This window comes from Dermacentor variabilis, chromosome 6 (genome assembly GCF_050947875.1).
Source record: "Dermacentor variabilis isolate Ectoservices chromosome 6, ASM5094787v1, whole genome shotgun sequence".
Taxonomy (NCBI): domain Eukaryota; kingdom Metazoa; phylum Arthropoda; class Arachnida; order Ixodida; family Ixodidae; genus Dermacentor; species Dermacentor variabilis.
Genome location: NC_134573.1, coordinates 183,708,598 through 183,965,531, shown reverse-complemented (window position 1 = coordinate 183,965,531; position 256,934 = coordinate 183,708,598). Strand labels below are relative to the sequence as shown.

General features: G+C 47.1%; 1 protein-coding gene across 1 annotated transcript; it reads left to right on the top strand.

Moving 5' to 3' along the window:
- Nucleotides 1–32,925: 32,925 nt before the first annotated feature.
- On the top strand, nt 32,926–169,971 carry LOC142584461 (MFS-type transporter SLC18B1-like). Its single transcript, XM_075694606.1, has 14 exons — nt 32,926–33,015; nt 87,534–87,890; nt 137,740–137,835; nt 139,527–139,600; nt 146,424–146,571; nt 147,225–147,293; nt 148,808–148,907; nt 150,368–150,522; nt 150,618–150,716; nt 150,853–150,941; nt 151,944–152,039; nt 165,736–165,810; nt 169,054–169,147; nt 169,829–169,971. Exons 2-14 carry the CDS (start codon nt 87,606–87,608, stop codon nt 169,958–169,960), a joined length of 1,512 nt encoding a protein of 503 aa, XP_075550721.1. The 5' UTR covers nt 32,926–33,015; nt 87,534–87,605; the 3' UTR covers nt 169,961–169,971.
- The last annotated feature ends 86,963 nt before the right edge of the window (nt 169,972–256,934 follow it).

Below are 256,934 nucleotides of genomic sequence, written 5' to 3'. Positions count from 1 at the left end.
CTACTACCACCGGTATTGACAACATTAATTCTAAGATTTTAAAGAACACCATCGCTGCCTCAAGCAAGATCTTATGCCATATTTTTAAACAATCCCTAGCATCTGGAAAGTTGCCCACCGATTGGCTAATAGGAAAAATAATACCAATTCACAAATCTTTAGATGTTCATACACCTGACAACTATCGGCCCATATCTTTAACCTGCATATGTTGCAAAATACTCGAGCACATAATCACTTCCCACGTGTACAGCCACCTAGAAGCTCACAATTTCTTTTTTTCTAATCAGCATGGTTTTAGGAAGGGTTTTTCTTGTGACACGCAATTGTTTGAACTAACGCCTGACTTGCACTTTAACATGGACTGCAACCTTCAAACTGACTGTATCTTTCTTGACTTTTCCAAAGCTTCTGACCGCGTGCCCTACTGTCGCCTAATTTCTAAATGAGCTGCCCTTCGACTTGACTCTTTAACATTATCCTGGATTCGTAAGTTTCTTTCTTTTCGAGAACAGTTTACTGTCGTCAACAATTTTTCTTCCCCGCCTTCTTCTATTAGCTCTGGTGTGCCACAAGGCAGCGTCCTCAGCCCCTTACTCTTCTTAATCTAAATTAACGACTTACCCACTCAGATTACTTCCTGCATGCGCCTTTTTACCGATGACTGCATAATCAACCGTCCTATTCACACGACTGACGATCACTTGAAACTTCAAGCAGATCTTAACCTTATCGCTAACTGGTGTAACAAATGGCTCATGACACTAAACTTTACAAAGTAAGAGGTGATGTGCTTAAGCAGAAAATGTGTAAATTCTAAATATTCGTATCATCTTAATAACACTATGCTTTCCCACACTTCATCATATAAGTACCTTGGTGTTGTTCTTACAGAGAATCTTTCATGGGCCCCACACATCACTTCTACATGCGCCAAAGCATCACGTTCTCTTGGCTATCTACGATGCAACTTGCGAAATGCCCCGCCAAGCATTCGAAAACTCGCTTTCCAATCATTCATTTTGCCACAGTTGGAATTCGCCTCCCCAATTTGGTCCCCTCATCAAAATTACCTAATAAATATGGTGGAAATGACACAAAACAGAGCAGCCCGGTATATATCCCGTAATTACAGTATAAACTCAAGCATTACACAAATTAAACTAGACCTACTGTTGCCGCCATTAGATAACCGCCGCAACATCGCTCTTCTGTGCTTATTCCACAAATATATTTACACTAGTAAATGAACCCGGTTACAACTACAAATACACCACTTTTTTTCACGCAGATTACATAATCAATTCAGTTTCATGGGCATATACGGTAAAACAAATGCATTTAATTCATCTGCACTACCACGTGCCATTCGTCTTTGGAATGACCTCCCTGATAACATAGCCTCCATATCTAATCCCGACACGTTCCGCTCTCAGTTACTCATGCTTTCCCCATTTAATAGCGTTCACGAGTGACCAATCTAGTGTATGTTATTGTGCATTTTTGCCATGTTGTATATCATTTTCATAAACGGTATTCCTTTGCTCTGTTAACAGTAACAAGTGTTCGTGTGCCTTCGTATATTGCTTTGTATTCCTAGTGCATTTAATATTGTGTAACACGGTAATCTTTTTATAGCACTGTTCCTGCTGGAAATTTGTACTTTTTATACATTTACTGTTTAATATGCCCCACTTACTTTATGCCCTGCCATAGGGCCTGTAAGGTTCTTTTGAATAAATAAAAAATATCCACCTTCGACACATAGCCTGTACAGATATGTTCACGAGGTAAAGCCCGCGTGCGAATATTGAACTGCACAATCGTTCGAAACGTAGGCAGCTCACGCATCATCGTATAGGCGTTTGAAATGAACAGAAACAAAGATTGCGTGAGCTGCCCATCTGTCGCGTTGTCAGGGAAGGAGGCACTGTTCTTGTCACGGTAGCGGTAGCTTGTTACGCTATTAGGCGATCTGCGACACTGTGGTAACTTGACCCACCTCCCTATCAGTCTTCTATTGTGTGGTGTTATATATGCGGAATGAAGTGCAGTACAGCATCACTTGTTAGTAGCGCTGTGTCCTGTGTGCCTTCTCTCTTGTCGTGCATTTCTTTGCTCTCAAAACTATAAACATGCTAAAGTTACGCCGCAGAATACACCCCCCCCCCTTCTTTGTGTGCTAAATATAAGCTAGGTATCATGTATAGTGCTCTTGTAACACTGGGAAACAGCAGAAATTGGTCTTTTAATGTTTTCGAGCATTTCCTGTAGAGATATTCCACAAACGGTGTGATCTAACCAGGCAAGTTAAGACCTCGCATGCTGGTTTGTCATGAAGTTTCGAAGTATCATAAAACTTGATTTAGGTGACATCTACGTTGCTCGCAGGGTAGCGGGCTAAATACTGCGCCGTTCGTGTAACACAGCTATAATGCCCCTGAGAGCTTGAATACGCAATTTTTTTTCAAAATATGTAATTATAACCAAACACACTTCGAACTTCACCTACACAACAACCTTAACAGCTCATTTATTATAAACAAAATATTAACAAGAATGCCTTGTTTGGTTCACACAAGACGGCGGATATATATATATATATATATATATATCCACATATATATCTGCTTTCCAGTACCAGTTGCGCGGCACTGACGTGGGCACAATCTTCATGGTAACATTCGGCTCCTATTGACTTGGGTCCATTTCGGCAGGTGTGTTCTGGCCCTTCAGAGTTAGTGAAGCACTACCTTACGCATGAGACATCTCTCGTTCAGTAGACGGTGTTTTACCTTTCCGGTTCCATTTTCGTTGGACTCCATGCTGAAGTGTAACACGAAACCTCTGCTTTTGATAAACACAAAATAATATTTTCAAAAATGAAAATTTTATATATCAGATAATCTGAACTGAAAGAGATCACCGACTATGCTGAACACTCGCTTTCTGCACTAAAACGAGACTTAAGTGCTTCAAGGTGGCTATAATAAAAAAGGTATGCTCGTGAAAGAACACTGATAATGAGAATAAGAAGACCTTGTCCATGCATCCCATGCGTATTTACGAGGAAGCATTACAGCCGTTAGCGCAACTCAGGTCCATGTACAGTTACAGTATGTACGTGAATTCGACCACATGCACAAAATCAGAGAAGACTAAAATACATTATTCATAGAGTATAATTTACATAACGCATCAGTGTTTAATATCATAAACTACTGAAGCATTAATTATCACAAATAGTAATGTCCATGTGCCTTGCGTTCATCTTGTGTTGGCCGTAGAATGCGAAGTGTCCTAGTATAACGTTTCGCCTTCCGAATGCAATGAATTCCCCACTCCTGCTTAAGGTCTGTGCTGAGACTGGCAGTAACTAGAAAATAAATAAACTGCAGTTGGCTATTTAGCGGTTAGTTATTGGAAATGCTGCTATAAAGAGGAATGTAGAATAATTTGTTTTATATCGACCGAAACGAGTGACATCTAGAAATAGCAAGATGAACTGCACCTTGGCATGCAGGAATGTTACGCACAGGAAATTAATTGAACGGAAACTTCTGGTTTTATTCTGTGAAAGAATAAAGTAACGACTAAAGCTATACTGAAGAAACGTTAAATATATATTCTCGTCAGCAGAAATGCCGATGGCACAGGCTACATTAGGTCTGTCCTCTTCCGGTTGAAACATAGGCAGTCCCACGTTACAGTATTTAGGCCCGACAAATTCACATGGCCAAACAGCAAATTATTTTAACAGTGCGATGCAGGACAAAGAAAAGAGGAACTGGAAAGAGGTCTCACCCTGTGTCACGCTGTTAAAAAAAATCTACTGTTTGGTTTGGTAAGACGTACCCAACAGACCCAATGAACACTGTGCTAACATGAACCGGGTTTTCGTGAACTGTAAAGCCAGGTTATTGCAAGAAAATATTGAATAGTTTAAAAAATATCTGCTAAATACGTATTCCGCGTTAAACGCGTATTACGTGTGAAACAAAAGCAAGGCGCAACTATGTCACAGATATAGATTGCGGACAAGGAGTGTATGCAGGAGAAATAGCAGTGGAATAATGTGAGAAAGTGGTGCGCCGCACATGATATACTTAGGAGTGTGGTTTCACGCGCAACTGTGCGACGGGCCTAAAGCAGAATACCTGGTCAAACACATGCCCACGGGTATACAGCTACGTCGATGTGAGAGAGTGGGGCGAAAATATAGAGGGTCTTACAAAAATACCACTGAAATCGCTTTCGATGGCAAGCTCAGGTCCCTTTAGGATATGGTGCCACTAACATACGCGCCCTTGTTTATAAATTGGTGCTTCGGGTGCAGGTCTGCCACCTTGCGCTAGCGAGGCCCAGAACGCACCTTGGTGAAACGCTTCGGATTGCTGCGCCGCGGCACCGTGACACAGTCACACCACAACCATCTGTGCATTTACTGTGCATAAATATCAAAGCGAAGCTTTCTTTGCCTATCATTCCATGGTTTCGCCTGGGTCGGCCGGTCACTGGTCGGATTGCTGCTGAGTATATTCTCATTCCCCTATAAAAAAATGAAGCATGGGCGGCGGCGGGGTTTGAACCTCGGCTCGCCAGCACAGCAGCCCGATTTTCTAAACATTAGGTTACAACCACTTTTTTATTCCTCACATGGTATTTGTTCCATTATGTGTTACACCATATGCGAGGAACGTGCAAGCACTAGCCAATACCATAACGCCCATATTGATGATCTAGAAACGACTGATAAATCACGATATGCAAACTATGTACCCCAGAAACAATGTAAGACGTTTTGCACTTAAAAGAGTTGCATCCACAAGCACCTTATCATGAGGTTGTATTAGTCCGATTTAAACTCTGCTAGAGTCATACATATCCTTCAAGCGACCAATCATGTGAACATACTTGCAAGAGAAAACTTTACGTGAAGTTGTGGCCTAGTTTAGTTGAAATCAGGCCACAACCGCACGTACACCTCTCGTGCCAATGCCAACCAGCTCTTCGAGATGATCGCCGCAAGTTGACGATTGTCATTTCCGTGTTATGGAACATACACGCCATGGCGAATGAACAAGGGAGCGTGTCCGCTTATTGATTATGATTTCCATACAGATGCACGTACCCACAGCAAGGTATTGGCCAAGAAGCGGGAGATGCGTATCTTGTCAACGGTAATTAGCTATTTCAGATGATCGCCGCCTGCTTATGATGATTATCAATTGGATGTTATGGCACATAGCCACAATGGGGGATCAGCCAAGAAGCGTGTCCGCGGGCTCATCATTTTGATGATGATTTCCGTACAATGGAACGTATCAAAAACGGACGGTCGGCCAGGAAGCTGGTGGTACAATGACACATGCCCACAAATGCGAATTGACCAATAAGCAGGAGGCGATTATGGTGCCAAAACCAACTGGCCATTTCAGATACTTGTTGCGTGATTATAGTGATTGTGATTTCCAAACTATGGCACATACCCTCAACGGGGGAGGGCCCAAGACATGGCCGGTACATATAGAATAAGTAAGAAGAACTGAAGGCGTAAAAAGCCTCGATGAGATTTGTCACATTCCGTGCCACAGGTACGCGAGCATTTCATTAAGCACTTCCCGACAGCTTCGCTTCATGTGCGTTGGATATGCATTTTGTTTTTGCTGTCAATTAGATAAACTCTGATTTAGTTCTTTTAGGCGCATCAGTTTGGCGTTCAAAAGCTGAATTTGACTTTATGACACCTGATGTAGTGCCAGAATTGTTATTTCTTTTTCTTTTCTTACTTTAACCTCGAACATACAAAAATTGTATTTTATCAGCCTGCTAGGTATCGATGTTTTGAGCGGGACTATAGGCAGTGCGTTGATCTGAACTATAAAACTTAGTGCACGAACAAATTCATGAAGAAATCCTTTTTTTATAAAACGGCGTTTAAGCTACCACATTTGACCGGCTCTAGGACCATGCAGCTGAACCTCAATTAGAGACTTTTATGGAACTTCTAAAAAAAAACTAACTCTATAAGCGGCACGCATTTTCACATTCGACTTGTGCAGCACTTTATAGCTCGACTTATCCTAAATCGAGGGTATATATAGAGCAGTCTTTGAAGCAGTAGAGGAATACCCCTATCACTGGTATACCGGGTGTCCCACGTAAATATATAGAGCCAAACTTTAAAAACATGCAACTGTCATGTAGCTGGACCAAACCAAGGTAAACTTGTTTGCCGTGGCTTGGATATAGGTTACTTTTTGCATTCGCTGGATGATTACTCTTAATTATTTAATCAACTTCTTAATTATTTTAATTACATGCAAGGTGACATTGGAAAATATTGTAGAACAACATGAAAATCTGTCGATACAGCTTTCTCTTGCTCAATGCGTGCTACATAAAAGTGTCTTTCCGAGCCTGAAAAAAACCCGCGGATACACGCACTACTGCCGCGCGCATGCACCTTGAGAAGGAAAGTGCCAGGCGTATAAAAGTAATTGATTCGCATATGGCCGGCACATTTAAGTCATCGACGGCAGCTTGTGGATATTACTGAACAAAAAAATTATAAAGTCGGTCTGTTTTTTTTTTATCAGCACTAACGCCACTAAGGACCATTGATCCAGCAATGAATTGCAATACACCAAACGTATTCTTAAAAAAACAGGCCAATGACAGTCTAGACTGATGAATAGTTGTGTGCTGACAGTATAATTGAGTTTAGGAAGTGCAGCCGGGCTGGTGATGTAATGCATAGCGGAGACTGTTTGTCCGTTAGAGTAAAAGAATGGGTTTCTTGGGCACGGAACGCATTTCAGGAGCGCAAGGGTTACATAGGTTTGATGAGATAGGGCAATTTGAATGCATTTGATGAAGTGGGCGAACAGAAGACACGGGGAGTTGATGATGACTGGATGATGCTTTCGTCCTGCAATAGGCAGGTGATGCAATGGTTGTCGTGCAATAGGCGTCAAGCAATACAATAATAATGAAAATTAGAATGATAATAATGATACTGTCAACGATGATAATGATGAGCAATCTATGACGTCTAGACATGCTAACGTGGCCCTAAAAAAAGTTGGAAATTCCACATTTTACTACTGTGCGTCGCTTTTTTGCAAGCTTGGTTATCTTCTACACAGCAAGAAGTATTCTTCGAATACTTCGGTGTGCCCGTGCGTATCATATTTTTCTTCGTTGTTGGATCAGCTCCATTCCTTCTATTGAGCCCGTAAGTATGCCTCATACGAAAAATTATTCTTACAGTAGTAGCGATAAAGAAGTCGACATGCCAGTTCTATAAGTTGACGAGTGCGTTTCGAGATCCGATTTCAGCGCTAGCCTATCACTGGCCTACCCAAGGTGGATTTTCACCTTCACAACTACGTTATTGAAATGGTAAATGTCGATGGTTGGGCGACGAGGTCCATCGTTTTCCTTTACGGCATGCAGACTTTCTACTTTTTAAACGTAATTGAGAACGCTGCAAACGAGACTCCCCATGTACACAGTGACGCCGTTTTGCAGGCGAAAAATTAGAACCTCGTAAACGACAACGCTATAAAAATAACATTTGTATGTTTCTGAGAAAGCTCTACAACTTTCACATTCAAACGCTTGCCCTCAAACGAATATTTTAAATGTTGCATAGTCATCTAGCTTACTGCATATCTAAAAATCGTGTTACACAAATCGCCTGCGAACATTAAAACTTCTTTCTGGGCGAGTTGGTGCATACTTGACATAAAAATTGTAACAGCGCAAACACATGCAACCACAAAGTAACAAGGACGAGACACAAGCGCTGTGTCTCGTCCTTGTTACTTTGTGGTTGCATGTGTTTGCGCTGTTACAATTTTTACGACTAGGAACAGTTAGCAGTTGGCCTCAATCGCTTAAGATGTACAACTCGTGTGCAATAATTTTGCACTTAATTCTTCCTCTTCTGTATATTATTATCACCGTAAGTGTGTGTTTCTTCTTCTTCCTCTTAGTGGACGCATCATTCGTTAGGACTGTCCCTGGGACCTTTGCCATCTCTTTTGGGCTGAATAACAAGTTGGCTTAACTGCAACTTCGCATGCAGGCATCATCGTTGTTGCTGATGCGTCCACCCCACGAAGAAGAAGAAACTCATGCGTACCATGATCATAATACGCAAATAAACAGTTGCGCGACAAATGCCCACAGCATATTTTTAAACTTCTGCGAGTTATTTCGAACAACCTCGATAATATGCCAAGCATGGTTACATTTATTAATTCATTGCACGCTACACGCGTTTTCATTTATTACAGATCTCCTTGGCTCATTTAGCTCTCTTAGGCATGCGTCGGCTTCTCAGCTGCAACGCTTTTCACCTGTTGCTATTGTAACGCCTACAATGCCGCACTGTAAGTCGCCCATACTTGGTCAGGACAATCGCGCAGATGAAATGCTCAGCGCGATATCACGTAAGAATTTTGTATCCGTATCTAACCTAGAGATTGTGGTAATCCATAAGTGATCGGGACAAGCGCCTTTATTTATTTATTTATTTATTCCTTTATTTATTTATTTATTCATTCATCTATTTGATGTACCCTTGCATTCCTTGAATTCCTTGGGTTCGTAGAGGTAGAGGTAGAGTATCCGCCTCACGTACAAGAGGATCGGGATTCGAATCGCCGTGCCACGTAATTTTCCACCAGATTAAAAAAAATCGGCGTGTTGATAAAATTACATAAACAGGCCTGGAGTGCGGCCTGACCCCGGTGACCAGAACCGGTTATGCACTCCCTCACCAGAGCAGGATTGGCCACCCTGGTGCAATACTTGGCCACAACCTCCTATATGAATACAACAATCAAACCGCGGCCCTCAGACCCCAGCAGCTGCGAAGCAACTGACCACGGTGGCGGTCAGACCTGTGACGCAGCAGAGGGAGCTAAAATACCTGGGTCCGAACAGAATGCCTTTGGAATCTGAACCTAGCAACGTTTAATGCTATAAGGTTATCTAATGAGGTGAGACTATCAGTGCTATTAGAGGAATTAGAGGGCAGTAAACGGGATATAGTAGGGCTCAGTGAAGTTAGGAGGACAAAAGAAGCATATAGAGTGCTGAAAAACGGGCACGTCCTGTACTACCGGAGCTTAGCGGAGAGACTAGAACTAGGATTCGGATTCCTGATTAATAAGGATATAGCTGGTAACACACAGGAATACTATAGCCTAATCGACAGGGTGGCAGGTCTTGTTGTGAAGCTTAACAAGAGGTACAAATTGAAGGTCCTACAGGTCTACACCCCTACATCCAGTCATCATGACCAGGAAGGCGAAAGCTTCGATGAAGACGAGAAATCGGCGGTGGGTAAAGTCAAAACAAAATACAATATACTGATGGGCGACTTTAATGCCTAGGTAGGCAAGAATAAGACTGGAGACAAGGCAGTAGGGGAATTTGGCATAGGCCCTAGGAATAGCAGGGGAGAGTTATTAGTAGACTTTGCAGAAAACTATAATATGCGGATAATGAATACATTCTTCCGCAAGCGGGATAGCCGAAACTGGACGTGGCGGAGCCCGAATGGCGAGACTAGAAATGAAATAGACCTTATACTCTGCGCTGACCCCGGCATCATACAAGATGTGGACGTGCTCGGCAAAGTGCGATGTAGTGACCATAGGATGGTGAGAACTCGAATTAGCCTAGACTTGAGGAGGGAACGGAAGAAACTGGTACATAAGATGCCCATCAATGAGTTAGCGGTAAGAGGCAAACTAGAGGAATTCCGGATCAAGCTACAGAACAGGTATTCGGCATTAACTCAGGAAGAGGACCTTAGTGTTGAAGCAATGAACGAAAATCTTATGGGCATCATTAAGGGGTGTGCAATAGAAGTCGGTGGTAACTTCGTTAGACAGTATACCAGTAAGCTATCGTAGGAGACGAAAGATCTGATCAAGAAACGCCAATGTATGAAAGCCTCTAGCCCTACAGTTAGAATTGAACTGGCAAAATTTTCGAAGTTAATCAACAAGCGTAAGACAGCTGACATAAGGAAGTATAATATGGATAAAATTGAACATGCTCTAAGGAACGGAGGAAGCCTAAAAGCAGTGAAGAAGAAACTAGGAATTGGCAAGAACCAGATGTATGCGTTAAGAGACAAAGCCGGCAATATCATTACTAATATGGATGAGATAGTTCAAGTGGCTGCTGAGTTCTATAGAGATTTATACAGCACCAGTGGCACCCACGACGATAATGGAAGAGAGAATACTCTAGAGGAACTTGAAAGCCCACAAGTAACGCCGGAAGAAGTCAAGAAAGCCTTGCAACGGGAGCTATACAAAGGGGGAAGGCAGCTGGGGAGGATCAGGTAACACCAGATTTGATGGAGGACGGTGGGCAGATTGTTCTAGAAAAACTGGCCACCCTGTATACGCAATGCCTCATCACCTCGAGCATACCGGAATATTGGAAGAACGCTAAGATAATCCCAATCCATAAGTAAGGGGACGCCAAAGACTTGAAAAATTATAGACCGATCAGATTACTGTCCGTTGCCTACAAAGTATGTACTAAGGTAATTGTAAATAGAATCAGGAACACCTTAGACTTCTGTCAACCAAAGGACCAGGCAGAATTCCGTAAAGGCTACTCAACAATAAACCATATTCACACTATAAATCAGGTAATAGAGAAATGTGCGGAATATAACCAGCCCTTATTTATAGCTTTCATTGATAACGAGAAAGCGTTTGATTCGCTCGAAATCTCAGCAGTCATAGAGGCATTGCGGAATTAGGGTGTAGACGAGCCGTATGTAAAAATACTGAAAGATATCTATAGCGACTCCACAGCCACCGCAGTCCTCCACAAAGAAAGCAACAAAATCCCAATAAAGAAAGGCGTCAGGCAGGGAGATACGATCTCTCCAATGCTATTCATAGCGTGTTTACAGCAGGTATTCAGAGACCTCGACTGGGAAGAATTGGGGATATGTGTTAACGGAGAATACCTTAGTAACTTGCGATTCGCTGATGATGTTGCCTTGCTTAGTAACTCAGGGGACCAATTTCAATGTATACTCACTGACCTTGAGAGGCAAAGCACAAGGGTGGGTCCAAAAATTAATCTGCAGAAAACTAAAGTAATGTTCAACAGTCTCAGAAGCGAACAGCAGTTTAAGATAGGTAGCGAGGCACTGGAAGTGGTAAGGGAATACATGTACTTACACTCTAAGAACAGTTTACACCCTTTGGCGTGCCCCTTCTGCCACACAACAATAATCGTCATCTGCCTTGATGGGTTTCCTTTCTTTAACGCTGCGTGCCCGGAACTTTCCAGTAACGAACGGCACGCGCGTTATCAGAAGGGGCACTCCAAAGCGTGTAAACTGTTCTATGCTGGTGACGCGCGTGCCGTTCGTTACAGGAAAGTTCGGGGCTCGCAGCGTTCAACAAAAGAAACGCATCAAGGCCGATGACGATTATTGTTGTGTGGCAGAAGGGGCACACCAAAGAGTGTAAACTTTTCTTAGCGTGACAGGGCAGGAAGTGACCGCGGATCCGCATCATGAGACTCAAATAATCGGAAAAATAAGAATAGGCTGTGTTGCGCTTGGCAGGTATTCTCAGATCATGAAGAAGTATGGGAGAGGCCTTTGCCCTGCAGTGCGCGTAACCAGGCTGATGATGATGATGATGATGATGATGATGATGATGATGATGATGATGATGATGATGATGATGACGTGCCGAAGCATTACATAGGGGAGTGGGAAACAAGAAATACAAAGAGGAGGAGGAGGAGGAATAAACATTATTAGTAGAAATGAGCCGACGGTAAAATCGTCAGAGATGGGTGGCGTCCCTAGTCCAGGATGCCGTGGGCCTGACCTGATAGCTTTGCCCTGCTCACCAGGAGATGCTGGTCTTCAGGGCTCGAGTTTGTCAGCTGGGCCTCCCACTGCTCGACGGTTGGTCCAGTGATGGGCGGTGTCGATGGGTTATGTTGACATTCACATACCATGTGGTACAGTGTATTGGGCGTAGAGCAGAAGGCGCATTTGTGAGTATAGCTCGTAGGATACATAGCGTGTAGCAGGGTGCCGTGTGGGAATGTGCCAGTCTGTACTTTTCGGAAGATCACCGTCTCTTCTCTTGTCAGCTGGGGATGCGGGGATGGATAGATCCTCCTACGCAGTCTGTAGTGGCTCATGATATCGGCGTATCTTTTCGGGACGCTATCTTGTTAGTGTACCGGTGCTCGTGAACCTGGTGGGATAGCCCGTAGAATGTGATCTCGGGCAGCGGCATTAGCCGCTACATTACCCGCCCAAAAAATTGTATCGTTTTTCGAGGATGCTCTGGGCTTGTTTGGAAATGCGGCCCCTTTGGTAATTTCTACATGCTGTTTGTGAGTCGGCGATGATTGTGATTAGATCTTCCTCTCGCTGGCCCGTAGTGGCCGCCAGGGCTATCGCCGTTTCTTCCGCGCAGTCGATGTCTGGAGTGCTTACCGAGACCACTGCTCCCTGTTGTCCTTGGCCGTTGATCACGCTGATAGCGTGGGCCGCTCTGTTCTTGTACTTTGCCGCGTCGGTGTATCGGACTTCTCCTTGTTTTGGTCCTTCGTAGGCCTTACGTGGAGCTTTCACTCTCGCTCGCCTCCTTTCTCTGTGGCATTCAGGGTGCATGTTTCTCGGGATGCTGGCCACCGTGATCTTGTCCCTCAGGGGTAGAGGAACCCGCTGTTTTGTGGACTCATATTTGACTGAATAAGCCCAGTCTTATTAGCGTGTCCCTACCCGTGCTAGTGAGCTTGAGTCGCTCCATCTGGCTCGTCTTGTGGGCCTCTACTAGTTCCTCCCAAGTATAATCTACTCCCAGGCTGAGTAGATTCTCAGTCGACGTCGTCGGTGGAAGCCCCAGTGCCAGCTTGTAGGTCTTTCATATTAGGGTGTTCAATTTGTCTCTCTCGCTGTTCTTGAGACCCAGGTACGGGGTGCCGTAAGTGACTCTGCTGATTATCAGGGCTTGTATTAATCTGATTGTGTCCTGCTCTTTTAGGCCGTGCTTTTAGTTTGTCACTCTTCGCACCAAGTGCGCGACTTGGGTAACTGTCGCTTGAATTTTTTAATGGCGGCGAGACTGGCACCGTCCTTCTGTAAAGTGAGGCCCAGAATACAGAGTGTGTCCGCCTTGGGTATGTTGACTGCATTTAGTGTTAACGTTGGGTCAGGTGTCTCTTGCGGAGGCCGCCCTCGTGTGCTCTTTTTGAGGATCAGGAGCTCCGACTTTACCGGCGCGCATGAAAGACCGCAGCGGTGTAGATAATGATCGGTCCTGTCGATGGCTTCCTGCAGGGCGTCTTGTTGTTCGCCCGCCGATCCCGTGCACGTCGACATGGTCAGGTCGTCTGCATACATTGCGTGACGGATACCCCTGATGTTCTCCAAGAGGTTCGGCAATCCCCTCATCGCTATATTGAACAGCAACGGGGAGATCACCGACCCCTGGGGGGTTCCTTTCTGCGGTATTTGGAACTTCTCAGTCCTGAGATTCCCCAGGCCTATGGTCGCCGTTCTACCCGTCAGGAAGTCCCGGACGTAGTTGTATGTCCGCCATCCGCAGTTGGTATGTTGTAGGTTGTTTAGCAGTGTTTCGTGTGAGACGTTGTCGAAGGCTCCCTTCACGTCGAAACCCCGGATGGCACTCTTGTGGCATGTGCTGAGGCCGTCGATGAGTTCTTCTTTAAGCTAAAGTATAATGGTCCTGGGTGGAGAGGTTAGGCCGGAAACCGAACATAGTGTTCGGCAGGTGCCCACCTTCTTCCAGGTAGGGCGAGAGACGATTGTGGACCATGTGCTCGAAGAGTTTTCCCGCGCATGACGTGAGAGAGATCGGACGCAGGTTCTGTAGGTAGATGGGCTTGCCGGGTTTCGGGATCATCGTTACGTCCGCGTGCTTCCAGGAAGCCGTTATACTGCCGGTCTCCCAGCTTTCATTGATATACTTTAGTAAATTCTCCACCCGCCATGGTTGCTCAGTGGCTATGGAGTTGGGCTGCTGCGCGCGAGGTCCCGGGATCGAATCCCGGCCACGGTGGCCGCATTTCGATGGGGGCGAAATGCGAAAACACCCGTGTGCTTAGATTTAGGTGCACGTTAAAGAACCCCAGGTGGTCAAAATTTCCGGAGTCCTCCACTACGGCGTGCCTCATAATCAGAAAGTGGTTTCGGCACGTAAAACCCCACATATTATTATTAGTAAATTCTCCGCCGGCCCGTCGTCCAGGTTACGGAGGGTCTTGTTAATTTTATCCCTGCCGGTCATCGTGTTTCATGTGAGATTTCTTAAGGCTGCCACGATCTCGGACTTGGTGAAAGGTTGGTCTAAATCCGGATTGGGTTCCCCCTCGTTGTCCAGGTGAATGACTGGCTGCGTCTTCCGTTGTTGCTCGTGTCCGATGTATTTCCCGGTGATGGCTTCGAGCGCTTCTTCTTCGGTTCACTGGAAGTTGTGTATAAGTCGTTGTATGTGTTGCCCCGTGACAGTTTTTGATTCCGTCTTCGCCAGAAGGGTCTTCAGAATGGCCCAGGTATTTCGGTTGCTGAGGGTTCCCTGTAACTGGTTGCACACTTGATTCCAGTTCTGACGTCCGAGTTTTTCAGCATACTCCTCCGCCTGCCGCGAGACTGCGGCAATGCGGATCTTGAGTTTGCGGTTTCTCTACTGCTTCTTCCATCTCTTCAAAAGTCCTCGCCTGGCCTCCCAGAGGTGAAGTAGGTGTGGGTCGACTTCGGGATTGCCCGCAGTGAGTTGGATAGTCTTTGTGTACATGGTAACCAAGTCCATCACGTTCTTGGTCCACTCCTCGATGTCCTCTAGGCTTCTGGGGTGTTCATCTTTCCGGAAAGCAGGCCAGTCCGTAATTTTGGCCTGACCTAATCTCACGGGGGTGTTGCGGTGCATGATTTCGGTTTGGATAGTATGATGGTCGCTGCCCAGAGTCTCGTCCAGTCTCAACCACTCGACTTGCCTTAAGTCAGTGGAGAAGGTCAGGTCTGGGCTGGTGTCTCTGGAGACACTGTTGCCGATTCTAGTTGGTATTAGAGGATCGGTCCACAACGTCAGCTGGTGGCGTTGTGCCGCGTTGTGCACGTCCATACCCTTCTTGTTGGTTGATCGATAGCCCCAAGCCACGTGTGGAGCGTTAAAGTCACCCACCACGAGAAGTTTTTGACCGTTGGTGACTTTCTTCACTTCTCTCAGGAACTTGTCCAAGTATTTTAGTGTGTCGTGCGGAGGACTGTATACATTCAGGATGTAGAGGCTCTGCAGGGTTTTCTTGGGAGGAACCAGCTCAATCAGAGTGTGTTCGATTCTGTGGTTGATTTGGTGCTGCTGCGTCGTGTAGTGCTTCTTGATGAGGACGGCGGTCCGGGTCCTTCTTTGCGCAATGTGCGTTTTGTAGCCGCGCATCGTAATATTTGTTTTTGTTTCCTGTAACGCGATGACGTCAGGTTGGTGTAGGGTGCATAGGTGAAGTAAATTTTGCCGTTTCCGATTTATTGCTCTGCAATTCCACTGCCAAATTTGAGGGTTTTGGTCGCTTCTTTCTTCTTTGCCATCTTATTCTCCATCTTGGCTTCCCAGAGTCTCGTTCATCTGGGCTTCTCTGGTGGGGCATTTTGGCTTTTTCCCTTGCCTGCTCTTTTTCCCCTTCTAGGATGGAGATGCGTTGGCTGAGCTCGTTGCCCATCTGGGTGATCTCCTGGAGGAGCGTTTGTACGGCTGCTTGGACGGTGGCTGCCACAGATTTGCTTATGGTGTCGACGGCCTGAGCCAGTTCGGCTCGGAACTCATTTCTCAGTTCGGGCTTGTCTTCGGTTCGGGCCTTGTTCATCTTGTACTCTATTCCCGATTCTAGGTCCTCTATCTGGGGAGTATGTTTCCTCGGCGGCGTTGGTGTTGTGGTCAGTTTCTGCTGTTATTGCAATTGGTCAATGAGATGTTGGAGCTTCCTCTCCAGGGCTTGTTCCCTGGCCTGAGCTCTTCGGTCCCATTCCTCCTGACTTCATTCCGCTTCATCAGGTCGGCGTTTTGCCTTCTGAGGGAAGAGATGGTTTCCTCGTATCTCGAATTTCGCTCTTGTGTCGGCAGTGAGGGAACTTGATCGGTTGTCGACTTGGAACTCGCTATCACTTCCGCCCAGCTGATCTTCTGCTGCTCTTGCTGTGGCTTACTTGTTCCATATTCCGAGGAGCTTGAACTTGTCTCCCTTGTTATAGATGGTTGTCGGCCTGTTGATTTACTTCTCTCCCTCACTGACAGGGGTGGGGGCCTTGGCTTGAGCCTTTTCTCGCACTCCTTGCTTGCCGTCTCGTGAGGTAGCCCACATAGTTGGCACTGCAACTGGCAATCATGATCTGCTTGTGGGCTCTGCACCCCGCACCAGTTGCAGATGTGTTTGTCTGGGTTGGGGCATACGTCCTGCCGGTGGCCGATTTCTCCGCAAGCCTTGCAATACTGTACCGATCTGTGGTATGGGCGGCAACGTGTGTACGAGCCGGCCACCATCACATAGAAAGAGATGTGCGGACCTTCGAAGGTGATAACTGTTGAGGTGGATTTGCCGGGCATCCTCGCATACAAGATGCCACAGTTGTTGGCTGCCAGTAGTTCCGCAAGTCGTTTCTCCGTCGTACATGCAGTGATAGCGTGCTGTTCCTGGGAGCAGTTTGATGTACGGCGTCATCTCGTATGTGGCCGCCCCAAGTTCGATGCCGTTGATGGAACCGAGCTTCAGTGCGTGGTCCTCGTCTGCGGTGCTGGCAGTTATGAGGTTCTGCTTCCACTGCGTTTGGGTGGTTACGTTCGCGCAAAATTCTTTCAAAGGGGAACCACTTGCCCTTCCAAGTCCTTCAGTGATCTTCTCGTCCGGCCAGCTGGACAGTTTCATGCCGGTTCTTGGTCGGTATACCACCTTGTAATCATTCTCTGGCAGCGGCGGCGTCACGCATCGCGGCGGTGGCTTGCCGTTGGTTCGGCTCCCCTGATCTTGCTGCCGTTGGTCGTTGCTGTTGGCTTGCATGCTTGCTTCCACTCTCGAGTTGCCCCTCGCGTTCAGTCCTCCTTGCTGGTTCTGGGGATTTCCTTGCTTTCCTCCCTGTTGTATGCGGTCCTCGTTCGGCACCTTCTTGTTTTTTCTTGCCTTGATTGCTTGGAACCATAGGCCAGCTTGACTCAGCGTCTTGCCACTGTTCTCATCGAATTCAATGTTGCTCTGGACCGCTGCGGAGTCTTGGCTATTGTTCTCTATGTCCATTTCGTGAGCACTGTCGTTCGTTTCCCCTGCCATTCTCGGTGCTCGCGAGGCCACGCGGGCCCGCTCCTGGGGCGCGTGTGGCGTTCGGAGAACGGTGTTCGAATATATCGAGGTGCTCGTGGCTCGGTGTGTAAGGGTAAGCAAATCCACTCACCGCGGTAATTCTAGCGACTTTCGATGCTGATTGCCTTGCTGAGTTCAATGACACAAAATCGTGAAGTTTGGTTAAGGTTAACCGCAATAACTCGCGATAAAAGCAGCAGCCCATGCGAAGTGCGTCCGCTCCACTCGGCCCCCTGGTAGCTTTTTTCCAAATACAAAGAAATGGAATAAAACATCATCTGAAACATCACAAATCAATTCATGATTAACATGGTTATCATAAAAGTTGCAGGTACAAAAATTGGATTTGTCATACAAGTTCGCTATAAGCAAATTAAGAAATGAAACATAACGAAATAGACCAAGGTTAAACATTGTTAACATAAACATAGCAGGTATAAAAATTGGCTCTATTTATACAATATAGCTATGTTGTTTTTAAAGATGCATGATTTAAAATTGTAGCAACAATTTTGGGAAGGTGATTCCACTCGTCAGATGTGCTTGGGAGAAATGAAAGTGAAAAGGAATTAGCTTAGTAAGAAGGGGTATGCCCACCTTGTTAGCATGGTCCAATCATCGGGACATGTATTGAGGTGACCGAAGCAGTTCTTTGCGTAATTTTGGTGATGAAAGATTTTATGAAAAAGAAAGAGACGAAGTTGTTTGCGACGAAATGCGAGAAAAAGTAAACTCAGTCTTGATTACATGGCGGTTATGCTTGCAGTCCAGTTATAGTTAGACAGGATAAAACGGACTGCGTTATTCTGGACCATTTCAAGAGATTGTATGAGGTTTTCACGATGTAGATCCGAAACAGACGCGGTGTATTCCAACCTTCGAAGTATTAGTGTACTATAAAGCATCAGTTTTAAGGCAGGTGAGGAAAACGAAGAGTTACGACGAAGGATGCCCAAAGTTCTGTTAGCGTTGCTTACAACGTAAGCGCAGTGAGTAGTCCAGTCAATGTTGTTGTTAGTATGTACACCAAGGTATATGTAGCTAGACACGGGGTCTAGGGGAACGTTGTTAAGAAAGTAAGTGTGGGGCGTTTGATTTTCTAGTGATACATGCACGAATTTACGCATGTTGATGTTGAGTTCCATACATCCTGTCTTTCACCAACTTGAAACAGTGTTAAGATAATTCTGTAGACTAATTACATCGTTCGCAGTTGTTATTTCCCGAAAGAATACACCGTCGTCAGCAAACTAATCAATATGAGAGGAAGCGCAGGAAGGCAAATCGTTAACGTAAATAAGTACTAAGCCTTGCGGTACACCAGAGTGAACGCTGCTAAGCTATGAGTGAGTGTTGTTCACCGAAACATACGGGGAGCGGTTAGTTAAAAAACAGTCAAGCCACGTGAGTAACTTGCTATCTATGTTTAGAAGACGAAGCTTATGTAGTAGTAGTTTATGGCATACCTTGTGAAATGCTTCTGAAAAATCTAGAAATAAGTTATCTGCGAAAGAGGATCGATCAAGAATTATACTCAGTTTATGCGTGAATAATACTAGTTGCATTTCACAAGAGTATGCCTTTCCGATGCTGTGTTGTCCGCGAGTGAAAAAAACAGTTTGATTCAAGAAAACTTAGCGGGACCAGAAAATAAGATGAGCTCCAAATTTTACAGGCAATCTTAGTAAGTCAAATTGGCTGGTAGTTAAGTGGGGAATGCTTATTACCTGATTTATGTAGTGGAATCACTTCGGCGACTTTCCCCCCAGCCACAACGAATGTTCATAAAAAATTTTAGTATTATTGAAGAGTACGCAGCAGTGCTTTTCAAAAACTTTGGGAATATGGAATTGCAGCCCGGGGATGACGCAAGCTTAATTCTGTTGAATATGCTCTCTACACCAGCTGGGTCAATTATTGAAAACAATACCGAATCGTTGTAAAATGATGCGGCAGGTGGAGAAACCTTGGAAGTGTCAGAAAGTTTTTTTTGAAGAAGCACTGTTCAGGACAGATGTGCATTTGCTTGACGGAACGGTGTTCCCCCGCGTAATCGACTAAGCCTACGTCACCCTTATTGTTGGCGTTTATTTTCTTAGAATCTGTTTCTAGTATTCATGGCAAAATATTATAATGAAAGTTGTCGTTGGTGCTTTTAAGCGCGCTTGTGTATTGCTATGAAGCAACTTGATAAGCCCTCCATCGAGTAACGTTGGAACTTGTTTTGGCTCATCTACAGAGACGTTTTGTACTGTTTGAGAGACGTTTAATGTGGGTGTTGTATTATGGCACGTTGCGATTAGAGATGACTGTGCGTAACGGGATGTATTTGTCAGTGAGTTCATTAACCTTTGAAGGAACCTTTCAATGTCCCAATTCGTTGGAACATCTCGCTTGTCAAAATCTTTCAAAACTGTGTCGATAAATGCGCACAGACCACTGTTTATAGCATCAAAGTTAGCTTTCTTGAAGTTGCCAAATGTTTTAGATTTCGCTCCACTATTTTATACCAAATGGTCGGGTGAGTACTGCATGCGAAATGCCTGCGCACAAAAGCGTTCAAGCTCCAAGCGATAACAAAGATGTATCGCGGCTTACGTAGTTGAACGAAGTGAAATAAGCAATTCCCTTACAATATGGGTGAGATTAAGAAAGTAAGCCTAATAATACCACAAGTGAGTAAGATAGGAACACAAAAGGTACACATGTAATGACCTGAATGTTATGATGTTAATAAATAAAAAAATACTTGGACACTTTTCAAACGATGACCCGTACATATAACTGCATAATGGTTTGATGCGCATCAAAATGTTTATTTAACATAATTAGAATATACATTAAATGTTCGAACATATCAGTCAGTTCTTAACGGCTGCCGCATTTTTGGCGGGCGAAATGCGAAAACACCCACGTACTTAGATTTAAGTGCATGGTAAAGAACCCCAGGTGGTCCAGATTTCCCGAGTCCGTTACCACGGCGTGTCTCATGATGATATCGTCGTTTTGGCAAGTATAACCCCATAATAAATTAAATTAAACTAAATTCTGTTCTCAAAATTTGGACTAACATCAGGATGTTTTATTTTTCCTTTTATATTTGTTGCGCAATCGCCACGCCTCCTACATTCTAAAAAAATCCACGCTTATCTAAGCGTGCATTTGCAGTTTTTTTACACGCTTAACCTAAGCGTGATATTTATCCTCGCTTACCGATCACGCCTGCTAGGAGTGATCAGCAGCCCCTCCTCAGGCTTAACAGACGTGATAAGGACCCCTGTTCCCACGCCTATTATGGCGTGACGAATCTCCGCGCTTAGAGAGGATTCTAGAGGGGGCAAGGGAGATGGAGTAAGGAGCGTGCCCCATCTCACCTCGCCTCTTCTCTGCATGCGTTGGCAACAACGAAGAAGCACCAGCCCTTGTCGGCTTGGGCGCTTGGGTCGCTTCTCAGAAGCGAGCTTTGCTCACCAAGGCCTTCGCAGTCTTCTTTAACTTCTGCTTCGACGGCGCAGACTGTGACGAACCATGACGCTATGACAGTGGCAGCATGCCGGCGAATTAGAAGTTCAGTATGCTGCAGAAGGATTGCACAAGGTGCTCCCGCCGGTGATACTGAAACTAATCCACTGAGAAGGTGCTTTCCAATATCCTGGTACATTTCAACGACGTCAAGGAATGTAAAACGTAACCAAGCCCCTCGGTATCTCCTTGCACAAAAGGACGAATGCCCTCTCAACCGTGCTCTGCGGCGCCGCCCGTTCGAAGACAGTAAGCCGTGTGCGGGACGTCCGGACAGAAGTTCCCGCATTAAAACCACCATGCTATTGCACCATTTCTCCGTTTGTTGGCCCAAAATACATGATCAATTTATTAGAGGTCTCTTTCTCAAAAAAAGACGAATACTAGGCAGCGAGAAAAGTATGACACACATATTTCATCTTGGGGTAAATCTTTTATTCATAATATTCATTCCCAGAAAATATGATACAAGGAAACGGTGATGCTTAAAAACGACACTTATAAAGTTGAAGCATTTTCAGATCGCTGAAAAAGCGAAAGTCTTAAATTTATATGACTGATTTAAATGCGCAACGCAGTAAAGAAATCCTTTAATCTTGTTTGCGCCCATGATATTTCGTTGCTTGTTCTTGGCTTTAAGTTGGTTGCACGAAAATTGGCCATATGCCACCGGATATGTTACGTATCACCTACAATGAAGGCATAGGCACATCACTAGTGCCTTTTCTAGGGATGTGTCATCACTGGTCTCGGTGTTTTCCTGCTCACCGCCGCAGATGAGGTTTCCCCCCAAATAATGCATGGTTTCATAAGGTCATTTAGCGCTATCTGAAAGAAAAAAGAAAAATATCTTAATACCACGAGTATAATACTTTAGATATGAAAACATGTTTCGTTAAGACTAAATGTGGTGACGAAGACCGCTTGCTTTTTCACTGCTTTAACACTGATTGCACTTGTTCCGACATTTCTTCTACTGACTGCTCCTAAAATGTTGCGGTTTGGAAGTTTTTAGAAGTAAGCGATATGGGAATGATGGTAAAATCACCGCAGTAATGATAGCATGCATTGCAAGCCTAGGTCACAAGCACGCTTCTAAAGCGACGTATGAAGGCTCAGAAAGTTTCAGAATTTTCATACGATCAGAAGAATGTTTCTTTTTAATTTTTTTTTCATTTTCATCAATCCTATTTCCAAACCTTTACTCGCTTTCAAATGTCACATTAAAAACAAAAGAACAATGTGCGACACAAAGCTGTAACTGTAACAAGGTAAGACACATAGCTGTAACTTATTCCATCATGCTCCTCATAAAAATAAACTTTAAATATTCGAACACAAGTGCCAACACTTTCGATTAAACCATTTAATACCTAAGCAAAAATGAGCTAGAAACACGTAGTTACGCTTAATTCCCAACCCAAGGGAGATGGAAATTTTGACAATAATGACATTCTAGGTGAACTTACCACGCGTGAACTCTCACTTTGGGCATAGATGATTTTGCAGCTGAAAATAAAGAGCTGCAACGGCCAGAGTATATTCATGTTAATTGAACAGAGTCACGCTTCCCCTCTTTAAAACCCAAAATGTAAAATATGCGGAGCTGCGCTAGATAGATATCCTAATTCAGAATGCAATTCAGGTTGCAAATTTAGTAGCACGTGTTGTTGCAACCTCGCATCCAGCGGTTCCGAGACGCAGGTTACTGTCAATCGACAAATACCTCACAAAATGATTCATTTTCACTTTATAGGCAGCGGTATACTATGAGCGGCATACGCGGCAACTACACGCCATACACGGCTTACCACATTGATGCGCCACTAACAGAGTTTTATATCATGAGAAGAAGCACGGTGCAATATGCAGAGTGGCAACTCCCAGTTCACAACCCTTGCCCGAAGCGAAATGACAGCGGGCACGGAGAGAACGGTGAGCTTGCAAATATCAAATAAAAACAGCACAAATCTGCGAATTTGCTACTTCAACACAATGAACTGAGCAATTCAGAACAATTCAACAGTTCGGTGTTAAAACTTGTTAAAAAAGCACGAGGCTGACAGCTCTCTATTTCGATCAACGCTACTGCTCGCGTAAAAGGTTCTCGCTTTCTAATAAATATACCATTGCGGCAAATTTTGCACCACACATCATGCAAGCATATGCCGGAAATTATGACAAATTGGCAGTCGGCTGCTGTTTAATAAAGGCGAACCATAACGAATTTTCTTGCTTGTATATTTCAATCGTCCATGCATACCAGGTGAGGGTTCGCGACATATCCATTATCCATATGGAAATGCTGCTCTTGAGCCGTCAGACCACGGTGGAATCTCTCTCGTAAATTCTCGTAAAGTCGACACAGTGTATATGCGTACACACACAGTGTATATACACAATATATGCGTACACCACCCGTGTTGTACGTCCCAAATGTCTGTAGAAGTGAACACAGCGATGCACACCAACTCTGACAATTAGACCGGGAGCTCTGCGCTGCAATGAACGAACGTGGATCATGGTAGTCCGCTGTAAAATCCACACCAAAAACGGCCGACGCAGTGTTCAAAACACCACGGCCTCCTTCAGGCTCCTCAACAAATGTTTCGCATTCCCTGCCTGGGCAGTGAGAAGACGCAGAGCGTTGTTCTCCCTCGCCCACACTTCGCGCAGATCACCTGACATACCACGGATCCCCTATTCCGATTTTTTATGCGCGTAGCGGAATAATAATATTTGGTGTTTTACGTGCCAAAACCACTTTCTGATTATGAGGCACGCCGTAGTGGAGGACTCCGGAAATTTAGACCACCTGGGGTTCTTTAACGTGCACCTAAATGTAAGCACACGGGTGTTTTCGCATTTCGCCCCCATCGAAATGCGGCCGCCGTGGCCGGGATTCGATCCCGCGACCTCGTGCTCAGCAGCCCAACACCATAGCGCGCGTAGCGGAAAGCTGCCGCGCGAGCGCTCCGCAGGTTGTGAAGTGTGTGATTTGCATTTTTCACGCGTACGTGGCCTGTTCACGCTCGTACGAGGCCGAACCATGGCAGGCAGTCTTGTCCTCAAGCTTACATGAAGGAGTGTCACGCTTATTCTCGGTCACCTGTTGCCTGAAACATCATCCACGCCTCATTTAGATGCGCGTCACGCTTAAACTCACAGTTTAGGGTGAGAATAAGCCTGAAAGATTTTTTTGTGTACTGCTGGCTACATCATAGAGGCAGTCAGCTTCAGAGATGGCACCATGGTCTTGTTCGGCATTCTCCTATTATGGGTAAACGCCAGTTCGCCGAATGCATCATTATGTCAAACTAACAAAACGGCCAAAGAAAGAACTGCATTATAATTAATAGCTATGCTTATGCTTTGTCTTGCATACAACTTCAATGATTATTTGTATTTTGGTACGTAGTTGCACATAGCAATTTGTGACGTACATTAAAAAGGAAATGTGCACGACAAAGTGCCAGCCTACATACCTTCTGCTTCTTTATAATAAAGTGCGAAAAAAATGAATGTTTGGCTACAAGTATTAAATCAAATCAAATCTTTATTTTCCATCAGGTGCTACAGATGGAGGGGCTACGGAAAAAAAAGCTGCCACTTGGCGGCTTGACGAGTCCGCAGACCCATATATAAGGCAGCGTCTAGACAGCACCAGAGCATAAACAAGCGATAAACAAATCAAGACACTTGATCAAAGCAAAATAAAAGAAAAATTCCTGAGCCAGATCAATCAAACACAGTCAACACAAAAGAATGAACAAGCGATAAGCACGTCAAGACACTTGATAAATGCAGAAGAAAAGAAATATTCTTGAGCTAGATAAAACAAACACCAGAATAGATGAAATCACGTTAGTCAATGAGCAAACCGGTCTCTAAGTGTAACAGAGGAACAACTAAATAAATCAAAATTCAGTGACTGATAATAGTTTAAAAGAGATGGCAGAGAAAAACACAAACGCTCCATACCCAAATTCAAGCGTGGTACAGCAACCTTCCAGTTTTCTGCACGCCTAGTATTATAACATTTCTCATTTCTTTCTAAATGTGCCAAGGCATCGGGGCTATGAATATTTTTTTTCACTTCATATTTAAACCAAGCCCTCAAACGGTAGCGGTATAGCTTGTGCCCTGTGAAAGGATTCTGCAGTGGTTGCATTATAACGAGCATTGTACACGTGGCGTAGATACCGTTTTTGCATATGAAATATTTTTTTGTGTGTTGTGCCCCAGACAAGTTGGCAATATTTGACGTGTGGATAGAAAAGAGAATTATAGACCAATATTTTTGTTTTAGTAGAAAGCATGTACCGGAGACGACCGACTACACGGCTAAATCTCCCCAAGCTTTGAGATTCAATCTCGGTTTGTTGGGAAACGACCAGGGTTCAAGCACTTTCTGCCCAGAGAAGGCACAGTCCTCACTAACGATGAGTTCACTAAGACAAAGAGTAAGAAACGCACGCCCAGGATGCTGATAATATAGAGACGAGGAATAAGTGAATAAAGTACTCAGACGAATGATAAACATATCTCGCTGCTTGCCACGTTGCGGGAACTCAACGAGACAGTGCTCAACAGAAGCTTCCATTGTGCTCCAGTGTGGGTGCTCATATGAGGGCCTTTTCTTTAGGCGATGTAATAAATAAAGCATATAGGCTACCTGGCACGAGGCATAAGTGGCCTAGTTACGCGTCTAGTGTGCCGTAGATATTGAGGTCTCCAGAGAAGCGCAGCTGGGGGACAATGTTTTAGAGCAAATACGATTTGCATGGTCATCAGGCCATGTCGTCCTTCATAACTTGTTCCGCGAGCCGCAAAGCAGAGTCGTAACACTTGATTGCCAGAAGGCAATAGGTGTCAGTGACTCGAAAGGATTTACTTCCGCTGCTAGTTGAACTGCTTGTTCATTGCCTACTAGACCAATATGGCTTGGATTCCATTGCAAATCAATCTGACTATCACAAAAATCCATTGCAGTTAATCTTTTAGTACGTTTCTACTAGAGTAAGGTGCAATCACACAAGAAACAATAATGCTAAACAAGTAGTATGTATGAGAGCTGGAGGCATTACTTAAAAATAAAAATGCTAATATTTAGTAAACCGGCATTAAGGTAACTTAATTCCAACAAGTAATGCTACAAGTGACAGTCAGCTACCACATCCAGTGTAGTGACGCCATGTGCCCGCCCAGACAAAACAATTGGAAGCCTGCTGATGCATATATCCTTGAGCCTGCCAAGCCTTGTTTTAACGTTTCCTCCTACTGTGATGAGGGATGAAGATGACAGGCATCCGACAGATAGCCGTTGAACAGGTTCTCGAGCAGGCACTACGAAAATTGCGCATTAAAGTGACTTTGTTATGTTGATTTCCGCGTTGCCATCAAATCCTGGGCTAAAATTAAATATTACAGTTTCTCATGGCACTGAAGGATGATCCTTCATTTCAGAATTTCCATGTGCTGCAACCTCAAACACTTGGTAATGTGCTCGAAGAAGTTGCCAAAATTATTGTAATACTGCCTCAGCCATTTATTCACTGCAAAATTTCCTACTATAGTTACACAGATAACTATTGGAAACAACATTAAGTTGAAGTATTAAACCCGTGTAGTGGCGTAAAGCAAAGTAGGACACCGAGCTTCTAATCTGAAGATCGTAAGTTTGACTCCTTGTCCAGTCCACTACATTTTGCAAGCTTGGAGTGGCACCTGACACCGGCAAAAGAAAGAAAGAAGAAAGAAAAACATGCAGAGATTCACTGGCGTTGTAGTTGTCCAGGTGCAACCAAATTAGGAAGACCTTTATGCTTCAACAAAGACGCTCCCTCACAAGAACACCAGTTCGACTGTTTTGTGCAGTATTCGGCCACTATCGCTCTCGTGATTCTTGCCTGTGGTCCTCTGTCTTCAGAGTCTTCGGCTAAAGAGGCCTTCCAGATGAGAGAGAATACGGGGTAGGATTTCCAATTCATGTGGATATAGCAGGCAACATTGATGAATTCAACAGCATTAATGGGAGGGTAAAAGTCATCGTATTAAAGACAAACAAGAGCTGTATAAGTAGTACAAGCCTACGCTGCAACTTCCAGTAATGATGATGATAAAATGTAAGAGTTTAAGAAAGTGTTCAAGTAAAGGTGAGAAACGTGCAAACTCAGAATACTGTAGTCTTGGGCGACTTCAATGCAAAAGGTGGAAAGAAATCAGGCTAGAGAACAAGAAATTGTCAACTACGGCACTGATTCTAGGAACGGCAGAGGATAGATGTTGGTAGAAATCAAGCAAAAGAATAATCACCAAATAATGAATACGTTCCTCAGGAAGCGCAGTAACAGGAAGTGAACCTGGAAAACCTGTAATAGAGAAACAATAAATTAAATATATTTAATAATTTCTGCCGATGGCGAGCATAGTGCAAGATGTAAAAGTGTAAGGTAGGGTAAAGGGCAGTGACCATAGGTTGGTGAAGTCTAGGATTGCTCTCAATTTGAAGAAAGAAAGAGCAACATTAACCTAGAGGAATCAAGGCAATCTAGACGTAGTCAGTGCAAAAGCAGACGAATTCAGGCTGGTGCTTGCAAAATGTATACAGCTGTAGAGCAATAAGGTGAAGCTGTAATAGAGGTAATGAACGACACTGTAGCAAGGCTGATTCCAGAAGCAGAAATTGAAATGGGAAGTAATACACCAAGGCAACCAGGAGGTAAACCCTTTCACGTATCAAATGACTTAATAAAGAAACGAGAGAGCATGATAGAGATCAGATAGAGTCCGCTGAACTGATAACTGATAAACAAGAAGAAAGCAAGCGATATTCGAAATTATAACGTCGGAAAGATTTATGAAGCTGTGAAAAATGCCTGCAGCATGAAATGAGTAAGAAGAAAACTTGGCCTCGGACAGGGCAAGATATATGCAGTGAAACTTAATCAGGTTAATGTCATCAGCAATTTAGACAACATAGTAAAAGCAGCAGCATAAGCATATGCTAACATGTAAAAAACTCTGAGCAGCCACGCAACCTTCACTGCGAGGAGTGATCAACAGGATCCAGCTCCTTGTGTACATCATCATCAGCCTGGATACACCCACTGCAGGGCAAAGGCCTCTCCCATACTTCTCCAACTACCCCGGTCATGTACTAATTGTTGCCATGCTGTCCCTGCAAACTTCTTCATCTCATTCGCCCACCTAACTTTCTGCCGCCATCTGCTACGCTTCCCTTCCCTTGGAATCCATTCCGTAACTCTTGATGACCATCGGTTATCTTCCCCTTGTGTTACTAGCGATAAAATTGCAAGAGACATGCAAAACATGTCCACGAGTAACATTCCAGGAGAACATAGAAAAACAATCGATTTAATCAAAGATGGAGGAGATATTATGCTTGAAAAGCTTGAGGCCTGTTATACGAAATCTATCACGACATGAAGTGTAGCAGACAGCTGTAAGAATGCCAACATTATTCTAATCTACAAGAAAGGAGACGTTAAAAATTGAAGTAATATAGGTTCATTATATTACTTTCAGTATTGTATAAAATATTCACCAAGATAATATCAAATGGAATCAGCGCAAAACTTGACTTCAATAAACCAAGAGGGTGGCTTCAGGAAGACATATTCTACAAAGTATCACATTCTTGTCATCGGTCAGGTTATTGAGAAATCTGCGGAATAGAATTAAGCTCTCTATATAATATTCATACATTTTGAAAATGCATTTGAATCAGTAGGGATAGCGGTAGTCATGGAGGCACTGTGCAATTAATGAGTACAGGAGGCATATGTGAATATCTTAAGAAATATCTACGAAGACTGTACAGCTACCTTCATTCCTCACAAAATAAGTGGAAAAGTACGTATCAAAGGAGTCGGGCAAGGAAACACAATCTCTTCAATCTTATTCACTGCATGCTTAGAAGTATTCAAACTATTAGACTCGGAAGGCTTAGGAGTGAAGATGAACGGCGAATATCTTAACAACCTTCGGTTTGCAGAAGACATTTTCTTGCTAAGCAACACTGAAGACGCCGCGGTTGTCTCCATTCTATACGTAGCTGCGGGCGAGGAGGACACTGAGGCACCATAGCAACCGCCGTAGAAGTACGCCCCTCCTCCCTCTCCTCCACTCCCTCCCTGCTTCGTGCGCCAATGGATAAGGCACGCATCCGGGCGGCGTCCCTCACTCAAGCATGCGCGATTGAACTACGTTCACCGGCTCACCCTCATACGCTTTCATTCATACAGAATCTCACGGCGACGGTGACGGCGACGACAGAAATGCGCCTGGAGTGTCCATATAGTTCTTATCTCTTGAAACAGAAGAAATTCCTCGCCGGTCAGCGCAGCCGGCGTAACGCGTTCCAGCTAGCGTTCAAAGAGCACGCGCATACAACCGAAATCAGAAGTGTGGTTCAGGTATTAGTGTCGGCGGCTTGGTGCGCTGCAGTCAATTCTGCCGCTATTCGCTCTTGTTGAATCCTTTCTCTATGACAGTACGGAGACGGACCAAAATGCTCGAACCTTCGCTGAAGCGACTCAGCAGCAGGATGCCGCGCGCCAAGCACACCTGCAACACGGTCGCCAGCCCGTAAATAGTGCGCCTTTCGCTGCAGCGGACCGCGTGTTCACGAAGCAAGCATGCAACAGCTTCTGCCAAGACATGTTTCACTTTCGTGTTCTACGGATTCCTATGAAAGAGGGATCGACCATATATAGTTTTAGAATGCGGCTCATTGGCGTCAATTCCCGCGTTTCGCGCTACTGTCGGCCTCGCCGTCGTGCCTCGTCGTTACCAAGGTCATCATCCGCGTGCTGCTCTGGTTGTGCGCGCTCCTGCTGTTATCTCTGACGTGTGGCGCGAGTCTTGCTCTCCCCTTGTCATAGAGTATCATATGCCCCTTGTCCGCCAGAGCCAGATCACGTGTTCTCGCCTATCCTCTTGCCCCGTTCCTCTGCGCGGCGCCGTTGCGGTGACTCTCGCTGCTACTGTCCACTCCGCCCTCCCCGCCCCTTCTCTCGCTGTCGCGGTACTGCCGCGGTGCCGCGGCGGGCGCCCCTTGCCGCCTCGCGCGTAATCGACGGCTCTCCGTTGCTCCCTTTCCACGTCCCGTGGCTGTACGGCTCTCCAGCCGTGTCTCTCGCTTCCCCGTCTGCGGGGCGCGTTCCTCAGTGACATTTGTCGCCTCTGGCTGCGCTTGAGCCTGGCTGTCCTCCCGCTCCACTCTTGCCCTACACCTCCCCTTACCTGGCGAAGTGACGTTGCGGTGACTCGAAACACAGTCATAGCGTTTCGTCCCCTTACTTCTACTTCCCATCCGAAGCTTGTGCGGCCGCATTGAGGCATGTCTGTGAGTGAGTGATAGCGTCACCTCTACTCAATACCCCAGTTCTCCCCGCGTTTCCTCATCCAACCTCTGAAGAAACATAAAATGATAATTCCTAATCTACCCCCCCCCCCTCTCCGCGGCGGTGACCCACTATAAGATGGCGCGATGGCGCGGCGACGGAGCGCCGGCTCGATAGCGGCGGATCGCGGTGTGTGCTGCCCAATCCGAAACGCAGAACCGCCTCCGTTCGGCACTGCGTGTTCTGTATTCAGTTGCCTATTGTTGAAATAAGGCAGCAGCTGCGCTCAAAGATCGCATTACCGAGAAGCGTAATCGTCAGCCAATTTTTTAAATTAAGACAAGACAAGGTTTGGCTAATTCAGCGAAAATAAAATGCCTAATCAATTTTACATACGCGTGACAAAAAACAACTCTATTTTACATAATCATTATCAATAAATACCTTTCTTTCATCGCTCACCAGAAGAGGGGGCGATAACTCCGCTATCCTTTGCAATGCAATGCAGCTCTCGAAGTGTACAAAAAAGGCGCGCTCGTAATGTTTTCCTGTTGCAAATATACGCCCCCTCACGTGTTGTCTTTTGCTTAGCGACGTTTGACTGATTTGAGTGGCGCGGGTAGTTTCATCGTTTCTTAACCTGTTCAGTCAAAAGTAGTGAGTTACGACCACCAGATCATTGTTTACGTTAGCTGTTTTCGTGCAGATGCGGTGGCCGTCGGGCTTGGCGTCCGACGAAGAGGCCAGCACTATACACCCAAGGCTTTCGTCGGCCTCCTAAGAAAGTATCTTCTGTGTAGGGGTGCAATTTCAACACCCGTATGGCTGACCTGCTGCATCGCTTTCCGCGCCGAAAGCTCGAAACGCCCATCAAATCCAATGGCTGGGCATTTGGCATTTGAATACACAGCTCTAATAGCAAGCTACAAAAAAAATTTCATGTCTGAGAACATAATGACGTCGCTTCTGTTTTTCACGGATATGGCATCACATTATTTTTTGAAGGGCCCCCTCGTCACACAGATGGCGCAAAGCCCCATGAACCGGCGAAGAACCACTCTCTCGCTACCATGTATAAGTACTTACCTTGGACGCACCCTCACGTTCTTCTAACTGGGTTCTGCTGGAGCCAGAGCAGCTATCTGGCTTCTGCTGTTAGCATGAGCGTTGTTGCTAAAACATAAAAGCATTGCTGCTGAGCTGCTGCGTGCACATCACATTGTGTTGCGTACTCCGGACTAAGAGAAACATATACTAAAGCTCAGGCCAACTCTAACTAATCATTTCACTGGGTGCGGCAAAGGGTCCAGAAATGGTGGGTAGGGACTCGGCCAGCAAGACAGGGGGATACTGATCCCCTTCGAACACGGTGGAACGTGTCCGTACGTGTCCACAAGGAGCACAAGGGCAGGAGCTTGAGCCACGCCGAAACATTTACAAGAGCTGCTGTCTTGATCGGCTCACGTTAGTCTCGGGCGCCACTTGTAAGGGCATCATTTTTGTACCCTATTGCCCAAACACCCTCTGAAAAACAAACGACACGCTAAGAATAGGGAACGAGCAAGATTGCATAATTAAACCGTATGACCCTATTAGCTGTAAGATAAGTTAAGCATTATAATGGGTGAATAAATGTTACTGAAGTACTTGATTACGTCATTTCTCAACCATATCGGGTGTGCATACACCTTCTGCAGCGTGAACAAGACGTTTCACGTACCCAGCAGCTACTGCATCACTGATATAACCTACCCGATATTCTTGTACGCAGCCTAATGCATAAAGCACTGTGTTCAATTCTCAATGTTGAAAAGACGCAGGAGAGAAAACATTTCGGTTTCTCCATAAACGAAAAGAAAATTTCCAAACCATTTCAGCACGTCCGATGTTTGACTTCTTTCTTCTTCAACATCAGCCCTTGTGCGGGACACCCCAGAAAGGAACAGCCTTCCACTATACATCGCATCTCTGGTCATGTTTTGCGCCATCTTTCACCTTTCTCACCGTTTGAAACACAACCCTTCGTTGGGAAGCATTAAAGTACGTACGCTCCAGATACAGCTACACCATCTGGCTTTGCAAAAAGGAAAGCGGTGCCTAATAAACTATATAGATAATAACGAACCCAACTGATATCCTTGCACATCATTCTTTTTAGAGATCCTGCCATCTGTTTTTTTCGCGGCGAGTAGTATCCCGCATTCGGCACCAATAAAAACATGCAGTGAGGCCGACGCTGTGCAGCTGGGGATCACTTATCAGGGGTCGAGTGTAGCACACCTCTAATATAATCAACGAAAGCTCGCCGTTGGCCGGCGCTTGTTGTGTAGTTTCTGTGTTACTTTTTCAGCGCTCCATTCTCGAACACTCTTTTCTCCGAGCACACTAAATGTTCGGAACTTAAGTGTTCGGGAGTTGAGGCAATATCAAACATCGAAAATGCTACACATATTTAGAAATGCAAAATATATGACGCGTGTACACCCTTGCATCTGCGCGTGTTAGAACACTTGCCGAATACGGGAACGTTGAACGTTGGTTGCTTCCTGTCGCAATCAAGCGGAAATTATTTACGAAACCGGATAATGGCTGCATCATACTTGCTGCAGCCCACGTACGTATCCTCTACGAAAGAGAAATGAAAGGCCTCCTGTCGTGCGAAATAGAATTCGTGGTGCATAGTACGCGGCGAATTGGCTGACTGGACGTGCGTGTCTTCACTACAGCGAGGAAAACGGTAAGAATTTCTGAAAGCGACGTCTGTGCCACTCTGAAAGAAAAGTATACATAGCTGTGACAGTCACCGTGCAAGCAGCACAACAAGATATATATGTGTGCGTGTGTGTGTGTGCACGTGTGTGTGCGTGTGTGAACAGCGTTAAAGCGCACTGCACTGCTACGCGCAGCAATAGGTGATGTTTTTTGTACCGTGGCTTATGTTGATCTTGTATACGATGCGCGCTGCATTCTTTTATTTGTCTATATGACCCTTTAAGAAAGCGTATCAATCTGAAGTGTTTTCTCCAACTTCCTTTCTAGTCGCCCTTGCTAAAGTTGTGACATGTTAAGGCGATTACCATTTTTAGCGCACTTATCGCACTTCCTGGGGCCTGACCCCCTATTCAGCTCTAACCATTTTACAGTCAACATGAGTCAACATGAGCCTGATGATGGAACAGGGTTTGAAACCAACCGTCGGCCCAATTTTGGAGACTGGGTTTGTGCCGCTGTCCCATGAACCTTTTTAATGCCAACTCGTAGCACCGAGCATCTGGCACTTCGTTTGCGTCGCTCTTCAATGACACCAACTTGGGCCACTAGGTATGTGCCGGAATTGCCGCCAGGTATATGTTGTTCTTCGATGAATCACATGGAAGTCAACTTGAGTAATGGAGCAAGTGCCCCTGTGTATGCGGCGTACTTGAATGACAAAAGAAACATTTAGAAATTCTGCCGTGCTTGGCGGAATCGAACCTGCGCCACGCGCGGACTCAGTGGCGGCGCAGCTGGATGGCGCTGCGCGTGCAGTGGGAAGCGCGAGAAAGGACCTCGGCTGCATACAAATTTTGCCCTATACAGTGCCTTGTGTCACTACAGTGGTTCAATGCTAATCGCTTTAATATCGACATTCCTCGTGAGCTGCATTCTGTTGGAATTTCCTTCTTATATTATTATTAATTGTTCTCGCTGTCACGTCTAACTGGGTAGCTATCCCATCTGTAATGCTGCGGACTCTCTTTGATTAAAAAATTAATTGGCGGATCCCAAGCTTATGCAGAAATTGGTATTAAGTTCCACAAATGGTAAGTAAATGTTACGCGAACTAACGCTAATGACTGAAATGCTTGCAGAAAATGACGAAAATTATGTGTTATTCTATGCAAATAAAAAGAGGTGGAGAGAAGTCATAAGGGAAGGGCAAGGAGGTTAACCTGGTTGTGCCCGGTAGGCCACCCAGCACTGGGGAAAGGGGAAAGCGGATTCAAAGAAGAGAAGTGAGAGAGAAGTTCACACTTTGCACAGTTACATATACAAGTTAGGCAAAGGAGGTCATCCAGGCTGATGCATTTGGAAAATGCAGAAGCACCTTTTTTGCCTGCACATAGCAGACGCACGAGGCCACGGGCCCAACATGCCTCTATAAAGGGCCTGTCATCCAGTTCCCCAAAGCTGTCCGAAGGGCATTTTTCTCATCCTCGTATGTGGGGTAGTCACATAAGATATGTTTGGCGGTTTCCTGAACATCAGATGTGCTGCAATTGTAACTACCCGCCATTCCATTTAAGAATGAGTTGGCGTTTGTGAAAGAAACTCGTAATCGCAAGCGGCACAGTAGCGTTCCTTCCTGTCAGTTATAACCAGGTAAAAGTTGTAATTTCATATGCGGGTCCATCGCATATAGGCGCCTATTGGTGAACTCCGGTGTATTTGATTTTGTTATAGGGATAATATGGTTATGACCGCTGAGGTGCCGCGCTGCATCCGTTCTCGACAACGGTATCAAGATTTCCATCACATTCTCCATATGCCTCACATGCAGCCTTGTCGGCACATTCAACACACATGCAAACCAGATGAACAATTGGTATACTCGCGGACAACTTTCTGTGGCTATGAAGGGAAAGCTACGGGCGGGTGGCTGCTGCACATGTGTTACCGCACCTAGTAGTCCGACAGCGTTTGACAGTGCTTTTGGTTGCTCAGAACAAACGCTGAATCGACGCAGCTTCCACGTGCGACGGTTTCGCATTGCCCTAGACGCAAAAGGGAAAAGCCGCAAAATAAGTAAAACTTTACACTCAGTGGTGCATTGTGTCTTATTGAACTGTTGCTAATAAGGTGTCTATGTTTTTTCTTCTCCAGCCTAAACTAACGTGGATTAAAACGAGGGTCTCTTTTCAGAAGCGCTCTCGTGCGCACTTAGCCTCCGTAGGTTTTCCTTATAGCCACAGAAAGTTCTCCGCGATTATAGCAGTGATACGATCACGCTACTTTCAAGCAGTGGACAGAGGCCACGACGTTGCATTTCAGTGGCTACCTGGGCACTCTAATATCACTGGCTACGCATATAAAAGTGTTAATGACGCAACGAGAATACAAAGTTCAACAAAATGTAACGCGGTCGGGCAAGAGTAAGGTAATGACGCGAGTGAATAAGAAGACAGAGTTGTCATTTCTCTCTTCCTGTGTTCTATTTCGAGAGAAACAAGAATGAAGGAAAAGATAGCCAGGTTGACCGAACGGGACTATTATAGCGTTTTCACTACACTGCTCTCAACGAGGCGGTCTCAGTTTCTTCTCTGCGTAGAATCGGGGAGGCCGCTATCTATCATCTGCGCATTAAATGATGAATGGTTGCTTGTTAGGCATTGCCTTACTTGAGGAATGCCAACAATGCAGCCAAAGTACATGCGTTGCATTTTCAGCCGATGTATAATGTGTTACGAGGGTTGCAATGTGGGCTTGTTGGTAATGCATCTTCAAGGGGAGTATGGTAGCGCGATTCAAAGACGGGACAAGAGAAGACACAAATGGACACACACAGCGCTAACTTCCAACACTGTTTATTGTCGAAAACCAGGTCGTACTTATACACTCAGACCACATGAGTCACAGGCACGTGAACAGATTAACAATCAGAGCGATACATTTTGTGATATGCTAAGCCATGCGCAAAAATTTCAGTTCTTTTTCAGAGAGAGCCAATGATGGTTTGCTGATACATGAATCCCCTAGGGCGTCAATCTGCTCGGCTTCTATTATAAGTCTAGTGAGTTCGCACTTGTTTCTACCGGTAATGATTGTTGATTCGAAGAGAGGGGAGCACTTATGTTGCTTACAATCAAGGGAGAGAAACCCATCTGATACAAGTTTGTCGACTTTATTTTTGTGTTCGCGCAGTCTATCATTAATGCATCTGCCCGACTGTCCGACGTAATACTTCCCGCACGATAAGGGTATACGATATATAATTGAAGTCTTACATTCTCTGAACTTCTTCCTATGCTTAACTTGGCAGCTAGGGGCACTTTCTTTCTTTTCTGGTCTTGTTTTCTTGCGCAGGCTGATTAGTTTGTTGGGTGCTGAAAAAACCACATCAGTGTTACCTCGGCGGGCAAATTTTCTTTAGGTTGTGCGACAACCGGTGGATATAAGGATTCACTGTTGGTCTTTTTTTTTCTCTCGGTTACTATCTCTTTCCGCTCGTTCAGCAGTCCCTGATTGCTGCACTTGCCGAAGTACTCCCTCTGCAACTGATGTCAGTACATGATAGGGATAGCCTGCTTCATGTAGCCGCATGGCTTGTTGTGTGAAGGCTTCGTCAGTGCAATGATGGCATGATTTAGTTAGTGCGTTAGTGAAAAACATTTTCGCAATTCCTCTTTTTACCAGTTTAGAATGGGCTGAATGATATGACAAGAACGATTTATTTGTCCGGGGACTGTAACACCAGGTGACTGGTGTTACAACAAGCCATGCGGCTACATGAAGCAGGCTATCCCAATCATGTACTGACATCAGTTGCAGAGGGAATACTTCGGCAAGTGCAGCAATCAGGGACTGCTGAACGAGCGGAAAGAGATAGTAACCGAGAGAAAAAAAGACCAACAGTGATACCTTATATCCACCGGTTGTCGCACAACCTAAAGAAAATTGCCCGCCGAGGTAACACTGATGTGGTTTTTTCAGCACCCATCAAACTAATCAGCCTGTGCAGGAAAACAAGACCAGAAAAGAAAGAAAGTGCCCCTAGCTGCCAAGTTAAGCATAGGAAGAAGTTCAGAGAATGTAAGACTTCAATTATATATCGTATACCCTTATCGTGCGGGAAGTATTACGTCGGACAGTCGGGCAGATGCATTAATGATAGACTGCGCGAACACAAAAATAAAGTCGACAAACTTGTATCAGATGGGTTTCTCTCCCTTGATTGTAAGCAACATAAGTGCTCCCCTCTCTTCGAATCAACAATCATTACCGGTAGAAACAAGTGCGAACTCACTAGACTTATAATAGAAGCCGAGCAGATTGATGCCCTAGGGGATTCATGTATCAGCAAACCATCATTGGCTCTCTCTGAAAAAGAACTGAAATTTTTGCGCATGCTTAGCATATCACAAAATGTATCGCTCTGATTTTTAATCTGTTCACGTGCCTGTGACTCATGTGGTCTTAGTGTATAAGTACGACCTGGTTTTCGACAATAAACAGTGTTGGAAGTTAGCGCTGTGTGTGTCCCTTTGTGTCTTCTCTTGTCCCGTCTTTGAATCATGCTACCATACTCCCCTTGGTAATGTGTTAGTTCTGTAAGAGCAGATAAGACGGCCATTAGTGAGCGCCTAACGGATATTACTTGCCAATTTACAACTTGCCTTTTATCGGCAGGGGACCAACTAGTAGTAGTGTGTGTTAGAATACAGGCAGCAAGTTGTGACTACATGGCCGCCCGTGGACAAGCTAAAGTGCACATAATTCTTACGAACATTCAGGTATTCCGTGTTCAGATCTCGACGTGTCCTCAACATCGTTCGGATGTTTGTTCGCCTCTTCGCTGTGCTGGAGGAACAACACCAGAGTCCTTCAACCATTGTTTCATCATCATCATCATCATCATCATCATCATCATCCTGGTCACGCCCACTGCAGGAGAAAGGCCTCTCCCATACTTCTCCAACTACCCCGGTTGTGTACTAATCATGGCCATGTTGTCCCTGCAAACTACTTAATCTAATCCGCCCGCCTAACTTTCTGCCGCCCCCTGCTACGCTTCCCTTCCCTTGGAATCCAGTTCGTAACTCTTAATGACCATCGGTTATCTTCCCTCCTCGTTACATGTCCTGTCCATGCCCATTTCTTTTTCTTGATTTCAACTAAGATGTCATTAACTCGCGTTTGTTCCCTCACACAATCTGCTCTTTTCTTATCCCTTGACGTTACACCTATCATTCTTCTTTCCATAGCTCGTTGCGTTGTCCTCAATTTAAGTAGAACCCTTTTCGTAAGCCTCCAGGTTTCTGCCCCGTACGTGAGTACTGGTAAGACACAGCTGTTATACACTTTTCTCTTGAGGGATAATGGCAACCTGCTATTCATGATCTGAGAATGCCTGCAAAACGCACCCCAGCCCATTCTTATTCTTCTGATAATTTCAGTCTCATGATCCGGATCTAAGGTGTTTGTGCATGTATTTCTGCGAGTGCATTTTTAAGGCACGTAATACTCCCTGGCTATCTGAACGAATTGCGATAATGTCAATCTTCTTGTTGTTGTTGCGTACAGCAGGGTAGCGTATCGTACTGCTGCCGAGTTGTAGCGACACCTGCCTATTCGAAGCTCGGCCGACGTTACTATTGGGTAGCGTGGCATTGTCGGCGGGCTGCAGGCATCCGGTAGACCATGGCGACCGCGCAAGGACGAGACGATTTCTAGTGCGAAACTTGCACGGTTTATTCAAAGGTTGGCGAAAATTGAAGAGAAGAGAATGAAGTGATCTCAAAAAGTACATTTCAGAGCCCCTTAAATAGGCTCTCTACAATCGTGGGAGGGATCTTGCTTCCGTCGACATCACTTGACCGGCACAGAGTCTGATTCACGGAAAGAGGGCTCCTCCTCCTCCGGTTATACCGAGTCTGCTGCAAGGAGGAGGGCGTCCGCCTCCGGTTATACCAAGCCTCAGGTCCGGGAATTGCAGACGCTTGTCCTTCTCTTTTGGGCGTTGCTGGTTCGCGGAAGTTCCCCTGTAGTGCTTGACAGTTCGAAAAAAGGGTCCCTCTAAAGTCGCACACACGCACAAAAGAGGCCTGTAAACACTGCGGGGCTTCCGCCAGACCGGCAGGCACTTGAGATGACCACGGCAGATTAGGAAGTCACACTTCATTTCGACGAGGCATGGTGAGTGAAAGTCCTTTCTGCACGAGGTGCTACACGCCAACCGTAACAGGAGAAGTCACGCTTCATTTCGACGAGGCATGGTGGGTGAAAGTCCTTTCTGCACGAGGTGCTAGACGCCAGCCGTAACAGTGTGCAGGCAAATAGCTTTTGTAGTTACCTCGAGCTCTGTGCCTGTAGGAGACGGTACTGTTTCGTGACTGCACGTTGTCTGACGTCTTGGTCCCTGAAGGACTGTACTAGTTTTTTTTTTCTTCGAGCTGTGAGTAGCGTTGACGTAGTAGGTGTGATGGTGAGGTGTGGCTAAATTATAACCAGGAGCTTGTCGTCTGTCTTGGTAAATGTACCCATTCATATTTTGAGGTATGGGTAGGACTCTAATGTTCGGGATAGTATCCCATGGCAGTGGAGTGGGCTGGATATGAACGGTTGTTCGTAACTATTTAGCGTTAACCAGAAAGAACTGAGCTAGATTGCTCTTAATTACAAGGTATGTTGACGAATTCGCTTATACTCAGCGGTGCGAAAATCAGCTACCTATCTTCTAAGCTTATTATTATTCTTTAAGTCTAAATTGAACATGGCAGCACCTCCAGAAATGTTCAGTGTGAAAGAGCACAGGACCACAGTCAAGTGGGCCTGCTTCTCAAAAAAAAAAAAAAGGTGCGAAGGAAATTCAAGACGATATGTCACAAACTTTGAACGAGAGTGGCCCTTTATATGCCACCGGTAAACATTGCGTTGTCAATTTTAAAACTGGTCGTTGCGTTGTTGAAAGCGATAAAACCATTGGAAGGCCTGTTTCTGACTCTATGCTGGCAAATATGAAAGCCATTCATGACACGTTCATGGATGACCATCGAATGTACGCTAAGAGGATTCGTCCATATCTGGAAATATTCCGCGGGAGAGGTGGTGCCTCTTGATGACTTAGAAATGGGAAAGCTTGCAGCAAAATGAATACAAAGACATTTGAAAACTGAACAACAAATGAAATGTGTGCAGACATCGTGGGCTGCTATGCAGCCTTTTATTTTGCAAGAAATGGGTCACATTTCCTGAATAAACTGGTAACTGGTGATGAGACGCGGACCAACTGCTATGATCACAACACAAAATAACAGTAGGTACCGGAGTGTAAGTATGTCGGTTTCTCCATGACGAAGAAGTTCCGTATGCAAAGATCGGTACATATGCAAACTAAAAGTTTTCTCTTTCTTTTTCCGGGGAATGCGAGGTTAAGAAGGGAGTTCTACAGGTGGACTACCTCCAACAGGGTTTGACCAATAATTCAGAATATTACTCTGCTTTAGTTACGAAGACAAAACATCAAAAAGCGTTGAAGAAAGCTCTTAAAAAATGACATCTGGTTGCATAACAACAATGCATCTTCACACACTGCGGGTAAAAAAATGACAAAAAGTGACCTCCTTAGGCTTTTCAGTGATGCCCTGTTTACCCTACTTGCCCGATCTGGATCCTTTTGATTATCATACTTTCCCAATCTCAAAAAATGGCTCAAATGACAACGATTTGGGAGTGTTCAGGAGGCAACTAATATTACAAGTGAGTTGTTACAGCAGCAAGCGGAAGAGTTTTATTTGCAGCGACATAAGAAACAGCAGGACAGATGTCGCAAGTAAATTGACTACCTGGAGAAATATGTAAAATCTTGCCGCAGTTACACCTTCCTAGCGCGTTCTTTTTTTCTGGGTAAGGCTAAACACTTATTAGCACTTCTTATAACGTCGCGAGCGCCAGATAAATAAGATGAGGCGTGGTTGGGCGCAGGGAGTGCATTTGATCGGCGGTGTAAACAAAAATACAGCAGGCTCGTACAGAATCCTAATCCCATTTCCGGGAAAGCCGTTCATTTCGTGAAATCACATGAAAATATTCAATTAGCTTAATTTAAACCACGCACACTAAAACGTTGTCCGTACATGATTCGCCTGTTTGAAAGATTGGCCACTTTTAATGCCTTCGAAGAAATTAATAAGGTATTTTTACCGAACTTTGTATTTGATCTACATGCATTCCGCTTCGCATCCAGGTTTGCTAGCGTTCCTCACCTTTTCGCTGAATCTCATCTCGGTGGTCTGTATAGTCTCTCGTGGCATCGGGACAAATTGAGTGCCCTTCGTAAAAGAAAATAGTAACGCTCTGGACTGTTCGCATACGTAATTACTACTAAGGCCGTAACTACCCCACAGAATGTCGACTTCTAAGCATCACCGATGAATTACCCTTAAGCGGAACGATATCGGTCTAAACGGTCTCTAACAATCCTTACAGACTCACAAACGGCGTGCCGCCACTACCTACGCGGCAGAATAGGGCACGGAGCGCTCCGCATACTTCGCTCCGGAGACCACATAACACAACGACAAACAGAAGAACGAGTTAGGCATACGATAGTATGGACGCCGGGACACACGGGAGTGGCAGGGAACCAAGAGGCGGACAGGATAGCTCGAGGGTACGCTTATTACCGAGCATCCAACGTAGGTGACCTCGAGGAGACCGAACCTGTACCCCAAGACTATTCGGCGATACTAAATTACTACAAGGGTTGCAGAAAGCGGTATCCACCACCGCACAACTCCCTTTAGCAGAGAGGACTCTGTCGCGTGGAGGCAGCTACAAACGGGCTCTTATGGGAACCTGAACGTACTCAGCAAAATTTATCCTACACAATACAATGAGAAATGCCCCTGGCGCCACGAAACATCCACGCTGTATCACATAACGTGGGCATGCCAGAAGATAGACGTGGTACTCGTTATACCAAACCCGAGCGCGGAGCAATGGGAGGGAGTGCTCTCCAGCGATCGCCAGGTCGACCAAGAAGGTCCGATTCGCCGAGCACAACTGGCAGTAGCATCCAGCGGAGCCCTGGACTAAGGGCAACCGGCCGTTTTGCTAGAAGATGGACGGAGCCATCTGAAGACCGCAGAAGACCAGCGAATCTAGAGCTAATAAAGTTTTGCACTAACTCACTCAATACCCAAACATAGGCAAGGAGCCTTGTTTAGCTCACCGAAGACACAGCAGAAAACATACTACGAACCTTGCGTAGCGCAAGAAATTAGAAAAAAGACAACCATTCAGTAATTATTTACGAGGCTCCTAATTAAGCTAGGAACGCTTAAGTTTCGCCACACATTAAAAATACGATTCCTTCGATTTAAACCAAATATAAGATGGTTGTACAACAGCATTTTTTTATAACTGCGTGATACTGGAAAACACTGAAAAAAAGATGGTCTTTTAATATCTTTGACCGGTAGTTAAAGGGATCTTTATTTTTACAAACGCTGTATGTGATCTACATACATTCACCTTAAGAGGAAGCTCTATAGCTCAGACCAAACTCCAACGCGTTCTAATCAAATAAATGCAAAGTGCAAAAATGTTTTTCTGAGATATCCCCTTGAGCTGTTTTAAATAAATGTGCTGCATTTGAGAGAGAAAGTTAAATTCTACTGACTGTTCAAAGCAGAATATTGATTTAGGGCCTCAATTTTGTTGAAAGGATTTTCTAAATTCGAAAAAATAAAAACACGACATTTACAAATTAATAGCTCTCCGTCAGGGACAGACATCGGGGTTCTGTAAACGGCATCCATTAGACCATTCGAAGCGGGCAAATTTGATATGTCAATTTATATATCACGCGAATTTGTTAAGGTGCGCAGGAGGGTTCTGCAAAAGCTGTATTTACACAATACTAAATTTCTTCAGATTCATGTGTAACATATCAATTTTGTCTGCTTTAGATGTACTATGAGATGCAATTCAGAGAATTGTGATATCATATTTAATTGCTGAGCTACGGAGTTCTAAACTTGATAATGTAGTTTTCTAAGTATTTGCGATTTTTTCTAAATTTAGTAAAAAATTTAGGTCCTAAATAAAAATTTTGAAACCGAAAATCATTGGATTTTAAGTTTTTCTTTCAAATTCAACAAATATCGTCAAGTTTAGTGCAATGGTTGCCGAGAAAAACGAATTCTGCTTTTACACGTACTTATATAGGAGCACCCGAGCTAAAGCTTCTTCTTAGCACAAATTTTCGCCAGCGGTCCCTACACACTTTCGCTAAACTAAATCTCGGTGGCATTTGTTAATATGCAAGGGCCACAGGCTAAATCCTGCACCGCTTGTAAAACGCACTTGTAAAGCTGCGAAGCGTTCGAATACTTCATTGCAAGGACCACAACTAAACGATCCGCTTTGAACTTCGCCTACACGTGACCCGTAGCTAGACCCTTAATTTCACTAAATATAAACAAGGTACCCGTTCAGTTCACCGACAGCGCCAGGGAAATGTACGTCAACACTTGTGTAATGCACAAAAATATCAACAAAACAAAACCGTGTTCTGTAATTATTTCTGAAGTTCTCGATCAAGCTGGGAACGGTACAATTTCACAAAACAATGCATCTAACATGCATCCCATTTATACCTAATGTGAACTCGATGTCAGGCACATTTTCTTTAGAGCTATGTGAAACATTGCGGGCAAATTCTGTATGACACTTAGGATGAGTTGAGTGAGCAACTTTCTACAAAGGATCTAATTAATCCACTCGCATTTAACTTCGCATTCTGATTGGCCATACTGGTGCCCTTGTTGTTCGTAAGCGTGATTTTGATGTTATTTGTAGTTAGGCCAGATCAGCGGGCTAAAAGTTGCGCCACTCGTAAAACACATTCATAACGATTCAGAACTCGTGCGCATGCAATTTATTGCAAATTCAGCAATTACAGCCCCCCCCCCCATTTTAATTTTGCCTACAGATCATCAACAATCCGCCCTTTATTTCATTAAGTAATAAGTTGGTGTAACATCCAGTTTCTTCGGGACATGGAATCAATGTAAAATGGTCATATAACGCTTTTCAGCACTTGCTAATTTTTTTTTTCCGAAGGCTGTATTTCATTCACAAGCCCTTAATTTCGCACACTTATTTGCCACACTAGTCCCAGAATTTCTGATACATTTGATCTTGGTGGTAATTGTAGCGGTGCCAGGCTAGCTGGCTAAAATAAAGGGGTGGAGGGAGGGAGGGAAGCACAGACAACGCGATACAGGGGAGCTTCTCATCCCACCTGCAGTTGGCCGCTGAGCCCAGTCTAATTCAGAAACTACAGTAATGACCGCTTTGCTTTTTGAACCTGTGCCCGAGTGCAGCCACGGTACCGCAATATTTGCCTCATGAAATGGTTTAATATGTACTCAGTTTAAGACAGACCAAAAATGTCGCCGAAAGTGTGATAAAAAGCCTCTACATTACAGTTCACAAAGTATTTTATAAATACACTAGTAAGCGTAAAGGCTTTCTCGGATAAGGTTGTGAACTCGACGTGTTGGTTAATGGCAGAGGGAGCAATTCTGGGTTCCGCTTCCAATCTGGAACCCCTAATGGTCGCGGCTTTTATAATGTCCCACTACTTCGATCATTCTATAAACCATTTTTTCATGGATGGATGGATGGATGGAAGTTATGAGCGTCCCCTTTGGAACGGGGCCGTGGGTTGCACCACCAAGCTCTTGCTATTATACTGCCTAATGTCCTACCTAGGTTAAACAATAAAAAAAGGAAAAAAAAAACACTATGAACTACCACACCCAAATTTTCTGATCCCCTAGTGCGAACTGTGCTTTTGTACGTCTCCGTCTTTGGTCGTTTCCCTACTTTTCTTCCATCAATCCTCTAATCGCCTCTTACTAATGCCTAAAACCATATTGCTACGCAGTGGCGCCATCTATGGGCAGTAGGCATGCTGGCTTGGGCGAGCGCTCCGTTTCGCATGGCAGGTATAAGCTCGGCGATAGTTTCTGGCGTTTGGTTTCACGCTCGTGCGGTCTATTTAGTATGACCTGGCGTCTTCTACGTGGTAAACTATTCTGTGAGACTAACTGAAGTGGCTTAAGTCGGTATGGCCAGACTTTCTGCTGGCATTCAGGCAGATGGGGCACGGAGCGCGATGTGTGCACGCATAATTTTGAGCCTACAATCAGCCTCGCAGATCAATTGTGTATTTCTGAAAGTTCCACTCCCTAATGTGACCTTATTGCAGTATTATCCTCTAGTTCCATGCTGTGGTTTAGGAGCCATGAAACATACGCGACGATCGTAACAGGGTGGGTACCATTCTGCTGCGATATGGGCTGGGCTGGTATACTTTGACAAGCGCTCAAACTGTTAGCTGCAGATTACGTTGCGTGACTACTTGGTTCGGTGGATGAGGTTTCTATCCGTGAATAAAATAGTCTTGGTTAGTAATAACAGCATAACTTACAGTGTGAACTCTACTTGTCCAGCAAAGCGACCATTCACGAACTGCGCGAGCATCCCATGGGCAGTGGTAGGTGCTGGATTTACAGATATCTTTGTTCTATATACCGCATGGTCCAAGCATGCGGCATCAACGTTTATAGATCTATAAACATTGTGCGGCGTGACTATGCGAAGTCGTACTGCGATGTTAGCCTGTGTTCTCTTTCTTTTTCGATAAAGAGGATGATAACCGAAATTTCTTGTCGGTTGTGTTCGTCCCGTTCTTTACGACGCACTCACACGTATTATGGAAATTTTGTTCTCAAAAATAGCCATCGCATTATTTTTATGCGATCCATCTCGGGTATTATGGCGTTACAAGGGAAGGAGGTAATGCCGACGCACATAGCTTATTAATATATCACGCCGGTTCTCCAACTGCAGTGAGCGATGTGTTGAGCAGCGCCATCGGCCTCATGCACTAGGCTAGCGTAGACATATAGTGATTTCAAGGCTACTAGACTTGACATGCGTCAGGACGATGCCGGTGTATCACAAATATTTGATAGCGACTGCCGCTTAATGTTTCGTGGTTGCCTTGTGTTGTCTGTACACGAGCATGCGCTCTTATGTTTTAGTCCCTACGCCAAGCGATCAGATAGTGAGCAGAGTTACCGTTTCATGCTGGTAGTACAGAGACGCCGTTTTTCTTCGTTGAATTAAAACCGATATGCGCAAAATGGTTCACAACACATACACGCAGCGCGGTTGATAATGCGCCTCACATGTTTGCGCCCCCAAGAGGTATTTCAGCGTACTGCAGTTACAGATGCACGGAAAAGCTTCCCTAAAGACTTTATATGAACGGACATTGCGAAAATTTCACAAAGTACGATCTGAAACATCTCGAAATCGTTCCGCGGCATGCGACAACAATACTTTCAAGCAGCGCCGCGCTGGATCGCGCAGACCAGAGAGGAGAAAGGCTCGCCGCGCGCCCTTTCCTCCTCGCCCGATGAAAAGGTCTATACAGGGCGATCATTTTTAAGTTTTATTGAATTCTTAAAGAACAGCTGTAGCAGACGGCATAATTCTTGTCCTTGAGCTGGATTATTCTAAGAGCCGGTCATCACTAGCACGATACATAGAAACGCACATCAAACTATTTAGGGAAATTTCACTAATTAACGTCTTAATTAATTAGCTTGTGGCACGTATTCCATGTTACGAATTGTAGCCGGTGAGTGTGCAAGGCCTGTCCACTTAGAATGAATATCCAGAATGACGCCAGGTTGGAGATATGCACTATCAAAGTCGCCGTAAAAATGCGCTGTTCTATCATTTACTCTTTTTACCAAAACGCTCTTTTATGCATTGAAGCACTACCTGGAATGTCCATGTATATCAGCCCACACTTTGTGAAATATTATTTCGAAAGTGGTATCATCCTGAAAATTCATTTCGAATGTATACGTCTTACGAGCCCACCGGCTACAATTAGTAAATTGTAATACGTGCCGTAAAGTAATTAATTAAAAAAGTAATTCGTGAATTTTGTTAATTAGTTGCTTATGTGTTTCTATTTCTCGTGGTAGTAATGTCCGCCTCTTCTAAAGATCCAGCTCAAGGACAAGTATAATGTTATCTCCCGCAGGCGATTTTTTTTAATTCTACAAGACTTGGAAATGATCAACCCGTATGAATCTCCCATTGGTATTTACATCGTAAAATTTGGCACCGAGACTACGCACTATGCCTGTGGTGCAAAGAACAATATATGTTATGTGGCGCAAAACTCGGCTGCTGTTCGCCATCCGATATTGGAGACACACGCTTAAATCTTACGGAGCAGTTGTAGGAAAAGCTGGGCCTGCGCACGCTAGTCACACGCGCTCAGTGCTGTGCAAAAGTCATGATGATGCCCTGAACACAGCTGCACGCAACATCCGCCTTGTCCAGCGCAGTCTCCACACGAAGCGGTCCACGGGAAGTAAAATGCACAATAAAAAACACGTCCGGTAACGGTTAACGATGTTCCCTTGTCGTATCTCTGTAGCCAGGTGGCAGACAGTTCCTGTAGCTGTGAGTGCAGGATCTGACGAGACACACGACATCGTCGGGCCATCTGTGCACATCGTGGCTGGCAGGGTCAAACTGCCGAACGCAAAGTAAAAACAGGTGAAAAAGGAAGTGCAGCGAGTAGTTTTTTCTGATGAATCAAGCAAGCGCACTTCAGTGGAATTTTTGTTTATCGCAAGCCTGTGTTTATTACGAGGGTGGTGCAGCGTCTAGGTGTGACAGCCCTATTCCGCTGCCAGGACGCAGATAACGTAAAACTATTTCAATCTGTTTTTGTTGCAATGTAGGGTGGAGCCAGAGACATTTTGATCTATCACGGATGGCTAATGGCGGATTTGGAACAAAAACAGATTGGAGTAGTTTGACGCTTCTCCGGACCAAAGCCGTAAAGGCTGTATTTAGCGGGAAGTGCGCTTGCTCCGGACAGGCCGCCATTGGAATCTGAACCTGGCAACGTTTAACGTTAGAACGTTATCTAGTGAGGCGAGTCTAGCAGTGTTATTGGAGGAATTAGAGGGTAGTAAATGGGATATAATAGGGCTCAGTGAGGTTAGGAGGACAAAAGAAGCATATACAGTGCTAAAAATCGGGCACGTACTGTGCTACCGGGGCTTAGCGGAGAGACGAGAACCAGGAGTCGGATTCCTGATTAATAAGGAAATAGCTGGTAACATACAGGAATTCTATAGCATTAACGAGAGGGTGGCAGGTCTTGTTGTGAAACTTAATAAGAGGTACCAATTGAGGGTGGTACAAGTCTATGCCCCTACAGGCAGTCATGATGACCAGGAAGTCGAAAGCTTTTATGAAGACGTGGAATCGGCGATGGGTAAAGTCAAAACAAAATACACTACACTGATGGGCGACTTCAATGCCAGGGTAGGCAAGCAGCAGGCTGGAGACAAGTCAGTGGGGGAATATGGCATAGGCTCTAGGAATAGCAGAGGAGAGTTATTAGTAGAGTTTGCAGAACAGAATAATATGCGGATAATGAATACCTTTTTCCGCAAGCGGGTTAGCCGAAAGTGGACGTGGAGGAGCCCGATTGGTGAGACTAGAAATGAAATCGACTTCATACTCTGCGCGAACCCTGGCATCATACAAGATGTAGACGTGCTCGGCAAGGTACGCTGCAGTTACCACAGGATGGTAAGAACTCGAATTAGCCTAGACTTGAGGAGGGAACGGAAGAAACTGGTACACAAGAAGCCAATCAATGAGTTAGCGGTAAGGGGGAAACTAGAGGAATTCCGGATCAAGCTACAGAACAGGTATTCGGCTTTAACTCAGGAAGAGGACCTTAGTGTTGAAGCAATGAACGACAATCTCATGGGCATCATTAAGGAGTGCGCAATAGAAGTCGGTGGTAACGCCGTTAGACAGGAAACCAGTAAGCTATCGCAGGAGACGAAAGATCTGATCAAGAAACGCCAATGTATGAATGCCTCTAACCCTACAGCTAGAATAGAACTGGCAGAACTTTCTAAGCTAATCGACAAGCGTAAGACTGCGGACATCAGGAACTATAATATGGATAGAATTGAACAGGCTCTCAGGAACGGAGGAAGCCTAAAAACAGTGAAGAAGAAACTAGGAATAGGCAAGAACCAGATGTGTGCGTTAAGAGACAAAGCCGGCAACATCGTTACTAATATGGATGAGATAGTTCAAGTGGCTGAGGAGTTCTATAGAGATTTATACAGTACCAGTGGCACCCACGACGATAGTGGAAGAGAGAATAGCCTAGAGGAATTCGAAATCCCACAGGTAACACCAGAAGAAGTAAAGAAAGCCTTAGGAGCTATGCAAAAGGGGAAGGCAGCTGGGGAGGATCAGGTAACAGCAGATTTGTTGAAGGATGGTGGTCAGATTGTTCTAGAGAAACTGGCCACCCTGTATACGCAATGCCTCATAACCTCGAGCTTACCGGAATCTTGGAAGAACGCTAACATAATCCTAATCCTTAAGAAAGGGGACGCCAAAGACTTGAAAAATTATAGACCGATCAGCTTATTGTCCGTTGCCTACAAAGTATTTACTAAGGTAATCGCAAATAGAATCAGGAACACCTTAGACTTCTGTCAACCAAAGGACCAGGCAGGATTCCGTAAAGGCTACTCAACAATAGACCATATTCACACTATCAATCAAGTGATAGAGAAATGTGCAGAATATAACCAACCCTTACATATAGCTTTCATTGATTACGAGAAAGCGTTTGATTCAGTCGAAACCTGAGTAGTCATGGAGGCATTACGGAATCAGGGTGTAGATGAGCCATATGTAAAAATACTGGAAGATATCTATAGCGGCTCCACAGCCACCGTAGTCCTCCACAAAGAAAGCAACAAAATCCCAGTAAAGAAAGGCGTCAGACAGGGAGATACGATCTCTCCAATGCTATTCACAGCATGTTTACAGGAGGTATTCAGAGACCTGGAGTGGGAAGAATCGGGGATAAAAGTTGATGGAGAATACCTTAGCAACTTGCGATTCGCTGATGATATTGCCTTGCTTAGTAACTCAGGAGACCAATTGCAATGCATGCTCACTGACCTGGAGAGGCAAAGCAGAAGGGTGGGTCTGAAAATTAATCTGCAGAAAACTAAAGTAATGTTTAACAGTCTCGGAAGAGAACAGCAGTTTACGATAGGTAGCGAGGCACTGGAAGTGGTAAGGGAATACATCTACTTAGGGCAGGTAGTGACCACGGGTCCGGATCATGAGACTGAAATAACCAGAAGAATAAGAATGGGCTGGGGTGCGTTTGGCAGGCATTCTCAAATCATGAACAGCAGGTTGCCACTATCCCTCAAAAGGAAAGTGTATAACAGCTGTGTGTTACCAGTACTCACATATGGGGCAGAAACCTGGAGGCTTACGAAAAGGGTTCTGCTGAAATTGAGGACGACGCAACGAGCTATGGAAAGAAGAATGATGGGTGTAACGTTAAGGGATAAGAAAAGAGCAGATTGGGTGAGACAACAAACGTGGGTAAATGACATCTTAGTTGAAATCAAGAAAAAGAAATGGGCATGGGCCGGACATGTAATGAGGAGGGAAGATAAGCGATGGTCATTAAGGGTTACGGACTGGATTCCAAGGGAAGGGAAGCGCAGCAGGGGGTGGCAGAAAGTTAGGTGGGCGGATGACATTAAGACGTTTGCAAGGACAACATGGCCACAATTAGTACATGACCGGGGTGGTCGGAGAAGTATGGGAGAGGCCTTTGCCCTGCAGTGGGCGTAACTAGGCTGATGATGATGATGAATCAAGCCGAACTCAACCCTGTCGAGAACATTCTTGCGCTCGGATTTATTAATTTAGTACAACGTAATCAGATATTTCGAGGGAAATGGCCGTCTCTGCAACGATTTAAATATTGAATCATTCAAAACGACAGCGAGGAGAATAAACCAATTACATCTATTAGGAATCCCCGTGCACGCACGCATTGCTCGTATCCCACTTAAAGGCTATAAGTAAACATATAGAAGAGCGAAAGAAACCTCAGAAGCGCAACGCTTTCCAAATTGTTGACTAATCGTTTTTGTTCGAATATAAGCGACAGCAACTCCTTAGTCTGCAGGTGGAGAGGTGGATGGAAGTGTTGACTGTCGCAAATTATTCTACTGCAGGGGAGGGGCGGTTGCTGCGCAGAGACACCAGTTGCTGAGCAATCGAATGCATCGCTATCTTCTGCTCAACAATTTCCACTCATTAAAAAGGATGCCTCGCCTTTAGGCAACTTACGAAGGATTCTTTCTCGATTTAGGCAAAGCAATTCATTATTTGGGCGATATATAATTTATTATTGTTAAGTATGCCAGTCCCTATTTAAAGGTCTCTTTTTTTCTCTTAAGAGCCTTCAGGCACACTTGCTGCAGTGGTGTTCGCCATAGAGGTACTTACAGAACATATTAAAGATAGGAATTCGGCTCGGACATATCAATAAATAAATAAATAAATAAATAAATAAATAAATAAATAAATAAATAAATTAATTAATTAATTCATTTATTTATTTGCTGCTTCACAGTTCACAGTGTGGAGGGCACGGGAAATAAAGCTCAAGTGAGCTTGACTAGGCTTCCCAGCCTGTTACTGTTCGGCGGCATGCAGTGGCGGTATACATAACCGGGGCACATGCACATAAGCATAACTATAAAGAAAGAAACATACATTATGTTTGTACAAAATCATAAAAAAGCGAAAAGCGAAGGAAAACACTACATCAACGAGAATTTTCTTGTTTGAGATTCCAGATATCAGCTCCACACGAACGAAGCATGAAGTTCAGGCCTACAACATTGGATATCAAAATCATTTCGTGTTAAAACATTTAATACAGAGGGCACAGTTATTTTCAACATTTGGCCTATGTAATTTGTGCGTGTTGTTCTTGTTTCGTATTTTTTCATAAGGCGTAAAGGATACACAGAAGCGTATTCGGTTAACTCTGCTATTTCTTTAAGCATTGAGTTAATGTTCTTTATTTCGCATTTGCATCGACGAAATAGGCGTAGGTTATAAATACTAAAGACTATTGGAATATCAGCAGTTCGGAAGAGCCGCGCGGAAGGATGGTCCCTAAGTTGTAAATGACGCGCAAAGCTTTCCTTTGAAGGACGTAAACCTTTTGTAAGGATGTGTACGTGGCAGTGCCCCATACGAGTTGGCAGTAATTCACATGTGACAAACAAAAATTGGAAAAGCATAAATTTTATATTAGTCGGGAGGAGGAGAGCATTACGGTATCAGAGACCAATAAAACGTGAGACAGCTAAGCGCATGTGGCTCACATGCACATCCCAGAACAACTTTTCTCTAAACCAAACACAAGCGGTCTTGAATGCTGACACAATTCCTGTGTCATTAAAGCGATAAGTCAAAGATTTAGGGCACAATACACTATTACCCTCAGGGCGAAAAATGAGCGCATTTGTTTTGGCCGCATTAATTTCTGATGCATTTAGTTGCGACCAACGCTCGAGTATGACAAGCACTTCGTTAGCTTTTCTGATCAATTCGTCAGGATTGTTACTGCAGAAAAATACACTGGTGTCATCAGCGCATATCCCATAAAATAAGTAAGCGATGAATATTGACGATGTCGCTAAAATATAGATTAAACAAGAACTGTCCCAGTATACTTCTTATCGGCATTCCTGACGTAGGACACGTTGTTATACAAGTTGTTTCGTTGCAGATGCATTCACTGTAGAGGCCCATTCAACTGTATTACAAACATATATCCCACGAGACAAGTACAGCGAAGCCTTCGTGAAGTGAGTAATCGAAATGTCATAGCAGGATGGAAACGAAAGTTGATGGAAGAAGGCTATTGTGTTCCCACCGGCATGCGATAGGGTCACATACTTTCACATAAGACCGCAGCACTAAAAAGAAATCGGAACATTCTCTGCATGTTTGTCGAAGCCGGTGACCTTCCACTTAGAAAGTGCCTGATTGTCAAGTTAGTAAAAGCTGGTAAAGAGCGCCTGTCTCTGGTGAATAAACCGAGGCTGTATGCACGGGTGATATGTACGACCGTGTAATCCCAGTCACATGCTTCGCAAGCAGACCTGTCAGGCATGTCCCAAAGGTTTCGTCGTTCGGAAACATCACGCAGAGCCAAGGGGTTCACAATAATGTTGATCCCCATCGCAGATGGCTTAAAAAAAAGGTAGAGCTGAAAGTAAGGCTTGAAGGATGGAGACAGGAATGCGAGAAGTCATTTACTGCATCAGCGTAAGCTCATATTTTAAAAAACATCAGCCGACGAAAGCAGTCGTTTCAATTATAAACGCTATTACACTTGCAGAAACGCTGGATCTAACAAAGGCTTCCCTCGTTCCTATCGCGGAGAGGTAGTATTACAAAACACTCTAAATGTGGTAAAAAAATACCAGACTTGTTCGCTTACTGCTGGTGGCATTCTTGTTCCCTGTAGTAAGAATACGTTCAGGCCAACAGAGTTAGTTCCCTCGCTGCCTACTTTTCGATTACGCGCCTCGTACTGCAACCACTCCTAGTAGTCGGACCCCCCTCAAAGCTCCCCAGCACCTTTCACTTTCCAATAAATCTTCCATTTATCGATAATGATGCAGACTGTAGCAAGACGTGAACAACTTCAATGCTGAGCAGAGCTATACAGTGTATACTGAGCTTGATTATACTCGCATGTCCATACTTATACGTTGCGCGAGGCTCGTGCTACACATACGCACTGCCGTGCCCTTAGTGCAGGAGGCAGACCTGCAGCATCTCCTGTGGACATGATATATATATATATATATATATATATATATATATATATATATATATATATATATACACAACTTCACAAGCCTTGGCGGTGGATGTGGAACACCCTTTCTGCCTTAGGCGTCAGGTGTACGTGAACTTTTTGGGTGAAAGCACGTGGTCGAGATAAACCTACACATGTTACCTGAAGGCCTTCCAATTTATTTATTTATTTATTTATTTATTTATTTATTTATTTATTTATTTATTTATTATACCCTCAGGGCGAAAGGTATTACAGAGGGGAGTGGGTAATATAGGTTACAAAGACAATAAATACAATACAGTGAATTTTGTTAGAACATAATTTCAACATTCTCCAAAATAAACAAAGGTTGTTAGTGAATCATGAAATCGTTGATTACTCTCAATGGCTGCAATATCGGGAGGGAGGTGGTTCCATTCGACAGATGTCTGGGGAAGGTAGGACTGAAAACAAGCTTTAGTTTTGCAATTTTGATGCCAACCTTGTGACGATGATCAATGCGATGGGAGATGTATTCTGGTGGTGAAATAAAATCGTCATGTAGCGTGACGTGATGATATACCTCGTGGAATAGAGTGAGGCGACTGATTTTACGGCGAGATTTTAAAGATGGCAGAGAAAGGTTAGTTTTCATGGCTGTGATAATTGCACTACGGTTGTAATTTGAAAACATGAAGCGAACGGAGTTATTTTGTATAAGTTCGAGAGAAGATACAAGATTTTCATACCCAGGGTCCCATATAGATGACGCGTATTCAAGTTTACGTTGTATTAGTGATTTATAAAGTAGGAGTTTTAAGGACGAAGGAGCAGCAGAGAAGTTGCGACGTAAATACCCTAACATGCGATTAGCGTTATTGGTAACGTATTCAGTATGGGCATTCCATGTTAAGTTTCGTGATATATGTACGCCTAGATATTTATATGATGCGACGGAACCAAGAGGAATGCCATTAAGACAATAAGAAAGGGGAGTATTAAGGCAGCGAGAAACGCACATGAACTTACATTTGTTAATATTTAATTCCATTTTCCAAGTTTTGCACCAGTTAGAGACCAAATTCACATTGGTCTAAAGACTATTAATGTCGTTGAGGTTACGTATTTCACGGAAAATTACACAGTCGTCAGTAAAAAGGTGGCTGGCAGAAGATAGGGTGGACGGAAGGTCATTAATATAAATTAAAAATAGAAGTGATCCGAGGGCGGATCCTTGTGGTACACCAGATAGCACGTTAGTAAGCGGCGAGGCTGTGCCATTAGTGAAAACAAACTGCCAGTGGTTGAGAAGGAAAGATTGAATCCAACTAAATAATAATAATATTTGGGGTTTTACGTGCCAAAACCACTTTCTGATTATGAGGCACGCCGTAGTGGAGGTCTCCGGAAATTTTGACCACCTGGGGTTCTTTAACGTGCACCTAAATCTAAGCACACGGGTGTTTTCGCATTTCGCCCCCATCGAAATGCGGCCGCCGTGGCCGGGATTCGATCCCGCGACCTCGTGCTCAGCAGCCCAACACCATAGCCACTGAGCAACCACGGCGGGTGAATCCAACTAAAGACATGTGGATCAAGATTATGTCACATGTCGCTAGGTCATATATATATATATATATATATATATATATATATATATATATAGAGAGAGAGAGAGAGAGAGAGAGAGAGAGAGAGAGAGAGAGAGAGAATTTGCCGGGATCCGGATCCCGGCCGCATCGTAGAAATAAAGTATAAAAAACACACACGAATGAGTAATTTACCTAATGTACTGCCACTGAGTCATACCGTGCTCTTGATACTACCATAATTAAAGCAAGGACTTCGAACGGCAATCATAAAACAGGAACTAAAAAATTGCTCGTTTCCTTTGAGCTAGATGACACAAAAGAAAAATGCATACATATCTCCTGGGTCTGGCATTGAGTAATGCGAAGCGACAAGCTTGTCAGTGACAGTGAGTGGCATGTACTTCAGTGTGACATTTCCACTGGCGAATAGTCTAGTCATGGGCACGACGCCGTGGAACTGGATGTGCGCAATGTACGTAGGTTTATCTATTATTTACGTTTCCTTCAAAAGCATAATTGTGCGAGTTCCCGGTTTCGTTGCAAGGTAATGTTACTGAGGGGCATAATTCCTTTTACGGCGTACACTCCAAAAAAAAATTACACCCTTTGAAGATTATTTATTTATTTATTTATTTATTTATTTATTATCTTGTCCCCAAACGATAATCGTCATCTGCCTTGCTTGCGTTTCCTCTATTGAGCACTCTGTGCTCGCTACTTTCAGGTTGAGAATGCTGTGTCAAGCTAATAACGCGCAAGCCCTCCATGACGTTCATGAGGAAGTACCGGACTCGCAGCGTTACAGAAAGGAAATGCGAACAAGATAGATGACGATTACTGTTTGGGGGCAAAATACAACCCAAAGCGTGTAAACTTTATTTAGAGTGTTTCGTAGATTTCCTTTTCTGCTTGTAGCAATAGCAAATGAATGTGCGGTCTCGTCTTAAAAATTTAGGAGATTCACATAGTAACATCACCTAACTAGATTATAATTTTGGTCAGCGCAGAATGATGCAGTTTATCGTTTCTATCGTTGGTGAACTAAAAACAATAGGGTATCACTGATCCCTTTTTATTAGACGAATTTCGAGTCGCAGTTCCTTAGAGAACATTCAGAACATGGGGCCACGTTTCAACGTGAATTCCATGAAACGTGAAAACTTGATTGATAAAAAAATTATGGGGGCATCTAAGCAATTCTTATGATGTACAAATGCGAGAGCATTATTTGTCGCTGAGTGAGTCGCTTAGTTATGTCGTCGAGTTCAGTGTTACGGGGAAATTTTGTTGGATTTAGTGCTGCTACGTTATGTTTCTGAGTGTAACGTTACCTGCTTACGAAGTTGCAACAACTCAAGGCGACAAACCGGCCATATTGCGATGTCCCAGCTGAGTTTAATTTGTGCGCAGCTTTCGTCAAAGTAGTGTTTCACGTAGATTGCGTTGAGTGTTCTTACACGCTGACACCGCTTTTAATCTCGATGATACCTGTGTGCCGAGCGATGACAGTACTTTTCCCAGCGGCACCATGGTTGTGACACTACACTTCTTCATCGAGTTCGTAGACGAACTCCACCTCATACTCAGTGGGGGGATATCGCAGTCGTCGTCCGACGGGCACCTGAAGCGCGTTGCACTTAATCGTCGTCGTCGTCGCCCGTAGGCGCTTGTCTACTCGTCGGGCACTTCGGCATAGGCGCCGACTACGGGGCGCTGCGGGGCCTGAGCCACCTCGGGAGTTCTCCAGGGGGGGGAGGAGAGCCCCCTCCCCGCGAGGCTGAAGTCTACCCCCCCTCCCACCTAACGTGTGATTCTCAGAGTTCTGTCACCCACATGATTTGAGGTTTCCTTTGACTTGTCTCGACCTTTTCACTTAAAATTTTATTGTGTCTAATAGCTTACTGCATCATTGTTGGCGCGGACGTGCACGGATTTTAATTCATACTTTGCTTCCTGACAATAGGAGAACGAGCGCATTAGAAGTACCAGCGGTGGCTGCTTCATCCATACTTTCTCATTTCAACGTTGTTTTATATCTCCACTGTAAACACCGTGCACATACACAATATATTTAACTATATAAACAGGACAAAGTTTATTATATATGTAAAGAGAAGGAGGTAGCCAATCGACAATTATTTCTAAAGGTATGGACAGCTTATGCCTAGAGAATGAATATGTTGCTGTATCTTCACCTCGCTTCAAAATGGTTTGCGTGCATTTTAGACGCTTAAAGAAAACTTGTGGACTTTACCGACCCCCTCGGCAGAATCTTTTATCAACGGCGTGTGAAATGTACCTGAATATTATGTGTCGCAGTATCGTTTCTCTTACAAGTAAGCAAAGCTAACGACTAAATTAAATCACTTGCATGCAGAGATCATAAATAGTGTCCCAATTAACTATTATGCACCTAGATTAAAAAGAAGCAGTTCATCACTCGAAGAAAACCTACTACATATTGTTTCCAGTACAGTGGAGTAGCTGTCCGTAATATTTTGTTACATAGAGTTAATTAGGTAATTGTAATTAATTATCTAACTCGATACATACTATCATAATCATCAATATACAAAATACTATCGATCATCAATCAAGCAATACAAAAATATATGCAGCGTCATGTCCATCAATCCAGGATTATTCTTGCGGGCGACTTTAACCTAGCTGACATAGACTGGTCCACAATGCATCATACGTCAGAAGCCTCCGAAGTGCTAATAGACTTAATGCTAAATTTTAACCTACATCAACTTGTCACTCGTCCTACGCGCGTTCAAGGCTCAACGAAAAATATCCTCGACCTCATATTTCTTAGCAACCATTTTACTACAAGTCAAGCACAAATAGACATTATTGAAGGAATATCTGATCACAGTATACCTATGTGAACATTCCAGCTTGATCATTGTATTACTACCCAGTCTACACTAAAAAGCTTTTTTAACTTTCATAAAGCAGATGACGCCAGCATACTAACTTATCTGTCGCATGAATTCGATTCCTTTTCAGAAAAAGCATCTCGGGAATCTACTGATGTAGATGCATTGTGGCTACATTTTAAGAACATTGTCCTGCACTGTATAACTAATTATATTCCTATGCAAAAGAAAAAAAACAGCACCTTAAGAATCCATGGATCACACGCGAAATCATCCATGCTAAACGGCGCGCAAATCGGCTTCGTAAGGCAAACAAGGATAACCCAAAACCATCTACAACCTTGAAGTTAAAATCTGCAGTTATGCATCTCAAGCAGAAACTAAAAGATTCGAAACAATATTACTACAGTGTCACTCTTGCTAACTTCCTAAAAGATAAACCACAAAGATTCTGGAAACATCTGCGCAGTACCGAGGAGACAACAACCAAACTAACTGAAGAAGAAAAAAGTGCAACGGCAAACAAATATAACAATTTCTTCAAATCAGTCTTCACGGAAGACAATGGTACACTCCCCCCTCTTCCACCATCCTGTACGTCAGTGCTTGATCGGTTAATAATAACGGACGCCGGAATCCACAATCTTCTCCTCAACATTGACCCTAAGAAATCAATCGGGCCTGACGAAATTCCAAACGAATTCCTAAAAAAATATGCTGAGTGGTGCAGCAGATATCTGGGACACATTTTTCGTAAATCACTAGCAAATTCTAATCTACCACATGACTGGAAAAAGGCTAAAATAATACCGATCCACAAGAAAGGAGACAAAAATAATGTTGCCAATTTCAGACCCATATCTCTCACCAGCACTTCATGCAAAATACTAGAACACATCATTCTAAAACACATGACAGTATTTCTAGAACGTGAAAACATCCTATCGCCTCACCAGCATGGTTTTCGATCTGGCTTATCAACCATCACTCAACTAACAGAGGTAGCTCATGACCTTGCTCTTAGTATTAATAATCGTTCTCAAATTGACATGATTTTACTTGACTTATCTAAAGCTTTTGATTGCGTGAGTCACACTAAGCTAATTGCAAAAGTGGAGCATGCCATCGGGAAAGGAGAGGTTTCTGCTTGGATAGCAGCTTTTCTAACACACCGCTCACAATTTGTTATGTTTGACCACATGCCATCTAATGTCGTTCCTGTCACATCTGGAGTACCACAAGGCTCGGTACTCGGGCCGCTGTTATTTCTGATCTTTATTAACGATATTATCAATAATATAGGATGCAAAATCAAACTCTTCGCGGATGACTGCGTAATATACAAAGAAATTAACAGCTATAACGACCATCTCGATCTTTCTGATTCCCTTAACACGCTAACCGAGTGGTGTTCCCAGTGGCAAATGTCTATTAACGTCAATAAATCAGTGGCAATGACAATAACAAGAAAAAAGCAACCCTCTCATTTCACCTATATCGTTAATGGCACGCCTCTTTCCATGGTTGAGCAACAGAAATATTTAGGGATAACGCTGACATCAAACCTCAATTGGGAAACACACATTACTAATATTACAACTACTGCACTACGAAAGCTATTTTATCTAAAAAGACGCCTAAAAATCGCTCCAACGAACATTAAGCTTCTGGCCTACAAAGCATTTGTGAGACCTATTTTAGAATACGCTAACACAATTTGGTTTCCTTACACAGCAACTAACATAGCTAAACTTGAAGCTGTACAAAGAAAAGCCGCAAGGTTCATTCATAGCAAATATCGTTCTACTGACTCACCTTCACGTCTCTTAGCTTCCTCAGGCCTCAACACATTATCCACGAGAGCGAAACAAGGTCGACTAAAATTTCTGTTTCAAATGCTGCACCGTCACTATAAAATTGATATCACCCGGTACATTTCATATTCGCAATCTAGGATAACACGGCATCAACACGAACATACGCTAACCGAGTATTCCTTTTCTAATGACTCATTCAGGTACTCATTCTTTCCTCGAGTAATCAGAGAATGGAATGAACTTAACTCGTCATTAACAGCGACAAATTCTTTATCCCTGTTCGTTTCACAACTGGAGCTCATCACAAGAGATTATTAACGATTTCTCCTCTAACAACTAACAGTGCTTAGAAAAAAAAATATGTATACACTTGTTTTTTTCCAAATACTTCACGTTTTTGCTTTGACTATATGCCCCGGTTGTTGTTCATTTTATTCTCCTTTTTTTAGTGTTCTGTTGTATAGCTTATCTACCTTATCTTTTGTATTTTTGTTGAATATTGTTGCTTTTTCATTCTTTGTGTAACTCGCACATGTATTTATGTCGGGAAAAGAAATGTTCATGCCCGTCTGCTAGGCTCTCGGCTGAGAGCGGCAGTATTGTAAAATAAATAAATAAAAAATAAATCAGACTGTCAATGAGGCATTTGTAGGCACAGCCAAGGGACATCTAGCTGCGGCATTTTCAGCGACCTACTAAATTCCGTACTAATTTTTTCCGACTGATAAATCCTGCGAAATATGGCGAATACCACGTGATTGCGCTCCCACCCGCATCATAAAGCAGCACTCTGAAACAAGCTCCTTCTGAGTTAGCCAGAACGAAATGAAGGAAATGAACAAAAAAAATCACCACCCAAGCTTTCCGTACAGATGTTCAACCAGCGAAGATGAAACGTGCGGCTCCGTTGTTTATTACTGGGTTAATCCCCACGGTTCATTCAGTGACGGCTTGGTAGGCTGCCGAATCGTCGGTACGCCGTTGCTGCTTGCGCACGGCTGCACGAGCCTGTTCTTGTGCTCGGGCTGCAGCATCGGGACGACGTAGACGAGCTCGTTCTTGGTTATGCTCGCAGCGTCGCTGATCGAAAGCTGCCTGCTGCTCAAGAGTACGTACGACTCGTGGCCTACCCATTTCGGCACCGGAGAGAAACTGCTGCGCGCCATCCCACCTGCGACAGAGAGCAACGACGTCCCTACTGACGCAGCCAATCGCGCTCCCCTCTTTCGCTTTTTTTCGTGCATTCGCATGGGGTTGTGCCGGATGTAGTTTCGGCATACAGGCGACAGACGGATGGACGGACGAATCGGCTAACCATACACAGCTTCGCTGTAAAACATCGTGGTCGATCTGGTGCCTTATCTGCCGCACCCCAGCCGAAGTAACACGTCGCGTTTGGTGTCAGTTAGAAACAAGCTGTGATAGCTATTGTCTTAGCGTAGATAAAGTTCACGGATGTTCTTTTGTTTTTTTGGCCACGATATCTATCACCAAAAAAGCGAATTGACAACACAAGCGCAAAGGTTTAAAGGTGTGTTATGTTTCCTCCCAGTTGCCATGTGTTTCTCTAATGAGCAGAAGATAAATATGATCCTTGCCTTGGGACCCGCCAATGACAACAAGAGGAAGGCGACAAATATATATATATATATATATATATATCAGTCATATAAGTCTGGCGGTAGGCCAGACGCATCGGCTATCATCAGCAATTATGAAAACCTAAGACGAACCGGCAGCTTCAAGAAACAGTGGCGGAGGACTCCAGCTCTGTCTTAGCCTAGGCACGGATGTTCTAGCAGATATGGCCTCAAACCCTCATGCTAGCGTGCCGGACGTGGCCGCCGAGGTACCAATTTCCAAGTCATCAGTTTGGAGAATTCTAAATGACGGCCTTTCAGACGTACCACCTAAACCAGCACCAATGCTTAGAAGATAGGGACCTGTACAATCGTCTAGATATTGGGTCCTGACAAGAGCCGATGAGTCAGCAGACTTTTTGAGCAACATCATGTGCACAGACGAAACCAATTTTTAAAGAAACGCCCAGGTAAATTTGCATATTGCACACTATTGGAGTGACAACAGTTCACACTGGATAACGCGCAATCGGCACTGCAGTATCCGTGGTCGAAAATGTGGGGTGCGGAATTTACCCCAGTGCTATAATCAGTCCCATCGAATTCGAACACACACTGACTGGACAGCGTTACGTGGACGAACTTCTTGAAGCAGTGGCGGATGAGTTTCTTAGCAAAGTCCCTCTGTCACGTCGTCCACATCTGTGGTATCAAGAAGAAGGAGCTCCAGAAACAACAGCAGCGAACCACGAAACTGGCTGGATGCGACTTTTCTTGCGCAGTGGATTGGAAGGCACGGGCCTGTAATTGGCCGCCAGGGTCACCTGATCTCTCTCAACTCGGTTTCTTTCTGGGGGTTAACACGGCAAGTTGGGCGAGTCGGTGATTGAACATGTTCCTAGGGGTGGGCAGCGCAACCCGGACGAAAGACAAAAGGAAGTACTCGATACGAACGTCGGCTAACAACTGGTTTATTTTTTTCAAACAACGGACTAAAATATAGAGAAAAACTTTGGGGTTAAGTGAAAGATCGGGCTTACTTGATTGCGATGGACGTCACATTAGCTAAAGACAATTTGGATTAGCTAAAGACAATGTCTGCCGTAGAATTCGAGCGTCGTTCTTAACGAAAGCCTCTGAAGATGTGATAAGGTGGACTCAGTACTGCGTAGCTGCAGAAGGAGACCTATTCGAATACGTCCTCTAGGCAGGAGCTGGTGTTCAACGGCCTTTGCGAATTCACAGATAATAAGGGCTGATATTTTCTTTTTTTTTTGTGCCCGCGACCTTATTGCCAATTCGGCTCATTTAGAAGTCATAATTTACTGTCTTGAATGCGTTGGTTTCGCCTTTTCTCAACGCGTGGGTCGCATCCCGGTCCGTTTATATCGCTTTATTTTATGGCATGAACCTGTTTTTGTAGCACGTATACACCCTCATGAACACACAAACTGTGACTGTAATTTGGCTTTGGTTCAAAGCAAATTTCTGGTGCGAAATATACTGGCGCGCGCACTCGGTCGATGTGGTGCGAGCAAAGCCGGGATTTGGAAACATGCTATGCCTATTACATGGCGTTTCCAGTTCCGTGCATGGTCACAGCGGCGCTTCGGCCGCGTTATCAAGAGGCTTTTGTTATCAATGTGATCAATCGGCCTCGAGAGACGGATAATAAATGTGAATTAAAATGAAGGAATTGCTACAAAGTCGCGAGACCTGCTGTTAGTGCTCCTTCCGTACCATTATCAAGGTGATGCGCTGTCTCTTGGGGTTTGCGACAGGCACTGCAGTTGCTTTCAATCAGCTTATTTGAGGGCGCTGCTTTATGGATGCGGGTGAGAGCGCAGTCGAGTGGTGTTTTTCATATTTAGTGAGGTTTGTTTACCGGTTGGAAAAACTGCCCGCAATTAGTACGTCGCTGAAAACACTGCATTTAGATGTAATTGGGTGTGTCTGGGATTGCCTACTGGTGCCTCATTGACATTTTGATAATTAGGACACTACTTCTCGAATTAGACAAATAATTGCAATTGTGGAATTAAATTTCAGGAACCAAATAATTACTGCCGGCTACTCCCCTGTATTGGAAACAATATTCACTAGGTTTTCTTCGAGTAACGTAACTGTTCTTTTTTTATGTCTTGGTGCATGATAGTTGGTGCACCCTGTATAATTTACTCAGTAACGGAAATGAGGCCAAGCCGGATTCACTCGAAATCAGAATCAACAGCAGTAATGCTCAGCAGCGTTTATACTCATACTCACAGTAAAGGAAAGAAAGAAAAGACAGAGAGGCTGTAGTTTCGCCGGAAAAGCGAAGTATACGATAACTACGCGAAGGAAGATTACACCACCGAGAGGACTCAGGATGTGAAATTGAACTGGCTGCTGCTATGCTACTATCAGATCTAGTAAATTCTCATATAAGGCCGTCACTTCGGTGAACAACTCTTCGAGGTCACACTATGTTATTCAAGTGGAAAGTACATACTAAGTACATAAGTACATAAGTACATACTTACTTATCATCATCATCATCATCATCATCATCATCATCATCAGCCTGGTTACGCCAACTGCAGGGCAAAGGCCTCTCCCATACTTCTCCAACTACCCCGGTCATGTACTAATTGTGGCCATGTTGTCCCTGCAAACTTCTTAATCTCATCCGCCCGCCTAACTTTCTGCCGCCCCCTTCTACGCTTCCCTTCCCTTGGAATCCAGTCTGTAACCCTTAATGACCATCGGTTATCTTCCCTCCTCATTACATGTCCGGCCCATGCCCATTTCTTTTTCTTGATTTCAACTAAGGTGTAATTTACCCGCGTTTGTTCCCTCGCCCAATCTGCTCTTTTCTTATCCCTTAAAGTTACACCCGTCATTCTTCTTTCCATAGCTCGTTGCGTCGTCCTCAATTTCAGCAGAACCCTTTTCGTAAGCCTCCAGGTTTCTGCCCCCTACGTAAGTACTGGTAAGACACAGTTGTTATACACTTTTCTCTTGAGGGATAGTGGCAACCTGCTGTTCATGATTTGAGAATGCCTGCCAAACGCCCCCCAGCCCATTCTTATTCTTCTGGTTATTTCCGTCTCATGATCCGGATCCGTAGTCACTACCTGCCCTAAGTAGATGTATTCCCTTACCACTTCCAGTGCCTCGCTACCTATCGTAAACTGCTGTTCTCTTCCAAGATTGTTAAAGATTATTTTAGTTTTCTGCAGATCAATTTTCAGACCCACCCTTCTGCTTTGCCTCTCCAGGTCAGTGAGCATGCATTGTAATTGGTCCCCTGAGTTACTAAGAAAGGCAATATCATCAGCGAATCGCAAGTTACTAAGGTATTCTCCATTAACTCTTATTCCTAATTCTTCCCAATCCAGGTCTCTGATTGCCTCCTGTAAACACGCTGTTAATAGCATTGGAGAGATCGTATCTCCCTGCCTGACGCCTTTCTTTATTGGGATTTTGTTGCTTTCTTTATGGAGAACTACCTTGGCTGTGGAGTCGCAATAGATATCTTTCAGTATTTTTACACACGGCTCATCTACACCCTAATTCCGCAATGCCTCCATGACTGCTGAGATTTCGAGCGAATCAAACGCTTTCTCGTAATCAATGAAAGCTATATATAAGGGTTAGTTATATTCCGCACATTTCTATATTACCTAATTTATAGTGTGAATATGTTCTATTGTTGAGTAGCCTTTACGGAATTCTGCCTAGTCCTTTGGTTGACGCAAATCTAAGGTGTTCCTGATTCTATTTGCAATTACCTTAGTAAATACTTTGTAGGCAACGGACAGTAAGCTGATCGGTCTATAATTTTTCACGTCTTTGGCGTCCCCTTTCTTATGGATTACGATTATGTTAGCGTTTTTCCAAGATTCTGGTACGCTCGAAGTCATGAGGCCTTGCGTATACATGGTGGCCAGTTTCTCTAGAACAATTTGCCCACCATCCTTCAACAAATCTGCTGTTACCTGATCCTCCCCAGCTGCCTTCCCCCTTTGCATAGCTCCCAAGGCGTTCTTTACTTCTTCCGGCGTTACTTGTGGGATTTCAAGTTTCGCTAGACTATTCTCTCTCACATTATCGTCGTGGGTGTTACTGGTACTGTATAAATCCCTATAGAACTCATCCAAATTAGTAACGATATTGTCGGCTTTGTCTCTTAACGCATACATCTGATTCTTGCCAATTCCTAGTTTCTTCTTCACTGTTTTTAGGCTTCCTCCGTTCCTGAGAGCATGTTCAATTCTATCCATATTATAGTTCCTTATGTCAGCTGTCTTACGCTTGTTTATTCACTTCGAAAGTTCTGCCAGTTCTATTCTAGCTGTTTGCTTAGAGGCTTTCATACATTGGCGTTTCTTGATCAGATCTTTCGTCTCCTGCGATAGCTTACTGGTCTCCTGTCTAACGGAGTTACCACCGACTTCTATTGCGCGCTCCTTAATGATGCCCATAAGATTGTCATTCATTGCTTCAACACTAAGGCCCTCTTCCTGAGTTAAAGCCGAATACGCGTTCTGTAGCTTTATCCGGAATCCCTCTTGTTTCCCTCTTACCGTTAACTCATTTATAGGCTTCTTATGTACCAGTTTCTTCCGTTCCCTCTTCAAGTCTAGGCTAATTCGAGTTCTTACCATACTATGGTCACTGCAGCACACCTTGCCGAGCACGTCTACATCTTGTATGATGCCAGGGTTCGCGCAGAGTATGAAGTCGATTTCATTTCTAGTCTCACCATTATGGCTCCTCCACGTCCACTTACGGCTAACCCGCTTGCGGAAAAAGGTATTCATTATCCGCAAATTATTATGTTCTGTAAGCTAACTCTCCCCTGCTATTCCTTGAGCCTATGCCATATTCCCCCACTGACTTGTCTCCAGCCTGCTTCTTGCCTACCTTGGCATTGAAGTCGCCGATCAGTATAGCGCACTTTGTTTTGACTTTAGCCATCGCTGATGCCACGTCTTCATACCTGTACAACCTTCATCTTGTACCTCTTATTAAGTTTCACAACAAGACATGCCACCCTCTCGTTAATGCTATAGAATTCCTGTATGTTACCAACTATATTGTTATTAATCAGGAATCCGACTATTATATCCCATTTACTACCCTCTATATCTTTTTATTTATTTATTTATTTATCATACCCTCAAGGTACGGTTGTACATTGCAGAGGGGAGGGGCAAAGTAAGTAAATACAGAGGCAATCACAAAATAAGGAGGGAAGGCAAACAACATGGCAAAAAACATCGTATACAAAACAAGAATGGTAAATAGAAACTTGTGAGCGTGGCAAAAATACATGGCGGAACAAAATAAAGAAAGAAAAGAACATACGATATAAAAATACAAGCAATAATGTAAAACAATGGCATAAAAGCAGTTATTATACAGAACAAGCAAACGCAACAATTATTTATAACATGAAGCTTTGAAGTGTGCTTTTAAAGTTATTGGTGTCAATAATGCTTGTAAGTAATGCGGGTAAGTTATTCCAATCTTTGCTCGTTTGGGGAAGAAATGAGTATGAAAAGCCGACGGTGTTGCAGTGCGGAATGTTTACCTTTTGGCGGTGGTCTATGCGAGATGAAATGTATGGTGGTGGTTGGACAAAGATAGAGCGTAAATATGTGTTATGGTAGTAGATTTTATGGAAAAGACATATGCGAGATAGTTTTCTACGGGTTGATAACAGCGGGAGGTGAAGGAGAGCTTTCATGTTAGTGACACTCGCAGTTCTTTGGTAGTTGGTGAGAATGAAACGGGCTGATCGATTCTGTATTGCCTCTAGAGAGTGTATGAGGGTGTCATGACCGGGGTCCCATACTGATGACGCGTACTCTAGTTGTGGGCGAATGTAAGTTGTGTACAATAAGAGTTTTAGTGATGATGGTGCTTGAGAAAATTTTCGACGAAAGTATCCCAGCGTGCGAGTGGCCTTAGATGTTATGTGATCAATGTGAGTTTTCCAGGATAGATTGCTGGCAATGTGAACCCCCAAGTATCGATATGACGTTACACATTCTAGTGGGATGTTATTTAGCGTATAGGTGGGGCAGATGACGTTAGTACGAGAAATCCTCATAGTCTTACACCTTCTAATGTTTAATTCCATGCGCCATATACGACACCACTCATTTATGTTATTGAGATCCTCCTGAATTAGTAGAATATCTGAAGAATTAGTTATTTTACGATACAAGACGCAGTCATCCGCAAAAAGACAAATGTTCGAGGAAACGTGAGTGGGCAAGTCATGAATATAAATTAGGAATAATAAAGGACCGAGCACAGACCCTTGCGGGACGCCGGAGTCAACTGGGGCTAAAGGTGAGTTAGCGTCATTAGAGGTTACATATTGAACACGTGATGTCAGAAACGCGCGAATCCAATTAATTACGGAGAGGTCGATGTTTAGAACGCCTAATTTATGAAGAAGCAATGCATGGTTCACTTTGTCAAATGCTTTAGAGAAGTCGAGAAATATACAATCCGTTAAAAAACCAGAATCTAAATTGGCATGTAGGGCATTAGTGAAGAGGATAAGCTGAGTATCACAAGAGAAGTTTTTACGGAATCCATGCTGCATAACTGTGAAGAAGTTGTTATTTTCAAGAAAATTAACCAGATGTGTGTATATTATATGCTCCATAACTTTGCATGGTACAGATGTAAGTGAAATAGGTCTGTAGTTGTGTGGATCATGGGTTGGTCCGGTTTTGTGAATGGGGATTACTTTGCCAATTTTCCAATCATACGGTAAGGTGCCAGAGTGGTAAGATTGTGAGTAAATGCATTCTATAAGGATTGAACAGTATTCCGCTGTGTTTTGTAAGAATATAGTGTTAATTTCATCTACCCCAGATGATGCTTTAGGTTTTAAGTTTTGTACTATGGCTTTGATACCAGTTGCGTCGAAAACGATGGGATCCATGAAATGGTAGTTAGTTGATTTTATCTCGGGCATCGGATCAGGGGTCTGAGGTGATGAGAATGACTGAGTGAAGGTATTGTTAAGCACGGTAGAACACAATAGGTCAGGTACTGGGTCCCCAGAAGTTGTTAGCAATGAGATTCCAGTTTTATGGTTGTTTCCTCGTATGGCTTCCCAGAAGCGTTTTGGATTAGTCTTCAATAAATTTGGAAGTGTACAATTAAGGAATGAAAATTTGGCTGACCTTAGGGCTTTAATATATGAAATTGCTGCGTGTTTATATGCTAGCCAATGTGTCTGTTTTGAGGAATGTTTCGCTGTACGGAATAAACGTTTTTTCCTGTTCGATAACCGATTAAGATATGTGCTGTACCATGGTGCTTTATTGTTAGCATAGACGGATCGAAGGGGTACGTGTTTGGTGATAAGCTCACTTATTTTATTTTTTTATATCGTCCAATAACACTGCTAGGCTCGCCTCACTAGATAACGTTCTAACGTTAAACGTTGCCAGGTTCAGATTCCAATGGCGGCCTGTCCGGAGCCAGGTATTCTTAGCACCCTCTGCTGTGTCACACATCTGACCGCCGCCGTCAGTCCCGGCCCCGGCCGCGGCTGCTGGGGACTGAGGGCCGGGGTTTGATTGTTGTATTGATATAGGAGGTTGTGGCCAAGTACTGCAACAGGGTGACCACTCCTGCTCTGGTGAGAGAGTGCGTTACCGGTTCTGGTCACCGAGATCAGGCCGCACTCCAGGCCGGTTTGTGCAATTTTCTCAACACACGGTTTTTTTTTTCGGTGGAGAATTGCGCGGCATCGGGATTCGAACCACGGTCCTCTTGCACGCGAGGCGGATATTCTACCGCCCGCGCAGGAGTTGTACGCCTCATTTAACCTACAGTGGCGCCTTATTTGATCAGTCAAGGTGGACCAATCTGAGCTCGGTTATACCGCACGGATGGCACTCAACTAGAGAACCTGGTATTTATGACCTGCACCTGTGTGGCCATACATAATAGAGAAGATTTCTTTAGGAGGGTCCCTGTATAGTGGTAAGCTAAAAGAAAAGACATATTCAAAAGGGGAAGAAAAAAAGAAAGAAAGAAGGTAAACAAAACGAAGAGAACAGGTGATTTCAACTCGTGACCCTTGGATGTTGCCCGGAAAGGTAGCTCAGTCGGTTGGTCCGTCAGGTTCCAGGTTACTTTGAAGCGCCATAGCTCCTGTCCAGAGCCTCATACTTACATGGAAGGGGACTGATGTCCGCGATGGACGATTTTTGTACTACGAGTGGTATCACTGATAATTTTATATATATATATATATATATATATATATATATATATATATATATATATATATATATTCATCTCATATATGGGATCGAATGCGAGCGCTGTTGCTTTGTTTCTGTCTGTAGTAGTTAAGAGAGCGAATTTACCGGATGAGGAGAAGCAAGGCAAGGAAAGTTTCTGAAGCATAATTGCAGCGCCGTGGTTTTAAAGCGCATCCGAAGTAGAGAAACGCAAGGCACTATAAGCGTGCGTGGTCATGATACGCACACGACAAACTGCCTTAAATATTGAGAGATTTGAGAGAAAGTTTCGTGAACAACCGATAACAGGGCAATCAGCACTCGAATACGACTAGAGAAATTATTGACACGTGGAAAATTCCCTTGAGCTAAGTATGGTCTGCGAGACAAATGCTTGGAATTATTGAATTTTTAAAAGATGAGGGGAATATGCGCTCACCGAGAGGACAGCGTCCGCACGGGTCTACACCAGGCACCTTACTGAGACATGGAGCGCTTTGTGGCCGGAACAAAGCCCCCTTCTCTGCCGGCCAAGCGCAGAAAACGTGCGTTCCGATCGCTCAAGGCTTCGCGGGCATAGTATAGCTCTAGAGACTAGGAAAAGCTTAAACAGGTGCGAGCGCGGTACTCTTAGCGTTGGAAGCTAGACCGAGTAAATTATATATATATATATATATATATATATATATATATATATATATATATATATATATATATATATATATATATATATATATATATGGCATTTGAAAAGCTGATCGGGCCCCAGTCCCTCCGGAAACAAATGAAAACTTCCCACCTATGGATGCCAGCGTTGCACGCTGCCTCGCTGCAGCCGCTGCAGCTCGCCATGCAGCTCCGCAGTCGCTCATTCAGCCTTTCGCGTTGTAAGGCACTCGGGTTGTGAACGTCGTTTCTCTGTAGCAGCTTTCTTTGCAAGTTTAGATGCATTGTGATGGTCTCGTACTCCATCGGCAGTGAACTGGCGCCTCCGACCACGCTCTCCTGTCTCGCCTGATGATGCAGACGCGAGCGATTAAACTTCGGACCATGAAGACTCCATAGTGGCGACAGTCACGCTACTCCCATCACGGGCCATCTAGTGAGTCGCCCACCAGACAGATCCTAACCACGTGCACAGCGTCGAACGTATTCATCACAGTCGCCTACTGCAACGTGCTTCAGTGAAACGTTGGCGCAGTTATCAGAAGTGGGTCCCAATCCTTCTGACATTCCTTGCAATCGTAAATGTCTTTTAGGTGCATAATCATCTGAGCAAAATGCGATCTTGAGGAAATTGTTTATTCTGCATTTCGGTTTTGCATTCCAGTTTCCTATAGCCTATGCAGGCCTATCAATAAAAACATATCAAATGGTACATCACAGAGGACAAGATATCGGATACTGTGAGAATAACTCAAAATATTTTTGCGTCTTTCAATGGAGCTCCTAAATCATTCCCAGAATAACATGGCATCTTTACAATCAATAAAACTGTTTTCAATAGCTTCAGGAAGGTCACAAAGGCGACAATTGATTGCGACAATTATTGATAAAACAAAAATATTTGTTTCCCGAAGCAATGTTATAAATGGCAAGGTTTCAGTGCGTAATTTGTAGAGAAAAGAAAATTTGTAAATGGGGCAACTGGCATTTTGCGCACTCTTTCAAGTACATCATATCCTGGTAATCTGATGTATACTGATCGATAAAACGGCAATGAGAACAACGTCGAAATTGAATATTTGTAAATATGTTTTTGTGATACAGTGAACAAATAACTTTCGAAAAACGAACAGTCAAAAAAGCAATAGCCAAATAAACCTCCCGTATGAACCCCCACAAACAAGGTCCATAAAGAAAACTTGAAGACACCACCGATTCTGGCAGGACATGAACTAGGTTAACCTGCAAGGATGCTCGTAATACCGGTTGAGAGCTATCCCGAAAAAAAAGAATAAGTGCGAGACTAACTGTAGCACATACAAATGCACCAACCCTAACCTTCCAGTGCTCATTGGTCGAAAAATGTTGTCCTGTCTCATAGGTAAAAAAGTAGAAGACAATAAAAATGTTTTTAAAATCCTGTCAGAACGTTGAATGTAAATTCTCGCGCAGCTGAGCGCCCGAAGGACATGGAAAGTTTTCGTTGCCAAAAGATGTTGCAGGCTTCTCCTCTAGAAATATTTAAAGACGGTGCAGGGCAAAGGTATTTGTGTAGTGCTGGAGGGCTGGAACGTACTCTCTCCAGTAGTGTACACTTAACATGTAGGCATGCAATGGTACGCCTAGATATTTATATGGCACACAAGATTATTCAATGTGAGCATAAAGTGATGGTGTAATGGCTCAAGATACAAACCATAGCCCTGAGCTCTTATTGTTTAACTTCTCTTTTCAAGATTTTGTTGTGATGGAATAGGTCACTTTGTGTGACGTTCTCTTTGTACTGTTCGTTGACCTGTGATTGCTTGGCCAGCTTGACCTGTGTTGACCTTTGATCACCTAGACCTCACATTATTGTAAGTAGTTCCTGTACATACGTCATTTCATTCGTTATAATAAACACCATATAAAAAATACAACGGTGGCGCACTAGTTAGCGCACTCGCCTACGTAGCAGTAGTATGAGCGGTGGCACAGAGGATCGGAGCGTCACCGCGGCAACTTTTTTTTAAGCAAGGTGAAGATGACGTAACTTCTGTGCCGTTTTTCTGGGACGCCTTTTTGATGATGGCAGGGCCGCACAGTGAGCCATGCAATGCTCTCGCAATAAAACTTCTGGCAGAACCCGTCTCACAATGACAGTAGATGGTAATGCGTTTGGCATGTAATCAATATAGTGACAAAACGTGTCGCCACCGTCGAGAAGAGTTACGTATAAGGCCTGTACTACAGTGCGAGTCCTCTTTGGACTCCTGCTGTCCTCATTGTGTTGTTACGATGCCGACGACACCAGGCCCCCTCGTCAATTCACCTCTTCCTCACCATCTACTTTATCCTCGGCATACGGTGAACAAAAATTATGCAGGTCCTAATCAGGCATATGTTGGAACCTGTGTGAAACGGTTAATGAAATGCTATAAGTGCGCCCATTTCACTTCAGCGTCATTGTCGTAAAGGAAACCAGCGTACGCTAGTGCGCTCTAGTACACCCGTGCTATGTAATGATACGAAGCTTATAAATACTGGTGCTTGTTTCTTTCTTCTTATTTATTTTAAATGCACCGGTCACTTCTTGGTCAGTCCCACATTGTGTACACCTATGCGGCATAGTATTGAAATCATAATCATCATAAACACACGGAAGTCATCGAAAAGAGCTAATAGGCGTTGGCAAGATATGTGCCTTCCGCTTCTTGACCCATCATCCTCTGTGGGCATGAGTCATTGTGACGCCCACGTCTTGGCCGATCCTTCTTCGTGGATATGTACCATCGTATGAAAATCATTAGTGTAATTGACACGTGGTGGTCATCGCAAAGACATAGTCGGTGTTGGCGTGAGAGAAGTGTACAAAAGGTTGCGGCCAAAGTCGGATGTGTGACATGCATGCTGAAACTCCTAAATCATGAGGTCATTTTTCCCTGAAACTGTGTCTTATGTGCTTAGTGAGCATGCGGCGCAAGAATAGCCACCAGAGTGGTTACTTTATTGCGCAAGCATTCCTAGGCGACTTACCCAGGAAATCTGTTCGTCGGCCTCTGCCCGTCCGTAACGCGTAAAGCATTGCGCTGCATAAAGAAATAATTAATTCGAATGAAAAAAAAAATTCGACAGAAAGAACGCTGGCGGTGGTGAGTTTCGAACCTAAGACCCCACGCTCAGACGCCGTGTTTTACCCATTGGGCTAAACACCCACGCTTGCAGAAGGTTAAATATCTGAACCACATGAATGTGTTGTATTGGCGGTAAAAAGTGTGAAAGGAGAACAGTTTCTCTGAAGGCATTGTTGAAATTTGGTGTTAGTGGGGTAAAAACCATCTCTAGGACCATATGTAGAGTAGATGTAAAGCCTTATAAATAAAAGGAAAATTCCAGTTTTCCAAGAATTTAGTGCCAAAAGACCAAACATGCCACCTCCCCGACGGGTTTCGGTGATCGCGCGCTGCGCCTTCCGCTTGCGCGTTCCTTCATTGACCGAAATGCACCGATATCTAGGGGGCTCATGCGCTTCGCGTCGCGCAGCGCCAACAGATAATCAGTGAATGTGTTGATAAGAGAATGACACTGAATGATGAGGGGTTATATGGGTCTCCTCACAGCTGTTAATAATTGGACGCGGATGGATAAGGTAATAAAAAGCGATAAGGGCTGTAATCTGATAAGGTTGATAAAGACCGATAAAGGCCGGTAAGAGTTGTATCAAGTCCGATAAGGTGGGTGAAGACCAGTAAGGGTCTGATCATGTCCGACAAGGCTGATAAAGACAGATAAGCGTTGATAAGGTTTCGATGGATTGGGATAAGGTTGATAACCGATAAAGGTTTACAAGAGTCGGATCGAGTCTTATAAGGTCTGATAAGGATAACGACCGATAAGGGTCGATAAGGGCTTACACTGATCGGATCAAGTTTGATAAGATTCATAATGACACCGGGCTGCGTGGAGATGAGCAAGTGGCACATTGCTTACGCTTACTTAGACAACTCTACTGTAGTTTCTGCATAATAGTTTATTGGGTGCAGGAGTTCGGCTGATTATTAAGTGTATGTTAGCCTAAAGCTTTGCACACATCTACGTTTTATTTTCATGTAATAAAAAAGCGCTTGTTCCCTAGTTGTTGGAGCATCAGGCTGCTGCACTGGGCGCCGACGTTGGAAACCTACAACCGGACGCATGTAATTTTTAAAGCGAAAGCTTTAGTAACCGCGTCCAGCTGAGTTTCGCTGTAGCCAGCAATTTGACCTTCATTTGACGGCAGCTGCGCCGTAGCCTTGGCGACGCATCACGTGGCATCACGTGACTCGCCGCGCCGAGCTACACCGCCGCCGGTGGCTTGGCGCGTGCGCTCTCCGCAGCTGGGTCGCTTCCTGACCGCGTGAGTCGCCACGTGCCCGGCTAAAAGTAAAGCCCCTTAAACTTCGTAAAGTAATGCCACGCTTTGAAGAATGCCGCCTCCTCCTCGCGCGCTCTGGCCGAGGCCGACGCCGCGTTGCTTTTGGCCTAATAGCATCACGTGGGCCCTCGTGCCGGGCATCAGCGCCATTTTTGCTCGAGAAGCATCTACGGCACACGGAGTGGCGAGGAGCGCATGTAGGCGGCGCCACAGTCGAGGAGGGAGCGTGAAAGAGGGGAGAAACGAGGAGAAGTGAAGGCGGAGGAGGAGAGTGTCGCTACTTTACGAAATTTAAGGGGTTTTAGGCTAAGAGGAGCGCCGCGTTCGCCTAGTCAGTGCAAGCTTGGCCATGGATGAGAGCGAGGCCGGGCCGTCTTCTCTAAATGTTGCGCGGGAGCGGGGGCTTTCAGCCGTCGTCGCGAAGCGGCGTCTGACCAACCTGCGGATATCGCCCGACGAGGTGCTTCACTGGGGAGGTTCCGGAATGCAACAGGCGTCGCACCATCGAGATCAATGTACTGACCGCGTTCGGGCCCTGTCCGTTTGTGCTTCGACGCCACGCATGTTCGCGGCGTCTCTTTACATGTCTAACACTTGCGCTTTCCCTGTGGCACAACGGGCGTCGCACCGTCGAAAGATGCGTGTCTACCCAAGCCTAATCACAGTCATGTCTAGCCACCGACCTAGGCGCAGCCGTCATATCTGGCTTAACGATTATTGTATACCTAAGTATAATAATTACAGCTAAGTCAATTTTTTATAATAGCAATATAGCTCGCAAGTCGCTCGTCGACTAATTTACCTGCTTTGCGACTGTTGTCGCGAAGTCGCGCAGGCCTGTGTATTCTCAGGTAGCTGGTCCCTTCGCGTTTGTGCGGCTTTGCCTGTGTGAAAGAAGAGTAGCGCGAGGCGATATCTATAGCAGTTAGAGATTCTAATATTCCTAACTTAACACCTTACTGGTCACAGCCTTACGCAGGAGGAGGCTGTTGCTCCTCCTGCGTAAGAATTGCCTGAGAATCCAGAAGTGAGTGAAGATGACGGGACACCGGAAGCGATGAGGAGTTTGTCCCAGAGCTAGCGCCTGTGGAAGAGGAAGACGCTGACGATGGTGTCCCTTCTTGCTGTGTGGCTTCGAAGCGAAAGCACTAGTATTTGCGAAAAAGACCAGCGAAAAAGAAAAGCACGCGCAAGTTCGTCCATACTGCTGTTTCGGATGAAGACGACGACGCTCCGTCAGAAATCTGGCTTAGTAAACTCCTCAACAGTATTTTAGAGATACCAAAAATATGAGACCCCCTCTTCTGCTCGGAAGAGCCTTTGAAGAGCCTGCTTTGACAAAGGAGGCATTTTTTTGTACTTTTATGGAGAAGTACTTGACGTTCTTGTCAGATAGACCAACAGGTATGCGAAGCAGAAGAATCAACCGTGCTGGCATGAAATTTCTAAGCAGGAGCTTCATGCCTTCGTAGGGATGCTTCTTTTGATGATTGTGAACATTTGTTTTATGCGGAAGAAATAAATAAATTGATAACTTTTAAGAGATTTCCAGCAATCTTCAACTGTCTTCATATTACTGACCTATCAAAGCTTAAGGGGCCAAGATGGCTACGATCGACTAGGAAAAGTCCCTACTCTTGTCGATGCTTTCAACGAACGTTTCAAGCGGCACTACATCCCTTCATGTCATCAAGCAGTGGATCAGAGTATTATACCCTCCAAAGGATGGTCCTCTTTGAAACAGTACATTCCAATGGAGCCTATCAAGCGTGGGTATAAGGTGCGGCGCCGGGCCGATTCTGCAACAGGCTACCTTCTACAGTTACACATTTATGAAGGAAAAGACAGTAACTGGCGTGCTGATCTAACCTTAGGAGAGCATGTCGTTTCGTCGCTTTCCAAGCATGCCCAAGAGGGTTATCCGTTCTTTTTTGACATTTTTTACGACCACGCGACTGCTTAAAATGCTTTCCGAGATGGGCATTCTTGCAACTGGTACTGTGCGCGTCAACCGCAAAGACTTGCCGCAAACAATCAAGCGTGACAACAAGCTCAAGAAAAGAGCATTTGTGGTGGTCCAGAGGGCCAATAACTGCATACCAGTGGAAGGACAGCAAATGTGCCACTGCCATGTCAAACTTCAGCAATCCGTAAGCAGTTGTAGAGGTCAGCAGAAGGCTTTCTAGTGGTATACTTGTAGTAGTCACTTGTCCGAAGGCAATATCTGACTACAACACATGGATGTGTGCCGCAGATAGGTTTGATCAGAAGCGCAGTGCCTACCCAGTAGACCGCCGCTCTAAAAAGGGGGGCACAGAATTTTCTATTATCTACTGGACGCCGCTGATTTAAATGCTTTCGTTCAGTTTTCCGCGCACCATCAGACAACATACTTGTTCTTTAGGCTTTCCCTTGGACGCTGCTTAAATGATGGGCAAACCTTCGGGGCACAAGAGACGGTCACCCTTAAAAGCAAAGAGAAGGGGACTACAAGTTGTCACTAGATGGTAGGAGTGCCTCACGACATCAGATTTCTCGGCCAGATCATCACCCGCAGTTGTCGGCCAGTGGACACAGGTGTAGGTGGTGCTCCACGGCACAGAAACAAGTTCGAACAAGCTTTCTCTGCAAATGCCAAGTTCCGCTGTGCGTTGAATGTTTTCAGACATTTCACAAGTGAACAGCACTACTGGCTTTATAAATATCGTTCCAGTTACACATTGTCTTTTCGTTTTAAACCACCTGCGGACAGCGGTACAAATGTGTACCACATTTTATTTCTTGTAGCGAAGTCGGTGGAACATATATGTACCACTTTTTTATTTCGAAAATTGCTGCATCATGTTTCTTGGAAAACGCGTCAAATATTTTATTTTGCCACCCTGAATGCTATTCAGACATTTCAGATAGAAAGTAGCACCTCGCAAATGCTTAATTGTCAAAACGCCAGCTGAGAAGCTGCTGTAACCCGCTTGTCGCACAGACGCAAGGAGGGCGCACATCCGTACCAAGACAACTCCGTGGTCCAGACGCGGTAACTGCATGCTGATACGTGTTCTGCACACGCTGCAGCTCAATGACTGGGTGCTGTCAGAGTTGTCGTACGATCCCACCTCTGTCAACCAGATGTAGGAGTCGTCGGACGATCTCGCCGCTGCCACCATTTGAAGGAGTTGACGGTCGTAGAGAGGAACTCGGTGAACAGGATTTATTTACATTATTTACATCTTAGAGAAGACATACATCGACAGTCTAGCGTGACTCCCAAATGGAGCACGCAAGACGACGCATACAGCAAACAGCTTACGAGCACACAGCTCACTAGTACATTCCGAGCACGACGACGAGCACTCAGCTCATGAGTACATTTAGAGCACGACAAGGAGCACGCAGCTCACTAGTACATTTCTAGCACGACAACGAGCACGCACTAGCAGCCGAAAATCGCTGCTTATAAGCACTTGGTCCCCCCTTGATTCCAAGCAGACGGAAACGTTCGTCCAGTCATCGTTCGACGTCACCGTTCGACGTCACCGTAAACCAGCCCTTTTGGAGGAGGATGAAGGCTGTTGGAGGAGGATGAGGACTCACATACACGTGCTGCACATGCACACAAGTGTAATGGTCCGGAGCCGATGTCAGAGGGGCTTCGTAGAACTCTGAGCCGTTCCGGGTAGCCCATTGTCTGGCGTCTTGGTCGGAACGCGGGAAGGAGCCCCTGTGGACGTTCCCGCGGCAACTCCCCCACTCACAGCAGAACAGGGCTCGCTGTCGTGCTGCGCACAAAGCCTGCTTCGTCGAACTCCTTCACTCGCGACGGCGACGAGGCTAGAACGCAACGGTGGCGGTTTCAGCACAAAGCCTGCTTCGTCAAACTCCTTCACTCGCAACGGCGACGAGGCTAGAGGTTGGCGGCAGCGTTCCAAGATGAGGTTACCACCGCTGGCGTAAATGGCTGGCAAACTTGCACTGCAGCTGCCGTTCTTAACAGTGCCCAGACGCAGTGCTGTGGAAACAGGAGGTTGACCCTAAGCGATAGTGCATTCAAAATCCTGCGGTTCAAAAGCATAAAGAGAACGCACACATCCTGCCGCCGTTAGCACGCCGCAGCGCAAGAATGCGAGGCTGACGCAAGGCGATCACATCGACAAGGCCCTGAATTTGGAATTTATAGGGGATGCTGTTCGCGTTCATCAAGTTCTTTCTATCCATGTGTGTCTGCGCATGTCAAGCCACGCTTATTTACTTAGCCAGCTAGCTTATGTTTACTGTAATTTATGCTGCTGTGAGGGGTTTGTTTACAAGCATGGCTACGCAACAACAGCTCTGGTCCAAGAGTGTCGGTCGCTATATCTCGCGCTCTCCGGTATGGTATGGTATGGTATGGTATTCCTTATGCGATGGCGCACACCCACTGTGGGGGATTGGCCAAGATTTGGATGAAATTAGGCTATCTTTATTCGGCCTGCCGGATTCGTCGTCTTCACTCAATAGTTCCCGAGTCTCTTCCCCACTACATTGGCCACGGTGGCGAAAAGGAGCCATTCTGTTGACTGAAGGCGATGAGAGCACAAGAGGTAATAGTAGGGCTTTAAGCGGCTCGCATGGACTGTTTCACGAGCGCTGCAGCGTCTGTCGGTGGGAGGTGTTACAGGCTCGACGATGTAGTTCACCGACGACGTGCATTGAAAAATGCAGTAGGGACCGTGATATTCCGCTGCAAACTTGATAGAGACCAGGGGTCTGGCATGGAATTGAAAGCGACACGAAGGAGCCAACAGGGAAAGTAGGGGCAGGTTTACCCAAATCTAGACGTTCGTTTTGAAGACCTTGTGTCACGGTTGTAAATAATGCTAGTTGGCTGCGCTCTTAGGCACATCGAGCGAGCTCCTGGCATCCTGGCGGTATGGAAGTGTAATATCGGAAGAGGGCTCATGTCCGTATAGTAGAAAGAAAGGGGAAATATAGAGGTGGTTTGTGCGGCTGTGTTATTGGCATATGTCACGAAAGGAAGCACCAAGTTCCAATTAGAATGGCCTGAGGCTTTGTACATGGAGAGCATATCACCAAGTGTTCGGTTAAAGCGCTCCGTCAAGCCATTAGTCTGCTGCGGATGATAGGTTGTAGTGGTGCGATGAATAGTATTGCACTGACTTGAGAAGCTCTTGGACGACTTCCGAAAGAAACACACGGCCTCGGTCGCTAAGCAGGACGCGTGGCGCGCCGTGGTGAAGAATGAAACTGCGCAAGATGAACAAGGCGACATCACGAGCTGAAGCTGCTGGAATAGCGGCGGTTTCGGCATATCGAGTGAAATGGTCAACAGCCACAATAATCCACAAATTGGCCGCAGGGGTGGAAGGAAGGGGCCCGTACAGTTTCATGCCAATTCTATCAAACGAGCGAGCTGTACACGGCAAAGGTTGTAATTGGCCAAGCGTGTGACAAGGTGTTCCCCTGCGTGAACACTCAATGCAGGAGCGAATGTACTTGCGGACTTATGTGTACGGTAGGGAGGGACGTACCGTACACTAGCTAGCTGCAAGCAGTTAGCTTTCAGGAAACACGTTGTTAAAAGCCGGTAGGGCTCAACATTGTAGTGCTCAGTCATGTGCAAGCCTTCGTACATGGTGCTGCTTTCACGCCTGAAAGAATAAGTCTATTGATATAGCCGTGTGATGGGTATCATGAAGTCCGTAATATTATCGCCGGAACTAATATGAAGTTTAGTGCAGCAAATTTCTCTTAGTTCAGTTTTTGTCGCCAAAGGGTGTGGGAGTTAAAATTTTATTTATAACATGGGTAATTATCGTATCCTGCACCTTATGTTAACAGGTGGCTGTGAACACGGCCTTAACACCTCGTTTTCTTGCTCGCGTCTTGTTTAGTGACGTAAACAAATATATGAGGCATTCGGCAACACACAACTACAAGTCCGAAAATATTGTTACAACGCTGTATACCACATTGAGAAAAAAGAGCACGTGCTTAGTGCTGAAAACGTCCACGTTAAGGACCTGCCTGCTCTGCCATTTTCATGTAGATAACATGCAAACAGTCTTTTTTTTTGCGTATTCTTTATGCCACATTGCTGGAGCTGTGGCCGGTGAAGCAATATGTCACACAGAACACGTTGTTTGTAAACCCCGCTATCCATGCAAGATATTGCTGCAAATTATGGCTTGAAGAGATTGTAAGTTATTGTTGCATAGTTCCAAGCTCTAAGTAGCTCTGCTTTCCTGTTTAACGCGAAACCATTCAGTGAGGCGCAACTGTGCACAAACAAAGAAGAGAAGAAAGAAGGGACATTGTTTTTATGGCCCTTAAAGATTCGAACTCTGATCACCAAAACAATTTATATGCTTACTTATTCCTTTGTGAATCTTTATTGGCCAATTTTAACATATTCAGGTTCAATACTCGCGTGCTTTCACTCCGCAGGTACTCGTATACTTATCGTTAATACACCTGAATGTATTCAGCTTAAACCCAAACTTGACACGTTAACTAGCTCGAATACCCAGCGTTCAAATTTCTATCGTAGTTTCTCTTCCATCTGATTCGTAGCTCTTTCAAGAGCCAGAGCGAGAATCCGTTACCCGTTCTGAAAGCTAAACTTTTCTTTGCGTAGATTACCGGGTTTTCGCAACCATGGGAGCTGCGTGGTTGTTCTGTTGCCGAGCAGGCCAATCAATCACAGCGGAGAAGGCGCGCATCGCCGCCGCTGGGTTCCTTGCATCACCACCAGATGGCTCTGGACTCCGCGCATCCGCGGCAGCAGCGGCACCGGTAGCGCGGGGAAAGAGACAAAGTGCCCGCAGAAACTGCTCTGGGAGTTGTCTAAATCTGCGTAAGAATTGTGCCACTTGCTCATCTCCATGCAGCCTGGTGTCATTATCAACGTTATAAAACCTGATCCGACCAGCATAAATGATAGCGCTGCCGCGACACGAACGGCCGCAGACGGTGGCGCAAGGTGAACTGATGATGCAAGCAAACTACTGCAGGTGTTGGCACCAGATGCACTGATGACGTTCCGATCATTATAAGTGGTTATCGCTCTTTAGCGCGTTATCCATCCGCGTCGAACCATTATCAACCGTGAACAACCGTAATGTGGCGGCGGCTGCGTAGGGCGCGGCCGCACAAGCTTGCGTTCTCGCCGCTTATTTCGCGTTGCAGCGAGACGGGCAGGCCTGATCTTGAAAGCGACGTGCGACGGGGATACAGCGCGCCGAGTGTTGATAGCTTCATGTGCGCTGTGTTCTTGCCGCTTAGTTCGCGTTGAAGGGAGAAGCAGCATGAAGGTGAACTCTCTCGCTGCTGCGGACCCTATGTTGAAAGCAATCACCTTACGCGACGGACGGAGGGGTTTCCTGATTGGGTAGGCATAGAGATGCTTACGCATTTGAGAAAGAACCAGAAAGCTCGCCTTAGCGCACCCACGGCTGCACGATGATGAGGACGTAAACGCTTCTTGCCGACAAAATGAATTCAAACTGCGCTACGTACGTATGCGCATGCTGCCTTTGAAACCATGAAAGCGGCCGTCGTACTCGCCAGTAGTGATTAATTTGTGTGCGCTCGCAATTGTGCGTGCATGCATGCTTGCGTGCACCTCTGTTTCGACCCTTTAGGCACTCATACAAAGCTTCGTTGTAAATAGATTCCAGGACATTGAATCTATTCCAAGACATTGGAATTTTAGTCTTCGAGCCGTTATTCATTTAAGACCAGTACATCGCATGGCCCAGGCGATGGGAACATATCCATTTCATGTAGTTATGCTATAGATGTCGCTGAACCACTCTACTACCACTTTGGGTATTTAAATATACAATAAAAAAGCACAAACTCAGTTTGAACAGATAAAGTGTAGCGAAAATTCTATATCAGTTATCGCGCTAGAGTGTTGATCAAGATAAGAAAGAATGAAGGCTGAACTTCTATATTATTTTAATTTCGCGCCAATACCTAAGCGCCCTTATGTTGGCATGACTCCATAAATTTCCATGCATTATCACGTATTTTGGATATTGTGGCGCAGTAAACATTTGAAAAGCTTGCTAAGATCAACCTTTGGCTCCTTTAGAAGCCAATGTGGTGAATATTTACCGGTTTGCTATCGCCCTAGCCATCGTATACGCTTCAACCATATCGGCACTGGATGGACCCATCACAGTGGTCACCGATTCACAGACCGCCTGCAGGACTTTGGCACAAGGGAGGGTGGCACCCTACACACACCGCATCCTTACATCATTACACTCCACAGCGTTATACAGGGTGCGTATCGTCTGGACAGCTGGACAAGCCTCTCTCCATGGTAATGAACGCGCTAATGCGGTAGCCCAGAGCTCGCTAACCGGACGCTATTGGAAGAGCTGTCCAACACAGACGACGCATCGACAGAACCACTAAACTACACTGAACTACACTTACTGTCCCTAATTTGGAGCAAAGCCGACAGTATATCACTGCACTTGGGAGTGTCCACACCCTCCGGGTTGCTTCCCTATTCCTTCACCTTCACCTTCCTCCTGGAAGACTGCACTGACCAGCTTATGCCCGCAAGAGCAGGGACGGCTGATCCAGCGGACACGCGGAGTTGCGCGAGCCAATGGGGCCCTGAGCTGAGGGCTCCACCCTACGAGAAAGTCACCCCACCTTATTACAAATATAAGTTCTCTCTCTCTCTCTCTTCTATGCTGTGCATGTAAAGCATAAGAAAACAAGAAAGAAGAGAAACCGCGGACATGCACCTGATTGCGCTCTCTCCCAAGTTTTCCGGTTAAAAGATTAACGAGGCCTGAACAGACGCCTTCAAAGTATATGACTTTATGGTGGGCTGGCTCGGGATCTTCAAGTCAGCGTCACCGTTCGTTGTTCATTATTGCATCTTTTCCTGCTTGTCAAGCATCCTTTAGCGCTAAAAGAAATTTGTTTAGCACAGCAGAAGCTTAATTTAATAATAGAACTTAACGTATTTTTTCTTTCTTTCTTGAATGAATATATCTGACGAAGTTTGCCAAGATTGCGCAGGAGGGTGTCGTGTCCCTCTACAATGTGTAGCCCCTGATGTCTCGAACGACTTCCTGCATATTGCAACCGAAAGCTTTCTGCTTCGCTCTATCACAGATGTTTTGTTATTTGTAGTTTTCTCCTATTTTATGCGTGAAAAAAAAAACTGCTCTCCTTTTCATCACTAGAATATTTTCGGCTTGGCTTCTGCCTTTGACATAACTACGAAAACGATTACTGCACGACACCCTCCCAAATACGAGAAAATAATTTGAAATTCATTGCGTCATATCAATCTACGGGCGCTTGGATTATTGGGGCGAAATTAAAAGAAAAACATCCTTTGTTTTCTCTTATTTTGATTAACACCTTCGCGCGATGAGAAATATATATACTTCATCAGTCCAAACTGAATTAGTGTTTGTCTTTAGTGTACATTTAAATATAAAAAGTCTAGTACAAGAGTTCAGCGACATTTATATATCGCAGACACTTCCTGCGCTACAACTCTCTCGATACGAACAAGTGCTCTCGGGCTCCCTTGTAGCAGGGTGAGTGACAGTAGACTTTTCCCCATTCCCTGCAACAACCAGGTCCCATAAGCGCCCTACATAAGCACTTTTGACACATGCTGTACGTGCAGCAACCGACGCACTTTTAAGCATTGAGGAAGCGGGCGACCGTTAGATGACGTAGCGACACCTCAGTGAACAGGTCAAGATACGAAACCCGACGCAGGTTTCGCATCGGCTGAATTCGCAAACAGGGCCGAGGCGTCCACAAATAGGAACGGCGTGACCGTGAGTTGCGTCGCTGCGCCGCCGGCAATGGGGCGTTTATTTATTTATTGGCGATACTGCCAGCCCCACTGAGACCAAAGCAGATGGGCAACTGCGGCCTGAAGCGGACGGCCTGCAGGCCTGCTGGCGGCCTGAAGCGGACTCGAAAGCCCAGCTGCGAGAACGTGTTTTCCACAAAACCGTTTCCGTCACAGGTCAGGTCCGCCCCCCCCCCCCCCCACCGTGCTCTGCAAACCGCAGCGGAACTGGCAGGTGCGTTTCATTGTATGACGAACCTGGTGCGTGGGCCGCTTCTAGAGAAAGAACGCATAAAGAGTCCACCAATACTGAGTGATGGAGAGGTTTGCGTACATGCTACCCCATATCGGAAAGAGAGATGTCCTTGTTCTCCTTAGTTGTTGTGCCATAGTGCGTTCATAAAATGGCAGCTATAAGGCGTTTTAAAAGTTAAGCTGGGTGTAATCTTTTATGTAATCTCTGTATGCTCTCATTCTACCTTTAGCCATAGGCTATATGTAATGTGTTATTGGGCACCATATGTAACACCGTAGTCATACGTGGCACTTTCGATTGCGATCAGGCCCTTCGGCATCGTATTCCTTGAATGTGATTCGCACCTATCCGGATCTCGTGCAAAGGAGCCAATGACGACTAAGAAATTCAATCCTGGTCGAGTGCTACCGTGATAGAAGGTGCGCCGTGTTATTGGGGTATAATAAACAAAATACGCATAAAGCTCAAGAGGATCTTTTACAGGTTCACAGATACGCACAAGTGCGGGGTAAGTGGCACCCACTTGAAGCTTGGGCGAAGCATGGTTTCTGACTTGACTGTGTGCTTACTCCTTAACTATTTCAAATACCTTCTGTAGAACTGTGAGCAAAACTGTGTAGAACTGTGTAGTGCACAGTACATATTGGTCTTGACTCCCTGTTTCAAATCAGGGATATTTTATTCGATATTTGAGCACGTCGACAACTCGCGCTAAGATCTTGTACCTAGTGTAGTTTATGCTTACACAGGTTCTGAAGGCCGCCTTCTGGGCCCCAACACAGGTGCTGTAGGGCGTACATATTTTATTCAATATTCGCTTATCCAGGAAAACTGAGCTAATATTCTAAACTGCATAAGCATTACCGTAACAAAGATAGAACTAGAACATGAAATGTGCAAAGCTCCCGGGGTGAAAACTCTTTATTGAGGAAAGCACCCAAGATGTTACCAGCCCGGGCTCAGCCCAGACGGACATTATGTGCGCTGAGGCTTAGCCTTTCCACCGCTGCCCGGGCCCGCTGCATTGCCCATAGTTGGTCGAGTAGATCCGAGCTAGTCAATGCGCTTAGCCATCGCTCCTCTAGAAGGTCCGGTTCTATGTTGTCCTCTATGTATATTGCTCCGATCTCTGTGCATTTCCATAATATGTGTGCCATCTCAGCGTGTTCGTGCTTGGAAAGCTTGCAGCTCGCTTCTAGGTATTGTCTGGAATTTACTCTCTTTAAGTGTGCTGCGTTTGGGAACGTTCTGGTTAGCAACCCCCTCCAATCTGTTTCTTCAGGTGAACGACTCGGTGAATACCATCTTTAGAATCTTTTCGATCAGTTAAAGGTACCCGTGCCCACGAATTTTGGAAATTGGCCCTTCGGCTATCTGCCGAACTTCAATATAGTGCGCCAACGCACCTCAATGAGCGGCATTTTAATATATATATATATATATATATATATATATATATATATATATATATATATATATATATATATATATATATATGTATTTGCGAAGGTCACCAATTTCAATCAACAAGTTTTAATTACGAACGCCGAGAGCGTCCGCCCTTTGCTACGCAAATTCTTCTTTCAATTCAATTCAGTTTATTTTTCATTCATAATAATTTGTACAAAGGAACTGATCGGCATTACAACACTAGTAATGTTTTGAAAGTTACGGATAAGTGCCGTAAATACGCATGTTATTAAAAGGGCGTAGCCTCTGAATGTTGCCAGCTGAAAGTTGTAAAAAGTTGGCTGGCCTTTTTGAAATATTTTTTTAATACTGCCCAGTGAGTTACGCTGGTGTACTGCGGTGAAGCTCGACAGATGGCCGCGGAGGCCACGCCCAAAATTCATGGGTATGGGATTTTTTCCCTTTACAGAGATTCCTTCTACTTTTATAGATTTCAATAAATTGTGAACGCCTCTACCATGAGTTTGGTTAAAATCTTCAACATTCTAAAGCAGTAGCATGTTTCATATCAGAGCTTTTAAAGTACAAAACACGTAGAAAACAAAGCTGCAGTAAAAACGCAGGATTGTTCTATGTCCTCTTGTGTGCGTGCGTGTTTATACCTGATTCATGCGCTGGCACTGTCCCAAATGTTTAAGTTGTCACAGCAGTCAGTCTCTTTATATCCTAAATGCTCAAACATTTCATGAACATTGTACTTGTTTTGTGCATTACTTGTTTTGTGGCATTTCCCTTGTTGCTACGAATTAAAACCATCAGATAGCAGTATGAAATGTTCAAGTATAGTAGATGTTTACGTTACAGTATGTATATCTCTACAGAAAAAGGTCGATTTACCATACATAAAAGTAAGGCTGGCCTTGGCGTGATGCCACATCCAAGCTAATTGGATGTGGCATCAAACAGGCGTGCGTCGGCGTGCGTGCGTCGGCAGAGCGCAAATCACATGTGTGACACGGTTTCGACGCAGGCTGGCAGGCGAGAACAACGGCTGACGCAGTTGGCGTGGTAGCCAGCCTCCGTCGCCAGCTTTCAGTGAAGCATGAAGTCTTCGGTGCTCTTGGACAGGGAAGCTGGACAAGAGCCCAACTACGGGGCAACGAAAAAGCATCCCGATTTTGTCGACGACTACTGTGGCGACCAGAGCCGACATGGGAGCGTGTCACTTGGTAAAACGGCAGATGTACTGCCGCAAAAAACCGCCGAAGAAGGGAACACCAAGTGGGGAAGGCAGGTGACGAAGTTCCTGTGGATCCTGCCTCTTGTTCACAGTGAATTCTGGATAGCTGCAGGCTTCTCGCTCTTGCAGTCGTTCTATCCGGCAATGGTAAGTCATCGTTAATTGACACCGCGCCGGCATTTTTGGTGAATCCCGCATCCAGGCGCGCAGAAAGTGTCTCATCATTGTCAAATGTATCGATCCGATGTTGTACTCAAGCATCACACTTGTGATTGCGTCAACTGTGACAGTCAAAAGAATAGATGGAGAGTCACTGGCCCCAAAGGCACCAGATGCTTTCAATTTAAGCCTATAGTTTGAAGTCCCTCAACGAACAGGTAGTGCCAGTCAAATTCTTGGCTATTATTAAAACAGACAACTCACACAGGTTTTAATTTTTTGTCTTTTTTACACTACATGTTACATTTTCGGGCTATTTACCACTTGCCACACTGAATAATTGTGTGCGCTATTTCTGTCGGTTCGGTACTGCCCCAAAGGTACCAACTACACTCACGGATAAATACGACAAAAAAATGAAAACACATACAATTAATAATCTCAATATTGGAGCCCTTATATTGTAACGTAGATTGAAGACGGAGTCTTAAAAAAGACGCTTCTGTTTAATAGCGGGCCAGGAGAAGAACGTGCAGCTCACGCGCTTCATCGCCTTTCATGGCGCCGACCTTTGCGCGCGTCGTCCCGCGGTGCGGGAGCCCCACATCATAGTGTCAATTGACCCCTCCCCCCCCCTTTGCGAAAAGCGACCGTCTCGGTCGGGTAAAAAGTTCTTTCGGCGACAAGAAATGGAGCTCCTTAGGTGCATCTCGGCGTTCACGTACGCGCATAGTAGGGTTTCATGCGCACTACATGAACAACTACCGCGCGAGGACGACGACGGAGCGAACCGGGGTCAGAACTGCAAGGGACGACTTCGTAGGTCACGTCACTGAGGCGGCGTGTAACCTTGTAGGGACCAAAATACCGGTGGAGCAACTTTTCCGAGAGTCCACGGTGATGGATGGGCGTCCATACCCACACGAAGGCGCCGGTATAGTAATGGACGTCGCGTCGGGACCCTGGTTGTAGCGAAGGGTGTCGGTATGCTGTTGGCTCCGGATACGATGCCGAGCTAGCTGGCGTGCTTCTTCGGCTCTTTGTACGAATTCTTCCGCGTGTTCGCTGGGCGGGCTATTATCAACCAGAGGTAGCATGGCGTCAAGTGTTGACGTGATGTGGCGCCCGTATACAAATTCGAACGGCGTAAACTGTGTACAGTGGCGTAGCAACAGGGGGGGCCGGGGGGCCGTGGGCCCCGGGTGCAAGAGGTCAGAGGAGGGGGGGGTGTCATACGCCTGAAGACACCCCTCTTTCCGCTGGCTTGACTGGCCGCAAATGGCAAAGAATGCTCCAGAAGCCCGAGCTCATGTACCCGATGCGTTGCGCTGCAGAATTGTCGGCTGCAGCTCTATAAACACCCCACTAAATAATTGCACGAATGTGCGGGCTAAAAATTGGAGGACGCTTAAGCTTCGCCTTCAAGAGTGGAACGCGACAGCGTTCCCGTCGACCCGCCAAGGGGTGTAAGACAATGGGCTACGGCGCAGCGACTATGCGCCCCGCATCGGACGCGGTGAGCGTCGAGCAACGCAGCGTTCGGCGCGAGAGAGAGAGAGAAGAAACTTTATTATAAAGTGGAATGATTTATGTGGTTGGGGCCCTCAGTCCAGGGCCCCAATGGCTGTCGCTACCGCTCGTGCTCGTCGTATCAGGGCCAGCCAGACCTGAGGCTCGGAGCGACGGAGGATCGCCTCCCACTGCGCATATGTTGGTTGGGGGGATTGTAGAAGTGGGATATCCTTAGGTGGTTTCTGGCACTCTATCGTGACGTGGAACGTCGTCGGTGGTGCACCGCACCCTGGGCAGGTGGTGGGATATAAGGTTGGGGAGAGCTTGTTGAGAAGGAGGAGGTTCGGATATGAGTTGGTTTGAAGCCGTCTCAGGGATACGGCTTCATTCCGGGAGAAGGATTTGGGAGGAGGGTGATATTGCAAGCGCCCTAGTTTGTAAAAGTCTAGAGTGTCCCGGTATGTGTTGGGCAAATTCTGGGAGGCTTGATATGGGTTGCTCGCCTCACTGCCAGGTGCCCGCAGGTTAGCTCTCGGGCAGCCGCATGAGCGCGGTCATTGCCCGACAGTGAGGCATGAGCAGGTGTCCAAATCAGCCTGACGCGTGGTATTGAGGGATCTGGAATGGCGGGGAGCTTACGTGTGCTGGTGAGAGCGCGATTGGCTTCCTGGGGTATATGACCCCTGAGGTAGGCTCGACATGCGTCTTGTGAGTCTGTAATGATGATGTGGTCGTGTTTTGGTGATCTTTTCATGTGACCAACGATGTGGTTGAAGGCGAGTGCTATGGCCAACGTCTCCCCTGTGAGCGTAGCCTCGGTTTGGACGCTACACGAGGTGACGATATTCCCCTGATCGTCCGCCACCACCGACACTTGTCTTTCTTTGTTTCTGGTCGCAAGAGCATAGTGGGCAGCGTCGGTATAATAGACGGTGCCCTCCGTCTGGGCGTTGAGCAGTTTCCGAAGGTATCTAACACGTGCGTCCCGGCGACCATTATGATGCTCTGGATGCATATTGCGCGGTATGGGCGCTATGGTGAGTAAGGTTCGGATGTTTGATGGGACTGGGACATGCTCTCGCGTAGAGGGTGAATGCTGAGGGTAGGCCAGCCTTGAGAGAAAATGCCTGCCTGTAGGGGTCAGTCTCAATCGCTCGAGTTGTGCCATTCTGTGTGCTTCGATGTGTTCCTTGATGGTATTGTGTACCCCGAGAGCAAGTAGTCGTTCCGTGGAAGCATATACAGGAATTCCGAGTGCTTGTTTAACGGCTCTTCTAATAATTGTGTTTGTACGGTTGGTCTGGGAGAGCGTCAGGTTGTGGTATGGGAGGTGATAGGTTAACCGGCTGATAATGCATGCCTTGACCAACCGCAGCATATCGGCTTCCTTGAGTCCTGAGCGGCGGTTACTAACACGTCTCATCATACCGATGATTTGCTCGCACTGTCTACCAAGGAGATCTACCGTGAAGTGAGCTTTGGCATTGGATTGTAGGTGATAACCAAGGATTCGGACCCTTTGTGCAGTGGGAATTGGTATGCCTTGTATTTTCACTTCAATCACTGGAATTGGCGCTTCATAGGTGCTTCGGGGTCGGATCAGTAATAGTTCTGATTTATTTGGCGCACATTCGAGGTCTCCAGTCGCGAGGTACGCCAGCACTATATCCACCGCCGTCTGTAGGCGGTCCTGAATGTCTCCGTCCGAGCCGGTGCACGTCCAGAGAGTCAAATCGTCAGCATATATCGCGTGGTATAGCCCCTCAACCTTCTCCAGTAACTGGGGTAGTCTCGCCATAGCTATGTTGAATAGCGTCGGCGAGAGCACCGACCCCTGAGGTGTCCCCGCTCCGGTAACTTTAATGTCTGTTGACCGATATGGGCCCATTCCCACTGTGGCTACACGGTCCTTGAGAAAGGCTCGCACGTAATTGTACATACGGGAGCCACAGTGGGAGTGGGCCAGGTTCTCAAGGATGAGACCATGGGAAACGTTATCGAAAGCTCCTTTGACATCAAGCGCCAAAAGAGCTCTCGTCTGAGCCCTGATGGGGGGGGGGTCAACGAGATCCTCTTTTATCTGAAGAAGAACATCGTGAGCGGACAAATGGGGGCGAAATCCAAACTGTGTGTGGGAGAAGAAATTTTGCATCTCCAAGAAAGGTTGAAGCTGTTTTAGGATTACATACTCGAGCAGCTTTCCGATGCACGATGTGAGGGAAATCGGCCGCAAACTTTGGATCGACAGGGGTTTTCCGGGCTTGAGCATGAAAGTGATCTCGGCACGTCGCCATTCTAGAGGAAGAGTTCCGGCGTGCCAGTGCTGATTGTACATAGCACAGAGCGTTTCCAGGTCCTCGTCCGGGAGATTTCGCAGTAGAGTGTAACGTATCCCGTCCTCTCCTGGTGCGGTGTTCCTATGAATGTCTGCGAGTGCGGCTTTGATTTCTTGGACAGTTATGTCAGTGCCTAGCGGGTCACTTTCTTCTCTATACGGATAGTCCGGATAGCTTGGCTTAGAGTTATGGGAGAGATACCTTTGTTCAAGGTCCTTCAGGAGCTGGTCTCCGTCTCCTCCGTACTGGTGGAGGAAAATTTGAAGCTGCCGGTTTTTATGGGATTTCGTGTTTCTCGGATTTATTAGCGACCGAAGGATTGCCCACGTTCTCGCGGTGCCCAGCGTACCACTTAGCTTATCACAAAACGTTTGCCAGTTAGCACTAGTTAGGTGGTCTGCGTATTCCTGGGCTGCTCTCGTAATTTGGGATATTCTGTAGCGCAATTTTCGATTGAACTTTTGGCGCTTCCATCGCTTCGTGAGACCTCGGCGTGCGTCCCACAAATGTAGGAGATGCGGGTCAACCTCGGGGGTCTCTGTCGTCGTGGTTATGCAGCTAGTCGTTTTGTTTAGATCACTGCGTAAATCACTGAGCCATCTGGCATAATTTTTGGGGCTTTCATCTCCTGTGGCTCGATACTTACGGATTTCGCGAAGTTTGGTCCAATTCGTAATGCAAATTTTCTTTTCAGGGCGTTTGTAACTTGTGTGATTGATGCGGATGATGAGAATGTGGTGATCGCTACCCAGCGTCTCGCCAGTGTTCAGCCACTCACCCTGGACCCCCCTCGTGAAAGTGAGATCCGGGCAAGTGTCTCTCTCGACGCTAGTTCCCTGGCGACTAGGCTGGGTATGATCTGTTATGAGGGTGAATCGGTGATTATGTGTGAGGTCCCAAAGCCGGGTGCCCTTTGGTGTGTTACTGCGATAGCCCCAGGCCACGTGTTCGGCATTGAAGTCACCGCACACTACGGACACCGGGCCCAACTTGATGAGTTCCAAGAGTAGATACTGGAAATTGTCCCACCGAGCCCTAGGTGCACTGTATACATTTAAGATGTACAGGCTATTTTGTCTCGTGTCCGCGGGGACAACCTCAATGATTTGATGAGGGATATCTGACGTGAGAGTAGCATGGGTATAGGTGAGTTTCTTGGACACAAGCGCGCACAGTTTCGCCTCGTCCGAGCCCCTAATGGCCTCGTAGCCACTGATAGTTACAAGGGTGGCGCCCGGCTCTTGGAGAAGTATGATGTCCGGCGGTTCTGACGATGCGGCAACGTACTGTTGCAGTGAGCCCCGTTTAGATCGGTACCCCCTGCAATTCCATTGCCACATCGTCAGTCCCGCCGTTCTATTTTGCATTTGCATTGCAGGAGCCATCATTCTGTAGCTGGGCTGGGCGAACGTACGGGTGAGCGCGCTCGCTTGTCGTTAGTGACGGCGCTGAGGTTGGTGTAGCGCTTGCGACTAGTGAGGATGAGGAGGATGATGATTTAGGGGGAAGGGGTTGTGTCGTGAGCTCTCTCACGCTCTGCTTGAGTTCGTTAGTAATTTCATGTAGCATTGGTTTCAGCACGGTGGTTTGGAAGTCTACAAAGGCGGCTCGGATCATTTCCTTAACCTCCGTGAGAATTCTTTCTCGCATCTCTTGTATAGCTTGGTGCAATTCTCGTCGAAGCTCTTGCTGGAGGTCGCGGCACAATGCAGTTGTAGACTGGGGAGGGATCTTCGCGCAAGGCGCCTGGGATTGGGATTGGGTTTGTGGTAGGGACTGAGGTTCGGATGAGTGTAAGGGAGATTTGCGCAGTGAAGGTGGCGGGCCCTCCGCCCAACTTACCCCTTTAGGTCCGGCTGGCCCTTCGGGCGCTGCTAATGGTAGCTGTTGCGGTAGTGGTGGCGGCTTCTTCTTGGCCGGTGGTGGTGCCACTGGTGGTGGTGACGACGGTGGTGATGAGCATGATGATGAAGATGATGGCGGTACCCGCTCGCGGTTCTTAGAACACTCGCAGGGGCCTCGGCTCCGAGATCGTGACCGGGATCGGGACCGAGATCGGGAACGGGACCGCGATCGACTTCGTCGCTCTCTAGATTGGGCCAGAGGACGATGCTGTTGCCGTTTTTGTTTCTCGAGTTCCTGGCGCACTCGTTGCTTGTTGGGTGGCTTTCGTGCCCGGCCCGGACAGCTGGGATCGGTTGTCGGATGATCCCCTTTGCACGTCAGGCACCGGGGCTGGCACTGGTGAGGTTCGGTGGTGGATGGGTTTTCAGTCCCACATGTGATGCAGCGCTTGATGCTTGGCGTGGGGCAGACGTCCGCACGGTGGCCCACTGTGAGGCATACGCTGCACACCTGGGCCCTCGGGGTGTGTATGTAGCATCGGTACTCGGCCCCATAATGCCTAACGTAGCGCGGTACCTTGAGGCCAGCAAATGTTATGATGGCCGTGGTTGTTCGCCCCATCATGCGAGCATGGAGGATTTCCGCCCCAGGTGCCAACAGGTGGTCTAAAAGTTCGGTTGATGTAGTCCCTGTGTCGGGACCCGTGATGACTCCTTCGCAGGAATTATCGGGGGAGACGATGTATGTCGAGATGGGGTAGCGATGCGGGCCAAGTGCAAGCGATGTCATCTTGTTAAGGCTGGTCGCTAGTCTTTCACTTGGCGTGCTGATGAGGGCGATGTTTTGGGCACGTTGAACACGTAGATGAAGTTCGTCGACCTCTTGTTCCTTGAGGCGCGCCTCGATGCCGACGGCGCGAGTCAGAGTGTGGCGAGGCCACTCACCGAATGTGAGACCGTTTCTCGGGCGCAGGATGACTTTAAAATCGTCAATGGGCAGAGGTGGGGGCCTCTGGGGTCGTCGTGGTACAGTTTGATTCGAATGCAGCGTCTCTTGACGGCGGGCTGCTGGGTCAGACTTAGCGTCGGCGCGGCGTCTCCGCCGGCCGCGAGCAGTGAGCCATGATCCATCCGCCGGGTCTTCTGGATATCCTTCTGTTGCTGGATCGTCGCTGTTGGTAGCTTCCACATCCATGATCGTGGTCAACGGGTTTTCGCGGTGTTGGACAAGGTCGGCTGTCCCTGGACGCCGATCCAGACCACGCTGAGGCTTAGCTCGAGCACTACGGCTCAGAGACGCCGCGAGCGTCCCTGCTGCATCGGTGGTGATCTTGACGTCGCCGTGGAAGGTCGCAGGAAGCGTCCGTTGTCGTGCTCGGAATAGGGCGAGGAAGAGCGCGTGAGACGCTGTAGCGTCTGCTGCTGACGCAGGAGCTTCAAACCTCACGTCCTCACACGATGGTAGCTCCGAGTGGACTCCGTTCGGCGCGACAACGAAGTGTGCGCCTGAGCAAGCGACGGACGCCTGAGCCTTAGAAACAGCTCGTTTCTAAGGCAACACCGCGTTCACTAGAGGCGCTTTTGTACCGCTTTGAAGCATCGAACTCGTGGTTCAGTGGTAACGTCTCCGTCTTACACTCCGGAGACCCTGGTTCGATTCCCACCCAGCCCATCTGGGAAGTTGCTTTTTATTTATGAAGTGCCTGCCGTGATTTATCGCTCACGGCCAACGCCGCGGACGCCGACACCGACACCAACACCGACGACACCGGCTTTTCTGCGACACGAGCTCCTTAACGCTGTCGCGTTAAAAATTTATTTCGCGAAATGGTCGCTCATCTACTCGCCTTAGCGGAACGTTTCATGTGGCGTGCGCTCGTACGGTGTGTTGATGCTGGGAGCAGGAGTCGCTAAACATGCAGTGAGGCGTAGTAAGGCATTGAGGCTCTTGAGTCCCTCTTTCCTTCAGAACGCGCAGCGAAGACGAACAAAGACAGCAGAAAGAGGGCGTTCAACCAGCGCACCCGGCGCTCGCGTTTACGGCGAAGCGTTAGTTGAGAGCGACGTTGCATAAGTGCGGCCGTCAAAAGTCGCGAATCGAATTCTCTGGATCGTCTTCAGACTAGGTGCGGCCGAAGAGTTTGGCGGCGTATGACTCGACAGGCTACATATAGTCGCGGGTGTTGCGATGTTCAGCTCGCTTTTACTTCCCCTCTCCCGCTCGCTCCGAGAAGCCGCTGCGAAACATGGCGGTATGTTTCACGCTTTCCTTCCTAACCTCGAAAGTTTCAGAAAACTGTTATTATTGTGTGACTTCATGTCACAAGTACAGTGTCTGTGTCAGCTGCACAGAATTTTACAAAAAAAAACATGAATTTTGTAAGTATACTTCCCGATATTCTATGAAGTTACGTGTCTTTGTGATTGCTAGGAACTCGGTAGCGTGAAAAATATGGCAGATAAGTAATAACCATATTCTTAATAATTCCTTAATTAGTACTTACAGAGGAAGCACTTCAATTCCAAGAATTGAGGACTCAAAGTAATATTATTAACTGAACAAAAACTTCTTAAACAAAATCGTTTTGGGTGCTACAACCTACGGTACTTTGGCACGGCGGGCGGCGCCCAGTATGGCAGTAGCGAAAGAAATATGAAATAGTGGACCAGTGACGTTGATCCCTCAACCCTCTCCATTGCGAGTGCAGACCAACAGGTTTCGCTGGCACGGGCTTCATCGCGGTCTTGTTTTTTTTTTTATGGTGACGCCAAGAATCGACGCGAAGCGTGCTCTATTCTGTTCCCAATCTTTTGGTGGTACCGCAGCTCGAATAATCACGTTTGACCGTATAGCAGCAAATAAAAACAAGGCTTTATTGATTAGAATGAAGAGAACTCGTAATCGTCATAGCATTGGCGCCCGTGCAGCAGGGAGGCAGGTGGCATTTTCCGTTTTTCTAATTTGGTGGGGAGATCAGCGTCACTGAGACACAATTTCATTTTCGTTTAGGGCTGCCCACAACCAAAATACTGCGGGCAGTAGTATCCACGACGATTTTTGTGAAGTTGTTGGGCAAGATATGAATGTCGGCCTTCAATTTTGCAAATGCAATGTTGCCGCTAAAATTGGTAATTAAAACTTTATAAAAAAATTTTTTTTTCACTTGTGAGGTCAGCCGTATTTGCCACGATGCCGCATTTGTATTGGTTGCCAAGCCTTACAGTCTGACAGAAGATGTGCACATGCGCTTATCACAAGTTATCAGTGCAGCACCCTGTGTTATTTGGCGCAGAAAAAACAGCGCGTATTGGCCTCGAGCTCCACCATGGGAAAAGCTGGCGCCACCGTCGGCGTGACGTGCTAGGATGGATCACGTGGACATAGCGGCCGCGTCGGCTGCTTCGGGAGCGCCGAAGCGAGCTGGAGATGAGAGTTCAAGTTCCCTCGTACGCTGCGGTCCTCATTTAGTGGCGAGCTTTTCCCGGTTCGAGTGTCTCCTTTAACACGATTGAAAGCACTACAATACGTAGTGGCTGCCTTTGCAGGCGCGCAACATGGTAGGCTACTGCTCGGTGCCGCAATGCAGGACGTACGCAACGGAGCCCGGTGTCAGCCTTATTCATACGTAGCCGCAGGACAAGAAGCTGCGTGAAGCTTGGCTCGCGAAACATAAAACCGGCAAACAGTCATCGGCTACAACTCGGGTATGCAGCAAGCACAGACGCGAGGAAGATTTCTGCTACAGCGCCGGGTCTGCGATGTTCGAAGAACGCCCACTGAGACTCTCGCCCGAGTCCGCTGCCCGACTAATGTCATGACGGTTTGGTCTATGAACTTGTCGATGCTATAGATACTGGCAAGTTCACTGGAGTGGAAAGGGAGCGGTAAGAAGCACATTAAAAAAAAAGCATGGCATATGGTCATGTTTGTGTTATGAAATAATGCACTGGATTACAAAGAAAGTAGCAGCGGGAAATCGCACGCTGAGAAAACCGATAAACATATAGTGCGACGCAACTCGAGAAATAATATTGAAACGTCCAAGAATTTAGAAGAAAGAAAGATTGAATCGTCGCGTCGGCACTTCACAGTCCCCGTAGGCGTCGAAGTCTCTAAAATGAAATTATTTTTGAACAACTCTGATAGCGCCCACGCAACAATGGTTGCTCGCATACTGTGAAATGCTCATATTCTGCGGCCTAAATCTCATGGCACGGTGCGAAAACGCGCACGCGGCGAAAGCGAAAGAGTGCGCGGACAAGCATGCAGACGCGCAGTCGGTCGCTGCGAAGCTGTGCGATCGCTGCATTGAGGCTTCATTCTGTTATGCCCCATTTGGTTATACAGACAGCCCACTCTAACAACATATTTCACATAGTTTACTCTCAGCGTTTGCCTACCTTTCACGCAAGAAGCCGGTTCGGGAGACTCCAGCGCGGCGACCGCGCACAGTGGCGTTCACTGTACGTATTCGGTAAAGAGATCGCGTCTGTAAACGATTCTGTGCTTTCAGTTTGCCCAAGACTATAATTTAGACAGTAAAAACCTTCTTTAGTTTCGAAAGTACTTACAGAAATGTCCGGGAGAGCTCCCGCGTGGTTTTTTCAGTGAGCGCTGACAGCAAAACCTATGAGGAGCACGCCGCGTGATCCCTCATACTACGCCAGCGAGGCGACAATACCTGCCGCATTGGTGAGCTCTGGGAAAGAAAGCGAAGAATAGGGGGACCCGGGGGACGTGCGCGGTATCCGAGGCGGCTGTACTGGTTGCTGAAACCCGGAAATTGTCGATATCCTCGCCTTCCTCAACTACAGCCGGGGGGGGCGGGGGTAGACAGAAGACCTATGGGCCCCGGGTGCCAGACGACCTAGCTACGCCACTGACTGTGTAGTCTCCTGTACAGCAGTGTTATACGCGAAGGTTACTTAGGATAAAATCTCATCTCACGTCTTGTGCTCTACGTCGATGTACGTGGAGAGCATATCAGCCAGCGTTCTGTTCAGACGTTCAGTTAATCAATTGGTTTGCGGGTGATACGCAGTGCTATATGCAGTCAGACGATTACACTCTTTCGTTTTTATTTCATTGCCTAGAACTATCGTCAATATTCGACCAGTTTCTGTCATTAAACAGTACATAACCGCCAGGGCACCACCAACCACCTGGGTCACAGTGCCCAATTCCAAGCCAAACATAGCAAAGCAAACGCGTTATATTACCTATTTCGTTGCCTTATCTGATCGCTGAGGTTTAAGTTCATTAGTGAGCATAAATTCCCTGATGGTAGAGAGCCAGGAAATTCTGCATCTACTTATGATGAGCAAGACGAGAACAAGGTGACAACGGAAGCCAACGTTTCGCGAAGTGGACTTGTCTTTTCCAAGCATTTTTCAAGCCATGAAAAAGACAAGTTCACTTGCTGAAACGGTGGCTCCCGCTTGCACTGTGTTCTCGTTTTGCTCATCGTATTGAATTTTCATCTCCTGCCTTCCCCCTGTTTTCCCTGCATCTACTTATATCATTTAAGAAATAGCAGGAAAACTACTTTGTAAAGAGCAAACATGAGAAGTACACTGCTAGTTCTGTCTTTTTAAAGTCGATCAACATTTATGCCACTGTCTGGAACCGTACTTCCTTACGACCTGACTGACCATGCTCCATTCTCTTCGAACCTTATTTAGTTGGCTCGGTCGCAACTATGCGAAGATCGGCTAGATGCGAGGCATGATGTTTAAAAAAATGTGATATGACGTTGATCGATACAAAATATGGCCACAAGAATGAAAATGTTGAGGAATAGCCAAAAGACAATAAACTGATTTTACAAGGCTCACGGACCACAAACAGTCCTAATTCGTTAACTTGCGACCACGAGTGCGCACTAAATTTACATCAATGTTTCACACGCCTACGCTTTCGCGTATCCAAAGTAATAGTTGCGAGAAGATATTGACAATCAGTAGAGCTTTCAAGACCGTTTTGCTTCGGCAGCGCAGTTCCGCGACTTTGATTTTAGGAACTAATAGAGAACACTTGAAAGACAAAACAAATCATAGATTCCCACTAAGGGGGGGGGGGGGGGGCTCCGGGGCTTGAGCCCTCTCCGGAGTTTTGCGGGGTGGGGGGGGGGGGGCTGAGTACCATTCACTATGGCGATGACAACGTCGATCCCCTACTCCCACCTAACGTGTCATATGACCAGAGTTTTGTCACCCACATCATTTTAGATTTCTTTTGACTAGCCTCGACCATTTCACTTAAAATTTTATTGTGGCTAATAGCTTACCGAATCATTGCTCGCGCAGACGTGCGTGAATTTTAATTCATACTTCGTTTTATTTCTGCAAATCGTGACAATAGGAGAAGAAGCACATTAGAAGTACCAGTGGCGGCTGCCTCATCCGAATTTTCTCACTTCAACGACGTTTTAACTTTCCACTTTAAACGCCATGCACATACACAATTTATTCAAATATACAAACAAGATAAAGTTTAATATATATTTAATGAGAAGGAGATAGCCAATTAACAATTATTTCTGAAGGTATGGAGGATAGTTTATGCCTAGAGAATGAATATGTCGCTGCATGTTCACCTCGCTTCAGAAAATTTGCGTGTTTTTTTTACCCTGGAAAATACCTGTAGACTTTAGTGACTCCTTCGGCGGAGTCTTTTATCAACGGCGGGTGAAATTCACGCGAATTATATGTGTCTCAGTATCGCTTTCCAGTAAGCAAAGCTAACGACGCATTAAAATAACATTCTGTTAATTTACAGCGCTTATTAGGAATGGAAACATCGCCACTTGCATGCAGAGGTGATAAATATATAATGGGTGTCCCGATTAACGATCATGCACCAAGGTTAAAGAAAATGGGTTACACGAAGAATACCTAGTGCATATTGTTTCTAGTACAGTGGAGTAGCTGTGAGTATTTTTTTCATCATTGTGATTTAATGAGGTAAGTGTAAATAATTATCTAACTCGAGACGTACTATCATAATAATGAAATTGTCAATGAGGCATTTGTAAGCACAGCCAAGGGACATCTAACTGCGGTATTTCAGCGACGTACTAATTTTTCCCGGCTGATACGAGTAAATCAACCCTGCAAAATACGGCGAGTACCACGTGACTGCGCTCGCACCTGCACCATAAAGCAGCGTCCTCAAGCAGGCTCCTTCTGAGTTAGCTAGAACTAAATGAAGGAAGTAAAGAGAAAAAGTACCGCCCAAGCACTCCGTACAGATGGTTAACCAGCGAAGCTGAAACGTGCGGCCCCGGTGTTTATCACTGGATTAATCCCGATGGTTCATTATACGGCGGCTTGGTAGGCTGCCGAATCCTTGGTACGCAGTTGCTCCTTGAGCACGGCTGCACGGGCCTGTTCTAGTGCTCAGGCTGCAGCATCGGGACGACGTAGACGAGCTTGTTCCCGGTTCTCCTCGCGGCGTTGCTGATGAAAAGCTGCCTGCTCTTAAGGAGTACATATGACGCGTGGCCTACCTATTTCGGCGCCGTAGAGAAACTGCTGCGCACCCGTTCAGCTGCGACGGAGAGCAACGACGTCACTGCTGGCGCAGCCAATCAGGCGCCTCTCTTTCGCTTTTTTTTTCGTGCATTCGCATGGGGTTGCGCAGGAGGAGTTCTCGGCGTACAGCCTGACAGACGGATGGACGGACGACTCGGCTAGCTATATACACCTTCGCTGTGAAACATCGCAATTGAGCTAATGCCCTATCTGCTGCGCCTCAGCCGAAGTAACACGCCGTGTTTGCTTTTAGTTGGAAACGGGCTGTGATAGATGTGTGGTACGTACAGCCTGAAGAGGAAGAGGGGACAGGAAAAAACGTGGACAAGCACTTACTTCCAACTGAAAGTTTATTGGTTGATATAAGGTGTTGTATATAATATTGTTACGTAGGAAGACGCAGACAAAAAGCTATATACAAGTATATTTACAAGGGAATGCGCCTCACTTTGCCAAGAGGCAACAGCCCGCGCTAGCCTCTAATCGTCGTCGTCGTCGTCTTCTCACTGCTCGCCTCTTCGTCATTGTAAACACTGTTCCGTAGCACTACCCCCGGCGGCAAAAGCGCCGTCCCGGAGCGACTTAAGGTCGGACTCGGAAGCACTGTAGTAGGCCTTGAGCCTACTGACGTGCACGACATCACTAGAGGCCAGAGTTGAGGACGAGGTTGAGCTCACAGGAGCAATTTCGTACGTCACAGGCGTTATCTGGCGCAGCAGGCGGTAGGGCCCTGTGTATCGCGAAAGGAGCTTTTCTGAAAGTCCGACGTGACGAGGAGGGCGACCACAGCAGCACGAGCGCAGCAGGCGAAAACTGTACGTCATGGTGGCGGGCGTTCTACTGACGCTCCTGAGGGGTTTCCGAGGCCGTCAGTCGAGCACGGGCAAGCTAGCGTGCATGGTCGCTGAGGGCGATGGCGTCGCGCGCATACTCGCTTGTTGAGATCGCAGCAGGAGGAAATGCCGTGTCAAGGAGCAAAGTTGGTTCGCGACAGTGCAGTAGGTAAAATGGAGAAAATCCGGCGGTGTCGTGCCGGGAAGAATTGTACGCAAATGTGACGTAAGGAAGGACCACGTTTCCGAGGACCACCACGACTGGGACAGTCGTGGTGATCTTTGGAAACGTACTTGGAGAGCATATCTGTAAGAGTACGGTTTAACTGCTCTGTCAGGCCATTGGTTTGAGGAGGGTATGAGGCAGTCAGCTTGTGTTGAGTGGAGCAGGAACGCACAATGTCGGCGATAACTTTCGAGAGGAATCAATAGGTGAAGCGCCAACAGTGACGGCACAAAAGAAGAAATAGAGACAGGCCGTCACAATTGGCGCTTCACCTATTGAAAGCTATGCACCACCTAGCCCCACAACGTGTTTGAATTCGAGAGGAGGTTACGAACATGGTCAGTAAGCAGCTGTCGCGGGACGCCATGAAGTAAGATAATGTCACGCAATAGAAAGCCCGCGACGTCAGTGGTGCAACTGGTAGGGCGAGCCCGTGTGATATCATATCGGGTGGCGTAATCAGTTGCGACGGCTACCCATTTGTTCCCAGAGGATGACATGGGAAAGGGACCGAGGAGGTCTAATCCAACACGAAAGAACGGTTCCACAGGGACGGTGATGGGCTGGAGATGACCGGCAGGTAGCGCCTGAGGTGTTTTCCGACGCTAGAAGCAACATAGCGTCGGACGGAGCGAGCGAGACCAGGCCAATAGAAGCGGTGGCGGACGCGGTCGTACGTGCGGGTTACCCCAAGATGTCCTGCAGTGGGTGCGTCATGCATCTCAAAGAGCACAGTCTGTCGTAGATGTTTTGGCACGACAAGAAGTTCAGATCCGTCATGGAGGAAGTTCCTTCGGTACAGAATGCCGCCCTGAAGGACATATCGGCAAACGGATGCGTCGGTAGGTGTAGAGCGCAGACGCTCGATGAGTGCTCGCAGCGATAGGTCTCGGAACTGCTCATCGGCGATGTTAGCGAAGGCAGACACAGAGAAAATGCCGCTGGTGGTACTACTATCGGCGTCGTCAGGCTCGTCTACCGGGTAGCGAGACAGGCAGTCAGCGTCCTTGTGTAGTCGGCCAGATTTGTAGGTGACAGTTCCTGCAGGATCTTTCAGTGTGCATAACCAGCAAAGCGCGTGATGGTCTGTGACAACGAAAAAGGGTCGGCCATATAAGTATGGGCGGAACTTCGCAACCGCCCGAACTAGGGCCAGGCACTCACGCTCAGTGATGGAATAGTTGCGCTCCGAGGGTGAGAGGAGCCTGCTGGCGTAAGCGATAGCATGGTCGTTGCCACGCTGGCGTTGGGCCAGTACTGCGCCACTTCTGTGACCGCTGGCTTGAGTACGGACTTCGGTCGGTGCAGAAGGATCGAAATGGGCCAGAACGGGAGGCGTTGTAAGAAGGTCGATTAGATGCGAGAATGCAGAGGCCTAGTTATCGCCCCACTGGAAAGGGGCGTCTTTTTTCAAAAGCTCGATTAGTGGTCGTGCTATGGCCGCAAAATGTTTCACGAAACGGTGGAAGTACGAAGAAAGGCCGATGAAGCTGCGCACATCCTTGACACACTTCGAAACAGGGAAGTGCCTAACACATGGATCTTGCCTGGGGCCGGTTGCACTCCGTTCGCGTCAACGAGATGCCCAAGGACGGTATAATCTGGCGACGGCCAAATTGGCACTTCGATGCGCTGAGTTGCAGACCGGCTCGACGAAAAACGTCCAGGGCTGCTGAGAGGCGCTCAAGGTGCGTAGCGAACGTTGGAGAGAATACTATAACATCTTCCAAGTAGCACAGGCACGTCGACCATTTGAAACCGTGAAGAAGGGAGTCCATCATGCGTTCAAAAGTGTCAGGAGCGTTACATACACCGAACGGCATCACTTTGAATTGATAAAGAGCGTCTGGTGTTACAAAAGCAGTCTTCTCGGGGTCGAGACCGTCCACGGCAATCTGCCAGTAGCCGGAGCGAAGGTCAATAGAGGAGAAATAGCGAGCACCGTGGAGGCAGTCAAGGGCGTCATCAATCCGAGGGGGGATACACGTCCTTTTTGCTAACCCTGTTAAGGTGCCGATAATCCACGCAAAACCGCTATGAGCCATCCTTCTTTTTTACCAGTACAACAGGTGAGGCCCATGGACTACATGACGGTTCAATAATGTTCCTGGCAAGCATTTTGCGAACTTCTGCGTGAATAACTTGACGCTCAGCCGGTGACACTCGATACGGGCGGCGATGAATAGGAGGGGCATCGCCGGCATTAATGCGATGTTTAACAGCTGTAGTTGGGGCCAAACGACGATCGTTAAAGTAAAAAATATCGTGGTAGGAAAACAGAACGCGGTAGAGCTCACGAGCATGCTCGGACAGCATGTCGGGAGCAATCATTTTCTGTAAGTCGGCGATGGTACAAGTTACCGACTGCAATGGTAGAGGAGGATCAGCTGAATTATCGTCTACTGCAATAGATGTTACTGAGTGATCCTCGAATGAGCAAAGCTGGGCCAGAGACATCCCGCGTGGCAGCACTTGTGTCGTCAAGCCAAAATTGACCACTGGCAGGCAGACGCAATTCGCCGTGATAGATAAAACTGTATGAGGTGTTGTGATCCCGTATGTAAGTAGGACGTCTTGCCTAGGAGCCGCGATGTAGTGACCGTCGGGCACTGGTGGGGATGGCACTAAATCAGCGTAAGTTAGTGCCGAAGGTGGCAAGTGAACGAAGTCGACGGAACTGAGGCGACTAGGGTGTGGTTCAGCGGGATCCAGAACAGGCAGGTCAAGGCGGAAAGTACTGGAGGAACAATCGATGAGAGCAGAATGTGCGGAGAGGAAATCTAAGCCGAGGATGATGTCGTTAGGACAGTGGGCGATGACTGTAAATAGCACAATAGTGGAGCGATCGGCGAAGGAGATGCGGGGGGCACAATACCAATTAAAGGGGCTGTTCCGCCATCGGCGACACGGACAACAGGCGTCGTGGCAGGCGTGATTATTTTCCTCAGCCGGTTGCGAAGGTCAGCGCTCATTACCGACAAATGCGCCCCATTGTCTATAAGAGCAGATACAGAAACACCGTCAACTTGCACGTCAAGAAGGTTCAGATGAGTGGGCAACGTCAGTAGAGGATTTGGGGGCATATGGAGCAATGCAGCGTCACCTCGAGGCGCTGCATCGTCTAGTTTTCGGGCTGGGAGCGGTGTCCGAAGGGAGTCGGCGAAAAAGAGCGACGGAGCTGGGGAGAGCGAAATTGTCGTCGTTGGGGCGAAGGCGAACGAGCATAGGGGCGGTTAGGCACAGGAGAATCAGTGGCGGCATTATCGGAGCGTGCGACATAGGGACGAGAAAGGCCACCTGGTGGGCGAGAGTAGGCAGTATATGTATATAGACTGGTTCAGGGAACTCCAGCGACTGCGACAGTGCCGGGAAATGTGCCCAATTCGATGGCAATGAAAACAAATTGGCTTGTCGTCTGCAGTGCGCCATTCAGAGCGGTTGCGGAAACGTGGTGGGCAAGAAGGTGCGGGACGGGGTGGAATCGAAGAAGCCGGGTGGGTATCAGGGCGATGGGCCGAGCAGATGGTGTGAATACCCACGTTGGCGAACTCCTGGCGGACAACTGCCTGGATCAGGGAAACAATGACTGCAGATGCATTGGAGGGGCTGGAGTCGAACGCAGCCGGATAGGCGGCCTCGACCTCACGCCGGACAATCCTGGTAACATCGCCAGTGTTGTTGGGACGAGGAGCGTCGGCACAGGAAGATGTCGCTGGGGTGTTGGGCAAACGGGCAAACTGTTGGTCGATACGTCGGCTTTTAGCGAGTTCCAGGCGGCGGCACTCTTTTACAATTGCATCCACCGTCGCCACGTTGTTAAAAACGAGCAAGTTGAAGGCGTCATCGGCAATGCCTTTCAGGATGTGGGAGACCTTGTCGGACTCAGTCATGTGTGCGTCAACTTTGCGGCACAGAGCCAAGACGTCCTGAATGTACGTGACGTAGGGCTGCCCGCGGCCGGATAACGCCTTCTGCGCGGCAAGTTGGTGACCGTATGGGTTGCCGAACAAGTCTCGGAGCTTTTGCTTAAGCGAATCCCAACTGGTGAGCTCATCTTCGTGCGTCCGAAACCAAACTCGAGGTGTGCCCCCAAGGTAAAAGACTACGTTGGCGAGCATAATAGTAGGGTCCCACCGGTTATTGCGGCTGACGTGTTCGTACAGGCTGATCCAGTCATCGACGTCTTCCCCATCTTTGTCCGAGAATACGCCAGGATCACGGGGACCGGGGAGAGTGATATATGTCGCCGAACTGGAAGCAGGTGTCGGAGCCGGCGGAGTCGAGTTGTCGTCGGCGGGAGCCATGAAGGAAGGCTCGACGTACCGCCCACTGCGAAGTTCCGTGGCGAGGTACAGGGAACGTCCACCTCCACCAGATATGTTACGTAGGAAGACGCAGACAAAAAGCTATATACAAGTATATTTACAAGGGAATACACCGCACTTGGCTAAGAGGCAACAGCCTGCGCTAGCCTCTAATCGTCGTCGTCGTCTTCTTACTGCTCGCCTCTTCGTCATTGTAAACACTGTTCCGTAGCAATATATATATCACACGTTATATCAGTCAATCACCATCACCCTTCTGCGATAGCTGTTTTCTTAGCGTACATAAAGGGCCCGGATGATTCTGTTCTTTTTTGCGACAAAACCTATCACCACAAAAGCTAATTGACAACGTCAGTGCAAATGTTTAAAGGTGCGTTTTCGTTTGTTCCAGTCGTCATGCTTTTCTCTAGTGAGCAGAAGGTAAAAATGATCCTTGCCTTGGGAGCTGCAAATGACAACAAGAGGAAGGCCCTAAATATATATCAGTCTTGGAAGTGTGGTGGTAGACCAAACGCGTCGACTATCATCGAAATGATGGAAGCCTGAGACAAACCGGCAGCTTCAAGGAACTGCTGCGGAGGCCTCTAATTTCGATTCCTACCCTACGCACCGATGTTCTAGCATTTATGGCCTCAAACCTTCATGCTAGCGTGCGGGGACGTGGCCGCCCAGGTACCAATTTGAAAGTCCTTAGTTTGGAGGTCTCTAAACGACGGCCTTTCACCCGTACCACCTTAACCAGCACCAATGCTTGGAAGCTACGGATCTGTAGAATCGTCTAGATTGATCGATTTGGGTCCTCACAAAAGCTGATGAGTCACCGGGCTTCTTGAGCAACATCATGTCCAAAGATGAAGCCAATATTTACGGAAACGCCCAGGTAAATTTGCATATTGCACACTATCGGAGTGACTACACTGCACATTGGGTAAAGCGCTATTGGCACCAGCACCAGTGGTCGAAAATATGGGGTGCGGAATTCACGCCGCTGCTACAATCAGTCCCAGCGTCTACGACACACTGACTGGACAGTGTTATGTGGACGAAATCCTTGAAGCAGTGGTGGATGAGTTTCTCAACAAAGTCCTGCTGTCACATCGTCCACTTATGTAGTATCAGCAAGATGGAGCACCAGCACACAGCAGCAGTCGAAAACCAAACTGGCTGGATGCGATTTTTCATGCGCAATAGATTGGAAGGCACGGGCGTGGAAGTTGGTCGGCTAGGTAACCTGACCTCTCGCCACTTGATTTCTTTCTTTGGGGTTATGTGAAAGATGGTGGTTACATGATCGAGATGGACGTCAGATTAGCTCAAGACGAGGATAACGGATGTCTGCCGTAGAATTCGAGCATCGGTCATCAAGGAAGCCAGTGAAGATGTGATAAAGCGGATTCAGTACTGCGTAGCTGCAGAAGGAGGCTTATTCGAACACGTCCTATAGGCAGAAGCTGGTGTTCAACGGCGCTTAAGAATTCATAGACAGTAAGGGCACACTGAAATCTGGTGTTTCTTGCTTATTTCTTTTATTTTTGTGAAGGCGTCCCAATTGCCAATTAGCCTCATTTAGAAGTAGCAATTTCCTTTCTCGAACAGATCGGTTTGGCCTTTTCTCAACGCATGGGTCCCTTCCAGATCGGTTTATTTCGCTTTTATTTGATCCCATGAACCTGTTTTTGTAGCCCATATACACTCTCATGAAAAGTAAAACCGTAATTTTAATTTGGCTTTGGTCCTAAGCAAGTTTCTGGCGCGAAGTATAGCTGCGCGCGCACTCTGTCCCCCCGATGCGGTGCGAGCAAAGTCACGATTTTGAAACATGCTGTGCCTCTAACATTGGTTTTCGCATTCGTGCGTGGTCAGAGCGGCGCTTCGGCCGCGTTAACAAGGGACTTTTATTATCAATGTGATTAGTCGGCCTTGAAAGACCTGTCTCTTCGGGTTTACGACAAGCAATGCCGTTGCTTTCAATCTGCTTATTTGGGGGAGCTGCTTTATGTTGCGGGTGAGAGCGCAGTCACATGGTATTTTTGATATTTCATACGGTTTGTTTGGCACCCGGAAAATATTGCACGCAATTCATACGTCGCTGAAAACACAGCAGTTAGATTTCATTTGGGGGTGCCTTAGGTGCCTACAAATGCCTCATTGACACCTTTTTAATTAGGACAGGCCTTCTCGAATTAGAAAATGAATTGCAGTTGTCAAATTAAGCTTCTGGAACCGAAGAAATATTGGCGGTTACTCCACTGCACTGGAAACAATTTGCGCTAGGTTATATATATATATATATATATATATATATATATATATATATATATATATATATATATATATATATATATATATATATATATATATATATATATATATATATATATATATATATATATATATATATATATATATATACATTATATAAACATAAACGTGGGAAGACAACTTCATGGGAAAACCTCGCCGCGGTAGCTCGATTGGGTAGAGCATCGCACACGTAATGCGAAGACGTGGGATCCTTCCCAAACTGCGGGAATTTGTTTTTTCTTCCACTTTCATACTTATTGATTTATTTATTTAATTCTATAATAAGTACAAGTAATTTCACCTATATTTCCTCGGTGTCTTCGCTTGTTGGTTTGGCATGATATTATTAATAAAAATCGGGCCCCTCAGTTCTCCCCCTTTTTTCTCGCTCTTACATAACGAGGGTATGAAATCCGGCAACATTGATGCCCTCAGGTAGCATGTGCGGGTTTATTGACCAGTTGCCTTCACACAGAAATATCACGTACTCGCGACGCCTGCAGCAGAAAGGGTGCTCTACATCTGCCGCCAAGGTTTGTGAGTGGTGGCGCTGGCTAACACACTCAAAATTACTATCTACTATTCCGCCTTTATTTCTATAAACATACTATTTATGGGGGATTTATGGAAAAAGTTGCTCGCAGCAATTCGACGGGCCTTAAACACGGTCTGAGAGCAGCAGGAGCAGGCACAGGCACTGATTCAGGACCGACAAAAACAATACATAAGCAAAAGAAAATGAGAAATTGGCTTAGACATTATGCCAGCAAAAAGAAATCCAATGTAAAAAAAAACAGTACAAACCATAAAAAAACTACGAAATCCCCAGTGTACACTAGATCAACAAAAGCAGTGATAGAACCGTCAACCAAGTAAACATTGTAAGGAAAGAATAAGACATGATGCAGCCGTTGATAAAGGCTAATATCAAACGGAGATGTGTAACGACAGTCTACCTCAGAAAGAGACACAAACAACAAGTTAAGTCGTGTTCCAAAAATCACTGAAAAACTTATATAAACGCGATATAGGACAAGAAGTGACATCTATGTTATTATGTTTAAGTGTGTTTAACAGGCGTGGTAAGCGATGGTGCAACAGTTGAAGAGCATAGTTAGTGCGAGGATGCGGCACATACCAGTGTTCAGGTGACCATGTACTGTATTCTGTTTGTAATTAATTGTGCTAACAACGTGATTTATGACTGGCTTTGAGTTACTTCTTTACGATAGGCTAGTAATAGCCTGAACTTTAACAGAGAATGCAGTGTGAGTAAGTTCAACTGTTTGAATAGAGGCGCAGTGTGAGCGTCTACTGGAGCATTACAGATGTTACGTATTACCTTTTTTTGAAGCAAGAATAACCGGTTTATGTTTGTAGCAGACGTCGTACTCCACACGAGACAGTAGTAGTGTACGTGACTCAGGAAGAGAGCGTTGTACAAAATAAGTTCGGCCTTACGTGGCAGCGGTCTTAAGCTGAAGAGCGCCCTTACGACTTGCGCAAGTTTTTCTTCAAGGAAGTCGATGTGATCAGCCCATAGCATATGGCTATCAAATAGCACACCTAGCGTCTGCGCAGACCGAACAAGCTCAATTCTTGAAGAACCTACTATAATGTCGGTCTCTAAGTTCACACCTTAATTTTTTAGTTGAACTAAGATGGCTTTTCTTTTGTCAGTGTTAATTTTTAAGCCATTATCCTGTGACCATCTCTGTATTATTGCAAGCACAGAGTTTGCGGTTGAAACGAGGCTTGCAATGTTGTTCGTCGAAAAAAGCATCTGCATAGATTATTTATTTAGGTTCACTATTGACAAGAACAAAGTCATTCACGTATATATTAAAAAGGAAGGGGTCCAATATGCTCCCTTCGTGAACAGAAACTGTTACTTGCTTGAACTCGGAACAGATGCCATTAATTTCAACGAGTTGATTCCGCTGATTTAAATAAGTTTTCGCTATATCCAAAGCAATACCGCGGATAACGTAGTACTGCAGCTTCTTTAACAAAATTTCATGGTTAATAGAGTCAAACGCCTTACTGAAGTCGATAAGAACCCCGAGCGTGAGCAACTTGTTCTCAAAATTACGCAATATTAGTTACTTTTGTGCTAGTAACGCGAGCTGGGTTGACCGTCCCTTTCGGAAAACATATTCACAGTCAGTGAACAGGTTATGTTTTTCGAGAAAATCTGAAATACGCCGAAATATTATTTTTTCAACTCCTTTTGAAAATCCTTGAAGAATAGAAATGGGTCAGTAATTAGATATCACAGTTTTATTGCCTTTTTTAAGCAGTGCAAGTACTTCAGCTGTCTGCATTCTGGCAAAAAATACCCCAGATTTTAGGAAGAGGATGTAAATGTATGCTAAAACGGGCGATATAATATCTAAGACGTGCTTTACAGGTCTAATCTGTATGCCATCAGTGTCACACGACGTGATATTACGTAACTCAGGAAATAAACGGACTAGCTCAGATTCAGTAGTAGGATATAAGAAAATACTATCCGGGCACCTGACCTGAACATAGCGGACGGCATTTCTATTTACACATAAACCATCTGCATTAACAAAAAAATTATTAAAACAATCAGGAAGCACTTCATCCGGGATGCTAATGCCATTTTTAAAAACCTCAATATTTACATGCGACGACGACACTCGATTTAGCATACCATTTAGTTTTTTCCAAGTTTTGCGGCTATCATTTTGGCAAAACATCAAGTATTCATATTCATAAGAGGCCTTGTCTTCCAAAGCTCATTTGTTAGCTTATTGCGGTAGCATTTAAATATGTGTAGATCGGTTATATTACGCGACTTAACAAACTTGTTATAGAGCATGTTTTTAAACTTTATTTTGCGAAAGAGGTAGTCCGTGATCCACGGTTTGCGAAAGTGCGAAGATCGCTTGCGTCTAGTTCGTAGAGGAAAGTTTTCTTGGTAACACTTGTTGAAAATACGCAGAAATTGCTCATATGCCGATTGGACACATTGTGTGGCATATACGTTGCTCCGGTCGAGTAATTGAATCTGTCCACGAAACGTTAGTTCTAGGGGTAACACATAAATAGCCATGAAAGTAGATGGGGAACCGCGCCTCATTAGCTCAATTGGTTAGAGCATCGCACCCTTAATACGAAGACGTGGGATGGTTCCCTACTTGCGGCAAGTTGTTTTTCTCATCCACTTTCATTGCCATCCTTTATCATGTCTTTAATTAATGCAACTAGTAAGTACAATATATTTCCCTTATGTTTTCCTTGGTGTCTGTTGGCTTCTCATGGCATGATTAATAAAAATCGGGCCCCTCAGTTAGCCTCTCTCTTCTCGTTTATATATATATATATATATATATATATATATATATATATATATATATATATATATATATATATCAGCCTTCTCGCCCCCCACCCCTGGAAACACGAAAACTTTCCGCCTATGAAAAAAGTAAGCATACCAGCAATATACGAGAGCAGCTCCAACCAGAAGAAGCCATTTCGATGCTTACACAATAAAAAAAATGCATTAACGAAGAACTTTTTTGAAAACACGCACCCAGCAGTGCAGCCAAGTGTCAAAACAGCACGAGACCCCAGCGAGTTTCCGCAAATTATGTTCTACCGTCAAGTCATTTGTACAAACGCCAACACACCTAGCTTCACAATGTGAGGCGAGCGCGTTAAGGTATCCCATTCCAGCTGTGCTAACTTGGTCATTCTTTCTGCATATTCAACAAATTTTGCTAAACTAGCGACAACCAAACAATAGAGAATTTTGAAAATGAGCAAGACCCTGCGAATGGGGATGGAAATATTACACTCGGAGATTTGATAATGAATACCTTTGAATACTTGGCGATGACCTTATATAATTGGTTTACGCAATTTTTTCAAGCGTGTCTGTTGCTAAAGAAGAAGGGAATCTGACTACCTTGCATTGCCAACATATATGGCCACTCTTAAAGAAAGGCCTTACGTCGGAAGCTTCTATTATCAATATTGATAAGGGGATTTACTGACGGCAGGCGAAAAACCAGCACAGTAACAAGAGAAAAACGGTCTCAGCGCCAACAACTCGGTATCTGCGCTCGCGCTCTACATCAATGATAGCATCCAACTACTGCTTGCTGCTTGTTCTTCATTACGATAACCCCTGCAGTGAAGGGAAGCTATTCTGGAGACTCAAGACGACGAAAGGATGACAGGGTGGCGATGCGTTTTTAAGCGGCTGACGTGGACCGTGTTGCAGCCAAGATGGTGCTTGTCCCAGGATAGGTTGACCGGCTCCATGATATAAGTGGTGGGAGACCAGCGCTCGATGACGCGTTATGGTCAGTGGTACTTGGCAGCAAACTTGGGAGTGAGGGCAGGAGGCCGGAATGGTAGTCTGAGCCAGCCGAGGGATCCAACGGCAAAACTCTGTACATTTACAGCTTTCTGGAGGCTTCACACATCGGATCGCAAGTGCTTGGGTATGACTAGCAGCCCTACATCCATCCTCCCAGTAGTTGCAGTGGTATAAGAGTGCATCAATTATTGGGAAATGCACGGCTTGGCGGCGAAGGGTACGGGGTTGTAAAGCGGATGAAGAGGCAGACACAACTTTCAAGAGGGACGCGATCCAGTGATCTTTGCGCTGTTCCAAAGGCGTGGCTGCAATAGTGAGAGCATCCAGGGAGAAGTCGACCGCTGAAAGGATGGCCATTCGTCGGATTTCAAGGCTGAAAGAGAGAGCGCATCTGCGTCGGACGGCTCGCGCCCGGATCCATAAACGACGCGAATGTAGAATTCTTGTATTCGAAGAGCCCAACGACCGAGGTGACCTGAGGGATCCTTTAGTAAAGCCAACCAACAGAGTGCGTGATGTTCTGTTACAAAGTCAAGAGAGAGAAAGAGAGATAATTTAATTGAAGGAAGGCTGAGAGGTCGGCCTGAGCTAAGGCGCTCTAGCCTGCTAATCTGCACAGGGGGAGGGGGAACGAGGACATAAAGGTGTGATGAGGGATGATGATGACATAGCAAGAGGGATGCGCAAAGGTGAAAGCACATTCAACACTCTGATGATAAATATTCACAAATGTCCTCCTATAAGTCACTATCAGGTTTCGTATCAAGTCTGTAGTCACCAATTCACGTGAACTTAAACATAAAGGCGGTAGTACGAAGCCAGTGTGTGGGCCTCCCCTGCGTGAACAGCACAAACGCCAAACAAATGCTTTATAGCCTGTAAAGAGCTGCGATAAGCGGCTCCAGCACGGCGAGAAATTGTAGGGCACCTTTAGCTGCCGGATTCTCGAGACTACCGAGAATCACGTGCATTGACTCTACCAGGTGCTTCAGCATTTTTTGTACATTCTCCTTCTCATTGTGTTCATCTCCTTGCTTGCCCGTAGTGTCACCGGTTTCATTGGCCCTACAATTCTTGGCTACATGGCGCAGAGGTCCACTAGGGCCAATTGGCATGACCATGGGCCTAGCGGGCAGCAAAGGCCATTCCGTGTCTATCAGCCGGTGCAGGTGAATGTTTGCGGCATGCTCTCGTCGACCTTGAATTATCAGTAGACACCGTTACCGTCATCGATGCACGCACAGGCAGAGGTGGTCGGGGTACCTGTGCCGCGCTAGGTAGTTCTCCTGAAATGGTTTTGTGATGCTTCTGTCGCGAGCGTTGGTCACTTTGGCGAACAGATTGAGCAGCCTGTTTACGTCAAGATTGGTCTCTTGCCATTTTACGAAGAATACGAACCTCCTGCTTCATCTTCGGGCATTCCTTTGAAGTCGCTTCGTGAGAGCCAATACAGTTGGGACATTTAAATGAGGGCGCTTCACAGTCGTTGGTATCATGCTCTCCGTCGCAACGCGAGCAGGTGGCTTTGCTTCTACAAACAGCGCTCAAGTGTCCTATCTTGTGACATTTCCGGCACTGAATAGGCCTCGGAACGAATGGTCGTACTCTGTGTATCACGTAGCCCACTTTGACAGACGCTGGTAATGTCGAAGAAGCAAATATTAACTTGATACATCGAGAGTGCCCCAAGCGGTGAATCTCAAGAATGCGCACCGATGACCTCAAAAGACTCTTGAGGTCCGCATGCTTGATTTCAAGCTCCACGTCGGAAATCACTCCACTTGTTGTCTCCTTCCCTTAAGTAATAAAGGAGCGGACGGGGATTGCGCTTAACTGTGGAATGGTCTTTAACTTCTCAAGTATTGCGGAATTTTTCACGTCTATTGTCAGGATGTTCTTGCGAGCGTTGATCCTGATCTCGTTGATGTGCCCAGGGGCCACACTTTCAAAATATTCGGTTAGAAACCGCCTGCTAAGGGAATTCATGCTGTGTGACGTCGAGAGCAGCACGTAAGAAACCATGAAGGATTCCTGCTCACTCTGATTCGATGAAGTCGCCTCTGTCGACGTACGGCGCACCTTCTTCATACGGCGGCCCAAGACTACGGTGTACTCGCTGTCAGAGTCCATGGTTTCTGGCGTTAAGCTCTCCCAGGAATAGAGCTAGTCCGAGCTTCCAAAGGCACCTCGTCCAAAAATGAGCGATGAAGTAGACGACTGACCTTGTTCGGATGGTCATGGGAATATCACCTTGCTCATCTTTGATGAAATGACTCTCACGAAATGGGCAAGAACGTAAAAAAATGCATAACAGCGAGAGGCCCAGAGCGCCAGTGAGCTCTGGGCACTTCTTTCTCTTCCTCTCTACAATGTAAATGTTTGCCGTAAAAATAAGGGCGACATCTTCCTAACGCCCATACAATCGCGTGGCACTCTTTTTCGGTGACCGAGTAATTTGCTTCAGCCTTGGTGAGGGCGCGGCTTGCATAGGCCACAACCCCGGAGTAGGATAGACAGGACAGTCGACTCCGCCGCCGCGCAACATTTTCGCTCGGGACTAGCAGAGCCCGTTCCTACCACGATGGCCGCGAACATCTTTTTTCAGCTGCAATTTCTGCTTATTTCAAGATATATTCAACGCTGTACTCTCCTGATACTAAACGATCACTTACTTCTTGGTGTCTGGTTTCGTCCCAAGCACGTGCACTTGGCGATAGCAGGAATTCAATAAGATATAATTGAACTTGAGGAAGACAGAAGCCAAAGGCAGGAAGGATAACTAGAGGACAAGCCGGGGTGAGATGATTCATATACCTGGAAAGAAAAACAAAATAAATCACGTGAATCAAAAGAAAGGCAGCACAATACACACACACACACGAAAGAGGGAAGAAGTGTACGGAGGAGTGTTAGTGTTGTTCAACTATGCCATGTGACCGCAGAAACTCCAGTAGCGCCTTCATCAAATTCTGGGGCCCTGTAACGTAAAACTTTTCAACTTAGTTTTTATTTCAGCTTACTAACGTCAAATTTACGCAACCACCGACGCAAGCATCGGGCGGTGACCCGCAGCGTTGCCCGAACAGCTCAACCAAACGCTCTCCGCGTTTATAGGAGGTCACACTTGTTTGATTTCAAAACGAATGACATTGCCTACATTGAGCGGTTTGTGTTATCTAATTGGCACACAAGAGGTGTGGAGCGCGCTCAAGTGAAGAGGGTTCCATGGGGCCGAGCCAGCGCAATGAAAATAGATAACCTGATGAAGAGCGAGGGGCTGACTTCTGCGATTGGTCCGCTTTCCCTTACTTAGCATGCAGTACGTGGCTTGTCTAAAATCACGGTGGCGTGCAACGGAGAGTTAAAAATCCACTAAAACGGATCCTCAGCAAAGAATAGTTGGCAGAGCGATGTCGTATACGGGCCGACAGTTCTACATAACGTTATAGGGCCCCGAAAAATGTTTTGTTACACGCAAAAACCCATGCTCTCCGGCAGGTGAGAGTAGCCAGTGCCTGAGCGATTGGCAGCAGCCATATTTTGTTCCTTTCCAAACGCGGCAGTCTCGGGCTATCCAGAAAAAAATCCTGTTTTCTCGGTATATTAATGCATCTTTAACGCGTGCGCGTCACTTTGACGGAATAAGTTTTTGCTGTTTTGTGTCGTCGAGTGACAGACGGGTAAAGTGGGTGCAGCCTAAAACCTTTTGCGCAATAGCAGAGAGTTAATGGCGAAAAGGCGTTGAATCAGAAATAATTATTTTTCTTTTCTGCGGTAGGATCATGCATAATCAGTGTGTACACGTCATGTCATGCTGGGAGCTGTCGCGGTTTTCGTGACATCGCATGACAGACAGACGAAGTGGGTGGGGTCCAAAAAGTTTTGGCCAATCGCGGTGTGCTGTGCCGGTATTTTGTAGCGATGCCTTTTCCGATTCTATGCTCTTTCACGCTTTTCGCGCTTGGCCAGTGGTCAGAGCGACGGTCTGCCCACATTATCAACGGGATCGGACGGCCGTGTGTGGTGGATGATAAGAATAGCATAGAATAAGGCATAAGGCATCGCTACAAGATAGCGGCCCTTATTGCAGAATTGGAATAGAAAAGTTTCGAATAGCTTTACGTCATAGGGCCCCTGGTGTGACGACATTACAAACCTGAATTCCAAGATCATCTGCTCCAAAAGCAGTCGGTCGTTGAAACGTACGAGCGAAGGTCGCGAACGACCGTCTCTGTGTGCTGTAGCAAGGACCATGGCAAAGAGCGTGTTCGATGGTTTCTGCAGATAGTGACGCGCTATCTTCCGTCAAAAGGGTTGACGCATCAACGAACAGCACCACCAAGACGGATACAAGAAGAAAACAAAGTAGGAATGCTCGCCCGTCCTGAAGAATGGCCTGAGCTACCAAAGGCCCACAACGTGCTGCTAAGTTACCTCAAAACGCACCGACCTCGACGGCTGCGGGAACTGTTGAAGCGACATCGGCTGATGATCTCCAGGTCAATAACATATTGCAGTTTCTCATGAATGTCATTCGTGTTATACTGAACAACATGAAGACTTCGTCTGTGCAAAGCACGCTACAGGTGCAGGACACTGAGTCCAGTGCTTGCAGCGCTTGGTTGAAATCATGGCTCGCCAAAAGTCGTCGTTTATTGACGCGGTCGGGAACGCGTCGATATTTCAGTGGCACGCCAGAGGACTTGAGTCACGCATGTCGGACATTGGACAGTTTGTGCTCATGAATAAGTGCTCCATTATCGTCATCTGCGAGCCCATATCATTTCACATCAGACTGTACGGGTATGTGGGCTCGAGTTCCGCCGCACATGGAGAATGCAGCAGGATTATCGTTTTCATACGATGTGATCTTACGTGTGTTCATCATGCAGTGTCACCTGACCAAGAAAAATTGGCAGTGGCTTAGCTCGGCTATGCTAGGATATACGTAGCGAAAGCTAAGACATAGAATGGTTGGCCTTGGTTAATCTTCATTGCAGTCCAGGTCACTCTGTTTGTCTAGCTATGTTGCGGCGTTTAGCCAGTCGTTCGGCGTGCAGTTCGTCTGTTTCCTGGGCAATTCGTTTCCTCGTCATCTCATCCCGATGTCGATTCCAGACCTCCTGCTGCTTATCAGAATTGTCGCCATGCATACTGCCGCCTCAACTGTGGTTGCGGCGCACGCGAGCTATCCTTTTCAATCATCCGACATGTTATCAGGTACGCGACGCACCTGGCGAAGCGACCGGAGGAGAGCGCAACGACGAGGAACGCAGTGTGGCGTCATACCAAATGGCGGCGGCGGAAAGGCGCGGCGCTGCGCAGCGGCGGAACACCTGTGGCTCGGTGCTACTAGTGGCGCATGCGCAGTAGTGACTAGGGAGCGAGAGAGAGAGAAATATCCGCGGCGAGGTGCTCCTTGTGACGCCATCTGCTTCCTCGGAGCACCTCCACGGCGAAATCGCAAGTTCGCGGCCACTAAAGCTTACGCTTTGAAACCACCGTGTGTGTCTGACATTGAAGAAAGGCAAGTGAGTTACACAGGTGTTGGAGCCTAATATGCCCTCAAGTCGGCTGGACTGCGAGCAGCTACGGCGAATCACAACAGCGACTCCGCAGCCTTGGGTGATGACTGGAGATTTTAATGCCCACCTTTGGGGAAGCTCTAAGATAAACTCTAGGGGCAGAAGTTTAGTTTCATTTGCCTCCGAACAAGAACTTTGATTATGGAAGCCTCACATTTCTGCGTTTAACTGTCTACAGTAGCTGCTCGGACCTCCCCTTTGTTTCATGCTATTTCAACAAAGAGGACAGGTGGTTTGACGATATTGAAACGCGGGGAAGTGACCACCTTCCCACTTAGGATTGAAGGGCAGACGGGCTCCAAGTTAACAGGCGTCACTCAATGTATTGAATGGTCGATGTTCAAAACATTTGTGGAAGACGGCTGTTGTGATGGCTTGGCCCTGTCCTCTAGCCTAGAGGACACTATAAAAGGTGCCCTAGAGGCTGCCACGCATTAGCCTCCGAGAACGACTACACGCACCGACTACGACATTGAGTTGAAGAAGCTTTTCGTCGCCGTGCAGAGCGAATATACAGGCGTACAAAATCTGTACCCGACTTGAGGACGGGCCGAATAACTAAAGAAAAATCAGTGTCGCATGGACAGACTGACATCGCCAAGATGGTTGTCGTCCTGCGAGTCTTTCGATCTAAGACAACCTTTGTCTCGCATATGGAGAACTGTTCGTAGTCTCCGTGGAAACCCTCAACAGGGTCAACCTTTCATGTCTTTGGCCCTTCGCCAAGAATGCAGAAAGATCAGCATCGCTGATGATTTCTGCAGGAGGATTGCTCGCGAAACTAGTTACACGGGAACATCGATTCCCAACCACTCATAGATTTCACGCGACCTCCGCATGGACAGTCATTTCACTATGGACGAACTTGAAGCTGCACTTGCCCTGTGCAAGTGTTCGTCATCGTGAGCACCCGACGGTAGAACTTATCGTGCCCTATGTAATCTTGGCGAAGAGACTCAAAAAATGCTCCTGCACTTGCTGAACAGCTCCTGGCAGACGGGCACGGCTCCACAGGAATGTGAAACCAGTCACCTAATTCCACCGCTCAAGCCTGGAAAGTCGCCTCTAGACATTTCATCATACTGACCGATTGCGCTTGCCAGCTGCATCGGAAAACTAATGAAGAGAATGGCTTTACCCGGATTAGAATGGTATCGGAAACATTACGAGGTATATCCAGACGCAATGGCACGTTTCAGGTGTGGCCGCTCTACGACAAACAATGTTGTCGACTTGGAGACGTACGTCGAGCTCTGTAAGTCCTGCAAACGATTATCCACTGTCCTGTGTCCGGGTGTTAAAGAAGCATATGATAACGTAACACATGAAGCGATCGTCAGCGCGTTAGAGGCAGTAGTACTTGACGGCACGATCTACTTCTGAATTAGTAACTACCTACAGAGGAGATCTTTTTCATGCTTACCGAGGATCGCCCAACCTCCCAGCATTAAAGTAGCCGTGGGGTTTCTCAGGGCGAAGCATTGAGCCCAGCGCTCTTCAATCTAACACTCATTGGACTCACCGACATCCTTCCATGCACCGTCCGGCTCTCCATCCATGCCGATGACATTGTTGTTTTGACGTAGGGTTTGACACGACTTTGGCTTGGCGCGCAGCTTCAGAAGGCAGACACGTGGACATCATCCTACCTTCGCGAACAAGGACTTAAAATATCATGTGAAAAGTGTGCAGTGATGGCACTTACCAGGAGACTAATGTCTCAATACGTGATATCCGTCGACGGACAGTTGATCCCGTACAGCACATTTCGCAGATTTTTGGGGGTGGTTATTGACATGAGGGTGGCTTGTTGGGCTAGGTTGTACATGGTTATACTAGGAGAATGCAAGCAAACTTGAGAGAAGAAAAAATCGAGAGGCAGAAAGAGACAAAGGGCCACCTTCCTGTCTCTTTCTCTATGTCTGCCTCTCAATTTTTTCTTCTCTGAAATTTGCTGGCATTCTCCTAGTATAACCATGGTTATTGACAGAAATCTCTCCTGGCGCCCTCATTGAATTATATGAAAAAACGACTGACGGGAATTTCCCATATGTTTAGATTCCTATCAGGAAATAGCTGCAGAGTGTCAATACACTCTTTGCTGCAACTGTACAGGGTCCTCTTTATTGGATTCCAGTGGTAGAGCCTACCGGTCTTCTCATACGTCTGCAGAACTAACCTGAATACAATCCAAGGTATCCAAGGCCAAGCCCTCAGGATATGCCTTGGTCTACCGCGGAGCGCTTTAACGACAAAAGGTATTGCAATCGCTGAAGATTACACTATTAGAGCGCACATTACCATTGAAGCAATGCGTGTGCACATAAGACACTTCGCCCGGACTCCTACCCGCCACCTCACCAGTCTACCTGTAGAAAAGTAGAAAAGGCCCACACCACATTCAGCGCAACTGCCTTCGCTCATCGTGCCGCTCTTACGTCAGGATACGCACCTGCTGCCAGACCTTCGAGTCTTCCATGGTGTGTCAGCAGTACTCAAGTAAACCTCATAATCCCAGGACTTCGAAAAGTCTGACTTGCCATCATCTACACTCAAGCAACTTGACTCCTCTTGTACAATAAGTACAGCGACTGCACACACGCTTATACTGACGGCTCTACTACACTAACCAGCTCCGGTGGCGCTGCAGTTATACCAACAAGGGGAATAACCCAACGATTCAAGACTTTCTATATCACTATGTCCCCAGCTGCAGAGCTCGCGGCTTAATGGGATCCACACAGAAAGTCCTAAAAAATCGGCAGTCTTCTGCGATTCAAGGCCGGCCTTACAATGTATACAGTCATTTCTCCGACATGAAACTCACGATTAACTGGCATGCGAAATCGTGGAACTCAGCCATCGGTTGAGTGAAAAAGGCCATGATATCACTTTTCAATGAATACCAGGCCAATGCGACATCATAGGAAATGATGACGCAGATAAAGCGGCTCGGACGTCGAACCAAGAAGACCACTCCGTCCCCATTCATCTCTGAAGGACAGACGCTGCGAGAGCGCTTCGCGTTCTAGCAAGCCCACTCTCGCTAGTTGAGTGGAATGCCGCACATACAAGGTGCACCAGACTGAAAAGACTCACCCTTTTGCTTCAACTCGGACCTCCGGCCGGACTGCACCGTGGTTGGGAGTTGCCTTCACGCGAGCTTATTCAGCAGTAATGAATAAGAACAAGGTGAATGCAGGAGCCTGGCTCCTGCATTCACCTTGTTCACGTTTTGCTCATCGTCTTGAATTGCCATCTCCCGCATTCCCCGTCTTTTGTCCGCAGCTTGAAACACAAAGACAATCTATCTCAAACGCATTCAGGAAACTAGATGACCACCTTCGTATTGAACAGACAATACTAGAACATCGCCCACACCGATCGTCGGCTCAGAAAGTAATGAAGGCACTTTTGTGCTTTCTGAGAACGTCTGGCTTGTGCAAGCGCCTATGACTGCAGTGCTGTCTGCACACGTCTCTCTTATTCCCATCTCTCTCTTTCTCTACCTTCTCTTTATTTCCGTTCTCCTTTCCTCCAGCGCAGGGCAGCCAACCGGACTCTTTACTGGCTCAGATTACTTTACTGGCTTTACTGGCCTTCTTTTTAACTCTCTCTTTCTTTTCCTCGTTGCCGCGATTGCCGAGTCAGAAAATTCCGATTCGGCAAATTACATATTCGCAAAAGCTGCACCAGGTTGCGGTTGGTAAAGGACACCTGTCTCCGTTAAAGATAGTGAAAATTGAATACGGAGCCAGAGAGAACGTATCCGAGTATGAAATTGTACGATACATACCTGCAGAATGCAGGAATGGTACGCGAAAATGTAATAAATGGAGCCTGGACTTCTATAGGCAAACCCCTATTTTACTCCGTGCAGCACGCTCACACCCCTTTGGTGTATGAGAACGAGTTATGTGGTTCGAAGTGGAGTAGCAGTAATCTTATGCTACTTATAAACACCTATTTCTGTCTTTTGTGCAATATAGGCTGCATTTAATATTGCTTCGGAAAATGCTTTCTTCTTGCGCTTGTTCTGTTTTGGAGACACTTTTGCATAATATAATATACTCTTTAGGAGAGCTGCAGGCAGCACTGCACGGCGCTGTTGCTCACGGCAATGCGCCAGACAACGTGACCTAGCAAAGAAGCGCTTCTGCTGTCAATATTAGTTGAGCTTTTAAGGGTCACTGGCCATCTGCGTCAGGCTGATTAACAATTCCAAAGAAAACGTTCGCCAAGAGCCTTCTTCGGTAGTAGACACACGGCTCTATATTACATTGCAGGCAGCGATGTGAGAGACAAAAACGTAGTGCAAACCGTATCTTGCTCGCAGGCAGAGATTGTGCTGCGCGTGTCGGAGACAAATCGTGCAACGTTCGCTGAGAGTATTGCTGACTCTAGTTAAACGTACCCGTAGTCGGCGAATCCGCTCCTTTACGGTCGCATGTAGATATCCAGGTGATAGCGGCTCATTAAAGCATTAAGCTCTCTCCCTCGCTCCACCCTTCTCTCAACTTACTCTTTCTTTTAGTAAGTGTATGGAAGAAGGCGCATATGCTTCTTCTTTTACATGTGAGGAAAAGAGAAACACGCACAAAATCACTCGAACAAGAGTCCTTGCGAAAAGTTTACGAGTCATGACACAGCTACCACACCACGCACAGGCTCACTGCAGCCCGTACGTTCTGCAGCCGTTGCTACAAACTTTTGTGCAACATTGGAGTTTGTCCTGAACAAAACACAAGGGATGATTCTGGTCAAATAAATTTTGGAGATTCTTCCAGGCGAACAGTCGAGAATGCCAGAGTGCGTGAAGCCGTCAAACGTACAGATACGCAAGAATGCTCCATTCACCTCTGCCGACATCTAGCTTTTGTTTTTAGCCTTTTATTGTGACCTTAATGCCTTGGGGTAATCTTTTCATATGTTACTCTTACCTTTACAAAAATATATAAGAATTCGATATTACACGCTTTCTCCTTTCTTTTATTGGACCATTTCGTTTGGCTCAATTCCTTAACAACTTAATAGATAATGATGGGCTAGTTGATGAGCCATGATATTGAAGCAGCGTCTTCTTCACGCCTCACGGCAGTCAGAGCACGTGCCGTTCTCGAGGGACACTACAAACACAACAAAAAGGCGGGTCTTTTAGCAAGAAAGCAGTAGTTGCAGTCCATCCAGGCACGTACCTAAGGGGAGGGCCCCCCCTCCCCAATCTAAACGGCATACGCTCCCCCCCCCCACCCACGCCACCACTCCTCATGGATGGAAGTTGTTATGAGCGTCCCCTTAAGAACGGGGAAGTGGTACTGCATCATGAAGTACCCCCTTTCATGTAGACTGCGCACTTTATGCCAGTGATGTGCTTCCTTCACGGCGGTTCATGTTGTCATGTGCTTCTGTCGCGCGCACGCGCATGCGTGTCAGTGTGTGCGTGTGCGTGTGCGTGTGTGTGTGTGTGTGTGTGTGTGTGTGTGTGTGTGTGTGTGTGTGTTTGTGTGTGTGTGTGTGTGTGTGTGTGTGTGTGTGTGTGCGGGCGCGCGCGCGTGCGTGCGTGCTTATATCCAAAAAGAATTAAATTTTTCATTGATTTTGTACAAGTGTGGCCGAGGAAAGCATCGCATGGTCGTTCAATGCGAGGATAACCAATTGCGTATTGTTCAAAGTCGAGTAGAGTAGCCACCAGTAATTTTTTTGTTCGTAACACTAAATTTACTAATTAATTGCAATTAGATTTTTTAAATTACTGCGTTGAATGGCGTGCTGTAAATTGGGAATTTGTTGAAAATTGAAACAATTTTAAGACTGACGTTTTTCAGCCAGGTACTTTTTGGCCGTGTAAATTTTTCAGCTGATAAAGAAAGCCCGCGAGAAAATGATAAATAGCACGTGACTAATCGTCCGCCCGCATCAAAAAGCAGTGCTATGAAACAAGCTCTATGGCAGTTGATGGCAAAGTGCGCGCTCTATCTGGCATGCCCCATAGAGTATCCTACAATATGCTCGATGGAACTTTGGCGCTGCTGTCGTTCAGCCACCACGTGAACTCAGAAAGATTCCGCGAAGAACTTAACATGTATTTTTTTGTCTTTTTCTTTCTGTTTATGACATTTTTTTTCTTGCGCCCCCCCCCTTTTTTTTGGCACGTGTATACGTGCACAGCGCAAAAACCTGTGTGTCACCCTGTCATTCCATGTACCTTATTACAACATGCTACTATCTTTCATTCATTTTATTTTGCTGCTTCTGATTGTCTGTTTTATGTAAAGTGCTCCTTATCAAATTTGTAAGTGCTCTTTTTATCCCCATCCCCTCTAGAATGATGTAAAGCCTTGAGCGTACAATAAATAACCAAATAAATACGCTAAAGAACATGAAGGAGAAAGCCTGCGCGCTCACGAGATATTCATTGCATTACTTGATATTTTCATTCGAATGCGTTGTTACTTCCTATTACTTGTTTTCTCCCACCAAAGGTCATGAGTTCCAGTGCCTTAATAATTTCAGTCTTAACCGTGCCTTAATTCACTTCGCCTTAATTAACACCAAAAGTAGTGGGTTCGAATCTTGGCCTTCACGATGTCAATCGAAATCTACCTTGCAGATAAGGCCGGTTCGCCAGTATATCCACGTTGGGTCGTGGGTTCGGGTACCGTATTTAACTACGCCTTAACTAACACCAAAGGTCGTGACTTCTACTTTCAAGCTTCACGATGTCATTGGAATCCAACTCGGAGATATGGCCGTTTCGCCCATATCTCCAAGTGCGTTCGACTTCCACCAAAGGTCATAGGTTCGAGTGCCTTAATTCACTTCGCCTTAATTAATACCAAAGGTAGTGTGTTCTACTACCGACCTTCACGATGTCAATTGAAATCCAACGTGGAGAGGCCGGTTCGCACATATCTCCATGTTGGGTCATCGGTTCGAGTGACTTAAGTCACTTCGCTTTAATGAACACCACAGGTCAAGGGTTCGACTCTCGACCTTCATGATGTCATTGGAATCCAACAATCCAGATATGGTTGGTTCTTATGTTTTCTATAAAGGAATTGATGACCTAATTCGTCATAATTATCACCAAAGGTCGTAAATTCCACACCCACCAGAGGTCGTGGATCTTAATTAACTCCACCTTAATTAGCACTACAGGTCGTGGGTTCGAATTCCACCAAAAGTCGTCGATATTAATTAACTTCGCCTTAATTAACAACACAGGTCGCAGGTTCGACTCTCACCAAAGGTCAATGGTTCCACTCCATATGAATTTTGGTACCATTAATGTATTGACCATAAAGCCAGACATCGCATTTTTGGACCTATGAGCCATCTAAGGTTTTCGCCTGAAGAAGGAACGAAAACCAAACCAACCACCCAGTGGCCTTGGTCACTCAGCTTATCAACATCAGTCAAGCAAGAGATTCAGAGCATTGGCGAGTTGTCCCTCCCAGCAAATACATTGCCTCCAGAGGTCCACAAAAATCTTTAGCGCAGTTCCTTCCCTTAATGGGGCAACGTTATATGCCCCGTTACGTAAAAATCCGGTGTCGTCGGCGTCGCCAACGAGCGATGGTACCAAAAAAGGCCGACGGCGTAAAGAGTAAGAACACGTCAATAATGTTCGTATTGACGTCAGTTTTCTAAGGGAAGTTCCTGTAAACAAAGTAAATTAGTGACTTTGAAAAGAAAGCTTCTTGAATTTCGGTTCGGGTGGGAACTGGGCCCCGCTACTCCGTGGTGCGGGACGAGCACGCTTCCCCGACGCCATGGCGTCTCCACGGTTCTGGTTGACTAAAGGCGTGCCTAGTGCCTGCGTCATCGCACAGAATCCTGACAGAAATGCAAGAAATAGGTGTAGGATGCAGAACCTACAACTATATAAAGAACTTCCTGACAAACAGGACGGCAAAGATTAGATACCAGGATTTGGAATCGGAAGAAATAGAACTGGGAAACAGAGGTACCCCGCCAAGATCTGTACTCTCCCCACTCCTCTTCAATCTGGCTGTGAGGGGCCCTCCGGCTAAACTCAGGAAAATAGAAAATTTAACTTTCAGCATGTACGCAGACGATATAAATGTTTGGATAAACAAAGGTAACGACGCGAAAATAGAAAACAAACTGCAAACAGCCGCGGACACAGTAATCGAGTATGCAGCAACTAGGGGGCTTACTTGCTCGCCAGAAAAATCGGAACTCTTAAAGTACAACCCCAAATCATTAAGGCTGAAAAGAGACAGCGATCTCAACATCACGGTTGGGGGAAAACCAGTACCCAAAGTAGATAAGATAAGAATATTAGGACTTTTCATCCAAAGCAATGGATACAACGACGAAACCATAAGGAAATTGGAAGGTTATGCAGCACAAGTCACCGGGATATTCAGAAGAATAGCTCTCAAGCGGAGAGGGCTAAGAGAAAGAAGCCTAGTTAAGCTAGTACAAGCGTACGTCATCAGCAAACTTAGCTACGCCACACCATACCTTAACATCCGGGCTTCAGAAAGAGACAAATTAGACTCCATAATCAGAAGATGCTATAAACGAGCACTCGGACTACCCATAGGCACCTCCACTGAGAGACTCCTAACAATGGGACTTCACAATACATGGCAAGAAACAGCCGAAGCAGTTAAAACCGCCCAACAGGAAAGACTCAGCCAAACATATACAGTCAGAGCTATCCTGAACATGGTGGGGCTGCCGACAGACAGAGGCATGCAAAAGAAACGTGACATCCCAAGAGAAATCAGAGAACAGCTAAGGATAGACCCACTTCCCAAAAACATGCACCCCACCTTCAACAAAGAAAGGAGGGAAAAGAGAGCCCAAGCACTGGCCACACGCTTCAGCGAAATAGATAGGGAGATAGTGGCGTACACGGATGCGGCCAGCGGCAAACTGGGTGCGGCAGTAGCCTCGGTGGTAGATGGCCAAGGCGAAGCAGTCTCAACAGCAACAATACGCAGCCGCAATCCGGAAGCAGCGGAAGAAGTAGCAATCGCGCTTGCCTGCGTCGGGACCAAGGCGAGCTACATAATAAGCGACAGCAAAACAGCCATCCACAATTACGGAAAAGGCAGAATCGCACCAGAAGCGATACGAATACTAACAGGAAAGAAAATTGACAGAAAAATCAGCCTCGTATGGGCACCAGCTCATACATCGGTCCCAGGCAACGACGCGGCACACTTCCTAGCCCGCGATCTCTACTTCCGGGCAGGAACAGAGCCGCCCGCTTGGAAGGAACTAGACGAGAGACTACAGACCTACACAGAAATAATCGAAAACTATAAGCTTCAGCGTAGAACTGTCCCCCCTCCGTACAAGGAGCTCGGAAATAGAGAGGCGAGAGCCTGGTGCAGACTGCAAGCAGGAAACTACATAAATCCAGTATGGGCGTCACACGTACTGAAAGACGAAGATATAGACGATAAGTGTAAGAGATGCGGGGAGAGGGGGACCCTCGACCATATAATCTGGCAATGCGTAGACTCCCCAGGTGTCAAGGAAGGAATAAATAGTGGAGAAGCCTGGGACACCCTTCTGCAAAGCGCGGACTCCGCCATGCAGAGGAGAGTCATCCGTCTGGCGGCAGAGGCCGCGAAGAGCCAACAACTCTGCCTGCATCTACTCGCGGAGACCCCCACCCCTGTCCCTAGGCCTGCGCGCCAGGGGCAGGGAGTACGGGGTCTCCTTCTCTGATGGAAATAAAAGTTTTGGAACGGAACCGAACGTCGAAAGGTGTCGTCTTGTACGTTCGTCATTGCGCACGTGATGGCGCAGCCAATGGGAATGACGTGGCGCCACGCCATGAGTGTATAAAGTGAGTGCACAAAATAAAAAAAAACATTAATGTTCAGTTGAACGCCACTAAGTGGTACTTCTTGTTATGAACTCTTCGCGGGCAAGCGAGCGCGTTGAGACGCCTGGCGCGTTTTGATTTGGCCTCACCGAGGCACAGTTAGAACGCACGCGAGAGCTTGCGCGGACAAGGAACGTGCAGTGTAATGAAGCAGACGCGCCCCTGTGTATGTGCCGTCTGAAGAGGAAGACGAAGGGCCGTGCCGTGATCGCGAGCAACCCCCGTCCTACAGACATCCCTTGCAGTGCCTTGATTTACCTAGCGTTCCACACCGTTGTGAACGACAATAAACCTCGTCGCATTTGGTGGAGGTTGCTGAGATCCTTCGCCTCGTCCTGGAGCTCCGCACTCGAACCCTGCCAACAAGATTGCCCTGCACTATGTCTGATCCCGCCACCTCGTTGCCTGCACCCTCGGCTGCCACTGTCATCTGCGCCGGCGTCCCTCGTCAACGCGACCCACCCATTTTCAGTGGGACCGCCGAACACGACGTGGAAGACTGGCTGTCATCGTAGGAACGTGTAAGTGCCCATAACAGATGGGATGACGAGTCTAAGCTGACCCCCGTGCCTTTCTACCTAGCCGACGTAGCCAAACTTTGGGTTTTCAACCACGAATTAGACTTTACAAGCTGGTCCGCGTTTAAGACTCTGTTTGCTGAAGTGTTTGATCGCCCAGTTGTGCGTAAGTTACGCGCTGATCCGCGTCTACGCCAGCGCGACGCAACCTGGAGAGACATTCCCCAGCTACATCGAGGATGTTCTCGATTTGTGCAAGCGGGTAAATCCCAGCATGTCATAGGATGACAAGATTAAACACATCCTCAAGCGCATCGAGGACAGCGCGTTCAAGATGTTGCTGGCCAAAAGCCCAACTAGCGTATCAGTCCTCATTAACCTCTGCCAGAGCTTTGACGAGCTGCGCCGCCAACGTTCCATCGCCCGCGAGAACATTCAGCACGCCGATTCCGTCTCGAGCATCGCGGTTTCTACCGAAATAACCAGCTCGACCCTCTCGCAGCATATTACAGATTTTATTCGTGAAGAGGTGGTCAGGCAACTCTCGCTGCTGCCTCACAGCGACGCACCAACAGCAGCTTTGCCTCCAACGCTGCAGCAAGCCATTCGAACTCAGATATGTGAAGCGCTTCCTGCAGCTCCTACAACCCCCACCCAATCCTATGAGTGTGCCTCTGGCCCCAACCTACTTTGCCACTCACCCTACGTCGCTGCCGCTCAGTAATGCAGCCGTGGTTGCACGGCCAACTGCGCAGACAGCTTCCTTTTCATCGCCCGTGCATCCGGCTTCATTTCCAGTTGCCCGACCGTCACCACAGTTTTTGCGTTCCACCGAGACGTGGCGCACTCAAGACAACCGGCCTATCTGCTTCGCCTGCGGCATTGCTGGCCATGTAGCGCGCTTCTGTCGCCGCCGCGCCCCAACTGCGCGTACCAGCTTTCAAACGCCCAGCTACGCACCACAATACGCCGCCACGCCGCCATTTTCACCGCGACGTCTCGACACTGATCGCCGGTCGGAAACTCGGCGCTCCCCTTCCCCTCGTTGGCGTTCGATTTCGCCCCTGCGTCGTCGAGTTCCCACTGAAGAGGGAAACTGACTGCTGCAGTTCCTGAGGCGAGAACTGCAATTACATCGATGTTCTCAAGACCTCAATCTTCGCCGCAAAATGTTATTAACGTTTTTGTAGAGGGAGTAACCGCAGTGGCACTAGTCGATACCGGAGCATCCGTTTCCGTCATTCACGAGAGCCTTTGGCGCAAGCTATGAAAAGTGACTACAGCTCGTTCTGGCCTGGTGCTCGCCACTGCCAGCGCGCAGCAAATTCACCCTTCAGCTGTATGCATGGCCCGTATCGTCATCAACGACGTTCTGTACATAACCGAGTGCTTCGTACTACCATCGTGCTCTCACGACCTCAACCTTGGTTGGAATTTCCTGTCACGTCATCATGCTGCCATTGACTGTTCGCGTGCAGAAGTGTCGCTTTTACCAATGCGTGAATCACTGCCGACCAGCTCTCCTCACTTTGCCGACAAACTCCCTGTTGATGCCGACACAACCATACCTCCTGAGTCATCGACGGCTGTTGTCTTGTCGTCTGATGCCACATCTCACGCCACTGTAGTATTCACGCCGTCCGATGTGTTTGCTCAAAGCAAGGGCATTGTTCATCCGTGTGCCGTGCTTACTGTAACACCTGGGTCAACTGTGATGCTGTTCACCAATACCAGTACCCGATCAGCCTACTGCGTGGAGAGACCGTAGGATACTTCCAGGCGGTCGACTACGTCGACGACCTCGATGTTCCTACCGACTCCCTCCGTCACGTTGACGCCATCGCTTCGGTCTCCGGCTCATCACCTTCAGTGGGTTTTTACAACGCCATCGACCCTGCTCTTTCCCCACCTCATCGCCGCCAACTTCTCGCTCTCCTTCACCTGTTTGTCAATTCTTTCGACTTTCATAAGACGTCACTGGGGCCGTGCCACCGCTGTTTCTCACACCATCGAAACAGGTTCCCACTCCCCCTTGCGACAGCGCCTGTATCGTGTCTCCGCCGAAGAGCGCCGAATCATCACAGAGCAAGTGGACGACATGCTCAAACGTACAGTCATCCGTCTCTCTCAACGTCCTTGGTCTTCATCTGTCGTATTGGTGAGAAAAAAAGATGGCTCCATTCGCTTTTGTGTCCACTACAGACGCCTAAGCAAGATAACGAGAAAAGACGTTTATCCACTTCCTCGAATCGATGTCGCTCTCGACTGTTTACAAGGCGCAGAATACTTCAGTTCCTTGGATCTGCGCTCCGGGTACTGGCAAGTTCCAATGGCCGAGCCTAACCGTCCGAAAACCGCATTCGTTACACCCGACGGCCTCTACGAGTTTAACGTCATGCCCTTCGGGTTGTGCAACGCGCCTGCTGCTTTTGAGCGTATGATCGACACCATCCTTCGCGGCCACAAATGGAAGACCTGTTTGCTACCTAGACGACATCGTCGTTTTCTCAACCGATTTTCCGACACACCTCGCTCGCCTGCATGACATTCTGACCTGTTTCGCATCTGCCGGTCTGCAGCTTAACCTTAAGAAGTGCCGTTTTGCTGCAAGGAAGCTAACCATATTGGGTCACGTTATGTCAAAAGACGGCGTCCTCCCGGACCCAGAGAAGCTGCGCGCTGTTGCAGACTTCCCAACGCCCACGTCTATCAAAGCCCTCAGAACTTTTATTGGCTTATGTTCCTATTTTCGTCGCTTCGTATGCAATTTCGCATCCATCATGGCGCCTTTGACAAGTTTACTTTCTGCCAGTAACGGCATAGCAGCGTGGTCACCTGAATATTATGCAGCGTTTCGGTAGTTGAGCCACTTGTTGACCTCACTACCGATTATTCGCCACTACGACCCTGATGCTCCCACGGAAGTCCATACTGACGCCAGCGGAGTTGGCCTTGGCGCGGTCTTAGCGCAACGGAAAGCTGGCTACGATGAATACGTCGTCGCTTATGCGAGCCGTACTCTAAAGAAAACAGAATTAAATTACTCCGTCACTGAAAAGGAGTGCCTAGCGATCATCTGGGCACTAAGCGAGTTTCGCCCATACCTTTACGGCCGTTCTTTCGCCGTTGTTAGTGACCACCATGCCCTTTGTTGGCTTTCTTCCTTGAAAGACCCATCTGGGCGCTTGGGGCGTTGGGCGCTTCGCTTGCAAGAGTACGACATCCGCGTCATGTACCGCTCCGGTCGCAAGCACTTCGACGCTGATGCGCTCTCTCGCTCCCCACTGATGCCTGATTTCGAGTCTTTGTCGGCTTCCTCGTCCACCCTGTCACCGTTCACCATCACTGACATGCTCACAGAGCAGCGCAAGGACCCAACCCTTGCAATGTTACTTGACTACCTTGCCGCTCCGTCTTACGGCCCTTCGACACGAGCACTGCGTCGCCAAGCAACCCACATTTCCGTGCGGGACAACATTCTATATAGCCGCAACTACATGCCCGACGGACGCAAATGGCTCCTCGCTATACCTCGTCATATGCGCTCTGACGTCTGGGCGTCTTTTCACGCTGATCCCCTAAGCGCCCATGCCGGCGTCCTCAAAACTTACACAAGTTTGCGTCAGCGCTGTTATTGGAGAGGCATGTACAACTTTGTGCAAAAGTACATTCAGCCTTGCACTACATGCCAACAAGGCAAGACACCTACCCAGAGTTTCACAGGACCGTTGCAGCCGCTACCGTGCCCGTCTCGTCCGTTCGACCGCGTCGGCATCGACCTCTACAGCCCGTTTCCATGCAGCGGGCGTGGGAATCGGTGGATTATTGTCGGCGTAGATAACCTTACTCGCTACGCTGAGACTGCAGCTCTGCCAGCAGCGACCGCCCGTAACGTTGGTTTTTTCGTCCTCCGCAATTTTCTTCTTCGCCACGGTGCTCCCCGAGAATTGCTGAGTGGTAGGGGCCATGTCTTCCTGTCGGAGGGCATCCAAGCCCTCCTCGCTGAGTGCAGGATAATTCATCGCAAATCGACCGCTTACCATCCCCAAACCAACGGTGTGACCGAGCGCTTCAATCGCACACTTGGCGACATGTTGCGGATGTATATTTCATCCGACCACTCCAACTGGGACACCGGAGTCACCTTTGTTACGTTCGCGTACAACCTCGCGACGCAAGCGACCACCGGCTTTCCCCCCTTTTTCCTTGTGTATGGCCGTGAGCCCTCATGCCCTTTGGACAACATACTGCCGTACCAACCTGACGCTACAGAGTATACTCCGCTTTCTGAAGTGGCTAAATATGGGTGTATTAAGCCAGAACCGTCGCACTTTTCCAGTCAGCATTAAAAAGATGTTATATTTTGCCCTCTTTAACTCTCACTTACATTACTGCATGCTAATATGGGGAAACACGACAGCATTCAACTTGCAGAAACTCTTCCTTATTCAGAAAAAAGCACTTAGATCAATAGAAAATTCCTCGTTTTTAGAACACACAGAACCACTCTTTCACAAACATAAAATTCTAAAAATCCACGATATATACAAATACAAATTATTAAGAACCTATAAAAACGCCACATTAGGTAGGGCGGAACTATTCCAAGAATTATCAAATCGCAGGAAAAATACAATTTCCTACCCATTCCGATATCAACCGCCATACTACGTTCCCTCCTCGCGCACCCATTATGGGAAAGAAAAACTTGACTACGCCCTGGCAACTACACTAAATGAGCTAGACCGGAAGGGTCTGAACGTTCTGGCCCTTACTAACAAAACCTTATTTGACCTGTTTGTTTGACTTTATTGAAACTGCTTATGCTTCTAATTGTTCTCGTAGTTGTCATTTGTGATCGGACTGCCTGATCGTTTATTTGATGATATGTTTATATAACTGAATCAAGATAATAAATCGTCGTGTCACTGCTGTTGTACGGGTGGCTAGAGCTTAGTCAAGCTGCACAAATGCAGCTTTTTTCTCTGGCCCCCTATTTTCGCAGTAACAATGTACAGTCTGCGGCGAAAATAAAACTTGATTGATTGATTGATTGATTGAAGGCTGCCGTCAGCTGGCACGTGCCCTGACTAGTGAGACTCAACAATAGGGAGTTTTAGAATAGGGGCCCCAATAGATTGGGGCCCCAAAGAGCTTTGCGGGTGTTGGCGTTGCGGCACGTAGGAGTGAAGAGCTTTAGAATAGGGTTTTACGTTTGCGGATAGCGTCTTGCGCTGGCAGCGCCACTACGACGTCAAAGAAAAGCTATTAGAAATAATTAAATAAAATATACCATTTTATGATAGGAATAATAATTTTGACTTGCGTGTATTCGCGTTTAATTACGATTTAGAAGTTATTCTGTAAGCAGCAAACGTTTAGTTGCGCTTAGTTTTGAGCAAACCAACTTTACTAGCCTTCACCAGCCAAGCTTAGCCGTGTTAGGCCTACGAGCCATAAAATCCACAATCGAATTCAAAATCAGCGGCGTCTAATGAGTCAATTTTCATAACACACGCTAGTTGAGAGAAAGCGATAACCGCAGTCACTTCTCCTAGCTTGCGAACCTGACGCGTTACCGCGAATCGAACCCAGTTTTGTGCTAGGTTAAACCGTCGCTTCGATGGGTGCCGCCATGTTTGCCGACGCAAAGCTTTTGGGACCGCTATTTGGGCTCCCGCTAAATCGGTGAAATAGCGTTCCCAACGCGAAACCCAAACGGAGTTTGCGTCTCGCGCATGCGCAGTGGCTTCGACGCTATTTCTCTGGGGCCCCAAAACGTTTGGGGCCCCTATTCTAAAACTCTCTAATGTCAAAAGACAAGGCATGACCATGCTCATCAACCGCTGCACAACATTGCTCCTGGTTCGCTTGTGTGGCTTTCGATACCAGCCCACATTCCTGGCCTTTCTTCCAAACTTCTGGCGCGTTATCACGGTCCGTACTGTATCATCGAGGCCACTTCACCGGTAAACAACATCGTCGAGCCGTTCACCGTGTCACCAGACCTGCGTCGTCGTGGGCAAGAGACAGTACATGTCAACCTCCTGAAACCGTAATGCGACCCGCTCATCTTTTCCGCGTCCTGAGCCGCCAGGATGGCTACGCTTCGCTCCCGGGGCATTGTAATGAAGCAGACGCGCCCCTCTGTATGTGCCGTCTGCAGAGGAAGAGGAAGGGCCGCGCCGCGATAGCGAGCAACCCCGGTGATACGGACGGCCCTTGCAGTGCCTTGATTTACCTAGCGTTCCACACCATTATGAACGGCAATAAACCTCGTCGCAGCAGAAAAAAAAATATTTCACCAAAGGGACTATAATGCTTCCGCATTCCCATACGTAAACAGTATTAACTGTCCCTGCCGAAATTTTTTATTGTTATAACATCAGAAACAGTGCATTATAAGGTCTCTAAAAAACTGGCATTAAATAGAATTCAACAATTTACAGCATGCACTTTACAAAGAGGAGCTTTTCGTTACTGCTTACTAAATAAATGCTACAGTTCCCTAAAGCATGCGCAAGAAGCGAAACGGTCGTGGTGACGAGGGTGACGCTTCCACGCTGTAAAATCTCCAATCGTGACGGTGTGTCTTTGAGGGTTCAGAAATTTTCTATGCGAGAATAAATAACAAGTTCTGTTGGACGGGTAATGTCCTGCGCATAAGCAGAGACTTATGGTAAATCAGTGTAGGGGATCGTTTCTGAAAGGAAGACAACTGCAATCGAAGCCAACCACACTGCGTGGACCCATGTGGTTATGATATTTGCGGATAAATGGGGTGATAAGCTTTAAGTTTTCCGGAATTTTCAAACATTCCCTGTTGCAGATAACATAATGTTAGCCCTTGAGCTGCAATGAATATCTCGAGACAAGTGTCACCCTAGAGATCCAATTTAAGCTATCCGCTTAAAATGGAGCCGATGAGTCATGCAAACTCATCGGCTACAATTCGTAATCGCAACATGTGCCGTAAAGTAATGAATTAGGAAGTTAATTAGTGAGCTTTTGGTAATGGTTTCAATATGTGTTTCGTCTTGACGGGCCCGCCTCTTCGAATAAACCAGCTTAAGGACAAGAATGATGATATCTGAAACAGGCAATCCTGGAAAATTTCGGAAAACTTAAAATAGACCCCCCCCCCCCCGTGAAACGTAAGTCTAGTTTAGGAAAACAAATGGGTAATTAGAGACCTCTCGGACAGAACATAATCTTGCAGTCGCATAGGCAGACAGCAGTGGTGATAATAAATGAACATATAAGTGTGACTGAGCCTTCTATAGAAAGACATTCTGGGCCACTGCTTTAGGTAAAAATTACAAATAAATAAATAAATGAAGAATAAAGATATATAATAACTGCCATTCGACATGTATGAGAGTTTGATCAGGCATAAGGAATAAAGGAATAAAAATCTAAAAGGAATGGCCACAAGCTTGCCCACACTCGTAAGGCCAAGTTTCTACGAAGGGTTATCGATGAGCCAAACTTCCAACGGGGGGAAATAATAAACTACTTTTTCATAGAAATATAATTGAACAAAGCACAAGTGCTAGCCGCAAAATTGGAAAGTTTCATTGGGGCATGTTGTTTTTCATTGGGTTGGAGCAACGTCTCACTTTATCAGAGTGGAACGTTAAGATGACGTAACGTTGTATAGTTCGATACTTTTGGAATTATTTAGAATGATGATTCCCTCCAAGCTTTAGGACAGCGGTATTGTGGGTTTCGCTTGATCCATTGGAACCCTCGCCGTAGTGCCTGCACTGCCGAAGCAAGTGCAAAAAGAAATAATAAATGAATAAGGATAGCGTCATGGCGCCATAAGTACAACAAACAAAAAATGTAAACTTGTGAACTAGAAAATTCGTGTAAATACCGCATCTCCCCCCCTTCTCACTTCGGAGGAAGGGAGAATGGGGTGGTGGGAGTAGTTGTTCTTTTTGCCCTGAACACGCACCATTTGTAAGATCCATACGCATTTTATCAAGCACTATACTCGTGTACGCTTAGGCTCTCGCAAACTTGGCAGTGAAAACATTGATAAGCAGCACATTGTCTTTACGATAACACTGTCTTAAGCAGTAACCTTGATGTTGCCGATTTAGCCTGCTATTAGAACTTGAACGAATAAACCGCTCGAAAGAAGTATCTCTCGTGTGTTCTTTCGCCATCAGATTTCCAAGGATACGAGTACATCTTCAAAGGCCGGCAAGCCAAACTTTCTTCGGAACAAATTTTTTTTGCAAGATTGGACGCAACATTCGCAAAAGCGCAGAACAAGCCCAAATTCATAAACATTACGACAAATTCGGAAGAGGTGGAAGGTATCGTTACAAGTACTGCAGCAGTAGCGGCGAATGAAATATTACTCTAATGCACGCACAAAAATATGCAGTCGAGAAGAACATAATTAGAGATGAAATTGACATAAGCAATCCGGGCACGTGGATATTGGTCGGGAATATGGACAAATGTCTCGCAAGCGAAAAAAACGAGGTTTTCTTTGGAATACTTTTGATACGTCAGTAGCCACCATACAACCTAACATTTGCATTGCCTCAGCCATTGACTCTCGTTTGGTTTATTTCAGGCCTCCGATAAAGGCCTCGACGCCGATGAGTACAGCTATGTCTACTCCGCGTACAAGATTGCCATGATGTTTGGAGCAATACTTGCGGAACGAATTGTAAGTTCTTATAGCAGCCTTTTTTCTGCGCATAGCTTTTTTTATTGGGAGCTATAGCCTTATACCATCCTACAATATGCAAAAAATGAAGAACGGTCCCTGAACCAGCACGGAACCCTTCATTTATTTCACAGATCAACTGTATGTGCAGTCCATGTAAACGTCATTCCATTCAATGACTTGGTAATCACCAAATATTTCCGCTCACGATCTCCGTATATTAACAATTTGGTCGTTCCATCAACCTGCACATTTACATTTTACTTCTGTTCAGTAAGATTAATTATTTCGCAAAAAAATTGCGTTTTATCTATAACAGATATGAAAGCTTATGGCTAGCAATTTGTGCAGTTTTAATACCACGGAACTCGAGGTTTAGAAAATAATTGCTGGCAACGCTGCCTATCATCACTGTAGCCTCGAGCAGATACTTGAACACGTTTCGTGCGACTGTCCTCGACACAGTGTAACGAGACAAATGATCGTGACGGTTCAATCTCGTATGTATGAAAGACCACCATCAGAACCAATCATTTTAGAATACCGTCCTCACAAGCCGTCACAGCAGAGGGCTGCAATGCATTGTTGCAGTTCTGATGACAACCCGTGTGAGCGAATCTAGCACTGACAAGTGCAACTGTTATCTTGTGCTGTGAACAGCCATGATTGGATTCATGTGCTCTCTTTTCCTTCCTGTCTCTTTATTTTAGTCTTATCTTTCTATGTACCCTACCCCACCGTCTACGGTAGCAAACAATATTTTTGTTCCGTATAACATCCTTGCCTTTGCTTTCTTTGATCTCCCTCTATCTCTCTCGCTCGGAACTCAGAATGCATGTGCCAAGAACAAGTCAGACTTTAAGAAGGTCGCTGACAGCTGAAACTGAAGTTACGAAACGACGCAATAGAGTCTTGCTACAAGCAGACAAAAACTGGACGAAAGTCAGCTGGTATGACATTGCTGAGTGGTTTGCGACAGCGTGAGCCACCACCTAAGGCCAGGATAAAATGCGCCACTGGATGAAAATTATGTATTTCTATTACAGGCTAATTGCTACGTATACTTAAAAAAAGACTTGCCACTTTCAGAGTCATACATACACAGCCAAATAACAATGATGTTCCCGCTTGCGTTTGCGTTATACTGGCTCAAAATCAATCTATACTGGCTCAAACAATCCATAACTGGACTAGCTTTCAATCCTTGTGCCAGTAACAACGTTGCAGCGGTGAGTACTGCTGCCGATAACTCATATATTTCTCATGAGTGCACAATTGCTAAGGACAACGTGAAGCGTATTAAACTAGGTTCATGCGTTCAGGTGAGGATGCTGTAAAATCATTACCCCCTCCCTCCATATTTTCGTCTCTCTTAGTTTTATAACTTTATCAGTGGTATTCATTATAGAATTGAGTACTTTCTCACAATCATTCTTTTCTTCCCTTTCATAAATACATCTGGCCGTTCTTAAACAATCTTTATTGCGACGATTAAAACCCTTAAAAATAATTATAAACATCCTTCACACCAAAACACTAAATAAAGCTGTGGTAACAAGATATGCAAGAACAACCAACAAATTAAGCGTAAGTATAACAACTTTAGGTGCTACTGTGCAGCTAAGATACAAGCACACTGAGAGGCGAAACACAAAAAACGAAGCAAACTATCACATGCCTTTTACGCGCAGATGGTGTGGAGTTCGCCGGTAGCTTGTTATCTTCTGGGCATGACAGGATGTTTCATCTTCAACCTTCTCTTTGGGTAAGCACATTTATTGCTGCTTGAAACAAATCCACTAAATGGTCGGTATATGGAACAATATTTACTGTCTTGTAGATGTCCTCGGACAACGGAACTTAAGAAACTTAAAATTCAGTGTTGAGGTAGGTTTCAGATTTCTGGGTCATATGAAGAGGCTATAACGTCTTTCACCATAATTTTTCATTCATTGTGCTGCACTGTATTGTTTGCTTTTGGGCCACTCAACCGAAGGCCTTTAGCGGCTATGGCTGCCTTCTGCTGAGCATAACAGTGTAGCTTCGAATCCTTGATGCGGCGGCCAGGATTCCAACGGAGGCCATATACAAAGGAAGTCCGTGTGCGGAACTGGACTGGACGCGTGATTTATGTGTCTGTTGCTGATTCTTCTATTCGCTGAGGAGTCTTTTCAAACTCATGAGCATAATAATTTGTTTTACTAGCTCTCATCAAACGTCTGCGTTAGAATACCCACAATATGTACACCTATGCGCCACATCTTCTACAATACCATTTTCTGCGACAACGTATATTATTCTTGTTTTTTGAAGAATAGTAATCATTCTTCAATCGATACTACCTTTGAAAACACGCTGTTCGTTTTTTTTTAACTACGGAGCGTTTACACCTAGTGACCATACATATGAAAAAATCGGATTATCATCAGTTGTTTCATACGAGAAGTGGCGCACCGCGCTTTCTACCATGACAGATTCTTAATGAAAAAATATTCCGTATGTTTAGCGGCCACGTTAAAGTGAATTTCTCAGTTTATTTCACATTGAACCGCTCGTATACCTCCTGACTGATTATGGACGTTCCCAATCTATTTTCATCGCTTCCGCCTAACACTTAAAATTCATATGCTTGTGGCCTTCCTTCCCGTGATGTCTTTCAGTACTTTACAGAGAACCCATTAACTGTATCTATTTCTGCTCTCCTAAAAGACAACGTCAACACAGACTTCGCCGCAGCCTTTTAGAAACACCTCCTGGTAGACAAAAGAAAGAGTGTATAAAGGAGGTTAATTGGGGTTCGTAGCGACCACCGGTTCTACGATACACCGAGCACAGTCCCCGAGCTCGAGCCTCTGATGCGCGCTTGATGCTGCCGATGCTGCTGACTGCGCGCACGTTCGTCATCTTCCTTACAATGGCCCCGCGGAAATAAAGGAGCCATCCTGGCGACTTAGTTTTCTGGAAGGACGGTATAATTGTGATACGGCTTGAGACGTTGAACGTGAACGACTTCGCGGTTACGACGTCGCAAATCGGACGGCGGCTTTAGCGGCTCAACCAAGTAATTAACGGGTGATGTTTTCTCGGGAACGCGATATGGACCGTCGTACTTCTGAAGGAGTTTTGAAGCGAGCCCAGGCGTGCGGTGTGGCACTAACAACCAGACGAGAGCGCCCGGGAGAAAAGTGGGAGTCGAGTTCTGGGCATCGTGAACGGCTTTTTGGCGGTTCTGGTCGTCCGAGGTGAATGGGCGGGCAAGCTGGCGACATTCCTCTGCCTGTCTGGCGGCTTCCAAGATCGGCAGGCATTCGGATGGGTCCGGCCGGTGGGGCAGAATGGTTTCGATGGTGTGCGAAGGATGACGACCGTAAAGAAGGTAAAAGGGTGAGAATCCGGTAGTGGCCTGAGTCGCGGTGTTGTAGGCGTAGGTGACAAACGGAAGAACTAGGTCCCAATTAGAGGGATCAGGTGAGACATACATGGCGAGCATGTCACCAAGAGTTCGATCAAAGCGTTCCGTGGTACCGTTAGTCTGTGGGCGATAAGCAGTGCATTTACGATGAACAATAGCGCATTCAACAAGCAGTTGTTCGATGACTTCAGATAAGAAGGCGCGAGCTCCATCGCTTAAAAGTTCAAGTGGACCTCCATGACGAAGGAGAAAACGGCGAAGTAGGAAATTGGCGACCTCCTGCGCTGTAGCATTCGGTAGAGCAGCAGTCTCCGAATAACTGGTTAAGTGGTCTACCGCAACCATTATCCACCTGTTGCCGGCAGGAGTCAACGGAAGTGGCCCATAGGGATCTATGCCCACACAATCAAAGGGTCGGGATGGGCATTGTAAAGTCTGGAGTTCACCGGCGGAGTTGTGCGGTGGCGCTTTCCGGCGTTGGCACTCATGACAAGAGCGGACGGACTTTCGAACGAAATTATACATTCCGCGCCAGTAATAGCGGTGTCGAAGTCTTTCGTAGGTCTTGAAGACTCCCGCATGGCCACACTGAGGGTCGACGTGGAACGAGGAGCAGAGCCCTAATCGCAAGATTCTCGGAATGACGAGTAACCAGGTGCGTCCCTCTGGGGCATAGTTGCGTCGATATAGCAGCTGGTCGCGAATCGCAAAATGAGGCACTTGGCGCCGAAGCGTACGCGACGCTGGAACTTTCGACGTATCCGAGAGAACGTCGAGCAGAGATGCAGTCCAGGGATCATTACGCTATGCAGCAGCGATAGTGTCAACGTTCAGAGAGGATAATGTGCACTCGCAGGGGGAGTCGTGACTGGCCTTCGGGGGAAGCGGTGATCGCGATAGCGCGTCAGCGTCGGAGTGCTTTCTCCCGGAACGGTACATCACGCGGATGTCGTATTCTGCGATTAGCAATGTCCAGCGGGCAAGGCGGCCCGATGGATCTTTGAGCGTCGACAGCCAACATAGTGTGTGGTGGTCGGTCACTACGTCAAAAGATCGGCCGTATAAATATGGCCGAAACTTGCCAAGCGCCCACACAATGGCCAAACACTCCTTTTCTGTAACGCTGTAATTGGTCTCCGCCTTGGTTAACGTGCGACTCGCGTATGCGGCGACGTATTCTGGGTGGCCAGGTTGACCCTGTGCCAACACATCGCCAAGGCCTAGACCGCTTGCATTGGTATGAATTTCGGTTGGTGCTTGTGGGTCAAAATGGTGAAGAATGGGTGGTGTCGTGAGAAGACGGCGCAAGGTTGTGAAGGCTTCGTCACACTCTGGAGACCATGATGAGAGATCTCTAGCGCCACCAAGGAGCTGCGTGAGAGGCAATATAATTGACGCAAAGTTTCGAACGAATGGCCGGAAGAGCAGAGGCCGATAAAACTGCGCAGCTCTTTCATAGTAGTAGGTTTTGGGAACGCAGTAACACCACGTAGCTTCTCGGGATCTGGGCGAATGGCCTCCTTTGACACGTCATAGCCTAAAATTGTTAGCTGACGAACAGCAAATCGACACTTCTTCAAGTTAAGTTGCAACCCGGCGTTGGTCAAGCAAGTGAGTACGTGCTGGAGGCGTAGCAGGTGCTTTGCGAAATCAGGGGCGAACACCACAATGTCGTCAAGATAGCAAAGATATATTTTCCATTTGAGGCCACGCAAAACATTATCCATCATTCTTTCGAACGTAGCAGGTGCGTTTAAAAGTCCGAAAGGCATGAGGGTGAATTCATACAAGCCATCTGGTGTAACAAAGGCAGTTTTCGGGCGATCGGCGTCTGCCATCGGAACCTACCAGTGGCCTGACCGCAAATCCAGCGAAGAAAAGAACTCGGCTCCCTGCAAAGAGTCCAGAGCATCATCGATGCGTGGTAATGGGTAGACGTCCTTCAGCGTTATCTTGTTCAACCGTCGAAAGTCAACACACAAGCGAATGGAACCATCTTTCTTTGTGACCAGGACCAAGGGAGAGGCCCGTGGGCTTTGGGAAGGTTGAATGACGCCTCGACGGATCATGTCATCGACCTGGTCTGCAATGACGCGACGTTCCGTAGCGGACATGCGATATGGTCTTTGTCGCAGGGGTGAGTGAGTGCCAATGTTGATGTAATGCTTGACTGTCGATGCACGGCCAAGAGAGGTTTGCGCAACGTCGAAAGAAAGGCGGAAGCGCTGAAGGATTGCGACAAGTTGAGATCGCTGCGAAGGCGTCAGATCTTCGGCGATGAATGGGCTGGACACACCAGTCGATGTTGAGCGTGGTACTGAGAGGGCACTCAGTTCATGGGCGGCAGTAGAAGACACTTCGTCGAGGACGGAGACAATTCGTGTTGAAGCGACCGACTCGACGTAACCAAGGCATTCGCGGCGGAGCAGTGATAGCGGCGATGAAAGATGATTGTAAATGGCCATCGTGTTCACACCGGCGGCAAGGTCAAGAGCTGCAAAGGGCACAGGAAGTGCTTTTCGGGTAACATAGTGATGAGAGGGCATGAAGAAGACCGTCCCATCGGATATGGTACTACAGAAGGACCGTACGAATGCTGAAGAGCACGGGGGGATACAGGTGTCTTCTTTCACGACAATTTTAGCGGCAGGATAAGCATCGACCGAGGCCAGGTCACCAAGGTGGCAAAGTTCAATCTCAGTCCGAGCGCAATTGATGATGGCGTTGTGGCGTGAGAGAAAATCCCATCCTAGAATAACGGCGTGGGAGCACGATGAAAGAACTATGAATTCAATCGTGTACAAAATGTCCTGTATGATTACATGAGCAGTACAAGCAGCGGTAGGGCGAATGGGTTGAGCACTCACCGTTCGGAGCGACAATCCAGACAGAGACGTCGTCACTTTACGAAGCGAACGGCAAAACCTGGCATCCATACCTGAAATATCGGCACCGATATTGACTAAGGCGACTGTAGCGACATCTTCGATAAACACATCAATGACATAGGCAGGTAAAGGAGGAGGACTTCGGCATGTCGACACTTGCGCATTTCTTGCCTCAGGAACTGCGTCGTCTAGTTTCCCTCTTCGTTAGAGACTGGTCGTCGACGCATAGGGGAAAGCGATCGATGACGTGGGGAGGGTGACCGGAGGCGTTCGAAGCGAGGACGGCGATCAGTCTGGGAGCGAGCTGGTGATGGATCGAATGGTTCGTAAGGCGCATTTGCATCAGGCGGCACATAGGGCGCTCGGCGATCGTAATCGAACGCCTGCGATCGGCGGCGGCAGAACCTTGCGACATGACCGGGATACCTACATGCGAAGCATATAGGGCGATTGTCCGGCGTACGCCACGGGCTAGCGACCGCAGTGGTGGTCCAGGGGACGGGAGGGGGGGGCGGTGTACAGGCTGCTGGAAGCGATGCACGGGCACACTGCGAGGGGCCATTGCAGCAACCGTAGCATAAGTGACTGGTGTAGTCACGACATCCTGCTGGTGAACAGCCGGCAGCACTTCCGCGACCTCTTCATGGATCACGTTACGGAGATGAGACGGCAAAGTGCTGGGAGACTCCTGAGTGACGGACACCAGAGATAGCTGTCGTGCGACTTCTTCGCGGACGAAATCCTTGATTTGCGTTATCAGGGAGGCTTCTTCTGGGCCGGTGGTAAGGCTGCAGAGTGATGCCGCATTTGGTGTGGGATGTCGCCTTGTCAGAGCTCGCTGCTTACGCAAGTCATCATAGCTCTGGCACAAGCTGATGACGTCGCCAACAGTGCGCGGGTCCTTGGCCAGAAGCATTTGGAACGCGTCATCGTCGATCCCCTTCATGACGTGCTTGATCATTTCCGCTTCCGTCATGGCAGCGTTCACGCGCCTGCACCGCCCCAAATCGAGAACGTCTTCTATATAGCTGGTGAATGTCTCACCCGTGTCCTGTGCGCATGTACGCAAACGCTGCTCGGCTCGAAGTTTCCTGACGGTGGGTCGGTCAAATACTCCTGTAATCGACGTCTTGAGCGCCGACCACGTTCGGATATCCCTTTCATGATTTCTGAACCAGAGACTGGCCACGCCCGCGAGGTAGAATGATACGTAAGCCAGCTTGTCCGATTCAATCCATTTGTTGTGAACGCTCACCCGTTCGTAAGACGACAGCCACTTTTCAACGTCGTTATCGTCGGTTCTGCTGAAGATGCGAGGCTCCTGCTGGCGAACGGTGCCAGCGCAAGGTACGGGTGGCGATGGAAGAGTCTGCTGGTGGGCGTCCGGCATAGCAGAGGGTAGCGTCCGAGAACGGAGTTCCAGGATGGTAGAGTGGAACGTTACCCCGCACGGCTCCACCACTTCCAAAGGAGGTTTATTGGGGTTTGTAGCGACCGCCGGTTCTACGATGCACCGAGCACAGTCCCCGAGCTCGAGCCTCTGCTGCGCGCTTGATGCTGCCGATGCTGCTGACTGCGCGCACGTTCGTCATCTTCCTTACAGAGTGCACTACTAATTCGTTCAATCGGCATCATTTGTCCATTCACTTTTTCTACGTCTACTCAATGCTCCGACGCTGTTTGGTTCTGTCTTTTCCCTTCTTCTCTCTTCCGTTCTTTTCAAGTCACTTCACTATTTTACTAGTTGTTTCGTCGACGTTCTGCTTGCTGTGTCTTCGGATATAGTCAACTATGGTTAATGATTCCTGCGTTAATCAGGCAGCAGGACGACCCAACAACTACGTTCCATTTTTATTTAAATTTCTTCTTACTTCCTTCATTTTGCCTGTATATCTCTGTCATTTATTATGTTTTAAGTTTCTCCGCATCCCCGCCGAGTACCTACCTGCCAGCAAAGTAATTCCACCATCCCACTACCATTAACATTCCGTCGCCGGCCACCTCCTTTGACCCCTTGTAACCTCCTCTTCGTTCCCCCCCCTTTTTTTTCTTACCTTTTCGTCGTCACCATTCAAATGAACTTACCCTAAAAAGTATTCGCAGAATTGTCAAGGTATTACAAGAAATATCACCGTGGTTAATGCATAAATAATTGATAGCATAAGTAACCTTATTTGATCGCGTCAACGCCTTGAAGCGACATTGATTAGAATATGGAAAAAAGTTGTTTCTCAGTACGATAACAAGCATGAACGTCAATACATGCCTGTTCCTTGTCCTGTTTTCAGGTCCCTGTACTGGATTCCAGGAGGAACTGTAAACCTGGCTGTTGGCCTCGCATCCGCATTCTTGGGTGGAGTCGCAAATAGTTTGTATATAGTCAGCGCCTATGCAGTGTTCACAAATCGCTTCGTGTCGAACACTGGAGTGGCCATAGTAAGCAACTTCGTCTGATAATTTACTTACTCTACGTAGTAAAGTGCTGATATGCAGGGTATAAAATACGCATATCATCTCTTGAACTATGGCAATTTTTCCGTAGCAATACAATCACTGACTCGCGGTAGAAATCTGTGCGAAAAGAAAATTGTTCTATAAAATCAGACTCCCAGTTTAAGACATCCTTAAATAATCTTCTTGCGATTTCTCGTTTTTTTCCCTGTTGTAGGGAAGGTACCTTAATAGAGCGTGTTGCTGGGTTGGTTGGTCTATACTTGCAGGTTCAACAAGCGCACATCTTAGACGAGACATCTTAGCACTTTTCCCACGCCTACACTCCTCTCCCGTCTAAGCTGTGCGCTTATTAAAGCTACAAGTATGAAACGTGCGCATAAAGGATAACATCTTAGATGTACTATATCAAGAATCAAGAAGCATCACCAGAGAGTTCCATATTACAAACAAATAGGACAGCTAGTTGTTACCGGCTAGACCAAGAGTGCTATTAAGCAACCTCTCTTATGCAGTCATGCACACTAGAAAACGTGAGCGTTGTTGTATGCTTTTCCGAGAAAGCTGCGTTACTTTATGCTTTTGTAAGAACTTAGCTGTCATTGTTTACTTATATGTTAGTTGTTTATTTGTTTCAGGCGTCCTTGGAGTTCACTTTCACAACAGGAAATATGATAGGATCAATCCTCGGGGGAGCTCTCATAGAGGTAAGTTTCAGTACGTCGTGTAACTCGAAAGAAATGCATAATTCAAAAAATTCAAGAGTTGTATTATTCCAAGTGCACGTACATTTCAAGCTAAAACGACATTCCCAGCTAAGAAATGTGTACTTCCTCGCTCATATATCGCGGCGAAGCCAGCTCACGTCATGAGTACCGCACGTCAAGCACCTCTTGGGTCATCACACGCGGCGAAAAATATTGCGCAGACTGGCTGAAACACTTCACGAAAGCTTAAGAGGCGAGGTCGCAGCTCTTAAGCCAGATATATGATCACTTACCGAGGGTTTCACAGATGGTGCGGGGCAAGCTAATTGCACATATGCTTTATTGTGACTCATAACGTTCACTCAAGTGGTTCGTATCAATGCGGACCGCCATAAGCGCTTTGTTATACCCACCCTATAGTTTCATACAATAATTGCCAGAGGGAACTCTGGCGTTAGTATTTACAAGAGCTGCAAGCGAGGCGGCTTGGCCAGCATAGAAATGATCAGAAGTACATAGATTTTCCTAAACTTCTGGCTTCGAACGGCTGCGTGATTTTGTAAGCTCCTCATTAAATAATTCAATAAACATTAATAAAACTCTCCGATGGCAGGATTCGAACAGAGGACTTCTAGCACAAAGGCCCGGTAGTAAAACAGTTAGGCCATGGGCGCATGCATTGTGAAGCCGCAGAGAACGCCCTTGTGAATTTCGTGAGGGCGAGCTAGCGCGTTCAGACGTTTGGTGCGTTTCGATCTGGCCACCTCGATAGGCTGAACCGCTGCAATTAGTAGCAATTGTGCGTGTTCGCAGGGTGTTCTGCACTTAGAAAAGTATCGATTACTCTGAAATTTCGCACAATGAACGCAAATAAAGCGTAATTAACGAAGGCACAAGAATGTTTGAATCAATAAGCGCGGAGATCAGAGAAATCCGTGTACTTTTCCCACCGTTCCCATGGCGGCTGAACAATTACAGAGCCAGATTTCCCTCTTGGAATTACTGTATGAAACTCTATGAGATCCAAGACCAGCATCACTACGTTGATTTTGGAAAATGTTGACCCGGACGTCACCGGCTGTCAAAAAGAAGTGGTTATGTATGTGTGAAGCTTGCGTTTCTGCAATTCAAACATACCTTGACGACACAGACGACTATGCAGAAATAATCGTCACTGTGCCTGCTAATATATTTTTGCGCGCTGCTATACCGCGGCATGTATGTGGCGACGCGGGGAGTGCCAACGTTTTAACGCCGACTACGCTGTCGGGTGTTTTACGAGGGGGTTTGCTTTATCTGGCACAACACTTCGGGGGTTCGGTCAATAAATGGCATAGCATCCCTGAACTCTCTGCATGAGCAACTGTTTTCACTGACATTCGGCAAAATATTATTTACCTCGACATAAAGCACTTAATAACCGAATCGTGTTTTTTGGTACTCGTTGCCAATGATAATATACTGATGCTGGTGCAGAGAACTCAGGTGAAAATCTGAGCTTGTATCACTTGCAGAAATGGGGGTACCCGGCGCCATTTTTCGTCATTGGAATTATCATCATCTTGGCATTTCCGGCAATCGTCAGCCTGAAGTCAGTTCTAAACAAAGATTGCGGTAAGAGCACAAGGCTTTCGATACGTCGCGATCTTTCAGCTCTTTGTGAACTCTGCTTTGCCTGAATTGAATTCTTAGATCGTGCAGCTTTTGTGCAAACAATTGCTGACGGCAGCCGAATAAGAACGTCAATCACAGTTAAAGATCTCACTTAGGACTGGTGTGGTAGTGGCTTCCCACTTGCTGTCGCCTCATTGGCTATTCTTGGTGCATACAGTGTATGGTGGTATCTCTGTGTAGATAACGATAGAACAACCAAAGCTTCAGTCAATCATTAACGATTCCTATGCGCCGAGTGGCTTGTAACTGAAACTTTGTAATTCACTGTTGATTGTATGCGAGCTTGAACGATCATCATAGTTTCATTGAGAACGCAGCATAATATTTTTTGTCCCCTCTAACCGCATTTCTGCTTTGCTGCTCTGAACGTCTTTTGGATTGGCAGTCCACGTAATGGTATAACGACGGCTCCATAGTTTTCTTAGTGGGAGAGACATACTTCACTTTGTGAAATGGCGTGCAGGATTTTAATGTAGTGTTTCCTTACGAACTGTTATATCATTGCCCGTTAGTCCAAATGATGTATAATCCTTCTGACGCACGAAATAGATGGGAATCAGCAATTACTAGGTATTGGTAGTAGGCTTAGCACTAGTAGGTAGGAAAATGGCTCTGTGAGGTATCTGGAGATTTGCAGCCCCTTAACAAAAGAGCACTAAAAATTTTAAAATCACACTATCTAAACAAAGTAACCAATTCAAATCAACAAGATTCCAAGCCCACGTAAACTTGCTGGCTTTGGCTTATGCATGTGAAAATGCATAGTCTCATTCGAGCAACAGAATCAAAACAAAATATGCGTAAATTACGTGGCATCACTACTCATCTATTAAATGGATACCGCATGTACACACGTAATTAAATGCATGAAGCTGAGTGGAGCACACTATAAAGGGTATCCCAGCTATCATGCACCAAGATTTAAAAATATGCAAATGCCACATAGCTAGACAGAACCAAGGTAATGTTATTTGCCGTCTCTTAGAGAAACTCAGAGCATTTCTTTTCATTCTCCCTAGTTACCTAATTTGTCTGAATTAATTAACCATCTTCTTAAATATAATTACATGAAAAGTGTCAATGACAAAATTCTAGAGCAATATGAAAACCTCCCTTTACAGCTTTCTGGTCCTGAATGCGTGGTACATAGAAATGCTTTTACGAGCGTGAAAGAAGCCCGCGAATACACTCAAAGACACACCAAGTATAAATGCGCGGTTATCCAGCACACCGCGGTTATTAAAGCCTGTCAAACCGATAAAAACAGCAGAAAACACATTGAAGCTCTAAGATGTGGATCCTCCAAGCTCGGGCCTCGGACCCCATTCCCTTAGTTGCATGAAACAACTCAAGCAAGTGAAACGGAAGCTCTATTGTAATTGCTTAATCTAAAATTTCAGGTTCTTTCGCTCAGGCGCACGATCCCAAAGAAGTCACAATAAATTATTCAAAGCTGCTGTGGGACCCAATGTTCATAGCTGGTCTGGGTTGCATGGTGCTTTGCTGGGGTCAAATGGGATTCAATGAACCAACGCTGGAGCCCAGCCTTCGGGAGGTTAGTCCGCATTGTCGCGTAGACATGATAGTGGGCCGAATGGAGTGGTTGTTATTGTCTAAACATGTCTGATATATATTTTTCCTTATTTCTAGTTTGATCTCAGCAGTACTGAAATCGGCACCGTCTACACAATTCAGTTCGGTAGCTCGGCAATTGGCAGCATTATTGCTGCAGCCTTTGCGCACTTCAAGGTTTGTAGGCATAAAATTTGTCCTTTCCGTAGGCATGTACGCAGTTGAGAATGTGCGGGTAATTAAGTTTGTCGATGAAACTACCAATAAAGTTTGAATGACATGCCAGCCTATACTACAAGACGGTTCCTTGCAGGGTGAAGCACTGTTCGCGCTCCTTGGTCTCGTATTGTCTTTCGCAGCATTCCTTATTGTTGGACCAGCTCCATTCATTCCCGCTGATCGGTAAGGCCAACACAACTATTCTGCATTTCTTTTTCGAAAAACGGTGCAATGCGGTGCGGCTGATCAGCAGCGGATTTCAGGACGCAAGAAGAAGTGACTATGGCGCTGCAGGAGAAAGCTAAACACACCAAAAGGCAGTGAAACGATTTGATATATGTGTTAAGTGTACGCGAGCATCTGGCTCTGAACGCCTGAAGTGGATAACGTTTGGAATTTCGGCAGCTACGCTTGTCGCGACTTTTGGTCGGCGCCTGGCTTTAGTTGGCTAAATGATATGATGCTGCCACCCCAGACAGACAGAGAGCAAGGCGTAATAACACCTGGCGGGCTCTCTGTGAACTGTGAGTTCCGGCCACCTGAGGGTCTTTAACGCGCGCCCAAAGCGCGGTACACGACGGCGTTGTGTACAGCAGCGTTGTGGACGGCGTTGTGTGTGTGTGCAGCAGCAGCAGCAGCAGCAGCGCTCATTTAGGATTTGGGATTGACCTTTTTTTCAGTCAGTCCTGCTTACGGTGACACCCTATACCCTCTAACTGTAAACATGTGGATACATCACTGCTGTGGAACAGGCATTCATATAAAAAAAAATAAACTCAGTATTCATGCACCCATTGTCGCTAGTTGCAGAAGACGTTAAGTAAGCATCAAATTGGCTACTTCGCCAATTACATTGTTGAAATTATAAGCATGCAAGTGCAGTAAAGCACAAAGTCTTGCGGAAGACAAGGTCTGACAAAAAGCTGAATATCTGCGCAGCCTCACAACGCAGCCTTGTATTCGCATTTACAGTCTCTAATATAGACGGTTTCTTGCAGGGTGATTTGAAACAACATTTTGATTTTCAGTTTAATGACTACTGTTACACGTTGCTCGGAAATTGAACATTTTCTGAGCTCCCTAGGTCCAAAAACGTTTGTGGTTGACTGTACTTCTCGTGCATTGTTAAACACATTTAAACTGAAGCCTTTCCCCACTTCATAGATGAAACGCATCATTTTTCAGGACCCTAACCATGGTCTACATCTCCCAGATATTCATGGGCGTCGGCATTTCTTCCCTCTACATCTGCGGTTTCTGTCATTCACTGGCCGTTACACTGTGAGTACCACATCGGTAGCGCGTACTAAAGCGAACAAGACATAAATATTTGCAAGTATTTAATTCACGCAACACCGCCATTTTGATGTGTACAACCCGCAACTTTTTGTGTTACTAAATTTGGATACGAACTTAGTTCACACCGCCATCATGTGCCTGGAGTAAAGTAACCCTAAAGATATTCTTCACGTCATATCGACACCTATAAACGAAATAAAGGAAGAGCCTTGCACTTGCCTGTTCTACCGAGAAAAGTAGGTTGAAAATTGTCTTCAGTGGTCAGTTATATAACCTGCCGAAAAAGACATTAAAGAAGCAATTCAAATAGCCATATCACACAAAATGTATGCATGTAAACCGTAATATAGTCATGTCAAATTGTTAAAGTTAATACCTTATAAATATATAAAAGTTAATTGTAGAATAGTTATCCATTCAACGTTAGGTGTCTTAATTTATTGAAAAGTGTTGCAAAAAGCAAAGAAGATTATCGTCAAGAAGGAAAGGACAAATAGAAGGCAGGGATCTTAACAAAAGAAGTGTCTGGTTGGCTGCTGTACACCGCGAGGAGAGAAAAACGGGACCAGAAAGAAGGGATAAAAACAGATGAAGGCAGTGAATGTTTGCACGTGCGCGGACAGAACCACGCAGTCAAAAGCGCTCGCACAAACCAGTCGTTCTGAAAAAGCACAGAAGTACCTTCACTACTTTTCGGGCAGACGATCGGTGAGGAAGGTGTTCCATTAGTGTCTGTATGCTCAGTGGACGACCATCTAGTGCCCACACTGAATTAGACATTGCATGTCCTTGCATGTGAAATTGAGGCCAGTAGCACAACAGATTATGTTCTCTTCGCAGCCCCAGACATAACATGCAGGACTATCAGTAATTACAGTTAGTGATGAATAAGCCCTCAGTGAAGACCGCACATGTAAGAGGCACCAGAATGCACAGACTATACTTTCGCTGCATCTCGGGCCTCCGCCTGGACTGCACCGACGAGAGGCATCTCTTCTGCGTTTGTTGTGGTTGGAAAATGATAATCAAGTGAGATAAAGAGAGAGAAAGCTCTTTATTGAAAAAGCAGTGTTTAGACGGAAGATGAACGGCAGGATGGTTAACCAGACGGAAAAAATTTGGTTTGCTACCCCACATTGAGGAAGGGGGCAGGGGAGGTAAACAGATGAGAATGGAGAGAGAGGGATGGAGCCACAGTCACACAATTAGAGCACGTCGTTATCCCGGCAGATGATCACAGAACAGTAGCACTTGTAGCGCTTGGAACGCCAATTCCGGCTACATTCGCTTTTGCAAATCCGATGACCTCAAAAAGTGCAACAGTGCCCTCGGCGCCCTCAACTGCGAGATTTCGCCGCCAGGGGGCCGTGGAGTACTGACGTGCCTCACATGGGCTCCTGCGTCCTGCGCTCATCTCTACAGAAAGGCCACTCACCCCTTTCATTTTGCACCGTTAGAATCGGCAAGATTCAAGGAACCGGCGGATACCACCTACATTACATGTGAGTGCGTTTTGGTCAAGATATCGAGCTTCATCTTCGCCGACCGCCCCGCGCCTTGCTACGCCTAACGCCCCTCGAGACCACGGCGGTCCGCCGGGGAGAACACCTGTCGCACGTGCAGCAGGCACACGGCGCGTGAAAGGAGTCCGACAGCGCTCGATGCCGCACGAGCAACAAGCGTCTCACGTGCACTGTGAGCCGAAGCCGACGCATCCAACGCCCGAGGGTCGTTTCGCGGAAGATATGATAGGCTGCGTGTCGCTCTGAAGTCTCGGGCCAAGATGGTTTTCGCTTCGCCCGGAGAGCGCCCACCACGCGTTCGCCACCGTCGCCATGCCAGTTTGAGCCTGGTGACACTCGGCCCTGCATCCCTCGAAGAACTCCGGGAAAGGGAGGACCTGGAACTTCGTGCCACTCGCATGCTGGGCCAGTGGCTCAGTCAACGGGCCGCCACCCTCGATCTCCCTGTGGATCCCCCCCTGCCTGCTACCGCTTCGAAGCCTCTCCAAGACGGCCACCCAGTACAAGAGCCCCATGCTTCGGCCCCGCTCCCCTCCTCCGACGACGAGGACATGGATATGTCCAGCTCCCGGAAACGCGCCCGCGAGACGGAGAGCGAGGACGAGGAGCCAACCGGGCGACGTAAGCAGCCGTCGAGCTCTCCCCCCAGCCCGGAGCAGCACACGGCAGCCAGCTGCCACGTGCAGCAACCGGACCACGGCAGTGCCATTTCCCCACACTCGGGCGAAACAGCCGCCACCTCCTCTCCGCCTGCCGCCCAAGACGGAGGCCCTTCAAGAAGGGCGCGCACCACCTCTCGACATCCCGCCGAGTCTACAGCCGCCGCCTCCGCGCCCCCTCAGAGCAAGGGCGCGCCCGGAACCATCCTCGACGCGCCGTCTGCTCCTGATGGCGGCGCGTCCCCTGCAGCGTCTGCTAGCGAACCATCTACAAACGAAAGCGCTGCCGACGAGATGGAGCTGACGGACGCAACACCCACTGTTTCGTCACATCAGGGCCCTGATCACCCCGCGGCGCGGTTCCTGAAGGACGCACCATGCCAGCCTGCTTCGCGGCCGAAGCCAAAGGGGCAGAGGAAGCAGAAAAAGAGGAAGGAGCCTGCCCATGTTTCCTGTTCGTCTCCCGGGGCAACGGACGACTCGCGGCGCCCGCCCGCTACCCTGGTCACCCCCAGTGTGCCTACAGCCGCAGCACAGAGAGTGACACCATCCGCCCGCGAGTCCACCACGTCCGACTTCACGCTGGTGCAGTCAAAGAGGGACCTGCGCCGTGCACGGGCCCTGGCGACTGCTGCACTTCCGGTTGACCCTGCGGTCGTCGGTACGGTGCTCTTCCGTCCCTCGGCGCCCGGCGGAACCTTCCGAGGAGCACCGCGCCTCTCACTCGCTGCAACCCTCTCTTCGCGGCCCGGTGTTGCAGTGGTTCGCGTTAACCATAAGCGCAACATCGTGGCCGCCGATACTACCACCCGGGAATGCCTGGAGGAGCTGCTGGCAGTCACTGAGCTGCACGGAATTACAGTGACTGCCCGACTGCCAGCCGAGCGCGGCAAGAGCACCGGCTTCCTGCACGGGGTGGTCGGGTTACCCGCGGACACAGACCTGCTGGGAGCCATCGAGTCGAGCGTTCCCGTGCTGTCGGCAACGAGGGAGGAGAGCACCATCACCATCCGATTCGCGGGACCGGTCCCCCCTGAACACGTGCGCCTTTTCAAGCTCGGGTTCAGGGTGCGACCTGCCCGGCCCCGTCCAGTGCAATGTCGGCAGTGCGGCCGCTTCGGGCACGTGCTGGAGTCCTGCAGATGGCCGACCGACTGTATCTCCTGCGGCAAAAGCCACGCGGAGGGCGCCTCCTGCGAGAAAGTCCGCTGCCGGAACTGCGGGGGCCCCCATAGGGCCGACACTCCCGCCTGCCCCAAATGGCAGGAAGAACGGGAGGTGGCCACCATCATGGCTTCCTCCACCTCGGCATTGTCGAGGCGTGCTGTCAGGGCAGCAGTCCGGGAGGAGAAGCAGCCACAGCAGTCCTCATCTTCGGCGCGGTCCTATGCGAGCGTGCTGAAGGGCCCCAGTCCTGCACCCAGGCATCCGGTACCAGCCCCTCGTGCCTCTCAACGCCAGCAGACACAGGATACTGCTGCTCCACCCGCCCAAACTACTATGGATCAGCTGGTAGAAAACCTGCTGCTCACCATGCAAGCAGTCAGCACCTTGCTGCCAGCTGACCATCCGCTCCGGGCCATCTGCCTGCAGGCAGTGGCATGTCAACAGCAACACAATCACCATGGCTAGTCGCACAGCAAAACGTCGGCCGCGCATCCTGCAGTGGAACGTGCGCTCGCTGCGCCGACGACACGCCGAACTTTCCGAACACCTACTTCTGCACGAGTACGACGTGCTCGCGTTGCAAGAGACATACACGCGCGACGGGGAGTGCAACTTTCCGGGATTTGTGGGCTACCACAGTGCGACCACCTGCGAGTTACGGACTTGCGCCAACGTGCAGTGCTGTGATCCGCTCCATCAACCCGGTCGCTCCCGCGCGTCTATTTACGTCCGTGCGCGTCTTGCCCAAGCCGTCGTTCGTGTGGCCGACATTGTGCCCACCTCCGTAGAGTGTGTGGCTGTGACTGTACGCGTTGGGGGGGTCGACACTTGTGTCGCCAGCGTGTACGTGCAACCCGTACGACGGTGGGATACGACCTTCATCGAGAGCCTCACCGCGCGCATCGGTGGTGACTGTGTTGTGTGCGGTGATTTCAACTCCCACCACACGGCGTGGGGAAGCGCCCACAGTGAGCCGAACGGCAGGGACCTGCTGAGTTCCATCCATGCTTCGGGCCTGCTAATCATCAACACCGGAAGTCCCACATTTGTGCGTCGGAGGGTACACGGGAGTGCGATAGACTTGTCGCTCGCGAGTGAGCGATGCCACTACGAGTGGGTTCGCAGCCCTGACACGCAGGGGTCGGATCACTATCCGATCTCTCTCGACCCGCTCGGCCTGAACCGCACGAGGACATGTACGTACCGCGTCACGGACTGGTCCCATTTTCGGTCCCTCTGCGCAATATCCCCTCCGGCAAATACAAACTTTCTTACGCATCTTACGAGGTGTTTGGATGCCGCTACAAAATCGTGCGCGGTGCCTGCTGGAACGCCGGTTCCCGATATCAAGCTTCTCAATCTGCGCGCTGTCCGTCGTCGCGCCGAACGCCGTGCCATCAAGAGCGACAAGGTGGAGCTTTGGACTTTATACAACCGCCTGGACGCTGCGTGTCGCCGTCACGCCAGGCAGCGACGCAATCAGAGCTGGCAAAGTCTCTGCGTGTCATTGGAGGACACTCGCGACAAGTCGCGCCCTTGGCGCATTCTCGCTTCCCTCCTCCGTCCCAAGATCCCTCGCCATCCTGCACTCTCCATCGCGGTGGCTACGGGCTTGAGCACAGAGCAACTGGCCGAACTCTTCGCCGATGCCTTCGCCCCACCGCCACCGTCTGTGCGCCCAGTCAGTGCATCCTGCGAACTACCGCCGCACAACAAGGCTGAACTCCTCGCTCCCCTGCGCTACTTTCCTACGAGGGCAATCTTGGAGCACGTTGAGGTGCTTTGCTCGGCCGAGTTTACCCTTAGTGAGTTGCGCATTGTTTTGAACACGCGTAAGCGACGCTCAGCGCCTGGTGCCGACGGACTAACACATCAGGTCCTCAGGAACGTCGACGCAGCGCAGCTCCCTTCCCTACTCGAGGCCTTCAATGCCGTCTGGCGCAGTGGCATTATTCCTGCTGACTGGAAAGAGGCGATCGTCGTCCCTATTCTCAAGCGCGGCAAAGCTGCCACGAGCGTCAGCTCCTATCGCCCAGTGTCGCTTACTTCGGTAGCCGGCAAAACTCTGGAGGCCATGGCTTTGCGCCGCCTTGAGTGGATTGCCTCCGCCCTCGACGCTTTCGCCCCTGAACAGAGTGGTTTCCGGCGACTGCGCTCAGCAGCTGACTCGCTCGCGGACGTCGTAGCTACGCTCGAGCACGCAGCAAGTCGCCAAGAAGCCGGATATCTCGTGCTGCTCGATGTGCAACGCGCATTTGATGGTCTCCCTCACACCACCATCATTCAAGCCCTCCGTGAGCTACGTGTCACCGGCCGCCTCTTTGACTACATCGCGGCCTTCCTCAGTGACCGCACGCTCAGAGTGCGAGTTGGTGACACGCTCAGTGCCCCTCGCAGCGTGACCTCCGGGGTTCCCCAGGGCAGCGTGATCAGCCCATTTCTTTTTAACTTGGCTCTGGCAAGACTACCTGACTACATCCCCAAGATGACAGCCCACGAAGTCCACGTGGCGATCTACGCCGATGACATTGCACTGTTCGCGTGCGGGCCTACGTCCCTCGGCTTCCAAGTGCGAGAATCCCTGCAGTCGGCGATCAATGCCGTCGATGAATATCTCGCCAGCATAGGGCTCCAGCTCTCGGCGTCAAAAACTGAGACGTTGTTGGTACACCCCCGTGCTCGTGCGCGCTTCGAAATGCCTTGTCTCACGCTGCGCGGAAGCCCCCTCCCGTGGCAGAGAAAAGTGCGCTATCTCGGACTTGACATCGACTGCCGGGTCAACTTTAACGCCGCCGTCTCCCAGCTCTGCAAGAATTCTAAGAAGGTGGCTGGCGCCGCACGCTCCCTGCTCGCCCGTGGTCGTGGCTGTACACCGCAACTTGCGCTTCGAGTTTACAACTCTGTCGCAACAACGCGAGCACTCTATGCGCTTCCCCTCACGAACGCCAGAGCCACCAACTGGAACGCCATCGACATGGAGCACCGCACCGTAATTCGCCAACTTTACGGGCTTCCTCGCAACTCGCAAGTAGGAGCAACTCTCGCCGAAGCGGGAGACTGGCCGCCCTCACTTCGCGCACGGAAGCAAGCGATGAACCACATCGAGCGCCTTCAACGTTCGCCACAGGGACAACGCCTCGTTTGTCGCCTCCACACCCTCGAGGGCTCGGGCATGGGCCAGCGTGCCACCGAGTTCAGCGCACTCGTCGCGTCGACGCCGCAACTCCTACCACTGCCGGTATCGCCGCACGCCTCCGCGCTACTCGATGTAAACACCACGGTGCCAGGCGTCAAGTCCAAGCGTCAAACAGCTGTTTGTGCTATGCAGCAGGAAACGGCCGCACTGCTACACGAGCGCCTAGGGGGCCGGCTGCTCGTTTACACCGACGGCTCCGTGGCGAGTGATGGTTCTGGTGCTGCAGCGTGCACGGCGCCGGATATTTGCGCTACACGGCAGTGCCGCCTTCGTGCTGTGTGGTCGTCGACGGTGGCCGAGCTTGCTGCGATCGACCTAGCAGCTGATCTCCTGCTTCAACAGCGCAGTGTTGTTTCTGCCGCGATCCTTTCGGACTCGCGCGCGGCACTGTGTATGCTGGCGAAGGATTACCTTGGACCTCCATTGGTGCAGCGCGTCGGCTCAAAGCTCCGCCATCTCGTCAGCCAGGGCTGCGATTTGGCGTTGCAATGGGTTCCAGCGCACATCGGCCTGCAAGGGAACGAAGCCGCGGACGCTCTCGCAAAGCAGGCTCACTCCCTGCGCTTCCCCCTCGCTACCTCGGTCAGCGGCTTCGACGTGGCCAAAGCAACCATTCTGCGAACTCTCCGTGCGCAGCACCCGGACCAGCGCGTCGCCGCGGGTGCGTCACTTCGGCTCCTCCCCCGCGTGGGCTTCTCCCGGGCGGACCGCTCTTTCCTGCTTCGCCTGCGCGTCGGCTGCTACAGGACGGCTGCTAGAACGCACAGGCTGCAGGGAATTGGCGACCCCGCGTGCAGCAACTGCGCCGATACGGAGACGCTCGACCACTTGCTACTTCGCTGCCCTGCCTTCGATGTGGAGCGCACGGACTTGTGTACAGTCTATCGGCGACTGGGACTGACTTACGATACGGCGACCGCGCTGCTATTCCCTGCAGCCCACTCGTCCATCGTGAAGCATGCTCTCTCGGCACTGCTAGACTACTGCAATGTGACGCACTTGAGAGCGCGGCTGTGAGCCCCGCACTCACATTCTTTTTTTCCCCCTTCCCACGTTCGTCCAGTCTTTCTCTCCTTCATCCTTTTCTTCCCATTCCCCCTTCCCCGTGCAGTGCTGTTGAGGTGACCTCCTGTGAGAGACAGTTACGGCGCTGCACTCATCTCTTCCGTTTCCTTTCCAAAAATCACTTCACACGCCCTCAACTGCGATAACTTGTCAGGCCGCCATTCTAAAATGATTTCCTCTGAAAGCGGTCTAAGCGAATAGCTTATGCGGACCGCAGAAGTCAAATGGCTACACTAAGCAATACTTCCGAAGATGTACTTTTGACTTTAGTAGATGTATTTCATGAAGGTGGCACAAATTATTGTAGACTTCTTTTGGCAGACGGCATGGTAGCGTGACGACGACGACTGCTTAACGACAACAATGAGGAACATGACGGCGCGACAATGAGGGAAGCACGGGCAAGACTGCATGACAACAACGGAATCACGACAGTGTGAGGATGACGGTGGCATGGCGACAGTATGACGCGACGATTGCACGACAACACCTAGGTTGCCACGTTTTCTTTTCCACTAGTTTACTACGCGTAGGCCCGACGCTCCTCCAACCATTTACTTTAAAAGAAGTTCTGCGCGCTATGCGAATTGGCTTAAACATATCAGTAGTGAACCGGCAAGAGGAAACGACACACCGACAAGAAAAGCGCAACGGGCTTCCGCGGCATACCGAAGCCTTGCTACCGTCAGCCTAGGCGTCGGAGAAACCTGCCATTGGCGACCACCGCGTCTAGACCATAAGACGCCGCAAAGCTGTCGTGCCACGGCACGTGCGTCTCAAAGAAGCGCGAGACGAACGCGCTCCGGTACTGGATTCTGCGAGCGCACGTGCCCTTCGCGTCCGCGCCTTTGCCTCGGCGCCTTTGCATCCGCCGAGAAGTGCCGGCCGTGAACTTCTGTGAGAACGTGCGAAAGACGAAAGAAAGCTGTTCGCTTTACTCAAGACCAACATTTCACCCGCCGTGGTTGCTCAGTGGCTATGGTGTTGGGCTGCTGAGCACGAGGTCGCGGGATCGAATCCCGGCCACGGCGGCCGCATTTCGATGGGGGCGAAATGCGAAAACACCCGTGTGCTTAGATTTAGGTGCACGTTAAAGAACCCCAGGTGGTCAAAATTTCCGGAGTCCTCCACTACGGCGTGCCTCATAATCAGAAAGTGGTTTTGGCACGTAAAACCCCAAATATTATTATTAAGTCCAACATTTCTTCTGAGGCATACTAAGCACTAAACGTAAACGTTCTAGATTTTTAGCGGGCCTGCACCAGGCTGTTTCTTTCACACGAAGCGAGCTCGATAATAGTATATCGCGTCGTCGAGGTTGAAGCAGGCCACAACTTTCGCTGTAATGGAGCTTGATTGCCTTCGGTTTCGTTACAACCTTGGTAGAACCAGTTGTGTAATGTGTCATTCACCTCGTTCCTCCCATTATCATCCCCCATTGTGACCCTTTTTCTTCCCCTCTTCCCCTTCCCTTACGTAGAGTAGCATGCCAGATGCTCCATTATCCGGCCGACCTCTCTACATTTTCCAATCATTAAAATACTTCTTCTTCTTGGTAGAACCGACATCAGGAATCCGTGTCAATATAAAAGCAACAAAGGACATGCCAAGGCAAAATACGGAAGAAACAATGCGTCAGAAAAGATTTTGAAACTACGTAAACACGCCGGTGTCAAAATGGGCCGGCAAATGACGACAGCCGCTATTAAAGAACTCTCTGATTAAGCATTACATTTGAAGAAAGAAAGATAGGCAGCATGTTACACTCCTGCAACACGTAAAGGCGAAAGCCTGCTGCATATGTGGTAATACATGAAGTTATTTGATCGGAGGGGTAAGACTTCTTGCAAGACATGAGCTGCAGTGTGAAGCAAACGTAATGCTTTGTAGATCCATTTCCTCAATGACACATGCGAGCACCTAATCTAGTGTCTAAAGGTTATTTCGTTATTTCTTTCTTTCCATCTTGTTTGTTTCATTCCTTCACTCTGTATTTATTTCGTTCTTTCTTTCGTTCTTTATTTTTTTTCGCTTCTTCTTTTATTAAGGCATTGCATCTTTGTTTTTGCTTACGGGGTTATGAGCCATTCCTGGGGATGTGTTCTGTAATGGTCCACTTAGTGGACGGTCCATTCCGGCCGTATCTGATTGGCTAGGGCCGCTCGTCTCCTCCTCGCTCGGACAGCTGCATCCAATCAGCAGCGAGTACCCCCCCCCCCCGATGTTCATGTTTCCTTTCTTTCTTTCCTTCGTTCTTTTTTCTTTGGTATCTTCATTCATATTCAGCCCCTGCTTACGGGTGTATGAGCCATTCCAGATTGTTATTTTTTTCCTGTTTGAGCCATCACTGATGACGTTATTTTTTGTAGCACTCGTCAACTTTTTATAAACCAAAGCCACTCGACTTGATTATGATATTTATTCAACCACTCGTCCAGACGACACTTTTTTCGGACATGAGCTATGCAACGAGCCACTTAAGGCTTTCGCCTTAATAAAGGCAGCCATACTGATGCATCAGGAGGAGGAGGAGGAACAAACCTTTATTGTGTGAAACAGCGTGAAAACTTTCTTCGCCCTGGGTGGGAAGCGTTCTCAGTCCACCAAGCCGTTGGCTAATACCGCGGCCCGGGCCCGGTCCACAAGACTTCGCTAATCCTCCAAGCCCTGCGCCGTTAGCAATGCCTCCCACTTTTCTTCAATGGTGGGTAGTGTTTCTGAAGCTTCGCTTTAATTGTTTTTACTCGTTTTGTGGGCACACTAACACCATGTGTTGGAGGATGTCTGGCACATGGCAATATCAGCCTTGGTATGGGAATTTGGTGGGGAGCATTCGGTGCACAATAATTCCACGAACATAAGTAATCGTTTGTAGTCTGCGGAGGGTGGCTGCCTCTACCTTGCATAATTTTGGATGTGGTAGTGGATATTATCTTCTTTCCAGACTATAGTGTTGCAATACTAGGGCGTAGATGATGGGAATGTCCTCCACCCTCGTCGCTCTCCGGAGCCCGTGCGGCAGGAAACGCCGGCTCATGTGCCCTCGGGTGACAGCATGTGTTGCTTCGTTTCCTGCCAGGTGTTCGTGGCCTGGGGCCCATGCGACGTAGGTATCGGGGAGTTGTTGGCGTCTTGTTATTTACTTTAGAAATCGAAGCCCAACAATCAACTATTCCAAGCTATTGGCGAGGTGTACAAAGGCGGAGCAGCGCCTTTGCTAAGAGCAGCGAATTGTTTCAATGAAAAAACACGGCACCGAACAGCAAGCTTGGTAGCTAACGTCGAGGTAGCTGGGCCTAGCGTTGTCGCGGTGCTGGCGGGGGCTGCGGCTGCCAGCGGATCAGCGTGCGAGAGCGCCGGTTATCAGTATGGCCACGGTGGTGGCTTCTATTAACTCCATTTCGGACCAGTGGTCATGGCAAAAAAGTCCGGAAAATCCGACGGCGAAGGTTTCTTGTGTCCGAAATTTCAGGCGTTCTTATAGATTGATTCTATGGGGCACGTGGTGATGACGCGAAAGCGTCCAAATTTTCGAACATGTCCGAGAATCGGGCGCCCGGAAAATCAGTTGTTTACCGTGTTTGAATGTTCAAAATCGATTTGTATAGTAGAGTGGTTGCATAACCCTACTGAAAAACACTACATTGCCGTGAAAATGCAAGAATGCCGCATTTTTTAGTAGTTGGCGCAAACGACACTTTAGTGAGCGCAGGCAAGTCGAACTGCATCAAAATGGCGCAAATGGCGCGGCTGGAACAGCACTGCATAATAGAGGGCGATTCGAAAGCACCTAATGCTTAACTTCCTGGTATAGCGTAAAACTATTGCAATCTGTTTTTATTCCAAATTCGCCATTAGCCCTTCATCCTAATGCCACTTGTGGCCGCGCGTGCGACAGCCGCTTGCCGGAAGGGTCGAAATGTCCATGTTATAAGCGCGAAAATTACGAGAAACTGTGCGGGAGGCGCCGTCCTGCGGTGTGCGGAATCTGAACGGCTGTATCCTTTTTCGGAGAACGAATCCGCTCACTCTGCACAAGCGCTGAAGCCATTCTGGGGCAGCGTGGAGCAATTTCGGTCAATTTTCAGTGTTTGGCGCAGTGTGGGCGCAGGAATTTGCATTTGTATCGAAAATGCGCAGTTGGCACAGGAATCCCACCCCTGTACGACACACTGGTGGCAATATATTGCACCTGCTAAATTAAGATGAAATTGAAGGTATTTCTCGGTGAAACTCAAACAGTTCCGGGCTGCAGAATGTGACATCTCTAAATAATAGCTTTTCTGTCTTTGAGGCATGAATAATTACGTTTTTACTTGACCAGGTTAAGCGCTGGTTCGTATCTTTTCATAAGAAAGCAGTACTCACAATCAGGCTTATGCAAATATTCAGATTTTTTTAATATTCGCTCGAATAATATGCAATTCGATATTCGCTCCGGCTCGAATTTTGGTATTCGAAGCTTTCGAAGATCTCGAAACGAGCGCATATACCCCTCATTCGGTAGCCGGCAGCATCTCTTGGTGCCCATATGTCCTTAATTACGCATGTCAAGTATAAAAAAAAAGCTTGAATTAGACAATGCGCACTGGTACCGAATCAACGTTTGTGGAAACATGTGAACTACCTTTTAATGAGCTTCTAAGACTTCAAAAGGTGTTTTTGCAAGTACACCATGCATAAAGTTAGAAAGCCGTCAATGAAGATCGAACAAAGCACCATACAGTATATTCATTTTAGCTACCTAGAAGCAATTGTTAACAATGTTGTAAAAGGCGCAGAGCTTCGAACATTTTGGATAAATTCATGTTTCACTTTGACAGATAACATTATTAGCTAAAAAAGGTGTCTAGTATCTCCCCTGTCGGTAATTCGTTGTTTTGGTGTTATTCAGTGTCCAAGAAATGAATGTGGTGCAAGGTTGTTTTCAGACAAATGACGCAGATTTTTTCTTCTATGCGCTTTCTTTGTTGCATGCGCTCATGCGAATATATTGATTTTTGCTGCTGAAGTTTAACAAGAAAGAGAGAGCGTGATGAAATGAAGAAAGTAAGAAAAAAATCGATGATTACGATACTCCCTAATGCGAAATTTGAGCTCAGCTCTATACGTGTTTTCATTTCGCGATATATTGGTTCGCGTGGACTATCTGTCTCGTGCGACACATTGAAAATGGAGCGAAGTATGCTGCGATTGCCTCGCTAAGCAGGAGATCGCGAGAGGCAGCGCGTGGGTGACACGGGAGCACGATTCACAGCAGCTGCCGCACACAGACAAGCTCATGCAGCGCTTTGTTTCTTTATATGCTACCAGCGGACGCACTCGACACCTGCCATCGGTGGAGAGATGACGGCGCGCTACTCTGGCGCCATCCCGTAGCGGTCGTCGCCGCAGAGCCCGTCTTGCATGGCACTACGCTTCTCACGTTTTCGCCATACCCTCCTCCTCCACTTTCCACCAAATGGTTTTGCCGCACCCTCAACTGCTTTCCTCCTTGTGCACTTTTCGCTACCACCGTCTTTCATCCCCCGCTGCACTCCAGGTTCACGCATTCATCCTTCACGGTGCTCGTTTACTACGCCGACGGACGACGCCGACGCGAAGCGCAAGAAAGGGCGCCTAAGAACTGCGCTCTAAACGAGACGCACTTCCTATACTGCACTAATCTGTAGGTAACGTTCAACATGCATTGAAGTTACGTAGTCTATAGTCTCATTAAAAGTTACGTAGTCCGTAGAGCCACTGCGAGTGTCAAGGAGCATGATAAGGTGAAAAGTAGAACTGACTAGAACCTAACCATACTGTACGCCCTATTTAGTACTTAAGATGGGTGATAACTCCGTTTCAATGCACAGTTACCATTCTCGTTTGGATAAGTAACTTCCTATCTCATTTGGAACAAATATATTCGGGAAGCGTGACAGGAAGATTACAAAAAAAAGACAAACATTTGAAAGTTTGAGAGGCACACACAGGCTCTTTGTTTAAAAGATCGAATAAATGTCATATGATGAGATTCAGTAACTCTGGTTTACTATTTTTAAATAGATACGTTGTGTTCCTTGCAGAGAACGTGGCTATCCAGATACCGTTCGAACTACGGGCTTTGTGTCAAGTGTGTCGCACACGTGTCTTTTCCTGGGGTGAGTCATCCTTTGACCGACAAACAGCAAGGCTCTACTAGACATTTGAATAACAGCTATACTTACGGTACTGCGCCAATATTAGGAAAATGCATCCAACCGCAAATAACGGTGGACATTTTTTCGATTAAATTTGCGGAGTAGCGTAATGTGAAATGAACTGACAGAATGACTTGACACTAACCTGATGCCGTCAATGCATTAATACAGCCGCAAGAAAAGCGCGCGGGCACCCGAATCCCGTAAAACGTCAGGTTCATTGCCGACTACTGACGCTAAGCAAGAAGTGTCTGCAGAGTACTGCCAGGAAAGGCGGTCGTGTTCTAGGCTTCACACAAGGCCTTACCCTAACGCAGTGTGGAGCTTATGCTTAAGATTGAAAATTAACATGAAGTGTCTGCGTTGCTGTTGTCTTTTCTGCACAGAGGAAGCTGATTAGAATCTGTGATGCGGACCAGTATTCACTAAAGGCGTGATGTAAGTGTAATGTAAATATAGCTGAAAAAATAGTGATATTATTATACTTGTACATATAACGATTGAGTCCGGAATGAACAGGGCAACAGATGAGACGAAAATGAAAGGTCCTATAGTTACGCTCAGTGTTATGTATATGTATTCGTACGCGTATGTTGCTTGGAACTTTAGTGCACAGCATTAAGTTCCTAACAAGTATTTTTATTTTGTTGTACATAGTAATGTATACATAGGATGTTCTTTTTTTTTGAACGGGATCACATCTTTAGAAGCCACCTTTCGCAGATAGCACAATTCTAGCCCTTGGAACTAACTACTAGGTGAGGCGGGTATGATTTCCGCGAGCAATGGAGCGGGTAATTGACTGCTTAACGAATGTTCCCTAATACAGTGTTAGTTTTTACTAATTACTTTACAGCACTTATTGCAATTTACGAGTTATAGCTAGTGAGCGTGCAAGGCATATAGACTTGAAACGAATTCTAAGGATGGCACCGGTTTCGAGATTCGCGCTATCAAACTGGCTCTAAATATGCGCTGTTGTTTACTTGTTTTCTTTTAGAAAACACTGTTTCATAAATTGAAGCCCAAAAGTGATCGGAATGCTCATCTATTTCGTTGCATACTTTGAAAATTAATACCTGGAAACCAGTGCCATTCTCAGAATTCGTTCCAAGTGGATACGTCTGGCGAACTCACAGGTTATAATTACTAAGCTGCAATATGTGCCGCATAGTAATCAATAAAAAAGCTAATAGAGCAGTTATTATCGTCCCAATTAAGTGCAGGGATTCACCGTAGAAGTAATCCCCGCCTCATAACGTAATTTAATTCAATTATGCTACCTACCACAGGCGATATCTTTTTAATTTGGTGCAACCACATAAAAACATCGGGTATAGGAAGTACAAAACAAAACAATATACATTTGTTCCTGATTCAGTAATGCTTAAACCGGTCCTCTTTAGCAGTATTCAGCAATTAACAGTAACTGTTTTAAGGTAAGCTGAACGTCTATTTCTCACAGTCTCTTCTATAACTGCGATTTCGAAAACACTGACAGGACCTCATCATGTCAATATTCCTTTGCCTCAACATAGAACCATGATAATTTCGCAGTGGTGAGAACGGCAAGTAACACATCGATGTGTGTACCATCGAGACACTTTAATTACTCGTAATATGTTCTGACACCTGCCGTAATCGTAGACCCAAAAGTGCATCGAGCAACCGAAACATCACTAAAAGAATGGTTTCTTTGATGCAACTTGCGAAGGAGTCCGAACATTGCTGAACTTTCCCCGTAAACCTTACAGGTTCACATCACCTGCCAAATGTAGAAAGCACGGTCCTTTTCGATAAAGGCCGTTGTTCAGCCCGCAGGAATGTAACTGTATGCCAAATCAGCGCTAAATATATGAGCTCAGGCCAGTTTCCGCTTCCTTTAGAAACAGACAATATTTGAAAACAGCAAATTATTGAAGAGTGGTGAGAAACGGTGTCTTGCAAAGATATTTAATCTAAGTTCCGTATATTCGTTGGAACCCTGTCGCGTAATAAGCAAAAAATATTAGTGTGTATAGCTAGAAACAAACATTGATGCGTCCGCTTTCCTCACTTTGAAAACATTCAAATTGATTATACATAATCCGCAACCCAGTTACACGTGTCGCAATTGGCTAACGAAATTGGAATTGATCCAATAAGAACAATGTTCATAACGACCGGGACGTCGAACTTATATCAACATATCCCAGTGCCATATGAAAGGTATATGTGGTGGACAAAACAGTTCTGTCAGAACTCCCGACTCGAACTAAATCCCTCGATGTCCAAATCTGCTGGTTCACTATACGCAGCGTTGAACGTGAAATCGTTTTTTTATTTGTGTGTGTGTGTGTGTGTGTGTGTGCGTGTGTGCGTGCGTGTGTGCGTGTGTGCGTGTGTGTGTGCGTGTGTGTGTGCGTGTGTGCGTGTGTGCGTGTGTGTGTGCGTGTGTGCGTGTGTGCGTGCGTGTGTGCGCGTGTGCGTGCGTGTGTGCGCGTGCGTGCGTGCGTGCGTGCGTGTGGTGTGTGCGTGTGGTGTGTGCGTGTGCGTGTGGTGTGTGCGTGTGCGTGTGCGTGTGCGTGTGCGTGTGCGTGTGTGTGTGTGTGACAATGCTGATACCAATAGGCGAGCAGACTGTGCCTGGTCTCACTGGTGGCGTTGTAATCATTTTTGTGCCAATCATTACAGCCCCACAACCCTCTGTAATAATTGGCTGTGCCAACGATCACAGTGGGTTGGGACTATTCTTGGCCGCTTCCTTTTACAAGGGATGCCAATAAGCGCCATTAGCATCATGGAGCCTGAATGGTTGCTGAGCAGTGATTTACAATGTGCAAGCACATAAATGAAAAAAGAATAATAGGCAAAGAATCAGTTTATTTTGTACTTTTAAAGAAATGTTTACTCCAGTTGCGCAAGGTATACGAGAATAACATGTCTGGCGCCGCTTGTCAGCTGCAGCTGCGTTTTGAGGAGACCAATTAGAACTATACAATGGCGCATAAAGACGGCTTTTTATTATCATTATTGTTTGCACACTTTGCGACCCTGTTATCACCCTCCCCCTCTCCCCCTCCCCCCAAAAATAGGTACAACCAATTTCTCGCGAATTTGGTACTGAGCAGGAAAGTTAACAAGTAACACACCTAACAATAAATTTAAAAAGATTGACTGAGTGTTGAATACTTTTTAACGCTACATATGTTTCCTCCCTTTCAGAGGCCTGATCATGCCCCCAGTAGCGGGGTATTTAGTCGATGCATTCAACTACGGCACTGCGACTTTAATTATGGCTGTTCTCCTCGCAGCTTGGGTAAGCCTTCCTGTGCGTCTATCAGAAAAACCGAAATCCCGAAGTTACGGCCTCTGTCCGACTAATAGGCACGTACTCATTCAAGCAGCAAGCAAGTTCGAAGCATTTTGCTGAACATATCGCGTACGTTGGAACACATGATAGAAATATCAAAACAAGTGCTTCCCGTATATCCGAAATATCTGAACGCTGTCACTTCTGGCTGCATTGTTTTTGAATATAATGTATAGCTCAGGCGCCAAAACGCGAGTTACAGAAGTATTCTTCATTCGTCTACATAACCTCTTCCGACGTCATTAAATACAGTTCTTCCGCGTTCTGGTAGTTCCGAAATGTTATGCGAAAAATATCCCATAAACCTTACCCACACCGGCAAAAAATAAAAATAGTAAGCAAGCACGTAAACACTCCGTAAAGTTACGAAATATTTAATATTTTTTCACTTTTCTCTAATCCTGCAACATTACGGGAACTAGCCTCCTCATGGTGCACGCATCAGCCTTCACATTTCTATTTATTTTGTTGCTTGACGAAGCTTGCATCAGACAGTGGTCTTTAATTCACTAAATAACGCTAAAATGCATGCTATTGCTTTCCAGCGCACGAAAAACTTGCCATCGCTACTGCACTTTCGTTACTGCTGTCACTTTCCCTAATTCAATTTTCTTTAACCATTCGCAGATTCCAGTCATGCTCGCCGTGTGGGTGTCCAAGGCTTTCTGTTCCTTTAGAACAGCAAAGCTAAGCCTGACAGATCCAAAGAAACAATGTACAATTCAGAATAATAATAATTATTATGTTTCGAAGAATTAAAGGGTGTTGATAACAAACATTCTGCCTGTTTTCTGCGCAACCTTGTTTAAAGCAATCGTTTCATTTTTATAAACGAATCAAACGTTTCTTTAGCACATTGTGAGTGGCTTTGAAGGCGACATACACACTCCAATGAAAGTCTGTTAAACGTTGGAAAAGTCAATGAGCATGTAACGTAAGTAATTCGTTGTTCGCTTCCAATAACGTTACAATAACGTAGAAAACAAATCTCCCAATGTACGCGAAATACATTTAGCAAACTTCACCTTCTAGAAAGCGAATAGCTTTGTAGTTTTCTTTTTTCTTCGTCGGGCTTTGACTTGTTCTAAATTTCTTCCTCTCTAAAATTAATCACATATCACTGCGTTTTGACTGTGTTTATGCTTGGCCATTCTGCGCGTATCCTACCAAATGTTTCTTTTCATGTGGAGCACTTTCTTTTAAAAGAAACTGTCATATATAGGCCCCACCCGTTCTTGCTGATAGGTTACCTAGCTGAGTGGAAATTTGCAGCAAAATAAGAAACTCGACAAAACTTTCTTATTTGCCGAAAATGTGCTGATTAACTTTTATATTATTCACTTTCGGGGATTTGTTATAATTACGAAATTGAAGTCGAGGAGTAGTCAAGTAGTGTCTGCTTAGCAGAAACCCTAAGACAATGACCACTTTCGAGATATGCGACCGTAAACTGTGCTGTGCAATACATTGGCGTTCCAGTGAACAGTTTCTCCAGAGCAGGCCTCTAACAGTTTGGGACGACCTTATCTGGAACAATGAGGCTTTTTCTCACCAGGTTTTGGGCGGGATATCTGGAAAGAGATGCCGTCTTCGTATTTCTACTAAGCAGGCTTGGCCTTACTGCTCATCGGCTTCAATTTAACAGTAACAGCATGCGCCCAAAAGTGATTCATTTAAATGTTAACACATTTTAGGTGACTGCCGAAATGATTGTCAAGTTTGGAATTTTATTTTTTATTTCGTTGTTGCTGCTAAAATTCCGCTTAGCTATGCAGCCTACCTGCAAAAACAGCCGAGGCCATAGATATGACAGTTACTTTTAAATTAAAAGGAAATCATAAAAAGAAAGACGTGGTTTAATACATGAACGCAGCGATGGCAACTGTAGCGTGCGCTGCGGAGACATGCGCAAGCAGACACAGGCCCCAGTGCTGCACGACACGTAGCGAGAGGGCGGCGCGTTGGGCGCGGCACTCAATGCACGGTGGCGGGTATTTGGCAGGAAATGCGGCGACAATCTAAAGCGGCTTCTGCGGCGTTATACGAGCTACGGTGTTAGTCTTACGCTACAATTTCCGTGTCGCAAGCGTGTACCCATGTGTGATTACCGCCCATGAGAACATTTCTTCGTGGCTAAGCCCATATGGTGCGCGTACACATGTAGATGGCGCTCCAGAAAACCGACCAACAAAACATAGACACCCGTTTGTAAAACTTAGCTATGTGGTCAAGGCTGTGTAGGAAAGTGGTAGGTATAGTGTAATGAGATTTTTTGCATTCATATTTTTGCGTAGTATTACTACTGCGGTGTCCGGGCTCTCCCGCATGGTGACGCGTCTTATGTGCACCTGCGCTCTGTGACTGCTAGAGAAATAATTGGTGGCGGCATTACAGTGGCTAGCGCCGCTGTGCTTCCCGTTCACTGTAAAGCAACAAATCAGCTTTCGGGGCACCTAAATCCCTTTGTTGTAGTGGTCTTCGTTGTAGACACGCTCATAATACAAATGACAGATCTGGGGCGCTATAACGTAAAACTATTCCAAACTTTCTATTCAAATTCTGCAATCAGCCCTCCGTGATTGGTCAAAAACTTATTTGGACCATCCCCACTTCACCTGTCTGTCACGCGACGTCACGAAAACCGCGATAGCTCCCCATATGATGCGACGTGCACGCACTGATTATGCGTGATTAGACCGAACAAAAGAAAAATAGTTATTTCTGATTCGACGCATTCTCAGCATTAGCCTTCGGCTATTTTTCAAAAGTTTTCAGGCGACGCCAACTTCACCTGCCTGTCACGTGACCTCACAAAACCGCAAAAACGCACAGCGTTAAAATGACGTATACGCGTTAAAGAAGCATTAATATGCCGAACAAAACTGAATTTTCTTCTGAATAGCCGCAAGCTGCCCCGTTCGAAAGGAATAAAAGATGGCTGCCGCTGATCGCTCAGGGCCTGGCTACTCGCACCTGCCAGAGAGCATCGGTTTATCTGCGTATAATAAAGCTTCTTGCGTGGCCGTGTAACGTTTTCGAGCACTGTCGGCACGTTTAGGTCCTCGTTCTGCCAACTCTTCTTTGCTTAGGATCCGTTCTAGCGTCATTGTTAAGCTTCCGTTGCATGCCGCCGCGATTTTCGACCAGCCAACGCAAGCTAAGCAAGAGAACGCGGACCAATCGCAGACGCCGGCACCACCCTCTTCATCCAGTTATAAATTTTCAGTGCAGTGGCTCGGCCTCATCGAATCCCTCTCCGCTTTAGTGTGCTCCTAGCCTCTAGTCAGCCAATTAGAATAAAACAACCAGCTCAGTGTAGGCGATGTTATTCGTTTTTCAAGCAAACAAAAGTGACCTCCTACGAACGAGGAGATCGTTTGATTGGTCTGTTCAGACAACCCTGCTGGCGACCGCTCGATGCTTGCGTCGGCGGTTAAGCAAATTTGACGTCAGGTGATTGGAATAAAAACATATTGGAATAGTTTTACGTTATAGGGCCCAGGAACACGGCCGTTGCATACGAAGTCCTTCGTTATACAGATCACTTTGTTGTAGAAGCCTTCGTTGCAGAGGCGTTCACAATACAAATGACAGATTGGAATGCGGCCGGTACATACCAAATCCTTCGTAATACACGCCATATTGTTGTAGAACCCTTAATTTAGAGGCATTCAAGTAGAAATCAGCAATGGGCAAACGCTAGAAACCTTAGCCTGGAGCTAACGTTTCTACAAGGGGACTTGTTTCCGTCAGTGAGCTGAAGAACACTAATTAGGTCTGCGTCAGGTCTCTAATTCACGTCTCGATCTTAGAAGCACGTCCTCCGTGCAGTGCTCGCAGGTAAGAAGAAAGGGTTTTAGCAAGCACAGTTATAGCAATGTTGGCACGCCTCGAAATCAACGTAGCAGCATAATTAAGATGTAACGTGCCGACGCCAACAAGGAAAAGAAGCTATGATGAACGGGGTTGGAGTCTCGTGGGCAAGGTTTTCCGCGTCTCTGTGGTGCCACTAAGACTGTAATGGGCATGAAGACCTATACGGTACACTCAACCGTTAGGCCTTTACACTCGCGATGACCATGTGGTGCATAGAAACCCTAAGCTCGGCTCTTCGTCTCATAACCACAATCCTGAACCGTCATAGTGCACATCAGCACAAGAAAATCATGTGGAAAGAAATGAGCTAGCAGTACTATATAGTCGCTCCCTTTCACATAAAAAAGCTGTTTCAGGAGGAGCGCACCAAGGAGCATAACTTGACAAGTTTCGATGCCTCTTTACAAGGCTTCTGCGAAATTTGTCTAGTAACACAAGCAGTGAAACAATAAGCTGTCATCCACACGACAGTAGCAGGAAGGGACAACTGAAAGCTTATGCAGCATATTAAATGACATTGGCGTAGCGCTCCAAAGACGGGACGAAGGGACACAGAAACACACACAAATCGCTGTGTGTGTTTCTGTGCCTCTTCGTCCCGTCCTAGAAATGCTACGCAAATGGCAAATAATATGACGCACCGGCGTGGCAACCTTAACTGATATTTATATACGCACATAAATTCATATTTATAGCCATGCTGTAGCACACAAGCCAAGATGTACAGAATATTCATTCCCGTGTGCCATAAACGTACGCAAATTTCGCTAAAAATCTTGTAGAGGAGAGAGGCCCACAATTCTTTGTAGAAGCCGTGGAGAGCATGCAGCTTGGCGAAAGCCAAACGACAAGCTTCGTGAAAAGTACAACAAAAGACCTTTCGCACTGAATCATAGTAACAACTGCACCTTTTCCGTACGAGCTCACCCCTTATTTACTGCCCGTGCGTCCATAAGAAAATAACAATGAAATAAAAACCCGAACTGCGCGTCCCTAGCTGATAACCGCACAACGCGGGAAAAGTCATTGACACTAAAATTCTCAATTGCGTCCTACATATTTCACGCCGTCGTGACTCACATTCACAGGTGACCCAGCATCCTATGTGTTTTTACAATGTTCAGTTACAGGGACCCTAAAGCTGAACAGTTCATTTAGTTTGGTGTAGAATGGCCTTCTTCAAAAAATCTATTTACCTTTAATTGACAGGAAACCGTGCATTATTTACAGAAAAGATCAACAGCAAAGATTCACGTTACCTTATTTTTTGGGGGGACGGGGGGAGGCGGGGTCAATTTCACACCCAAACTGCACCACACGTACGTACACGTTCGTGTGAAGCCTCTATTTCAAGGTATTTCCGCATTTCTTGTTCTTGCTAAGAAAATTTTCCGTACTAAGGTTCAGTCTGTCGTTTTCTTAGAATGAAACCTAATCTGTGTTTTCTGATAAGGTGGTAGTATCTGGTCGCTAGCAGATACTGTTCAATACCTCGACTTGAAGCAAGCACGCGAACTTCAAGGCTGTCGTTTTCGTCTGTCTCTTCGAGAATGCGCACTGTAAAATGTGTAATTTACCAATCCAACTGAATTTAGCCATCTCTAGTGACTCATTAATGCGTGTCATTTCTCAAGTTTAATTTAAAAGTGTAGCTTAAGTAAAAGAACGCACGTTCTTTTTTTTTTTGTCTCACCACATTTATTTAAGCCAATCGGAGTTTGTAAACGAGCGTGTCTGTAAAGAACTAAATGGTCAGTGAGTGTTCTGTCGTCTGATTTTATGCTCAATTTTTGGAAAGAGGTATTTGTTTGTTTTCCCACTATTTAACGAGCGACGAGCACTCTCTCAACAACGCTGTACCTGGTAACCACAGCGTGTACGTGCGCTACGGACACATCAATGTGACAATTACCATAGCCAGTCTAAGATAGGTCCACTGCAGATCGAAGGCCTATTTCAGCGATCTTCGATTATTCTCTCCGGCAACGACCCCGCCGACTAAGCTGCTAGGAGAGCACATGGAGAAACAAACTTTCTTTCTGTGCCTATAACGAGGGGTGACGCAGTCCAACACTTAAGCAAGCTAGCGCATCCTATGACATTGGATAAGTGGCACCAGCGCCTCTATTTTCGAAAAAAATCGAGGAGGCGTTGGTGACACACACCTGTATTCACTCACAATCGATTGCATTTTCTCGACCCATCTATGCAACTGCGGCTGTTACTTGGGCTTCCCCATAGCGACGAAACAATGCTCTTTTGCTTACGCCTAGGCGTTGCATTCACCAATGCATATTCATATTGATTGGAATGGCCGATTGCGCTGAGTGCAGTTTCTGCGGACCCGAAAAGACTACAGAACACCTCTTGTGCTACTAGCCATCCTTTGAAAACAGAGGCTGTGATAAGCGGATAACTGTTACTACGTCAGCGATAGCTACAGCGGACCATACCTTCTTCTCTTAACCTTTCCCTCCTGTTTCCACTTCCCTAAGTGCAGAATCGCCAACCGGGCGCAGTCCTGGTGAACCTCCCTGCCTTTCATTTATTCTTTTTTGCCTTTCTCTCTCTTCTAATAACTCCTGTCTTGCGCCAGCGGACTCCATTTTACGCCTGTTGCTAATCTCGTCACACCTCGCAATTGTATGTCATCTTCGATTACGTTTCCCTTCGCTTGGCGTACATACTGTTTTGACAACAGACAACTGGTTACACGCTCTACGCATTATAATATGACATTGCTCAGGACACTGCCTTTTCGCCAACAGCGGCCCACTACATTAATTTCTCTTAGCTTCGACGAAAATATAAGCTCCCTGGGTTTGCCTTCTTATACATGCTGCCGTCAGCCTTTGAATGCATGTCAGTGCAATAAAGACAAGACACACTCCCCTTTTCGTCTCACGCTGACATACATTCAAAATGCAGCACGAACTCGCCCAAACAACCACCTTGCTGAGCTACGTTCTTAACGATTGGCGTTACACATATCATTTTCCGTTCCATCATTCGTTGCGCGGTACTCACCTCGTTCCCAACTTTCTTTGCTCTTGGCATATACCGGAAGTTCAAAATTAAGCTTTATGGTTTTCTTAAAATTGGGGACTGGGAGGCACGCGCAAACCACTTGTGCAAATAAGTTATGTATCCAGGGGGAGACAAAGTGACATGATACTTATCGCTGTCAGCAGCCCAATTAGCAAAAATTGAAACTTTTTGTTCGCTGCGTTAAGTGGCTATCTTTGTGTTGAAAAGTTAGAGGCGGTCGTGCTTCAACACAGTATCAGCTGGAAGAAGTCTTTTACCGTGTCTGTGCTCCAAGATACCCGACTCCAAATTTTAATTGTTGTTTGCATGATTACGCATGCAAGGTAGTGATGATCGGCGCAAAGCTCCTCCCTGATGTGGCGCAGCTGTTGCGTGCGGTGACAAAGGGGCGGAGGCATAGGCAAAGATGGTAAATGTTCCCCTTCCCCTCTCGGCTGGCGAAATCAAGATAAGACAGCGCGGCGTGCCATGCAGTTGTTGCCCTTGATTTCAATAAAGCCTACAATACTTGGAAATCAGCAGTCTATTCGCGTAACCCAGGCAAGGACCATGCCCGCCATAGTCACCATTACGCAAGCCCACTGGGAAGATATTGCCTAAGAGTTCACCTAGTATACATGTCCATTTCATCGACTGCTGAAGTGCTGATTGGCTATGGCGCCTCGCTTCCGAGAATGCGCAGCCCATACCAGCCAATCAGAACTTCAACAACAGACGAAATGGACATGCCTACTAGGTGAACTCTTATAGAATACCTCCCCTGCACTCCGGCTTCTCCACTCCGGCCATTATCTCGGCATGACAGCTGCCGCCATCGTTACAGGCTGCGTGGTCGCGTGTGGAGACAGTGGTTCCGGGTTCTTCGATTTTTTATTTCGCCAGCCGAGAGAGCAACGGGGACAGTTATCTTTGCCAATGCCTCCACTCCATTGTCAGACTAAACGCCGTACGCAACAGCCGCGTCACATCAGGGAGGAGCTTTGCACCGATCCTAACTTCCTTGCATGCGTAATCATGCGAACATCTAAAACTTGGAGTCAGATATCTCGAAGCACAGGCACACTAGAATTATTCCAACTGATAGCGTGTAGAAACACGACTGCCTCTAGCTTTTCAACACAAACATAACCACTTACTGCAGCCAAGAAGAAGTTAATTATTCAATTTTAGTTAATTGGGCAGCTGACAGCGACATTTATAATCTCTTTGTGTACCCCTGGCCACATAACATATTTGCACAGGGGGTCTTCGTGTACCTAATCTTAATAAAACCATAAAGCTTAATTTTGAACACTCTGTGTGCTACCTTTAATGTAACTTGTTAAACCCATTCGATAAACTACGAAAATAAAGTTACAAAATGCAAGTATTTTGTGTGTATGGCTGAGGAAAAGACGACGAGGCCCGGCGGCACTTCCTGGCTTTGTCATTGCTTACTCATCAGGCCTAATCTTAAACACAAAGGAATACAAGGAACACAAGGAATATATTTTCTGATGCTACCTTTACAGTGACATGGTAAAATAATTTGCGAACAAAGAAAACAAGGCTATGTGGTTATGACAAACATTTTTCTTACAGGCAATGCAATGCCTTTTTGCGACGACGACGCGCGGTGTTTCCTCCTGGCTTACTCTTCAAGCCGAATCTTAACATGAAAAAAATAAATTTTGTATTTTGTGATGCTACCTTTACCGTGACATGGTAAAACAATTTCAGAAAACAAGGTTGTGGGGTTATGACAAACCTTTTCCTTACAGGAAATGTAATACCTCTGTGGAACAAACGGTATTGAGAGGCCGTATCCCAGCCCAGGGATGCTCTGCACGGATTACGTTTTTTTTTTCGTTCTGTTTAAGCGCTATGTTACAGGAATAGCACAATTACTCGTAAATGTTTCGCGCAGTACAGATGATAACATCACATCAAATTTGATATAGTGCGCTTTTGTTGTTTGCGATATATCAAAGTGCCACACGAAACTTTTGGGACTGTGTTTTTCAAGAAAGCAACGCTCAAGCGCCGATTCTCTGAGAGATCGGCGTGATGACGAGGACCTAACAGTGGTGATGGTCAACCACTCATGGCCTTTTCGTAACAGAAGCTTTCTTTATTGGCGGCTCTTACGCTCGAGAATTTTAGAGGCTCCAATCTTCTTTCCACGTAGTGCACGCTGATGAAACAATACGGCTCACGTAGATATGGTTAAATTATTTCGTAGTACTGGGTAGGCGCAGCCTTTACGGTAGGCAATATGATTAATAGAAGTGAATAACTTTATTACCACAAAAAAACATGGATTCCACTGAAAGAACGTCGATTCATATAGAGGCTGTGAAGTTGTGTTATAAGCGAGGAACACGTAGTATAGGTCCCGAGAATTTCCGGCCGTGGAGCCAATGTCACAGATTATTGGCGATCTTGGTTGGCCGTAATACGAATAAGACAATGAAGACGCATTGAATCATTTTTCACTGGTGTAACGGGTACCATTTCCATGCACTCGTGAACTCTGCAATATTAAAATAATTGCGACGTGTGGCGCCATTTCTTTCGTTATATACGCTTCCTCTGGCTAAACGAATTTATGGTGAAAGCGATAACCCCTAAAGTTATATTAGGCCTGCTTTGTGAATGCGGCTCCAGCTGTCGGTGTCGGGACAAATACAGCTACGATCTCCCTAATGCAAGTCAGCGTGAAACAAATGGATTGCCTGGCAACGTAGATGCATCTATGGTTGCGCTACAGTGTACTAGAAGAGGGTGGTGTGTCCAGGGAGGGCCTGTGGCTCAGGATGCTTTTGTAGACGTCACCAGGTGGCGCCACTTCAACATGGGGCTGTATAGGAAGCCGCGTGTTTCCCCCGACACGCTTTGTAACGACGACTCGTTACGCCGGTTGCGCTTGTGAATGTTTACAGTGTAGAGAAGGATTGGAATGATATAGTGGGTCGTCCTCTTCAACGCTTTTGCTCGTTAATGCCCCTTGCGCTCGGAGTCCGTGCTCTGCCTAGACTGTCACCACTGCGGTGCTTCTACATTTGGTGGAGAGTGCTGTGCCCTCAAACCTACCACACTGGAACTTCAATCCCATACCTTGTCATCAATACCTCAGGACGTCTCCCAGCAAACACCTACTCCTGCACCAACTGCATGTCCTAGTGTTCCTCGTCACCGCGACCCTGCCATCTTCAGTGGCGCGGCTGACACCGATGTGGAGGACTGGCTCACCACATGCGAGAGGGTCAGCGCGCATAACAAGTGAGACGAACCAGCCAAACTGAACTATGTGCTGTCGTACCTCGCTGGTGTTGCCAGCCTATGGTATAACAACCACGAAGCAGATTTCCCGACCTGGTCCATCTTCAAGACCACCCTTGCCGATGTATTTGGTCGCTCGGCTGTTCGTAAGCTGTGTGCCGAGTAGCGTTTGCGGGCGCGCTCTCAGCAGCCGGGTGAATGATTCACCAATTACATTGAAGACATACTGTACCTAAACAAGAAAGCGAAATCGACCATGGCGGAGTCTGAGCCGATCAGTCATGTACTGAAAGGAATGAAAGACGACGCCTTCAACATGTTGCTCACCAAGAATCCTCGCTCCGTGGCCGAAATCATCTCATTGTGCCAAAGCTATGAAGAGTTACGGTGGCAGCGGTCGTTGACCCATCGCTCTTCATCGCGCGATGAAACCCTCACCGGTTCGGCTGCAATGTCGGACCAGTCTGCGTTGCTCGAGCAAATGAAGGCGTTCGTCCGGGAGGAAGTTGCCCGCTAACAATCATTGCCCAGCAGGAGCGTTCCTCGCATTTTGTGCCTACCCTCCGCCGCGCCATTGAGAAGGAGATGATCGTGGCCTTGCCTGAGCTCCACCAATATGTTCCTGCGGCTGCACTTCTCAGCTCTGCAGATGTAGTCAACCGGCCCCCGCATATCCGCGCTCCTTCACCACTCAGCTACGCCGATGTCGTCGCCTGGCCCCATGCAACCACTTCCGCAGTGTTTGGTCCAGACGGGCTTCGGCACTCAAGGCCTGAAGGGCTTTGTTGAAGTTTTTAAGGACATGCGAACTGTGCGACCGCCTTTGAACGTTGTAGCGCGTAGTTTCGCGTTACTGTGTGAATTTTCTCTTATTTTTCCATTTTTTTCCCTCTTCTTCTTTCTCCTTTTATTCCATTTACCCCTTTCCCCCGCACAGGGTAGCCAGCCGGTACTTACACTGGCTAACCTCCCTGTCTTTCCTCTCCTTTGTCTCCTCCTCCTCCTCCGCAGTGTTCGTTTCTCAGTTACGCCGACGTCGTGTCTAGACTCCGACCGCAGTCCGCCGCGCAACCATTCTGCCAGCCAGGCCGTACAACGCCTTCTGGGCCATGGATGGGACCTGCCACAGTGAATAGGTTGCGCACTTCGGACAATCGAGGCATCTGCTTTGCGTGCGCCTTCGCCGGCCACGTGGCACGCTTTTGCGATCGCGTGGTGCCTTCTAGCGCCGCATCATACCCGACAAGTCGCCTTGTCGGTTCTCCCCACCTTGACCCGCCTTCTGACTCGTCACCGGCCGTACGCCCGTGGCACACCACACCCCGTTCGCCTTCTCCACGTGGTCGCTCACTATCGCCGATGCGGCCTCGTCCCTTCGTTCGCGAGGAGGAAAACTAGTCGTCGCAGTCCATGAGGCACGGGCTCCGACGCTATCGAAATCTGAAAGCCTTCAACGAAGCCTATCGAATGTGATAGACGTGTTTTTGGACGGCGTTGGCGCACCTGCGTTTGTGGACACAGGAGCCACGGTATCCATTATGACCGTGCAACTTAGCCGTTTGCTTCGAAAAGTCACGACGCCACTTTCTGGATTATCCCTACGTACAGCCAGCGCCCAGCGTATTCACCTCATAGCAGCGTGCACTACTCGTGTTCTCATTGCGGACGTTCTATACGCCTTCGAATTCATCATCATTTCCTCATGCTCGCATGACCTCATCTTGGGCTGGGATTTTCTCCTCCGCCACAATGCCGTAATGTATTGCGCACGCGCAGAAATAGAACTCTCGCCGTCGTCAGACTTGACGCTGGCCGATAGTCCTTCGACTTCGAACAAGCTACTCGTCAAAGACAACACCACAGTCCCCCCGAACTCGTCAACGGTTGTGTCCGTCTATTTATTTATTTTTTATTTTTATCTTTTATTTATTTATTATTAAACTACAAATCGCCCAAGAGCACTGCTGTAGGCGGGATGATGGTCGAAAGGTGAAGACAACAAGAAACACACAAGAGTTTAGTTTCTACAAGACAGGATAACTGCTATGCGCTATCACAAGTATGCTGTCTTAGCACATACACAAAATGTTTGTCATTTGACGACATCATATCCTAAGGCAGTTTGTTCCATTCATTTTCTGCCTACTATATATATATATATATATATATATATATATATATATATATATATATATATATATATATATATATATATATATATATATATATATATATATATATATATATATATATATATATTGCCGCGAGCATTGCAAGAAGAAAGAAAGACTGCCGACATATCCCAACTGTGTAGCCGCCACACCACGAGCGTCAAGCAAAGCACCGCAAGGCAACGCTCGGCCGGTGCTGACAGGCCGGTGGCTCGTGCGCGAGAATCGGACGATTGGCACGCGACAGGAGGCGACAAAGAGGAGGACGACGTTCGAAGGAGCGAAGCTCGAGGGACGCTTTTGTTGTTGTTGAGTGCTCAGTCGATTTTTGTTGACGGGCACAGGTTCGCCCAGCATAAATCAGTTTTCGGAGAAACGGCTGTTGTAACTGTTGGTTACATATCTGGTGGAGGTGCGGGGTATGATTCCAAGCCCCACACACGCCAGGGAAGGTAGCCCGGATCCCCGAAGTTTGGAGCCAACAGAATTAACGCCTGTCCACCAACGCACGAGTCGCCGCATACGAGGTGAGGCCCCCGAGTTTGGTCCTCTCGCCGATTCACCAAGGGCAGCGGCTGCAGCCAGCCGAGGTACCAGTGCGATGGCTACTCAACTAACCCCTTCTCACGTCGTCGTTGACTCACCCCGGACGCCAGAATCCTTCCACGCAGACACATTCGAGGATGCCAAGGACTGGCTCGAAAACTTCGAGCGTGTCGCCAGGTGTAACGGTTGGGACGAGACAAAGAAACTCCGGTATGTGTACTTCGCGCTGGAGGAATCTGCACGCACTTGGTTTCAAAACCACGAAGCGTCGTTATCATCGTGGAACGACTTCCGACGAGAGCTGCTAGCTACGTACCCGAGCATGGACCGCAGAGAGAGGGCAGAAGCCGCTCTTCAGGCGAGGAACCAGCAGAATAATGAAAGTGTGACCATGTACATTGAAGACATGACCCACCTCTTCCGCCGAGCCGACCCAAACATGGCTGAGGACAAGAAATTACGGCACCTAATGCGCGGTGTGAAACAGGAACTCTTTGCCGGCCTGGTTCGTAATCCGCCCCGCTCTGTAGCCGAATTTCGATCAGAGGCGACGACGATGGAGAAGACGCTGCAGCAGCGTGCGCGGCAGTACAACAGAAATGTATGCGTCGCATCATTTGACGTTGGGTCAGGATCCCTCCCCAACAACATGGATATCCTACGCGAAATGGTGAGGTCCGTCGTAAGGGAAGAGCTGCAGAAACTGCAGCTGGCCCACAGCCCTCCTACGGTGTCCTCACTTGCTGATGTCATACGCGAAGAAGTCCGGCAAGTAATTTCTGAGCCAGAGCGTCAGCCGCGGATATCGTACGCCCAAGCTTTACGTCAGGACCTAGGACGCGCCGACTTTGGACGAACGGCCACAACACCCCAGGTACTTCCTCGCAATGTGCAGCCCATGCCAGAAGGAAGCCCACGAAAAAGCGATGTATGGCGCACTGCAAACCGGCGTCCCCTCTGCTACCACTGTGGAGAGGCTGGTCACCTATACCGGGAATGCCAGTATCGCCGAGTAGGACTGCGTGGCTTCTCTGTGAATGCGCCTTGCCCTCGAAACGGTGAGCGTCCTTATGAGATTGAGGCATATTTATCTACGCGCCAAACTGTTCGGAACCCCCAGCAACATGAACCTCGATCAGCAGCGCCTATGCGTTATAGGTCGCCCAGTCCGCGTCCCGCTTCCATTTCACCGAGGCGTCGCTCCCAAAGTCCGCGACGGGAAAACTAGAGCCAGCGACCTGTGGAGGCAAGGCCGCTGACGTCCGGAACACCGAAGGCCCTCCATCGCCAATGCGACAAGACGACGGCAGTGACGAAACGGCGGAAAAGTGCAGTGATGACACCGTTACTTCCGAGTTGCGCGTCATCATCGACGACTTCGAAGTGACTGCGTTGGTAGACACTGGTGCGGACTATTCAGTTATTAGCAGTGTACTCGCCAGAAAATTGAAAAAGGTATTGACCCATTGGACCGGATCTCCAATACGTACAGCGGGGGGACACTTAGTCGACCCCGTGGGAATGTGCACAGCAAGAATCGGAATTAGAGGCTTTACATACGTCTGCAGCTTTATTGTTATCCCTGAGTGTTCCCGTGATCTGATACTGGGCATGGACTTTTTGCGAACGAATGGCGCAATTATCGACTTGCAAGAATCACGCGTGTTGTTTTCCACAGAAAATGCTGTTACCATTTCTGATACAGAACAGCCGCATATCTCCTCTCTCCGTATTGTGGATGAAAACGTGACGGTGCCGGCACGGTGAAGTATGACTGTCGTTGTAAGGAGCGACATGTTTCGTGACTATGAGGGACTTGCAGACGGAAATATCGGGCTGCTACTAGAAAAGCAAATATGCGTGGCAAGAGGCCTAGTTCACCTGCGTAACGGGTATGCGGACGTCCTTTTGACTAACTTTGGCAATGAGGCACAACAAGTGGCGAAGGGAACAGCCATAGCCTCTCTTCATGACTATACACAATTTACGGATGTGTCAACCCTCGATGCAGCATCACCAGCTTCTGCCACCTTAGACAGTGTCCTTACCTCTATCGACATTGACCGAGAGCTGTCATCACTACAAAGAGATGAGATTGTGAACTTGGTAACAGAGTTTGCAGAATGCTTTTCGACTTCATCGAAAGTCCGTCGTACTCCCGTCGCAAAACACCGCATTGTGGTCGAAGAACCTGCAAGACCAGTTCGCCAACACCCGTACCGAGTAGCTCCAAAGGAAAGAGAAGCGATAAGAAGTCAAGTACAGGAAATGCTCAAGGACGATGTAATACAGCCATCCAATAGTCCATGGGCATCTCCGGTAGTCCTAGTCAAAAAGAAGGATAACACCCTACGATTTTGTGTTGACTACAGGAAACTCAACCCCGTCACGAAGCGGGATGTTTATCCACTCCCCCGCATCGACGACACCTTGGACAAACTACGCAATGCTTACTTCTTCTCTTCTCTGGATCTCAAAAGCGGATACTGGCAGATAGAAATGGACGAGCGAGATCGCGAAAAAACGGCATTTGTGACACCGGATGGTTTATACGAGTTTAAGGTGCTTCCATTTGGTCTGTGTTCTGCGCCAGCCACATTCCAGCGGATGATGGACACTGTTCTCTCCGGACTGAAATGGCAGTCGTGCCTCGTCTACCTTGATGATGTGGTGGTCTTCTCCACTACATTCGAGCAGCACGTGCAGCGACTGAGAGCAGTTCTGGATGCTATTCGCACGGCGGGATTGACCATAAAACCCGAAAAATGCCACTTCGGCTTTCGCGAGCTCCGCTTTCTCGGACACATTGTCAGTGCTGAAGGCGTCCGCCCCGATCCTGAGAAGATCACTGCAGTAGAAATGTTTCCGAAGCCAAGAGACAAAAAAGCTATTAGACGTTTCCTGGGACTGTGTGCCTACTACAGGCGTTTCGTAGAAAATTTTTCTAAGATTGCCGAACCACTCACGCGACTGACAAAAGAAGATGTCCCTTTTGTGTGGGAGAAAGAACAAGAAGACGCCTTCTCTGAACTACGACGGCGTTTGCAGAGTCCTCCTATCCTCGCCCATTTTGATGAAAATGCCGAAACGGACATCCACACAGACGCGAGTAACGTCGGTCTCGGTGCCATACTTGTTCAGTGGCAGAATGGAGAAGAAAAAAGTCATTGCTTACACAAGCCGTACCTTATCGAAAGCCGAGACAAATTACTCAGCTACAGAAAAGGAATGCCTGGCGGTTATATGGGCCATCAGTAAGTTCCGGCCATACTTATATGGCAGACCGTTTCGAGCCATAAGCGACCATCACTCATTGTGCTGGCTGGCGAACCTCAAGGACCCTTCTGGAAGACTCGCTAGATGGAGTTTGCGTCTACAGGAGTATGACATCACGGTCGTTTACAAGTCCGGTCTCAAGCACAATGATGCTGACTGCTTATCACGCGCACCAATCGAAGCTACGTCACCTGAATACGAGCAAGATTTCCCATTTCTTGGGGCTGTGAACACGACGGAAATAGCTCATCATCAGCGTACTGATCCGGAATTAATCCTGCTCATCGAGTACCTGGAGGGTCGACAAGGGAAAGTGCCTCGAGTTTTCGTTCGCGGATTGTGTTCGTATGTCCTCCGGAACAACGTCCTCTACAAACGAAACTTCGAGCACAGTGGTGAGACGTTTCTACTTCTCGTACCATCATCTCTGCGAGCTGAAATCTTATAAGCTTGCCATGATGACCCTGCAGCTGGCAACTTAGGCGTTAGTAGGACTCTGGTGAGAATCCGCCAGAAATATTACTGGCCGAAGTTAATGAATTCAGTGCAGCACTATGTCAAATCGTGCCGAGATTGTCAAAGACGCAAAACACCGCCACTCAAACCAGCAGGTTTTCTGCAACCGATACAGCCACCAACAGCGCCATTTGAACAAATAGGAGTGGATTTACTTGGACCATTTCCCGTTTCAACCTCAGGAAAGCGGTGGATTGTGGTAGCAACCGATTATCTAACCCGGTATGCTGAGACCTCTTCTCTTATAAAAGGAACCGCCATTGAAGTGGCTCAGTTTTTTGTCACCCACATAGTATTACGACATGGCACACCTAAGGTACTCATAACTGACAAAGGAACAGCTTTTGTGGCCCGTTTGATGCAGTCTGTTATGAAACTAACACATACTGCTCATAGAAAAACCACAGCGTACCATCCACAAACAAACGGCCTGACTGAACGGCTCAACAGAACGCTCGCTGACATGATCTCAATGTACGTGGACGTCGAGCATCGGACATGGGACAGTATTCTACCATATGCCACCTTTGCGTATAATACTGCAGTACAAGAAACGACACATTTCACGCCATTTGAACTTGTTTACGGTCGGACAGTAACAACGACACTAGACGCGATGTTACCTGTAGACAACAGCACCGAAGACGACCCTGACGTTAGCGAGTACATAGAAAGGGCAGAAGAAGCACGGCAGTTGGCAAGGCACCGTATCATACAACAGCAATACGTGGACGCAAACCGGTACAACCTAGGGCGAAGAGAGGTACAGTACAACCCCGGAGACAAAGTGTGGGTATGGACGCCTATACGTACGCCCGGTCTTTCGGAGAAGTTACTGCGCCGTTACTTTGGCCCCTACAAAGTACTTCGCCGGTTAAGTCCCTTAAACTACGAGGTAACTCCTGAAGGCCAAGTCTGCTCCACACGACGCAGGACTCGCCCAGAGGTCGTACACGTAGTTCGAATGAAGCCTTACCATGAAAGGCATTGATTAACAGAAGTTGCACATACGATCAAGCCTAGCACCGGCCATCCTCTGACCACTGTCCTTCTAAAACAGTTGGCCTCTCTAGGCCTTTCCTTCGCATCGGGACGATGCTTCTTCGGAGCGGGCTAATGCCGCCAGCATTGCAAGAAGAAAAAAAGACGACCGACATATCCCAACTGCGTAGCCGCCACACCGCGAGCGTCAAGCAAAGCACCGCAAGGCAACGCTCGGCCGGTGCTGACAGGCCGGTGGCTCGTGCGCGAGAATCGGACGATTGGCACGCGACAGGAGGCGACAAAGAGGAGGACGACGTTCGAAGGAGCGAAGCTCGAGGGACGCTTTTGTTGTTGTTGAGTGCTCAGTCGATTTTTGTTGACGGGCACAGGTTCGCCCAGCATAAATCAGTTTTCGGAGAAACGGCTGTTGTAACTGTTGGTTACAATATATATATATATATGGTTTACCTTTGCTAATTGCAGGTCTATTGTGTGTAATCTTAATGTTGCGCAAATTATTATTGTTACATTGCAAGATAACTATGTATGCCCTTCCTTTTATGATCCCTGATGGGATCGACAGTAGTAATTAAATAATTATTAATTAATTAATAATGCTTCATGGAAAGAAAGAAGACTGAAATACTTTTGTTCGGCAAGAAGATTTACGTATTTTTCTGTTATGGTCATGTCTTCGTGATACGTAAATAGGTGGTTTTAGGAAAACGCGGCGGTTGATAACGGAATTGTTGCGATCAATTTGATTTGATGAGTGGGTGCGGTGGACCGAGCCTCGCAAAGTGGCCTCACAAGCCGTTCTTCTGCTTTGTGCAGGTTTTATTGACCCAACTTCCAACCTTCCAGCCCGAGCGGATTCAACGCAGCGCGTGGCCGATGGATTCAGCGACGCATCATGCACCGTATCAGCTGTGCTCTTGGCTGCATGATATCGACATCACAGCTACGCCTCCCTCCCATGTGACTTCTTTGGATGCCTTCATAGGGGACATGCTGCATCGCTATGACTTTAGTGCGTGCGGCGGACCGAGCCTCGCAATGTGGCCTCACAAGCCGGCCTTCTGCTTTGTGCACGTTAGTGTTCACTATAGCACAATCAAAAGTGACTACCGTGACCTCCTGGTCCTGCCGTGCCCACGCCAGTGTGTTGAGATTGCATGCGAAGTTCTTTGTGCATGTGAACTTTTATTGTGTGGGGACATTGAGGTGAATCCGGGTCCTAACACGGAAGCTTTATTGACCCAACTATTGGACGTGCAGAACAAGCTAGTCGCAGAGATAGCCACCCTGAGGAATCAGCAGAGTGACATAGGAAAAATGATTTCTGACCTTAATGAGCGATTCAGCGATTTGGAAAGGCGCGTTTCGCGAGTTGACAGCCTAGAACAGACAGTAAAGTTGCTTCAAGCTAAAGTAGTAGACCTTGAAGACAGGAGCAGACGCTCGAATCTGGTTATCTTTGGCATACAAGAAGACAGGGGTGAAAATGAGACAGCTCTTCGCGCAAAAGTGATTGAAGATCTTTTTTTGTAAGAGACTCAATGTAACATGTTGCTCTATTGCAAGAATACGTCGCATTGAAAAGGCGGGAAAGAATTGTATTCTTTCCAGTGATTGTATTCTTTCAAAATTACAACGAAAAACAGGAAGTCCTAAAGAACGCGCGAAAGCTCAAGGGAACAAAAGTTTCCATTCAGAATGATTATTACGCGGACACGCTAAGGAAACGCAAGCTGTTATGGCAAAGCGCCAAAATAGAAAAGCGACTATTGCATGATAAAATATGATATTGCATGAAAAGTGACTATTCTGCATGATAAACTGCGCATAGACAACGACCTATACGCATGAGACGATGACGCCAATTCTAGGGTAGGATTGGTTAGCCGTCAAAGAACCTCCAGCAAAAATTGACAGGAAATTTCATGTACTGAAGAGCTGCGTCTGTTAAATATAAACGCGCGCAGTGTAGTGAATAAAAGTGATCAGCTTGAAGCCATCATTCTGGGATACAGCCCTCATGTCGTCGTGATCACGGAAACTTGGCTCCGTGATGACATTCATGACAACAGCATCTTTCCACCTTCCTACCAAATATTTAGGCGGGATAGGAATACAAGAGGGGACGGCGTCGCCGTCTTGGTTAAACATAACATTCCAGCAACTCTGCTAAGACAAATCGACAATAATGAAAGTATTTCATTAAAGTTGTCATGCTGGGACTTTTTATTTTTACTATTAGCAGTGTACCGTCCTCTCGATGCACCCCCGCAGTTTTTACATTATCTATACGAACAGATGTTGAATTTCCCACAAGAGAAAATCATTATTGGTGGCGATTTCAACCTTCCTGGTGTTGATTGGAACAATCCTTTTGCTTTTCATGAGCATAGCGTGCATGTTCAGAGTGTACTAGACTTAATGTTGTGTAGGAACCTGCAGCAAGTGGTTAAGCAACCTACTCGTATTCAAGGTAGTTCGTCCTCAATATTGGATCTTGTTTTTGTAAGCCGATGTATGGAAACCTTTTCTGTGTCAGTCGAACAAGGTCTTTCAGATGACTACATGGTGAAGTTCTCATGCCCTCTAAAAGCACGAAACAGTTCTCCTATAAGAACAGTGACGATTAAAAACTTTTTTGTGCTGAAGATGAAAGTATCTTAGACTACCTTGATCTTAACCTCGGCAGTTTTGGTGGGTCTGATGTTTCAGAGCTATGGGATAAATTTAAACACTTATGTTTGTACTGCATAGATAAGTTTGTGCCAAATAAAACGAAAAAGATGAAAAAGGAACCCATGGATAACGCGCGACATCTTGCACAAGAAAAGAAAACTACAACGGTTAAGCCGACGTGGTGCCTCCCACAGCGTTATCCGAACGAATTAGACACTATTCAACCAAGCTGCAAGCCATGCAAAGCAGAACTATTTTCAACATACGCTGCCAAACTTTATCCAGACCACCCCTGAAAAATTCTGGTGCCACTCGTGCCGAAAAAAAGAGGGTGTTAATCAAATAATGCATAACGACACCTTTGTTACAGATAAACAAAGAATCTCTTCGCATTTTAACGTTTACTTTCAGAGCGTTTTCCCAAAGGCTTGCGATAGCCCATGCGTCGATACCACGTCATGTCATCTTGACTCAGACATCGTATCATTATTAGGCGTGGTGTCTATGCTCCTCAGACTAAAACTTCACCAGGCCCTGATAATATCCAAAACGCGTTTCTGCGTCGATATGCCGAGATGGTTGCTAACTATCTTATAATCATCTTCAGTGCTTCCCTGCGTTCATCTAGTATTTCCGGCGATTGGAAAACAGCGCGAATCGTGCCAGTATTCAAAACAGGGGATAAGCCATTGGTCTCAAATTATCGTCCCATATCTCTCACTTCTTCCTGTTGCAAAATTCTTGAGTATATCATAGCCAACTATATCACTGATTTTCTAAACAATAGGAATATATTAACCCCTTTTCAACATGATTTCAGGAAGGGTTTTTCTACTGTTACTCAATTGGTCTCAGTCGTACATACTTTCGAATCTATTTCAAATAAATCCGGACAAATTGATGTTATCTTTTTGGACTTCAAGAAAGCCTTTAATTTAGCTCCTCACGCTAAACTCGTTTTCAAGCTTAAGACTATTGGCCTTCCAAACTTTATTGTGGATTGGGTTGCGGCTTACTTGCTTAATCGCACACAGTTCGTTAATATAAACGATTACTGCTCATCCAAACTTCCGGTTACATCAGGTGTTCCTCAGGGGAGTGTTTTAGGACCTTTGCTTTTTTTAATATATATTAATGGCACTGTTGATGTTATCCCTGAACCTGTCGAAATAAGGCTATTCGCTGACGACTGCGTTCTGTTTAAGGAAATTGATAGCGTAGACGATCAGGTGCTTCTAAATAATTGCATGAATAATGTTTTTCAGTGGTGCGAGCAATAGGGTATGAAGCTAAGCTCCGAAAAAACAGTGTACATGAATGTAGCAAGAAAGAAAAATTACTTCTCTTTTCCATACACGCTATCATCTCACCCACTCAAAGAAGTCAGCGAATATAACCACCTTGGCGTAACAATAACAAAGAATCTCAGTTGGAATAACCACGTATCTAACATATGCGCATCCGCCTTCCGTAAGTTATGCTTCCTCAAATATAAACTTCGACAAGCCCCTCCATCCGTCAAGCTGTTGGCCTATAATTCAATCATTAGACCTGCCCTCGAATACGCATGTGTTATTTGGGACCCACACACTAAGAAAAACATTGATGCTCTAGAAATGATTCAACGTAAATCCATTCGGTTTATCTTTTCTCGATACCGCATGACGGACTCCCCAACCTTTATGATGCAACAAAATAATATCCAGAAACTTCAGCTACATCGAAAAATTTTGAGATTAACATTTCTTTTTCACTTGAAAAACAACCATCTCGCATTAGACCCTGCTCCGTACGTCCAACCTCTGATGTCACGTCTGACTCGAAATCGCCATGCTGAATCGATAACACCATTTAGAACACGTACTAACACATTCAAGTTTTCATTTTTTCCACGAGCGATTACAGAGTGGAACTCTTTGCCGCTATGTATGCTTCAAAACAGTGACTCATTCGAGGCATTGACGTCATAATGTGAAGCGCTTTTCTTGTTTTTTTTCTTGCAAAGGACTGTTTTTTCTAAAGTTTCAATGTTCATAATTGTTTTCACGGCCATAATGTACTCATTTATGTGTCATCGTTATGTATATATTATTTTTTTTCTCTCTTCATGATTTATGATGATTTCTGGTTGATGTTTTGCCAGTGCTTGTGTAAATCCTTTTTTTACCCCTCCTGCATGGGCCCTAGCTTGGGCTTGCAGTATTTTGTAAATAAATAAATAGTGAACACCTAGATACAGTACGGCGTATGCTAAGCATGTCCCAATTGGCATGTTTTTAGTGTGGTGGCGCTAGTGTTAATTTGATATGAGTTCGTTAGAAACCGTGCTGCATTATTTTGGGTAGCTTCTAACTTACTAGCAGGAGTTACAGACTCAGAGTCCCACATACTACAGAAGCATATTCCAAGATAAGGCGAACATCAGAAAAATATAAAGCCTCTGACTTCACGCGATACTTTCCTCAATTTTCTTCTCAAAACGTTAAGCATGCGGCTAGCTTTTGCGGTTACGTAATTTATATGGCTGTCCCAAGTTAGGTTCGATGAAAACGTAACTCCCAGGTATTTCACTTCCTCAGTTATTTCTATTTGTTGACCATTTGAATAGTAAATTGCCCTATAGCTTGACGCTTTCAAGAAAACCGGACATGATAAGACTCAGAAATATTTGAAGTCATATGCCATTTAAGGCACCACGTAGCTATTTGGTTCAGATCTGCCTGTACAAACTCCCTCCTTCCCATGTTGTACAGGCAGATCTCGACCAAATAGCTTCGTGGCGCCGTATACTGCATATTTTTAAGTGTTATCATTTAAGCCATAGGCTATCGTATAGGCTCACTATTAGCTAAACAGAGCACAAGTAGTCATACTTAGGCAATTAAAACATAATCTTGTTATTCACCTGCACAAATGAAGGAATGGTATCCTATTGCAGACATGAACTTATATGCAAAGCATGCAAAAAGGAGATATCCACGCTTGAACGTATGCTCTGGGAGTGTGGGTCGCTCGGCCTTGTCATTTCCGGGAATCGGTTTTGATGAATGATTAGATCCCACGATCATATCCCTCAAGTCGTAGCAGTCCAGTACGCCCATAATAGGCCTAGGAGGCTTGACCTCCCGGTCCAAACATGGGACTAGCCAGGCAGGTGGCAACACCTTGCACAGGACCAGAATAAAGTTTTTCTTCCTCCTCCTCCTCCTCTTCCGAGATCTGCCTGTAAGGTAGTGGTGTCTACGTGATTGTTAATGTCTTTATAAATCACGCAGTCATCGGCATATAATCTAATCTTGGATGTAATGTCTAAGCCTATATCATTAATATATACCAAAAACAGAAGTGTCCCAGCATGGACCCCTGTGGGACGCCCGATGATACTAAGACCTAATCTGAATCTGATCCGTTAATTACTACTGTTTGGTATCCGTTTGTCAAATACACTTCTAGCCATTTAAGAATGCATGGTGGCAGGCCAAAGTAAGATAGTTTCAAAAGGAGTAAAGAATGTGGAACTGTATCAAAAGCCCTTCGTAAATCTAACATGATGCAGTCTATATATGTGCCGGAGTCAAATAAAAAGAAGAGGTCGTGGAAAAATTTAATCATTTGAGTCACGCAGGAGTGTCCGGCCATGAAACCATGCTGATTAGAAGTGAGGAAATCATTTTCCGCTAAGTGATGAATAATGCTGGAATATAATATGTCGTCCAATGTCTTGCAGCATATACTAGTTCATGAGATGGGTCTATAATTGGAAACCAAGTTCCGAAGGTCATTTTATGAACTGGGACTACGTTAGCTGTTTTCCAATCTGATGGTAGGTCTTTCGATGACAGTGACAGTGCAAATACGATAACAAAAATTTTGCGACCATACGTGTGCAATCTTTTAACAACGCATGGAATACCACATGGGTCAGTAGCAGAATATGACTTTAATTCAGACAGTAGTCTGATTACTCCATCGTAAGATACAGATAAGTTTGGCACATTCGGCAAACTATAGCTAATTGGCTCTAAAACAGGATTATGGGTACGTGTAGAGAAAATGGACCCAAAGAAATTGTTGAAGCATCGGGCTTCTTCTAATTCGTCAGTTACGTAATCATTTCCAACATTAAAGGATGGAACGGTACATTCATCTTAGCCATTTTGTTTAACCAACTTCCACAGCTTATTTGGGTTGCGCTCAAGTTTATAACTCAGGGTAGAGTAAAATATATCCTTGACCTTCTTTATAATATTTCTAAATTTATTTCTGTCCGTAGTTGTTCTGTTTTAGTTAGTAATTCGCGATTCTTACTTCTATTATACCTGCGGCCGTCATAGGAGAGTGCAATTTCTCCAAGGACCACCCCCACCTATACCCACAACTAACTCCCCTACTATACCCGTCGTTTACGAGCGATGGGAGATATTGCTATCCAGACCCGCCTTGGAAGACCAGGTCCGACTGATCCACAGGGGCCAGACGGCCTAGGAAGCATATGGAACCAGCCAAGAGGCAGCCACCTCATCAGGCGCTTAACGCGCTCCATTTCATTATGGATCAATAACGTTGTTTCTGTCTCTCTCTCTCTGTTATACCTGCTAATTATCCGAGATCTGCGGTTTAGTAGACGTTTAATGTGCTTGGTGAGCCACGGCTTGTGTCGCCTGTTTATGCCAGCGAATATTTTATATGGAACATGTTTCTCTATGATTGCCCGTAGTGCTTTTTTAAAGAGCTGTCATAAGGAACCAACATTGGTAAATGTACTAGTGGTCAGAAATTACTTGAAGTAGTCAACAATTATCAAGTCGTAATTCCTTCTGTAGAAAAAAATACACTTTTCTAGGAGGAATAGCTATCGTACAAGGGTACGTGCACGACATTCGCGCCAGAACGGCGTGATGATCGTTGATACAATGGAGTGCTAAGGCAGATTTCACCATATTATTATAGTTAGAAAAAAAGTAAATCAAGTTTGAAAGCTGTACTTCCGTGCTGCCGTCTTGAAATCAACCTAATGGTAGAGACCTTTTGTAGTGATTATATTGCTAAATTCATGGGATAATACACAGCGAAAGCTAGAAACGGGAAGATTGTCAACCCGTCACACATGGGACATGCTGAAAGCTCCTCCAAGTAAAAAGTCACAGTCACAGCACCGCATCATGTTCGAAAACGGTTGTAATGGTTCAATGGTGCCATCACTTGGACTATGATAAAATGAGCCAAACGCAATATGTTCACTATTGTCTAGTATAAGTTCCCACTAGACACATTCACATTAATCATTTCTTTTGTCAATTAGAGCGCTTGAAAATATCTTATCGACTAAGATGAAAACACCGCCGCGGTGACCGTCTCTGTCCTTCCTGTATGCTTCAAATCCAGATGAAAACGCTTTTCCACTAGACACCTTCATCTAACCAAGATTCAGTGCCCATAACAGCTTGGGCATTCGACAAGGAAATAATACTCGCTAGTGCATCGCTTTTATTTTTCATGCTGGGGCAGTTTATCAGCAAAACGTTTAGTTCTGTGAGACTAGCCGCTTGACTAGATATAGATCGACAACCATTCCTGTGCCTGTACCCGGCTGTTTCATTTGTGCAATCATATAGTTATCGCTTCGACTGAACTGCGCTGTCAGATACTGCCTCAAACGAAACAGCGGTCCACAAGTAACAGTTTATCATGTCGGATCTTGTAGGAAGAACATCTTTTTCGGCTTAGCATATTCAAAAAGCTTTTTACGGGCCTGCCGAATTCGCAACGAAAAATCCACTCATACAGCGTAATCGGTGGATTTCAGTTTACTCCCTGAAGGAAGACTATAACTTTTGTCTTTAAAGTGACAGAACCTAACAAGCACTGGATGTTTCTTATTGGCCTGAGAACGACCAATCCTGCGTACTCTTTCAATTTGGCTTTTTTCCAGAGTTATGTCCAATGCTCTGAGCACACAGAAATGACCCATTTCTCAGATTCAGCCAAGCTTTCTGTCTTGCTGTCAGGCAAAGAGAAAAAAAAGTACGATTATACGTCGTGACCGACTGCCAGCATCGTCTGCCACCACCTTCAAGGTTGCGATACCCTGCGACATTTGCGATATGGCATCACCATGACATGAATCTCGAGAAAGACCAGCATTATCGGCACTTGGCAAGGATCGCTCAAGGTTTGTTATTCTCTCATGAAGTTTTTCCAGTTTTGCGTCAACACTGGTCTGCCATTGCTGCAATGCCCTAATTACCGATAGTAACTCTCACTGTCCTTGCTCGATTCGCTGGAGCGTCTCGAGAAAGGCTGAAATTTCTCTTAAGTCTGAGAGCTAGAGTGGGCTCTCCTAGGGCCAGGATCGACTTCAATATCGCCTGATAACAGTAGCAGCGCACGCAAACAAACAGTACGACAGATCCAATATAAACACCCAGTGAGCACGTTTTCCGAAAATTGTCGAATATCAATGTCAATGGGGCACAACACCATAAACAGAAAACTATCAGAACACTGATAGCAACAGGGATTGTCCGAGTGACTAACCTGGGTTACTAACAGTCGTAAGCCCATGCTCAGCTTGGTGCTGGTCCCAAATGCATGTGTAGGCGGTGGGTTTTTAAATACGCTCGTTGACGATGTACCAGATTGCCAGATGGATGAAGCAGTGTGGTCTAAAGGGAGCGGAAAATCTTGTCCTGCTATGGTTTTTACATGAGGGGGCGCCGAGAAGTGCGGACGCGCAAACATCGGCTCCCGTTTCCTCAAATGTTTTCGGTGGTACAGTCCGCGAAAATGCCTGAACATTGTGCATCATTCGACGCAGTTTGTTGAGGGGATCAAGTCGATACCGGAATTATATCGGTAGGTGCTTTTCTCGAACTTTTAAACGACCTTGAACTTTTCGCGACGCCGGGCGGTTTTAACCCTAACGGGTTAACGCTGGTGAGGAGTACGGGCTAGGCCTTGGCCTAACTCCGGTGTGGTGGGGCATCATGCCCGAAATCGAGATGGTGGAGGGGGTAGAAATCACCCCCGAAGAAGCAAGGTGCCCCGGCTGGACCACGGCAACGGGCAAGACTAAGAAGGCAAGGCAAGAAACTTCCAAGTCGACGCCGAGCCCGGTAAAGCAGGGAGGCGGCAGGGGCGGCCGCCGCACGGCAGCCCCGCGGAACGCGCTGAAGAAGCTGGCCGCAGCCTCAAGGCTCCCGAGACTGCCATGGGACCATATTCGAATCATCGTTAGGCCAAGGGGTGGTCTCGACGTGAAAAAGATCAGCACTATTAGAGTGGCACAAGCGCTGGCTATGGCGGCGGCGCATGCACCCGACGAGGTTGGCCAAGACATCGTCTGCCCAAACAACGTGCAAAACATCTACGTCGTCTCAACGCCAGAAGAAAGGAACGCGCGTGCTTACGCGATGGTTCAGCAGATCCACCTGCGCGAAGGGGTCTTTGAAGTGGCCGCGTACATGGCCGCCTCGGACAATACATGCAAGGGTGTTGTGAGGGGAGTCGACATCGAGTTCAACGACGCTCAGCTCCGCGCCATGATCGTACACCAGCGGAACCCCACCGCGTCGGAGGTGCGTCGCATCAAGACCACCACCACGGTTATCGTCCTGTTCGACGGACTGAGGGTGCCGAACTTTGTCATTTGTGGAGCGGGCATGCTGCCCTGCTCTTTATACAGAAGGCAAGTTGATGTGTGCTACGGTTGTGGGGAACTGGGCCACAGAGCCGATGTATGTCCGACCCCGAGTGTGAAGAAGTGCAGGGGATGCGGAGCCGCGTCCCCCACTGAAGGCCACCAGTGTGAGGCGAAATGCGGCATATGCGGCGGCCCTCACGCAACGGCTGATCGTAAGTGCGAGCAACGCTTCCAAACGCCGTATGTCGTCAGGCAGAGACGCCGAAGGCGTCGGCGGAAGAAAATTGGCGACGCCAAGAAGGGCGCCAACGCGGCACGTGAGGTGAGCCAGGCACTGACGTCAGCGCTACGGAAGAGGAGCTCTTCGAGGGGACGCTCCCGCTCGCGCAGTCTTTCCCGTTCTAGAACGCGCTCCCGCTCACGTGGGCGCTCCGTGCAACGAGGGCGCTCTCAATCTAGGGGCCGCTCGAAGTCCCAGGTGCGCATCGCAGGAGGTCCCACCTGGGCCGACAGAGTGAAACAGACGAAGCAGACGGGCCGGACGCAACACACCGCCGCACAGGAGAGCGAGCGGGCGCACGATCCCAGGATCGCGCACTTGATGAGCGAAAACGCCACTCTCAAGGAGGAAATTCAGAGAATAAAGGCCGACTTTGAGGCCTTCCGAAACGCCAGCGCCATCCAAGCGGCCGCGGCAAGGCAAACGTCTACGGAAGATGGGGCCACAGCAAGGGCGGTCAAGCGCAGAGCCACCTCCTCCCACGGTACGGTTGAAGATGTGAGCACGGCGGAGGCTGCCATGCAGAGGTCCTTGGACCGCATGCAAAAATCTTTTGCCGAGTTGGTACCGAGTAACCAGACCCTTCTACTCAGAGTGCAACTGCTTGAGAACGAGCTTGCCAAGCGATGTGACCTACACTACGGCGACGCCGCCAGGCCGGAGGCGGTGTCCAGCGAAATGATACAGGACAATCAGCTGTCGGGGGCTGACGAGCAAGATGGCACCCCAGCCCACCTCCGGTCCAACATGCCCAACCATGGCCAGACAGGATAGTAAGCTCATCGTGTGGCAGTGGAACTGCGCCAGCTTCCGGAGGCGCAGGCCTCAGCTGGTGCAGTTCATCAAGGCCCGGGAGCCGCAAGAGAGGCCCCACGTCATTTTACTACAGGAAACAGGAATGGAAACTATTTCCCTCCAGGGATACCGAGCTGTCTCCTCGTTGGCGGAGAGCGGGCTCGGCATCGCGATACTTATTGCAAAGAAGTGCGCCTTCCAGGAGCACGATCTCCGTCTTGGCAACACCAAACTGGAAGCGTTGCTCGCCGAGATCATACCCAACAGTTGGCTGAAGAACAGCGTCTACGTTACCAATGTGTACTGCTCTCCTAGGGACAACCGGCAGACCTTCTGCAGCCTAACAACCAAGGCATCGTCTAAGGCGAGAGAGACGCCGCTTGTTATGGCTGGAGATTTCAACGCGCCGCACGAAGCCTGGGGCTATGTGAGAAGCATTCCCAAAGGCTGCAGACTCCTGCAGGCAGTGACTGACAGCTCCCTGGAACTGATAACCGACCCCCATTACCCCAGGCGCATGGGAAACTCGGTCTCGAGAGGCACCACCCCAGACCTGGCCTTCGTCAAGAACGCGCCGGGAGCGGAGTGGCACAACTTACAAGAGAACCTGGGCAGTGACCACTACATCGTGGAAATCTCCCTACCGGTCAGCGCGGCCCCGCAGAGGGCTTTCGAAATAGTCGACTGGGACGCCTTCCGAAAGAGAAGGCAGGATGACCACGAAAATTACGAGTCGTTTGCGGACCTCGCAGCGCAGCTCAAGAAGGACGTAGCTGCGGTCACCAGGACCGTTGAAACGGGCCTCAAGGTCGACCGCATGGACGCTCGATTGGCGCACCTGCTCGAAGCCAAGAATTCCCTCACGGCCAGATGGAAGACGCAGAAGCTGAATCGCAACCTCCGGAGGAGGATCACGGCCCTCAACCGCGAGATCGAATCGCACTGAAAGGAGCTCGGCCAGCAGCAGTGGAACGAAGTTTGCGCGTCAGTCGACGGCCAGATGCGTGCGGGAGGCAAGTGGAACCTCCTCAAGCAGTTATTGGACGACACACAGTCCAAGAGAAACCACACTCTGGCCATCGATAGGCTGGTCCACAAGCTCAATAGCGAAGGCGCATCTAAGAACGAAGTGATGGACGAAGTGGCGCGTCGCTACCTCCCCATCGGGCAGTCCGGACCAGAAGATTACCCGGCCTATGGCGGCAAGGCGGACGAGGAGCTCGACTCCCCCTTCTCCGTCTCGGAGGTCAGAGCGGCCCTTCAAGGCCTCAACGGAAGATCGGCGCCCGGGCCGGATGGAATCTCGAACAGACTCCTTCGAAATCTGGACGACGGCTCGATCGAACTGCTCACTAAAGAAATCAACGACGTCTGGGAGTCCGGCATCGTACCGGATGCCTGGAAGGAAGCCACGGTGATCCTAATTCCGAAGCCGGGCAAGACACCAGCCATAGACAGTCTGCGACCCATTTCGCTCACGTCTTGCGTGGGCAAGGTGGCGGAGCATGTCATCCACAACAGAATATCGAGACATGTCGAGGAACGACACCTCCTCCCACCGAATATGGTCGGGTTCAGACCCTCGCTGTCCACTCAAGAGGTCATGCTGCTGATCAAGAGGCAGATAGTCGACGTGGTCACGAGAGACGTCCGAGGCATCTTGGCGCTGGACATCGCCAAGGCCTTCGACACGGTCAAACACAAGCACCTCCTCGACTCTGTGACGAGACTGAACCTTGGCGAACGCTTCCATGCGTACGTGAGCTCTTTCCTAAGAGATCGCAAGGCCACGATCAAGTTGGGCCAGATCACGTCGGACGGATACGCGCTGGGAGCCTGCGGCATGCCGCAGGGTGCGGTGTTATCTCCACTGCTCTTCAACATCGCCATGAGAGACCTATCAGTCCGACTCGACCAAATCGGGGCCGCCAATCTTAATCACGCTCTCTACGCGGACGACATCACCGTCTGGTGCGGCGGTGGGTCGGACGCAGCGGTGGAGCGGGCCCTGCAAGAGGCCTTGCACGTCACGGAAGAATTCCTCGAGGGCACGGGACTGGTCCTCTCGCCGACCAAGTCGGAACTCTTGCTGTATCGGCCCGACAGAAAAGGCCGCAAGTTCGACACGACGCTGGACCAAGTACCGATTGAACTCAGAACGAAGACGGGTCAGCGCATCCAGAGGGTGGATTCTCTCAGGGTGCTCGGACTGGTCCTCAATGCAAAGGGCAGCAACGCGCAAACGATCGCGCGCCTGAGCGCGAAGACGGAGAACATGCTCAGACTCGTTTCGCGAGTGACGAGCAGGAAGGGGGGCATCAGCGAAGCCAACCTCATAAGGATCTACCACGCCTTCCTCATGAGCCATATCAACTACGTGGCTTCTGCGCTAAGCTGGTCGCGGTCGGAGGAGAACAAGATCGACGCTCTCATGAGGAAGAGCATTAAACGAGTCCTCGGCATCCCCGTGACGACTAGCACGGAGAAGCTGATGCAACTCGGGGTCCACAACACCCTGAGCGAAGTGATCGAAGCACAGAAAACGGCACAGATTGTTCGCCTCTCTACCACCAAGGCCGGCCGTCGAATACTCGAGATGGCGGGTCTGGCAGCCATGGCCGAGGAGTCGTGCGCAGTCCCGCTCTGCGAGGGTGAAAGGGACGCCTTTCGAGTCTCCCCCTTCCCGAGGAACGTTCATCCACAGCACAACGAGGCCCGGCGCGCAGCCAGAGCCCGAGCACTCATCAAGACTGCCCTGCAGAACCCAGAGCTCGCGTCCTTTGTCGACGCGGCGCGGTATCCCGGATCAAACTCCTACGTGGCTGCGGTGGTTGACCCCCAGGGCAAGATCCTGAATGCGGCGTCTATACAACGTTCGACAGCGTCCGTCGCAGAGCAAGTCGCAGTGGCGCTGGCTCTGTGCGAACCCGAGCGCACGCAGATCTTCACGGACTCCAGGTCGGCGGCGATGGCCTTTCTCGCCGGCTCGGTCTCGGCCGAGGCTGCAGCAGTGCTGAGGACCTGCAAGACAGGCACGGCCCGTCACGTCATCACTTGGTTCCTGGCTCACATGGGCCGGGACGTCTCCCCTGGCTCGATCAACCCGAATGAGCTGGCCCACGACCAGACGCGAGGTCTCATCAACCGCGTCGGTCCGAGGGGCCCAGCTTCGCAGGGGATCGACCGAACCACGGACCCGCTGCTAACTTTCCACGAGATAACTGCTCAATACCAGCTGGGACGCAGACAGTTTCCGGCTCCTCACCCGAAGCTAGGCAGACCCCAGGCGTCGGTGCTGAGAATGCTGCAGACGGGCTCCTTTCCGTCTCGCTCAAGGCTGAGCCACTACACTCCGGGTGTGGATCCCCGCTGCCCAGACTGCGGCGAGGAACGATCCACTTTGAACCACATGCTGTGGCAATGTTCTGTGTTGCGCCACTCGCCTTTCAACAGGCAAGAAGATTGGGATGAAGCCGTCAAGAGCGACAAGCTTCAAGTCCAACTTCGGGCTGTCCAAAGGGCCTGCGCCAGGGCTGAAGATCACGGTCTTCCGCCCCGGCGCGGGTGCGGCCCGCGACTACGACAACGTAGTCCCTTCGGACCAACTAAAGTTTCTTGTCTGTCTGTCCTGCTATGTTAACTTCGCCGCGGTCACAGCACCGTAGGTGGCCTACAGGCGTGGCATCTTGAATGAATTCCTCGACAAATGTTGCCGGTCAGATGATCCAAGAAGCATTGAGAACCTAGGTTACAAACAGTCGTAAGCCCACGTTTCGCTCAGAGTCGGCCACGGCAGCAACCTCTCCAACACCGCTACACTACATTCTTCATCCGACCTCTTTTGCACCCGAAAAGGTCTACTGCTACCTTTCGCGACCGTAGAAGTCGCTGAGGGATCCAGCGCTATCTTTGTTAGCCAACCCGTCCCCACGCACTGCGATGCTGCTGCGAGGGGAATGTCTTGGCAGCGTGAAAGCCATTGAAGCCACGCAAGTTATGGACGCGCCCAATTAGTTTGAGTTTCAGCTTATTCTCCATTCAATAACAATGAGTAAGTAACAAATAGTATGCACGCGAGGGTCCCAAAGCTGATGACTGCAACGGGACCCTCGGTTCTTAAAAACAATGCATACAAAACGTAGGTTAAAGCAGCAAAATTAAAAAAGTACAAAGAAAACAAATGAACGCACGTAATGCAATACATTGGTAAGGGAAACAAACAAAAAAGTACATATATCAAACAGCATAATCATACAGAAGAACATGTTATAGGGCACGAAACTATTTACAAAAATAAAACATTTACTTCATGTGTAATAGATTCAAAGATGACGTTAGTTTAGGTGAATATGGTAAGTTATTCCATATTTTTAATGCTAAAACGAGGATGTGTTGGTGTTACATTTAGGTAGTAAAAAGTGGAAATTATGCGCAAACCTAGTGCGGTTGGTATTAGTGAGTAATTTGTAGTCCAGAAATTCGTAAGCAAGCTGCTTGTTGAGTAATTTAAAACAGATAATACGTAAATGATACTTAAACAAGCCAGAAACAGGTAGTATAAAGTTTGCTGAGTAGCGGGAGAGCATTTGAGCAAAAGGAACTGTTGGTGTTTATGTGAATAGCCTGGTTCTCTATGTGTTGAATAGACGAGAGGTGGCAGTTATACGTGCTTCTCCAGGAAGCAATACCATAGGTGATATGACTATGAATGAACGCAAAGTATAAAGATAATAATGCGTGTTCTGAAAAGAATGCAAGTAATTTAATAAGAGCTCTTATGCCAAAAGCTGTTTGTTTTACAAACGCAGTATGATTAGTAAACATCAAGTTAGGACCGCATTTTGTGCCAAGAAACGACACACAGTCCACTGCAGGAATAAGATGACTGTCGAGAGTTACAAGTGGGATGCACGGCACCATCCTCTGCTTTGTTTTAAATATCATGAAGTGAGTTTTGAGGGGGTTTGAAATGAATTGATTTAACTGACACCATTCTACAACTTTTGCTAGTTCAATAATCGGTTTAAAGACTAAGGTTGTTAAACACGCTCAGTGCTATTTCTACGTCAGATCCGTCCCCCTGTGATGTATTGGGTTCCTCCATTGAGGATAACCTTAAGCCGGCCCAACGTTCCCAGTATTTGTGCCTGTTAGAAGAACTTCGTTTTTTCTTTCGACGTCGGGCAACTTTCCCTGAGATGGACGTCCACTGTTACGCATCGCATCGACACTGGCTCCCAAACGACACTGCGGCAACACCCCTATCGCGTGTCTCCCACAGAACTTCGTGTGATTAACGAGCTAGTCGACGACATGCTTCGACGTGAAGTGATTCGACCTTCAAACAGTCCATGGGCATCACCTGTCGTCCTTGTTGCTAAAAAAAGATGGTTCTGTACGGACTTTCCGCGCCTCAACAAGATTACTCGCAATGACGTTTACCCACTGCTGCGAATTGATGACGCCATGGACAGCCTACAGGGAGCAGAATTCTCTCAATTGGTGCTCAGGGTATCGGCAAGTACCCATGGCAGACGACAATCAACAGAAGGCAGTTTTTGTCACGCCTGCCGGCTTGTGCGAAATTAATGTCATGCTGTTTGGACTTTGTAATGCACCCGCAACTTTTGAGCACATGATGGTTACCGTCTTACGCAACTTGAAATGGTATACCTGCTTGTGCTACTTAATAATGGGAAAATGAGACATCTACCTAATCGTAGCAATTGCTACAAAGCAAGCCCATACGGGTTCCTCGAAAGAAAAGGCTTCGCAGTTGAAGAAAAATTCGTCCTGGTCCGGGACTCGAACTCGGGACCACCACCTTTTCGGGGCAGCCGCTCTACCATCTGAGCCAACCAGGCGGCTAGCAGATGGTAGGGCGAAGTCGAACTCATCAACAATTCTGAAGCAAAGGCAAGGGTTTGACGGAATAGTTCTGCGGAAACCCGCAAGGTTGAGGGAAGTAATTAATAAAGGGAAGATGGTACATCCACCCAGTCGTAGCAATTGCTTGCTCTATTGTGATGACATCGTTGTTTTACCTCCGAACTTTCTCATGCCCCTTCAACCCCTCCGGCGTGTTATTATGTGCTTGAGAAATGCGGCCTACAACTAAATTTAAAGTGCCGATTTGCAGCACGGCAGCTGACCATACTATAGGTTACGTCGTCCCCAAAAATAGAATTCTCCCCGATCCGGCCAAACTTCGGGCCGTTGACGAATTCCCTAAACCTACATCCTTTAAAGACCTGCGCAGTTTTGTAGGTCTCTGTTCTTACTTCAGACGCTTCATCCGAAACTTCGACACTATCATATCGCCCCTGACGAAGCTCATTAGGAGCAGCGGGCCCCTCACTCCGTGGTCGTCAGAGTGCGACGAGGCGTTCGCAATCCTGCGCCGTTTGCTGACGTCACCTCCAATTTTGCGCCATTACGACTCGACGGTCCCTACAGAGGTGTACACTGATGCCAACGGTGTTGGCCTCGGCGCAGTCCTTGCGTAGCACAAACGCGGTTTTCCGAATACGTTGTGGCTTATGCTAGTCACACGCTTACGAAAGCCGAAAGTAACTACACCGTGAAGGAAAAAGAATGATTGGCGATGATCTCGGCTATTACTAAGGGCCGGCGATATTTGTATGGACGCCCATTTGACGTCGTTACGGACCACCACGCACTTTGTTGGTTGTCGTCACTGAAGGACCACTCAGGCCACCTTGCCCGTTGGGCGCTTCGCCTGCATGACTTCGATATTCGCGTGATGTACCGTAGCGGCCGCTACCACTGACCCCGACGCCCTCTCGCACTCTTCCTTGCCCGATGAAAATGCCCGCTGCTCCGTAAACCAGCTGGCGGTTTCTTCCATCGATGTTCGCACCATCGCTTCCAAACAGCGCAAGGACCACTGGATCGTCTCGCCGATGGACTTGCTCGCTAATCCATTGGCACAAATAAACAGTCACGCGTTGCTTTGTCAAACCCACCATTTCGCCATTCTAGACGACCTACTCCACCGACGAAATTACACCGCCCATGGCTGCCAGTGGTCACTAGTAGTACCTCAGAGTCTGCGTTCTAAGATATGCGCGTCATTCCACTCTGACTAACAGTGTGCACACTCTGGATTATTCAAAACTTAACAGCGCATTCGACAGCGGTACTACTGGCGTGGGATGTACAATTACATTCAGAAGTTCTCTCGCTCGTGCTCCGATTGTCAGAGCCGGAAATGTTCACCGCGCCTCTCGCCAGCCAGTCGGCAACCGTTACCTTGCCCTACCCGGCTGTTCGAGCACGTCGGCATCGATTCGTATAGGTCACTTCCCCTAACACCTGCTGGTAACCGCTGGGCCATCGTGGCTGTTGACCACTCCATGCAATACACCCAAACAGCCGCTCTCCCAGCGGCTACGGCGAGCGATGTTGCCTCCTTCCTGCTTCACCGATTCATACTGCGTCATGGTCTACCACAGGAGTTGCTCAGCGATCGCGGACGTGTCTTCCTGTCGGAAGTCGTCGAAGCCATCCTCAAAGAGTGCCACGTCGTGCATCGCACAACTACTACTTACCATCCGGAGACCAATGGCCTCACAGAACGCTTTAACCGTACGCTTGGCGACATGCTCGCAATGTACGTAGCCTCCAATCATACAGGTTAGGATGCCGCTTTATCTTTCCAACCTGCGCCTACAATACAGCCACGCAGAGCCCCACTGGGTTTTCACCGTTTTTATTATTGTATGGCCGGCATCCGTCGAACACAATCAACACAGTCCTCCCGTACAAGCCGGACGCATCTGAGTTTGCGCCTATTTTGGCCACAGCCAGACATACCGAAGAGTGTCGCGATATCTCGCGAGCTTTTGCTTCAAATGACCAAGAGCGCCAGAAGATCGTTCGCGGTGACATCACTTCTGCGCCCACGTTCTTCCCCGGAGCGCTTGTGTGGCTCTCGGTCCCTTCCACTGCACATGGTAGCTCGTCGAAACTACTGCCCAAGTGTGAAAGCCCCTACCACGTCGTCGAACACACATCTCCGGTCAACTACGTGATCGAACCCTTCGAACCGTCTTCGGACATGTGCCGTCGTGGACAAGACATTGTCAACGTCCACCACCTCAAGACCTACTATGACTCACTCGTAGTGAAAAGCTGTAAGGTCGCCGGGTGGCTCCCATTTTGTTTCCGGGCGCAATTGTAGGGAAGAAGTGGAACGATATAGTGGGTCGTCCTCTTCAGCGCCTTTGCTCGTGAGTTCCCCTCGCGCTCGGAGTCCGTGCTCTGCCTAGACTGTCGGCGCTGCGCTGCTCCTAAACACGCTCAAATAAACACCTCAACGGTAGCTTTATGTTCTTTTTTTACTCAAGGTCCTCACATGCTCCGAGGTGAAGTTTTGCGTGATGGAATCCAAGAAAGGCTAAACATATAGAAAAAGAGAGTGAGCCAACTCACTACGCAAAATTTGGCAACACAAAACCCAGTGTTTTACAATATTTAGTCGTAGAAGTCACAATTCAATCAATCAATCAATCAAGGTTTATTTTCGCCGCAGACAATACATTGTTACAGCGAAAATAGGGGGCCAGAGAAAAAAGCTGCATCTGTGCAGCTTGACAAAGCTCTAGCCACCCGTACAGCAGCAGTGACACGACGATTTGTTATCTTGATTCAGTTATATAAACACATCAGCAAATAAACGATCAGACAGTCCGATCACAAATGACAATTACAAGAACAATTAGAAGCATAAGCAGTTTCAATACAGTGAAACAAACAGGTCCAATAAGGTTTTGTTAGTAAGGGCCAGAACGTCCACAATTGTTGCTCATGCATGGTTAGGCTACGGAATATCAACAACTGTGGAAATGCACATGCAATTCTTGCAGTTATGTATCTTTTACAATTGCGTGTAACCTGAAAAAAATTATCAATGAAAACCTACTCCTTCGTATGCAGATATATCACTCAAACTATAGGCGGACATTGTGTCAAGAAAGCTACTTAATTTCTAAAACTCCCAGGATCCACAGTCTAGTGGAGATAGCAAAAGTACTTGACAAAATAATTATTTACCTAATTACTCCATTATTTAGGTAATATGAGAAGTGAACAGTACGTGTAACTGAACAGTACACTTAGTTTTAATTGATTAATACTCATTTATTAATACATTCTTATATAAATAAATATTAAATATATGACTTCAAATTAAACAATTACTAATTATAAGTTTCACTTACATGAGTTATTTGAAAGTTGAATCGTTAAGAATAATTCAATACTTTATACTGCATTCAGATCTTTATATTGCCGCGACAACCGCTGCGTATAATTCAAATTGGAACGCACCTGAGGGAAAAGCAAGCCTCCATTTTAAACGAATGGGTCTTTGAATTACATAAACTACAAAACAAATCACTAGCAGCACGAAGTTCGACGCAAACGCTAGCAGCGCACAAGCGGTACAACTGACAACAGTTGGAATGAGCGATGGATGTTGGCGGTGGCGCTGCTGTCGCATGAGTCGGCATCCAAGTTCCGGGCCTTTCCACACGTCCCGCTTCACGGCAATGCATGGGACGTGCCACCCCTGAACACCATACTCCCTACTAGTGCATTGTAATTGCGCGTGATACAACTCCGATCTGTCATTCAGCAGTACACCATTACAGCTTTAAAAAACAGGCTAAAGACGAAGACGAAAGGAACTTTCGTCTTCGTCTTTAGCGCGTCTTTATAAACACTGTCAAGATGAACCAACTCGCCCACACCAAGGTATCGTTACACCACTACGTTTTTAGTTGATGCGCAGTATGGGGTTCGTCACTAGACGATTCTAAAAGTGACAGATCTGGGAGGCAGTCATTCCATTTTCGCTCACAGCATTTTCAAACCATATTTTAAGGCAAGTTTGGATGTTTGGAAGGCAAGCGTCCTCTCTGTTGCCAGTGGCGAGGGCACTATCGAGTGAATTTGCTGTTAATGTAGCATAGTGTTGAGGGAATGCTCCTCCATATGCATGGAAATGGAATAAGCGAGCAGCACCCGTCGTGCGTGTACCTACCGCCCGCAATAACGAGGAGAGCACTACAACAGCTGCGCCACAGGTGGCTCGCACTTCCCACTCCACCATTTCCAGACGCTGGACAACGGCTTTCCCGTTCATATCCTATTCACTATCATTTCACCTAACATATGTATTTCCAGTGAATTTGAAGTATCATGCAATGCATTAATCATCGGGCCGGAAAACAGGGCGACGTGTTGCACGTAGCGCGTATACAAAAATACATCATTTCCATCTGAACGCCTTGTAACGATTCCTTTTGCCACTTTCTTTTCTCTTTTTTATTGATTTATTGTTTAAATCACAATGAACGAGGCCACTTGCTATTGGTGCTCATTAAAATGCTAACTGCGCTTGTTATTCAAGACGTAGCTTTGTCTAAGTCACCTTAGCGTGCTAAAGCCTCTGGACTAAGCCCAACGACAACCAGAGACTAGTTGCTAGTACTAACACATTGTTGTGTACTCCTATGCAGCAAAAAGAAAATAAGATGCATGTAACGAAAGACTGCGTCTTCAAAATAACTAAAGAGCAATTAAGCGTTAACGTTTACTATCTGCGCGATACGTCAGAGCAAGGCTCTCAGAAACGAAACATCATCATCATCATCAGCCTAGTTACGGCCACTGCAGGGCAAAGGCCTCTCCCATACTTCTCCAACTACCCCGGTCATGTACTAATTGCGGCCATGTTGTCCCTGCAAACGTCTTAATGTCATCCGCCCACCTAACTTTCTGCCGCCCCCTGCTACGTTTCCCTTCCCTTGGAATCCAGTCCGTAACCCTTAATGACCATCGGTTATGTTCCCTCCTCATTATATGTCCGGCCCATGCCCATTTCTTTTTCTTGATTTCAACTAAGATGTCATTTACCCGCGTTTGTTCCCTCACCCAATCTGCTCTTTTCTTATCCCTTAATGTTACACTCATCATTCTTCTTTCCAGAGCTCGTTGCATCGTCCTCAATTTCAGCAGAACCCTTTTTGTAAGCCTCCAGGTTTCTGCCCCATATGTGAGTACTGGTAACACACAGATGTTATACACTTTCCTTTTGAGGGATAGTGGCAACCTGCTGTTCATGATTTGAGAATGCCTGCTAAACGCACCCCAGCCCATTCTTATTCTTCTGGTTATTTCAGTCTCATGATCCCGATCCGTGGTCACTACCTGCCCTAAGTAGATGTATTCCCTTACCACTTCCAGTGCTTCGCTACCTATCGTAAACTGCTGTTCTCTTCTGAGACTGTTAAACATTACTTTAGTTTTCTGCAGATTAATTTTCAGACCCACCCTTCTGCTTTGCCTCTCCAGGTCAGTGAGCATGCATTGCAATTGGTCTCCTGAGTTACAAAGCAAGGCAATATCATCAGAGAATCGCAAGTTCCTAAGGTATTCTCCATTAACTTTTATCCCCAATTCTTCCCACTCCAGGTCTGTGACTACCTCCTGTAAACATGCTGTGAATAGCATTGGAGAGATCGTATCTCCCTGTCTGACGCCTTTCTTTATTGGGATTTTGTTGCTTTCTTTGTGGAGGACTACGGTGGCTGTGGAGCCGCTATAGATATCTTCCAGTATTTTTACATATGGCTCATCTACACCCTGATTCCGTAATGCCTCCATGACTGCTGAGGTTTCGACTGAATCAAACGCTTTCTCGTAATCAATGAAAGCTATATATAAGGGTTGGTTATATTCTGCACATTTCTCTATCACTTCATTGACAGTGTGAATATGGTCTATTGTTGAGTAGCCTTTACGGAATCCTGCCTGGTCCTTTGGTTGACAGAAGTCTAAGGTGTTCCTGATTTTATTTGCGATTACCTTAGTAAATACTTTGTAGGCAACGGACAGTAAGCTGATCGGTCTATAATTTTTCAAGGCTTTGGCGCCCCCTTTCTTATGGATTAGGATTATGTTAGCGTTCTTCCAAGATTCCGGTACGTTCGAGGTCATGAGGCATTGTGTATATAGGGCGGGCAATCTTTCTAGGACAGTGTTCTTACCATCCTTCAACAAATATGCTGTTACCTGATCCTCCCCAGCTGCCTTCCCCCTTTGCATAGCTCCTAAGGCTTTCTTTACTTCTTCTGGCGTTACCTGTGGGATTTCGGATTCGTCTAGGCTATACTCTCTTCCACTATCGTCGTGGGTGCCACTGGTACTGTATAAATCTCTATAGAACTCCTCAGCCACTTGAACTATCTCATCCATATTGGTAACGATATTGCCGGCTTTGTCTCTTAACGCACACATCTGATTCTTGCCTATTCCTAGTTTCTTCTTCACTGCTTTTAGGCTTCCTCCGTTCCTGAGAGCCTGTTCAATTCTATCCATATTATAGTTCCTTATATCCGCTGTCTTACGCTTGTTGATTAACTTAGAAAGTTCTGCCAGTTCTATTCTAGCTGTAGGGTTAGAGGCTTTCATACATTGGCGTTTCTTGATCAGATCTTTCGTCTCCTGCGATAGCTTACTGGTTTCCTGTCTAACGGCGTTACCACCAACTTCTATTGCGCACCCCTTAATGATGCCCATAAGATTGTCGTTCATTGCTTCAACACTAAGGTCCTCTTCCTGAGTTAAAGCCGAATACCTGTTCTGTAGCTTGATCCGGAATTCCTCTAGTTTCCCTCTTACCGCTAACCCATTGATTGGCTTCTTGTGTACCAGTTTCTTCCGTTCCCTCCTACAGTCAAGGCTAATTCGAGTTCTTATCATCCTATGGTCGCTGCAGCGTACCTTGCCGAGCACGTCTACATCTTGTATGATGCCAGGGTTCGCGCAGAGTATGAAGTCGATTTCATTTCTAGTCTCACCATTCGGGCTCCTCCACGTCCACTTTCGGCTAACCCGCTTGCGGAAAAAGGTATTCATTATCCGCATATTATTCTGTTCTGCAAACTCTACTAATAACTCTCCTCTGCTATTCCTAGAGCCTATGCCATATTCCCCCACTGACTTGTCTCCAGCCTGCTTCTTGCCTACCTCGGCATTGAAGTCGCCGATGAGTATAGTGTATTTTGTTTTGACTTTACCCATCGCTGATTCCACGTCTTCATAGAAGCTTTCGACTTCCTGGTCATCATGGCTGCATGTAGGGGCATAGGCTTGTACTAGCTTCAATTTGTACCTCTTATTAAGTTTCACAACAAGACCTGCCACCCTCTCGTTAATACTATAGAATTCCTGTATGTTACCAGCTATTTCCTTATTAATCAGGAATCCGACTCCTAGTTCTCGTCTCTCCGCTAAGCCCCGGTAGCACAGTACGTGCCCGCTTTTTAGCACTGTATATGTTTCTTTCGTCCTCCTAACCTCACTGAGCCCTATTATATCCCATTTACGACCCTCTAATTCCTCCAATAACACTGCTAGACTCGCCTCACTAGATAACGTTCTAACGTTAAACGTTGCCAGGTTCAGATTCCAATGGCGGCCTGTCCGGAGCCAGGTATTCTTAGCACCCTCTGCTGCGTCACAGATCTGACCGCCGCCGTGGTCAGTTGCTTCGCGGCTGCTGGGGACTGAGGGCCGGGGTTTGATTGTTGTATTGATATAGGAGGTTGTGGCCAAATAGTGCACCAGGGTGGCCAATCCTGCTCTGGTGTGAGAGTGCGTTACCGGTTCTGGTCACCGGGATCAGGCCGCACTCCAGGCCTGTTTGTGCAATTTTCTCAACACACGGTTTTTTTTTGTATTTTCCGGTGGAGAATTGCGCGGCACCGGGATTTGAACCACGGTTATCTTGCACGGGAGGCGGATACTCTACCGTCCCCGCAGGAGTTAAATTAAAAAATTAAATTATGGGGTTTTACGTGACAAAACCACTTTCTGATTATGAGGCACGCCGTAGTGGAGGACTTCGGAAATTTCGACCACCTGGGGTTCTTTAATGTGCACCTAATTCTAAGTACACGGGTGTTTTCGCATTTCGCCCCCATCGAAATGCGGCCGCCGTGGCCGGGATCCGATCCCGCGACCTCGTGCTCAGCAGTCTAACACCATAGCCACTGAGCAACCACGGCGGGTCCCGCAGGAGTTGTACGCCTCATTTAACCTACAGTGGTGCCTTATTTGATCAGTCAAGGTGGACCAAGCAACAAATAAGTGTTGTTAGTCATGCCACTTCTGTTTCCATCGCCTTTCGTTGAATCACTCATATTTTAATCATTTGCTCTGAAGGGTAGATTAAAGAAATAAACAACTTTTTGGGGGCTAGGCATCACTCTCAATCGCATTTTTAAGGCATATAGGTATACATCGTCGTCGTCTTTGTTGTTGTTGCCTCAAAACATGGCTCGTACCAACGAGAGGGATTGGCCACACTGTATAGATTGAAACGTACACCCAACAACGTGCCAAAAGGGTGAAATGTGAAAATTTAGAACGAATCATTTGTGAATCGACTGATAACACACATTTTTAGAGTACCTATATATTAACTACATAAATAGAAATAAAATTAAACTGAAAAGCTAAAGAAAAAATAATAATAAAATAATATGTCCTACGGTCGGTACCTTAGCAGCGTAACCTTCCGGATGGTTCAATGTACTTGTGCAGAGCACTAATCGTCGAACCATGGCTTCTGCCTAATTGACAGGCATCAAAAGACAAAATATTTGGCGTTGTAAGTGCTAAACCTAGTTTACTAGTTGGAAATATGAGGAACGTTTTGCGCAGGGAGGAGAAGCGGCGGCAAGAAAGAAAGAAATGGTGGATAGTTTCCGGTTCATTACAATAAGAGCAGAGGTTAGTTATGTATAAACCAGATCTATGAAGGCAAAAATTTAGACGGGGAACTCTACAGCGGAAACTTGATAACGTCACCTCACATTGGTGTGAAAGACATTTGCTCGTGTTCCACTGAAATTGTAGATGTAGAAAATCACCTTCGGAAAGTATGGATGATTCCTTTCAAGTCAGCATTAAAAGGCGTTTCAATCTAGCTCCTGTTATAAGAGAGATATCAGGAAGAACATTTAAGACCGGACCATTAAGCGATAAGGATGCGAGCGAGTCAGCTGATTCATTTAAGAGATTCCACTTCGCCCGGGGTCCGAAAAAAGAGTACTTCAGAAAAAATTGTCTGTGACAATAGTCGAAAGCATACTCAGCAGGTGTGACCGATTAGTAGAAGTAAAGTGTGCACAGACCGAAAGCGGGTCAATATCCGCTATTACGTTAGATATCAGTCGATCCAATTTTCGGATGGCCAGAATTATGAACAGGAATCCCAGCAAGGAACATTGGAGTGCAAATGACGAGACGGAGAGCAAAAAAAAACTGTAAAATTGATTTGACAAGATGCCAACACGGACCTTCTCTAAATTTTGTGATGCATCTATTGAAGTTATCTAGTGAGACTGAAATTGATTAAGGTGATCTTGAAGAAGACCTTCAAGTATATGCGCAGGAAAAAGTTTTGCGTCTATTGGAAAAATATCATCAAAGATTAGTTTTACCTTGAATGAATTAGCTTTTGGAGAAATCAGGTTCATTAGAAGAACTTGAAAGTTTCGATACCAGCCCCTGAACAAAAACAACTTCTGGCTGCTGGTAAGGCCGCCAACCTGTTATAAAAATTATTTGAGAGAGTTCATGAAAATGGGTTAAAAATCGGAGGGGGATGCATCATAAAACGCCAGGAAGGTCAAGTTAGTTGCTTAAATCTGGATTCAAGCGAAATAATTCGAGACTCCAGATAAAGTACATTGTTAGCCGCAATACTTGGCAGCCCAAGGCAGAGGCGTAGCGCTTGCCTTTTCAGTAGCACTAAAGGTCTCAGTTTGTATGCTGCACATCCTGTAAAAAGGACGCAGCTAAATTTGAGAATGGGGCGGGCGTAAAGTTTATTAATAATCAGCAACGTAGCTCTACGCTTCCGTGTTTTTATTAGCATTTGATTCGATTTGTTGCTGCCAGTTTAGCTTACCATCACAAGTTCTCTCTAAGTACTTCAAAACTGCAACTTATGGTATCGGTTCATTTCGGTACTGAAGAGAAATAAAAACGGGATTTCACAATAGAAACATAAGTAACGAGCATCTCTTGACGTTAAGCGAAAAAAAAAACAGTCCGTCCAGCCAGGACTCGAGTTAAGAAAAATATGACTGCAAAATTTGGTATAACGTATTGATATCCCGTCATGAGGAGAAATGTGCAATGTCATCAGCCTAGAGATAGAGTTGCACAGCCTGATGAACTCGGACAGAAGATAATAAAATAATGAACAAAAGTGCTGAAAGAACTGATCCCTGTGGTGCGCCTCTTGTCTGTTTATATGTACCCGATGTCACCCCATCATTGACACAATATAATTCTCTACCCGAAAGGATTCCTTGCATCAAGGTCATTAATTTGTCTGGAAGAGCACAACATGCTAATCTAGAAATTAAAATTCCATGTTCGACATTGAACGAGAAGAATCGGGGTTAAGGGAGGGGCCTGATCTTTATAAATCATAAGAAGCCAACAAAGAAAGACACCAAGGACAACATAGTGTAAATGACTTGTATTTTATACTTGAATTAAAGAAATAACAAATCAGTGATAATGAAACTGGATGAAAAAACAACTTGCCGCAAGTGGGGAACGATCCCACATCTTCGCCTTACGCGTGCGATGCTCTAACCAATTAGATGCCGTGGTAGCACAAATGGTTAGAGCATCGCAAGCGTAATTCGAAGACGTGGGATCATTTCCCACCTGCGGCAAGTTATTTTTTCTTCCATTTTCATTGCGATTGGTGCTGTTGACGGTAAATAAGAGGTTAAATGTTCTAAGAAAGCACGAACTGGAACCCCAGTTACATTTTGGAAAGCAATGTTACCATATTTGTCGATAGAATGCTTAACGTATTCAAGAATAAGGTTATGGGGTAAAGAATAAAAGAGATCTTTAATGTCAACTGAAAGTGCCTGGCAACTCTTGTCAGCAAAAGTGCTAAAATATTCTAAACCTACGTAGAGTTTCTCACGATGCAAGAGTCGTCTAGAGGTAAAACCTTTAGATGGCGCTGGAAGAAAAGACCAACGGAGCGCTGCTATGTTCCAATTTCAGAGACAATCATCCTTTCTGGTGTATCAACCCATTAATCCTCTTATAAGGTTGATATTTTATATTATTATAGTATGAACAATACTTTAAAGATCTCTTTTAGTGCGACAACACGCAAGGTTGATTTGCAACTAAGGAGTATTGTCTCTGAATCTGGAACATGGCAGCAGGGGCGTAACCAGGGGAGGGGGGAGGGCTTACGGGGCATCAGCCCCCCCCCTTCCCGAAATTTTGTCGTGCTGTCATGCCCCGCCGACTAAAGCAACCCCCGTCACCGGAAATCATGCACGATTTTGTCTAGTGTCCTTTTCACTCTCGAAAAGACATTTCAGCGCGAACATTACGAAATTGGGCTAGAATTCGCGACAACTCCAATGCACTGGGAGTCACATTGTAACACCCCCACTCCCTCCCAAAGAGCTCCATCCGAGCAGTTTCAAAGGCGTTTTGATGGCTAGCGGGCTAGTCGCTGCATCTCGCGGAGGCCCCGGAATCAAGGGAGCGCTTGGATTTCAATTCTGAAACATTACAGGTATAAAGTTGTCATAAATTTTCGATGCGAAAGGTGCAGTGACATTTCTAAAGTCTTGCTTTACATTTCAAATTCCGGAACTTTGCGGGTTTAATGTTGTTATAAACATTTCACGCCAAAGGTGAATTAAGTTTTCTAAAATCGTACGTCGGAGCAAACAATGAGGCAGAGCAAATCAACCCACTATCAGACAAGTTTGCTAAGTACGCAGCGAGGTCCGATGAGTCGAAGCGTTGTGGGAGCTCATTTGTGCCATTATGTCACAGAAAATAATATCAACATGTTTTTCACCTGCGCCAAAGCATCCATGTCAAGACACTAAACCCAGCGAAGGTAACTAGGTTATCATTTATTTTTTGACTTTGACTTTTATTCGCGAGTACACATTTAGCCTCTTCACTTTTCTTGTTCTCGTTACCCGCGGGCTGCCAGAGCCAGCCAGAGCGCATGCGTTTTTCTCGTGATGCCCCGACCACCGCGCGGCGCACTTTTTTTTCTTATTGCGATAAAGACTTGCCCTTAACGCATGATTCTTGATGCGTATATGTGTATTATATGTGTGCTGTGAGACCTGTGTTGTGTACGAATTGAAGCAGTGTTTTGTGGAATCTGTTGTCATGTATCCAGCGGTCATAGCTGGTTGTCACACTGCAGCGGAGGCCGGCTTGCAGTAGGAAACGCGAGCGTTCCGTTTCTAAACCAGTACATGTCCATGTTAGGTGGTATGCATCTGCTTCCATCACAGGAACGGAGCAGTATGGACACGTAGCTCCCAGTGGTAAATGCGACCAGTTCCACCTTGAGATAACAGCCGGTGTAAGGGCCACCCCGGCCCGAAGCCTCCTAAGCACAACATCCTCCGCCCTAGTAAGGTGAAGGGGGAGGGAGCAGACACACGGTGGGATAAGAGCGCGTGTGTCCTGCCGGAGAAAGTTTTTACGGGCTCGGAGCGACTTAAGGGGTTGAAGTGGGAGGGGAATAGGCGGAAGATCAGGATTAGGAGGGCAGTGTGCCTGCTGGTCAGCATCAATGTTATGAGGGTTCGCTTAATGGCCTTGAATCCAGTGTACCTTGACGCAAGTAGCTGTCTTACTATTCATAGTGTGTATTGTCTCGCAGATTTCCATCGCCTTATCAACCTTCTAGAGTTACTGAATAGCCGCTAAAGAATCAGTGAAGATATCTAGTTGCTTGATGGTAGGCAGCTTAGATGTCGCATCTTGCACAGCGTCGTGGATGGCTTGAAGTTCCATTACTAGAGCGCTGGCTTCCGTAGATAAATAGCGCTGGTGACCGCTGATGGAATGATGCGTAGTACTCAGGAATGATGTCCTTCCGCCGGCTGGGAGAATGGCAGAATCCGTATAGACTTTGCAGTGTTAGCGCATGATGCATCGACGATATTGTGTTCATAATACGTGTTGTATCACTGCGTCGTAACTTCGTTGGCTTATTAGTTGTGATGCTGGTGAATTCCCAGGGAGGCATTGGATAGGGCTGTTTGTCAATCCGAGAGCCACGGTGAAAATGAGCATGCAACGCAGCGACAGCCGGAATAAGTTGCTTTTTTATTTCACGTGCTTTTTCACGTTGCAAAATTAGCTCTGCAATTGTGTTGAGCTGGGCATGTCCTGTAAGGTTGGTATCGGAGTGATGCGGGGCAGTTCTGTGATTGTGCGCATACCATCGCGATTAATCGTCTCCAACTGTGCCAGCTGTGCCAAAGTCAGCCGTTCAAATTGTGCTTGGTATAAAATTCGTGGCTGCAAGACTGCACGCACCAACCGTCGAGCTACGTCAGTACGAGTTCCAGCTGCTTTTGCTGCAATACGACGAATAAGGTGAAGTGTTTTTGTCGAACTCTGTCTGGTTTTACGGAGCCAGTGTGCACCACCGCCGGAGTGGTGAATATCGAGACTCAGTATGTGGACCTCAGAAGACTCAGGGATTGTCAGTGTGCCGAGTCTAAATGTAGAGCGGTGCTGCGTGATTCTTGTGCGTCCTTTCTTGTTGGCCACCACAACATAACTTGATTTTTGGGCGGAAATGTCCAACCCTGCTTTCCGAGCGTAGTTGTTCAGCACACCAAGGGCTTCTTGAAGCTGTTCAGTTTGTCTAGATATATCTTTATGCACGGACCACAAAGTGACGTCATCCGCATAGATTAAGAACCTCACATCTGGAATCTGATGTAGTTGCCAGGCTAGAGGTATTAGAGCAACATTGAAGAGAAGAGGAGCCAAAACCGAACCTTGTGGGACACCTATGTTCGATGTGAAGTATCCTTCTTGCCTTCCATCTACTCTAATCCCAAATGTGCGATTCTGAAGGAATGAGCAGATGAACCTTATCACCCGCGGTGGAAGTCCCAGGTCGATGAGGTGGGATATAATGATTGAATGGTCTATATTGTCATAAGCTTTCGTTATGTCTGTTGCTACTAGCGTGCGCACAGCGTGACTGTGTTGAGAAACCTGTAAAACATCGTCTGATAAGATAGAAAGTCCGTCTTCAGCTCCCAAGTAAGAACGGAATCCAATTTGAGCAGCATGATATCTATCGTGGCGTTCAAGCCACCAGGAAACTCGTGTGGCCAGCATCTTTTCAGCGAGTTTGTAGACAGTTGAGGTTAGTGAAATTGGGCGTAAAGACTGCAGGCTATTTGGAGACTTTCGTGGTTTCGGACTCGCGTCAACAATTGAGTGCTTCCAATCAGATGGAACGTTTCCAGTCTTCCATACTTGATTAATAGCCTGAAGAAGTGCGTCGAGAGCTGCTCCTTCCATGTTCTTGAAAACCTCATAAGGAATACCATCTGGACCAGGTGTTGTTCGTTGCTTCGAAGTTTCAATCGCCGCTATTAGTTCGACCATCCTGAAAGGGCTGGATATTTCGGATTTCGAGGTTGTGTCAGACTCATCAATTTTGGGGCAGTTTATAGGTGACGCTTGGTCGTATTTCGGGAAAAACGCTCTAGCAGCGTGTTCTGCAAATTGATGTGGCGAACTCTGCATCGCTAACCTAACGCTCGCTGCAGGGCCAGGTTGCTTATGACCGCGTTCCATTGACCGGAACGTACGCCAAAGTTCTCTGTTTCCAATGCCCGATCCAAGATTCTCGCACCAATCCTACCATCGTCGTCGGGAAAGTTGTTTTTCGTGCCGACGCCCTTTCGCCGCTATATGGTTAGCACGTGCACGGCTACCGGTCCATCGGGATTCCTCGACGCATACAATTCTGCCGGACGTCACCTTGCCCAAAGTTGCAAAAGGTTGAGGTCCGGTTGAGGTTGTTTCTCGTCAACTGTGGTTACAGTGGTGTTCCTCCGCAGCAGTTCTTGCAAAGCGGGAAGAATTTCTGAGGGCTCTGAGAGTACTTTATTGATCGATGATTCCCGAAACTTATCCCAATGCGTGACTGTTACTCGTCGTCGAATTTTCTTTATGCACGTTCTGTGCAAACCAATCATTATTGGCATATGATCACTGCCCCATGTATCTGGTTCCACCCGCCACTGCGGCATTCCAGGACCCAACCACCACGTAAGGTCTGGAGCGTTTCTTCTAGATACTGTGGGTACAGCACAGGTGGCCACAGTGTGATGGTTTAGCAGTGTAAAAGCGGCATCGCTCATGATGTTTTTAACTTGGTATCCTCTTCGGGAGTTCTACTTGTACCCCCATTCTATATGTGGGGCATTGAAGTCTCCACCCACGAGAATAGGAATTCCCGGGTACGTAGACCGGAGATGGGCTATCCACCCCACGTTCAAACGTGTGCGCTGCGGTCTGGCGTAGAATGACACTAGAATGACAGGAGTCTTCACTGGTCATGTCAGGACCCCGACAACTTCTTGATTACCATTACACCATGGCTCCAGATCAATCACTGTGTGAGCAATATGCGATGATATATAAACTGCAGCTTTTCCCGGAGCTGAAGCCATTGTAGTTGCACGTCTATCTCTAATAGATGGGTTATGATACCCAATAATATTGGACAGGGAGCATAGCTTATTATGCTCTTGAATAAGCAGTGCCCATACATGTAGCTTATTGTATTGATGCTTGGTTTTAATTTCTCCTAACTTGGAGTTTAGGCCCGACAATTCCACTGTAGAATTCCATCCTGTGACAGCTGCTGCAGAGAATTAGCCATGATGCAGGCAATTCTGAATAAGCAACGTTAGTTGAGCAAGTTTATCTAAAACTGCTGTCCAAACAGCTTGGTTGACCTGTGGTGCCGGACGGGATCCAGGCGTAACGGTGGCATTCGTAGTGGTTGATGCGTCACGTGTTGGCCCTATTTTCTGAAGACGCAGAATTACCAATTCTTTATGTTTGCGTAGTCGCTCAATCTCTCTGGCCAGTGCGTCTGTCCGAACGTCAATGTCATCATGGTCATCATCCGACTGATGCAGGGGTACCGGTAATTTCTGTTTCTTTGTCTGCGACTGCTTGCCACGTTTAAGAACAGAAGAATACAGTTCTGTTTCTGGGGTTTTTTCTTCTTCTGCCAAGAGCATCTCTGGCTCTTCTGCAAGAACCTCATAACGATTGTGTATTGTTACTATAGTCGTTTTTGGTATAGCCTTTCGTATACGTATAGTGGCCTTCTGTTTAGTCGGACAATTTGTGCTCGTCATATCCTGCTCATCAGATTTACATAAGCCACATCGATATCGTGGTTGGCCTTCTGGTGTGAGCTTTTCTGGATCAATAGTACGCTGTGGGCAAAATGCCTCCATGTGTCAACGTTGAAAGCAGCGGTAGCAGAATATTGCTCGAGGGAGGTAGGGTTTAGGTCGCAATATGCAACCATAGTAATAAAACCGTTCTGGGATACATTGAGGGCCTTGTACCGTCACTAAGCATGTATGGCTTTTGCCCATGAATCTAGTTGCGAGCACGCTGTTTGTCGTGGAGGTCAATTCACGACGTATTATCTCAGGGGTGTCTTCAGGGTCAATGCCATAGACAACACACCTCTGTATATTAGGGCCCGATGCGAAGTAGCACTGCACAGGTAGGTGTTGATCTTCTGACAGCGGGACAGATGTTAAAGTGCACATTTTCTGCACATCACTGAGAGATGCCAAGTGCAGTGATCGAGTTGATAGATTTATATGCTGCGAACCCTTTGTATCAAGTGGTTTCAAGAGATTGGTCGATGACCTTTTGGACATATCTTGTGGCTACTGAAGTTATGTCGTAGCATGAAAGGGGGCGTATATGAACTCGATATGATTGAGAAGGGGTGGGCGTTGGGTAAGACTGAGAGGGAGCGGGCGTAGGGGAGGCCGTGGAGGAATTGTCTTGGGTGGCCCTTACCTTTTTCGCCGGTTGCTCCGATGCGATGGCGTCTTGTTGAATCACGTTGATAGGGGGACCTCGCTTGGCTGCATTCGTCGAACCGCCAGACGGCTGCACGTCCATAGGGTCACCAGTGTCCGTCGGCACGACTGCGGATAGGTTCACATTCACATCACGAAGAGGCCTGTCCTTCGGTGTTGCATCTTGGGTATTCGAGCTATCGGTTGCACACTTCGGCTGCATAGTTGGCATGGATGTCGTCACGCGCAGCAGTCCAGTGGAAGGTACAGATGAGGAGCTCACATCTGGCACAAACACTTCTTCTTCGTCGGGCGAGCGCGGCGGCACGGCCGCACTAAGCCTAAGCGCCAGCCGTGCTTGTTTTGAGTCTATCAGACGAGCAGGATCAGTAGGACAGGGCAAAGAAAAGTCCTCACCAGAGTCCACAGGTCCCCATAGGCGCACTTCGGTGCGTATTCGTTTTGTCTGACCGAGTGGCTTTTTTCCTGGCAGAGTTCTGGACGCTTTCTGGCTAGCAGACTAGTAAAAGAAACAATGGTCCCTCGCCATCATCACAGTGGGGACTCGACGGATTGCAACGCGTTCGCTTGAGCGCAATCTGTCCGGAAAGTCCTGTCTCGCCGGTGTAGGATCCCGAGGAATATGCATATGGCTCTCTGTGGGTGAAGCGTCTCGCGTTTTTTTCGATATTCATTCGGTAACTACATGAGGAGCCCAAAGTGGGCATTCGATTGTGGCCAACATGCTTTCCTTCGCGTCCTTTTTTTTCATTTCGGTGCCTGCGCCCGACAAAAGAAAAAAGACATTGTTGCGGCGCAGCGAAGTGCCGCATGGTGAAAGTTCGATTTCATTACTTCTTTTGCGGAGGATAAAGGGCCACGGGACGCTTCTGTTGCCGGGTACTCTTATTATATTATTGCGATAGCAGTTATATGGAAACTCCAGGTGCATTCCTGCCGTCGCCGTCGAACTCATGATCTCTATGAAGTTCAAAGGCGATAACATGGCGACCGCCCTCGGCATGTTGCATGTGCAAATGAAAGCGAAATGGGGCGGGGGAGGGCGGCATAGGTGAGCCGACGATGGTTGCTCAGTCTTGTGTGCGCAATGGAGACAATCGGGGAGGAAGCGCGCCGCCTTCCGTCGCGCTCGATACATCGGTGGATTGGAGGGAGGAGGGGGCGGTGATCTTTGAATCTGTGGTTGCGCAACATGTTTATTTGCCTTGGTGGACGCATAATATATAGTGACTTTTGCTTAGATACGTAGATTTATTGGATAGTTATACGTATATTTAAATATGTTATTGCGAGGTTTTGTGTCAATGGTTGTTTGGCAATGGATGTCAAGATTTTGAACCACCGCCAGAAGATGGAGAGGTTCGGCGCTGCCTTGGCTCATCTAATCCGGTATCATGATGAGGATGACGACTTTTTGTCTGCAACTGTGACCGGGGACGAATCATGGTGCCACTACTACGAGAATGAAACACGACGGCAAAGATGTGCAGTGAACTTTGTTTCCAGTTACACATTCTTGTCATTTATCAAGGTGCATCTTCGCATTTGTGTATTCCATTGTATCTTCGTATTTCTAATGTACGAAGGCGAGTCAAATGAAAGTGAGTCAACTCACCCTGCGCAATAATGACTCGGTTCATTATCTGCGACGCATGCGTGAGGCACAGAGGCATCTCTCACTTACAAAAGTGACACGCAGGTGTGAGGATCAAGGTTCTTTAATGCTCTCATGCACTAGGTTGAACATGGTTGCGTCATGTAATGGACATTCCAAAGTTGAACGGTGGGGTGTCGTGAGATTCGTGACAGATAAAGATGTTTCCCAAAAAGAAATTAGTTGCCGTATGGCTGCCGTGTACGTTGAACATTGCATTTCATTTGCTACTGTAAAGCGTTGGAGCAAATGGTTCAAAGAAGGACGGGAAAGCTGCGAGGACGATCCAAGACCGGGCCATAGCCACCATGCAGTCACCTCCAACACAATTGCAAGGGCTGATTAGAAAAGAACGGACGATTATCATCGAATAATTGGCAGGGCGTGTGAACATCAGTCACGGTTCGGGTCCCATCATAATTCATGAACATCTCGGTTATCAGCTCTAGTGTGCGCAATGGATGTCAAGATTTTGAACCACCGCCAGAAGATGGAGAAGTTCGGCGCTGCCTTGGCTCATCTAATCCGGTATCGTGATGAGGATGACGACTTTTTGTCTGCAATTGTGACCGGGGACGAATCATGGTCCCACTACTACGAGAATGAAGCACGACGGCAAAGATTACTGTGGAAACATTTGAATTCACTACCCCTAAGGAAAGCAAAGGACATCATTTATGCCGGAAAGGTGTTGTTGACTTCTTTTTTCCATCGTCAGGGGCCATTGTTCATCGAATTTGCTAAGCCTGCAGAGACTATCAATCGTTTCCCATGTTATGAAACGTTGGATCGGCTGCGTGTCGCAATCGAGAACAAACACCGTGAAAAATTGAGGAGTGGGGTCATGTTGCTCCACGACAATGCCCGTCCCCACGTCGCTGGGTGTGGTTAATACAAAACTGGCAAAGTTCCAGTGGAAAACGCTGAAACATCCGCCATACAGCCCAGACCTGTCGGCTTGCGACTTCTACATTTTGGAGCATTAGAAAAAAACAGCTCAAGGGAACCATATTCGTGTCGGACAATGACGTGAAATAGTCAGAGACATTTAGAAGCAACAACCCAAGGAGTTTTATTAGAATCATGATACTAGTTAGTCAGTGGGACAAATGTCTAAAAACTCATGGAGGCTACTTTTAAGTAAAGTACCCTGTTTGTTATATATTCGCATTGGCTCACTTTCATTTCCCTCGCCCTCATACATTTTGCAGAACTTCTGCTTTCTATATATTCTATCTGCTGAGACTATAATTTTGGTGCAATTACTCACAATACACGACCAGTGACGGCTGCTTCTGCACAACACATTGGAACAAAGGACAGCGTCATTGAGATTTTTCCCTGGTCATTGCATATGCACAAAAATGTAAACAAGCTTCTTGAATGACACACACACACACACACACACACAGAGAGAGAGAGAGAGAGAGATGCAACTGAGAGAAAGGCAGGAAGGCTTATAAAGTTTTATTAAAATATCTGTCCTCAACTTGTTCATTTCATGGCCTTTAAATTTTTTCATATCAGCAGCATACACTGCTTTGCTGGTTTGAAACTGATATAGTTCTAAAGTTCGCGTGATATTTGTTTACGTATTATATATACAGAAAACATGGAAGCATTGATATCAGTTATTTCCGCACAATTTTTCACACATACGTGTTTATTATCTTATGAACAAATACACATTTTACTCGTCTTTACAGTGCGTAGCGTTCAAGAATTCGTTGCAGCCAAGAAGTCACCCTCATTTTGACAGAGGATCATATGAGTCAAGGCATCGTCGAACCCCTCCGTCTTCTGGCGGTGGTTCAAAATCTTGGGCATCCATTGCGCGCACACAAGAACCGATAACCGAGATGTTCATGAATTATGGTGTGAACACAACCGTGGCTAATGTACACACAATCTGCCATTTCATCGATGCTTATCCTCCGTTCTTGTCTAATCAGCTCATCAAACTTTGCAATCGCGTTGGGCGTGGTTGCACGGTGGCTTTGACTCGGCCTTGATTCGTCTTTACAACTTTCAAGTCCTTCTTTGAACCGTTGCTCCAACGCTTCACAGTGGTCAACAGAATGCAATGTAAATGGCACTGATACGGCGAATAATTCATTTTTAAAGCGAAAGCTTTACTGGTCGCGAATTTGCGATTTCGCCGTGGCGGTGCTCCGAGGAGGCACATGACGTCACAATGTGCGCCTCTCCGCGGATATTTCTCTCTCTCGCTCGCTCCTTAGTCACTACTGCGCATGCGCCATTAGTACCACCGGGCCACAGGTCTTCCGCCGCTGCGCAGCGCAGCACCTTTCTGTCGCCGCCGTTTGGTATGACGTCACACGCGTTCCTCGTCGTTGCGATCGCCTCCGCTCGCTTTGCTAGCTGCGTCGCATGCCTGGTAACGTGTCAGACGATTGAAAAGGAGAGCTCGCGTCCGCCGTAACCATAGTTGAGGCGGCAGTATGGACGGCGACAATTCTGACAAGCAGGAGGAGGCCTGGAATCGACATCAGAACTAGATGAAGAAAAAATGAATCGCCAAGAAAACAGACGAACAGCGCGCCGAACGACTGGCTCAACACCGCACATAGCTAGACAACCAGACTAACCTGGACTTGCAATCAAGACTAACCAAGGCTAACTATGATATGCCTTAGCTTTTGCTACGTATATCCTGGCATAGCCGAGCTAAGCCACTGCCAATTTTCGGGAAACACCTTCAGCTGTCAAAAACCTCACGATACCACGCTGTTCAGCTTTTGGAGCGTCCATTCGGTCACGCAACCATGTTCAACCCAGTGTATGAGAGAAATAAAGAACATTTATCCTCACACCTGCGTGTCGCTTTTCTAAATGAGAGATGCCTGTGTGCTACGCGCATGACTCGCAGATAATGAACCGAACCATTATTGTGTGGGGTTGGTTGGCTCACTTTCATTTAACTCGCCCTCGTACGTTAGAAATACGAAGGTACAGCTTGATAAAGGGCAAAAGAGGTCTCACTGGAAACAAAGTTCACTGCACGTTTACACAAAACTTCGCAACAAGATATTTAAATATACGTATAAGTCTCCAATAAATCTGGATATCTAAGAAAAATTCACTGTATGTAATGCATCAAACCAGGCAAATAAATTTGTTGGGCAATTACAGATTCACAGATCACAGAATCCTAAGGCCCGACCACCTCCCTTCACTCCCCCCGATATATCGCGCGCGGCGGAAGGCGGCATGCTTCCTCCCCTCTTTTCTCCCTTGCGCACACAAGACTGAGCCACCATCGTGGGATCACCCATGCCACTTGCCCCCCCCCCCTACGCTTTCACTCGCACATGCAGCATGCGGCGCGCGGTCACGATGTTATCGCCCTTGGACTTTATACGGAACACGAGGACGGCGGCAGGAATGCGCTTGGAGTGTCCATAAAATTTCTATCGCAATAAAATAATAAGAGTATCCAGTAACTGAAGCGTCCCCTGGCCCTTTACTTTCTGCAAAAGAAGTAACGAAATCGAACTTTCACCATGCGACAATTCGCGGCGCCGCAACAATGTCTTCTATTTTTCTTTTGTGGGACCGCAGTTCCAAAACGAAAAAAAAGAACAAAGGAAAGCATGTTGACCACAATGCAATGCCTATGTTGGGCACCTAATGTGGCTACCGAAGGAATATCGAAGAAAACGTGAGTCGCTTGGCCCACAGAGAACCATATGCATACTGCTCCGTATCGTAAACCGGCCAGACATGACTTTCCGGAAAGGTTGCGCTCCAGCGAAGGCGTTGCAATCCGTCGGCTCTCCACAGTGATAGCGGCTAGCGACCATTGCCTCTTTTATTCGTCTGCTAGCCAGAAAGCGTCCAAAACTCTGCCAGGCAAAAATCCATTCGGCCAGACAAAAACGACCGCGCACCAAAGTGCGCCGCGCGGTGGTGGGGCAACACAAGAAAAACGCATGCGCTCTAACTGGCTCTGGCAGCCCGGGCTTCGCGGGTAGCGAGAACAAGAAAATTAAAAAGGCTCAATGTGTCCTCGCGAATAAAAGTTAAAGCAGAAAAATAAATAAAAACGTAGTTACCTTTGCTGCCTTTAGTGTCTTGACATGGAGGATTTGGCGCAGGCAAAAAAATATGTTGATATTCTTCTCTGTGACAGGAAGGACGGCACAAAAGAACCACCACAACACTTCGTCTCATCGCACTTCACTGCGTGCTTTGTCAACTTGTCTAACAGTGTGTTGATTTGGCTTGTCTCGCTGTATAGTCCGATGTACGACTTAAGAAAAGTCAATGCACCTTTGGCGTCAAAACTTATATGAACATTGAGCCCACAATGTTCCGGAATTGAAAATCTTAAGCGCGACTTTGGAAATGTCAATGCACCTTTCACGTAAAAAGTTTATGTGAAAATTATACCTATAAAGGTTCGGAATTGCAATCTATGCGCTCCGTAGATTGCGCTGCCTCCGCTAGATGTCGCGACGAGCCCACTCACCAACAAAACACCCTTGAAACTTTGTGCTTGGATGCGGCTCCTTGCGTTATGTGACCCCCGGTGCATGGGCGCTGCCGCGAAATTCAGGCCGAGTTTACATTGTTCGCGGTGAAATGACTTTTCGAGAGTGGAAAAGACATTCTAGACAAAATCCAGAATGATTTCCGGCGCCGGGGGGTGTTTTGGTCGGCGGTGCATGACAGCACAAAAAAAATTAGGGAGGGGGGGTTAAAGCGCCATAAGCCCCCCCCCCCCCCCCCCGCCCTCTTGGCTACGCCCCTGGTGCCTGGTGATCGTCACGAGCTATGCTTGCGTGCCTCTGTTGTCTACATTCTTCTATCTGCCCCCCTCGCTCCCCAATGTAAGATAACAACCGGACTTCGCGTTGCGCTAAACAGCTCACAGCCTTTCGCCTTTCTTTTAGTATCTCTCTTGCACGTGCGCGTTATTGTCAAAGTAATCACGCGTTGCTCCTTGTTTCTGCAAGCGACTGCGTCGCTCTGTGTCTTCCGACAAGTCTGCATCACCCAAACTGTGCACATTTAAAATTTCTGAAGAGTTACATTAGAATGAATTGCGTTAGGCTTACAAAATTCGAAGCAAATCTTGACGAAGCCAACAGGTAATTCATCCAAGGGAAGCATAAAGAAATGAACTGTTTTTTTTAACTGAAATGTAGTAATGGAACAACATTATGCAGATCCAGCGTACATATTGTAAACTATACTAAGCGAGCCTTTCATTAAGCGGTTAAATTATTGCTATGAAACTAAGAGCGACGCGTACAATTGTCTTTATTTTACAACAATACAACACGTAATCTCGTGCAATGGTCATAATTTCATGCAATGTTTATATTTAAGCACTACATCGTTCGCAGCCTGTGCCTAGAGGGAGAGAGAGACGAAGGCAAAGGAATGACAGGGAGGATAACCAGAGATTATCTCCGGTTGGCTACCCTGTACTGGGGGAGTGGCAAGGGGATGCAATAGGTGAGAAAGAAAGAAGGATAAAAAAAGGAAAAAAACCTAAGCACACACACGCACGTACACACGAACTATTTCTGTGGGCACTGTCACGCAGCCCGCAAAGGCGTTCCTAGCCTTACGCAGTGTCACCGTAGATTCCTACGTCACACAGTGTACAGTCACAATATGTCAGAAAGTCCCGTGTCTTCCCGTGTCTGTCCCGTGTCAGAAAGTACCGCAGCAGCGCCTTCATAGCGGATCGCGCTGATGTTCGCGTAGGCACTGAATTCAGTGTACAGCCTGTGCCTAAGGGCAAACAGTAGTCTACGCGGATACACAATGTGAGATGTCGACGCAGCGACCACACGAGAACAGCGACCATGTTTGTCAAGGAAAGAAAGGGGAAGAGGTGTATGGCAGGGGGGGTGCGGCATGAGTATAAATATATTCGAAGGTTTTACATATACCTTCGATGTCGCAGTGTCACATATTTATTTGGTGGGACTGGCCAAGAATAGGCAGGTACTTAGCAGAACATATCCAGTAGCCAAAATGGTCTAGGTGAAATAAACAAAAGAAAAGAAAGCAGAAAAGGCAACGTCAACAATCATGCGCTATTATTTTAAGAGGTACATGCACTTTACGTATACTTATGAGCAGACAATATACTTGCAGGTTTTTTGTAGAAGTTTATTGCTTGGAAATGAAGAACATAGGCGCGCCTTGTGGCAGTACTGTGTAGGTCAAAATTCTGTGCTGTACAAGCCGGAGTATAGTCAATGCCGCATTCCCTCTTTTCAACAATGGAGTAGAACGAATTATGAAAATAAAATAAAGCGTTCAATATTATGCACTACTACATCAGGAGATTTTTGTGCTTAAGATGTACCTGTAACACTACACTATATGTACACGTTTCATGTTGTGATATATTTTTTACATATCACAAAACATATATATCTTGCGCTTACAAGAAGATAAATTGTAAGCAACTCAGCATGAGCAGCCTGACTACCTTTAATTAAATTCGGTAAATTGATGGGAGCATCGATAGTCCCTTTAATCCCGCACTCTTCCATGCACTTTTGAAGCATGCGATTTCCCATTAGACTAATCAAAGCAACAGCTTAGCCCAAATAACGAAGTTAAAATGTTGCTGGTAAGTTGTTCCACACTGTGATTAATCGGTGGACCAGGCTTATACTCTGAGGTCCGGTTGCTGCACATAGCTTTCATTTAACTTATTTGCGTCTACAGCGAATTCAGTGTGCAGTTTCTTAGGTATAGATAACAAAGGCTATTTAAGGCATTCAGTACTTTGCTTATAAAGGTGCTTGTTGGATATCATGCACGGTTTCGTTTGCTGCCAATTTCGTACCCCGAAATTCAACATCGCCGTTCACGTAACGTGTGCGTGTAAATTTAATAACTTAATTTTTAGTCAACATTATCTGTTGAAATCAAACTGCATAATGCTGTGCACAAGCTGTACATGTATGTAATGCTGCGTAATTCTGTATATCAGTAAGGTATGGTACGGTATGAAAAACCATATTCAGTCCTTCAGGACGCGCTAGATTCCTAGCCCGAAGCGGGCCGTTCCCACGTCGGGACCGAAAGGCCTAGCCTCTCGGCCGTATCGCGGGCCCGATGGACTGTTCATGTCTGTTCTTCTAGTTCTGAGCTACCGAGAACCGCGTCCCAACGCTCTTTGGTGTTGTCCTCGTCGCTGCGTAACGCGTAGCACCGCCAGAGCAATGTTGTAAGTCTGCTACGCTACCGCATCGAGGGCAACTGTATGAAGCCAAGACTTCGCAAAATATTTTGCTTATTAATAGGGGATTTGGATAGGTTCCCGTCTGCAATAGCCTCGGGATGAGAGCTTGGGGCCTGCTTAGCTTTATGTGCGGATGCGGATAGGATCTGCGCGCCAAGTAATAGCGTTTCGCGAGTTCGTTGTATGAGAAAAGATGGTCTCTGCAGTACGCAACCTCCAAGCCTGGCAGCCCTAGCGTCATGCGATCTGTAAGCCCTCGTGATGCGTCGTGAGCCGACTAGTTGAGTTTAGTCGTTGGTTTCTACAATTTCTCCCATGTGTGCAAGAAACTAAATGATCGCGTACGGGTTAACGTCCTTGCTGCGGATGATAGCCAGGGCCTGTCTGGAAACGGTGCCCTTTTCAAAGGCTCTCACTGCCACCCTGGAGTCATTGTGTATTCTAGTCCTCTTTCCATCTAGGAGTGCCAGGTCGATGACTATCTACTCGGCCGTCGCATAATCCATTGTATATAGAGACGCGGAATTCATTCCGTTTCCTGTACCATCCAGGCAAACCGCGGGGAATGCTCGCCTGCTGGGTTCGAAAGCCGCATCAACGAAAGTGCTTTGTTCTACTCGCTCACTGGCTTTCTCGAGCAGGGCTTCGGCTCTAGCTCGCCTTCTGCCCACGTTGTGTACTGGGCCTACGTTCCTCGGAACGTGCATGACCATGATGCAGTCCCGTCAGCTTCCCCTGCATCTCACAGTACTTATCATCAACCATGGCGGGCGAGATGCCTACCTTCTTCAAGATTTGTTTTCCGGACTGAGTGGTGGAGAGTCTGATATATTGAGCTCTCTCTTGCGCCTCGGCAACCTCTTCTAGAGCGTTGTGCATGCCCAACTGCATGAGCCTCTCGGTCTTCGCATATAAGGGTAATACCAGGGCTCTCTGAATCACCTTCCTCAAGAGCACGTTGAGTTTGTCCCTCTCCACCCTCTTCCATTCGTGCTTTGCAGCGACGTAAGCAAAGTGACAGAGAAAAAAAGGCGTGCACCGACCATACGACGTTGTCTCCACGTAGGCCTTGCTGTCGGTTGGTGACTCTCTTGATGAGTCTAATGGCGTTGTCCGCCTTCTTGGTGGGACGCACGATCGTTTGGTTGTTGGAACCATTCGCTTCGATCGTCATCCCGAGGACCCGCATAGAATACGCCGTCGGGATGATTTTGCTGTCCCTCGTACGCAGGGTGATGTCGGTTTCCTACAGGGGTTTCCAGCCCTTGGGTTGGGGTCAATTTCTCTTTGATATTTATAGTAACAGTTCCGATTTCTTAGGTGAGCACCTGAGCCTCACGGGGACGAGATATTCCTCCGTGACGTCGAGCGCCTCCTGCAGTCCTTGCTCTATGTCCCTATCGCTGCCGCCTGTTCACCAGATTGTTACATGGTCCGCGTAAATTGTGTGCTCGACGCCGCCAATCTCGACAAGTCTCTTGGACAGCCCGATCATAGAGAGGTTGAAGAGGGTCGGCGAGATAACCACTCCCTGCGGCATGCCCCTGTTGCCGAGCTTCATCGTTTCGGCCGTCAGACTACCGGCCTTAAGGGAGGCTGTTCTGGCGGTCAGGACAGATTTGACGTAGCCGTAGAAGTGCTTTGCCAGACTGAGGCCCGATATCGTCTTCAGCATGAAAGAGTGGAGGATGATGTCGAAGGCCTTTTCCGTTTCCAGGCTCAGGACGGCCCTCGTGCCTCTCGTCTTGCAGTCGGTTATGCGGTGTTTTAGGAGCATCATGACGTATTGTGTAGATAAGCCCGGCCTAAATTCTATCATGGCATGCGGGTAGATTTCGTGCTCTTCCAGGTAGCGGGAGAGGCGACTCAGTATGGCATGCCCTGCGACCTTTTCCACGCACGAGGTAGGCCAAATGGGGCATAGGTTCTCGAGACTGGGTGTCTTGCCCGGTGTTGGGATGAGTCTTCCACCCGTCTGGGACCTTGCCGCTTCTCCACGTGTGGTTTAAAATTTGGGTCAGGTGCTCGATCAAGTCGTCGTCCTGGTTTTGGAGTATCCTGCTAGTGATCCTGTCTGGCCCAGGGGCCGATCAACCGTTGAACTCGTGCAGCGCAATTCTGATCTCTCCGTTCCCAAAGTTGGCATCAAGGGTGAGATTCTCCGACCCGCCGTACTCGGGTGGAGAGGTGGGGGACGGCGCTCGCTCTCCGCTCTCCAGCGGCAGGTACTTCTTGACAAGCCTAGCCGTCACCTCCTCATCGGAGGGCTCTTTTTAGGCAGTGTGTAAAATTTTCTCCAGCGTGCTACACTGGTTCGACTTTGTATTTCTTTCATCTAACAGGTGCTTGAGTAGGTTCCAGGTGCCCCTTCTTCGCATTGGGTCATCTATCGAGTTGCAGACCTCGTCCCACTGTTGTTTGTCAAGTGTCATACTGTGCTCTTAGATGGCACGGTTGATTTCCGCGATCTTCGCAGTCGGCGGTTCAATCTTTGACCCTTCCACCTCTCTAGGAGGGATTGTTTCGCTTCTATGAGATGCGCAAGGCGGCTGTCCATCTTCTCCAAGGGAAGGTCCGTTAGTACCTCTTTGGTAACTGCGCCGACGTCCTCCCTCAACTGCGCAGTCCATTGTCCCAGACTCGGTTTGTTTTCTTCGTTCGCCCTTTCTTTTCTGATCTTTCGGAAAGCGTCCCAGTCGACAAACTGAAACTTGCGCAGCTTCTTCTGTCTGATCCGCAGGCTCCTGGCTAACATGCAGTGATCACTTCTCAGGTTTTGGTTCAGGTTGTACCAGCGCGGAACGCGGTATCAATAAGTACTTGTGAAAAATATTGCCACGGCATTTTTCCTCGAATCTAAAATAACTGCAGTATTTACGACATATTCAGGGTCTAATTTACATGATGAGAAAGTTTTTTTTACCAACTCTGTCAATTCACGAGCATTTTACGCGCACAAACTGCAAAGCGAGAATACCGAAAAGCAGTGCATACAAAAACATGATACAAGAAGAGCACATTAACATAGACATGGCGCTGTGTTTGTGTGCTCGTGTATTCGTCTGCTTCATTTTTTTTTTCGGTGCTGTACGCTAGCAATACGCCAGTCTTCCAAGGCACTATTCCAACAAGGTTCCATCGCATTTGTATAAAGATGAGTGTAAAGCTGTTTTTAGGCGCACAGCCTGTGCCACAGTGAGATGGTTAAGCCTTTTTCTCGTTTGTCTATAGACACCAGGCATTTATGCAAACAGCTCTGAAGAGATGAAAATTATATAATTCTCCGGTAGATTGCAATGTGTAAGCACCAAACGTCAAGAGGAGACGGAAGAGGCAGTTACGCATTATACGGAGTGAAGCTGCACGAGGTCTACATGGTTTGAAGTAAAGATAATGTCCTCAAAAAGTGAGGAATCCAACATTCGCTAACGTAGCACCAAAACCTGATCAATAATACCTAGTATTGTTTCAAAACAAGTGAGCTATTCCCATTCAATCACCGCTTCTCCTCCAGTGTATTTCTGCAGGGCAAATTGCGAAATACAGCTCGAATATTTCATGGTTCGTTAAATCATGTAAAGTAGCAAGTTTCTTATTTAAATTACGGCGCTACCATCGGATGAGCGATGCGTGCAAGGGACTTGTTACAAGACAGAACTTTGCCTTATGCGAATTCAAGGGAAAATGTTTCGTTGTAGGGACACATTCCATGAATGACAGAGCACACTCCCGGTGCGAACAGTGCAGCTGCACTTGACTCTGCCTTGCCTGCAATGCGTGGAGACGATCGGCTACCGGTGTCGTTGTCACCTCCTCTGTAAAGCAACTCAATAAGAAACAGGCTAACGGCAGTACGCTTCAATTAAAGACCTAAAAAGAATGGTTTAACAGAACTTGTTAGCCTTGCCTTATCTATACCTGAAGCAAACGGCTACAACACTTAGCACTTCTCTTGTCTACATCATATTTGCAGGAAGACTGCAATCTTAAAACTTACGCTGCATCTTGCAATTACATTGATATGGTTTTCAAGTTTCTCCATAAAACGCTATGCGTTTCTTTTTCATCCATAATTGTATATTATTAGAACAATTTCTCTTTGCTTCTGTACTACAGGAGGACAGAATGATTAGAAAAGGCCGAGCATGCTAATGTGGTTAAAATGATTTCCTATGCGCATGTGTTCAAGGTTGCGGGAAGGAATGGTGGACACTGTCCCTCAAGAAACCACAATCAGAAACACGTGGCTCTCCAGACAACATCATTTTGCGATTAGCGTTCTCCAGCATATTTTGAAAGAGTACCGCAAAATTATATAAGGTTCGCCACGCCCTGTTGGGGCTTTGTCTTTAGTTCTCAAGCACAGAATTCTGTCATAAGGATGCTCAGTCAATGGAAGCACTAACACATCTAAAAAAGGAATATCGTCATTTGTTACTCTCAATATATGTTACTGGTTACTTGACGTAAATAATGCGCTTATAGTTACTGTTATAATAAATCTGCCTACAGTCACTCAGCGACAAACCGTTCAAAGGTTAAAAACGCAGAACCTCAAACGGGCTAAATTCGGGCGCGGTGTCATGCGAGGACACCCACTGCTCTTTACTCTACTTATACCGTACAATGTCTTACATATGACGAGCTAAACGACAACGTAAAAGCAGGAGCCAACGTTTCCACAAGTCGACTTGTCTTTTTCAAGGCCACTTACCTCTGCTCATCGTCTTGAATCTCCATCTTCCGCCTTCCTCGAGTTTTCCATGACTCAGATATGCATGTTCTGTATTCAATGCTTTGTACTCCAGGCATTTCTCCTCTATAAGGCACCCGCCGTGGTTGCTCAGTGACTATGGTGTAGGGCTGCTGAGCACGAGGTCGCGGGATCGAATCCCGGCCACGGTGGCCGCATTTCGATGGGGGCGAAATGCGAAAACACCCGTGTGCTTAGATTTAAGTGCACGTTAAAGAACCCAAGGTGGTCAAAATTTCCGGAGTCCTCCACTACGGTGTGCCTCATAATCAGAAAGTGGCTTTAGCACGTAAAACCCCAAATATTATTATAATTATTATTCTCTATAAGGCAAACATGACTTACGAAAAGGGGTGTTTCCCCAATAGAAGCCAACTGCAGAGCATAATAACACGCACGTTCGGAGAACAGTGCAGCAACAGTGAATGCCGCACTGCACAGCAACAAGTCTTTGTCCAGCTTTGATGACTACCCATCATCATCATAATTACCATCATCATCAGCAGCAGCAGCGCAGCAGCAGCAGCCTGGCTATGCGCAAATGCAGGGCAAAGGCCTCTCCCATACTTCTCAAGCTACCCCGGTCATGTGCTAATTGTGGCCATGTTGTCCCTGCAAACTTCTTAATTTCATCCGCCCACCTAACTTTCTGCCACCCTTTGCTACGCTTCCCTTCTCTTGGAATCCAGTCCGTAACTCTTAATGACCATCGGTTATCTTCCCTCCTCATTACATGACTTGCCCATACTCCCCCCGCCCCATTTCTTTTTCTTGATTTCAACTAAGATATCATTAACTCGCGTTTGTTCTCTCACCCAATCTGCTCTCTTCTTATCCCTTAAGGTTACACCTATTATTCTTCCTTCCATAGCTCGTTGTGTCGTCCCAATTTAAGTAGAACCCTTTTAGTAAGCCTCCAGGTTTCTGGCCCGTAGGTGAGTACTGGTAAGACACAGCTGTTATACACTTTTCTCTTGAGGGATAATGGCAACGTGCTGTTCATGAGCTGAGAATGCCTGCCAAACGCACCCCAGCCCATTCTTATTCCTCTGATTATATCAGTTTCATGATGCGGATCCGCGGTCATTATTTGCCCTAAGTAGATGTATTGCCTTACCACTTCCATGGCTACCCAGTATTTCCTAACTACATAAGGTTACATATCCTAGGCATTTCAAAAGGATTGTCGTGATGGAAGTACAGCTACGACTTCTCTGCTTACAAATTTAGAGTGCTGCTTGGCTCAATTTTCGCGGAACAAATGGTAAGTGAGCCTGCCTCCGTATATGGCTTATTCCTACGCCACTATCAGCGGTGTCTTCTTCTTCAGTTCTACGGCTGCCCTCTATACTTTTTCCTTATTTCACTTTCGTGTTTATGATTTGTCGTCTTGTTCCTTCTTTCCTCCTTCCAATCTTTCATTTCTGTCTTTCTGCCCGTCTTTCCCAAAGAGTATGAGTAGCCGTACAGGTGGCTCTTGGTGGAGTGTATTGTTCTTGGACTTATTGTTCTTGTTATTGTGCAATGGTGTATACGAAAGTTTTAAAAACAGTTTCTTTATTATTATTATTATTCTTAACCATTCAGCTCAAAAGATGGCCTCCTACATCTTGCTATCTTATCTGTCAAGGCGGCTTCTTCATATTTGTTGGGACCTTCGGATAAGAAATTAAATTCTTATTGCTTCTTTGATAGGCCAGACATCAGATGTTCCTATTACCCAGAAATCATCTAAATACACATTATGTGGCTTTCAGGTACTTGAAACAGCCCTTTCTGTCGATTTTAATAGTCGAGAGAGAAAGAGAAAACGAAAGGCAGTGACGTTAACCAGGTTGCACTCGGTTTGCTACCCTACACTGGGAGAGAAGGAAGTGGGTAGGAAAGGAAAGAGGGCAGGAAAGGAAGAACGTATCAGCTGCTATAGTTTGGAGCTAGAGATTGTCATGGTTGTTGGCTGCTGTTTAAAAACAAACTATGTGAACTAAAGAACCAATTTATTCCCAGGGTAACCATTCGATCCAATCGACAAAAACCATGGTTGACGAAATCCTTAAAACGACTAGAAAATAAAAAAGCGCCTTTATCACCACGCTAAAGTTAACGCAAGCTCAGTTGCGTGGGAGAAATTTACGCTGCCGAAGCTGCGCACTTAATCGGAATTCGCGATGCCAAGCGAACCTTTTTTCACTATTACCTGCCAAACATTTTACTTACTAATCCAAGAAAATTGTGGCAGGTGATAAACCCCAAACAAGCGCGTATCGATAATATTACTAATGAGCTGGGTGAATCAGTGACTTTACCTGCGCTAATATGTTCAACAACGCGTTTTCTTCAGTCTTCACTAATGAAAGGGGCACACTTCCAACCCCGCCAACCACAAATATGCAATGCAACATGTAAGCCATCACATTCACAGTACGTGGGCTTTTATCAGTGATAGAAAATATTAAGTTGTCTTTATCATCTGGCATCGATGACATTAACTCTAAACTACTAAAAAAACACGAAATACATTTGCGCAACATGCGCATGTTACTAATGGTATTTCATCGGCTAACAAGACATTGGGATTTCTAAGACGTCACCTTCGCCTCGCTCCATTGCATGTAAAACTGTTAGCCTATAGATCATTGGTAAGAACGAAACTCGAATACGCATCCGCCATCTGGGATCCGCATCAAGCATATCTCGGCAATGCCCTCGAGGTAGTTCAACATCGCGCCACCAGGTATATTCATTCCACATACTCTTACCAACGTCAGCATATCATCTTTAAAAAAAAAGAATCTTCCTTATCGCTTCTATCCCTTCGTCGCCGCATTGCCACTCTTTCCCTCTTCCACAGGTACTACTATTCGACGCTCAATCGACCACCATACATTGTTCCCCCAACGCGCCGCGCCGGTCACGACGCATTGGCCATCCCCAGCAGGTAGCACAACTACATTCACGCACAAATGCATTTTCAGCCTCATTTTTCTACCGAGCATCTAAAGACTGGAATGGCCTTCCTCATCAAATCGCTGCTATCACCTGCTCTTCACAATTTCTTCAACATGTAACAACTTTTTATTTACAGAATTGAATGCATTATAACGCTTGTTTGTATATGTTGTATTCCCACCCGTTATGTAATACCACTACTACGGGGTTCTTAAGGAAATAAAATGAAAAAAAAAATGAAATGAAATATCAAGGCTAGGACACAAGAAAAAAAGGTCCCGTTGATAAACAATAAAAATCGAAATCTATCCTCAAGCGTATAGTAGCTCTAGTTCAGCAAAGATTAACCCCATAGAATATGTACAACACCAAAACATTAAGGCCAAGAAGGCTTGCACACACGATGCAGTTCCATCTAATTCTTCCATGCTTCTATGCCATTTCTCTGCGTAAGTCTGTTGTCACTATTTATCGCTTTTTCATTTGCAGTTAAACTGTCAGCCCCACGGACTGCATCGCCTATAGTTTCTTCACTCCGTCTATTTGCCGGTAAAGCCTCCCTGTATTTATGCTGAAATCTTCAAACAACTTATATCATGGTGTGCATTTTCTCCACGCTCCCAGTAGACAAACTTTCTCCCAGGATTTTCATTTTATGGTCGTGCAAACATTTACTCCCTCACAAGTCAAATCTGGTTCTTTCTCTTTCTTTTTTTTTCTTTTTTTAAGTTGCCTCTACTGGACACAGAACGGAGACACGCTTTTAGCCACGTCATTAGCATCAGCCACTTTCGGGAGACTCGCAAACAACATGTACCTTGTCAGCATGTTTACAGTCATCCCAACGAGACTTGACGATAACAGCGGCGTCATCATAATGAGTGTTTCCCATATAGTTGTCCGTTGCTAATAATTAATAATTGTACTTTTTAAAAGCTCAATGCTTCTTTTAATTGGGATATTCCTGTAAAATTTGACATCTACTTGACAATAAACTTTCTATTATTAAACACCTTGGCTGTAAAACCCTTTGCACATTTGTTTTTCGCTCGTTTCTTCACCTGGCAAGCCTCACTGCTGAAAGGCCCTGCTCGAAATTTAGCGGTATTGTCAGTGCACATTGTGCGTCGTTTACTTCAGGGTACACACCTGCGGCCAAGCCAGCGTTTCTTCGTGGTGTTTGAGCCGTCCACAAGTACATATAATGATTACAGGACTACAGAAGAAGACAGATCTACCTGCCCATGCTTGAATACAGCTGAGCTTATTACTTTTTTCATGAATAGCACAGCAATCACGTGCACATCTATATAGATGGATCGACTACGTCTTCCAGTTCTGGTGGTGTGGAGTATACCAAGGCGAGGAATAACACTGCGGTTCAAGACATCGCATGTCACAACCTCAACGGCGGCAGAACATACGACTCTGCGTCGTGCACTGGAATTCATCGATTCTGAAAGTCCTACAAAATGGGCTGTGTTCTCTGACTCAAAACCGGCATTACAGTGCACGCAGTCTGTTCTCCGACGCGGATGTCATGAACAGCTGATATACGAAATCGTGAAACTTCACCATCACGTCCAATAAAAAAGTCACGAGGTTGTTTTTCAATGGGTACCTGGCCCATTGTGGAATCAGTGGCAATGATTCCGCTGATAGCGCTGCTCGCGCAGCACATCAAGAAAATCACAGCGTTCTAATTCCGCTTGCGAGGACAGACGCCGCAATGCAGCTTCAACACCTGGCACGCAGTCTCTCACTGACCGAGTGGAACTCGCCAAACATAAGGCTTACACTACTGGATCCATTAAACCTCTCACTTCAACTCCGACCTCCACTCGGACTTCCTCGACGTGAAGCTAAGCTTCTCTGTCGCCTTTGGTTAGGAGTTACCTTCACAAAGGCATACTCTACATTAATTGGAGTGACCGACAGTGCAGCATGCGAGGTCTGCGGCACCGAAGAAAATATCGACCACCTACTGAGAACTTTCTAACGCTCTCCAAAAACTGGACAACCGGCCGCTTTCTGTGCAGGTGCTGCTGGAACACCGCCCCCATCGCTCGTCGGCCCGCAAAGCGGTGAAGGCGCTTTTGTGCTTCTTGAGGACGACGGGCTTGTGGGAACGTCTGTGTCTATTATTGCAATTTCTATTAGACACACACAAAAGGGATTTTTTTAACGATTTCCTCTCTGTCCTCTTTCTAACCCCTCTCCCCCATCCCCAGTGTAGGGTAGCAAACCGGCGACTGATATGTGGTTAACCTCCATGCCTTTCCTCTTCATCTCTCTCCCTATTAGACCACACGCGTCGGCGAACTTACCACTAATTTCCTTCTTTCCTTCCCTCCTCTCTCCCTGTCTTCTTCGTTTTCCTCCTTCCCCTTCCCCCGGTGTAGCGTAGCCAACCGGACGTTATTCTGGTTAACCTCCCTGCCTTCTGCTTTTCTCTTTCCCCCTCCTCCGGTCTTTTCTTAACTTCTTGCGGGATGAACAGGACAAAAGCTTTTCAGCATATACGATATACGCTTACCCTTGCCATTAGCCAAAGCAGGAAGCACGTTCAAGCGACGTTCATATATATGAGGTGGAGCACGCTTTCTATGTATGTTAATACAAGCTCTTTGTAGACAGTATGATATGTGACAACTTAAATTTTCGCTGCGGGGAAGACGACGAAGTGTCTTCTTGTCAGAAGGCTTGTTTCTGTGCTCTCTGAATTTTTGGTGAAATCTTCGCCTTTCGAGGTGCCTCACCTCCCCGTCTTGCGGCCATGGACGCGGAGCATGCCAGAGGCCCGCCTAGCCAGAAGTCATCACGGCTGTCAACCGCAAGGAAGTGAGTTGGCTCCACCAGCGACACCGAGGACTCCGAGCTGTACTCTATGTCGGAACACGACTCATCCGACGAGGGCTTCATACCCGTCCGGAGGAAGAGGGCGAAGAGAAAGATCGCCAACACATGCGCCGTCAACTCCTGCGAGCATTACGACTATGACGTCAAGGCCTGCGCGCTGGCCACACGTCATCATCTTTATGCCGAAAGAACCGTCAAGCAACCTACGGTTGCTGAACAGGCAAGCCCTATCCATTTTTCCGGAACGTGCGGTGCCGGATCAAATTAAAGACATCAGAATAAACCCACGCAAGAATACACTCGCCATAGACGTGTACAACGCGAGTGCGCTTGGAAAACTTCAAGAAATCACGGAGCTAGGCGGAATCAAAATGCGCCCCTTCATCCCGATCGACGACACATCGATAGCCGGCGTAACTTACGACATTGACATTGTCATTCCCAATGATGATTTACCTAGCCTCATCAAGCCGGCAAACGATGGCACGATCATCACGCAAGTGCGCCGTCTTGGGAATACGCGCTGCGTAAAAGTAATTTTCAAGGTGGTTTGCATACCATCCCACGTTAAAGTCGGACATTTTCGAAATCCGGTTCGATCATTCATCCAGAAGCCGTTTCAATGCCAACAGTGCTTCAGGCTAGGACACGTCAAGGGCGTGTGTCCTAACTCGCTACTGCGTCCCCGTTGCGCTAAACCTCACGCAGAAGAGACCTGTGGGGCCACCGTTCTGAAGTGCGCCAATTGTAACGGCCCACGGCCCTCACGTAGCCTCGTCGAAAGACTGTCCCCGCATCAAGAGGGAGCGCGCGGTTCTGAAGCAAATGGCCAGAGACAATTCGGCCCACAGGGAGGCAGCCGAAGTAGTCCGGCGTGGGCGTCGACGTCGGCACCGTCGTACGTCTTCAAAGAAGGCGCATGCGCGAAGCGATAGTACCCGCTCCACTACGGTACCACTTACTCGCGCCGCGAAAGGGCCCACCACTTCCACGAGGGAATTAGATAAGGCTGTTTCTTTAGAGGAATGGCCTACGCTACCGAGCCGCTCCCTTGCTAAGGAACCTGAGAAGGTCACGGCCCCACCGGAGCCTTCTCCGGCCATTGATGATTCGCCTAAACCAGATCGTCAAGTCATCTCGGTGCTAAGTTCCCTCATGGAGGCCATCCGAACGATTTTAGTGTAGATGGGGACACCGTCTGCTCGAAGGGCATTTAAGTGCTGGACGCCTTAAGCCCAGTGCTTGAATCCCTCAACTAGAAAGATGGCTAGCGATACCCCATCCTTCCGAAAAGAAGTCGAGGCCGCGTCCGTCATGCAGTGGAACGCCAGAGGGCTAAAATCACGAATTTCAGATTTCCGTCAGTATGTGTACACCAATGTGTTTCCACTCATCGTCATTTGTGAGCCCAACTTGCCGAAAGCAATCAGACTGTCAGGGTACGAATGTTTCATGTCATCAACAAATAGTGCATGCAGCAAAATCATCGTGTTTGTTCTTCGTGAACTCACCTGTGTTTTGCAACCAATTGCGCCCCACGACCACAATCAGTATATATGCAACACAGTTAAAAAGAACAAACTCTTGTTTATTCTCATAGGCGTGTATATATCATCATCATCATCAGCCTGGTTACGCCCACTGCAGGGCAAAGGCCTCTCCCGTACTTCTCCAACTACCCCGGTCATGTACTAATTGTGGCCATGTCATGCCTGCAAACTTCTTAACCTCATCCGCCCACCTAACTTTCTGCCGCCCCCTGCTACGCTTCCCTTCCCTTGGGATCCAGTCCGTAACCTTTAATGACCATCGGTTATCTTCCCTCCTCATTACATGTCCTGCCCATGTCCATTTCTTTTTCTTGATTTCAACTAAGATGTCATTAACTCGCGTTTGTTCCCTCACACAATCTGCTCTTTTCTTATCCCTTAAAGTTACACCTATCATTCTTCTTTCCATAGCTCGTTGCGTCGTCCTCAATTTGAGTAGAACCCTTTTCGTAAGCCTCCAGGTTTCTGCCCCGTAGGTGAGTACTGGTGAGACGCAGCTATTATATACTTTTCTCTTGAGGGATAATGGCAACCTGCTGTTCATAATCTGAGAATGCCTGCCAAACGCACCCCAGCCCATTCTTATTCTTCTCATTATTTCCGTCTCATGATCCGGATCCGCCGTCACTACCTGCCCTAAGTACATGTATTCCCTTACGACTTCCAGTGCCTCGCTGCCTATTGTAAATTGCTGTTCTCTTCCGAGACTGTTAAGCATTACTTTAGTTTTCTGCAGATTAATTTTTAGCCCCACTCTTCTGCTTTGCCTCTCCAGGTCAGTGAGCATGCATTGCAATTGGTCCCCTGAGTTACTAAGCAAGGCAATATCATCAGCGAATCGCAAGTTACTAAGGTATTCTCCATTAACTTTTATCCCCAATTCTTCCCAATCCTGGTCTCTGAATACCTCCTGTAAACACGCTGTGAATAGCATTGGAGATATCGTATCTCCCTGCCTGACGCCTTTCTTTATTGGGATTTTGTTGCTTGCTTTATGGAGGACTACGGTGGCTGTGGAGCCGCTATACACATCTTTCAGTATTTTTACATACGGCTCGTCTACACCCTGATTCCGCAATGCCTCCATGACTGCTGAGGTTTCGACAGAATCAAACGCTTCTAATCTAGTCGTTCAGGCTTTCTAGTCTCGCCGTTCTACTCTTGCCGTTCGAGCTCCTCCACGTCCGCTTTCGGCTATCCCGCTTGCGGAAGAAGGTATTCATTATCCTCATATTATTCTGTTCCGCAAACTCTACTTATAACTCTCCCCTGCTATTCCTAGTGCCTATGCCATATTCCCCCACTGCCTTGTCTTCAGCCTGCTTCTTGGGGCCTTGGCATTAAAGTCGCCCATTAGTATAGCGTATTTAGTTTTCACTCGACCCACAGCCGATTCCACGTCTTCATAGAAGCTTTCGACTTCCTGGTCATCATGACTGGATGTAGGGGCGTAGACCTGTACAATCTTCATTCTGTACCTCTTATTAAGTTTGACAACAAGACCTGCCACCCTCTCGTTAATGCTATAGAATTCCTGTATGTTACCAGCTATATTCTTATTAATCAGGAATCCGACTCCTAGTTCTCTTCTCTCCGCTAAGCCCCGGTAGCACAGGACGTGCCCGCTTTTTAGCACTGTATAGGCTTCTTTTGGCCTGCTAACTTCACTGAGCCCTATTATATCCCATTTACTGCCCTCTAATTCCTCCAATAGCACTGCTAGACTCGCCTCACTAGATAACGTTCTAGCGTTAAACGTTGCCAGGTTCATATTCATATGGCGGCCTGTCCGGAGCCAGTGACACCTCTGCTGCGTCGCAGGTCTGACCGCCGCCGTGGTCAGTTGCTTCGCAGCTGCTGGGGACTGAGGGGCCGGGGTTTGATTGTTGTGTTCATATGGGAGGTTGTGGCCAAGTACTGCACCACGGTGGCCAATCCTGCCCTGGTGAGGGAGTGCGTTACCGGTTCTGGTCACCGGGATCAGGCCACACTCCAGGCCTGTTTGTGCAATTTTATCAACACGCGGATTTTCTTTCTTTTTTTTATCCGGTGGAAAATTGCCGGCACCGGGATTCGAATCACGGACCTCTTGCACGCGAGGCGGGTGTTCTACCTCTACGCCACCGCTGCACCGTGTATATATCGCCTTCCAGCAATTTCGACACTAAAAGAGTAGCGGATATCTTGAGTGTTTGCCCCGCCCCATGGGTCATCATAGGAGATTTCAATGCACACCATCCAGCATGGGGAAGTACAAAGACAAATGCAAGAGGACGAAAATTACCAAGCATCGCCTACAATTATGGCCTTACTCTCTTGAACGATGGTAGCCCCACCTTTCTTCGAGGCGTGACATACGGCAGCTGCCTCGACCTTGCTTTCGTCTCCAACTCTCACGCCAGATGTGTGAAGTGGTTTCCAAATATTGAGACACATGGGAGTGATCACATTCCCACCTACCTGAACATCAAAGGCTTGTCGTCTAGATCTGGCCCAGGGAATACCATTCGGACGATTCAGTGGGCCAACTTCAAATCTGATATGGAAGATGCCTGCAGCTAGGGCCTACCCTCTGGGTTAGAACAAACAATTAAAAATACGATGCAAAACGCCACTCGCATGCTGACGATCTCTTACACGCGAAACGACTTCGACATAGAATTAGAGCGACTTCACGTACTTTGTCGCCGGGCGGAACGTCGATATCGGCATACAAAATCAATCCATGACCTTAGGGCAGCCAGGAGGATACAAAAGAAGATTCAGCGTCGAATGGATAGATTAGCGTCTGAACGTTGGGCAACGTTTTGCCAGACACTCGACCCCCGCAAGCCGCTGTCTCACATTTGGAAAACGGTGCAAGGTCTGCGTTGCCTTCCGGAACAGCGTTTTCCATTCAAGGCGCTCGCGCTTTTCTAAGGGCGGCAAGACATCGATGTCGCAGAAGACTTTTGTGCGCGGATGGCCGACCAAGCGACACGTCCAGTTCCTCCAGTCCGAGATGACGTCCCCCATTCCCGTGATTGCCGCATGGACCTTCCTTTTACAATGGAGGAACTCGAGGCGGCACTAGCCCCCTGCAGGCGCTCATCATCTCCGGATCCAGATGGTATATCGTACCGAGCCTTGTGCTATCTCGGAGAATCCGCACGGATAGCACTACTGAGTCTCTACAACACCTCATGGCAGGAGGGAAATGTTCCTGACGAATGGAAAGTGAGCCGCCTGGTGCCAATCTTGAAGCAGGGCAAATCCCCGCTAGAGCTCACCTCTTACCGCCCAATAGCGTTGGCCAGCTGTGTAGGAAAGATAATGGAACGGATGATCCTTGGCCGCCTGGAATGGTACCTTGAATACTACAAGATTTATCCGAATACCATGGCTGGTTTCCGACGTGACCGCTCTTCTATCGACAATGTAGTTGATCTCGTTTCATATGTCCAGCACGAAAGGTCCCGTAAACGTTTATCTGCAGCTTTATTCTTAGATGTGAAAGGGGCATACGATAACGTATTACATGAGGCGATTCTCGACGCTCTTGTGACGGTTGGTCTAAGTGGTCGAGTATTTTTGTGGATTGCAAGTTACCTATCTGCAAGAACATTCTATGTGTTCACTGACAATGGCCCAACTACGCGACGCTACACCAGCAGGCGCGTTCCTCAAGGCGGTGCTCTCAGCCCGACGCTATTCAACCTCGCTCTTATTGGACTTGCTGAACACTTGCCAACTACCACCAAAATTTCAATATACGCAGACGACACCTGTGTCTGCACTTCGGCAGTCACACGTCCTCAGATACGTGCACGGCTTCAAAGAGTGGCTACTTTGACAGCGAGATACTTGTGTGAACAAGGTCTGAGCATATCGCTAGAAAAATGCGCCCTAGTGGCATTTACTCGCAAACCAATGACGCCTTATGTCATCTCAATCAATGGGCGGACCATTTCCTACGTCAGAACCCACAGATTTCTTGGCGTAATTATCGACCGAGACCTCAGTTGGAGCCCGCACGTGGCCTACATGAAACGGCGCCTGACAGCAACCTCCCCGTTTAAATACTTGAGAGGAAAGACGTGGGCGATATCAGTAGACGCAATGCTGAGACTCTACAGAGCTCTCTTCCTCGGTTTTTTAAGGTACAGTCTACCTGTACTGAACAACACCTACAAGACAAATATTCGTGTTCTGCAGGCAGCACAAGCTCAAGCACTCAGAGTTTGTCTTTGTTTGCCCAGATGCACGTCAACTAAGGCAACTATTGCGATTGCTCTGGACCATCCAATGCAAACTCACATCACGGTGGAAGCCCTGAGAACGCATATCAGACATTTTGCACGTGCCCCCTATCACCACCTTGCAACGCTACCTTCAGACAGGCACCAAGCATCATTCTCTAAAACTATCGTCAAGTATAACGACAAACTTCCCTCGGGCTTCACCGCCGCATCTAAACCATCGATACCCCATTGGTGCCTTCTCAGCCCCACAGTCCATCTCAGCGTACCAGGAATCGGGAAAAAGTCTGAGCTGTCGTCGCCTGTGCTGAAACAACTGTCTCTGCTTCTTCTGCACGAGAGGTACGCGGACAGTACACATATTTATACTGATTGTTCGACAAACATCCAGTGTTCCTCCGGTACTGTGGTCCTCGCAGCAAGAGGTATTACCATCAGCTTTAGGACTGACCCCCCAACGACACCTACATCTGCGGAACTAGCTGCTCTTCGCGCTGCACTTTGTTTCGTCAATCGGGAACCACCTCGACAATGGTCAATTTTCAGTAACTCAAAGGCAGCCCGACAGTCTGTGCTATCAGCTCTGCGTCGCGGGCCATTCGAACAGCTCGTGCTTGATATTAGATGCCTACTCCATACATCACATGAGAAAGGACATCACGTGACGTTTCAGTGGCTGCCAAGTCACTGCGGCGTCATAGGAAATGAAGACGCCGATAAAGCCGCTCGGACAGCTCTTGATGACACACAGGAAGAGGCCATACCACTGTCACGGTCCGACGCAGCCAGCAGACTTCAAGTGCTTGCACGGGAGATCACGCTCTCTCTATGGTGCACACCAAGCAGCCAGACCAACCGCAGCAATCAACACGACCTGCCCTCATTGATGCATCTCTGTATGCCAACTGTACTCCGCCGAAGTGAGGCCACCCTGCTTTATCGCTTATGGCTAAGGGTGGCCTTCACAAAATCCTACTCGTTTCGCATCGGAATGCCCGACAACGCTCTCTGCAATGCCTGTCTTTGCGAGGAGACGCTGGAACACACTCTGTGCGACTGTCCTGAATATAATGTTCAAAGACAGTCCATGGCGTCCGTTCTAGCGCACCTGGACAATAGACCATTATCAGTCGCAACCATTTTCACATATAGCCGACAGAAGAAATCGCAGCTGAAGGCGACGAAGGGACTACTTCGGTTTATGAAGGATACGGGCTTGTACAAGCGGCTGTGACAGTGATGTCGCGTATCACGCAAGAGTGACGGACTGTAACTGACGATGTGTTTGCTGTGTTATGTGCTCTGTCTCTCTCCTCCAGTCAGGAGCCTTCATTTTTTCCGTTTCAGAAGGGTAAGTCCTCCTTGTCTAATTAACAAGGGGCGTTGCCTTCTTCACTATACAAAAATTCGCTGCACGGATGGCCATACCGTTCCCGTGGTTTAGATTCGCGAGGACTAGTAGTTCTGTAACTCTTTTGCAGTTTATTTGCTGTCCCTCTCACCCTTCCCCATCTTTCATCCCCCCATCCCGCTCCCATGTGTAGGGTAGAAAACCGGTTAGGCTAAACTGGTTACCCTCCCTGCCTTTCTTCTCCACTTTTTCCTTCCTTCCTTTTCGCTGCGCTTAAAAGAGAGAAAGAGTGAGAGAAAGCAAAGAGAAAAAGGCAGGAAAGTCAACCAGATGGGCGTCCGGTTTGATAACTACACTGAAGTTAAGTGAAATGGGGACTAGAAAAAATAAAGAGGAAGAGAGTGAGCACTGCGTGTGCTGCGAAGCGCCGGGACACTAAAGTGAAGTCCCATAGCTGGTGATGTGTGTTGAAGACATCTAGGATGACCCAAGCTTCAGGGGTCATTGTGCGAATAGGACGCTTCGTGTAAGCCATTGGACTTACAGAACCCACGCTTTCACTGGCCTTCGCCCTGACGGAGCATGCAGCTTGCGTAAGAGCGCTTAAGAAAATGCAGGATACGGTGACGGTAAAACTGCGCCGAGAAGAATGCTTGACGCGGTCTCAGGCTATATACTGGCTAAATCTGGAGATACATTGAACACGAACAGTTAACATCACGTTTATTTTTCAGGGTTTCTTGGAGTTTCTATGGGGTGCAGGAAACAAGGCAGGACGCTACTTGAGAGGATACCTTATAGACGTAAGCAATAAAAAAATTATATAAGAATTGTTTTATTATGTGTGGTAGTCACACTTTCTAGCAGTTAAAATCTCAGTCCTGCAAACAAACAATCTAAATATTTTATCCTACGTTAGTTCGGTCCTGTAACACACTTCACCATTTCCGGTAGTGACGCATAATATGGCTAGCCACATTATGTCCACCTCAAGACAGAAATCGCTCCCAGAGGTTTAGAATCATCCATGTCCTACGTCTGCAGAACTTATACTGTACTGAGTTTCTTGTTTCCCACTGAGCTATTTAGTTTCAATGAGGCCGGCTTGGGCGGGTAATTGCGAAATTCAGGTTTTTCCCTATAAACGGCGAGTGGCATCTGAAAGGGTTAACAGAAGTATCGCATAAACGGAGACAAGAAAAAGATAACAGGAATGGCATTTTCGGGAACAGGAAACAGAAAAAGATTTTCTAGAACATGTGAAATGTCCCTTGTCTTGCACTGCGACGGTGACTCAATGGTTATGACGTTGTGCTGCTGGTAGCGTGTGCTTACCTGTCGTCTTCGGGGAACCGAAAAAACCTGGCGGTACTGCTTTGCCCGAAGACAGAACAGAGGCTGCACAAGGAATGGTATGGCCAGACTTCGGCATTGTGTCTGATGCAACGTTTCCTGTCTTCCGTTCTTTGCTGTCTTATGCATCGTCATGCTTTGCATGTGACTGTACTCGCGGACACCTTTCTGTGGCTATGAAGGGGAAGCTACGGAGGCAAATTGCGCACAAATGAGAGCGCTTCTGAAAAGAGTCCCGTGTTTTAATTCATGGTCATTTAGGCTGAGGAAGACCAAACATAAACGCCTTATTAGCAACAATTAAATAAGACAGAACACACACTGAGTGTAAAGGTTCATTTATTTTGTAGCTTTTCCCTTCCACCTCTGGAGAAATGCCAAACCGTCGCGTGTGGAAACTGCGTCGATTCAGCGTCTGTTTCGAGCAACCAAAAGCGCGAAAAGCATTGTCAAACGCTGCCGGACTACTTGGCGTGGTAACACGTGCAGCAGCCGCGCCCCGTATCTTTTCCTTCATAGCCACAGAAAGCTTTCCGCGAGTACACGTCCACCCCAACCACGATACTGCCGACGTACCACGAAATTGACGATCGAGCGCGGCGAGCTGATGAGCGGAGATATAAGCGATAAGCGATATGAAAACCGGCAACCATTTCAAGGCGCGCGTACCGTCCGGCGTAACCGGGACGCTCGTCAAGCGCACCGTAGACATTATACGCCGGCACCAAGTGTACCCTCTATAGCCTAGCGTCACCGCACAGCCAGTGTGACTGGCGACATTCGGCGAGCGTTGGCATGGCCAGCGCGGGAATCGAACATGTCCTTTTTTAGGCCGAGGCTGCTAGACCAGAGTGCGTCGCGCGCTATCGTGGCTGGCCGGCAACATGGCAGCCTACAGTTAATTAAATTATGGGGTTTAGTGTGCCAAAACCACTTTCTGATTATGAGACACGCCGTAGTGGAGAACTCCGGACGTTTGGACCACCTGAGGTTCCTTAACATGCACCTAAATCTAAGTAAACGGGTGTTTTCGCATTTCGCCTCTATTTAAATGCGGCCGCCGTGGCTGGGATTCAATCCCGCGACCTCGTGCTCAGCAGCCCAACACCATAGCCACTGAGCAACCACGGCGGGTTTAGCCTACAGTTCGGGTCTCCGAAGCGATTGCTTTGACTTTGCGCCTTCGCCAAAAAAAAATGAAAAAACTGATCGCTCACCGTGCACGCGTTACGGCAAAAACTGTTCGCCGTGCTGCTGTGGGCCACGTTCAACGCGCCAAACCGGGGGGAAGTCAGTAATCCTGGCGTCACTGGGAATGCTGCAAGCGCCGGCCAAACTGTGAAAGGTGTATTCGCAGAAGTCGCGGAAGGCGAGGCCCAAAAGCCGTTTGGAGGATGACAGCGCGACTGCATCTCGCAGGGAAAAACACCAGTTGATGAAAATTATACATACATTACGTCACTCATGGAAACCATTGTAAATGTACCGACGATGGCATTACAATAAAAAATGTGAAATCACTGCGCAGGGTATCTGCAGTTTGCTCGCGGCGATGCGCGCTGAGATATGCGGAGATGGTATTGCCATATTTAACACTGTAATGTCGCCAGCGGCTCTCTCAACACCGTGGATTAAGGAGGAAGGAAAGCGTAGGAGAGGCCTCGGCTAGCCCGCATCATTTGAAGCGTGTATGGCGGAAGCCACGTGGTCTTTTTCGCAATGGAGCGCAGGGTCTGGTGCGCCAAGCATCAACGCTGCTATAGCAACCACGCTCCTGAAGCTCTCGCTGCTGCTTTCGGCCTTTTAAAGATTAGATTAGATTTTTCGGATCGTGTTTTTCTCGTAGTACATTCTGTTTGCGAGACAAGCTGACTTTGGAGTGTGGTGTAAAGCTTGAAAATTGTGTTATGTGTCTGTGAGCATGAGTGTCAGCCTGCAACAGAGACACTCGAGTAATCACGGTGAGCATCTTCGTAGTCTTCTTCAAGGTGCCATGGAAAAGCACAGGAGCGCGTCGGCTTCACTAAAACTGTTACAGAAGTTTCGTAGGCTTTGTTTTAAAGCGCGTCAGCCACACACACTCCCAACGGTTCGTAGCAATGCAACTTCAAAGCTCGCGCCTATCTGCTCCGGCAAGCTGATTGGAGGCGCAAAGGGCAATGGCACACTAACAAGGCTGCAATACCGGCTCAAAAACGTGACATCAGGGCCTCTCCTATTTTGTTTCTTTCCTCCATGCCAAGGATGAAGGAATAAATGTAGGATGGAGCATGACGTCGCTCAGCTAGCCTGGACAAACCAGCTCCTCCGACGCCTGGGCCTCAATGTGCACAGTGGCTTTAGAGTAGGAAAATTACTGCAGAAACTACCTAATGGGACTTGACAGGTGCGTAATGCATGCGTAAGCATTCTAATTGGTCGCTCGTCTTGTACAAATACGTATCTGGCCAATTCGTACGTCTGTGGCCGCATGCTGGCAATGTTTGCTCGGTTTCTTTTCTCAATTATTTTGAACTTATTCGTTCATAATTATTAGTCCAAGTTAGTCTTGACTCATCTTAATTACTCTTAATTGACAGTGATTAGCCTTAATCAAAATAAGTTTCAACAATCCCAATTAGGCCGGATTAATTTTAAGTGCCCTTAATAATTCTTGATTAGAAATAATGAATTTCTCTTTAAATAATCTTGATTAGGCTCATTTACAGAACCTTAATTTTGGACAGCAGTGGTTGCCGCTGTGTGCGAGCTCTGATCCTTGGGTTACTCCGTCTAGGTTACGAATCTAATTGTGACGGTCGACTGGTCAGCACTGTTAGGTTGCTGCTGTATCCACGGCATGTGCACATCTTCCAACTTCGTCACTAAACTACAGCTACTGCGTTGGCCATTCGCCAGACACGAAGTCCTATAGAAAGGCCATGACTTCCCGTTGCTCGTCATTTGGGCAGCAGTGGTTGCGGCTGTGTGCAAATACTGATCCTTGTGTGTTGCATGTGCAGAAGACTCTCGTATTTTCCGATAGATACGCTGTCGTTTCTCATTTTAAACCATCCTTAAATCGTTATGGCTATCTGCACGAGCTAACAAACTACACATTTCTTACATGAAAACTCATCAGCATTATTGACTCTGCAGTTAAATATCCACAGTCTTAGAAAACACCATGCCGATCTTGTTCCGTTCCTTTCGTTACTTGATCATTAATTCTCTATCATATGTTTGTCTGAAATATGGTTACCTGGCAATGAAGGCAACTTGTATGGATTACCAGGTTATCATTCTGAATATTGTAATCGCGAATTGCGTCGTGGTGGTGGGAGTCGCATGCTTGTAAACTCTTCGTTAACATACACGCATCGTCTCAATATCACATTTAAATATGTTCCCTATCAATCTGTTTGACTTGAATTTAAGCATAGTGTTATATCAATTAACAGTCGTAATACCATCGAAGCTTCCATTTATCGATCACCTTCATCGTCGTATCCAGGCATTTGCCTTTGATTAAGCAACATTATTAATAAATTCGTAATGGAAAACTGGAACGTTGTTATATCTGGTGATATTAACATGAGCATCATCGATCCTGATAGTGCATCATGTTTAGAGTACATGCACTGTTTGCACAGGTTTGGCCTTTCCTTGCATATTTCAACTCCAACTAGGAATGATTTATTGGGCTCCAATACATTAATCGATCATATTATCTCCAATATTTCATCTGATCACATTGCAGGTGTGAGCGGCGCGCACTCTCATAACTTAGCCGTCACGCATTTTACGCCGACCTGTCAGCACCGTGCTCCGCCGCCGCAATCCCGTAGATCACGAGCCGCCCCGCATGGTACTTTGCTCCCCGCAAGAGACCCTTGAGTAAACACGAGGAAAGGCTCATCGCACCGATGCCCTGCCACGGTTCCTGGAACTGTAAGAAGAGACCCTCGAGTAGACACGGGGGTTCGAGCGAGGTGAGAGAGAAGAGCCGGAGGCCAGCCGAACCAGAGAAACGGCATGAGAGACGAACGAGAGACGCGGCCGAGGAAGGCAGCGACGGCAACACGCTTCACGCCGGCGCTCTGTATATAACAAACAGTTTTCGATTAAGCAAGAATCCAGCCTTTTTCATTGCTGTCATGCCGCAGCCGACAGGATCTGCAGACGCGTCTTTCCCGAACGAAGAACGAGCGGCCACCACGGAGCCCAGCAGAACGCCATCGGTGAGCTCGGAGTCCACATTCATCTGGTCACCGGTGAAATCAAGTGTCCGCGACGTTTTCAGCGCCCTGAAAAAGCAACAGCTGACTGACGAGCTGAGAATCCGTGGGCTTCCATGCAGCGGCCATGAGGACGATCTCGTGACCCGTCTCCAAGACGACAACACTCGCCTCCAGACCTTGCTGAACACGTCCTCCGACTCAACGACCAGCCAGACCGAATCTGATGGTGACGACCACGAAAAAGCGGACTCAAAGGCGCCGGCTACGATCGAGAGTCTGCGTGCCGAGGTTGACCAACTGCGACGGCTTCTAACCCAGCAACGCGGGTCACACGCTGCGAGTGACACAACGGAGGCCACCGCAGGCGCAAGCTGTGGACGAAACGGGCTCCCAACATTTCGACGGGATCCAAGCCCTCGCTGCAGCAGCGAACCAACGGCCGGCAGAAGTCAACCGTAGCGCACCTCCGCAGCCCTCGCCGGAGAACACCACCGCCACAGCTCCAGAGGGTACGCCAAGCATGACTGAAATCGTGGCCATGTTCGCACGCGCGCAGCTGCAGATAACGGAAGCGTTGTCGAGAATGTCCGCGACAGCTCCGCCCGTTCTGATCCAGTCTACGAACGATACCGCGTCCGCCATCCCCGAGTACGACGGTGATGTACAACAAAATGTCCAAACGTGCATCACGCAGGTGGAACGCATTGCTGCGCTGGCCCACTGGTCCCCATCACTGACGCTCACAACGGCGGCAACCCGGCTGCAGGGTGCCGAAAAAGACAGGCACAGCTCTTACGGCATGGCTTGTGAAACGTGGGACCTTTGGAAGGAAGCACTTGCCTCTCGTTTCGACCGGGAGCTCACGATGCAGGAGTTCTTGGACCTGCAAGCTTCACGACAACTGCGCAATTCGGAGACCCTAATGGAGTATATGTACTCTAAAAATGCTCTACTGGACAAATCTCCCTATCCGCTTGCGAATGAAGAGAGAATTTCGCTGATACTCAGCGGGATCGAAGACGACACCTGGGCGAATCCTCTCGATGCACAGCCCTGCAGCTGCGTCATTGATTTGATAGACCACGCAGCGCTGCTCGACACAAGGCGGCGTAAAGCTATGACGACGCAAACATCGCAGTTCCGACAATCTCAAGCGGGGCAACAGAGCCAACGAAACCAAATGAGGAGCAGCTACGAGAACAGAGCGGCAGTTGACGACGGACGCCCCGGGCCGAGCAATCAGTCAATGCAGCGCGAACACCGAGAACCAGGTCGAGCTGCGCGAGCACGAGCCTGCTTTAACAGCGGCAACATGGGACATTTGTCGAGGGAGTGCACCAGACCCAAGAAGGAGGCCACAATCCACGTGGAACGACGCCGAGAAGCCAGGTATGACGCAGGCAACGCCGGCACAACGTCCAGGCAGGCCAACTGCTTCCTGCAATCGACGGGCGGCGCCCTACCCATCGTGACCGGCCTCGTTGAGAGCCGACCGGTCATAGTCTGCATTAGCAGCGGCTCCAACGTCCCCGTTCTCGGCGAGAGCTCCGTGGGCCCTGAGGTTCATCTCCGACATTAGAGGTCTCCCGAAACGATAGAAGTGCTCGACCGGTGCATCAAACCGGTGAGAGTGCGGACTCTGAACGTGACCATCGGAACATCAACCATGCGGCTCGAGGAGGTAGTGATCGCGCCCTTGCCAGGTGCCATGGACCTGATTCTTGGTTCGGACTGGCGCCGCGCTGCAAACGTTGACGTCATGTTCCACCCCACTAACGACGTCATCCTCGTCCCCGTTCAGCCATCGGTGAGTGAGCCATCGGGTCACGCACCAAGCGCACACACTGCGCATCGCGTCGGAGAGACCCTAATAACAGCCTTTAGCAATCGCAGGGTCCTAGACGAACTACCGGCGAGCGATATCAGCTTTGTACAGCTGAACACGTAGAACCCTGGTCTTGACGAAGATTACACCAATCAGATTGAAGAGGCAGTATCTAAAATGTCCCGCGACGCAAACGCCGATGAACGAAATGAGCTGCGCTCAATTCTTCATCGTCACCATCAGGCGTTCACCACGAGGAAGGACGCGCTGGGGCTCTGCGCTCACGCTGAGCACAGCCTCGATCTCAGGGACGATATTCCCGTCGCGTCAAGGCCATACAGATCCTGCCCCGCGAACCAACAGTTTATGAGAGAACAGGTCAATTACTACCTAGCTAAAGGGATCATCCGACCGAGCCAGAGCCAGTACAGCGCGCCTACCATTGTAGTGGATCAACCACACCACCCTACCGAGCACGTCCAGACGAATGGTCCACGACTACAGAAAATTGAACGAGAAAACCACCAATCCGCCTTACCCGATGCCAATCATGGAAGATGTAATTGACGACATCATGAGGGACGGTTCAGAGCTAACGTTCCAAAATTTCCCGGTGCACTGCCTATTAGGCCACTCAGGTCATATTTTCAACTCATATCCCTTTTGTTGCTCCCACACTAAGCAGCTGACGGCTCCATTGTTCTAAACCCACAGACACGCCGCCTACGTCACCCACGGCTTCTATCCAGCTCTCTAAAGACTTTAGTTTCCATCCTCTCCCCCGCCCTAACAACTGCCGCCCCCTCTCTCTATCTTGGTCCTTTTTCTCCTGCCACTTCCTCCCTCCCGCGCTCTCTCCCATCGTCTTCCAACCATGTCCTTCTTTCCAAGATGCCTAGAAACGTAAAATGCAAGCGCTAATTTTCTTTTTAGTGTGTCCCTTTTGAACCAGCCGCCGCCGACAACCACACGTGACGTCACCCTACAAACCCCTTAAAGATAACCCGTCGAGAATGACAAGGTCGTTTTTGAAAAAGATACGCCCACATACTGAAACGTTGGTGAGCCTTTCTGAGGCACGTTATTACTGTTTATGTAACTTCTATGCCACTATGCATTAATGTCAACGTTCTCTGAGCAGGCGTAGATGTACCAACTTCCTATTAAAGTAATTGAAGAAATTTGTTCCGCCATTCGTCGGAATACGCGGCTTATGCAGAACGTGAGCACAAGCTAGACGCTTCAGCACATTGTTGATCCTCATCAAGACCTGTAAAGATTTCTTTATGGTTTCTTTGCCCTTAAAATGCTATTTATTGCGATATCAATTATACGTACATTTCAGGTGCATTGCTGCCGTCGGCGTCGCCATCTCCTTCGTTGTGAGGTTTCGTATAAAATCCAAGACCGGTAAAATCGTCGCCGCACGCCGTATTGTATGTGGGAGTGAAAGCGTGCGAAGGTGAACCGGCGATCGCGGCACAATCTCGCGCACGCAACGGAGGAAAGCGGAAAGGAAGAGCGACGTCTTCTATCGCGCGCAAAGCCTAGGGGGGAGGGGGGCGGTGCGCTTTCTACTCCGGGAGACCCAGGCGGTCATGCGCGACCAGCCGGGCCGTTGTATCTTGAAACGCATCCGC

Excerpts from the sequence above, each read along its gene's own strand:
- LOC142584461 (XM_075694606.1), top strand. The coding sequence starts at position 87,606 with ATGAAGTCTTCGGTGCTCTTGGACAGGGAAGCTGGACAAGAGCCCAAC. Across the intron at positions 150,942-151,943 it reads CCATTCATTCCCGCTGATCG|GACCCTAACCATGGTCTACA; the intron begins GTAAGGCCAACA and ends ATCATTTTTCAG. Across the intron at positions 169,148-169,828 it reads CTGTTCTCCTCGCAGCTTGG|ATTCCAGTCATGCTCGCCGT; the intron begins GTAAGCCTTCCT and ends AACCATTCGCAG.